The sequence below is a fragment of the Ascidia mentula genome, chromosome 1 (assembly GCF_947561715.1).
Source record: "Ascidia mentula chromosome 1, kaAscMent1.1, whole genome shotgun sequence".
NCBI lineage: Eukaryota > Metazoa > Chordata > Ascidiacea > Phlebobranchia > Ascidiidae > Ascidia > Ascidia mentula.
In genome coordinates, this window is record NC_138566.1 from 19,119,977 (window position 1) to 19,350,070 (window position 230,094).

The 230,094-nt window shown below is 40.9% G+C and overlaps 29 protein-coding genes and 1 long non-coding RNA gene across 47 annotated transcripts in view; 9 read left to right on the top strand and 21 right to left on the bottom strand.

The window, feature by feature from the left end:
* LOC145893499 (F-box/WD repeat-containing protein 4-like) overlaps positions 1 to 3,428 on the bottom strand; it is a 13,100-nt gene extending 9,672 nt beyond the window's left edge. Inside the window, exons 1-5 of the mRNA XM_082982086.1 lie at positions 3,213 to 3,428; positions 3,055 to 3,141; positions 2,361 to 2,564; positions 2,086 to 2,218; positions 1,886 to 1,983 (exon numbers count right to left, since the gene is read on the bottom strand). Coding sequence (XP_082838212.1) covers positions 1,886 to 1,983; positions 2,086 to 2,218; positions 2,361 to 2,564; positions 3,055 to 3,141; positions 3,213 to 3,397 — 707 coding nt within the window. The 5' untranslated portion in view covers positions 3,398 to 3,428. The remainder of the gene's footprint in view (positions 1 to 1,885; positions 1,984 to 2,085; positions 2,219 to 2,360; positions 2,565 to 3,054; positions 3,142 to 3,212) is intronic.
* A 5,385-nt stretch (positions 3,429 to 8,813) lies between these two features.
* Positions 8,814 to 23,108, bottom strand: LOC145902441 (uncharacterized). The gene is made up of 5 exons (XM_082990410.1): positions 22,913 to 23,108; positions 21,739 to 21,805; positions 13,978 to 14,140; positions 12,177 to 12,292; positions 8,814 to 10,287 (listed from the first exon to the last, which is right to left on the bottom strand). The coding sequence occupies exons 1-5, from the start codon at positions 22,960 to 22,962 to the stop codon at positions 9,484 to 9,486; spliced, it is 1,200 nt and encodes a 399-aa protein (XP_082846536.1). The 5' UTR covers positions 22,963 to 23,108; the 3' UTR covers positions 8,814 to 9,483.
* Positions 23,109 to 30,158: 7,050 nt separating this feature from the next.
* LOC145908602 (uncharacterized) lies at positions 30,159 to 35,566 on the bottom strand. The gene is made up of 11 exons (XM_082995914.1): positions 35,422 to 35,566; positions 35,279 to 35,361; positions 34,778 to 34,955; positions 34,555 to 34,596; positions 34,283 to 34,431; positions 34,121 to 34,197; positions 33,910 to 33,988; positions 33,447 to 33,593; positions 30,755 to 30,820; positions 30,576 to 30,653; positions 30,159 to 30,442 (listed from the first exon to the last, which is right to left on the bottom strand). The coding sequence occupies exons 1-11, from the start codon at positions 35,456 to 35,458 to the stop codon at positions 30,395 to 30,397; spliced, it is 984 nt and encodes a 327-aa protein (XP_082852040.1). The 5' UTR covers positions 35,459 to 35,566; the 3' UTR covers positions 30,159 to 30,394.
* Positions 35,567 to 36,189: 623 nt separating this feature from the next.
* LOC145904966 (inositol hexakisphosphate kinase 1-like) lies at positions 36,190 to 40,465 on the bottom strand. Its single transcript, XM_082992410.1, has 6 exons — positions 40,337 to 40,465; positions 40,034 to 40,163; positions 39,360 to 39,504; positions 38,382 to 38,551; positions 37,993 to 38,168; positions 36,190 to 37,640 (listed from the first exon to the last, which is right to left on the bottom strand). The coding sequence occupies exons 1-6, from the start codon at positions 40,373 to 40,375 to the stop codon at positions 37,167 to 37,169; spliced, it is 1,134 nt and encodes a 377-aa protein (XP_082848536.1). The 5' UTR covers positions 40,376 to 40,465; the 3' UTR covers positions 36,190 to 37,166.
* Positions 40,466 to 42,275: 1,810 nt separating this feature from the next.
* On the bottom strand, positions 42,276 to 68,356 carry LOC145901935 (huntingtin-like). The gene is made up of 61 exons (XM_082990131.1): positions 68,184 to 68,356; positions 67,945 to 68,057; positions 67,694 to 67,845; positions 67,438 to 67,608; positions 66,867 to 67,056; positions 66,467 to 66,621; positions 66,051 to 66,252; positions 65,479 to 65,830; positions 65,348 to 65,393; positions 65,080 to 65,187; positions 64,728 to 64,864; positions 64,162 to 64,348; positions 63,554 to 63,724; positions 62,909 to 63,210; positions 62,280 to 62,450; positions 61,969 to 62,156; positions 61,631 to 61,720; positions 61,436 to 61,563; positions 61,019 to 61,186; positions 60,736 to 60,849; positions 60,411 to 60,583; positions 59,917 to 60,070; positions 59,326 to 59,448; positions 59,102 to 59,239; positions 58,650 to 58,772; positions 57,740 to 57,893; positions 57,408 to 57,541; positions 57,153 to 57,167; positions 56,387 to 56,503; positions 55,828 to 55,944; positions 55,605 to 55,718; positions 55,362 to 55,426; positions 55,119 to 55,264; positions 54,640 to 54,819; positions 54,345 to 54,427; positions 54,213 to 54,257; positions 53,296 to 53,472; positions 52,762 to 52,983; positions 52,421 to 52,570; positions 52,116 to 52,232; positions 51,876 to 52,053; positions 51,123 to 51,298; positions 50,563 to 50,734; positions 50,127 to 50,314; positions 49,693 to 49,876; positions 49,371 to 49,468; positions 49,087 to 49,197; positions 48,728 to 48,868; positions 48,453 to 48,542; positions 48,202 to 48,331; positions 48,007 to 48,095; positions 47,415 to 47,653; positions 47,126 to 47,204; positions 46,646 to 46,833; positions 46,060 to 46,174; positions 45,653 to 45,875; positions 45,217 to 45,325; positions 44,469 to 44,631; positions 44,006 to 44,166; positions 43,333 to 43,426; positions 42,276 to 43,136 (listed from the first exon to the last, which is right to left on the bottom strand). Exons 1-61 carry the CDS (start codon positions 68,252 to 68,254, stop codon positions 43,002 to 43,004), a joined length of 8,826 nt encoding a protein of 2,941 aa, XP_082846257.1. The 5' UTR covers positions 68,255 to 68,356; the 3' UTR covers positions 42,276 to 43,001.
* A 765-nt stretch (positions 68,357 to 69,121) lies between these two features.
* On the top strand, positions 69,122 to 70,180 carry LOC145889056 (putative MFS-type transporter C09D4.1). The gene has a single exon (XM_082979938.1). It carries the CDS (start codon positions 69,122 to 69,124, stop codon positions 70,178 to 70,180), a length of 1,059 nt encoding a protein of 352 aa, XP_082836064.1.
* A 9,861-nt stretch (positions 70,181 to 80,041) lies between these two features.
* On the bottom strand, positions 80,042 to 83,052 carry LOC145904866 (cytochrome P450 26A1-like). Of its 2 annotated transcripts, none has more exons than XM_082992403.1 (7): positions 82,791 to 83,052; positions 82,440 to 82,563; positions 82,128 to 82,309; positions 81,666 to 81,767; positions 81,171 to 81,437; positions 80,932 to 81,114; positions 80,042 to 80,641 (listed from the first exon to the last, which is right to left on the bottom strand). In XM_082992403.1, exons 1-7 carry the CDS (start codon positions 83,028 to 83,030, stop codon positions 80,252 to 80,254), a joined length of 1,488 nt encoding a protein of 495 aa, XP_082848529.1. In that variant the 5' UTR covers positions 83,031 to 83,052; the 3' UTR covers positions 80,042 to 80,251. The 2 variants fall into 2 exon arrangements, with proteins under 2 accessions (XP_082848529.1, XP_082848528.1); XM_082992402.1 differs by having other exon boundaries at positions 80,103 to 80,641; positions 81,666 to 81,857.
* A 3,525-nt stretch (positions 83,053 to 86,577) lies between these two features.
* Positions 86,578 to 89,636, bottom strand: LOC145907953 (cytochrome P450 26A1-like). Its single transcript, XM_082995099.1, has 7 exons — positions 89,370 to 89,636; positions 89,010 to 89,133; positions 88,673 to 88,854; positions 88,216 to 88,407; positions 87,715 to 87,981; positions 87,334 to 87,516; positions 86,578 to 87,050 (listed from the first exon to the last, which is right to left on the bottom strand). Exons 1-7 carry the CDS (start codon positions 89,616 to 89,618, stop codon positions 86,661 to 86,663), a joined length of 1,587 nt encoding a protein of 528 aa, XP_082851225.1. The 5' UTR covers positions 89,619 to 89,636; the 3' UTR covers positions 86,578 to 86,660.
* A 2,557-nt stretch (positions 89,637 to 92,193) lies between these two features.
* LOC145899832 (cytochrome P450 26B1-like) lies at positions 92,194 to 112,582 on the bottom strand. Of its 3 annotated transcripts, XM_082988767.1 has the most exons (10): positions 112,476 to 112,582; positions 112,000 to 112,049; positions 99,841 to 100,266; positions 97,700 to 97,807; positions 97,347 to 97,538; positions 95,608 to 95,808; positions 95,238 to 95,401; positions 94,627 to 95,038; positions 93,211 to 93,341; positions 92,194 to 92,894 (listed from the first exon to the last, which is right to left on the bottom strand). In XM_082988767.1, exons 2-10 carry the CDS (start codon positions 112,009 to 112,011, stop codon positions 92,681 to 92,683), a joined length of 1,860 nt encoding a protein of 619 aa, XP_082844893.1. In that variant the 5' UTR covers positions 112,012 to 112,049; positions 112,476 to 112,582; the 3' UTR covers positions 92,194 to 92,680. The 3 variants fall into 3 exon arrangements, with proteins under 3 accessions (XP_082844893.1, XP_082844901.1, XP_082844884.1); XM_082988775.1 differs by lacking the exons at positions 112,000 to 112,049; positions 112,476 to 112,582 and adding an exon at positions 107,400 to 107,448; XM_082988758.1 differs by lacking the exons at positions 112,000 to 112,049; positions 112,476 to 112,582 and adding an exon at positions 100,776 to 101,437.
* A 1,900-nt stretch (positions 112,583 to 114,482) lies between these two features.
* Positions 114,483 to 124,940, bottom strand: LOC145898609 (uncharacterized). Its single transcript, XM_082987134.1, has 23 exons — positions 124,728 to 124,940; positions 124,601 to 124,646; positions 124,003 to 124,178; positions 123,849 to 123,939; positions 123,483 to 123,668; positions 123,258 to 123,389; positions 123,068 to 123,190; positions 122,529 to 122,714; positions 121,857 to 121,931; positions 121,517 to 121,734; positions 121,377 to 121,449; positions 121,072 to 121,102; positions 120,935 to 120,999; positions 120,812 to 120,866; positions 120,541 to 120,633; positions 120,206 to 120,372; positions 119,681 to 119,850; positions 119,300 to 119,409; positions 119,190 to 119,237; positions 118,782 to 119,015; positions 117,552 to 117,729; positions 115,215 to 115,482; positions 114,483 to 114,969 (listed from the first exon to the last, which is right to left on the bottom strand). The coding sequence occupies exons 1-23, from the start codon at positions 124,838 to 124,840 to the stop codon at positions 114,559 to 114,561; spliced, it is 3,249 nt and encodes a 1,082-aa protein (XP_082843260.1). The 5' UTR covers positions 124,841 to 124,940; the 3' UTR covers positions 114,483 to 114,558.
* A 1,120-nt stretch (positions 124,941 to 126,060) lies between these two features.
* Positions 126,061 to 139,374, bottom strand: LOC145887704 (exocyst complex component 6-like). 5 transcript variants are annotated; one of them, XM_082978889.1, is made up of 21 exons: positions 139,098 to 139,373; positions 138,632 to 138,699; positions 138,330 to 138,558; positions 138,011 to 138,182; positions 137,085 to 137,250; positions 136,785 to 136,969; positions 136,071 to 136,275; positions 135,451 to 135,942; positions 133,596 to 133,795; positions 133,419 to 133,539; positions 133,188 to 133,259; positions 132,876 to 133,062; positions 132,600 to 132,726; positions 132,051 to 132,162; positions 131,468 to 131,629; positions 130,812 to 130,964; positions 130,143 to 130,284; positions 129,608 to 129,794; positions 129,049 to 129,161; positions 128,040 to 128,083; positions 126,707 to 127,711 (listed from the first exon to the last, which is right to left on the bottom strand). In XM_082978889.1, exons 1-20 carry the CDS (start codon positions 139,303 to 139,305, stop codon positions 128,079 to 128,081), a joined length of 3,306 nt encoding a protein of 1,101 aa, XP_082835015.1. In that variant the 5' UTR covers positions 139,306 to 139,373; the 3' UTR covers positions 126,707 to 127,711; positions 128,040 to 128,078. The 5 variants fall into 5 exon arrangements, with proteins under 5 accessions (XP_082835011.1, XP_082835016.1, XP_082835015.1 ...); XM_082978887.1 differs by having other exon boundaries at positions 128,040 to 128,086; positions 139,098 to 139,372; XM_082978885.1 differs by lacking the exons at positions 126,707 to 127,711; positions 128,040 to 128,083 and adding an exon at positions 126,061 to 126,556 and having other exon boundaries at positions 139,098 to 139,374.
* A 1,440-nt stretch (positions 139,375 to 140,814) lies between these two features.
* LOC145913651 (protein cereblon-like) lies at positions 140,815 to 147,902 on the top strand. Its single transcript, XM_083001389.1, has 11 exons — positions 140,815 to 140,979; positions 141,038 to 141,212; positions 141,277 to 141,341; positions 141,408 to 141,499; positions 141,728 to 141,930; positions 142,207 to 142,377; positions 142,443 to 142,543; positions 142,617 to 142,729; positions 146,132 to 146,332; positions 146,703 to 146,896; positions 147,340 to 147,902. The coding sequence occupies exons 1-11, from the start codon at positions 140,925 to 140,927 to the stop codon at positions 147,572 to 147,574; spliced, it is 1,605 nt and encodes a 534-aa protein (XP_082857515.1). The 5' UTR covers positions 140,815 to 140,924; the 3' UTR covers positions 147,575 to 147,902.
* On the bottom strand, positions 142,795 to 144,952 carry LOC145913670 (uncharacterized). Its single transcript, XM_083001412.1, has 6 exons — positions 144,691 to 144,952; positions 144,044 to 144,315; positions 143,778 to 143,910; positions 143,557 to 143,646; positions 143,293 to 143,421; positions 142,795 to 143,223 (listed from the first exon to the last, which is right to left on the bottom strand). Exons 1-6 carry the CDS (start codon positions 144,877 to 144,879, stop codon positions 143,155 to 143,157), a joined length of 882 nt encoding a protein of 293 aa, XP_082857538.1. The 5' UTR covers positions 144,880 to 144,952; the 3' UTR covers positions 142,795 to 143,154.
* An 800-nt stretch (positions 147,903 to 148,702) lies between the features above and the next one.
* LOC145913625 (uncharacterized) lies at positions 148,703 to 157,983 on the top strand. 4 transcript variants are annotated; one of them, XM_083001351.1, is made up of 18 exons: positions 148,703 to 148,870; positions 148,954 to 149,116; positions 149,181 to 149,261; positions 149,325 to 149,443; positions 149,511 to 149,648; positions 149,772 to 149,938; positions 150,004 to 150,209; positions 150,283 to 150,364; positions 150,435 to 151,239; positions 151,499 to 151,903; positions 152,099 to 152,163; positions 152,422 to 152,497; positions 152,546 to 152,678; positions 152,852 to 153,275; positions 153,560 to 153,787; positions 154,365 to 154,523; positions 154,868 to 155,021; positions 156,982 to 157,983. In XM_083001351.1, the coding sequence occupies exons 1-18, from the start codon at positions 148,819 to 148,821 to the stop codon at positions 157,140 to 157,142; spliced, it is 3,618 nt and encodes a 1,205-aa protein (XP_082857477.1). In that variant the 5' UTR covers positions 148,703 to 148,818; the 3' UTR covers positions 157,143 to 157,983. The 4 variants fall into 4 exon arrangements, with proteins under 4 accessions (XP_082857477.1, XP_082857494.1, XP_082857485.1 ...); XM_083001368.1 differs by having other exon boundaries at positions 152,558 to 152,678; XM_083001359.1 differs by having other exon boundaries at positions 151,499 to 151,894.
* A 275-nt stretch (positions 157,984 to 158,258) lies between these two features.
* LOC145910930 (uncharacterized) lies at positions 158,259 to 160,987 on the bottom strand. The gene is made up of 10 exons (XM_082998157.1): positions 160,863 to 160,987; positions 160,670 to 160,785; positions 160,521 to 160,606; positions 160,345 to 160,443; positions 160,054 to 160,174; positions 159,794 to 159,976; positions 159,411 to 159,513; positions 159,194 to 159,342; positions 158,744 to 158,919; positions 158,259 to 158,481 (listed from the first exon to the last, which is right to left on the bottom strand). The coding sequence occupies exons 1-10, from the start codon at positions 160,880 to 160,882 to the stop codon at positions 158,320 to 158,322; spliced, it is 1,215 nt and encodes a 404-aa protein (XP_082854283.1). The 5' UTR covers positions 160,883 to 160,987; the 3' UTR covers positions 158,259 to 158,319.
* A 1,316-nt stretch (positions 160,988 to 162,303) lies between these two features.
* LOC145913680 (ribose-5-phosphate isomerase-like) lies at positions 162,304 to 163,539 on the top strand. The gene is made up of 7 exons (XM_083001424.1): positions 162,304 to 162,496; positions 162,559 to 162,619; positions 162,676 to 162,853; positions 162,919 to 162,987; positions 163,044 to 163,185; positions 163,245 to 163,344; positions 163,405 to 163,539. Exons 1-7 carry the CDS (start codon positions 162,383 to 162,385, stop codon positions 163,494 to 163,496), a joined length of 756 nt encoding a protein of 251 aa, XP_082857550.1. The 5' UTR covers positions 162,304 to 162,382; the 3' UTR covers positions 163,497 to 163,539.
* On the bottom strand, positions 163,471 to 165,152 carry LOC145913660 (prostaglandin E synthase 2-like). The gene is made up of 6 exons (XM_083001400.1): positions 164,801 to 165,152; positions 164,533 to 164,733; positions 164,266 to 164,471; positions 163,982 to 164,185; positions 163,806 to 163,923; positions 163,471 to 163,747 (listed from the first exon to the last, which is right to left on the bottom strand). The coding sequence occupies exons 1-6, from the start codon at positions 165,086 to 165,088 to the stop codon at positions 163,607 to 163,609; spliced, it is 1,158 nt and encodes a 385-aa protein (XP_082857526.1). The 5' UTR covers positions 165,089 to 165,152; the 3' UTR covers positions 163,471 to 163,606.
* A 1,110-nt stretch (positions 165,153 to 166,262) lies between these two features.
* LOC145904263 (uncharacterized) lies at positions 166,263 to 166,736 on the top strand. Its single transcript, XR_014402722.1, has 3 exons — positions 166,263 to 166,348; positions 166,413 to 166,476; positions 166,555 to 166,736. It is a non-coding gene; the product is annotated as an uncharacterized LOC145904263 (long non-coding RNA).
* On the bottom strand, positions 166,275 to 168,484 carry LOC145904217 (uncharacterized). 4 transcript variants are annotated; one of them, XM_082992357.1, is made up of 4 exons: positions 167,577 to 167,772; positions 167,358 to 167,417; positions 167,143 to 167,196; positions 166,275 to 167,028 (listed from the first exon to the last, which is right to left on the bottom strand). In XM_082992357.1, the coding sequence occupies exons 1-4, from the start codon at positions 167,617 to 167,619 to the stop codon at positions 166,970 to 166,972; spliced, it is 216 nt and encodes a 71-aa protein (XP_082848483.1). In that variant the 5' UTR covers positions 167,620 to 167,772; the 3' UTR covers positions 166,275 to 166,969. The 4 variants fall into 4 exon arrangements, with proteins under 4 accessions (XP_082848483.1, XP_082848482.1, XP_082848484.1 ...); XM_082992356.1 differs by having other exon boundaries at positions 166,275 to 167,061; XM_082992358.1 differs by having other exon boundaries at positions 166,275 to 167,074.
* An 827-nt stretch (positions 168,485 to 169,311) lies between these two features.
* LOC145900464 (pleckstrin homology domain-containing family G member 7-like) lies at positions 169,312 to 181,363 on the bottom strand. 2 transcript variants are annotated; one of them, XM_082988859.1, is made up of 19 exons: positions 180,579 to 181,363; positions 179,664 to 179,769; positions 179,533 to 179,561; positions 179,026 to 179,105; positions 175,315 to 175,407; positions 174,932 to 175,032; positions 174,590 to 174,661; positions 174,484 to 174,515; positions 173,868 to 173,981; positions 173,406 to 173,570; positions 173,204 to 173,299; positions 172,980 to 173,078; positions 172,815 to 172,925; positions 172,554 to 172,728; positions 171,960 to 172,075; positions 171,429 to 171,522; positions 171,169 to 171,248; positions 170,860 to 171,090; positions 169,312 to 169,855 (listed from the first exon to the last, which is right to left on the bottom strand). In XM_082988859.1, exons 1-19 carry the CDS (start codon positions 181,014 to 181,016, stop codon positions 169,580 to 169,582), a joined length of 2,508 nt encoding a protein of 835 aa, XP_082844985.1. In that variant the 5' UTR covers positions 181,017 to 181,363; the 3' UTR covers positions 169,312 to 169,579. The 2 variants fall into 2 exon arrangements, with proteins under 2 accessions (XP_082844985.1, XP_082844986.1); XM_082988860.1 differs by lacking the exons at positions 179,026 to 179,105; positions 179,533 to 179,561; positions 179,664 to 179,769; positions 180,579 to 181,363 and adding an exon at positions 176,920 to 177,376.
* A 960-nt stretch (positions 181,364 to 182,323) lies between these two features.
* LOC145910258 (uncharacterized) lies at positions 182,324 to 187,490 on the top strand. The gene is made up of 13 exons (XM_082997322.1): positions 182,324 to 182,437; positions 182,680 to 182,872; positions 183,410 to 183,620; positions 183,946 to 184,098; positions 184,676 to 184,840; positions 184,976 to 185,110; positions 185,422 to 185,562; positions 185,625 to 185,768; positions 185,969 to 186,188; positions 186,387 to 186,579; positions 186,772 to 186,996; positions 187,088 to 187,295; positions 187,393 to 187,490. The coding sequence occupies exons 1-13, from the start codon at positions 182,421 to 182,423 to the stop codon at positions 187,488 to 187,490; spliced, it is 2,103 nt and encodes a 700-aa protein (XP_082853448.1). The 5' UTR covers positions 182,324 to 182,420.
* Positions 187,491 to 187,709: 219 nt separating this feature from the next.
* LOC145889064 (uncharacterized) lies at positions 187,710 to 188,950 on the top strand. Its single transcript, XM_082979949.1, has 3 exons — positions 187,710 to 187,800; positions 188,171 to 188,288; positions 188,724 to 188,950. Exons 1-3 carry the CDS (start codon positions 187,710 to 187,712, stop codon positions 188,875 to 188,877), a joined length of 363 nt encoding a protein of 120 aa, XP_082836075.1. The 3' UTR covers positions 188,878 to 188,950.
* A 184-nt stretch (positions 188,951 to 189,134) lies between these two features.
* On the bottom strand, positions 189,135 to 200,878 carry LOC145903562 (6-phosphofructo-2-kinase/fructose-2,6-bisphosphatase 3-like). Of its 4 annotated transcripts, XM_082991680.1 has the most exons (15): positions 196,006 to 196,082; positions 195,736 to 195,861; positions 195,575 to 195,668; positions 195,338 to 195,401; positions 195,196 to 195,270; positions 194,954 to 195,132; positions 194,589 to 194,724; positions 194,456 to 194,527; positions 194,121 to 194,267; positions 193,769 to 193,873; positions 193,665 to 193,706; positions 193,278 to 193,365; positions 192,883 to 193,010; positions 191,541 to 191,600; positions 190,591 to 191,479 (listed from the first exon to the last, which is right to left on the bottom strand). In XM_082991680.1, the coding sequence occupies exons 1-15, from the start codon at positions 196,022 to 196,024 to the stop codon at positions 191,414 to 191,416; spliced, it is 1,401 nt and encodes a 466-aa protein (XP_082847806.1). In that variant the 5' UTR covers positions 196,025 to 196,082; the 3' UTR covers positions 190,591 to 191,413. The 4 variants fall into 4 exon arrangements, with proteins under 4 accessions (XP_082847784.1, XP_082847791.1, XP_082847806.1 ...); XM_082991658.1 differs by lacking the exons at positions 190,591 to 191,479; positions 191,541 to 191,600 and adding an exon at positions 189,135 to 190,325; XM_082991665.1 differs by lacking the exons at positions 190,591 to 191,479; positions 191,541 to 191,600; positions 196,006 to 196,082 and adding exons at positions 189,138 to 190,325; positions 200,743 to 200,878.
* Positions 200,879 to 202,021: 1,143 nt separating this feature from the next.
* Positions 202,022 to 204,503, bottom strand: LOC145907550 (large ribosomal subunit protein uL2m-like). The gene is made up of 6 exons (XM_082994918.1): positions 204,198 to 204,503; positions 203,929 to 204,056; positions 203,637 to 203,778; positions 203,048 to 203,208; positions 202,845 to 202,977; positions 202,022 to 202,259 (listed from the first exon to the last, which is right to left on the bottom strand). The coding sequence occupies exons 1-6, from the start codon at positions 204,463 to 204,465 to the stop codon at positions 202,147 to 202,149; spliced, it is 945 nt and encodes a 314-aa protein (XP_082851044.1). The 5' UTR covers positions 204,466 to 204,503; the 3' UTR covers positions 202,022 to 202,146.
* Positions 204,504 to 204,993: 490 nt separating this feature from the next.
* LOC145889073 (proteasome assembly chaperone 4-like) lies at positions 204,994 to 205,353 on the top strand. The gene has a single exon (XM_082979958.1). The coding sequence runs from the start codon at positions 204,994 to 204,996 to the stop codon at positions 205,351 to 205,353; it is 360 nt and encodes a 119-aa protein (XP_082836084.1).
* Positions 205,354 to 205,364: 11 nt separating this feature from the next.
* Positions 205,365 to 207,476, bottom strand: LOC145897854 (synaptobrevin homolog YKT6-like). Its single transcript, XM_082986310.1, has 6 exons — positions 207,327 to 207,476; positions 206,926 to 207,109; positions 206,544 to 206,602; positions 206,039 to 206,150; positions 205,879 to 205,980; positions 205,365 to 205,812 (listed from the first exon to the last, which is right to left on the bottom strand). The coding sequence occupies exons 1-6, from the start codon at positions 207,431 to 207,433 to the stop codon at positions 205,774 to 205,776; spliced, it is 603 nt and encodes a 200-aa protein (XP_082842436.1). The 5' UTR covers positions 207,434 to 207,476; the 3' UTR covers positions 205,365 to 205,773.
* Positions 207,477 to 210,951: 3,475 nt separating this feature from the next.
* Positions 210,952 to 215,544, bottom strand: LOC145897310 (solute carrier family 49 member A3-like). The gene is made up of 8 exons (XM_082985547.1): positions 214,990 to 215,544; positions 214,721 to 214,925; positions 214,265 to 214,480; positions 213,877 to 214,000; positions 212,870 to 213,134; positions 212,438 to 212,670; positions 211,869 to 212,030; positions 210,952 to 211,422 (listed from the first exon to the last, which is right to left on the bottom strand). Exons 1-8 carry the CDS (start codon positions 215,242 to 215,244, stop codon positions 211,269 to 211,271), a joined length of 1,614 nt encoding a protein of 537 aa, XP_082841673.1. The 5' UTR covers positions 215,245 to 215,544; the 3' UTR covers positions 210,952 to 211,268.
* A 2,248-nt stretch (positions 215,545 to 217,792) lies between these two features.
* On the top strand, positions 217,793 to 219,274 carry LOC145911655 (uncharacterized). Its single transcript, XM_082999066.1, has 4 exons — positions 217,793 to 217,936; positions 218,096 to 218,274; positions 218,348 to 218,617; positions 219,039 to 219,274. The coding sequence occupies exons 1-4, from the start codon at positions 217,882 to 217,884 to the stop codon at positions 219,117 to 219,119; spliced, it is 585 nt and encodes a 194-aa protein (XP_082855192.1). The 5' UTR covers positions 217,793 to 217,881; the 3' UTR covers positions 219,120 to 219,274.
* Positions 219,275 to 221,173: 1,899 nt separating this feature from the next.
* On the bottom strand, positions 221,174 to 224,196 carry LOC145892332 (uncharacterized). The gene is made up of 6 exons (XM_082981998.1): positions 224,046 to 224,196; positions 223,389 to 223,598; positions 222,978 to 223,066; positions 222,579 to 222,707; positions 222,339 to 222,438; positions 221,174 to 222,096 (listed from the first exon to the last, which is right to left on the bottom strand). The coding sequence occupies exons 1-6, from the start codon at positions 224,048 to 224,050 to the stop codon at positions 221,973 to 221,975; spliced, it is 657 nt and encodes a 218-aa protein (XP_082838124.1). The 5' UTR covers positions 224,051 to 224,196; the 3' UTR covers positions 221,174 to 221,972.
* A 40-nt stretch (positions 224,197 to 224,236) lies between these two features.
* On the bottom strand, positions 224,237 to 228,948 carry LOC145892316 (carboxypeptidase N catalytic chain-like). The gene is made up of 15 exons (XM_082981997.1): positions 228,797 to 228,948; positions 228,411 to 228,531; positions 228,060 to 228,156; positions 227,882 to 227,991; positions 227,689 to 227,801; positions 227,505 to 227,623; positions 227,079 to 227,246; positions 226,564 to 226,716; positions 226,344 to 226,508; positions 225,903 to 226,112; positions 225,547 to 225,649; positions 225,347 to 225,486; positions 224,922 to 225,021; positions 224,719 to 224,831; positions 224,237 to 224,658 (listed from the first exon to the last, which is right to left on the bottom strand). Exons 1-15 carry the CDS (start codon positions 228,867 to 228,869, stop codon positions 224,602 to 224,604), a joined length of 1,842 nt encoding a protein of 613 aa, XP_082838123.1. The 5' UTR covers positions 228,870 to 228,948; the 3' UTR covers positions 224,237 to 224,601.
* Positions 228,949 to 230,094: the final 1,146 nt, after the last annotated feature.

The following is a 230,094-nucleotide window of genomic DNA, read 5'->3' on the forward strand; positions in this document are numbered from 1 at the left end:
TATTTTCGGTGAATGGTGAATATAATTTTCGTTGACAATTGCGATTCACCAAAAAAATGTGCTTGTTTTTTTCTGCTGAGACAATTAAGAGTAAGGAGCATCGTGGGGTCGAAGTCCAACACGTCGTCATAGCAACGACCGACGCAGCAATCGCGACGAGTCAACGACAAACGTCAACAACAGAAATCAGTGTTAACACGCAACCTGCGGTCGCAGAAACGTCAGAGCCGTAAAAATGCGAAAATTTGTTTGTGCAATCGATTCGGTTCTATCACCGACCACACACTGAATTTTGCCTTATTTAGGCTGCCACCCGTGCGTCGCGATGGCAACACTTTACCGGCGTTTCGTGTTAACGATAATTTTTTGGTGCGTCACGTCTATTAGGGGTTGCAGCCGATGGTGTTTTTATATTGGGCCGATTAAACGGATTTGAAAATATGCGTCAGCTCTTAAAACCGGAAACATGTTTTTTAGGTTCCTCATTAAATATGCTGACGGATGTGCGCAACCTCAGTCAACGTTTATCTTGACAACAGCTTCAATATAATAAAGATATATGGTTTGCGGATATTGGGAAATTTATTTTTGTGCATATTATAAACGAAAACACGGGTATTCCAAGGTTAAGGTAAGTTCGTCAACGCGGAAGACATACATGAGCAGTTTGTTGAAATCGGTGACACATTAAACCCATTTAGTCTGATAGATTGTATACACAGCCATTGTAACCCGATAAGTTGTGATTTGTGAGTTTCACAAACACGAACATTGGGTGTATTTGTTGCCACAGTTAGTACTATATTGAGTGTTTCGACCACAATGGAATAAGAAAGAGAAGATATCATGCAAAAGAACATCCTTCAGAATTCAAAATTTAAAAATAGGTTTGTGTCTTTACTAAAATTAACATATTTGGTTTTCAATGTCGTTAACAGCAACCAATATAAGTTCAGCATTTCCACATCCATGTGTTTAAGCCCAAAGTCAACTTCTTTAACCAACAATGCCATTCCTTTACACAAAGTCCTGAAACTCGCAACACGCATGTCAAAAAGATATCGGAGGAATGCGATGGCCAAAAATGAACGGATTTCGATCCAAAGGTCCTGTTGTCCTTACGCGGGCCACATGTTTTTACAGCCAGGTCGCGTTGCGTCGACGGCGATGACGTAGTCGCGACAGCAAAACCAAAATATTGCAAACAAGGATAGCAACGTCGTCCTTCTTGCGGACGTTGTAAAACCACCAGAGCACTCGAATCTGCTTCCGGGTGTGAAAGAGGAGCAAAGGGCGTCGGATGTGATACGTGCGGTATGCCCCGGTATGTAATTTTGACGGATAAATGTAGGTCGGGTGTTAATTTTTCGTACCCCAATTTTCCGGTATCGATTTGCCGCGGAAACGGTTTGTTGTGTTACGGTGTCCCCACAAAAATGTCACCGCAATGCAGTGAATATTTTTAGCACCGCGACGCATCGTTTTATATAACGCTTTAACAAGTTGTGATCCCACAAGGTACATGGACAAAATCAACTTCCGGGGTAATGAAATGAATTTAGCACCGCCTAATATACACAGCCTGTAATGTTGGGAGAATCGATAAAGAGATCGAATGAAAAAATGTTTTGTTGTGCCTCTATATCAATCTCCATAACCAACAAACCAGGATCCAAGTACGTTACGAAAACACTGCGGCTCTGGCGTTTCATTTTGTAAGACTTAATTCGTCTTTTATATATTCACATGTGTGTGAACATGGTCAAGAAGTGATGTATCCCCGCGTGTAGAGGATAAGATGCACAGATCAGTACAAATTTGGAAAAAAATCATGCATGAAATCCACCCATAGTTTTACTTGAAATTTAATGACATTTGCACTTACGCTTTCTCGGGGTTTACTTTCAAAGAGCAGACTTTGTCATCTATGAAAAATGATGACACACAAGAGATGGCTTTAAGGTCTTGACTGATGTTCCAAATCTAATCCAAATAATTTGGAATTTTAATCAATAGAATAGTCTACTTTCTGTTACATTACACCATTTTGTATCTTAGCATTAAGAATAACAGAAACTGTTGTACTTTTAGACTTCCTCTTGATCCAGTCAACAAAGTGTTGTCTGCAAAATCCAAGGCATATATGTCGGCGTCATGACAGCAAAGGCGTTCATGAGTTTCTATTTGTGCAGTGTTTTTCCAATATACATTTCCATTCCTTTGAAAAAGTTGTGTCAAAAATTTTCCACATAAAAATATTTAAATTTATAAACTACAGCTTGACATTGTGATATATTAACATCCTACAAATATGTATATGTGCAATGTATGATCCTTGGTGGTGATCAAGTTACTCTTACCAGCCAGCTGCGACCAGCAAACTTCCATGGACACGAAACTTGTTAATTTCACCCCCAGACCTTGGTGTAAACTTTCTATGATGAGTGAAAAATGATTTTCCACAGCGCTTTGTTTGTTGTGTCAATGACCAGCTCTGGATGTGATCACCAGTAGATAGGTAAAATGTTGTCCTGTCATTGTTTAATTGTGTCCAGGGCATAAAACTGAAATTAAATTTCAAAATAAACTACAAAAACACCATTTGAGCCATAACAATAGTTAGTGCATCAATGCCAGTGCTGTGCTCTGGTATTAAGTTATTTGATAGTGATTTAGGACAACATGTGTCTCTTTTCAAGAAATTTACTTATTTTTCTACTGGAGGATTCCAAGGAACCAATATTTTTCCAAGGGAGAAGTAATGCCATGCTTACGCATAGCAAGGCGGGATCGCCCCACTGCGCAGGCCCTTTATATTTGGCGATCACAGCTCTAATATTCTGATCATAAGGTTCATAAGGTTTTTCCATGGGATGTTTACAGTAAACTTATATGTTGAAAAGGACATGTATTTTGTAAATACTTGGTTGACAGAAAGCAAAGATTGGCTTCTGGGAAGTGTCATATATTCTTGTGAAGTTAATGGTTAAAATAAAACTGCACTTACTGAGTGCACTATATAAAAACATAAAAATAAACATAACAAATGGTTACTTTTCTTTAAACTGAAGAAAGCAGTATTGATAACCTTGACCTTTTTTCCATTTTCTGGAAATTCTGCACAAGTCTTTGATGGGAAATCTAACACACAATATTAAACATGCCAGTCAAACTTGGTGTTAGTCTGTGATGCTAAACAGTGATTTCTTTACCCTTCTAGGGCTGTTACATTTAAAAAATCGGATTCCAAGTCGTTCCATACTGAATTGCATGAAGCAAGTCTGTTGAATCTGCAACAGACAGCAGCAACCTTGGCAAGGTCACATATCTCCAGCCATTTAAATATGCAAATCCATAAATCATCAGGAAGATCATTTTCCAATAATGCATTTTCCATTACATTGATACTACTATGGACGGTGCCCTAATTGCAGGGCTAGCCAATGTTTAACAACACAATACGATGAAAGAAAATGCCATAACCTAACTTATTTTGGTGAAACACATAACAATACATTTAGAAAATACAATAAACCACTGACAAAATCAGGTGTTAAGAAAGTTGAATGTGCAAGTATGTTTTTGTCAACAATAATATCCTTGTTTTTTGATGGATAAATTAAAGTAACACGAGTAAAAAAATACCCGCCAGGTAATTTTTTGAGTGCGCATGAGCGGAAATTTATCTGCCATAGATACAAAAAAGGTATTTGTGAATGTACTTCTAAAAATGACAAATAGTTTGGCAAATTATTCAATGATGCTGCTGTTGGTATAAATGCTTCCATATAAACTTATGTTTAAATAAATGTAAACTCGATAATAAGAAATAGCAACATTTTGAAACCTCTTTTCTGCGAAGTAGATTGCAGCGTACAAGTAGGATTCCCTAGTCGCTGCTTTGCTGAATCTAAAGTCTGCTTGCGTGTTCTTGCTGTTAATACTACTGCATTTAAAACTCCGTGGCAGACTTGTTTATTATATTGAAAGGCACGATTGCAATACCAGGTGGCTTAAGTTTAATTTGTTGCATGGTGAAAGGTCAGAAATGGTTTTGACAGAATTGCACCACTGCGACCCAGCATCAATAAAGTCTCAGCCGGACACCAAGCTGGCTGCACTCACCGGTGGTCTGTTCTTGGACCCAGGTCCGATCCGAAACTAAAACTGAGATCTGGACTGTTTTGTGAGACCTCTGAGACCAAGGCATGAGACCATGATCTGTGTGACGAAAAGTTATGATCTGTGAGACGAAATTGCGATCTGTTTATTTGTGGAAAGAGTCGCAAATATATAGGACAGGTAGAAACAAAGAGATAATTGCTGCGATTACGCGACAAAGGAGACTAAGAAGAAGTAGCGCAAGTTAAAAGACGTAACGCAAGCGAGAAAACGAGCAATGGCGTCAAAAAGACGGGTGTAGACTAAATGTAAAAGAGTAGAAAGAGGTTTTGAAATACCAAATATAAACATAATATTAAAAAGTTTGGAATAATGACTAGCCGAATTTCCTACAATGGTATCCTTATTTCAGGCGTAAGTGTTTATTGCGCAATCTGATAAATGTGAAATGGTTTTCTGACGAGTTTTTCTTCGAAATGTACTGCTTATATGCGGTCTTGTGCACGACCCTTTCTCTTATAAGGAGATCAATTTTGCAAACTTTGTCCCACAATATGTGATCTGAGTTCGTTGCACGCTAAAGAGAAAAGATCCACCATCGACGTGTCCTCACAACCAATAGGCGAGCTGTCACCAATACTGACACCAAAGCCTGTCCCTCCAGGTCGTTGGCCTTTGATTTCTGATTCGTAGGAGTGTGACAGTTAATATAGCCCCGTCGGCAAATACCACTACGCAAACTGATTATCATTCTGCTGGGCGTAGCGATGATTTAAACATTGTCCGGTTGTCTCATGGCAATTGATACCTCAGCACAAGATTGACAGAAGGAGAAGTCCTCGGACCCGATTTCGAGTAGCGAACGTAGGAGGCGTGGGCGAAGCAAAGCAAGTCTGCGCGGTCGCCTGTCATTTTGTTTGCGCGCCAAATATTATTTCGGCGACGTTAGACAAAACCTTTCGCCCCTCCCAAATCCAGTTCGTTGATAGAGTCCATCAGTACCAACATGTCAAAGCTTGTAAGATATTTTCAACCAGGGCAACGACGATTTCCAAATTCCAAAACCACAGCTCAGCGCATATATGCAATCGTGGGCAACGCAAATCTATTCTGCGGTCCCAAAGGACAATGGCCCGCAATCCTCCCCCGTCACATGTTATAGGCACGAGCCCGGGAGTCAACAGCCCCAAAAATATCGCGCTGTCATTTCGCCAGAGGATGAGTAAGTGGAAAGCACCTCGCGCCTTAAAATAAAAAGAAAACTTTGCAATTGCGATATTTTTATGGGGTTACAGTTATTGACTCTAAATTTGCACGGTTTGTTTGGAGGACTATTTTCATCTCCCGCACGCGAAAAACAAATGACGCTATACCAATAACCTCAAACACTTGTATGTCATCTGCAGAAGTTGTCACGTGTTTGCCTGTCACATTTCAGTGCATATATGCTTGTATACAAGCTATTATTAGCGTAATATTTCACGCAGTATTTAAATAGAAAATTGTATCTTCTTGTGCAAAAAAAACAAAATAAGTACTTTTTGATATTTTTTAGTTTTTTTTAACCCCGGAGTATAAGAATATAAAAAAAATTACTGGCAAATTTACCTGAAATTGCCACAGAGGCAAACATATTTGTCAAGCACCCTCGTGCTTGCGCTAAGCATCAAAGGCACCAGGATTTAGCTCTAAGTAAAAAATAACGTTGCCGAGACTTGGTCCTACAATCCCGCTTGTATCTTGAAATGGTGATTGACTGTCATGCATTTGTCGGTGTCAACACAAGCAAAATTAAGTTGACTTTTCAACTTGCTCAAAAAAATAAGCGCACCTGTCACTTTGTTTGTAATTTCTTTGAGTGGTTTTGTTTACAAAATAAAATAACCCAATGGAATGTAGTAATTTTAAATGCAATGGCATGATTGGTAGGATCGCCCTACTGCGCTGATCCTTGCTTGGCGATCACAGCTAACGTATCGCGATCATGAGGTTTTCGGGCTTGGCAGGCCAGGCAATGCAGCCTAGCTGGATCAGCCACTTTTCCTGACAAGTCGGAGCGAGATTTGAAAAATCAAGCTCCCGGTGAGGTTTGAACCCACGACCCTGGGCTAACCAGGCCCGAAGATCTACCAACTGAGCTACAGGAGCTCAGTCGCTCAGTCGTTTCACGGGGTATATTGTGGCCAAGGTACACTGGTGCGCAAGCGCACAACTTGCCAGGCAACCTTCACATATACGTAGGGGATCTCTACCACCGTATCAGATCTTGCTTCGACTTGTCAGGAAAAAGTGGCTGATCCAGCTAGGCTGCATTGTCTGGGCTGCCAAGCCCGAAAACCTCATGATCGCGATACGTTAGCTGTGATCGCCAAGCAAGGATCAGCGCAGTAGGGCGATCCTACCAATCATGCCATTGCATTTAAAATTACTACATTCCATTGGGTTATTTTATTTTGTAAACAAAACCACTCAAAGAAATTACAAACAAAGTGACAGGTGCGCTTATTTTTTTTTTACCCAATGGAATGTATTGAGTTTATCGCCTGTATACATTATCGCTTAGTACAACAAGTTGCGTTTAGTTTTAAGTAATAATAAAATTTGAGTTTATATTTGAGACTTTGGACAATTTAGTATTTTTTATCAAAAACCTGTAAGAAAATAGCAATAACGTAATAATATCCGCCTTGGATGTCTTATAGCTGAGAAATATTCAACCTAAACAGAGAGTTTTATAAGAAATTAATTATATATGTCTCCCGTTGCTGCCGCACAAAAACTTGGTTCCCGCTCTCCGTGTGTTCATTCAGTTCGTCTGTAGACTTGTAACAACGTTCGGCCCTTTTGAAACTGCTGCAACTCTCTCGTCGCGGCCTTTAATAAAAACCTTACGACACGTTTTGTGAGAAATCCTCTCCCCTTACTGAACTTCTCCCCATAATATTGTAAAAAATTTACAGAAAGTGGTTCTTTTGAAAAATTTTGACACATTTTGTTGGTGGGGTTTTTGACTCGCGACTCAAACATAGAACCTAAAAATATCTTCGTGATGACACACAATTTTTTTAAACATTTTTAGACTGAATATACGTTATTTCTTCACAAAGAAATGTGTACACGACGAAACACCAATCATACATTATTAGAAAGTTATTTTATCGGTGTAGCATTTTCCGACGCACTGCATACAAATTTACAGGTATGCATGGGAACCTGAACCAACCTGTTTTAAATATATTGCCGCGACTTTAGATGGTGGCAAAACTGTTTGAGTGCTTAAATAGCTTAGTACGGAGTCAGAGATTCACACATATCACGAACTTGCGAAAAATTTAAAACTCAGTCCGAGTGTTTTTTCCCGTTTCGTTCCAACGTGAATCAACGGGACATCCTTTCAATAACGTGCGAAACCGGTTCAAGGGACACCCAGCATGTTGTAACAAACACCCGACGCGACGCGATCGAACAGCAAAACGCAACACGCCACATCAATCGCGGAGGCGACAGATCCCAATTACGTGCAATTCCACCAAACCACTTGACAGAGCTTGTCAACATGTACAGGGGAGGCCCAGGGTGTGATCCAAAGCCGTTTAAATCCGCGTTTTCCGGGCAGTTCCTCCCACCAGAGGTTAAAGACTTGATTTCCTGTCGTGGAAACAGAACCGTCAGTAGTGGCTCACACGTGTTGTAAACAGGTGATGGCCGACCGCACGCGGGCTCCACGACGATTTTGATTAATGGCGCCCTTTCGCGTGCTGCAGGGTCAAGTTTTGACCGGCAGCGACTTGATTAATTGACCGCCCCGTCGGAACTTTTTGCGTCCGCCCAGGCCCATTTTTGCGGCCTTGAGCTGTCTCTGCGTATTTACATTTGTGGGACTGTTTCATTTGTAACAGAATTTATCAGTTTTTATGAACGGTTTATGACCTAAGGTACACGTAACTAAAAGAGAAGCAGAATAAATGTTCACTGAACTCACAACATTTTAAATTTAAACCTCCAGTGAAATGTCTTGACCACAGATTGTCCTCCTTTCATTTCCATCATTACCGGCATCTCACGCCCTTTGCGTACCATTTCTGATAATGTAAATATCGCGTCTCTCTTTGCTTCTAGATCCAATTAGGCCGAGCAACTCACGTATGATCGCGGCCAACCAGGCCAGACGATCGGCCTCGATAGTAATCGGGCTCAAAGCGATAAGTGGCGTAAAAAAAACTTTGACCATCGGGGCGCCGAGCAGGAAAGCCATAAATAACCGGGCGCTATTTATACGGCGGTCGAAGCGACAGCCCGGCCCCAATATTGTTATTGATTCCACGCAAACTTCGAGTGTTCAATCGCAGTCGTGTGTGGAGGGGCGACGGAAGCTGTGTCATGCCAATGGCCGCGGCGTTGTAGTCAGCACGCGCGCACGTGAATGGGTTGTTTATTTGTGCAAGCCCGGAGGGACGCCTTGCTTCCTACGTTGGTTGTCGCGCCGATTATTCTCGACACGTCGGGCGTCCGGTGAGGCACAACCCTGGTATACGATCCTGGCCAACATCGACCGCGCCACTGTAACAGTAACCCTCATTGGGAGCGGGGACTAAATCACGTTCCTGTAATCAATGCCAAGCCCTTGTCATTAACATCGTGGCAGTGGGCAACATGCTTCTGTTTATATGTCCGACAACAAAGACTTTAACAACGAAAATTTATTGAATAGAATAAATAGAAAAGACAACGAATAAAAAGGGAAGAGAAGAGAAAGGTTCGAGTCCGAGTGGTAACGATGGCTTTGCGTGGAAAAGCGATAACACGTTGCAAAAAACACCGTTTCTGTATCTGATTTAATGCAAGCCAACAACTGTATGTTGCGTACGGTTGCCAGTTTCGAAAGTCATTTTTCACCATAAACGTCGCTGACTCGGTGTACAAATCCCAATACACACAAATGCAAAACCAAAAACAGAATGATTCGTCAATATTTCTGAGAGTATTATCGATAGACACCAAGCAATTGTGCGGAATCGCAGTAGCAATTTCTGGTAGAAGTATCGACGTTGCGTGACGTCAATCGCGTTAAGGTTCTGCGTGGCGGACGAGTACATAGGGGGTGCGATGGGCGAAAGCAAGACGACAACACTCGGCGAGGAGACTATATTGCACATGACGGGAAAAACATATTACTCTCGCCCACCACCGAAACCAGGGAACTGGAAAATGGCCGGATGTGGATCCGTAGGAATGTGTGTGGAGCAGCGGTGCGCGCAACATTTTGAAACTTTTTTCCGTACCGGGCTCAACTTCCAATGCACGTTTTCTTATGACGAAGAACAGGGACAAGGCACAACGTGTGATGCAAAGCCCGATTCATCAAGTCCTATTTCTCTTTTTATTGTTGCGCTGTCGACGCGCTTTCGAGCGTTTTTTCGAGGTTTTAGTCCTGTTGCGTCGCGCATGCTCCGAAACTGTCGTCCGCCTATTTTTCAGCAAGGACGGAATAGTCGGTGGATCCGATGGTCGCTCGGGATGGGTGGCAACCTCCCGGGGCTCTAGGGTTCCTTTCCCTTCGAGATTCGTTGATAAGTCTTTGTTTTTGGACATCTTACTGCGCCTCGAGCTTTTCTTCCTGTTCCGCCTTTTTCCTCCTTTCTTCTTGTTCTTGCGTTTATTCTTTTTAGCGCCGCGCGATGAAAACTCGACGGCGGTTGTATAAATTCCAGATGGGGGCAAGGTAATTTCCAACTCCCCTGTTAGAATCCGTGTAATGTTCCGGCGAATTTCAAGCTGGTAGTCTCTCTTTGCTGGCTGGTCTGACATTGGTCTTTGGGCAGACGTGGACACAGCAGCCCCGACATCGTCCCCGGGGAATTGCACGGTATCCTCTTTACCGCTCATGGCACCCCTGTAGGTGCGGTTTATGTAGCCTTCGCGAATTTCCTTCCAGATTTTTATTATCTGGGGGAATTTGAGTCTTGGGCTCACCCCTTTTCGTTGAGCTAGTGGTAACTTCATGAAGAGGATTTCGTCTTCGCCGATGGCAGTCCGATCACCTCGTTTCGGTTTACCGTTTTTTTTAAAGGCGACGTACCAGCTGGGGTGGCGCAAGTTGCTGAATATGTCGTAGTATAGCTCGGTCAAGCGTTCGGTAAAAACGCACAGCTTATTGACGCGCTTCTGCAAAAGCAAAGGAAGTTTTAGTTTGTGAACATACATCGTAACCAACGCTCGGTTGAATAAATTTACACGAAAAGCCTTATTTTGAAGAACTGATTGAAGTCTTGTTAGGTTATTTATGCCCAGTTTGGACGAACCATACAACAGAATGACGAATTTTTTTCAGAAATGAGACAACCCACTCCGAAAATCGCGTCTGAATTTTTCAAACAAACGCGACGGAAGTTCGCCGCGAAATATTACATAAGTAATGACCCACTTTTGACGAGGTCGTGACTAACCACCCACCCACGTCACCGATGACGTAGATGGCTGTTTGAGCATAGGTGCGAGTGTTGATTCCATTGATCGCTATCGGTGCGCGCTTGTCACTGGTTGGTTGTGTTTTGTGCACAAAAGTTGAATCACTCGGGCCGCGGGAGAGCCCGGAACCCGCGCGTGGAAACGGCTGATGTCCCAAAACGCAAAAACTTTCATCGGAACCTCCGCCCTGTTTTCATTGACTCATTGCAGTGTTAGTGTGGCTGGCGCGGGATGTTTTTGGCGGGATGAATTTTCTGCGCCATTTGGATTATGTCATATATTTGTCCAAAGTGATTTGGTCTGATGAATAAATGAGACAAAATGTTCAAGTTTTCCTACACACACTTTTAATTCCATTGTGGACACCAAATGAGAGAGTGCTTCTAACGGCATTTGCCTCACTATGCATACGTAGGTTGCCGAATAAATGTTCTCACTTTGCGATGAGAAAACGTCTAACCCGGGCGGCAAAGTACACTCAGGGCAATCGGCGCTAACTTGGTGCCTGGTATTAAGTGACGCAGTGGCCCGGGCCTGGAATGCTATTAAAAACAACCGTGTCGCGCCTGCAAAAGCTTCACGCGCCCGCGCCATTAAACACTGACACGTTTTGGGGGTTCCGCGAGGACTCCGGAGGGCAAATCAACTGCTGAAGCGGCGACCCTTCTGAATGTTGTTTCAAAGTCGGCCTTGAGGTTTTGTGCATTGTCACGGTTGTTAGACGCCGCTGTCGCCCCTGGGGCATTTGTTTAAAGAAATGTCGTTTCGTCAAACGAGCAATCGTTAGGGCGTGCGACACCGCAAACTCGCATCCAAGCGGCCTCATTCGCAAGCACCTGTCCAGTGGACAAACAAAAGACTTTTCAAACCCCTGTGACTAACCGCCACACTCGAGAGGTTAAAGCAGCGTCTCACTGAGTCTTGGAAGGGTTAAGAGGAAAACTAACTAGCTTATTCCCACATGTATAAACTAGACGGCGACACGCGGAACTCTCCCACGGTTACATCACGCCTCGAGTTTCACGGCTATTAAATCTGGCGCGTCGCGTTTGATAATCACGCATGGCTGACTTTTGTCAGTCAAGCGCGTCGGTTTTCGCACGATTCTTGCGATCATTGATTTATCTGATCGGCCGAATGCGAAATGGCCGGTGTAATTTGGACCGCGTAAATTTTTAATGTGAAAGATCTGAAAATTTTACTTTTCAAAGCAGGTGGTCCAAGGGAGCAGTAGCGTCATATTAAGTTATCCGTTATATAAGGTTATATAATTTAAAACTAATTCAAGTAGTCGGGGTAGACGACCCCTCTCTCTCCCCGTCCCCTGGGTGATGGATGAAGGTAGTTTTGGTTTTGAGGACAATTTGCATTTCGTCGAAGCCCGCCCCCATGGGTGATGTGGTTTTATACGTGACTTTGGTGTTGGTACAAGACCTTAAAATTGGGCTTTGAAAACTCCAGGCCACCCTGATTGGGAGACATACAACCCTTGGTTTTAACGTTCATTTCACTTGTATGTAACCGCGCGGTTACTTCACAGCACAAAATAAAAAGTAAACGCTATATTACGTTTAAATTTTTCTTACCTTGATCTTCCGACCGATCAATCTTCCCCGTTTGTTCATGCACAAGTAACGTTTGCTGTGTACACCCTTGATCACGATGTGTCCCCCGAATGAGTACGACTGGAAGGCGAATTTTGCTGTAGAATAACAAAATACTTGTTTAAGTAAACTCACGGAAAAGATCAACAAATCGGCAGCGAATCGCTTCTGTGAAACAGATAGCGGGCAACAACTTGACAGCTTTAGAGGCCGGTTCGCCGGGCAGTCGACCCCGCTGACAGGTGTATCATTTAACCGACGTTTGACAGGCCGCAACAAATAGTGCAAACGCGACGACAAAATGCCCGTCTCGCGCCGCATCGAACAAATAAACATGCGGGCATCGTATTTTTCCGGTGCCCCATCGCTCACCCCCCAGTGACAGGCGCCCTCTGCATACGACAAATGATCGGAGGGCGTCAAAGTTACACCATCGCCGCCCCAATTCAAGAAAGTGAAAAAGATTGAAATTTGAACAGCGACGGTCGCGTGGGCAAGTTACGCGAATTATGAGGTGTGTTTACTCACATCACTCTCGCCCAACCGTTTGTTTGTTTTGTGACTTGAGCTGAGAATTACAGACAAAACGCATCACTAAATTTGGAAGAATCGCTTAAGTTTGCAACGTAACACGGAACCGCTGGTCTTTCCATATCCTTTTCTGTCAAACCATCCCGTTTTATATTAGACATTTGCTAATTAAATCAAGTTTTAACAAAACAATTTTCTAGGAATTTAGGTCAAATAGGGTAAAATGGTAAATCGGATCACGTTTAGTAATGTTCCACTCCCCTCGCAGTGAAAAGACAGTCAACGGTCCATTAATCTTTCGGGCTCTCTAAAACATGTCCGACTGCTCGTGACTCTAGTTCACGGACAATAGAATTCCCACAACCTAAAACCGGCGGCCCGCGGAGACTCGCAACCCCGGGACAGTTGAAGACGTTTGTTGGTAATCAAATGTTAACAGCTCGGACAATCCATCAATCGCTGGAATCCGAAGTGTCAGAAAGGGCCTTGCGTTAAATTTCGGAACCGCACAAGGGTAGCCAACCGAGGGCCGACGTTCGATCGCCAAGGAAATTTGTTTGTTTGGCGAGATTATTCACATGATGAACATCTGTTTACTACCTTTCGACTGAATACGTTGTATTTGCAACAACTGTCGGTGATAAAGTTGAAAAAAAGACAAATTTTTCAGAAAAACCACGTTTACTGCATTTCGATTTGTTTTGTTACTTAATATAATTGAATCATTTGTATTGATTTGATAACATTCTCACCTAAAGGTTTTTTTTTACTATAAACGAACTTATAACTCCTTGGTTGCGTTTTCAGAAACACCCAACTAGCACAAACGACAAGAAATTGCACGTAGTTAATTTTCTTTGGAGCCGCAAAGGTGCCGCAGGTTCGCTAACGTGATGTTGAGGTTTCCGGCGCCGAGATCAACAAACAGTGATGCGGTAAAACTTAAACCGATGTTTATTTTCAGTATGAAGGCGCGCTGCTTTCCGTCCCATTTGATCGGACCCCAAAAGACGGCTTGAAGCTTATCGGTTTTGGCGATATTGACATGCAAATCTACCAACCCAAATGTTACTAGTCACACCTGTTTTATCTTTGACCTCAAAAAAACGGCTCAAGCACTTGATATTTATTTGCGCACGTAGTGCAGAAACCCGACAGTTGAATATATAAGCTGAACTGATCAGCAACCAACTTGTAAATATATTTTTCTTTTACGTGTCTGATACAATTATTCCTATTCAGATAGTCTCACCGTATTTGCTGCCGACCGTCCCGTTTGCATTCACGCGTTTTCCCTTCATCTGGACTCGCATCCCTGTCGTCCGCGAGTAAATCTCATAGTATCGCGTCGTAGGCACGCTCACGCTATCCATACCGATTTCACTCTGCAAGTGAATGCGTAGATCGTCATCGATCTGAGGAAATAAAAAATGCCTGTTGAGAACTGAGTAAAAACGAACAATAGTGATGTAGGTATAAAGTAAGGACATGAGGAGTAAGTATAACAAGGAAATATATAACAATGAAGCTATTGGCCACTTGCAGCAACCCGCGCAGAGCAATTCCTACCATAAAGTCGTTCGATCGCCACTAACATACCTCTGCCGAGGTGTTTATCTGCATCGGGCAACAAATTGGCAAAGATCTCACGTAATTTCGACAATCGCCGTTTGTCGTTGCAATTAGATTGCCCCAGGAGGGGATTACAACGTGACGCGTCGACAGAACGCGATCTTGCGGCCCGAGCCGAGAAAAGTAAAAGCTATTGAACTCATACGGGTCCTCTCTACAAATAATGCAATCCAGACTGCATGCTTTTACTCGGAACATCAGAGTTGGTCAAACAACCCCAAAGGATGTGTTGGACATTCCGATGTAAACTCAAGAGCCTTCTCGACGGAGTACAATTTCAAGTTTTTAGTTTCTAAACTGGAAGAATCTCTTCCTAAACCGGGACTTCGGTCAAAAAACAGGATGCCGCTCCACATGTAATAAACCCTAAGCCCCCAAACAGGTAGAATTATATTACAGGATGCAAATGGCTCTACGCATAACACGGGTGCACATGATCCGGAGCCCCGCGGACAAAATGGTGTCCCACTGCCCTTGTGCTTAGAACGACACAGAAGGTGATGTTTTGGGGTCGTTGTAAGCCCGACGGCCCCGTTTCGACCCAAGAGAGCTTTTCAAATCCCCGGGTTCGAATGAGGTGACGCCTCGACCAAGCACAATGCAGGCCACATTTGATTTGCAATTTACCCAACACGGGCCCCTATTCAGTGGGCCTGCGTCATCAGGGACCGCCTGACGTACTGATCCCCGTTCTCACGCCGACACCACGTCCCCCAGGATCAATAATCGCACCCCCTTGTCACGGCATTGTCTCGATTCTGACCGTTAGGATTTTGTTAAGAAATCGCAAACATAATAACCGCCGAATATGTGGGTGTTTACGTTTGGCGATGCACGCGCAACAGGCAACGGGCAACTTTTCTAATCGAAAGTTCCATCATCTGTATTGCATACCGTACCTGAAAGAGGTTTCCCGCAAGTAGGAAAAGACGTTCGTCGCCACCATTTAACGAGAAAGAAAAAAACATTTCGTCCCGCGGCTCATTGTGACAACTAATCATCACGGCGGAATGTGAGGGCGCATTTAACCCACAATAGGCGGCACGCGCGGGGGCCGTAACCCCGAGGCGAGAGCCTTCGGACATACTTGCTACAATTATCCGGGCGGTTGGAGTGGTGACTGTTATGTAACTCGGCCGTGAAGGAGGCAATGGGAAATATGACACACCGGGTGTGGGTAGCAGTTGGGAAAGTTAATTGCCTATGCTCTCTCCTATTTCGACCGTCCCCATGCGGGTGTTGCTGGGGTACTGACTAAGGAAAGGGGGCGAGAAGTTTCGCTGCGCTCAAATGCCCCTCTACGGCCTCACGGGTCGGACGCGCGCCAGCACCGGCAGGACAAAGGTTGACGCCGACCAGTAGACGCCTAGTTGTAACTACGCGTGCGTTTTCAATACATAACATAAACTTGACGTTTTTGGTCAGGCAAAGTGTTTTCACCGTGTTGAGTAGTTTCCACGTAATTTTCTTTCATCCAATTGTGGTGCTCGTATTAAACAACAACCGACAAGCGAACGTCATGTTTGTGCACATTTATTCACCCCACAAGATTTGTCAAATGTTAACGTCGCAATCAATATTTATGCTGTGAGGTAGGAGGACACGCCATGATGGCTCGCCGGCTCGTTCATTTGGGTGCGATATTTATGTTTATAGATTGGCGACGTCAAGGCGATGGGGGTGACATTTTCAAATCAAACACCCAGAGCTACTGAGCGCGCCAAAGGTTAAAATTGCCGCGTCCGCCACGCGAACAAACCAAATTTTCGCGCGAGGTAACATCTGCTCGGCGCTGGTGTTTAAATGATGAAATATAAAACCGTTATTGCTTTGATGATCGGACATATAGGAACACGGCCCAGGCCACACGTCGGTTAATTGAAGGTGTGTTGTTATAGTGCCACTGCGACGGAGTTACAACACAACGGGAAAAAAGCGTGACCGTAATGTTCCGTTATGGCGCGGCGTGGTTGTACGTATCACAGAGTAAACCGTTTAACTTTGTGCCGATAAGCTCACAAAGCTTTTTGATAACTCAGTGAATTATTGGCAAGATTTCGGTGCCTCGTATTACGAAACATGTAGAGCAGTTTAAACTTAGATACTAAAATGCTAAACTGAAGTCGCCAAAGAACCGTTGCCAAACCGTATCTTGTCCCGGGCCATTTCGTGAAGGAAGCAAATTACTTGCGCAATAGGACCTAACTGCCGAAGCCCCCGCTTCCGCTGTTCCCTTTGAACTGAAGGCTGTACAGGAAGCTGACCGCGTAGTTTATCTCGAATATTAATCGGCTATTTTGACTGGCACGGGTTTACGCGACGCCTGAGCCCACTGAAGCGGCGTCCGCTTTGGGGTGAACAGCTTTAAACAGTCCCAGCGCTTGAAAGTGCCGCTGGCAAGCAGCACGAGGGTCCACTTCCACGTTAAAAAGGCCCCCCGGTTGGCGTAGTCCCCTGGAGTCCGGATGCGCGTATTTTGGAGCGGGTGGGGCGATGGAACGCAAATAGCTGCCACCTATTACCCCACCGTTGCTTGTTCGGGACCCTCTGGATCGTGGCTTTTACGTTTTGTTCGGCCGTGGTGACCCCAACCCACTTCAAGGCCTGGCGGCACCCCTTCTGTGTATGTGTGATCGTTGTTTGGAGCACAAGATGGGCGGGGTATCGTGATGGGGTGGTGCAACTGCTTGTGTACAAATTTACGCCACAACTCTAGTAAATTTAAATTTACATTGCGGCGTATGCCGCCACTTGACTTTTCGGGTAAACAGCGCTGCGTTTGCCGCAGCCGTGTTTGCGGGAATGCGTGGATGTATTGTGGTTGTTAATGCGCCCGTGATCATCTTGACATGCAAAGTGAGAAATGTAGTCTTTGTATATAAAGTAAAAACCCGGAGCAGTCAAGAAACCGAGATAACAACGACGAAACAATTTACACAAGAGCTCGATATGGGGAGGTTTGATGAAGATGCCTTCGGGAGGAAGCATCGAAATATTAAATCCACACATCTGTTTTTCCCCTCAAATAGGATATAGAAAGTGCTAAGGTATCAGTTAAACGATTGCGCGACGCTCGCTGCTTGGATTTCTCACACGAGGGGAGTTTATACTGTATCAGTGCGGAGGACAGCTGCGTATGTCACAGGGTAAAAATATAACCTTCAAAAAAGGGTACCGGACTTCACTCTGAATGCTACATATAACACGGGATTGAGCTTGACTTTTAGGGAGGGCAAATAACTAACGTGGTGAGCGATTGGCGAACTAACAACACGAACAGAACAAGCAACGATTGTGGAAGCACAAAGCACAATCGCAACTGTGGCACATTGTCGAAACTTTGCCAAATCGCGACTTCGATGTGACGCAACACGAAACGATCCAACACCTGTCATTGGATACTCGCCCGGCACGCCGTGGCATTACTGGGGTTCGTTGTTGGCCCAGTGGGGAGAATATACCCATCGGCGGCTCCGTCTAACTAACAGTTAAAGCGTTTTCACCTGTCCTAGCTGTCAAAGGGCGCGTCAATGCAGCAGTTGTATTGTGCGGCACGTTTGCAGACAAGCCAGGGGGATTAGGGGTCGAACAATGTGTTGCATTTACTGTTGCCGTTACAGTGGCGCGCGAGCAATAGAAGGAAAATGCCACCCCGAGTGTACGGTGTGATCCCGGGTTGCATTAGCGCGTGTTCGTTGCATGCAAGGTAATTCCACTGCCTGCCACAATGCGAACCTAAAAACACGCCTTTTGTTCATTTTTGTCCATCAAGGCTTAATGGTAGTCGCTGGTCAGCGTCCTTAACTTTGCTGCAGGATACAACATTCTTCTTGGACTGGACTGGACTCGATCCCACATTGCGTAACCGTCCGTGAATCACCGCCTTTTCGGGTAGTGACTATCGACTGTGGGAACAGCCAGCTGCATCTATTAACGCTATCGCATTGCGATCGAATCGGTTTTATAGCCCGCATTCCTAAACGCTGCGCAGCACTAGTTGCTCCGAGCCGGTAAGGGGATACCACCCTTATGGCTAGCAACGACTTGCCAAGTGCAAAGCGATACAGCGGCTTGTCCGGCTATCTGCACGTCATCTTCGGACGGACGTGGGGCTCGGCGCGTTGGCATGAGTGAGCTTTGAGGTGAGTAATTAACACTTCGGGCTGGCGGTTTTATTGGTTTTCTTTGCCTTGCTGTGAAACAAATCGCGCTTACGTGAATTGTATTTTCCATAATACTGGGCGATTTAATTTATTCTTGTATTAATTTGAAACTTGCTGAGTCGTGGTGATACAAAATTTTGCACGGATAATCACAACGAGTGAAAACTAATTATGTTTTGTTTCGCGCATTGACAGAAGCAATGCCCATTGAACGCAGTCGAGGCAAATGTGTTTTTATACGCTGAGCGCTACGTCACCGACCCAGGTCCCTTTTATCCACGTGACGCAAGGAGCAAAATGACCTGACCGCAGAAATAACAAATTATTGCGTCAAGCACAAATGAAATGAATTGATTAGTTTGAAGAGAGGGAGCTAGAGGGAAAAAGTTAGATGGGACTGAAGCATCAAGAGAGTTCGTAAACATGTTGACGTGAAGGGAAGGCGCCGATTTTTTGGCAGCATGGGGTTTCCACGCCCCATGGTGACCCCCTGGGTGTAGTTCACCCGCCGATCTCAAACGACTCCCCGCACAATTACATTGTGACGTCATTTAGTGCTTTGTTGGAAAGGTAACTTGTGAACGACTGTTAGGCCATGAACAGGGATATTTGACATTCGCTCATTCTGCGTTAAAATGTTCCGATTATGTCAGCTTGGATTTTGAAACAATAATTTCCAAAATTTGATGCCCTCCGTAATTCTAATGTTAATATTGGCCTCGATGTCCGACCGGGGCGCTCAAAAAACACATCACGTCAGCGCGTGGACATTCGATCCCTTATCACGGAATTGAGAGAACAGCGGCAATTGACTCTGTGTCACCGGCGCAATCAGGCAATCGCTGAGCTGTGATTGCCCCGAATAGCGCGTTCGGACAAAAATGGACGATTACTCTTGGATGGGCCGAGCGAAGGGCGACGAGGAAAGATAGTTGAGCCGGCCACGCGTTTATGAATTTATAAATTATGTTTGAAGACACCGACTCCCCTTAACGCGTCTGCAAGATGGCTTAAGGAAATTACATATGGCACTGGAGAAAGGACATTAAGCGACATCATGTCGCATTCAGGGGGCTGCAAATGTTCAATTTCAGTTCTATAATGACGACCCGGGTTTACACAAGCGATGTGGATTCAAGATCTGGAAAATGTTTTGAAAAACGCGGCGAATTGAAAGAGATCGTTATGTCGAAATACAACATTACACCGCCTTTTCAAAGGGACAAAATACACTAGCTGTTATTTAAGGTCGTTGCATAACCGCCAAGAATTGCGACCATTGTCGGTAATTCATACATGGGGACCGTGAACTCTACAACGGGTGAGTTCAACAAAATAAACGTATTTCCCGAAGTGTTTACTATTGTAAAGCAACCACAGATAAAATAATGAAGAACTATAACAATGGCATTTCTTTCATTAACACTGGGTAAGCAATATTGAGAGTTCGGATTCGAATGTGGCCGCAATTTATCAGTTTCCCGCAGACACTTATCTGTGGCGATGGGAGTCTCTTCCTTCAGGAACGTGTCTACCTGTTATACTCTTATCAATTCGCGAAGACAGGAGCTGACTGGGCAAGATCCAGTGTAACCAACAATGAATTTACTCTTAGTATCAACTCGGGGACTCTTAGTAAGCAAATCAAAACACTATTTCGTGGGTATTACGTCAAAATAGATCGGAATCGGTTTTCATCACGGCATAAATATTCGTATATGAAGGCAAATATCCCCAAATTTACTGTTTTTTACGCTTTTTTATCCTGTAATTGTTATTTTTGTCAGTTACCTCAGATTACGTCAAACTTTTGCTTTGAAAAGGTTTCTACGTGCACCCATGGGTCCTAAACTCTCCCTACGTGCGCGACATAACAAACGAAATGACCGAAATGGAGACAGATCTCACCAAATTGCCGAATTTTACAACTTCCAACTGCGCCTGTTTCGATACCAAAGATCGCCGTCTGGGGGCCCGCAATTGTTCTGGGCCCAGCGCCCGATCGTAAGCGCCCAAATTGCCTTCGCCCTTTGGGGAACTAAAATTAGCGACAGAGAGTACCGGAGTTGCTCATCAAAGGCTTCGACACTGAAAATTGTAGCAGAAACTCATCAAGGTCGTTGGGGCAAGAGCCGACGCCCATTTGAGAGTGAAACGGAATTTCGACAACGGTTGTCGAGGGATTATGATTTAAGTGTTTTTCACTTAAAAATGAAAATCAACGCACTTCATATAACAAGCAAATCTGTACCATTTATTTATCCGTCATTGTCAGTCCTACAGCTAATAAAGATAAATTCAGTATCGCGATTATTCCAGTTTAAAAGGATAAGGGAAGATTTCTATCGTGGATCGATAAGTGTTTTAACTCCCAGTCAACAAAAAGCGCGCATTTCTCCGCGTAAATTAAACGGACAGCAATTGCTTTTACGTGTTTCGGATTTGGTAATGCGCACGTATAAAACCAACCGCGGGCCCAAAAGTGCTCTATTACTGCGTTCCTTCTCATGCCGCGGTTGTCGCAAGCTCCTTTGACTCACTCCCAAAATGCATTTCAGGGCGACAGGCTGATCCGTGCAATTGACATAATACCCACGTCTCCGAAACCACCCGCTCGCCCCAAATCTACGATTCAAGCTGTGTTTATGTATTCAAACGACTGAGGGCATCAATTACAGAGGTAACTTATAGCGCAGTGATAACTTCACGTGTCGGCATTTGTTGTTCAAACGTGCATTTCTGCGAAAGGTGACAGGAAAAAGGCGGGCCGGTGATGCAGCATCTGTCCGGTCTTTGATCCCCGAAACAGGCAAAGGGTTTCTATTGTGCGGGGCCCATATGTGCACAAGGCTGCGTCCGTTCTACAAGCAATTAGCGACCGATTTACCGCCTTTGATTGCACGAGCGTAGTAACGTATGTGGACGCCTGTGCGCGACAAACCGCGCAAAACAAAGCACCTGATACGGATCCTTCTTATCGCGACTATAACATATATTTCGGTAAAACACCGGGCGACCTCTGTTGCTGCCGACAAATGAATGCGGACAATTCTGTTGCGCTGATAACGCACTGTATGTGCTGCATAAGTTTTTCCATGTAAAACAGCAACTCAACATAGCAGTCTTACGGTTCGGTCCGTTTACGGTAACAAATGCTGCAGCAACATGACCAATAATAATTCTATAATGCGTGTATGTATAAAACTTATGTGACTCACGCTTTTCTTCCGTCGCTTCTGAAGACTGGGTTGAAACATCAGGAAGAAGATAAAGACTATCGTGAACCTGCAAACAAGACTGGGTTTACAAACGGTCGGAAAATCTTGAGTCGGATCAGATATTGCACAACGAATCACATATTCTGTATCGAACACGCAGCGCGCGTTTTAATCTTGTCGTTTCGCGGAATTAATGGTATTTCGCATTCGCGCGCCCGGAAAGAGACAAAGCCACTCAAGGCTCGTAGGCAAGCGAGCACCACATTACAGAAAACGCGCACACGACTGCACTCGTAAGCTTGAAATCTCTTCAATGGAAACAGAGGATTAACGAGCAAACTTGTGTCATTTTTTTCCTGCAGTAGGTGTACGCCCCCTTAAAGCACAATGCGTTTTACTGCATCTGGTAAACTTTACTTAAGCGCGGTGTTTTGCGTGATGTTTAGCCATTAAACGCAGGCTTGTGTGCACTCAGTTGGGTGCGCTTGATCGTAGAAAATGCCAGGCCGGTCACCCACAATTTCCTAAACCTTTGCAATAAAACTTAGCATGAAAATCAAAGGCAGGAATTATGGTTTTTACTCGATCATGTGAGAGGCCTCCCTTTTTCATCGCGGGCCGCGCTCCAGGATTTAGAAGTACTTCGATTATTTGACATAGGATCAAAAGCTAAGATAAAACTCCATAATTGACAAAAACTCAAAAGAAAACATGTATCAACATTGGCGATGACGAGAGACCAATGTGTACCGCGGCAAATTTCTGGTAACATCGCCATGAGTTCAACCAGAAGGATCCACTATCGCGAGTATGATGCTATCGCTGCGTATATCGCAAAGTACCGATCTGTTCGTGTATTTTGGTGCCATTCCGAATGAAACAGATATAATTTGAACGAAAGAACAAGCATGTGATTGAAAGCCGCAAATGCTGCCTGCAAAAGCTTTTGCCAACCATTTATTATCCGAATTTGATGTGCATTGAGGCAATGCGCATATAGAAATATAGGTTCGCACATGACCCAATGTTTGCATGCAACATGATGCACATTACTGATATCGGTTCTAAATATCGCCGCAGTCACTTTAAAACAATGATCAACAATATTTTGAAACTACGTTGATAAATAGTTATCGTTGAAACGGAAAAAATAAAAACACCTTAATGTACTTACATGTCACAAATGCTTCTTACAGAAAGCCAATTCCTTTGTTTGAAAGACATTATTTCCTCAGATTTTGTCGAACAAAGTAATTCCCGTTAAAAATCCGTCAAAGTGGAGGCAGTGCTATTTCTTCTAGTTCGATTGGTACGCTATTATATACTTGCAACACAGCTAGCTATATAAAATCTTTTCAGCTGCCAATCGCACATCTGAAAACAAAGCACAAAATTGCTGTAACCTCGCGCAAGTTTGCAACGTGCACAGGAAAATCGCAGTCTAATCACGGCGGAAGCGTGTCCGCCTTCTCGATGTCCAAAAAACGTGCTGTGCGACACCACCGCTTCTGGAGGCGCGGCATCGCGTACTTCACGAATCGACAGGATTGTCCTATTATTATACAATTAGGGACGACGGGGAAAAAGTCATACGCGACGCGCAAGAAAAACGCGCGAAGAAAAAAAGGGCCGCCAAGAAATCTACGAAGACGGACATATGTAGAAATCCAAGGTAACGTAGCCATGAAACGGTTGCTGTAGCGTCGATACGCGAACCCGAATACAAAGAAGAAGAAAATATGTTTTATGCAGTTGGCATCGCTTGGAGTTAGTTGCCAAATTTGCGCACATATCATCTAACTTTATGATGGCGGGTGTTTAAATCTAGATAGTTAAGGTGGTACATTAAAACACATTACTACGTTTGTGCAAACATAAAAAATATCCAATATATTCTCACATAACAATATTCATCCTTTTCAAAAACTATCCCGGTCGTTTAAAATCCATAATACAACGTGACTATTAATTTCTACATAAACCAGTTTTGAAGACGCGATTCTATTTGCAGTTTTCCATTTCGTATTTGCTATTATTTGCCTATCATCTTGTCTATTGCAAACGGTAAGCAGCAGCATAATGTATGTTAAGCAACGTAAATGTCGAAAACTTGCAATTCCAACGTCTGGCAATCTGTCCTTTGCGATCAGGCAATGTTTACTTATGGCAGTGTTTCCCAACCGGTGGTACACGACGGCATTCCAGGTTGTACATGAACACCTTTCCGTGATTTGCGGATACAGTTCGAATTTAAAAAATCGTAAGTGATCTCTAAATGTTCGATAGTTCATCAAAAGGTTACTTTGTAACACTCAGCTAGGTAGTACGCGTCGAAATTGTTCTACCTCCAAGTGGCACGCAACCATAAAAAGGTTGGGAATCACTGACTTATATCGTCACGCCACTGGGTATACATATTGTATTTCCTTCGGAACTGGGCACAACACTATGCCTTTGACAAAAGTAAAAGTATCAGACAAATATCGCAAAATAAACAAAAGCTGAGCATACAGGTCTTCTGCTGGTTGAAAGAAATCTGTCGAAGCGCCTAGCAACACGTGCCAACGGAAAAAGACACTCGACTACCCCAGAGCTGTAATGCAAATGTCAACACTTTCTCTGTTGCATATGCATTGTTGGTCAGGGCGGGTTAATCATTATTAGGAACATAAAATCGAGCGTGACTATGCAGGCTCTACTTCGTGTGGAATTAAACTCCCCATTGGAGATATCAACTGGCATATACCAAGGTTTATATCGCATAGTTGTAAATGCCAGCCGAATGTAAACATTTTCTCGTATGACTAAAAAGAGGGTAGGTTGTCTGCCCCACAAACACTGAAAATTAACCAGACATAAGAAAATAAATCTTACTTATTTTGAACTGTGTATCTAAATCCAAATGAAACCACAAAAAAAACACACAATTACCAATACATATTTTACAATTTGTTTCGAAACTGATCTACCAAACCCTGCATTAAAAATCTGACCTTGGTTTAACGCTGACGATTCTGATAAAATCAAGCAAAATCTTTTTCGCCTTCAATAAGCAAATCCCGAAAACACTAAACCGTTTTCGCCAACAGTAAAAAGCACCGCATTTATCTCTCCAGCTACAGGAAAATACAACAAATTTACTTTTCAAAACCGCTTTGCAAACAAAAAACGTTTGCAGCAATGGCTCGCTCTTTGTTGCCACCACCCGACAAAACCGGCAAAATGCACATCACTTCATGCAGTCCATAAATTAACCCTTTGAAGGGGCCCCCAAGCTTACACAATAACGAAGTGCTGATGTTTGTGATGCGACTAAAATACGAACAATGCCATCCAAATAAAGAAACAACGTCATCCAAATTTTACATTCGAAACTATTTTCAAACAAGCAATTAAACTTTCCGCAAGTTAGCCTTTCTGTTTTATTTGCAAAACACGTACATTACTTGCTGCATTGTATTTTTTATGTCGCAACAATATGCGCACTGTTACGTAATTTGTTTGTGTTAAGCTTAGCCACATGTGCTAGCAGTAGTTCAAGTAGAAGCGGGAAACGCGTGTACTTAGGTCATTAGAAATTAAAATTTGTTTTAAATTTGGGAAAAATTTAAATTCACAATAGCAAAACTATTAAAGGGAAAAACAACGGGATATTGCGATAACCCGAGAAGTTGTATAAACACCTACTGTTGAGTCACAACAACCGTGCGGGAATAGACTGTACCATAACACAATAATAAAATGTTAACAAATAGTACCGTCGGCTATGGATCCCAGGCGTTGTCCAGCAGCGCCGTAGACCAAGGTAAACAATCTAACAAGGTAATGCTTGTATAAACGAAGTGGGTCAATGCTTATGAGGTAGACCACTAGGTATATTTACCAAATTAAAAACAACACTATTGTCCCTTTCCCGTGTTTCATCATTATATGCGCTATATGTATTTTAAGAATTTAAACAAGTTTAGTTTTGTTCCTTTTGAATTCAAGTCTTAGAAAAATTCTGACTTTTAACGAAAATCTTTTTTGAACTAAAATGATCTGGAAATAAGTTGGATTAAAGTATCGTAAATAGACCGGAAAAAGAACTGATTGCCGAATGAAAATCAATTTCCCACTTCAAATAAGTAGACGTTATTAAAAAGATGCGGCAAAATGGCATGAAAAACTTTTAACTCGCGACCGACATGACCTCGAGGCTAATACGAGATTAATTTCGCAGCGAGAAGTTTTGCAAGGAGCGGGAACGAAGGGAAGCACAATAACGGACGCTGACCCGAAACGTCTCGAGCTTGTCGGAATGCCTCCACTATTGTTTCAATACTTTCCCAAGCGCTTTGCTTTCCAGCAGCTGTTTAATCGGTCGCAGCACCAGTCAAGGGCAAGCCCCGCCCTTCTCAACGCCCGGGTCGTTTGTTTCGTCACAATAGCATCTGGCAAGGTTGTTTACTTTCAAACCACTGGATGCAAAGTACACGCACCAACTAGTAGCGATATACGTTTGAAGGTTTACACCAGCTTTAATTAAAATATGGCCAAACCTAAAACATGACCATATTTTCTAAAGAAAGACTCCTCATTTAAAAATAGTTTCCTCCCAAGCAGTAATTCTTTTTGAAAACCTTCATCTCAGAAACACAATCAAAATTGTATTTTTCCAACTGTGACACAAAGCCGACAATTTTCTTTGCGGTTATAGCTGTTGGAAACCGACATAAAATGACCAAATCCATGTCCAGGATATTGGTGATCTTTTATCTGCAAGATTATCTGCATGGCATCTTTATGTCACCGCTCCGTGCGTACAAGACACGCAAACTGAACCAATTAAACAACTCAATGTTTTTCATGGAATATGCGCTGAGTAAAAAGGCACCACATCAAATAAGGTTGTTCAAAATAGAACTATTTACTCATTTTTTTTACAATTATTTTGAATTTCTGCCCCGTATTAACATTTAGGTACTGAAAAACTTTTGCAATTATAACAACATAGCTAAACTGCACCAAAAAATTTCATATCTTGGCAAACCATAAGCTTAATTTCTTTGCAATGTTGCAAGCCAACTGACCATCATCGAACCGCATGCTTGCCAACAAAACAAAAACGGTATTTATTGGCTAAATATCCCGCGAATCGTTGCGACGCCGCGGTTACCCCTTTTCGCCTTTTCGCGACCCCACTGGTTGCCGAGAGCCTGGACCCTTACCTGTATAAACAGCGTCTCCGCGGCACCCCGGTTTCTAACTCTCGGACATTAAAAGTGATTTCAGACGGTTAGGAAAAGAAGGGACGCCCTCTTGAATCGACATCCTCGCCCTGTTTTGTCAAAACAGCTTTCGTGTGAAGTTGTTGGCACTTCAATCAGTGGCCTAATTTCTCAATTTTTGCAGGTTTCTCCCGCGGTCGACAAAACAGGTTTACGCTATTCGCCCTACGACGAATTCATGGCTTTGGAGAGTTTTGGAATGGCAGAAAGTTAAGTGAGCACTTTTAATATCTTTCACTTTAAGTCGGAGAATTGTGCTTGCATGCAATTCGTCAGTTACGATGCGAGTCTGAGAAAGTTTTCTTAAAAATTGCAAAAGCTTTGACGTACTTTTATCAACATAGGCATTGGCGAACGTACGTTACGAAATGATTATATTGTAAAACTTGTAACATTGGGTCATCCAACAGTTTAAAAATTACAGGCAAGTAATTTTTAGCTCACTCAATATTGCTACGAACAATCGGTCCAATTTTGCCCTAAAACCCACCAAACAAATTTGTCACCCGCGCCCTTTCGGAAGACGTACCGAATAGTGGGTGTGTGACGTTACAAACGGCGTGTGACGTTAACCACGCGGTCAGTTTTGAGTGGGGGACGGAAGACAACTTGTGATGAGCCGCGAGCGGTTTGCGAAAGTCTTGTTTGCGCGCGGACGAAAATAGTGGGTCAATTATTAAGAAGCACCTCTTGTCAGTACTCAAAGCGAAAGCTCTAGTGATAAACAGAAGTGGCTTTTGTCCAAATTATGGTAACTAGAGTATCTTTCACAAGCGAGTTGATTACAGGGGAAGGTGGTATTGCGCAATCGACTTTCTTGAAAATCAGCGCCGATTCATTGAAGTCGTTTCACATTCCTGGTGTTAATCATTTCCAGATAAGGGCGCGATGTTTTTTTCTAAAAAATCCGATTAGTTGGCTTCAATATTTCCTGCACTTACAAATGGTCGACAAAAAATTCCGCCATGAGAACATCCGACATAATCGCTAACATACGTACGCATCAGATTGGATTTCAAAGTTTGCTGAATACGTTTAACTAATGGGCGACAAAAAGCAATGCACCTTAAAATAGCAATAAAAACTCACAAAACTGCGAACTAAATTTGGCCCTGCGACCTCACACGATAACATTTGCGAGTTTTTGCAAAACCTCTGACGTCACGTCAGGCGCTTTGTTTACAGAAAACGCAATAAGCAAAACCACCTTAACTGCTACAAGCCACCAACAACCGCAACAAGCTCCCTGCTATTCCAGTCCGCCCTGATATCTATATTTAGGTTCCAAGACGACCTTTGGTTGGGTGCTTGGCGCTGGTTGCGGGCCTCGGCTGTATTGAACATTCACAGACAAACTTGGAATCGTTGGCACGTAGAACTCCGGAAGACAATGCGCGACCATCTTTTGTTATCTTGTGTTGAGCTCGCCGCATCCGGCCGAGAGTTTTGTTTTGTTTTGTTGACGAGGCCGCGATCCTCTTCTGTTGTGCGGCTGCCATTTAAATTCTCCACGAAAATTCCAATTGTTTATTGACCTGGGCTGTTGGCGATCTCACGAAGTTTTGTTACGTTTCGGATGCTAATGTACCAATCTAGTAGATCTTACTTTAACATAAGCGATCTTTCCAATATCTTATGAGGCTTTCGTGTAAAACTATAAGATTTGTTGTAAGTGGGAAATTAATTTAACTCCTTGCGGGAAGAATATTCTCCGAAATCATTTATATCGCTAACAAGAAAGTCATGTCGGGGAATTCAATCATCAAATAAAAATTCCAGCTATTTCTACTTAAGTCATTTGGGTCGCATATCACCCGACCCGGGGGTTGTTCGATCGCTGTTGGACGTTTCAGCACCATGACGACACACACACGAATTGCGCAAGAAAAAAACACTCAGGAGCGACTTGTGGTCTTGTTCACATTAACATCATCTTGGACACACTCAAAACACAGGCCATTAAAATTTCAACACCTTGGGAAATTTGCGCTCATGAATGGGCGGGGTCATGTTAGTCACATATGTTTCTGCGTTAAGGGGTCGTGCACGCACGTTGCGCCACGTTAGGGGTGTGTCAGTCTGTTTGTTAAACTATATAGTGTCAATGACGCCACTTTTCGTCCATAGAATATTAATAATGTTGTGTATTATCTTGAACAGGGTAACACAATGGAACCGGTATGCAAGGGTCGTATGGTTACACGGGAATTGTTTAGGCTACGACACGACATTGTGCTATTGTCCTTGGGCAAGACTTGCGTAAACACCAGTTGAAAATGGTTTATCACGTCATGTAATTTGCGTCACAATTGCGCTGCAACAATTTTTTTCTTTTGTGCTTTTGTTTGTAAACGATTTCGCTTGACAAGGTTGGCTGACTTTGCAGGACGGCGTGTATTCTTTCAGCAAATATTTAATTCCGAGTTCAAAATCGCAAATATATTTGTTGTGGTTTCCTTCTCATTTCTACTACATAGTATAAAAATTTTTACTTCCTTTTTGTACATCTACAAATATCGTAACAGATAGGTTGCCTTTGTTAAGTTGAAGAACAATTGACTGCTCCTGTTAACTTTTCGTCCCATTTAGTAGAGTTTAATTTGTGATTAAATAACGCGCAACCATACCCCAAAAATTCATTGAATTTGTTGTGCTTCAGTCAGTCAGATCTTTGGTTCGTTTCAGAGCAGTGACATTTTACCCTTACGAACCTTAGCCACCCCGAGTACCTCGGAAGCAAAAACATTTGTCACCTTAAGGACAAGCGATTGTTTGTGTACAAATGGCTTGTCTGGGCGTGGAAGGACAAAACGCCCGGCATTTCTCAAATACCTGGGATTGTTGCGTAACAATAACTGTGATTTGTGATGTAAACGATCCCGGTTTCTGGTGAGGAGGGTCGGCGATGCGATCACGAGACACGAAAGGTTTTTTATGTTTACGACTTCGGGCTTGTCAAAAATTTAAAGTGCCCCTCTAAGGTCCGTATTTGCCCTTGTATGAAAATATCACCAACCTGTACCCTGGATCCAGAGTGAGCTTCTGAAAAGGGGAAGAAATAATCCGTTCGAAATACAAGAAAATTTAAACCACGAGGAACTGTTTTTTCTGAAAACTTGCTGAATTCACTTTTTCGTTCGAACTCTCGTGGAAAATGAAACACCGCGTTCGTTTATTCACACACCGACGTCACGACTAGCTCGACCGAAAACGCGCCGTCACGTGACGAGAAAGCAACGAATCGAGAAAGAAATTGAACGGGCGGCGAAGGGAATGCATACCAATGTACATCGTAAAAACGAAATAGAAAAGCGACACGATGTGCTGCAAGAACGGCGCTACCGTTGGAGGCATGCGAAAAACATACGGTGGAGGTGAAAGCGTCTTTAAACACCGAGATCCTTCTTGTGGGCTTTCCAAAGCTCCTTGATCCACTGTTGGTAAAATGGACAAATATTGAAAATCAGTAACAGCGCACAAATGTCAAAATGCAAAAAAATATTCGAAATTTCGAACAGCAGCTTTTCATTTGATACAAACTACAGAACGTAGTGAACACAATCATACCTCGTCGTTCTTGACCTTGAACGCGGATTTTACCCAATTGCAAAACTTATCTTCTTTTCGCGGCTTCCCACCCGGGTACTGCGACGTAACAAACGGTGTCATTATTACGTAATAGTACAATAATGCGTATTCAGACATTGAAGTGCAATATTTAGTTTTTATGACACGAGGTTTCGTACCTTCTTTATCGCCGCCTTCACTTCATCCACAGATTCGTACACTTTGCCCGGAGTTTTTTTGCCACTCTAAATACACAGAACATTTTTTTAATTTCATTTCATAAAAAATAAAACCAAGACTCAAAATAATGACGAAAAAAAATGTCCAACCAAGTCTTCTTAATTTCAATCAATTCAAATTTTGTTAGCACTAAAAAAACAGCAAAAGTAATTTACCAAAAGTTTCAAGAGATTTCGGTACATTTGAAACAATTAGGAAAGGACACTGTTCACAATTCGAATTACAACGAAATACGGGAGACAAAATCGCAATTGTGATTCGACGTCTCGAACGGACGTGACAGAATTCCCGCGCCTCACTAGTTTGCAAAACGACAGCTCGTTCGCGCTCTCTGATCCTAATTAAACGCCCTCGGCGAGTGGCGCGGCGAAGGGCTGGCAATTGTGCCCGTACAATGGCAGCGCGTTAACCGCGGAATGGAGTGTTTGAGCAGGCTTTTGGCGGCACAGAGTAGCGCGGGCCGCCAAAAGACGCACGACCCTACGTTGGGAAAGGCGACCGTCGGTAGGACACTGGGTCCCTCGCCCCCCGCGTCTTCGAGGGCTAAAGCAAACACTAGTAAACTTCCGGGTCGGATGGATCTGTGGCGCGTTGCTTCGTTAGATGGGATTTAGCCAGGGTTTTGAGGGTTAAGCCCGGGGAAGGAAAATGCCCAGTGGTAGTTTATACAGTTTCTTTATATCAAGGATTTCGGGGAAAACGTGTAAAAGAAGGTAAATGCTAAACAACCATATATCACATCTAGGTCGGCAATTGTGATCCTTAATATAAGTTTATGGAACATAAAAGTCTGTGCGAATGTTGACGGTCATGGTTATGCACAATTTAGTGTAGTATTTTAATTTAAATATATGAACCACAATTGTCGACCTAGCTGGGAGGTGGTCCTCCACCATCCACCGTAAAAGCACGGATTAGCACTCCATATCCTCAGAAACGGGGCACTGTTCCGACAACTAGTAGACAGTTTTCTGTTACGTTACAGAAGGGTACCATGAAAGGTCACAAACTGCTTTGTTGCCGTGGAACAACGGTAAAAGTTTTATCCGGCGTTCAATTTTTTTGCTTGTAAGACTGATAGGAAAGATTGTATCCAATCATATGGGCCCCCTTTTCATTCAACGGCATCAATGAAAGGTAGGAGATGCCAAAACTGATGGATGTCGTGGACAGGGGGGGAGGAGGTAACAGCAGCCGTGGGAGAGGGTCGTCCTGTTGCGCGAAGAGCAATCGACGTAACAATGCTGAGGAGATTCGATTTGCGTCAATGCAATCGGGCGGACTAAGCCAAGTGGGCTTAAGATTTGGAAATGAGTGACGAGCTTTGTGCGACAAGCGGTCGCGGTTTGTTCGGGGTCGCACAGCGGCCCCATACGCCTGGCTTGTCGCGGTCAACGGCGGTATGCGAACCAAAGGCGGGACTTTTAATTAACCGCTATAAGGGTAGGTAGCTGGGTGAATTCCTTCTTTGCTTATTTGCCAAAACGCATTTCACCAACGGTTTTTTGGACTGCACTAATGTCCGACTTGGATGCTTTTCCAGGTGTGAAAAGTAGTGGTATGTAGCAACCCGAGTGGGGACCAGCGCGGCGTGCTGTAATTTTTTTTGAAACAGCAAGGCGATTTAAGAGTTTTTCTAGCTAAAGATTTTCCACCAAGGAAGCTATTTGCATCGGTGGGTTTTGGAAAACCCGTAATGCGGATGGAAAGTACGCGTTATTTGATCTTTACACGAATTATTTTTGATAATTTTCTCCGTTTGCTGATTTACACCAAAATATGGACAACCCCGTGGTCATACAACCGGCAAGGTGCATTTTTGTACCAAATCTTCGGTCGTCGAAAACACGCGGTGATTCATCAGCAGTTTCAGCTGGTTTTTATCAAGTCCTACACGCCGTTTTCCCAAGTTTAAATGAAATCGTCTAAAATTAAAAATCTGGAAATATCCGGCACGGGAACAGAGAAGGAAATAAACACAACGATGTTATTTCATTATGCGAGCACCTCGGGTGAAACGAGAGTACTTTTGTCGCAACAACGCATCAACAAAACACAAACGTCGACAACCAAACACGCCAATGGTCCTTAATATCAAGAAAAGTTTCCGTTTCATTGTTAAGAGCGTGCGCAACAATGGGCATTATTACAAACCTCCAAGTGATTTTATAAATAAGTACACTTGCAGACGTTTCCTGGACTACAATCGACTATTTTTTTCCTGAAAACTCGTTGGCTCCACCAGCCGGATGGTTGAAAACAGTGTCTTGCAGTTTGACAAAGCGCTAATGGCCCGATTGGAAATTTAAAGCTAAGCGCTCATGAACGTGTTTTGGCTTTTCGTTCAAGTTTTAAAAAAATCTTTTTATGATTACGTTATCAAACAATCTTGGTGTTGTCTCTTAGGGAGATGAAATAAACTGTGAAATATATATGATTATGTGAATACTATTAAAATTGAATCTTAATAAGTGATTTTTTCAGTTAATAAAGAAAACACCTGCTGTACATGTAAGTGGAGTTATAATAAGGTAAGATAAACACAGTGGAGTTACAATAATGAATCACTGTAAGTTTAATGAAAATACCATTAGTTCTTGGTGTGCATTTAAACACGTCAAAATTCCCTACCTGAGGTGTTTTATTTTCTTTCTGTTGTAGAGGAGTTTTTGGAGTTGCATGTTCATCTTTATCTTTCTTCTTCTTTTGAGCAGGGGTGTTATCTGGTTTTTTGTTCTCATCTCCAGCTTTTGGTTCGCCATTTGCCATTTTTCTTTTCTGCGAGTAACAGACATGTTTGTCATTTGCCTTTAGCAGGTCAACTAAATACTGTTATAACCAGTGTGAAGCTGGATTAACACCAACCAACACCAGGCATTTTGCACAAATCTTTGGGTTAAATGTCTATTCAACTGATTTAAAAAACAAAGTTGCAAAAACAAGTAATGAAATGGGCAAACCAGCAAAAACATTTCACGCAAAATGCCATTCACTAATAACTTGGTCAGTGTGTTATCCATTGCTGCGTATCTACTTCATTATACATGATATCAATTAACACGATGGCATGTTTGCAAAAAAACTGGCAAGGCACCTTAGGATTTTTCTTGACTTCCACTTTAGGCTCTTCGTCCTCTTCATCCTCCTCCATACCTTCATCTTCATCCAACTCTCTAAATGTAATAGTCCTTTGTAGATTAATTAAGTGCTTGGCACAAAGTACCAACATATTGGTGTCTTTTGCCTGCCCATGGTTCTTAATACTACAGACCATTTTAAATTTATTGTTCAAATTTATCACATACTCATCAAAATCCTCATCATCGTCCTCATCGTCCTCTTCTTCCACTTCTTTCTTCACAAGTTTTTTAGGCTTTGCATCCTTTTTAATAACATATACACAGTGATTGCAAAACAGGTCATTTTGGCCTCAAATTAATCTACCAACAGCACAGTTAGGTTTCTACCTTTGCAGCAGTCTTAGCTTTTTGTGGCTCTGCTTTAATTTCCTTCAGTTTTGCAACCATTTCTTCTTCCTTGTCAGAAAGGTCACCTTCTGAAACATCTTCCTCTGAAAAGTCTTCCTGGTCATCATCAGATAGCTCACCGCCATCATCTTGTCAAATGTAACAAAATGTTTTCTCTCAAATTCATCCGAAAGCATGCATGATATGCAAGTACATGTATATGTTTTACTACTGAAAACAAAGGTATTAAGTTATTTCAAAACTCTAAATACCTAGCAGCATGTGGTTTCCGACCAAGTGAACAGGTCCGCTTCCTACAAATTCACAGCAAATTGGTAAAAATAATCAGACAAAAGCAAAACCCTTCTTCAGACATAAAATATATCCAAATATTAGTTTTATAATCAGCACTTGGTAAAGTGGTGTTTCGCCAGCAATAAACAAAAAAACTGATTTCTAACAAGGACAAACAAGCATGATAAGTGAACTCCAAACCTTCTATGAGCTTGAAGATTGCAGGTGGAAATATAGTCAAATCACCAAGGTTCACGTCATCTTGGGAACCACCGCGTAAGCAGCAAATACAAGCCTCAATTTTCTCTTGTGCGTGGTTGAAGGATGTAACTTCCACAAGGTTCCTTTCACCACTCTTTACACCTTTTCCCAAGCACGCCTGCATTTTCCAAAAAGATTAGTAACATTGCAAGTGTGTTATATGAAACAGAATATGATGCAGAACAAGTTTTTGTGGGGAATGGTTAATCTAAGAGATGTTGTATAACTTCCAATTCAATAAGAACCAACAAATTTAAGTTGTGTATTTTCAAACACCATCGACAGTTTATTCAGGGACACAAAAATAAAACCTGGACCTATAATATGTATATGCCTAACCAAACCCAGGCAAAATAAGTTATACTGCAATTGCACAATAACAACATTATAAAATATTAAGTACACACATAACTCACATATATAGTTAGAATATTAACTTACCCTTTTTAACACAAGTTGCTCCAGAACACCATCATCACGACCCTCCCATTGGTAATCTTTTTCCTTCCCTCCTATCTTTGCACCTGGACAAAATTTTATGTCAACTTGACAAGTTGTAAACCATTTTAAAACGGAAAACTTACACCACAAGAACTCCCGACTTTCGGATTCCATGTCCATTTTCTTGTTCGTGTAAGTGCAACGTTTTCGAAAATTTCTTACAACGTCAACAACGACTTTTGCTGGCAGTGAAGACCCACGTGCTTTTCACGAGAACTTTCAACACAATCCGCAACTCCAGAACTAATCCCATGCTTGGTCATAGAAATCTTACATAAGCTTGTTTGGTGGGTTGTGCAATTGTGCTCATGCTGCATTACAAATCAGTTCACTCCAATGAAATACATCATTACTAACTAAAATATAAATTTTATCACCACAGTCACTTTTCTGATTTTTTTTAAACCCGTCAACTTTATATTTCAAGTAATATACCGCGGTTTGAGACCAAATAAGCCAGTTTGGCTTGAATGGGCTAGTAGCATAAGATATTGTTTAATACGATTAACATTAATTTTTTGAAGTGACAAAGAGATAGTGTTAGCCCGTTCTACAAAATAACAGCGTAACGCACAGATTTTTCGTTTACAGTTATTTCAGCGCAAATTATTCTAGCATTAAACATATTAACGCTCGATCAAAAAATGTATTTCCTCCGCGACTTTATTTTAAAGATATTTTTTTAGCAACCCTTTGATTTACCAAGTTAGATTAATTTTTGTATCGCGACTCAAAAATAACATGGGATTGTGAGCCACAGTTTGGGACGACCTGAATTAGCCCATCGTATCATGGCAAACAATCCTGTAGGCTAAAAGTAAAATAAAAACAATACCACAGGGTCATTTAACTGGGTCGAATCTTGGCCTAGCAAAAGATAATATCGCTGCTAACTTGCAGAAAGGGAAAATGTAAACACGCGAAACCACTTTTACACTGCTATGGTGACAATATAACCTTGGAGTTTTCGCAGCAAAAGAAAATACACTTTGACAGACGCAATCGAAGGTGCAGGAAGATACAAAACATAATCATAACACCGATAGGAACCTTTTCCAAACTTTTCACCGTAATTTATTGTCAGAGCCATTCTTCTAAACCATTTTGGTCCATCTTCTCGGCGAACGACCAAGTGCGCGTTGTCTGCAATACGGTCTAAATAGTTGTGGTGTTTTGTGTGGTAGTGATATCGTGGCCTTGATTGTCAGTAGTTTTGAGATCGTTTTGACATCACACCGTGCGACCCCGCTTTTAGTTTGACCCGCATATTCGGTTGAATACATGCGACACATTGCCACAGTTGCCAGCGTGGTCGAATTTATACTATAGTGGTCATTATTGCTTGCAGGGTTTCGGTATGGGGAAAACAAAAGATTGCATGAATTATAATTGCCACAATGGATAAAGCCCCACAACCTTGTTGGGGTTAGATAGTTGTTCATTTTAGGTCAGCAATTGTTTTTAGAAGTTTCACTTGTTTCCATTCTACTTTTACATCAATTTTGCTTTAATAGGGATAATGCCTCATGAGGCGACAAGTTGTGCTCAAAACGTTAAATTACAATTGTTCCTTTAATGCTCAAATTTCTATCGGAACTACACTGAGAGTGTTGCTGATAAAATCTATAAGATGTTTGCTTAGCAAATAATTGCAACAAGCCTAATGAAAATACATAGCCTATACCATAAAACAATGAAGAATTAACTCAAAAGAGTGTAGCAAAAATTAACAGGATCGGCAAAATAGCTGTAATTTTTAATTTTCTAACCATTGCTTTTATATCCTTCGCAGAAACATAATGCACCGACTGCTCGAATTGTTTCGGTTTCATGAATTTTCTTCGACTTCGTCAGGCACTATATTGTGTTTAAGTTGTCGGAGCAGAGTTCTGAGAGTCTTAAGTCCGAACAAGAACCCACTGTCACTTCCCGGGTGCCGTTTCTTTCCATTGAAATCAAATTTAGCACAAGAGCAATGCGCAAAATCCACCAGTTTCACATCGATCCTCGAATCCTCGAAGTCCAAAGAAGAGTCGCAGCTTTGTTGGCAAACCTTCATCTGTCCGTCGGGATCTTTTCCCTCGTACAGCATAACAAGAGAGGCACCAAATAGACGATAGTTGTCCATGCTCTCTACCGCCACAGCTAACTTTTCCAAAAGCCGTAGAAACGGGACGACCAAGTTGTGGCGCACTGTCTGTCCGTCGTGGAAGAACAGGCGCAGGGCTTCAAAGAAACCTTTCTCCGAAAGTCCGCGACCGAAGAATTTGTCTCTGCAGATGTAACGCGAGTTTTGATAAACCTGAAAAATGGCACAGTTGTGAAATTCAGGTTAACATATATGTGCACATATATGAATATGGGTTAACTCGAACTGATAGCACTTTCGACAAGCAGTCGTTTGGCCGTAGTGCGCTCCACGGTGGTTCGTCTCTTTTGTTTGGTACCCAATTGGGTACCCAACGGATCGACATTGACCGAAATGTACAACAACGTGGAAATATATGTGCCTGCTAATGCAAAAGCTAGCGCAGTGCCACAGTCAAACGCTGCACTGATGAGACCCTACAGGTCGATATAGTACACGTGTCTGTAGCTCTCATGTAATCAGATTTCAAAAGAAACACTGAAATTGCAAATTACTAAATTATTACCTGCAATCCCGTCAATCGCACACCCAACGAGGACGTGGTCGAAACTAAATTTTTATCGCGGTGTCGCAACAGCTTGTCTCTGGGACAATCGTCGCCATGGAGACGGGTTCCCATTTTCAAGTCAAGAATACACGGATGCTTGAATTTGCAAGAAATGTTTTCCAGCAAAAGGCAGGCTTGCGATGTGGGAGTCAAAGAAATGTCTTGATTATTGAATACTTGCTGTATTGTATACATACGAAGTTATACACACAGTATACAAATATCACTAAACACCAAACTATATCTAGCAGAAAAACAAGAATTTAAAACTTTTCTAATGGAAACACGAAAAGTGGGTCAATATATGAACCTAATTATGTCAAAACCATGTATTTTAGGAAGGATACATATACTCTGTCTGCCTGTGCAGGCAAGCTTGTTGAGGGCGTGGCTTTGGACTCGCTTGGCCCACGGGTTCTGGCCCACACCGGACGTATCGGCTCTCGGGTCTTTATCCGCAGTCCACTTGTTCACTTGAAAACCGCAGTTTTCGTCAAAACGAGACCTTTCCAAACCTCTGAGAAACAACAGTCGGTTTGACATTTACGTGCGTCGGAAAAGTGTTTCACACACGGGGATTCAAAACTAGGTTAGCCTGGCCACGAATCCCGATCAGGTTTTCTGCGAAGTATACAAGTCGAGCGCCTGTACAGATGCTGCCAATGAAAACATGCACCATAGCGCCTTCTGTAGGTGGTGTTGCAACACGACTTTTGTGCACGCAACAGACTTTTTGAGCCGGCAAACGTAACTTCTTACAAACAATGACAGCACGTTTGAGATTTGCGATCGCAATATCATTCAAAAAAAAATGTAGCCTATTATGACGTTAAAACGTGACAGCAAGACTATAAGCGCAGGATCCACAAATAACAATATGTAAATGAAAATATCGATTGCATCGCTACTTGCAAAGTTGTCTGGCTCGCGTAAAATCTAGGTTGGAATATATGGACCATAACAATAAATGAGTTTGACACCCTTGATGTAAGAAACATTTATTACGGCTATTTAACGCTAGTTTGCAATTTACAATCGCGATAATTACCGCTTAGTTTGTTAAACTTTGTGTCAAAACAAAATTGTTAAAAGTTGCTATTTGGCAATATCACAAATATAATTGTGTAAGGAAACGTTGCCAAAGGCCTGGATTTAAAACTTATTCAAAAAGCAGTCTCTGGTGAATGATGGATGATATGCCAATAGTGTGCGGTCATGAAAAACAGCACGAAAACACAGAACGCGAAAAAGTTTTGGGAGTTTCAAAATATTTTTGGCATGCTTCGCTCGGCAAAAAGCAGTCTTTGACCCAAACACACACTCACTCGTAAGCAATCTTGACTTCATCGTTCTTTTCCATTTTTCGAACCTTTCTTCTTGGTTTGCAACAAGCGTCAAAGTGACGAGTGGGTAATTCAGCCTCGCACTGGAGATCCCCGTTCACCCTTTTGTACGTAATCTCCGCTATGCCTAAACAACTATTTCTTTTAAACTCCATTATGTTTAGTAAGCTAAAGCAAGCCAGGATGCATTGAAATATACGGGGTTGCGAGATTTGCGGACCAAACTTTACTTTCGATTTGTTGCATAGTTTTAAATTGTGCCTTTGTCATTGTAGTTTTTACATATTTTCCATGGAACTATATTGCAGAACACCTGTAGGCGTTTTGCTTTGTGACATGGTATCGGAGCAGATCCCAAATATACTCAACAAACCTGTACGTTAGATTTCACGCGTGTAGCCTACACTGTAGGGTAGTTTAGGTTTTGTGGAGAACGAGCAAAGACTTCCTGGTATACTCGATAGTCAAGCAAACAGTATGTGTCGAAATCAACATCCAGCATGCAACTGATGACTGGCGGAAACGCTATTGTTTTAGGGCCTAAACGACGCTATGGTAACATCGGAGTAATGTGTTTCCTCAAAACATCCACAAACACATCGACAGCAGCAGCCCAACCTTTTGTTGGCAAGTTTTTTGGCTACAAAATAATATACCTTTAAACTCGGGGACAAATAATCGAATTTCTTTCGGCATATTGGCATAGAAATCCAACTCAATCGAACTGAGTGGTTTTAGAATGACGTCACTTTCATCTGTCGTCATCAGGCAGGCATGACCGCTCACCTATATTTAAAATGGGACATCAATTTCATTGTCCACTGCATCTATCACCACAATCACAGTTCTTTGTGTTGCCTCCTAAATGGCTTTGAAAGTGCCGACATGTAAATAATGTCCAAATCGTCTTTTAAGCATGCTTGTTTGCTCAAAGCTTACAAACGAAATGTCAAACTAACCTGATGTTGATACGGCCGTAGGTTGGTAGCAACGGACATGATTTCTTTTCATTTACCAATATTCAGCAGCAGTGCAAGAGCGAGCAGAATACAGCCTATTGTTGTCGTATACCTAAACACGGTTCACCTGTTGTGTACATGCGAAACATTGTCGGCGCCATTTGATTAATTAGACACAGTGAGGCATCAAGACAGTTTATCATCTCAACAGCTTCCGTTGTTTTATTCTGGTTGCGACCACCTTACATGATGCGACCACCTTACATGATGCGACCACCTTACATGAAGCCAACCGAAACAACACTTACAATATAAAACGGCGATTCATCTTTCACTTTAATGCCTTTGTCACTGACAAGAATCAGAAAAAAAACAATTGTTGGGAGAGTATGTAGTTTATGGTGTTTACACTGTGAGTGAGAACAGTATTGAACCAGCTGGCTGGGGTATTTCAGTCTAAATCAATTATACTTGGAAGCTGTTCAAGTGGCAATACAAACTTCAAAACATCGACTTGCTAGAGATGGCTATATCCTTCTTCCGTTAAAGTCAGCTGTGTATTTCAATCTTAGCTGTGCTTGGAGTATAGCTGTAAACTGACGGAGATATAATTGCTACGATTCACAATTATTACAAAACAACAACAGTGAAATACTCGTGACTGATAGCAGATCGCTGAGCAGACGCTGAAGTTGTTGATTTGAAATGCTATTCAGAAAACAACAAACGCTCACCAACATTCCTGAAGTTCTCGTTAAACTAACGACCAATCGGCTCTCTCAATGTATTCTTCCCAGCATAAACAGGAAACGTACGTTACGCAGTTGTTAACATAGCATCTCATTTTGTGGCCTGGGTGTGAATGCAAGTCGTTTTTTCATTAACAAGCACAATGAGAACTGACCAAAATAGTATATGTCCCTTAGGTGTTCAGTGCAATATATAAACTACGCTTTGTGATTAGCTTTCAGCGCAATGGAAGGACTTTCCTGTGTTGTTCGTTGCTATTGCACATACCATGATGTTGAACACGATTCGCGTTTGCTGATGTGTTTTTGTATATCTTACAGTTCAAAACAATAACACAACCAGCAGTATCTACTAAAAATGCACCGATTAACAACTATATACTACTGGATGCATCCAAAGTCACTGCATAACACATAAACAGCTATCGCTTAAAAATCAGGACAGCCATGCCAAAAAAATCTCGAATTTCAGCTAGAACCTTGAATTCCCGCAACTTTGGGGCCTGGGCTTTTTTGCAGTGCTCAAGCTTTTTTGCGACTATCAGAGCGTGACTAAATGAATGAAAAAGGCAGCACTTTTATATTAGGTCATATATGGCCCGGAGATTTCAACAAAGCGAAAATGCTGATACAGTCCAAAATATTGCATTTGTAAAAACTTAGGTTTCCAGTTTACACATAATGTGACTATGACTAATCTATTGTTAAATTAGGCTAATTTCAACTAACCTAGCAGCAACGCGCTGCAAAAGAATGTTTTACATGCAATTTACTATCACCAAAATTAACTAAATCACTCGTAGACTTGTAAAACACCTATTCATTTGAAGGGAAATCATTTAGCATCAATTGCCATGGGAGAAGAAAAAACAGGACTTAGGTAACCTGAGCCTCTAAAACAGTGTGCGGAGATTCCGGGGTTCTTGCTGGTTTGCTGATCCATGTAGACACGAGTACTTTGACAGCACGTTCACCATCTCGAAAACAAGGTTACGACATCCCCTCTCGCCACTTTTTCGTTTACATAGCGCCCTTCCCGCTGAACCTAAATGGCCTTTTATCTGCATTTACAACAAGGTTCATATTTTGTTACACAAACAAACCCTACTTCAATTTCAGAATTTTTTTTGGAAGTTGAATTTGCGCGGTCAGCAAATAACACAAACGACTGTTTGACCAAATGTGTAAGATTTATTGGATATACATTTGGTACACAACTTCAAACAACAATGTGATTGCACTATAAACGTGTTTGGAGTTCATATAATGACACGCATTAGATACTAAAATGTGACGCCAGTCAGTAAGTTTGGCAGACAGCTAGTTCATCACCCACAATAATTATACGCCACGAAAACAGAGTTAAGACAGAAAATTTGTAGCGTCAAATAAAGCAGTACGCCTATATGATTTTGGCTATGTTCTGTGACAAGGAAATCAAACAAAAACCAAGGGAGGATATGATCTGCTTATAATTATGTGCGACATTGAATTGGTAAAACGGGAAATAAAGTTGAAAATGTTTTGCTAAAATTTCTCATAATTATTTTTTCTCGAAGTAGACTTCTGCATAAAGGGATTGGAAATGCAAGAAAACACGAAAAAGGTATAAGTTAATGCCACATCCGAGCACCTTTGCTTGAAATGAACCGCCACATTTCTACTTGGACGCAGAAGCATAAGCTTACAAGGTAACTAAGTAAAGAGGCGTCACCACAAATCTTTAACATCGACCGTGATAAGGAGGGGGATTGCAACCCTAAAACGGGCAAGGTTCCTCATTTAGTCACTGTTAAAAAAATTCACTTGCTGAATTACTGTTGTTATAGGCGGCACACAAGCTTCATTGTGTGCTCACTTTCAGAGAGATAACACCTTTTACGAGCCAGAGAAGCCCAAACATTTTCCCTTTCTTACTAAAGCACCCCGCTTTCGCCACCGAGCGCTCCAATACAGTCCAGGAGTAACCGGTACGGGGATTCACCGGGATGAGATGACGCCGCGGTGCTGAACGTGGCGTGAAAGGAACGGCGGTCGAGTTCCTCGCTCAGCTGTGCAAATCGAGCGAAGAACGTTAAGGTCAAGAGTTTAATTACAACAGGAACACGGAACAAAAAACGCACTTAACGGCTTATAAGTCAAAGAAATACGTACAGTATATTGAGTGAACATATTTCAGAAAGGTACATTTACAACTAACGTTGTGGTGTTGTGTACGCGTTATGGGGGTACAAAGCAACGTGGTACCTGGAATCTGTGGAAATCCAATGCGGTTTTGCAGAAGAAATCCCAATCCCTCTCACGATCGATTTTATTTCTTCGCTCAGATATCACAGGAAGCCTTACAAAAATATTCGACCATTGATTACCGAAACCAAATCACAATCGATTCGTTTATTAGGAACTAAATATTGCAACAAATTCGGTTAAACTTTTAGAGAATGGCCGAAGAAAAGTTTCATGCGATAAAGTTTTAAAACAGAATAAGCAATATGAAAATATTCAACAAACAGCGCAACTGACCACACAAAAACATGACTTAAATATGTCCCCGTAAATCAAGGGGGTCGGCATCTTTGGCACGCGCGGCAAATTTGTCACGCCAAGTGATTTACAAATTGATGGTAGTTTGCCATTCGGTCAGGATTGTGTAGTGCCAAGGAGAAAGGTAAAAGTGCTTAAATATATGGAAATTGTATGAATTTACTGATTTAAAATCCATATAAAGGGGGACGCAGTGTTGACTGCACAAATAATGCCAACATACTTTGGTGTACACATACAGGTTGGTTGGAATGCGAAGTCACCAACGTTTGTAATAATTTGTAAACTGGCGCATGGCTTTCAAAAGTAAGCCAAAACCCGATTTAGATCCACACGCACAAACACAAGTTTTCCAAAAAAATATGCAACAACTTACAAAGAGTTTATCCATGGGTTCGTCGACGCACAGGCGAACAGACATGTCAGACACCATACGGCAGTAGAGAGCGGCGTGCGTTGTATCACGTTGCCTAGAGACAGCATGACCCACTCCTGAACAAGTTGTGATTTGTCGCGGTTGTGTAGAGCCTGGAACACCTGAATTAAAAAAGGGGTCTTGATAGCTCGATTGGACAAGCACACAATAAACGTGCAACTATCGTTTTTCCACATTGCATGCAAAACATAGTAATAAGGGGAATGTGCATAAGTCCCTAAAAAAAACGTTTCGTGCAAGCGCAACCACTTTAAATTATAATACAGGTCAATTAAGTCACGCAATCTTAAAAACTACTTGAATTATAATTGCAACAACAGGGACCTAAACTCATAGTAGTACTATTATAGTTTTAATGCAACTGTATAAGCTATCGGTAACCGACGTTTTTATTCGTCGTTACCTGGTTAACAACATGTGCAATGAGGTCGGGAAAGGGTTGGAAGGTTGAGATGAATTCGGCGATGACCTTGTTCATCACATCTTGCGGAGGAAAGAAGTCATCCAGGAGGAGCGGAAGGATCCGAGTCATCACTCGTGCGTCCCGAGCGAATCCTCTCCTGATTCTAAATTGCCGAATATTGGGAGCGAGTGAGTATTTAAAAATTGTCTTGTAATACACTGATGTGGAAATGATTACAAACTTATCAAAAAATTTAGCCAGCCGAGCTGACATTGCAGTCAAATCTGGATCGAAGTCTTTTCGGGATGTGTGGCTTAGATTAGATCGACGTAAGGTCGCAACGCCATCTTTACTATTACTATGGTTTCAATTCAAGGGTTCATGGACCCCATAGGGCCCCGTGGGATGGTTTCGGGGGTCCGTGAATACAAAAATTATTTTTTCCCAAACTTTACTATTTGTTATGTCACATCCATTTTTTGTTCAAAGAAATACAACTTATTTTTTCACAAGACGACCACGTAAATGTACGCAGGGATTTTGCGAGTAAAAGGGGTCAATGACAACAAAAGGGTTTGGAACCATTTCTATAAACGAAAGACCTGTTTCGCCTTAAAACATATCGAAGTTGTTATGACCAAGCACGTTGAGCTTGTCGAACTACAGTCTGTAAATTTGGTCCTTTTGAGTTTTTTTAACGGGATATAACCCTCAGATTGGTAACCTACTGTCGTTATTCATTGCACACCTTTCGAATAGAAGAGAGACCCTCTCCATAGCAAGCAATCTGGTTTCAACCGCGTCTTCTTGTTCGGAAGTCAGGACTGCTGCGTCCGGTAATGACGTGCGCATTCGTTCTGAATATAAAATTGTGGTAAATTATTACGTCATCAAAAAAACGTTTGTGCAGATCAGCTTACAAACAACACGTTGTCACTCAGTGAACAATGGATATAAGGAAAATGTAAGGTTGCGGCATGTTACTAGACCGTGAAGATTTTGCGCAGAACTAGACCGTGAAGATTTTGCGCAGAACTAGACCGTTGCTAATGTAATTGCATGACGTCGGTTACGAACGATGCTGTAAAAGACCAACTTCCAGCACCTTTGCCATTCACACAGTTTTATCACGCAAGAACCGAAACCTCACATCAAACTGAAACAACAAAAATCCGATTACTTACCGCAGTACATACACGTGAGCATGAGGGCACAGGATGCAGATGAATTGGCAAGGACAGTGTTATTTTGCAGTTGATCGGCGGCCGTTTTCAGAACCGCGTCACATTCAACCGATGACAGTGCGAATGCTAGCACCAAACGTTCCAAGCCATGCGTGACGGCGTGGAAGACACGTGATGGAGTTGATGACGCACCATCGGATGAGGAGAGAAGTAGAGTAGAGGCCTGAATAAAAGATTGTTATATGTATCACACAAGTCATTACTTCAAGCGTTTGAGGTAGTTTGAATGATAAAAAACATTGAGACAGATTTGTGTGGACTGGTGGCGTTTAAACATGTTTAAATTAGGTTGATGTTTGTGTCATTCAACATTTCTTTCCATTCTTATGTCTCGTTTCGACACTCACTTGAACTATGACGGATGTGAACTCGGGGGAAACCATGTCCGCACACTTTTCTATCAAACAATAAGCCACCGACGCGAGTATTATGACGTAGTCCTGGTTGTAGATTGATTTGGACCTGGACGAAAAAAGCGCAAATAGTATGTGGAATATTGAAAATTACTATTCTTGCAAGTATGACTAATTTTCCAAACAAAAAACGCATAAATCTTCGTAAAATTAGATGTTATAAACGTGCAACATTATGTGGACAAAGGAACTATATTGCTTCGGTCTCGTACACTGCTGTGTCGTCGGAGTAGTGCGCCATTATGCGGAGAAGTGGGCGCAGTTGCATCCACCACTGGGTGGTGGGTATACGGTGCTGGAAATCGGTATCTTGCTTAAGATCGTGAACCGGTTGGAAAACCATTTGCCGCCTTTTCATTCCAAGCAAACACACTGTCTCGTGTGTCTTGCACTGTACTTGACCATCAACGTTGGATTTGGCGATATTAACCATAATCCAAAAGGCTGCTTTGTCGATAATTTTAAATCTTCATATTTAGCACCATTGACAAGAGAATAATTGCAACAAATCCCCACTTACGTGGTTGCGTTGACGAGTTTGGATGGAATAAATTCGGCCAACAAGTTAACGATCGGCTTTAAGTTAGGATTTGGCGATCGTTCCAGACAGTAGAGGGCGCCCTGGAGAGCAGCTATGTGCCAGGATACAGAGGAGCAGCTGAAACACGGTTCTAGCGCACGAAGGATCGCATCTGATACGTCGATACTCTGTATGGAGTAAAAGTGTTTCGGAAACAAAATTGAGTGAGGGTGGAGAACTAATTAGGGTACAATAAAAAAATGTTCCATTGGCATTTTAAGACCACCAGAAACACTGACGTTGATTGAACGTATTTTGCTGGAATGAATTTCGGGTCTAATGAATGGTAGGTTTCAAATGTTGGAACACTTCTTTATTAGGCATTGGAAAAATTGTGTAGTGAGCTGCTAACAACTTTCGCAAACTTGGAATATGAAAATGCATAAAGGCAGAAATTTGAAAGAAAAAAATCGATTTTACCAAACCAAGCACAGAACCCGCTTTACAAATTGAAGTCACGGTGTATTGAAGGAGAATTTCATCTTCTGGTGGTTGAACGCTGCATATAAAACATGTTTGGTCATCGGAAGTCACAAACTCGGTCAGCTAATAAAATTTTTTTAATGCAACAGGCAAAGCATTTTTTCTGTGCTCAAATCACCCACTCTGTGGGCTACAGCCAGACAAAGAGCCCCAAAAACATTTTCGCGTAACGTTTTTTCGCCGTTCTTGGCAAGTGACCATAAATAACAAGACATACGGACTATACCTGTGCAACTGCATAACGGCGGAGAACATCCACTCAAACTGCTGTCTCTCAGTGAAAAGATCAGAGATAAGCAGCAGAGCTCTAATGCTCTCGCACAGGATTGGTCGAGCGATGGGAGAGGGTGGGGCCTGAGTACTGCCAGTCGCCGCCTGATTGGCCTGCGCACTGGTGCGGAACCATTCCGTGAAAAGATCGAGCAGGAATTGAACGCATGAGTGCACATCGACACCGTCGCGGACCTGAGTTTGTAAAAAGATACAAATTGTCACGTGTATAATATATGACAAGTGGGATGATGCAAGTAACCCCATTCCCAAGTGTGCAGATGATCGCTTGGGCGACAGGTGATTATCGCAATGTACCTACGGTTCGTGTAATTACGGAAGTGATTATATTGGTGGTTTGTAGAAATGTTGACTGTTTGTACGTTGCTTTGTTAAAAATGAACTTTCATTCCCGTAAGATCGAATTTACTGACCTCAAATTTATGTTATACGTCATTAAAATATAACATACAAATTAAAAGTAGTTTCAACCCCGAAACACTAACACAAATTTACGGCAATTATTTTCAACAAACCTATTCTCTTACCCTTAAAGGTGACAATGTACTGGTGGGGACCGAGGGTGGAGCCTCAGATATTCTCTCTTGTTCAAAAACATCGCTTCCTTCACTGTCTCCTGCAATACATAACATACAGAGTCTTAGGTGCAATAATCACCCATAACAAGCTGCAAGGATATTTTTGTATTTCGACTGTAGCTGCTGACAATTATGTACGTTTACCGTCGAACAACTCTTGGTCAGGTCCTGATGACGTCACAGCAGATGATTCGTCATCGCTGGACTCAATGCTGGTGATGTCATCGATTGCCGGCTGAATCCCGTAGTTATTTTGGAAGGCCCGGACCGAAACCTGCATTAAGTTTTGAGTTTAATACAGGTTAAAGTGGTAGCCTTGGACTCCAGGTAAATCAAAGAGCACATTAATAAAGGCGCCCTAGACTAAATAGGTGTGATAATTCGGTTATATTCACCTGGCCAATACCGTACTCAGTACTTGACGTCATCACACGTTCCATATTAGGAGTCAACCAATCAGCATAAGTCGTGTCCTCTTTCTTCAACTAAACCATACAAGTATCGGCATTTTTACAACGTAAACACTATATTGTTCATAGTTAATGCGCTAACACTAAACTATGAATAATTTATTATTTCAAAATCAAACTTAACAATACCAACACAGCACTATGAGGAACATTATAACTGCACTCATGTAAAATCGGTTTCAAACATTGTTAGTTCGTACGTGGTAATGATGGTGGGTGTGCAAGAGTTGTTTCTCCGCCAGCAGAGCGTTTATTTCCTCATTAAGAATCGACCTCACGCGTAGTAGCTGCCTCCCGGGTCGAGTGTGAGCCAACTTCAGGGGCGCGTGCCTGTGGTGGACCTGTGAAAGTAGGCTTACAGGCTTGAAAGATGTGACCAATTCTAGCCAGCGTGAAACCTGAAATCCTTTTGAATTATGTCTGTAACGGTTTGGGAACACATTTCCTGTACGCATGCACAAACACACTGCAACGCAGGGTCGGAGGTTAGTTAGCCGAAAAGGTACGTACATTCCCCGTTTTGAATGTAGATTTACAATGCACGCTCTTTACAGGTTACCTCAAATATTCCGGTTGCGGGATGTCCACCGTGTGGCAGCAGTGAGCAGTTAATAACAAGTGACGTCAAAGCGCGGATGGCTATGCAAGAAAGCTCGATCGCATCCTCGTTCTGCGAGATGATAAATAACATTTCAAGTACAGCAACCATAACTAAGGCTGAATCATAGAATGCAAGATATTTCCGCAAAAGATCAATATATTAACTTTTTAACATAAAGGCAACCATTAAAACTAACCTGCAATAGGCAAAAGTTGGCGATGGTTGTAAATAATTCAACTAACCTGTGAGTCAGATTCCGGTTCGATTACGACTGGTTGTGAAACGAGAACCCCAAGTAAACTCGCCCAAGTTTCTTCGTACTGAGTGCGGTTCGTCCAACCTGAAATGAATATTCGTGTGAGTTGATAAATGATTGGCCGTTGTCTAATTTTACAACTCCCAAAAAAGTGCTAAGATTGTGGATGCTTCTAATCTGTCAACAGTTTAAAAGAGAAGTAATGATTGTAACAAAGTTGCCACGCAAATAATACAACTCTATGTAAAAAAATTGAATTTCCAATTTGTGTTTATAAGGGCCACAATTTAACTGCAGTCAGCTCCAACCTATGGTGTTAACGATTCCGACAAAGTCGATCAAAACTTCCTTCTCCTGCAGATATTCCGAGGGAACGTCGGGGAAATCTGTTCCGTGTTCTCCCCCAACTTCCGGTTGCCACCCGAATTTCCATAGCAACCGTGGAACGCGTACGTAAGAGTTGGTGAGCGGTGACGTTGCAAGGTGGAGAACCTGAAGTAGGAGCAAAGTGTAACTTAAATCTGAGTGAAAACCTTGAACCAATAATTGTGAGTTTCTGAGTCAGCCTCAACTTGATTTAATGGAACGTTCTTGAAGATAAATAAAAGATAATACCTAATGTATGCTCTAAAGTAAACTACAAAAATATTTTTGTTAAAAATATATGCGTTTTAAAATACACACAGAGCGCTCTCAAAATGTCATCTGTATTCTTACTTGAAGGCAAAAAACGGCAACTTACCACATTCCTGATTGGCCTAGCTAGGTCGCCTGGCAACGAGGCTCCGCAGTCAGTGACGTCCCTGAAAAAATCGACGAGTTGCGAAAGTCGAACACAAGCGGCTAGGGGATTTCCCAGGGCCGAGAGGATGTCGGGTTGTTGGTAGTTGGAGGGAAGATGTGGTTTGTGAAGTGGCAACTCTCCAACGTCTGTAAAATCATGCGAAAAACACACTTTTGTGATATAATATGGAAACATATTTTGCTTCAATAGCAGCCGATCATTATTAGACAATAGTAGCAGTAGCTATGTGTCAAATTATCTTCATACTTTTAGCATCGCAAAAGGTTTTTAATTAAAAACTTCTTTTGGTGTAGTGGAATGACATCACTGCGAACCGCTTTGAGGCAAACACCGTTTTTGAAATTTTAAAATTACGCAAGAAATTTTTGCTCACAGTGTTGAGTGAGACCTAACAAAGCATGAACTGTGCATATCACGGCCTTCGGTTGTTCCAGGATCGAGTTGCGCATTTTTTCAACTTTCATCAAATGCTGAAGAGATTCCACGCACGTTATGACGTCACAAAGCTTCGGGGCTGCCCCGACGTTAAGTTGCCAGTAAAGAATCTAGAAAAGTAACCGTTGCTAACTTGCCGATTCGCATATTTGTGCAAATTGACCAGGGGATTAAATTTCACGCATTTTTATATATTTTGATGTAAAAATACCCTTTAACTTGTGATGGTTCTGCTTTTTTTCCGTGTATTTCAGGTGTGGACTAAAAATATGCACACAAAGCACGAGCTGTTGACAACAGGATCAGCTCTGGCTGTCGTTTGGAATATATATTACGCATCTTCAGTTCGTAAACACATTAGTTACAGTACACACATAAAAAAGTGCTTTGTGTGCATATCGTCATTATGGAGGTATACAGTGATCACTTTACCAGAATCTGTAGTCTATCGTTTAGATATCAATAATTTGACTTAAAAATAGTGTTTTTGAGTTGTACCTGTACTGCGTGGAGAGCGATATGAACACAACTGCTATACAGCGTGGAATCGATCCGACATTCAGGTTTCAAATCATCGTTGTATTTCAGTTGAAGAGTGAAGTTGCTGCACAGAGCGAAGATTTCTTCCGTCCAAGTTGCCACAAGATGTCGTTCATCAAGCGGTTGGGGAAACTCTGCATTAAATGGGTTCATTGGCAGCATTAACCAAGCACCCGACCCGTATACCAAGCATCGGGATTTCCTGATCGGGATTCGTGCCCAGGACATCCCGGGTTCAAATCCCGGTGTGGTAAAAAAAATGCGTTCCGTTATCCGTTGTTCGTATTATGAACTACGAAAGTTCGGTACTCGTCACAATTTTGGTCACAAAAAAGTAAACGCTACAGAGTGGGAATAAAGTGGGAGTTTTGGGCTTAGGAAACACTGCGCTTTTCGTCTAAATTTAAAAAAAAATTTTCACGGAAAAACTGCAAACGCAAATGTATCATGTTGCTAATTACATAATATACGAGTATGTGAAAGCACATTATGTCATACCAATAAGTATCGTTAGTTAGATATATTTATACTTTTTCAAACATATATTTGTTCATAGCTGCAGCCAAATTAAAGTTGACACTGACATGCAGGTTGTTTACAAAAAACATACAAATATTCACGTCGCAGAAAATGACAAATATTAACGTTAAAGCGTAACATTTTAGTAAATCAAAAACCTTTTTACCAAAAAAATTTTGAAATAACTCTTGCCTGGTACAGAGGTCAGCGATTGGGCGACACTCCGCACGTGACTGACCATTACATCTGACGCACACTTCATAATCACGCTGCTTTGGTCCTCGGGATATGGCGCTGCTCCCGAGGATAAATGTAAAGTCTCGCTAATGCCAAACGACAAGCAAACTTCCAAGAACCGGACCTTGAAACTCTGAAAACAGGTTGCAAGTGTTGATTGCACGAAAATTTTGGTTGGTGAGTGTAATCGCCCACCTCGTGACGCATAACTTCCGCTATGTCGTCATAATCACAAGTTGACAGCGCTCTGGCGCACTCCGGTGTCCAAGCATCCCTCTGACAGCATCCGATCAAAAACAATTTGAACCAGCTCTAAACCAAAACAGTTTAAAAACATTTGAAAGCTACTAGAAATATTTTTATAGTGAGCTGCAGACAGAGCCACAGTTTCGACCTAATAGGTTTTATCAGTGCAGCTATATAGTGTGACTTACAACGACATTGGTAGCTAAACATTATTGGCTCTATTGCTTATACGCTGTTAGGAACGGCCTGTTTACCTTATCCGGGTCCGTTAGGAGGGTTGAGATGGTGGGTGACGTTTGGGGTTGAGAGGTGGTTTCTCCCGTCAACTGGTCACGTGCTTTGACAAGGAGATTGTGAAGTCGAGCGTAACGCTTTTGACGGGAATCTTCCTCTGTCAACCTCGCCTGGAACAAAACCAATAACTTCGTACAAAAAAAGGATTTGAAAACAAGCTGCAATTGCTTGGGGATTTCAACCTCGCATATATAGTATTGATATTGCACAGCGTACGAGAAATGTTATTTTTTCTCAGAATCTTTACTTTTTGATGAATTCCAAAACACGCACATATGCAACACAGGCAGTGTTTGCTTACCAAAAATCTATCGACAGATTCCACGCTCAGAACTTTTTCGTCGCCTTTTCCGCGACCCAAAACCTTTTCCACGTACTCGCACGCCAGGCGGTCACATGACTGAGCCAGAGCCAATAGCGGGGAGAAGAGGAACCGGTCGCTTAGCAACATGTCAAGCAGATTCTCGGCGCAAGACAGTTTTGTACCCGATAAGCTGCGCAGAATGTTGCGCAATACGATCGGCTGCAAAAAAGGGAAAATTAATTAGTTTGTTGGTGGACTTTCGCTTTTCAACTCTCTATATTTTCCAACGGAAAGTGATTTTTTATTTTATTTTATTGAGGACAGTTTTTTTGTACAAAACCATCTGATTTTGTTGTAACTATCGTACAATAATCTTCATACACTAATTTTATTGATAAAACAAGCTTAATAAGCAGTAAATCTCTTTGGCACTGACAGTTTGACAAAGGGTATCCTCAAAAACTTTTTCGAACAAAACTACATCATCCACTCACCCAAGCGCTATACTTGGCAATATTTCATGGGATTTACCTTGAGTTTATGTTGCGGGATATTAGCAAGGGAATGGACAAGCTTGGCCGCCTGGTCGCTCTTCTGCACCGACAAAACCAAATCCTGAACAGGAGGCTCGCGATGGAGCTCTATGACGTCATAAACATGGTTGTCGACCAACCAAGCCATAAGCTCGACTTGTTGGATATTCTGACACTGCAAAAACAGGTGGATTGCCCACATATGGAGAAACGAAAATATTCAGTTTTTGATTTTATGATCAACGTTGGTTTACGTAACATTGCATTGTGAAACCTGTTGGTTGAAATTTGTTAGTTCGTAAATTCTCTAATATACTGAATATGAGTACGAGGCGTTTCGACTAAATGAATTAAAATTAGATAAAACAATGAATGGATATCCGCCTCGGTATCACGCCACGATACCAACACTGATGCAGCTATTAATGAAAACAACGGAGACAAACATAACGCTTGCACATATATGACGTACGTATGTAAACAAAATTCATTCTATTTGAAAATCGTATGCCATTGTACATGTATGCATGGAGTAATAACAGGTATTGTTATATTGGAGTTAATTTTGGACAAAGGGGTTTCATGAGATTTACAATGATGGTATTTGCACTGCAGGTTTATGAAATGAGGTATTCTATGAAGCATCTCTTTGTATACAGCCGTTGAAAACAACTACAACACCACACCCACTACCATACACTAATATTTGCCAAAGCTGTTGCTATTTTACCACCGTCCACCACTTTGATTATCAACACAACAACCATAGATAATTTGCATACAACCCGAGAACAAAGCTTGGATTTTTAAAATGCAAATTAGGTTATTCATGGCTCTATTCGAATTGTTTAGTGTTTGTTTGGTGTGAAATAGAACACGCAAAGCAAGAAGCCACCCCCGCTATGGTCGTCATACCGCTTCAAGTTTCTGTTTCTCTCGCCTGATCGGGTCCAAATAAAACTGCAAAGCACTTCGGTCTGATTACGCGGTACGGAGACAACACCGCATGAGTAAAGCATTAAACTGGTTGAAACAAGGTTCGCTTACCACGTAATCGGCGAGAAGAATAAGGGCACCACGTCGCACACTCGCTTTGTTGATCACTTTCCCTTGCGCTGATTCGGAGGAACCTGTCGAGATAACGCATATATGCTGGGAAAAAGCAAAAGGTAAAAATCCAACACTCAGGTATCGTTAAACATGTGCAAAACCCACAGTCTGGATATACGACAAGTAACAAAATAACACCAAAAACTAAATCAATATTACTAATCAATTGTACGGCCTAAGGTATAGTAGAAAAAAGGGATCCAGTTTCGCAATCGCGAAATGCGGGTTTTACCAATATACAGGTTCCACGACCCAAGATCAACGGCATCGAGATGAGTGAGATACTGGCACCACAGAAGTGTGAGCACTGGGAAATCAGTCGACAGATCAGCGAAAATCACGTGCAAGCTCTTCTGTGACGTCACATTGTTCGTTTGTTGACGACAAGCTGCCGTGAATCGTTTGAAAGCGCCTATGTTGGAAGAACGACGAGAAAGGTTAGAATGTGATCTGCTGCGTACAGAACATTCAAATAATAGTACTGATGATGAACGCAGTTAGTGTTCGAAACGTCTACTCCACTTAAGATGATTAATAGCGTATTAGCTTTGGCTTTCCTATTCAATGTAATTTAATATCTTTGTATTGTATAGTGCGTTTTACAATGTATATTTTGTTTTTTATTTGAGGGCATGTTCTCGATTTCGGCTGGAATACCGACGAACCGCAAGACAAATGAAACCGTTTGAACGAAAACATGACGGCATAAACCTGAACGGTGAACGTAGGTGAGATTCAGAAGCAGTTCGGCGATTTCTTGGCAAATCAACTCGTTGGAATCTTGTTCGGAGTAAATGGAAGTTGAGGAACTTCGATGTAAATGCCCTCCTGCTCTTGCGATGAGCTCATGGAAAAACCTAACGCCAAATCACGGTTATGCAAATCCTGGTTGTCGATCGCATGTATTTATGATACTGTGATGTCGTTAAGTACGACTTTAACAGCGCTACTAACTTGGCTACATACGATTCCGCTGGAGAAGTCGATGCGTCTTCGTTTGTTGGGGTAAAACTGGATGGCTGCAATTGAAAACAATATCACGTAATTAGGTGCGGAGTTAAGTACACGAAATAGAACAGCCAGAGCTAATATGCTAATTATCGTAGAGAATCTCACGTAACATTTCCACAATTCGACATAGTGAATATTGTACAAGAAACCGACATCGGATGAAGATTCCAACACAAGTTAACTCACCAGAAATTTAATAATTTCAACTCCGTTGAGTAAATCCTCTTCGTTGATGTGACAGATGAGAAGACGAAGAAGAACCAGAACCTTACCGAGCCATCGTTTCATGTTCGGGGTTTTCTGCTCAGAAAAATGAACTTTCCGAATCTTTATGAATAATTATTTTTATTGTGTGTTTCATGATCATTACACAATCAGGGAATGCAGCAAAAGTATGTGAAGATCTCACCTCAGGAACTGAAAACATATATTCCAATATGGCGTCGAAAGGGCGAAGAGCGGTGGGCGAGATCGATTCAAACAGCGTGTGTAAGCTGGAAACGTCGCTTTGACTGTTTATTTCAATCTGAATAAATAGACAATTTGTAGTAGCAGTTTGTCCACAAGTCAGCTCCAATTGACTTTCAAGTTTTAGTTTTAATAGAAATGCTTTCGAACTAATTTTCTGCCAGAAAAAAGTGACTTTTAGGCATACCTGCGTGTCTGACTCAATGACCCTTATGGTTTTGTCAGTGACCGAAACATTTTATATTCTTATTTTTGTTCGTAGCAGTTTTCAAAAAAAGTGCAAAATAGAAAAAAACACATTCGATAATTCCAAAACCGTTATAGTTACAATATCGTTACACAGCGTTACCGAACGCACTTTGAACAAACCAATAAATCATTTTATGATAGAAAAAAATCACAAAAAAAACTATGTGTTGAGTTGTGATATGTGTTGTTTCTCATGGTAGGCAGGGATTAGTGGCATCAAGGAAATATAAACGAAAACCGAAAACGTTTACCTGCAAGTTGTTGAGGTGTGGCAACAAAACGTTGACAACTTGACGCGATAGATCCTTCCACAACTTGACGTTTTCACGTCTACCGTGCTGTAGAACGGCTGTCAGCATATCGAACACCTTCATTGAGAACACATGGGTTTGTGGGGTAAGAAACCGTACAGGAAGTTAAATGGGAAAATTTCGCAGCAATTATGAAATTTCGCGTTGGTGTATAACAGATGGACGTGATCGTAAGCTATTGGTACGGGTTGCAGAATTGCTGGGATATCGGATACTTTCCAAAAGGAAACACGATTGCACAGAGTAAAGTGGTGATTGATTTACATTTAACATAGAAAAAAAAAATTTCAAAGCATGTTTGTCGATTGGCAAATCCTTAAAATTGTTTTGCAAGATTTAAAAAATCAAGATAAATGCAATCAAGTGTTTCGAATCTAGTGCATCAACAAAACGTCAATCTGATATTTCGATGCAGTACTCTGAAAAGAGCAAATGTTGTGTGGTGCGTATATGTAAAATTTAGTGCCTTTATTCCCAAAAAGCAAATGATGTAACAATTGCTGCACATTAGGTGTCGTTGTTGGGTCATGGCGTGTAGTTTGTGAATGGATAATTTTGATTAATGGGTTTTTGTTTGGTTTATGGCAAAATGACGTAATATCATGCAAAAATGTTCATGTAGAAAAGGAAAATTCATCTAAATGAAAACGGGGTTTGGTAAATCACGAAATGATGGCAAGAAAAATTATGCAACCACTCTAGTTACCTTCTCCTTTAAAATCTGCCAGCATAAGAAAAAACAGAACGGTTAGGTTTTTTATCGATCAAATATATAGTTTTGTGTGCAGCATTAGTGCGTTGAACTTATGTTAAATTTTGAAAAAATGTACATTTTAGCCTTTTTTATGAGTGTTAAATTGTTTTTATAAGCGAATTTTATAAGGAAATTTTACGAATGTCAGGCATTGCGCCCAATGCTCATAGTGCTTTAAAGCCCACTATGCCGCTATTACGAACTTACCTGAGGGTGTTGGATGAGTTTAATCATTGTAAACTGGACAACTTCCCTCTGTGTCGTCATCTCTTTTACATCTTGCCGAGATTGACTTTTAACCACGAACAAATCGTGCACGATCGGCTGCAGGGCCGGGATTACTGCAAAAAAATGAAACCACTTTATTATTAAACTTAACGGAGGTAAAATGTATATTAGCAATAGTGTGCACATATTAGTGGCGAAAATCTCTAGGCTATGGTTACTCATATAAACAACAATGTAACATGTTTTGAGCTGGTGTGCAATCAATTTAAACTACATCCTTGTTTAGTGTTGAACAGCTCAAAGTTTATTACCGTGTGAAATTGCACCAAGACCGCTTGCCATCAGCCCGTCGCACAACTGGATAATTTTTGGCATTGTGATGATATTTTTCGACTGGTAGCATTCATACGAGAGAAGGACGAGAAAAAAGAAAACGTGCGGCACCAAACCCTCAGAGTCACGGATCTAAAAATAATAACATATAGAACGGTTGCCCTGCAGCTCACTATAAAACATTATTTTCTGCTTTGAAAAGAATAGTAGTATGGTAAAGCTGTAAACATACAAAAATACCTTGTAGATTGTGTTATTTGTATTTTTATTTTCATACCAAATCAGTTTAGCTGTTGTTTTTTGCTTATTACTGGTGATGCACCGAAACAGCAATTTTTTTATTCTGCAAAAGTTGCCGAATAAATTCGGCCGAATAAACCGAAACTAATTTTGGTGTCCATCTCTTTAAAATCGCAATAAATTTAAACAAAACATGTGCTGGAATGGATCTGATCCTATCATAGAGCCTTTTATTGGCACTTAAAGAATGCTGTACCAACTTCCTAAAGTTGATTTCGATGACAATTAACAAATAAAACACATTAGTACAGTTTGAACAATGATTCTAAACTTTGCGTACCAGTGTTGCATGCAGTAAAAAAGTTTCGGTTTCCGAATTTTGCAAAAATATTCGGCCGGAACCGAATAATTATAAAAACCTTAGTTTCGGCAGAATAAATTCGGCAAACCGAACTTTCGGTGCATCCCTACTTATTACCAGTTAATAACAAAAACGAACAAATATTTACGTTGATTTTAATACATCCATTTATTCTCGTAAAACTTTAAGTGGATCAAGTTCCCACAAATAAAAATGTGCGACTTTGTTTGGGTTGCATGGCCTTTTAACTGGTTTTCAATATACAGTAGTGTAATGTCCACACCCACCATGGCTGCCTCTATAGATTCAAACTGTTTGATGATGAATGAGATGAACACGAGGTCGGAATCGAGCATGCAGTAGTTGACACGAAGTTGTACAAGTTGCGCCAGGAGACTCAACACTTCTTTCTGCTCAAACAATGTTAGTTGCAGTTGCGTCTACGTCTTAGAATGAAACGAAAAGCAAAACCTGATGGCCTATAATTGAATTTATATTATAAAGACTCGTCACGACAATATGGGATGTTTATTTTGTGATGCTCTAACTTATTACAACCGTGAGTTGTGTTTCCAATCCCATTGATGTTTTGGAAAATTTACTGTCGGCAAAAACATCCAAAATTTAAGTATTTTGGTCAGATGAAATAGAAAAAAGGGGGCAATAATTGACAGCGTCCCTCAGGGTTTACACCCCGGAAAATCTTGAAACGTTCAAACATACATATCTGTCCATTCACCTGAAAGTCTACACTGCTAGTCACTGTGTATTTGGTGAGAGATCGTATCACCAACCCTTCAAACAACCTGATGTAATTCTGTATCGACGACTTGTTGCTCTTGGCCAACTTCGACGCCCTCGAAAGTTTCAATTCCATCTGAAAATATCTTTTATTTTAAACACGAGTTTTGGAAATCGTTTTTTTTTTGTGGTTTCGTTATTATCGCAACGATAAAATCACACCTTTTTTTTGATGGAGCCGAACCAACCATCGCCATCTTTGTTTGCAGTTTCTGAGTTGAGGGAATTGTGAAAGGAGGCGTTGGCGATGGACATGGTGAGATGATTGAGTGGATGATGGAAAACCTGCGTTTAAACATGAAGTTATTATCATAAAACTATAACAGTGTGGGCGTATTTTTTTAACACATGTCGTAAACATATACGTAACATATATGTACATGGCAGCATCAGCATTAGATCGTAAAAACATATATATTTAATTGTGTATAAGCTGCAGGCAGTTGGCCACTGTTTCGACTTAAAAGGTCTCATCAGTGCAGCTGGTGTGACTTTCAGACGACTTTGCTGACCAAACGGCCAAGCAAAGACTTCCACTTTGTGGTGACTATACAATCACCGTCATCTGTTGGGCACCAAACTAGGTGCAACCTTACGGAGAAAACAAAGTGGAAACACTATGGCCAAGCAAAGCTCAACCAATAGTGCCATCAGGCCCCGTGTCACAATAATCATATGATAAGCAATGTGGAGCCAATAATATTATTTATTTAAGTTGTCCTCAATTTGTTATTACTGGGTTGAGAATCGAACCTGATGGTAAAATGAAGTTTTAAATTCGTTCGAGTTGCTGTTGGTTCTCGGTGACACGGGGGAGGATTTGCTTCCCGATAAATTATCCGCGGACGATCCTCTCTGGCTCACAAGGTTGGTTCCAAACAACGCTTTTAGAAGCTGTTGCGTACAACTGGCAATAAAAACATTCACAGAATACAGCAGGATGGGAAAGCGCTTGTTTGCACACAAAATATTGATGCCCTGAGCCAGTGGTGCCCAACCGGGGGTAAATTTGACATAACTTAGGGGTTATTTTGTAAGCAAGAAATTTGCGAAATTTTTACTGTACGTTCGGGTACATATTTCAAAACCTCTCTTTGCTTATAACTATTTTGCGAAATTAGTTTGTCAAAACACGAGGGTTAATTTAATCTTCTAAGATATCCAGGGTGTAAATTGGAGAAAAAAAGGTTGGGAACCTCTATGCCCTTTACAAAAACATATGCATCCAAACCCAAAACACAACTTACAGCACGGAGATATTGGGTTGAAGAGTGAAACTAGTTTTAATGTAGCCCAGAATTTCCTCAGTGTAATTCGCAACGTCGAGAAACGAGGCAAGCTCGAGAATTTGACACGTGACGTCCAACACGGAGTGCACGAACATCGACATGCGATCCCCGTTACCAAACTCCAAACTACTCTGAAAATATAGCACAAGTGACGTCATTACCTGTAGCGCAACATGCACATAGGGATTAGCTAAATTCTAGGCATTTTTGCACATGTTCTTATTCATCATGGTGCAATGCAAAGACGATTTTACCTGTGAATATTAAATTCGATTTTTCTTACTTTGTAGTTTTTGTAAGCGCCGTTTAGTTGATCGTAAAGTTTCATAAAAACTCTGTTTTGGTGAAAACTTCCAAGGGTTTTCCTCGCGGACTTGTCCTTATCTGCGTCGGATGTCTGTATTTTTCGACACAAAACATTGTCAGTCAAGAATGCAATGGATTACATTACAAAAAATGAAAAAGCAATTTTACAGTGACAAGTTTAGACTTCAACAAATACATTTCTGTGTAAAATCAATCAAGCGTGTTGTTTGTATTTAAACTGAGCTATCCATAATACGCACGCTTTTGCTTGACTCGTTGACGAGTGGAGAATTGGGAAGGATTTTCCTGGAAGGTTTCGGCGAGTTCTTGCCCTGACCTCCCGACTGATTCTGCTCTTTCACCGACTTTTCTTTCCGCTTGATGGGGCTGGGGAGCGACGGATTCGATGGCAAGTTCGGCAGCACACTCTAGTGGCGAAAAGCCAACATAACTTCAACATCAGTGATTCTTAAGCTTTTTCGTTGCCCTTTCAATCCATTTCTCTCACCCTTACTGATATAATGTATTTAACAACTCAAGTATTCATATTATCAACCCTGATGATTCAGCACCCACGCAATCCATAGGAGCAACACTAATGACTGACTGTAGCTCCCACCACGGGTGAGAACCACAGCTTTAAAGAAAATGCGTTATTACAGACACGATAATGTCACCTTATTGGACGATGGCGTGGTTTCCGATATCACGTGATGGTTGACCGACATGAGTTTGACCAAATGACCGAAGAGTGTTTGGGCGTAAGACGACATCTTGGTATCCTGAATGCTGCTCCATGCAACGTCTGAAAGTGAAACAACTGCAGTCGTAACAAGGAGGAGATTGTTTGGAATAGGATTTTCGGGACTTACTGAGGGAGGGAGCGGATGAGACGGAAGAAGATCGGCGTCCGTCACTATGTGGCGCACTTTCATTCGTCGATTCACCCAAAACGTAATATTCTGCAATGAAACAAAAATAAAATCTCGAATCTAGCACGAAAGAATGAAAAAGTTTTGTTAGAAAACAAACCAGTTTTAAAATCATGTATTTTATCGTTAATCTTTAAGATTGCCATGAAAAGAAGATACATTTATATTACGTGGCAATTCATTGTTTCAGTCAGAAAATATCATTTCCACAATCGTCTGAATCTTGTTCCCATTTCCTGTCACAAAATTTTTTTGCCACGAGAATAAACATCGCTCACCGTGGCTTGCAGCGCCTGCTAAGAGGTTTCCAGCCAGGACGAGGCAATCACAGTGTGCTGTGATGTCAAGAGGAAGCCAGCTTGACTTAAGTAAGTCCATCACAACGGGCAGTATTCCAAGTTGCTGTAGTTGAACTTCGGCTTCTTGGACAGAGGAGCTGCCGGAAAAGTTGCTCCCGGAGCGAAGTCTGAGGACAACATGATTGAATAATTAGCTTTTTGCATGGTGATTAGAAATGAAAAAAAAATGTTTATTTATGTTATGTTTAGATTAGATTTTTTTACTTTTTGTTTCAGTTCTTCTTGTTTACCTGACATCGTGTTGCAGTGATTTTGTGAAGTGGCATCCCCACGCTTCAGGGTAGAGATATACCGGGTATCTTGAAGACAGAAGCCTCAACGCCGAAATGCAACCGAACGCCGAGTGCTTCGTGGTGGTCGTGCTCAGGATGGAGGTGATGCGTTGGACGATCAGCGCCAAACTACACAAACTCGTGTAAGACAGGCATACACGTAAGGTAGCGTTTCAGCTACAACGCTAACATGAAATCGAGAAACTGCATAGTGAATATCGACGTCAAAACACTGAATAATTCAGTATAATTTAATATTTCTAGGTTAGCAACATATTTTCAACCTGTCAAGGACACAGTTAAAAACTTGGTCTTAGACACTATGTAATGTATTGATGAAAAGCTAATGCAGGGAATACGTTGGGACCAAAGCAAACATGTATTAAACGAAGGGCCTTTTTTCTATTCCTTTGGTAATATGTTTGGATTTTTGTGATTGAGCAAATAATAACCGAACGAACGAATGAATAAATGGATTAAAAAAGCCAAAGTTGATATACGGCTGCTATTTCATCGATGGGATGAAAACAGTGTGTTGTGCATGACTACTGTACCAGCTTTGACATGTTTTGAAAAATTCCGCTTACTTGTTAGTGACATTTTCCACCGGATTTCCTCCTTCGAAACCTTTATAGGTTTTTAAAATGCTTTTCACAGATCCCGCCTCCGTCTCAACTCCTGCTGGCTCGTTATTTTTGCTTCCCAGGTAAAGAAGGCCTAGCTGGTCGCGACACAAACTGAACGCTTCCGCCGAAATATTATCCGTTGCTAAGGCAAGATTTGGAACCATGGCAACCGCTGTTTCCGTGGCAACCTTGCGGATTCTTAGGTCGTCGCTTTGCAGGCAACTGAAGACGATTGCGAGTGCCTCGTTCTGGATGTTGCGTTTCTAGAGGTAGGGACCATAAATGCACCATCGAATAATACGTATGAATAACATTATCTGTATTAAATGTGGGATTAAAGTAAGTCGTAACTGCATTTACGTCTTTGCTGCTTTATCTGTTATTAGGTTAAATATGATAATGCACGCACAAAAATAAAAGCTTGAGCTATATCTCAACAATTCCTAAAATGCAAGAGTTTATCCGCATTTAGATTGCAAATCTTTGCAAAACAAAGTCCTTTTCCTTATAGACATATTATAAGGAAGTGATTGAATTAAACAACTTCAAGTAAGTGTTTGACGCTCAAATACGATGCATTTAGAATGAGTACAAGTGTCACAATACCTTAATTAACATGTTGGTCCTTGAAGTTTCCTGCATGATGTTTTCGATGTGAGTCAGTTGGCGAAAGTTGAGGGAAGCGATGATTTCAAGCATGTCGGTCTGCACCAACCAATACGTGTTGTGCTGGAGCGTCAACAACCCCTTCACCATAACAACGCCAAGCTGGAAGTACTGCGAAATGAGATTTGTAAAAAGTTGACAGTGGGTTTCATCGGAAAAACGGAATTTCTTAAATTAGTTTATTTTTCTGGTCGTTTGATCGATAAACTTATGTGAAGGAAATCACAAACAAGGAAATTAGCGATAAAAATTAAAACTTTTTTTTCTTGACTGAAACTTTAATTTGTGACGTCATCTAGTGGTTTTGTGCCAACAGATCAAATAGAATCCAGCACACTCGCTATGCGGAAACGGAAGTGGATGCATTTAATGTTAACTGAGTTATATGTTTGGCCGCGTGAAGTAAGTCGGCACTTAATGGTCGTAAACAAATCAACACAACGGTCATAAATTTTGACGAACGATCACGACAAAGCGACAAGTAACAAATATGCGAGAATTCACGCGAACGCGTCATACGAATTCGCGCGCAGCGAGTTGTGACGTACCACACTGTTAAGAAGTGCAGGGAGGCATGCGGTGATGGCAGAGCAAGCTTGTCGAGCTGCACCGGATGATTCGTCCCTCAGGGCAGATATCATCATTTCACCGAGTTTTTCAACGTCGGGGGCAGATGCGTTTGTGACAAATTTGTTGTGCGACGATTCCGCGTTTATCCATTCTTGCAATCCAGACCTATACAGTAGCATAATTTAAAGAGAATTGAGATTTAATTACTTTTAATTGAGATTGAAAATATGGATACACTGTATGATGAGCATGACATTATACGTTTAAAAACTAAGAAAAATGTCTAAGTACACAATGGGTATGAACTTTGAAGTAATAATGACCAACGTGTTGATGTCTTATAAAACATTGTCTACAGGCAATAGAGGTTATGATGTTTTGTAGTGAGCTGCAGATTGGGCTACTATTTCGACTGAATAAATCTCATCATTGCGGGTTTGGTGACTTACTGTACGATCTTATCAGCAGTTGTTGTCATTTGAATTTCAGTTAGTGCTACGAATATATATTTGCATATTATTTCAATGGAGCTGAATCTCCCCACCTCTGCTTCAATACAGTGCTGGATATGAACGTGCTTCCCACAGCCAACACAGCGCCCCGTAGTTGCGGATCGTCATGGTTACAGTAGGAAAAAACATCTTTTAGTGTCGTGGGTCTCTCTTCCTTGTCAACTTCGGTCTACAAATTGCGAAACATTTATTACAAGACTTTATTTTTGGTAAAATGGAATTTATAACTTGTTTAGTTTTTCTTGTTGCTCTTAATTTTTTTGCACAAAATATCGTACGACACGCCACGAATTCACGTTCAAAGTTTTGGAAGTGTTTTATTAAGAAGGATCCCTTTGTGATTTTTCTGCACACACAAACACAAAAGATCATTGTATCACTTACGGACACAGGTGCGGCCGAGGAATAAAGCTGAAGACAAATCACACTGGGATCAATGTTGACAATGTGGGAGAAACAATTTAACGCCAGGTTCTTCATGCTTACTCGCACCTGAAAATGTTCGTTAGCAAATCATGAACTACACAATGGTTGGTTCAATCTGGTTCTGTTTCAACACAAGGTAAATACCTCTAAAGGTGAATATTAGACAACAGGTGAAGGGATTATTCAAAAAGTAAGCACCAGAAATTTTCTGTTAAATTCGATTTACCTTTTTATTGTGAAGTAGTTCTCCATTTTTTGCTTCAAGCAAAAATCTGTGAAACAAGTTAATTTTTACACGTCCGAAGCAATTTTTAACGTTAGTTAAAATAGCATAGAATATAAGGTAGACATGCTTACCTTTGGCATAACATTAACCCCAGAAGGTGTAATGGAAGTTGTGAAGTATCACTACCAACGTTTTGAAAAAAGTCTTTAAAATGCAAAACTGACAAATGGTTTTCCACTTGGACATCATTGCTTTGATTTACATTTTGCTTCACATCAATAGTATTATCACTGGAACTATTTTTGGACGCAGTTTCTGTGAGGTCATCGCTGTTAATTAGTTGCACTGGTTCCACACTAATGGTTGGTTCTGTAATTGTGATTGCCTTCACTCCAACCTCAAGACTTTCTTCTTCTGATACTTGGTTACCAAGCAATTTTTCTTCCTCTGTTGCCATGTTTGAAAGGCTTGTGGCAGATGATGCTGCAAGAATGGGCATAATTCTTTTAAAGCAAGCCACCAAAAAAATAGATATTGTGCAGGAATTTTTCTAAATGCTTGGCACAAATCGGTGTTTTGCAAAATGTTTTATCCTTAAACACTGAGGTATTAGCTAAGGGAAGAAAAATACCAAAAATATGAAAAAATTAGAAAACAAAATTTTAAGCGATCATGCAACCAAACTTCTGATATCACAACATACATGTTCCAATAGAAATCACACTTTCATCATCTCCCAGTCCACCATTTTCATCTGGTGAAAAACTTTGTGATGGAAGCAGTGAAGATAATATGTATGTCAGTTGAAAGGGAAAGGTTTTAAGAAGTTGCTCTAACAGCTCCAGAGAAGCTGTGATGATGGTATGATCTTTATGGCACAGGTAGTATATGGAGCTTTCAAAAACCTGCAAAGGACACAAGCAACATTTCATAAACAAAACACTAACCGTAAAAAAAAATTTTGAAAAATTTTGGTTTTAACAGGACAATGGGAAATGCATTCTGCAAATTAACAAAAACATTTTTGGAATTATCTCCAAATAAACAATAAACTGTGGATTAAGCAATAAAATAGTTGTCATTTTGTATGTGAATGTTTATCTTAAGCAACTTTAACACACATAACAGGAGGTATTTACAAACCTTAACAAGCATTTCCTGTTGTTTAGTAGGATTAGGTAGTACTTTAACATGTAAGATAGGAGCGATTAGACGCATGGTTTGCAAGCAGCCCAGTACAGTGCTCCGGTCGCCATGGCGCTGGACAAGAATATCTGCAAATAACAATTTCATGAAAAAAAATAAAGATTTAGAAGTTAAACTCAGATAAAATAATCAAGTATATATCCATAACCTACATTTATGCTCAAGTATATTCAACATATTATAACCAGGTAGAGCCTGCTTTAATGCATAATAAAAAATCATTGGTCATCTTTACCATCCAAAAGGGAATGATATCTTATTTATTAAGAATTCAATACTACTTTTTTCCCAAGCAAGCATTCACACAGGATACCTATAATTGAATGCAGTAGTGGAAGCAAAACTGGTTCTTGCTTTCTGGAGTTGGCAATTATGGCATGTAGGCAAGTTCCTGCTGCTCTACGGACACTCAAAGATTTGGAGGAAAGGTTTTTCAAAAATGAGGCAACCAACCCTTGAACCTCGGCTTCGCTAACAAATGCACCCAACACAGCAAAAATTTTCTAAAATGAAATCAATGGGTAAGATTGCATTATGTCTATACATCCGAAATTTTGTTATCAAACAAACTAGAAAATTTCGGAGCATTATTAACACTTTTTTTCATAAATAATGAAGTCCATACAACCAAGGTTAGATTCAACTGAAATGTTTGGACTGAAAAAAATGAATTCAACCTTAGTTGTACAGTTGTACAAAAATTACTGTTCATGATAGTGCCTGTGTAAGTATGCAACTCTACTGCTTATCACAATAATCACATCAGGGCAGTTGGGTATGCAACTCTACTGCTTATCACAATAATCACATCAACACCGAAATTACTATACATCACAATGTATAAACATTACAATTATTAATACATTCGTTAATGTTGATCTTACACATGTCGATGCAGCCAAACATTCCTGCAGAGAATCTTCTTCACGCTGCGATATTCGACACAAGCATGGAAGAAGATTTAGTATATAAGCTCTGCACTTATTTGGTCGGATGTTGAAGCAAAGAATTGCAAACCGACTCAGTGAGGCCTTTACACTCCTGGCATGACCATTCTATAAAAAAGTTTTTTGGGAAGTGTCATCTAGTTGTGGTGGGATAGTCTTTGATTGGACAAATATAGTTGACACCAATCCACACCTTTTTTATATCTTTGTATAGTTCAACAAGTATTTTGCCAATGGAAGTCTCATACAAACATTTGATAATTTTGTTTAGGGATTCATCTGCATTAATTCTAACATCTGCGCTATCATCTGCACAGCACTGCAGTAAGATTTCTAAAGATATTGCTGCAAAACAAGTAGGTTTAGAGTAGACAAAAATCATAATGAATAACTTCACATACACAGCTGGGTTCATTTTTATGGTAATTACACAAAAGTGCTTACTTAATAACCCAGGAAGATCTGCACTGCCTTTCAAAGATGGTGATGTCAAAGACTCAGCAATTGCATTTAGGTGGAACTGCTTTTCTTTTGGTGTAAAAGCGATATCTTTTTGACTGTAAAGCATTAAAAACAATTTCAACACATGCAATAAAAGATTTGGTTAAAATACAGTTTAGCAACAACACGGCTGGATTATTATACAGCATTTATTCTCAAGACATAAACATTGAACATATTACTTCTTTTCCTCTGCAACTAATCCACCATAATGGAACTTCAGTGCGTTAACGGATCGTATTAGCTTGTCCATTGCTATATATCATGATGCATAGAAACAGTTAACAAACCACAAACATGTTGGCAACGTTGTTAGTTAGGGTTGGGGGATTTATGCAGAATACAGTAGACACACTGTCACACACACACTACCTTGTTGTATTGCCTTGTAAAATAGTTCCAATCATCCGATAATGTTTCATTTTACGTAAACCGAAAAAATGCGTTTTATTTCGAAATAAAAATGACAGCTGGTACCCCAAAACACAAAAAAAAATAATTATTAAAATAAGTAAAGTTGGTAATAGTAGCATTAATAAAACCCAGAACCCCAAAAGATTGAAACGTAATACGTAATTGTTTGTGCAGTCACAAACTTCCTGTCAGGGTCGTACGGAACATTTCATTTTATGCAGCCGTGATTCATAGCCAAACTGTTTGTGATAATTTTTTTTGTATATGGCTAAAGTAAAACTGCGTTTTATCGGAACATTTTTCACATGATACAGCAAAACATCAAAAGATGATGAAAGAAATTACGTTCAAGCTTTATAGTAGGCGTTGGGTGTTTATTGCGGGAATTTTCTTGCTCAACTTTCTTGCAGGAATTTCATTTGCAAGCTTCGGACAGATCAGCATCTTTTTTGTGGACTTCTTTGGCACTTCGCATGTAGCGGTGGACTGGATTACAAACGCTCGTTTCCTCAGTGGAGTATTTTCTACGATTCCGATGGCTTGGTTCGTATTTAAGGGAAAAGTTGGTCTCAGAAGTATGATTTTACTAATAGTGTTTTGTTTAACTCTGGGATTTAGTCTCATTACTGCTTCCTTGGGCCATACCAGTTTAATTGCATTGACAGTATTTGGACAGATTTTAACTGGTGTTGCCGCCACCTTTACTATGATCATCCCTTCCTCCTTTGCAGTGCTTTGGTTTCCAGAGAATCAGGTCGGAACGGCTATTGCACTGAGCTTTTTCGGGAACCAATTCGGCGACGGTGCGGGTTTTCTTCTACCTCCGTTTCTTGTGTTTTCCGAAGACTTTAATGCTAACAGTAGTTTCCATCTTAACCCCACTGAAATAGACAGTGCCCAGAGAAGGTTGCTTGTTCTTTACGGTTCGTTTTCGGTACTTTCTCTGGTCTTGGCAGTCCTGTTCGCAGCGTTCATCACTGACAAGCCACCTATGCCGCCGACAATTGCCCAGGCCTTGCAGGAGCCTAAAGACATATCACTCAACTTCCAGGATTTTTTGCATCAAACCAAGATTCTTTTCAAAAATCCTTCGTACGTTATTATTTGCGTTGTGATCGGAATAACGATACAGTTGCTGGTGCTTGAGAACTTGATGATGCCCGAGGTTATCGGCGCAGCGATTCCGCACATCGACACGGCGCCAGGAGTATTTGTGCTAGATCAGCATCCCAACGTTTTAAGCGGATACATTATGTCCACTTTTAGTCTTGGAGGGGTGCTCGGCCTCGTGGTGGGCGGTAAGGTGGTGGACAGTTGCAAGAAATACAAACTTATTGCAATTATCGGGACTGCGGCCATCTGTTTGTCCACTGTTTCTATTTTGTTTAGCATTAAGTACAAGTACCCTCCCATCATTTACCTGAGCAACGCATTCTTCGGGTTTTGCACTGGTCTAACCGAAGTGGTGTTGTTTGAAATGGCGACGCAGTTGACTTATCCCACGGACGAGACGCTGGTAAACACTTGGATGACCGGAGTTCAAACCTTTTTGGCGTTAATGCTTGGAATTGTAGGGAGGATAGTTTTCGATGCTACAGGAGTCTTAGGCGTGCTGCTGTTTCAGTGTGGATGTGCCTTGCTGAGTGTGATATTGATTTGCTTTGTTTCGTCGACGAACCGCCGGTTGACCATGCAAGAGAAAAATGTAAACAACAACAAGACCAGCGAGGAAGGGGCGAGAAAAAACGACGTTGCAATCACATGACATCATTGAGTTCTTAACTTATTGATGTATCAGTTTTTAACCCTTTTCCATTGCATGCGATGTAATCTTGTTGTTGTGTTGCGAATTTTGTTTACCAGTGAGAATCACGTAAACGCCACAAAAACGATCCCGAGTTCTATTAATCCAAATTGGTTTTGAGTAGCCATCTGTATACGGAGAGGTTAAATTGTCAACACATATCTAAACATTGAAAAGAATCCTGCAGAAAGATTCGTGACGAGAAAGATTTAACATGTAAATTGTTCAAGTGCAATATGTATAAAAAATACATAAAAAATAAAACGGAATAGAAAAGCCAGAGCTAATATGCTAATCATGGTACACTGCTGTGCTCATCATCAGTGCCGTGTTGGGGTAAGGCTTTCCCGCTTCTATGAGTGCCGAGTTGCAACTTAGTTATACCTTACAGCACTGTCGATGCGCAGAGCAATATTCGAAACGATTGCTCCACTATGATTAGCATATTAGCTGTAGGTGTTCTATTCCATGTAACTAACTTCAAGTTTTTCGCAACTAAGGAATAAAATAGATTCAAAAAAAGCACAGCTATAGAGAGCCCTCTCCATATACGAGCATAAAGATATCAATGAAAGATCAGAAAATGATTTATTGCCTTGCAGCCGAAAGTATGTGCTAATGATCGCACATCGACTTTGAAACAACTACAGTCTCATTTCAACATTTTATACCAGTAGGTCATATTCTGTGTTGCGATGTGTCATTTTTTCTTGCATATGATTAAAATTAGTTTTCCCCTCATCTCACTGGGTTTTGCTGTTTTTGTCTCCGTCTGGTTATTGACAACGCTTGGACAACTTTGTATTTGTACCGGCATATTATATTTGTAAAATAACAGAAGCTATTCGAAAAATCACAATAATAATAAAGAAGCTATTCGAAAAATCACATTCACGTCCAATTTCATCCGAATTTGGCTAAAATCCGATTAACCCGAATCCGAAATAACCGGTTTACTTTGTGGTGTATTCTTCAATCACATAGTTTAAACAACATGAATTACGTCAGGGCAAAGTACATAGGATGGTTACATAGTCAAATGACTAAAACATGACGCGGTTACTGCGTCATCGTGCAGTTAAGTGTCTTTTTATTTTCTTCCTTGCCTCTTGATCAACACGATTCCTCCAACAAGCAAGATTAGGAAGAAGAGAACCACGGAAGTGAGAAGAAGAGCGTCATCGTAAATCGGAGGGTGTTTAAGTTCTGCAAGTTTACAATGTGTTTATAGTCGTATACATTGTGTGGTGATAAAAAATTCCAGGTAAGTGGTAATATTGGAGAAAAAGCTACTTACCATAACAAGTCTTCATGTCGTCCAGTAACACGAAACCTCCTGGGCAAGCGCACACGCCTTCACCAACTTCGTTCAGATTGCAATGATGCGAACACCCGAGCATCTCCTAAGTACAATTATTGTGTTATTGGTTTGACGAGAGCAATTAGACTTTGAGACAAAGAACCATATGACAGACCAGTGTCTAATTTTAGGAAAAAAGAAAAAATCGCCTTTCTTTTAATAACGTCGCCTAAAAGCATCGTAATACTCAAGAAAAACAAATACAGAACCACTTGTTTCAAATACTGCAAAGGATAATACAATACCTTGTCACATATCACTTCATTGTTCTTCTTTGATTCCTGGAAATTGAATGGACCGAGGGAGATTACGGCTTCTTTTCCGGTTTTTTTGCGATGCTCCAAAGAGCGTCGACGTTTCATGGGAATCAAACACGGCTGCATTGAATTATAAATCGGGGTGAAAATGTGCTGAATACGGAACTGCACTGGATTACGTTTGGTGTTGGTCGACGTTTATTGCTTAGTTGACGTGCAACGATGGATTTTTCATCAAAGAGACATTTATTTTTGGGAGGAAAACGTAGTTGTAAAAGCTTAGCAACAAACCAGACTGCAGTTTCCCGGGTGCTCGGCACAAACTTTAACTTCGCACGAGAGCCAGAGGTTCTGATTCTCATCTGAGATTCCGTTCCACAGGAATCCCGAGAAGGAAAAGGCAAACACCTGAGCAGAGCGTTGAGGATAAAGCTGTATGTTTACCGATGGCTGGTCGTAAGTAGGGCACCTGTGGAATGAAAACAAACATTTTTGTATCTGTGCCACAATCTTCGTTACGAAATAAATTTTTAAATATTTTACGATTGCGTGGGGAATAATTTGGAAAAGCTTCAGTTATTTTGAAACAAACTTGTGAAAAAGGAAAGCTTACCCATCTTGGAGGACTGGAAAGCTTGAGCCAGACCCATCTTCGTTTGCCGCTAGTGTGCAAGTTTCAGGCTACAAAACATTAAATTTCATTTTGAGGTACCCATGCCTTTTTAACCGTTGCATGTATTGTTCATTATGCTACAGTCTTTCGTTAAATAATTGAAGTAATAAGATAAAACAATCATTACAATACCTGTAACATGTATCCAAAAGCTTGTTCAAGGGTCATAGCAATGAAAACGGTTGAACCTTCGAAGATGTTGCTATCAGTGCTTATGGTTGAGAAGTCGGGCGACTCGTATCGAGCTAGTTTGATTCTGAAGTTCATCTCCAGGCTTCCAACGTCAGTAACGATGTCTCTGCAGGGGAAAAGCACGTGATGCTTTGCGGAGGGCCCGGAAAAGACTTGGAACTGGACGTGTTTAATGTTCAGTATTCGTTTAAAGGATATTTAGCAGAAAACAAATTTATATATTTAGCAGAAAGCAATTTTGTGTGAATAGGACGGTCTGTATAAATGTATGCCATTCCGTAGAGCGATTTGTTCGCGTGAATTTAGATAACCCTGTAGATAAATATGTACGTTATTAGTTTAAAACCTTACGTGAATACAGGCACAAGTGGGCGTCCAAGAGTAACAGTGCTGTCGCCAAGATATTCGCATTCGAAGTTGATTACGGTCCTTTGGAAATCACGGTTGATAAGTTCCATGCTTGGTGGCTGGTCGACACCAATTCGAATTTTGTATCTGTCGACCACGAAACCTAAGTTGTCCTGCGGATATAAAGTTTGTGAAAAAAACTTTTACTCAAAACGTCAAAGTTCTACTGACGCCAGCACTAACCAATCGCTGTGCGATGCAGGATCCAATTTCGCTCGTGACGATATAAAACCCGTCAACAAGATTCCAATAACATGTTCCATTTATTTTCATTAAATCATCATCTACGAATTGAAAATCCACTAGCGCAGGATCAACGTCGCCAATAAAGCTGGCCGGTATTCTGCAGCGGAGATAAAGTACGCATATATTGTAGTAACCAAACGTAAAAACGTGTTTTGGGATATTGACAAGCACGTGTCCCTTATGTAAAGTGTTACGAGTTGCCGGAGTTATAAACTCGGGTTAAACCCGTGCTTTTTTTCACTTCGGACAAACGCTAAAAATATACATTGACAATTGCGTGCAAACATAGAAGTTAAAACAGTCTTTGTTACCTCGCCGAAACGTCAAAAGACGAACAGTTAAAAGTAATTTCCTCCATGGGTACTTCTGAGGGAATTAGTTCGGGGGGAAACCGGCCGCTCCCGACTTTCATAAAGAGGTAACGATTTCATAAAATGTTGGGACGAAACACACCGAAAATATAGATATTTTGTTGAGATGCTTTGTTTGCGTTTGTGGTTAGGAACAGTCAAAAGAATGTGACTTGTTCGTAACCACAAACGCAAACATGTTATTAAACCATTGACCTAATTTGTAGTTGCGCCGCCCTTTTTGGAACATACCAGTTAAACCATAAAACCTTAGATTTTTAGTTTGAAGTCCAAAGATCTATACATATACTATTTTTGGATCGTACCAATACATAGGGCTTTCTTCCACACAAAAAAGATCAATACGCAGATGTTCTAACAAGAAATTTAAAGTTCGCACCATCGCCACAGATTGATAGAAGTAACTGCGGACAGTCAACAATGTTGCTGCAAATCTGGTGTTGGGTTACGCAGCTACCGCTCGAAGGACAGAAGACTTCTCCCGGACAAGCTACAATAAGCGAAACACGTTATAAAAAAGACGTTATAAAAAGCGTCTGAATTTTAATTCAAAAAATGTACAGAGCAAGTGATATTTACGCTGCAAAACTACTTAGTTTATTCAGTGATTTAACTTATTACAATGAGTCTGAAGGTAAATATTTGATATTGACTTTGACAAAAAATTAAATTGAAATATTTTGTCATTGGTGCTGTGTGCGAAAAGTGTTTCGCAACCTTCCAAGATCCTTTTGGGTTCAATTGTGTTAATGCAAAATTTATTATTCATTTTTTTTATTAATTTTTTTGTAATTCACCGAAAAAACTATGATGTTCAAAAGTAGCATTTACTACGCAACTCGCCGGTCCTTGTTGGCACTTACCTGGGTCGCAACTGAACTCATCTTCAAACAATGGGCAGTTACCTACTGTGTTGCAAACTAATGATGCGTTGATGCAGCTGAAATCACTCGAGTGGCACAAGAACAAACCGGGACCGCAACCTTAAAAGAATATCAACTTAAATTGCGAAACCGCGTTTACAATTTATTTCAAGCAAACAATTTGTAAATACGTGCGTAAATTGTATACGGAAAGGGAAAGTTTCATCATGTACAGGTAGCTTAAAAGTTTAATCAAGTTTATTTCTGCGCTGCTTGATACGAACTTTCGACCTTTATTAGTATTTACCTTTTGCACTTCCGATTATGAAAGCGCCCATCAGTATAAGTATAATCTTCTCCATTTTTCTACAGTACTAACTTTGTACTAACTGTTGCAGTTACAGTTCAAGGAAATATGTCTTATTCTGTATCTGATTTATCCTGTTAAAGATTAATTTCCATTAAAAAATTGTGCATTCAAATTTTAAAGTTAGAAATACTACAGGTTTCTTCAATGGGTTTGCTGCAATTCGGCTCGTTTACCAGCTCCAACTATACACCGCGTGTATTCTTCACACAGTTCGTATATTGTACGCGAAGAGGTGCCCACAGGGTGGAAACAACAGGATGTGATTAATAGATATCTAAAGCTATTGTGTTCAATTAACGGGTCTCTTTGATCAGGAAATCGCATACACGGCAGGGTATTATATTGCATTGTAAAAATCCATGTAACTATAACGCATAAGGTCTGTTCACAGAAGGTGCGTATGCGGACGCGTTAGACTCAATTTTTCGGTTGAATACTAGAAGACAAAAATGCGTGCAAATCGGAACAGCACCACCCCAATAGAGAAAAAAACAACTTTTAAAAAAAATCACCACAAAGAATTCACAAGCCACTGTCGAAAGCACAAAATTAAAAATATGAGCCTGCATGTGTAATATGCGCCAATCACACATTCCCATTTTTATAAGTCTGAAAAGCGAGACGGAAACTAATGGTTGATTAAAATAGCATAAACGGACAATATCAGTAGTTATATTTCCAATGAACACTACAAAGCACCGTCTGTGTAGCTGCGCCGCGCTGATGCCTGTTTCCGGTAAACGAACAAACAGAACTCGGGCACAATCGACTTGTCTAAATCTATTAAATCATTTCCTATTGTAATCGTGTTAGGGGTTGCATCTCGGTGTGTAAAGCGGTGTATGGCTTTTTATAACGGCGACAAGAGAAAAGCTTGGTGTGCTTTACGATATTTGATAGTGTAGAGATCTGCACAGTTTTTACAGTGCTAATGCCTTTCTTTCGCTAAGCTTGGTTTCTTTTAAATATCAACACTGTATTTTAGTATTTGTTCAAGGAGAAAGTTTTCGTTTTATTCTGATCGCACGTTCACATTATACCAATTTTCGCGACTTTGTCTTTGTGTTGAGACAATCTGCGTTGAATCTAAAAATGATGAAGAACTTTTTCTGTGTTCTGGTTTGTTGCCTTATTTTCCGATCGACATTAGGTAATTTCATGGTATTCTTATGGTTCTAATTAAGAAATTGTAAAGTTAAGATTGACACAACCCAATGGGTTGCTTTTTGTTAACTTTGCTGTTAATTATTATTGTAAAAATATTAAAGCTTTTTCAATGTTCATTGTGCTGCAGAAACAAGTGCACACTGTTTTGACCTATAAGGTCTCATAAGTGCAGCTAATGACTGTAGCATTGATGAGACCTTATAGGTGGAAATAGTTTGTACCACTGTCCTGTTGCTTCCAAACCCTATAAGATACATATACTGTTTTAGGATCAGGCGGAGTACCTGGAGAAGTCACTTTCAATTGCTCGGCTGCAGCTGTGATGGCAACGTACGGTTATATTTCTTTAAAACTGGGAAAGTTTATTTGTTTGGACATAAAAATACTGAAATAGCTATTAACGTTTGCTACCCAATAAATGACAGCATTTCAAGTTTATTTCTTATGTCTTGCGAAACCAATCCGAAAACATTTTTGCATTTAACCAAAAGTCTTGTCCGAGATTTCCTGTATGGACTCTGTAAGACATGTAATGCTTGCAGGTTAACGGAAAGCTATGTACGAACACTTGTTCCTAACGGAGAGGTCTTGATCCAGTTTGTTGATCAACCACAAAATGACGGATATTGCTTCACCACTGAAGGGAATGGTACCTACACAATTCATAGCTACATGAGCGTGTGCGCTGCAGAACGAAATGTAAGCAACAAGTGTTTACAGGACTATGCCAAATTGGGTTTTCCATTTACCTCACATCGTTCTATTTATCCTATAAGGAAAACGTGGACAATCGTTAGAATTAATTAGCGCGCCTATTTCACTCACAGGTGAGCAATGGCATCATTACTGAGAAATACAAGATCCGCGTTAGTTCTGTTCCTCCCAGCGGAATAGGAGTTGTAAGTCAAGATCTGGAACGGATTATCATTTCCTTCGAATGCCGCTTTCACTCGGACTCTACATTGACCTTGGGGGGTCCTCTTGCTCCTGTGTTGACGTAAGACACCTCTGTTTTTGTTTAACGTTTCATGAGCGTATGGTTGTTTGTTGTTTTTTATTTAATATAGGCTTGCGACCCCAATACTTCATTTATGCCAGCAATTTATCTGTATTGCGTGATTACATAATACCTTGACTCGGACAAAAGTATTTGCGTATATAATTTTTAAATGTATTTATTCATTGATTTCGCTGCTCTAAAATTGATCATGCGCGACGTCCATCAATGGTTTGGCACAAAATTCGATGCCATGAAAACTGCAACAAAATAGAAAAGAAATTGAACGGAATTTTTATAAAAAAATTGAGCCTATTATAAAACTTCCATGCACCACAAATGTTTTACTTACTTGTACAGAGAAGTGCCTGTGTTTGTTGGTTTGCAACAAACGGAATTCACGGTAAAAATGGCCCGCTACGAAACACCCCAATTTTCCACCATCAGCACTGACAGCACTATCCTCGACGGAGAAAATGTGTACATCGGTTTAACACTTGAAAGTGCCCCAGGATTTGTCATGCAGGTAATCAGATCTGTCTTTTCTCAAAATACTTGCAAACTGCAAGAAAAAACCGTTTTTGTTTGTTAGGTGATGGATTGCACTGCAGCGGGTTTTGACGATCAAGTCGATCCCGGTATCTCACTCATTGGATTAGGGTACGATTTATTATGCATTTCTACGCACGTATACAACTTTTTGCGGTTAGATAAATTGCCAATGAGCAACATTTCCTACATTTTTATTTATTTTTTTAATGGAAGTGTTTTCTGCACTTTTCACTGAGACAAATGCGTGAACATAGAAACCACACAGTTGAAAATAAAACACGGTTTCTATTGCAAATAAGACTTACGACGACAACTGTCAGAATCAAACATCAGACTTGTTTTTGTTAAACTATAAATTAAAAATCGTGCAGGTGTCCATCATTTGACCCAAGTGGCGTTACTGCTCAAATTTACCCACCAGACACTCAACAAAAGTTCGGGTTTTCTTTTCCTGGTTTCACGTGGAATTCTCTGCCCGATGGACTGCAAAATATTTGGCTCTCGTGTCGCGTGAGCGTGTGTGCTGAAGACCCAGGATTATGTCTATTGGTTCGTACTTAAAAGTTGCTCTCAATCAAATCGATCACAAATGATATACCGGCATGACATTTTTCTTTTTTAGACTAAATTTAAAAACAAATTATGAAATAAATCTTATTTTGCATAAATTACTGTTGTTTGCTTTAAAGCCTTGCTTTTTGCCTTTTAAACGTCGTCGATCGATAAGCATGGATGAAACATTCGGGAAAACCAGCTCGCTGTCTCTCGGTCCGTTCATGGTAGAAACACCGGAAAAGAACCAGGAGCTGAAATGTGATAAGGTATTTGATGCAATAAATATAAATAGTGGATTCTTGACAGTTTTTATTCAAATACATGTTTTCTTTAATATTGTTATGGTAAAGTGTTTAGATGAGTTTGTTAATCCTAATCTAAACACAAGGTGTGCAACCATGTCCAACAGTTTTAGTGGAGTTTTCCTCACTCTGAAGACTGATCCACACGTCCAGTTCCCGAAACAGAATTTCCGCATTTTTAAAAATTTTTCTTCCACGTTTTCGGCAAATCATCACGCTCTTTTATTGAGATCTAATACTGTTGTAGAATGTCCTGGAGTGTTCGCATCATTGCAGTGTGAACGAGATGGGTGAAGGCGTGTGCGCTTGTCCTGGAGGTTTCATGTTGCTGAACGACATGAAGACTTGCTATGGTAAACACCTTGACCTAGGTTTTTTGTATCTGCACCTTTTAACATTTTGGTGAAAACATATATTTAAATTTGTAAACACTAACAACGGATTTACTTACAGTTCTGAGAACAAAGAGACTGTCCCATATTGCTAAAAGCATTGGCATGTTTTATTTATTTCCAACGTTTCGGCAACATCTCATGCCATCATCAGCTTAATAAATGGCGTTGCTCTCGTCTCGCTTCTCAGTTTTATAGAGCTGACCTGATTGACGTCACACTTCGTAGTTAAGCCCACTTGAGTGGTGACGTCATGTTTTATCGAATTTGGCCACACACCTAGAAAATTGAAGGTGGCGTAAGTTTTTGCCGAAGCGAGAAAATAAACAAAACATGTCAATGTTTTCTTAAATATGGGCCAGTCTCTATGAAAATGTAATGTCATTTTTTCGTTCAAAAAATGTAAGGCAGAAATTGCGATTGGTTTCAGAGCAAAGACAATTGATAAATTTACTGAAATGTTTGGCTACTGGTACAATTTGTGCGAATATAACACCACAATAACACCTGCCAACAATAACCAACGATTTTCTATTTCTGTATATTGTTACTTCACAGGGACTGACGATATCGATGGTGAAACTTATGCTTTACCAGGCTTATCTTGTTCACAGCAAGTCATTCTTGTGTGTGTGATTTATTGAGGTTTTGAACATGTATTTTTGCAGAAAGCCACCCGCCGATGATCAATAACACCCCGTTGCTTGTCGGGTTGATCGTGGTTTTCCTCGTCGTGCTTGTTGCCGGTCTCGTCATGCTGATGAAGTGATCAATGAAGGAAGGAGTTCATGCAACCTATGTAACCGTTTTGTTCTTTATCCCCAATATATTATTTACTCTTGTAATATCATCGCGACCGAAATGTACAGCAAATAAAACAATGGACAAAAAATATTTCTGTTTGGATTGAAAAAAGGATGGTTATTACAGCAACATATAGACCGCACATATGCTGACGTTTATTTGGTGTCAATGCAGGACGTTATTGATGCGGATCACAAAACCAACACAAAATTTATAACAACGTAACATTAGCAATATCCTGAGAGAGGCTAAATATGATAAACGGTTTAAGCAAAACATACAGAAAAATTGGAAATAAACCTTACATTTTAAAGAAGTTGTTTGTGTCGTTAGGAAATATATGTCAATTCCCTTTGAACTCGCGGGGTTGCTTTATTGCAAAAGAAAGTATGCGTTTTTATTCGAAGAAATCGGAAAATGCGATCATGTGTCGATTTCAATGTTACTTAATATGTACAAGAACAAACGTGTTTGTAAACACTTCCTCCAAGCGGTTCCTCGGATGTGCTCAGGGCCGTGTTTACTACTTTGACGCAACAGAGTAAGATTTGACGGCAACTCTGACACTCTTACACGCTCTCATCATGGGTGCGGTTGCAATGACGGGATCGGATACGAGGGAAATATCTACGGACTTCACAAGCTGGAAGAGGAAAATCTTCAGAAACAGAAGACCGTAATTCTTCCCCGCGCACATACGAGCTCCTTTACCGAACGGGATGAAACTGCAGGAGGATTTGGATTTTCCGTTTTGGCGGGGATGGAGTTTTGCGTTTGATGCGGTTGGATCGTGAAGGTCTTTGTCGGGATCGAATTCGGTCTTCTGTCCCGTGTGAAGGATTTTTCCAGCCGCATCTTCGTGTGTGTAGCGGATATTATAGACCACTTGCCATCCTTTAGGTACTTGATAACCCTAAAATGGAATTGTTTCGTTTTAAGGAGTTGCAAAGAATGATTGGTTTAATTTTTAACAACAAATTATTGTTGTTGTGCATCCTTCACAAATTGGTGTTTTGGTTTGTTCAATCTTGAATGAACAAATCAGAATGCAGAATGTTTTTCATAAACAACATGTACATATAGGTGCATATAAATAAAAACGACTAGATTTCTGCCTTTTTGTGGTCACAAATTGCAAGGCAAACCATGCAAAGTCATAGTAAGTAACGCCCACAACATCAATGTTAACAAAATTTAACCCACCCCAATTTCGAACGTTTTCACTGCGACTCGTACAGCTGCAGGAATGGTCGGGGTGACGCGCAATGTTTCGTTGACAACACGACAGAGAAATGTAAGGGAGTTAAGATCGCCGAGCTCCAGGTTTTGAAGTGGAGTTTCCCATAATCCGGCGTCGTTGATCTCAGATCGAAGGCGTTCAACAATCTGCACAATAGATTTAAATATATCTTTGTACAAAATTCACACTTGACGCTTCATACCTCCGGCCTTTGACACAAATGCAGTACAAGGAGGGACGATGAGCATCTGAGGCTTTGTGACCCGGCAAAGATAAACTCGAGGGCGAGGTTTTGCAAGTTCTGCAAGGTTATTTCCGTATTTTCTTCCTCGCGGGCCAATTTTAGTATGTTCACAATCACGCTTTCGAATAGATCTTCGGTGTTGTTTTCAGATTCATCGCTTGGTTGAAATTTAGATCGCAGATCGGTTTCCACTTTCTCGAAAATAAACTTCCGCGCCTTCAAGCCCTTTATATGATAGAAACATTTAAAATCATTTGAAACACCCAAACAGAGGATAACATTAACACTGCAGCGTAAACATTCTGTCGGCTCAAATGTGACTACTAGGCAAAGATTATTGGAGTACAATTAATGCAATGACATACATAAGTTTGTCATCACAATTGATGCAAAAAAATTGGTTTGTAAGAAAAGATATCTGGAATCGTTTTCTCTTTTCGTTAAAACTCGAACCTTATAGAAACTAAAGCCAGGCAAGTTGATCGGCAGAGTAAGAATACTATTCACGATGTCTTCTTCAGCTGAGATGTAACGTTGTATATTTGGATCATCAGGCTGTATTCCGAGCAGGACAGTCAACATTGTTTTAGAAACCATTTGGGTGCAAGCTTCAAAAACTGACACCTCTCCTTCTTCCTGCCATTGCTTGAAACGAAAAATTAGTTTGAACTTGGATATTGATACATAAATAAAAAAGGTTACAAGCGTTTCGCTTATTTTTGTGTGAAAAGTATTTTTAACATGGTTCTGCGTACTTTTACGGCGTTACACAACGTAAATGTTTTTGATTCTCTGAAATTATGCTCACTTGGAAATTTTTGCAAAGCAGTGTAGAACTTATATTTGCAGGTTAATTTAGTGGTTAGATATAATGATACAAACAAGTACTACCTTGAAATGTGTACAGCAACATACCTGAATATGACTCTCAATTCTGTTTGTCATCACGGGTGTGTATTTGCCAATGTATTTCGGCGAAAACGCTTTCAGGGCGAGACGTTTTATCTTGGAGTGAGTTTCCTTGTCTCCATTTACAATGCCATGAGTTCCTAAAACCCGTCGCGTCGTTCCCGGCCACACCGCCTCTACAAGTGTACCTTGGGATGGAGAAAAATAATTAGCGGAAAATTTATGTAAAACTATATAAAACGAGATATTCCAATAAAAAATATCCCGTGCCCTTTCAAAGTACTCGGTATTGTCGTAAATCAGTCGTAATCGCAATACCTTCGCCCAAAAGAATTTTGCGGACGTTTTCCTGTCCGGTTATGTTGACGGTCGGTCTTCCGAAAACGTGAGACTTGTACACGTTCCCGTATTCCTTCCGGCACTTTCTTTGGTACTTTTCGCCCTACGCCAATCAGCAAAGGGAATTTAGTTGCAATAGTTTGCAGGAAATAAAGAAAGGGAAACTTCCACTGTTTTTACCCGAATTAATTTTAACGGAAAATTTGCATACAAAAATGCATTTTAATAACCAGTATATAATAATTTGCAGGACATTTTTTCTTTTGTGTTTTACAACGAAGAAAAACAAAGCCCCACCATAAAAACAGCATGTTATACTTGAAATCTTACAATGAAAAGAAACTGAAGCATTTCGCCGAGTAACGGAATTCCCATCTTTCCTTTGGGTAGTGGTAAAGACGACCCCTGATCTTTGGTTGATTCCCATTTCCTCTCCCACAAATGACATGAGATGTGAAACAAAATCACGGGAAAGACAACGTAGTTTAATCCGAGCATTGCGATTTCGAAAATCATCTGTTGGAGGTACGGAGAGTCATGGGCATTTGACCGGGTAAAGTAACTCAGCATATTGTACGATGTTTGCTAAACACTCCTTCAAATGGAAATCAAGTGATGCAAAATGATTAGAAAATATTTTATATCAAATAGAGTTAAATACAACTATGGATTGTGTCCCTGTTCTGAAACAAATGCTGATAAAACTTTTAGGAGCGCCTGTTTAAACTTTCCTTCTCGACTACTCGAATTTCCTTTGAACTTTATACTTGCCTTACATTCATTCCTAAGATTCTTGTTCATTATTTGTAGCATTAACCTTTATTTGTAGTTCAAACAACACAGCATGTGTCGGATGTTCGCACCCAAAAGGAAATTACAATTAGCACCTAATCTTACTACAACAAATCGAGCCGATAACTTAGGATTTCGGGTGTTAATCAATGGTGCAATCAATTTTGAATTAGTAGCAAACCCATTGTGGCAGCAATTTCAGCGACATACCCGAACGAACAACTACGTCACAGCAGACATGACAGCCTGTCGTGACTTTCAGTTTATTCATTCTTTGTTCACATGTCACGACAAATGTTTTTAATTAATTTTTTTTTCCATCAAGCAGAACTGCGACAATTCTCGGCACACAAGGCACTAATACACAACAGTAGTTTCCAACGGTTTTTAGCCATGTCGTATTATTCAAATGGATTTGCGGTTAGATCTAACTGCTGTCCATTGATTGTGGATAGCAATAAAGCATGCTTACACAATTCAACATTAAATCACCTAATCACCAAAAAAAACGAAGGAAATGTATTAATGCATTGTTACACCATGGCAAAGCAGTAGAATTGTTTCTTTTTTTTCTTTGGATTGTCTGCATCATAAAATAAATTTGTGCAAAACCAAATTTACATCTACTTGTTCATCTTTTGTTTTTTCTACGTATCTATTCCAAAATATGGAGAAGTATATTTCACACACTGGAAATTCAATTGCTGTGCATGTATTTTGTTTAATGCGCATGTGACATTATAATAATGCAATTAAAAAATTAACACAATTATCCTGTCATAGTGCAACGTTTATCTTTCTCAAATCTCGTAGCACCTGCTTAAAACCAGTAGGGTATTTATGCCTTTATTAAAAACCTAGAAAACGGCCATAACAAATAATCTCTTCCCGGAACCGCGTCACAGCCACGCATATGCAACGAATTCATGATTAACAAAACTCAGACTTGGCCCAATGTCAGCAAAGACGATATACCGGAAATTACACACAACACAACACAACGACCAATGACGTGCAGTTGCTTCCAACTTAGCAATACGAATTGCAGTCGCATCAACTTCATGCTTCGTTTAATTCGTTGCGACCTTGTGATTGATCGTAATTACTTGGAATGCAATATACATAGTGTTAGATTGTCTTTGGTATTAATCGTATCGATCCCTTTCGGTAATCCAACATAAGTTACTGTGCGGGCCCTAATTCAAAGGTAGTCGAATGGACACGAAAACAGGGTAGAAGATTGGGTTGATGCCTCGAACGTTATGTGTTTTGTAAAAGTAAGTGTCGTTTTCTGTTTGTCGAATTTATTATAATTAAAAGGCTGCAAAGTTAATTCGGTTTCAAGTTGCTCGGTAGTTTATGGAGTTAGATACACGGAGTGTTGCTCGGTCATTTTCTGGTTACTTTCACTTTCCTCATTGACTAACTTTTATACTATCTTTCTACAAAGCGCGCATATTTCGGCGAAAATATTATTAGTCCTGCTTTATTGGCTGTACACAACACAACAACAAACATTAAGCGAAAAAAAGAAACACGGAACAACGTGATGACGTCACAAGTTTAGAAACAGGGCAAGACAGAAAGGAAAATCAATGGGAATTCCACACGCAATGCATTAAAGTAACATCCGTTATCATCAAAAAACGACCATAAGAATGCATCGATTAGCTTCGTGTTGATTCTCGCAGCAGGTAAGATTATCACACGTTCTATGTTTTCTTTCATATTGTTATACTGAAGCGTTGAACACAAGGTGTGCAACCATATGTATGACAGTTTTGGTGGAATTTTTTCTCACTCTGAAGACTAGTCCACACGCCATGTTCCCGGAACAGAATTTCAGCATTTTTAAAATTTTTTATACAAAGTTGACAAATTTTGCTGCCGCGATTTCGGCAAATCATCACGCTCTTTTATTGAGACCTAATAATGTTGTAGAATGTCCTGGAGTGTTCGCATCATTGCAGTGTGAACGAGATGGGTGAAGGCGTGTGCGCTTGTCCAGGAGGTTTCATGTTGCTGAACGACATGAAGACTTGCTATGGTAAACACCTTGACCTACGTTTTTTGTGTCTGCACCTTTTCACATTTTGGTGCAAATATTTATTTAAATTTGTAAACACTAGCAACGGATTTACTCACAATTTTGAGAACAAACAGACTGACCCATGTTGCTAAAACATTGACATGTTATATTTATACAAACGTTTCGGCAACATCTAATGCCATCATCAGCTTAATAAATGGCTTTGCTCTGGTCTAGCTCCACAGTTATATAGATCTGACCTGATTGACGTCACACTTCGTAGGTACGGCCCACTTGAGTGGTGACGTCATGCTTTATCGATTTTGGCCACACACCCGGCAAACTAAGATGACATAAGTTTTTGCCGAAGCAAGTGAAATAAACAAAAAATGTCAATGTTTTCTGCAATGTAGGCCAGTCTCAATGCAAATGTTATGTCATTTTCTCGTTCAAAAAATGCAAGGCAGAAATTTTAATCATCCCATGTCATTCTGCGGTACAAGATTATCATGTGCCGTTCTTTGCAAATAAGCGGCAAGTGTGTCAAAAACACAGGAAGCGTCCAATGTGTTCCAAAAAGAATTCGAAGTCATTACATTTGACAGCGACGCCATTGGTTCCAAAGCAAAAATATTTGATAAATTTACTGAAATGTTTGGCTTCTGGTACAGTTTGTGCGAATTTCAAAACACTGCCAACAATAACCAACGACTTGCTATTTCTATATATTGTTACTTCACAGGGACTGACGATATCGATGGTGAAACTTATGCTTTATCAGGCTTATCTTGTTTAGAGCAAGTCATTCTTGTGTGTGTGATTTATTGATGTGTCATGTAGAACATGTATTTTTGCAGAAAGCCACCGGCCGATGATTAATAACACCCCGTTGCTTGTCGGGTTGATTGTGGTTTTCCTTGTTGTGCTTGTTGCCGGTCTCGTCATGCCGATGAAGTGATCAATGAAGGGAGAAGCTCAAACTATGTAACCGTTTCGTTCTTTATCCACAATATATTATTTACTCTTGTAATATCATCGCGACCGAAATGTAAAGCAAAATAAAACAATGGACAAAAAATATTTCTGTTTGGATTGAAAAAAGGGTGGTTTTTACAGCAACATATAGACTGCACATATGCTGACGTTTATTTGGTGTCAATGCCGGTCGTCCGGTTGTTATTGATGCAGATTAAAAAGCCAACACAAAATTTATACCAACGTAACATTAGCAATATCCTGAGCACGAAAGTATGCATTTTGATTCGAAGAAATCGGAAAATGCGATGTTGTGTCGAATTTAATGTTACCACTCATGTACAAAGAACAAACGTGTTTGTAAAAACTTCCTCCAAGCGGTTCCTCGGTTGTCCGTGCGTTTACTACTTTGACGCAACAGAGTAAGATTTGACGGCAACTCTGACACTCTTGCACGCCCTCATCATGGGTGCGGTTGCAATGACGGGATCGGAGACGAGGGAAATATCTACGGACTTCACAAGCTGGAAGAGGAAAATCTTCAGAAACAGAAGACCGTAATTCTTCCCCGCGCACATACGAGCTCCTTTACCGAACGGGATGAAACTGCAGGCGGATTTGGATTTTCCGTTTTGGCCGGGATGGAGTTTTGCGTTTGATGCGGTTGGATCGTGAAGGTCTTTGTCGGGATCGAATTCGGTCTTCTGGCCCGTGTGAAGGATTTTTCCAGCCGCATCTTCGTGTGTGTAGCGGATATTATAGACCACTTGCCATCCTTTAGGTACTTGATAACCCTAAAATGGATTTGTTTCGTTTTAGGGAGTTGCAAAGAATGATTGGTTTAATTTTTAATAACAAACTATTGTTGTTGTGCATCCTTTCACAAATTGATGTTTTAGTTTGTTCAATCTTGAATGAACAAATCAGAATGCAGAATGTTTTACATAAACAACATGTACATATAGGTGCATACAATTAAAACCGACTAGATTTCTGCCTTTTTGTGGTCACAAATTACAAGGCAAACCATGCAAAATCATAGTAAGTAACGCCCAATGTTAACAAAAATGAACCCACCCCAATTTCGAACGTTTTTACTGCGACTCGTACAGCTGCAGGAATGGTCGGGGTGACGCGCAATGTTTCGTTGACAACACGACAGAGAAATGTAAGGGAGTTAAGATCTCGGATCTCCAGGTTTTGAAGTGGAGTTTCCCATAATCCGGCGTCGTTGATCTCTGATCGAAGGCGTTCGACAATCTGCACAATAGATTTAAATTTGGGTGCAAAGTATCTGGAGTTAAATAGTCTAAATAAAAAAGCCAAAGCTAAATGCTCTTCATCATAATGCTGGTAGACGTTTACCAGCATTATGATGAAGAGCATTCTAGCTTTGGCTTTTTTATTTAGAAGATTTAAATTTATCTTTGTACAAAATTTACACTTGACGCTTCATACCTCCGGCCTTTGACACAAATGCAATACAAGGAGGGACGATGAGCATCTGAGGCTTTGCGACCCAGCAAAGATAAACTCAAGGGCGAGGTTTTGCAAGTTCTGCAAGGTTATTTCCGTATTTTCTTCCTCGCGGGCCAATTTCAGTATGTTCACAATCACGCTTTCAAACAGATCTTCGGTGTTGTTTTCAGTTTCATCGCTCGGTTGAAATTTAGATCGCAGATCGGTTTCCACTTTGTCGAAAATAAACTTCCGCGCCTTCAAGCCCTTTATATGATAGATACATTTAAAATCATTTGAAACACCCAAACAGAGGGAAACATTAACACTGCAGCGTAAACATTCTGTCGGCTTGAATGTTACTACTGTAGGCAAAAATTACTCGAGTACAATTAATGCAATGACATACAGATAGGTTTTTCATCACAATTGATGCGAAAAAAGTTTGGTTTGCAAAAAAACATGTCTTGAATCATTTTCTCTTTTCGTTAAAACTCGAACCTTATAGAAACTAAAGCCAGGCAAGTTGATCGGCAGAGTGAGAATACTATTCACGATGTCTTCTTCAGCTGAGATGTAACGTTGTATATTTGGATCATCAGGCTGAATTCCGAGCAGGACAGTCAACATTGTTTTAGAAACCATTTGGGTGCAAGCTTCAAAAACTGACACCTCTCCTTCTTCTTGCCATTGCTTGCAACAAAAAGTTAGTGTGGACTTGGGATATTGATACATAAATAGAAAGGGGGACGAGCGTTTCGCTTAATTTGGTGTTAAAACTACTTTCAACATGTGTCTGCGTACTTTTGCGGCGTTACACAACGTAAATGTTTTCAATTATCTGAATTTTATGTTCACTGAGAACCTTTTGCAAGGCAGTGTAGAACTTATATTGCAGGTAGTACTTTGATATAACACTGCAAACAATTACTACGGTGAAATGTATACAGCAACATACCTGAATATGACTCTCAATTCTGCTTTTCATCACGGGTGTGTATTTGCCAATGTATTTCGGCGAGAATGCTTTCAGGGCGAGACGTTTTATCTTTTTGTGAGTTTCCTTGTCTCCATTTACAATGCCATGAGTTCCTAAAACCCGTCGCGTCGTTCCCGGCCACACCGCCTCCACAAGTGTACCTTGAAGTGGAGAAAAATAATTAGCGGTAAAATTTATGCAGAACTATATAAAACGGGATATTCCAGTAAAATATATTCCGTACTCTTTTAAAATATTCGACATTGTTTTGAGGGCGGAAAAAAAACCAGCTTTAATTTAATCGTAATCGCAATACCTTCACCCAAAAGAATTTTGCGGACGTTTTCCTGTCCGGTTATGTTGACGGTCGGTCTTCCGAAAACGTGAGACTTGTACACGTTCCCGTATTCCTTCTGGCACTTTCTTTGGTACTTTTCGCCCGACGCCAATCAGGAAAGAACAATTTAATTGCATTACTTTGCAGGAAATACGTATTTCTCCGAACTAGAAAACTTTCACTGGTTTTTACCCGAATTAATTTTAACGGAAAATTTGCATAGGAAAATGCATTTTAACAACCAGTAAATAATTTGCGGGACATTTCTTCTTTTGCGTTTTACAACAAAGAAAAACAAAGCCCCACCATAAAAACAGCATGTTATACTTGAAATCTTACAATGAAAAGAAACTGAAGCATTTCGCCGAGTAACGGAATTCCCATCTTTCCTTTGGGTAGTGGTAAAGACGACCCCTGATCTTTGGTTAATTCCCATTTTCTCTCCCACAAATGACATGAGATGTGAAACAAAATCACGGGAAAGACAACGTAGTTTACTCCTAACATTGCAAATTCGAAAATCATCCGTTGGAGGTACGGAGAGTCATGGGCATTTGACCGGGTAAAGTTTTCAAAGAAGTAACTCATATTATACAATGTTTGCTAAACACTATCTCAAATGGAAATCAAGTGATGCAAAATGATTGGAAAATATTATATATCAAATAGAGTTAAATACAACTATGGATTGTGTCCCTGTTTTAAAACAAAAGCTGAACAACTTTAGGAGCGCCTAACTAAACTTTCCTGCTCGACTACTCGAATTTCCTCTGAACTTTATACTTGGCTTGCATTTATTTTCTAAGATTCTTGTTCATTATTTATAGCATCAACCTTTTTTCGTAGTTCAAACAACACAGCATGTGTCGGATGTTCGCGCCGATTAGGAAATTGCAATTAGCACTTAATCTTATCAGAACAAATATCCGGATGATCCTTTTCGAGTCGATGACCTGGGCTTTCGGGTGTTAATCCATGGTGCAATCAATTTGGAATTAGTAGCAAACCCATTGTGGCAGCAATTTCAGCTACATACCCGAACGAACAACTACGTCACGACAGACATGACAGCCTGCCGGGGGCTTTTGGTTTTTAATTTGATCTAGTTTATTCATTCTTTAATCACATGTCACGACAAATGTCTATAATTAAAAAAAGCGGAACTGCGACATGGCGAATTCTCGGCACACAAGGCACAAATACAAAACAGTAGTTTCCAACGGTTTTTAGACATGTCTTATTATTCAAATAGAAATTGCGGTTGGATCTAACTCGCTTAAATGTGGATAGCAATAAAGCACGCTTAAACAATTCAACATTAAATCACCTAATCACCAAAAAAACGAAGGAAATGTATTAATGCATTGTTACACCATGACAAAGCAATAGAATTGTTTCTTTTTTTGGGATTGTCTGCAACATAAAATAAATTTGTGCAAAACCAAATTTAAATCTACTTGTTTTTATATTTTTTTCTACGTATCTATTTCTAAACATGGAGAAGTAAATTTCACACACTGGAAATTCAATTGCTGTTCATGTATTTTGTTCAATATACATGTGACATCAGAAAATTAAAATATAAAATAATTTAAGTGAGAAATGATTACAACTATTATGAGGTTTGCAGGCTTGGCAGCCCAGGCATTAAACCAACGCAAGTTAAAGTTGCCTTCAATGTATGTGACATGGTCAGACTTGGGCCAACGCCAGCAAAAACGATATACCGGAAATTACAAACAACACAACGACCAATTTGGCTTTAGTTTATGCAACAATAAGTTTTTTAAATTATAAATTTGATGCACATGCTTAGTCTCTAGTCACCACACCCAGAAACATATTTACGGACGCTACAGGCGGCCAGGAGATCACGATAAAAATAACAATAGCACCACATTGTTTCTGGCAGCGTAACCTACGGGTTTCCGTTACATCACAATGATGCTTGAGAATTGATTCTGGGAATCATTTCCCATTCTGTTGCAATTTGGCCCTGAAGATTTCCACCTTATTATATATATAACAACTGTCTAGGAAACTTTCGTTTCAGGTTAAAATCTTTCAGTCTTCTTTAATTAGACATATATATTTCGCTTCGTTAAAAGCATCATCAGTGTCTATAAAAGCAAATTAATTAAAGAAGACTGAAAGATTTTAACCTGAAACGAAAGTTTGCTAGACAGTTGACATCACAATGATTTTATTAATTCGGCGGCAGCGGAAATACAGATAGTTTGTATCGAACATTTATTGTACAATTTATTACTCCTGAGTTTATTTGTTTGACAAATATCAGGTTTTGTGAATTCTGGGAAACTCCTTATCGACTGTTAATGGAAAAAGTCATCAAACTTTATAGCATATTTAAAGAATATACATCCTAATAACAACATCAGCTTATTACTAAAAACGAAGTTTTATTGGGTTTATCCAGACTAAGCGGTGGTTATTTTGAAGGTTTGTGGGTATTTTCAAAATAATACTACTGTGCTTTTGTTTCTTAGAAACGTGCGTGTGTTTAGTTTTAAATCTAAGACACTGTATAGCGGACGTTAAAGGGCAATTTCTGAGCATTTTAAACATGAGTTCATGTCAGATTTTAGCAATGAATTATTGTGAATTTTAAGAAGTTCCATTCGACAGCAAATCGAAATTAGTTATTTGTCGTGCAGTGGCGTCATATTTATTAATGCGAATTGTAGTTACATCAACTTCATGTTTTGTTTACCGAATAATTCGTTGCGACCTTGTGATTGATCGTAATTACTTGGAATGCAATATACCTAGTGTTAGATTGTCTTTGGTATTAATCGTATCGATCCCTTTCGATAATCCAACATAAGTCACTGTGCAGGCCCTAAGTCAAAGGTAGTCGAATGGACGCGAAAACAGGGTAGAAGATCGGGTCGATGCCTCGAACGTTGTGTGCTTTGTAAAAGTAAGTGTTGTTAGTTTTGTTTGTCGTTTTTATTTCAATTAAAAGGCTGCAAAGTTAATTCGGTTTCAAGTTGCTCGGTAGTTTACGGAGTTAGATACACGGAGTGTTGCTCGGTCATTTTCTGATTACTTTCACTTTCTTCATTGACTAACTTTTATATTATCTTTCTCCAAAGCGAACATATTTCGGCGAAAATATTATTAGTCCTGCTTTATTGGCTGTACACAACACAACAACAAACATTAAGCGAAAAAAAAGAAACACGGAACAACGTGATGACGTCACACCTTTCGAAACAGGGCAAGACAAAAAGGAAAATCAATAGGATTTCCTCGCGCAATGAGTTAAACGATCAAAATTCATCGATTATTAGCTTCGTGTTAATCCTCGCAGCAGGCTAGATTATCACACCTTCCACTGTAGGCGGGCAAGAATGGGCAGGTATGTAATTAAGGTTGAAGCGAAAATGTTATTTCAATGCGGCCAAATAGAAACACACTGTAGTCGCCAAAACAACTACTTTTCTCGTTCATAAACTGCAAAACAAAGCTTTATATAAATTTGATGCGTTTACACTTTAGGTCTTACGCAATCGGCCAAAACCAGACCTGAAATGTGTCAAAAGTTAAAGGCAACAAGGAGCATGGCGCAGTAATAAAATTATCGATAAGTAATAAGGCCTTGCGCTTGGTTGTATGGAACATGGCGTTCAAGCGTAGCCTGGATTTTTTCTTCGGTGCATCTTGACGGGCATTCCACCAACAGGACGGAGGTTGGGAATAGTTCGCATGGTCGGTGGATTTTTGTCGGTCAATTCCCAGCCTTCGAAGTGACGAATCAACTCAACCATGGTGACTTTGCCCAACATGCGAGCGTACTCTTGGCCGACGCAGACTCGCGGCCCTCCACCGAAAGGAAGGTATCTGCGGAGTGATAAATAATGTAAGTATTCTAAAGTTATCCCCAAAATAGCTCTAAAATGTGTGTGAAGTGTGTGTGTGTTTTGGGTGTTCAGAACACATATGCTGAAATGCTCCATCGGCCGAAACAGCACGAACAACAACAGACATGTATTGAACCAAACACGAAACTTTAAATAAACAAAGATAGCATGTTTGGTCGGAATTATTTGCGTTAAATACGTCAGTTGTGACTTGGGGTCAGTGCGGGGCGCATGACTCACAATATGTTTTCAGTCCACTTCAACACCACCGGTAGCAATAAGCCCTTCGTACTCACTTGAACTTATTTTCCCTGTCCATCTTCTGTGAAAACCGGTCGGGGTCGAAATCGCTCAAGCCACCGCTTTCGAAGTGGTGTGTGTCTCGGATGCTGTACACCAAAGTCATGCCCTTTGGAATTCGGTAACCCTATGAACAAGCAACGGGGTGGTTATAGGTAGGTTGACTTTCCAGGAAACGTCGAAGTGCAATTAAGCTACTCCGGTGCGCAGGTTCTCATTAACTTCAAAGCTATGAAAAATATTTCATAAACCCGCGCTTGGTTGCGCCGACGCGTGACGCAAATTGAAATTCAATAGCTCGTTGGCGCGCGCACGTGGCGGTAAACCACAAAGCCGTATTCAATCGCGTTACATGTGGCCAAATCCATGCCAATAAAGTACAGTGATTTAATTTAAAATAGCGAGAAAACCAACGGTTTTAACACAACCTATTCGTGTAAAGGAGCTGTCGCTTGGCTACATCCCTTGCACGTTGCATATGCGAAGCTATGTTGTGCAAACGTATAGTGTATGTCGACCGAAGCACGGACAAGCGCTTCCGACATGCTCTCAGCTTGAGGTGAAAAGGTGACCCTTGTTTCCCGCTTTCCTAAACCGGGCGGCGTTTCCGTTCTTATGTATGAGATCAGTGTCAACAGGCATGTTCGGCAGTCGCTGAGAGCGCCTTGACGCCATCATACAAATGTCAAGTCGCGATCGGCTTTGTTTTACAAGCGTCACTTGGCCGAGTTTACCGGATAGTGGGCCGAGTGTGAACTCTTCATCAAATCGTCAGTGCTCTCAGTAACATAATTACGATCGAGGAACCGCAAGTGGGCCCGATTACTGCGGGCGGTAACGCTTCTACCTGGCGCCGAAAGGGATTCGCGAGCCAACATTGTTGCACGCGCGCTTCGCAGAAACGTCGCTCGCTTCCGCACGAGTTCAAAGTTATCAAGAGGCTCAAGCCGGTGAAGGTATTCCGCCACCGCGTTCGCTGACATGTATGGAGAAGTTTCTTGTCTTGTTAATAACGAGGCACGCTGCTGGGTACTTGAAATGCAAATTTTTGGGTTCGTATTCCTGCTCCTATTTCATTAACACGAGATTACTTTGCGTTCTATGAAGGCAAGCAAACACAGGCTGCGAAAAGCAAACATTACACGACCAACAAGCATTCAAAACGTGGTTGAAAATTACAATTGCGTATGAAAAAATACGTGGATTAATTTTAATCTACCTGCGCTCTGTTATAACTGCAAGCAAACACTGCTTCGCACCATTACGAACAACGGGCTTTTGAAAAATAAATAAACTTGTTCGTCCTCACAATAACAAACAGAACATCAGTATTACAAACAAAATAGGACGATAGTATACTTAGGCCGAACGCTGCTGTAAAACCTTAAAATTAAATAAAACAAATTGCTTACCCCAAGTTCGAACGTTTTTTTCGCTTTTCTGTAACCTCCCAAGATCGGTGGATGAACCCGTAGAATTTCCCGGACGACTTGATCAAGATACTGGAGTCGGTGGATCTCGGAAAGATCGAGTTCCTGGAACGGTTCCTCCTCCTCCACGTCGCTAGGGGCGCCCTCGCGCATGTGTCCGTGCCTGAGAAGCTCTTCCTCGATGTTCCGGAAGACTTCCGGATGCCGAGAGACTTCCAGCATCACGGAAGTGAGCATGCTAGCCGTGGTGGCGAATCCACCGAACAAGATTTCGATGATCATTTCTTTGACGGCGAAATCGCTCAAAGTGTAATCCGGTTCGCTGTTGGGGACGTTTTGCTGGAATTCTTCTTTGGCTCCAACGTGATTGTTGTTGTTGGCGTTGCGCCTGCGCCTGAAAGAAACGTGGGTTTCGAAAGTGTTTTTGCAAGTTGGACTGATGAGGTGTTTAAAAAAGTTTATATTTGCATGAAACTGAATATAAAATGAATATTTGTGACTATAAAATAAAATTATTCGTGGCTAATGATCTAAATCATTGAAATTCCAACTACGTTGCTAAATTCTTTTGCTTCCAGCCAGCTATCTTGTACCTTTCTTGGTATTTAAGGTCCTCCAGTTGCATGATGCTTAAAGCGTCGCAAAACTCATTCGAATCTTCGTCTCCGCCAGACTGAACGAACTTTTCCAACTTTTGTCTTCTTTCCACAATATGAGGGTGGAGAAGATTCAACATGCGTTTCCTCGCTTTCAAACCCTGCGTAAATGGCGATGAACATATTTTTAGTTTTTCCACGTATCGGTGCAGACACATTGCAACTAACCGGCCGTTTTTTATTACATTTTAGCTCCAATTCATTTAAGTAGGTTGACTTGATGTAAAAAGATATACTTTTAATCAATTAATCAACCATAGCACCGGATTGTATCGTCTTTTATGCACTTTATTTGAAGGCAAAATACCTTGTTAAAGCCAGAAAACGGGAGGTCGATCGGCATGCTCAAAATATTTTCCACCAGGTTAACGAACGTGGTGTAGATATCCTCAAACTCCTCGTCTGATTTTACGTGAATTCCCGCCAGGGCGGAAAGAGCAGTTTTGAACGTGAGTCGTTTCATTTGGGAATAAACCTTTAGTTCCTCGAGGTTTTTCATCTCTTGGAGCTGCGAGATAAAATATATTGTTGTTATTTCGCATGTGACGTAATTGGGTTTTAATTTAAAAAGGTTCGTCTGAAATAGATTCAGCTCTAATATAAATAATGTAGAATCAAAATCTTTTGTATAAACCAGTAAAATAACCTAAACTATTTATACACATGTGTAAGCTGCAGACAGATGGTCACTGTTTCGATCTAAAAGGTCTCACCCTATTTATACAACGTTCGCTCAAAATACTGCTTCAAACAGTGTACAAACGAAAAAAACAAAACCATGGTCAAAAAACGATAGAGCAGGAGTTTAATTTAGCTTCATTAAGTGTCCAAAGCACGCAAATACAGATGTCGTTTCGGATTGTTACGACTCTTCAAAAGAATTTCTTACATGCGATGTTTGTGCGCAAGTATGGTGCAACATGGAGGCGTGTGTATTACGCTGATAACCACGTGAGCTTGGCGGCAGTAAGGTGTGCGTGATAATTACCCAAACACTTAAATTAGACATGACGAAGCCTAAAGAAGAACAAACGCGACTGAACTCCTTTGAGTTTCTGGTTTCAAATTAGAACTTGTAGTCGGAACTGAAGTGTCAGAGGTCGGGCGCTGGTCGAAGTTTCGCACAGACGGTGCTTTGTTGCGACGCTTTTTGGATTAGGCGTGATCGTGAACTTACATAAGGAAAGGTCGCAAATGGTCCCGCACTATCCGGTGGGTAAGCAGGTGTTAGCATCGCTGTTTGGCTTTGCAACAAACATCTACCTCCCAATCACCTGTACCAGCCCAAGGATTTCATACGTTTCTCTCGCGAGGGCATTTGGGAGAAAGTTTCGCGAAAGAACTGAAATGCACTGGCAAAAGTAATACAAAAACACTTCAGTTGGGCGCTGCACGCGGTTGTCTCAACACCAAAGGCGTCGTTTAGATCTGATCGACACTTACAACGGTTGCCATGCCCGAGATTATCCGCGATTTCGGTTCAAATCCTTCATTCCTCTACACCTCTGTACGCGTCGCGCTGCTTGCCTTGTCACCTAGTTACAGGCTGTGGTGGGGCTTTTCAGAAAACAAGACAACGCGCGAACTTGATGGCGACAGGCACTTAAACGCGCTTTTCAAGAAACACGAGCGCCTATTATCAATGAAGGATTGTCGACGAGTGCGGCGGTGCCGGGAGTTTCCTCCTCAAATCATTGCTTAACTTCCGCGCTCTTCTGATTATTTCATTCTTTTCGTTTTTAACCGGCAAACAATGGTTCCAGTTTGTTCAAAAAAGTTTTTAGTTCGAATAAAAATTTCCTGCAAAATTTATTCCCGTTTCAGAACGTTTTATTTTTGAGTCCAATTTATTTTTTACACCTCGTTCTCTTACGCAAACTAAAATAAACTACACATTGTTGCACCCCTGCAATTTGACCTAGCGATCGGGAATATATAAGCTATCCCATACATTGCACAACGCAATGGAAATAAACTGGAATACCCCACTAGAAAGAACCCCAAACCCAGAAGATTGAATACAAGGAATAAAAACAATGAACTCACCGATTTTACAACACTTTCTCGCACACCAGGGATGTAACCGTTGAGGGCCGATCGAGTAAAAGCCTTCACTGCGATTTTGCGTTTGTGGCAGTGCTCGGCTCCTGTGGTGTTCGCAAGGGTGTGTGTCCCGATCAAACGACGAATTGTGACCGGCCATATGGTTGTCACCTTGTCGTGTTCTCCGCCCAACACCTGAAGAGGAAAATATGTCAGAGAAACGCTATGGTTAAAACCAGATGGGAAAGCTTTGACAGACAACATAATAAATAAGCGATTTAACTTGTTTTTAATTTTACTTAAAAGAAATGACCCGATAAGCTGGGTAACAACATGCGATCATTGGAAACACCTGCCTGCTTAACAAGATCGTGGCCAGTGACTCGTATCATTGGAATTCCAATCACGTTCGTCTTGAATACATTCCCGTGTTTCTGGCGTCGCGACGCGTTGAAGTTTCCTCCCTGTATAACAAAAACACGTGATAACATGATGTACCCTGTGGGGTAGGTGAAATTGTGCGCAGGAAATTGCCGCCCGCCATTTTCCATCTTCAGTATCGCAACAACAAAATGACGGCCTAGCGATACCCGACCCATGCCCTTCTGCGTTGAACTCGACCGGCGTCGGGCGTACAAAGGAGCCGCCAAGTTTAACGAGGGTCACCACAAGGGACACGTCGGTGCTACATCAAGGGGGGGCAAGCGCTACTGCCTGCATTGGACACCAATGGCGCGCAGTTAAATAGCTCGTTAAGTGCAGCCGCCGCGACGCATTGTTGAAGCTCCAAGCTCCATTGTGACCGATGGAGTTCGAACTTACAGAGCAGCGGTGAGACAAAAGACGGGCTCTAATCCAATCAGCGATCGTAATGCTGCTGAATGGGATCGTAAAGGCTCGCCAAATGACCGCGCGCCGCCGGAGAAGGGTCGCGCAAAGTTGACACGAGCTCGTGAGGTCATGCAGGTATACGCGCGACGCATCAACACCCCCCAGAAAACCGTAAACAAAAACAATCTCTTCGGCAACGTTTGACGCCTTGAAAAGCTATGTGAGCTTTTTTTGCGCTTGCTTGAATTGTGTTTTAAATTGTTGCAGATTAATGTGAATTTTAGTCAAAGGTTCAACTGTGGTCAAAGCAATTTGCCCGAGCATTGTGGGAATTAACACTGTTCACCGTTTTCAACACTCCCGATTTTTTGTTTGCCATTCCCACGCGGTCTTCAACAGTCAAGCTGTTTTTCACATGTATAGCAATAATCACGGAACCTAGCTAGTCCGGATTTTCTGCGGGAAATTCAAGGACGCCACAGATTTCTCGAGTGAAAAAGGTGCGAAATCGGGTATAACAACAAGCAATCGGATAGACGCAAAACCCGCGTGCTATGGAGACACAAAAAGCCACGTTACGCTAACATTAAAACATTAACGAGAGTCCATATCCCCAATTGTATTACAGATGAACTAAGGTAACCCCGCATTTAAACCTGCCGGCGCGAAGGAGATAGAAGCTGCCACCGAGGAAGACAGAACAAAGCGGAAACGCACAATAATCCCATTCCATTTCCGTGCAGTGTCAATAAGCGCGCCCGCAAGGTCGGCGAAAGGTCGCGAGACAGGTGCCCGGCCAAAAGTAACCGTTAGATAACTGTTATCAGTTAAATACCGCCCCTTTTTCTCTTAACAACGCGTTACGAACCGCGAAAACAACTCATGTGCGAGGAGCTTGGACATTAACGTTTCGAAGTGCGGGTTTTATTAACGGTCACCGTCGATTGAATTGAAACCTAGATGCTTAATTTTGCGGATTCGCGAGTAACGACTCAAGAATGTTGGCATTTATAACTTTATCATCTTACAACATTACCAACCCATCTTTCACGTATTTTGGCTGTTTGAAGTTGCGGTTATTTAATTGGCGAAAACACACTTCATCTTATAGTGGCGAGGAAAACGACGAGCCGCTCACGAGCGAAAATGAACGCCAAGAACATTTTCGCGCAAACAAGACCGACGGCCTTGTGTTTGCGTTTCCGCTGTACTGCATCCGGTGGCGATGTTTCGATAGGAATTTGCGGCCGGAGAGATTATTGATGTTTTAAAGCGCCGTCGCACATTGTAACAATGCCCTGTCAATCGCCGCACTGCCAATTAGCAGGTAGCGCCGTCACGATGAAAAATTTGGAGCCTCGAGTGCAAATGATGACCTCTGACCGAATGTTCCAAAGAGTTTGAGAGTAAAACATGAATGACAGCTCTCACAGAGCGGTATCTACGTCACTACGCAGTGGCAACGTGCACTTGGGCACTCCTTACGGGCCCTTATCCGGTGGCCACCCACTTTCTGCACAAAGCGGATCGGCAGTTTCGCAACTACAAGTGACGGACTAACGGTTGTTGAGATTCCAGCCGTGTACGTCACAGCGATCTTTGATTATTCGACTTCAACACGCCCGGAGCAACTGTTTAAAGGCATCTTAAAACTTAAGTAACTCACCTGCGTCAACCAGGCGAGAGTTTCTCCTAAAAGTGGAAGTCCAAAGTCTCCAGGTGGCAGCGGAAGGTGAGACAAACCAGAAGCTGGATCGTGGGTCGCACGAAGGTTCCACTGGCGCCAAATCTCGCACAGCAACATCCAGAGGATCACCAGCGAGGTACAGTATACGGCCGTCCACCATGTGGCCGAGAGGAGCATGTCCTGGATGCTGGACTCCGGTGTAGAGATTACTTCCTCAAGGAGCATTCCTTTATCATCACCAGCTGCGTCCAGTGGCGTAGAGTTGTGTGGTGGCACAATGCCGTGAAGATAGCTTGTCTTGGGTACGACGTCGCCTCCTGCATCGGCGGGAATTATCACAGAACTGTCACCGGCAGCGTTTAATGTAACCATGGCCCTCTTCCACTCCTCCGTCACATTCCGTACCTGCGCGTAATATGAGATAATTAATTTGTGTTGGAAAATTTCGGCGGTCGGGCATTCTGGTAAGCCTCGATCGTCAATGCAAATGTACAGTGCCGGCCCTCACATAACGTGTAATTGCCCGGGCCACATTCCATTGCCGCTCGGTTTCCGCGACAAAATTATTAAAATCGAGCACGTTGGTTATCGCCTGCGTCAATACCTGTTGTGTCTGCTCGTCGAGCGAAAATATGCGAAGCTATCCGCTTACAGAAACAAACACAATCCGCTGAGTATCAGTAAACCTAGAATCCGCGGCTGTAATACCGAGTTTGCAAACAAAACTCGAAGCAACACCCGGCTCATCTCGCGGTGGGAGCTTCGCGCGTTCATATTACACCGACTTTAACCGCTAGCACACACATTCCTCAACGCCCGTACAAGCCGCGATTAAATATGAGAACAACTACGAAGAACATGGAACGTCATTGACACAGAAGCAGCATTGACAAACTCGCGGAGATTTTTCCTACCCCGACAGTTTGTGATAGATCGGGCCACACAGCATTCGCTTCGTCGTCTTTCATTGCGCGGAATGTTCCGAAGTATGTATTTCCTTGCTGTTGAGTGGCAACAGAAGCAGGATAGATGTCCAGATGAATCGGCAGCGACATCGGTGCGGTCAGACTGACAGCAGTAATATGTCAGATGCGTTCCGCGGTTCGGCTTTATAACTGGCGGGTTTACCGCACAACGCTTTCTTCGTTCGGCGGAGCGGACGCTGGGCTGCCGCAATGTCGGTTTTAACCAAACTTCTTCGGTTTGGTGTGTTCGACACCTCGTCTTTGCGCACGCTTGTAACTCCCAAAACTGTGAACGTGAGAACGCAGATAAATTTCCTTGGATTAAGACTTTGCACGTCGTTGCTGTTATGTGTTCTCTCACGACTTCTCTTTATGCGTCTGTCGAGCGCGCGAATGACTGAGTAAGATTGCCAGCCTTTTTTTAAAAGACGCTCGACAAAACGAAGCGATGATGTAAAGCTCGAGGGCGCACGTGTCTGCGGCCTTTTTCGAACAAATCCGCTTTTTAGCGGCCTTTTGTTTTGAGCAAGTTGCCCCGACGCTTTCTCTACGACCTCTCATCGAACCCTGGGTTCAAATCGCAGAGAGGTGGGCCCGCACCAAAGAAATCGACCATCCAACAACCACAGGGGCCTATTTAAGTTCGCGACCGCAATCGCGACGAACGCAGGACAGACCACCAAAAGGGCATTGGCATCACAGAGGTTGTGAAGCAATTCAAAGCATTTTAATGTGACGTGCCAGTAATCACATCATAAATATCCATCGCCCATTTTGCAACAGGCGGCGCCGTCATCACACCGCGAAGTTTGCACACCATAAATTTTAGTCCAGAACGAGCAGATGTCTGTGCATGCCCTCGTTCCTCACAGAAGTAACACACAGGGAAAGAAGATTTACTCAAGTTTCAGAACACTTGAACGGAAAAACATGGGTGGTTGGACTAATTGGCAGCAATCAACGAACAGGAAAATTAAGTGGTTAAATTTGAAAAGCGATCCAGTATTCCGGCCCAAATATGGCTGCCATAAATACCGTTTCATTTCAACCACAGGTCAATTTCTGAAACGGTAAAACATGCCAATTTAAACGAGGCCATCTCATTGACAATCGTGTAATCAAATTCCGGTCATTGAAAATAGCAATAACAAGCAAATGTTTTGATTTCTACAAAGGGAAGAACAAGGATAATGATCAACAGCGCCATTGTTTAAAATTTGACCCCATCATGGCGAAATAGGAAAACGAAACCTTCCATTAAAAATGGGGAACAAATATCCCCCCAAAATGACCCAAAATCATCTTCATTTGTAAACTTTTGTTAGAGCTTGTGCTTTGGCCTCGCGCACAGAAACCGTATACATTGAATGCCGGACAATGCCAGGTTCTAATCTGGATCGATCGTCGTGAGAAGCAGATGAGGGAGGGATCCATCATCGATGCAGCTTACCAATCGGCGCCGGACGCCCTGGCGCTGACCTCCGGGCGGTCACTGTTCCTTGTTCCGCAGTGCTGCATTCCGGTCACTTGCGGGAAAAGAGCGGGCACGCGACGGGGACGTGGTTGACTTAAGGTCGGCCGAAGCAAACGCGACCCCCGTGCCCCGAATCAATCGTCATCGAGGCGGAATGTTCGTCACTATTAAGAGTGTCCGTGCCGTCCTCCCCTGTTCCTTTACCTGCGTAGCGCGTAACCAAGAGAGAAACAGCGAGCAAATTACGCGGAGTACTTGATAGTGGGCTACGAGCTAACGCAATGTTTAAGGCAAAGAACCGCCGGGGTGAACGGGCGGTCACCTGCGACTGATCGCAGCTCGAGTCGGACAAAGTACCTACATAGGCCCGGGATGGCTACACTTTGAAAAGCTGATGACGTTACTGGGGAGAGTTTGGGAGTTCACTCTTCAGAGCCGCAATCTAAGGTTCAAATCTCGTGCGGGTGTTCGTTCGTGTGGAATGTTCGCTGAAAAACGCCGCGTTTTGTTTTTCGGCCTTTAGAATTTAGGGGATCAGGAGTCGAAAGTTCGACCGTGAACTTGAACTTGATTTCCCGGGCGTTTTCCTCCCCGCAAAAGCTGTGGATGCAACAAACATCCAAGCGAGACCCGACTTTGCATGGTCACGTTTAGGTGCAGATTCCGAGATAAAACAGAAGAAACTCCGCTTTTCTTTTATCTCACAGGTCACAAGGGCAAAGATGCTTTCAGACCCAACGCATGTAATGGGGAGATAAACATAATAGCCGCACAATTAAATCAAATATGTGCACTATTCTGAAGCGGACGAATTAGAGTGAAAACAAAAACAAGCACCGCAGAGGCTGGAATAAACCCGCTTGTTCAGGTTTGTTTTTCTTGACGTAACCAAACACCTGCAGCACGGATTTGGCCTCAAACTCTCGCGCGGCCTTTGTGTGCTTGTTTGCCGTTCGTAGCTGCTTTTGCGAACCTGTTGCAGCGAAAATAAGCAGCGGGTCCTGCGCAGAAGAAAACTCGCGCCACCGACCGAGGAAAACACAAATAGAGCATCAAAACCCATTGACAGAGACCAGGCGAAAGACGTCATCAGGTGAGCGGTAATTCGTTGCGCAAGGGCACAACAAACTTGAGTAAGGCGTACGAAGTTCACGAGGCGATCGCTTCAAAGTTCACTCGAAGGACATGGGTATGAGCACGCGCCAAGAAGTGCGGGCGCTTCAGTGAACGACATGCAGAAGACATGTCAATAGAACGCTGGGTGACCCGGAGAATCACAGCGGCAAACATGGGTTACTGAGGGGCAAAGAGCGCTGAAGCGTGTTTGCAAGGAAAACTATAATCCTAATCCGACGAAGGTATGCGCTAGTCAAACAAAGCTGCGGACGCCGCGCGCTCTTTTATAACGAGGGTAATATTGTTTAATACTCCTTACCTACCGCTGACCCCGCTGTGCCTTATCTTTGCAGTTTTTCGACCAGGAGATCGTCGGGTTCAACGGCGTGCACTCTACCTGAACCCGCTCCCAGCATCGGGTTGCCGGGTGTAATCCCCGCATAAAGCCGCACGGCGATTTCGCGGAATTGTAGAACCGCCTTTTCGCGGAAAGGCAGCGGGAAGTGATCGAGCTGGTGGAACAGCCGCAAGCGGGAGACCGCGAGCACACGGCAGTTCGTCGATTTACGTAGGGCTGTCAGCGCTGCAAATTAACCCACAGGAAATATTGTTTGCCTGGCTTCTATTATTTCAAAGAGCGCAAATGTTTAACCACAAAATCAAATTAACCCGAGCGAACTTCGGGTCAACTGTGAGTTGGGCTTTCTGTTGAAAGTCGATCGTTTTCCAAGCTCCGCGCCTCATCTACCCAAAACTTTTAATTGCCAAATTGTTTGACCTTCAAAAAAATTGCCTTTTAGTGTGTTCCAGAAGCGAATTTCAATGTCGCGATACGTCGCAGAAATAAATAATCGTGTCTTTTGAAGTGCGGAAGATGACGTCAATCGTTGCACACAATGATAATAGCAAAAATTTTGTGCCAACGATTCTGACGTTGGGTAATAAGCAATCAGTATTTTTGTTGTAAATTTGTCTGAGATTTGCATGCAGTAGACATGACGCACGAAGCGTTCGAGACAGCCGATGTGATGAGCAGCAAATGCTGTTGCGATGACGACTACAATGTCGTCGCTTCTAAATCAAAACGATTACTATCGCTATTATCACATGCCCGGAAAATTCCCAAACTAAATTAGGAGTGACCTCGCACGCGGTCAACGGGTTAAATTCCCTGGTAAAAGCAAAGCAGCGAGGTTGCTATATTTATATGTTGTATTTATGGTTGGCTATTTAAGAAAATTTCATCGCTTTAACTCATGAACGCATTTCAAGTTTCGTTCTCGATAAAACGCGCTTGCGGCCGAAGAATATGAGCTTGTCAACTTCCCGGTAATGGACAAATATCCGAAATAAGGGAGAAAACAGCTCCTTTTGTACTTTTATATGATTTTTGCGCCATTTAGGCCCCTTCAATCTCAACTGTTAATGCTATTACGTGTTATATGTGGTTCATACAAGGCATGGACAATGCGATTCCATCATACATTTTGATAAGTCACACAAGAGGAATGTCACACCACACAACAAAAATTCATGAAACGCAAAATAACAGTTACCTCCGTCACGTGATTGTCTATTTTTAATCCCCAATGCTGTGGGTGGTGCGAAAAAGTACACGCGCGGCTGCTGCGACATTGCGATGCCAATATAGATACTGCGAGGGCCTGAATAAACAGGGCGGCCCCTTCCAAGACGTATTTCAATACCTATGCGCGTCACACGACAAACACTGGAGGGCAATGAGCTACAATGCCCTTTTCCACTCAGGGCCTTTCCCTTTGGGGTGAAACGTCACGCCTTGCCAAAAACGTGATCATGTGGCTCAATATGAGGCAGCGGCGCGCCAAATATGCCGGAAGCAATATTTGACGATAAAAACTGCCAGGGAAGTCTTACATAACAGTTTTTGTGTCTTCAGCGTTTGGCGTTTTTGTGTACTAATGAATATACACCGTAAAAATCCCACCGTTCATCAAGATTGCCGACTCAGAGTAGTAAATAGTGCCTTTGTGCAGAAAACCCATTACTCCACAAAGCATTGCTGCAAATGTTCAAGATAAATACTAAGTAAATTGAATGCCCTCCAGCTGGCCTATGTCAGTGGTCGAACAAAGTCAACATGCTAATTATAAGCAATGTTTGTCCGCAGAAGCTCGTCACGTACACATTGATCCGCAATTCTATATGCGCCTCAACCGAATTATATAGCATGGAAAAATTTCCAAGAAATCGCACGGCCGTGTACAGAAAGATTTGGTCGTGTAAGTAGAATGACCCCGCGGTGGCCCGCGTCAGGACGGCTGGGCGCACTTGGCTTCAAATTACGCGGCCCCGCCTTCGGGGAAAGGTTTATATTCCAATTGCGCCGATTTCGTCCGCTACCGGTAATCGATATTCGTGGCCCGGTCACGGGGCGCTAATGACATCGCATAAGCGGCGAATGCGAGTGCTTAAAACACTACGAAATTACGGCCTGACCGATTCCTGACCCTACATGCGCACGGTACCTTTACAGCTCATTTCGCACACGAGCTGTGACGGGAAAGTTACGACAGCACCGCGATCAAGAGGCATGCTAAAAATCGATGGAGGGGTAATTACGACGCACGGAAGGGGCGGATCAGGCTTTCTGCCAAGCACGACATGCGCAAGGTGGCGTGGCAGCGCAGACCCGCACTAGCGCAAAATAGTTGAAACTTCAGCTGACCCTGTGGCAACGTTTCGATAGCCAGGGTCATCAAAAGAATAAGATGACTTTACGCGATCTGGCTTAAAGGGTCACAGATATAATTAGACAAGCATCGCGTGTATCGTGCGGGGCTAATAACGTTTAGCCACCCTCAGACTGTAATACCGTCTTAACAGACCTGGCTGGATTGACGTTAATCGTTATTTCGAGGTGGCATGATCGCTTTGTCGGGAATAACCGGATTGCAACATAGCTGCAGTGTCTCGCGACTTTCTGGTCGCGCCCGAGCAAAGTCGCGATTAGCTTTTGGCTTCTATTGATGCCTTATTCAGTTCGATCTGATGCCGGGAGTTTCCACGAAATCACATAAGCTGCTTTTGTTACCTTTGCTGCTGCCTATGCTGTCCAACTTTAGCCGCGAGAACGCCACCGCGCCTTCTAAACATACCAGTTGCGAGCCGACGATTTTCCGCGAACCTCTACACAAGCCTGAGCATTTTCAATGGCGGAGGTGGACGTTGATGAAAGGTTTGTATGTTTTCGTTGCGCGCCGTAATCCCGCCAAGCTACAGCAGATTAAGCAGACTAGTAGCGCCTTTTCGCTTATCAACATCCCACAACCTCCGGCTAATGTCCACTCGTATTTTCCTCACTGACCCAACAAACGAAAGCGTGCTATCGTTCTTTCCAGACCTGGGACTAACACTGTGGTAGTGCTTGTGCGTTAACAACGAGTTTTGCCAACCGTAAACATGGCAGAGGGAAGAGATTTAGGGTGGATCGGGTTGATATCGGAAGGAATTACGTGACGGCGTGCGATGCCTTATGGAGGGATACGCGTGTAGGCACTACTGCATGCGATGAAGCCTACGTTCATAACCAATAACGTGAATAAAACGCCGGGTATTAAACGACAATAGACTTTCCTGTCATACATCACGTCTTGTTGCAGCCAAAAGTTGTTGGCGCGCGCCCTGACCGCGGGCACAATCGAGCCAACCACGCACAAAATGGCGCGTATTATTTTGTCTGGAACTCGCGAAGATTTGTAAAGGGGGCGGCACAGATTGTAAGGTTCGTACATCGAGAGGAATTGAGGCTAAACGTGCCAAGAACGATGCATATTAAAGTCCAGCGTGACTTCCCTTTCCAATCTGCTTACAAACAATGCGGAAAAGCTGCTAATTGACTGGCGTCTGATTGCTTAGGTCACGTTAAACTTCTTTTAAAAAAATACTGCACAAAACGATATTGTGGGACATGTCATGGATATACGACTTGGGCAAGCACTTACTGTTAAATGCGGTCACCGCTGACAAAACAAGACCGACGGCGGCTTTTTCATTTCGAACCTGTTGATTCGAAGCAGGCGCGAAAAGGATCCTGCTTGTATTACAGTGACATGAGACGGGGATTGATTAGACAGCGGGCACGAGCGCGACGAACAAAGCCAGGGCGTCCGCAAAGGGGCGGGAAGAAAGATTGGCCGCACAGGCCCCGGATGACGCCCCGTAGAACCCACATTGTGTCGCGTGTGTCCGGCGGCATGATTTTCTTTAATCGGATGCAAATTGACCCGCTGCCTGAAACTTGATATTTTTTCGCGTCGCAAATTTTTTTGCTACAAAAGTTGCCCAACACAGTGCGATGACGTCAATCGGCACATTTGAACAATGCCGACGCTCGCGAAAACCATTATTTACTGGAATGGCAGCCTGGGACCGCGCACTACGGGTAAAACAGATGGGAAAGGACGCATACATGTGAACGATGACGATGGCGCTGGCAATTTCACGGCCGGTTCTGCACGAATGGCCATTCGAAAGGTCTGTCGCAGTTAAAAAGGCAAGGTTCGGTCACGGAAGAGTCGCAGATAAAAACATGGTATTTTCCTGACCCCGTGCGCCGCCGACCTCTCCACACGAAACGACATTCTTCGGGGTCATAGACGTGTTTTGATGAGTCTCGATTTCGTCCGCTGTTGGCTGAACTGCATGTTTTTTTTGCATTTGCCGGATGACGCTGTATTTGTATTTTAAAAACTAAAGCGAAGGTCACTGCTGATCTTGTACAGTGTTCTGTACTGCGATCAATATTTGTCTAAATCTGTTTGCTCATCGTAGAGACACACGCAACAAGTCTGATTTAGTGTAATATTATTATTTGCGTAAATTATTGGCATTTAATATAAGGTCCCCCACAAAGCAATTACGTAACTCGAAAGTACTTAACAATAAAAAGTTAAACTCTCTTGTACGTAGAACAACATAGGAAACGAAAAATACCGTCGCTTTTCAGTACGGGATTTTGAGAAACAGGAGATAATGCCAAGTATTTACATTCTTTTAAAGTCGCAACAATGTGTAACTCATAAGCGCGCGGCACGAAAAAATAGCCAATGTTACGGGAAGTTCACCTGGAGGACAAGGGGCGAGGGGGATACGCTTGTGCATAGCTTGAAAGGAGGCTTAGACGCGCGCGCCACTTAGCCTGAAAAAAAGGTCCCGGATCGTCGGCAGGTTAAACTGTACGGTATATCGGCAAACTGTTGCGTGCAAGGTTTTAACAGCGGTTGTTTTCAGTTGGCGAGAGCACCCCATTCACCGGGATTCTCCAGGTCGCATTCAAGCGACTAGAATAGCCTCGCGACCTTCCACTTCGTTTCGCAAGGGTTCCCAACACGGGAAGTCGCAACCTTGCCTCTTCCCAGCTAAATGCGCATCGCTAAAACAACAATGCCACGCACCGCGTGCCTTCAGCGCAACATAATAAGCTCCACAAATGCATCGCCGTGGCAACACTATACAGGGCGGGCGTGCCGCACTTCACTAAAATGCACGTACAAGTAAAACTCAATCTTTTTGTTCTGAAACGCAGGGTGTACTATTTTTTTCACAATCAAAACATACCTCCAGACAAAGCGGACACTCACAAACCGACGCTGTTTTGTACAACGCGCTAATTGCGACCACACTTTGGCCTGCAGACAAAAGCCACGGCGCGCGCAGCCTATTAAAACGGCGAACGGCACCGACAAGGTACCCAATCAAAGCACAGATTACGGATGGGATTGTTTCCTGCGGCGGCAATTTTTAGCTTGCTACTCGATGCACCGACAACCGAAAACAGAATACTGCAAATCATGCTGAAGCATTACAAAAACATTTTTTGTTTAAACAACTGAGCTTCAGAACACGAGGTTCGTGTTGACAAAAATCTGTTGGTTTAAAAAAAAAATTTTTTTTTTAAGCGTTATATAAATTCTGCCAAAAAGGGCGAAAAGCGACGGTATATGTATTTTATGCTTTACTTGCTCGTCTTTTACAAGGGAAGTGAAAATTTGCCTGTTAGCACATTTAATTAACATGTAGCTGTTGGTGTTATTATGCAAAGTAGTGTCCGCTAGTAGTACAAAATATCCGGTTTAATTATCCTGAAGTTTTTGTTCGAATTTCCTGGTCGCCGTTTTCTCCCCCTACCAAAAAAGTGGTTTTTATCACAATTTAAAGAGAAAAAAATAATTTTAACCAAAGCCGAGGTAAACTTAAGTATACCCTGCTGCTGATTTTTAATGAAAAAAATTGCCGAGAGGCTGAAATGATTTAATAATATCCTGGTTCCGAGATTGACAAAATTGCATCTAATTTTTTCCAAAAATTTAGCAATTAAATCACATTGCTATCGACCGTCAAACCTTTTCTGAATAATTCTCAATATCTGCAAGGTACGGGGTAAATTAATTGAAACTTACACCAACAGAACCAATTCTAGCGCTCTGGAGGTCATGGCCTTTTTAACGGTCGGCTATGGCTTCCGCAAAAAGACGAACAGCGGTAATTAGCTTCAGGTACTCGCTTCGAACTGCCTGATTCGGTCAAGATGAAAGCGGAAGGGCGCGATTCAGTCCGAATGCATTCAAACGCAAAGAAAGGGGTTGAGCAGAGTGATAAGGATCGGCATGTCCGCAAAACAACAAAGGATCGTTTGGCATCAGGGAATCTCGTCAATCACTATCACTCGAAGTTCAGAACCCAGGTTAAAGCCAGACTTGACGATCACTTTTCGATGGAGATGCAGTAAAACGCATTAAGTCAAAGATTGACATGACAAGATGTGCTTGTATAATAATTCGTGACCGGTCACGCCAACAATAGCATATGGTAATTATTTCAGTTTCTGGCGCGGAGTCGAGGATAAGGGGACGTACCATGCTACTTAACGACATTTTTTCACCACATCAAAAGTGCCTCGGAATAAGTTACAAATCTTTCTAAAATCATTGCACCGGTTTGCACATGAAATCATTGCGCAGATATGTGTTGAAACACAATCACATTCTTATTTTAAGGCAATTGAAGTCGCGTGCAATTAACAAATCAATCGCTGCGCCACCAAGCAACCATTACATCTTATAATTACTCTCGAACCGGCATGCCCTACAGTTACCCACAACGTGATTTTTGCAGCGAGCCGAGTCGCCCCTTAAACAGACTGGCAATGGCTTCTCGCGCTCGTTGGCAAGTCAAAACCGACGGCAACAAAGGGTGCGGTTTTGACTGGCACCTTACGAGTGTCATTGAGCAAATCGAAAGGGCGCGACGCGGCGTGGCAAGTGTCAGCTCAGGCGAACAGTTGATAAAGCGTGCCGTCGGCCAAGTACGATTTACAACTCGGGAGGATTTACGACGCTCGCCAACGGAAGACGAGGCACTCGTCGCTCAAGGGATCAGGATCAGCGAAGGGTCCTCACCTTCAGGCCGCTGGGGTCAGTTATTGCCGTATGACGTGGGTACTTGAATAGGGTCAGCGCTGTCACGGTGGAGTGTCACGAAATGGACACTTATTACCCGCAACTCGGCGCGCTGCTCTGTAAATTAGTCGGGTTTTATTGCGTTTTTTGGGGTGCCAACTTTGCGCGATTTCACCGGTTCTCAGGCGCTCTTCAGTAACCCAGCCACCATAGCACTCAGTTCAAGGCATTCGAGAAGCTGTTCAACTGTCAGAGCGCACGGGTGGCCCGGCGGCGGCGCTGACAACTGCACTTTGCTTGTCTTTCTCGCGCAAGACGGAAGGCATTCAAGTGACTAATCGCCGCTGCCAGTAGCGTGGAAGTTACTGTCTCCGCGGTGGGCGAATTCGCGCTTCGGGTCGCAACGACCGTTGCCCCGTGTGTTTACCCAATGTCCACGCTTGACAGTGCTCCTTGTCCGCGACTTCAACTTTTGTCAGACAGAATGCCCCAATAATAGATAGTATTGCAGTTCCGCGAATGGCCGCAATTTGAAACTTCGTGAAAAATCTTATACCCGGCAAAATGTACAGGTATTTGTTCGACGATCAAGCAAGTTGTGAAAACCTGTTTTCGAAATGCCCAGCGAAGGACTTATTTGACAGATAATACAAAAACCAACAACAACAATCCTAGACAAAATTGAAAAACAAACATTTTCCCGCAAGCCATATCTCAACTTATTCATAGGTATAGGAATGATAATCTTCTGTTTGCGAAAGAATCAACTTGTCATTGCAAGGAGGGAGAAAAAGTGGATTCGTGCCGATGAATTTTGCAATTACGTGGGCAATGTTTGCGGACCACGATTCCCACAAAAACTTTACAGCTCAGCTCTTTCTACAGCTGCACTTGTTAAATGCTCTCTTGTGCAGCATTTTAGGTAAATTCGCCGCGCAGCACATTCCACAAATAGTGCAAAAAAAACAATACCGACATAAAGATTCATATAAATCAAGGTAAAATTAAGGCAAACTTTTGAAAAATATTAACATATTGTTGATGCTGCTAATTAATTGAAAACAGATGCTTCTCAAAACGTATTAACATATTTCTTGAAATTTTGCAAATGCAATGCGTAATAGTTACAGTAATGATTACTCACAAGACACATCATGATGATGAGTAGGCAAGTTACCGCCGACAATGAAGATTCTGAAAATACAAAACGGCATTATTACGTCAATGTTTATTGTTCAAATGCTGTTGCGCAAAAATAGTCAAATTTAGGCCAACAACAATTGCATTGTGTCGCTTTACAAAATAGTGGTAAATTTTGCAAAAACCCTGACGAGGTTTCAAGAAGATGTTTGTTGAAACTATTGTTTCAGGTATTTACAATTTTTTTAAAACGATAATAACATCCAGAATTTGATGTTTTATCATTTTCTAAAAATTACACATGAATTTCTGGAATATAGTTTTATTGTCACAAAGATATCAGTAATATCATTTTGAGTTTGTATATTGTACATAAAGTTTGTTTATCTCAATTCGATTTTCTTTGGACACATATTTTTGCACAATAGGCGTAAATTTATTACAGCAAGAAAACTAAAGGAACAAGTATGGATCCATTACCTTGCAAGATGATTTGAACTATATACTTGATATGGATAAAGCAACTTCTTTCTTCTGCCCTCTTGAACTGGATTCGTTGAGCGCAAGATCTCAAATGAGCCTGCAAACGTCTATGCTCGTCGTTTTATACTGCGAACGAAAATGCTTGCCTCCATTTTTTCAGCCTGACCTCCTGCTGAACTGGTGCTGCGTCATCGCTCCACAATACAGAGTTATTTTTTAGCCCCGCTGGGGCTGAACTCTACGGGCTGCGATCATTAAAAAGGCAGTTAGCGGAAAACGCTCCTGAAAGAGTCCGCCGTTTCCGTATTACGGCCGCTCGGCCTTTTTCCTATAACACAAAGCGTGTTTTCGTATTAGGAGGAACCGCCGCGTGTGCTGTTAGTGCGGGAGCCGAGTGCACAGAGTTTGTTGATGCACAGGCACAAACAAGGGCGGGAGATTATGTTGCGCAATCCGATTACTGCGTGGAGCTCCACCGAACGACCGTCCGACCGCCCGTATAATCGGCAATTTTGCGGCCGACGCGACAAATGCCGGCTTAGCACAAATGCGTCAGGTTTGCCGTTTCTGAAGTGAGTCAGTTTTAACAACACAAAGCGCGTTTTGAAACTGCGATGACCTAGTGTGGATACAGCTAAATAGTTGCAAAAGCGGGCCTTTGTCCAACTTCAAGACGACGTGGTTTTATTCATTCTGGCTCCTGCAGAGTCATTTTGCCCCGAAACGTGTATAATGCGAGCCTTTTAATCGACAGCAAACCGAATAGCGGCGAGTAGATCAAACAGTCAAATTGGTACAATTTGTATTCAAATTTGGCTTGTTTTGATCGGGATGACAGCGCGGTCGAACGTGACACTGGGAGGTAATTAGAGTTCGGCCTTAAGGCGAACTCCGACACTACTTCGGATCACGTGGCGCTACAGCCAAGCTGGGACGCACAGTGCTGCCTACTGCGGCTTCGTAGCAATTGTGTGGACGTTTTTGAGTTGGTGAGCGGACAACGTCCATCCTTTCACAAACAACATAGGGGTAAGCGGTGAATGTTGAAACAAGGAAAAGGATTCGGCGTGGGAAACTGGAGATAATCCCGCTCGAGTGGACCACGTGGGACGCGCTGCTTTACGTGCGTTTACAAGTTTTACGGAGGAAAAGTGTTTTGTCCGACGCCGGTAGCTTCCCTTCAATTGATGATCCGGGCCCGCGGCGGGTGGTCCGTCCCGTCTGTCCGACAGTCCTAATAGGTCTGACAAAGGCGTAATTGAGTTTAATATCGTGAAGGCATCAGGAGCACGAAATTGGCCGGACAGCGGGGTGAATCAAACGGGGGGAAACGCCAATATCAAGCGTGGTCGCTATAAGAGCATTAGGCACGCTTGGATGCTCAAATTGTATGCGCACTGCCTTAATCCGGTAATAGAGTTACCGAACTGACTGCACCGTATAATGTGGCGTCTCCTTAAGCAACGCAGCTTGTGTGGTGGCGGGTTCCACTTTTATGTTGTAAGTTTAAATCCCTTAGATATTCTATACCTCGTGTAGCGCATGCAGATTGAAGATCAAGACTTTAACCCACAACGGATTGGCCGATTCCTTCTCAGCTGCTGAACTGTATGCAGTGCATTACCAGTGAAACTAAAACAACAGCGCCACGCTTTGTTGCTCAACTGTTGTAGGACACAGTACACCACCTGCACGTCGTCCCGAACACCTTGAAATCCGCTCTGTAGCAGCTACACTAAAACTAGTGTCATTTTGGCCCTTCCGACTTTCAGTTCGTCGAACTGCTCGATGATGCGAACTTTTGCGCTCGTTAAATGACACGACAGGACAAAGAAGTAGTCAAGGCCCCGTAGAACGAGCCCCTGATTGACACGTGCACCGACAAGGGGCGACAGGCGATGGGAGAGATTTGCACTCAAAGGCGTCCGGCCGTAAACCGTCATAAAATGTCGTGACCTCGCCCTGGGTATAGAACTCAACAACGGAGTCGACATACGCACAAAGAACGACAACACAAACAAAAAGATGTATTCAGTATTTCTGGCAGTCAGAAATGAACAGAGCCGAAGTTACTTTACTATCAATTAGCGGCCTTGTCTTTGGTTGAGCCCAACAGCGTGTCGACCGGAAGCTTCGTAAGCACCAATGCGGGCAGTCTGACCCCGCCGCTGGAACCCTGTTCCTCCTTGGTGTCGTCGGATTTTGTGCGGGCCACCGACGCCGCGCTTTTGGCCTCTTGGGTGCCAGTGGAAACAGCACGGGGTCGGGTGATACTCAGTAATTTGGTGCCGGGTGCAATCTGAGAAGCGTTGGATGCTTTTACGTGGTCGCTGTTTGGAACCAACACAACAGGCCCAGGGGACCCGCCTTCGCCGGCCTGGGACTTGGTTACAGGACGCGAAATAGTCACAGTTTGCATTTCCTTTCGATTTGAAACCCCGTCCAGCTTGATCACCGCCGACCTTCCGCGCACCGAGTTGCCGAAGTTTGTCTGTGGAAAATATATTTGTTGGGTTGAATGTTTGGGCTCTCTTCACAACCTGCAAAGATTTCGCGCATATGCGAGTCGCGATCAAACAAAAACCACTTCCTAGTTTATTTATTCACGCTACACAGTTATCCTACATTTGTGGATCGCCAACAATTTACAATACAACCAACGATGAACTGAGGTTAAGGACTCGAGTAAAATGGGGCTTGAACGAAACTATTCACATGACACGAATCGTTTCTGACCTTATTGCCACGCTGTTTAGGGGCTTTGAGGGTGCCAGCCACTGTACCGAGCATCATATCCACGAGCGGAGTCGACGATTGGGAATGCTTGCGAGCGCCCGGCGAGAAGACCAGAGGAATGGTGCGTGGTTTGGTGATGGAAGAAAACTGAGAAGTAACGATGGGTCGAGTCATAGTTGTTCCCTCCTGAACCAATGTAACCATCTTCGCTGGTCCTCCGCCGCTCGGGGACAAGACTCCTGATATTCCGGATGAGGTGAGGACGTACCTGAACGAGAAAGAAAAGTAGGAGTTTTTCTTGTAGTTTTTCGGAGGTGAGGCGGAAGAGATCTGTTTTCTATTGAAGTAAGATTTCGACTGTTTTTTTAACAGTTTTGTTGTCGATTAAGGAGAAAGCTTCTTTTCAGAAAGAATACCATTGAATTTGAGAATTTTGTTTATGTTTTTTTTGGCACGGTCCAGTCCTTTGTACATTTCGCAGATCTGTTATTTTTGTTATTCTATAAAGCAACGGTGTTTATTTTATATTCACGTAGATACATAAAGCAATTTTGCGCGTAATAAAGTTATTCAAACAGGAGAAATATTCACGGCTTCTTCGAAAATAATGATAATGGGATTAAACCCGAATCCTGCCTACGTCACATGCACATTTCGACACAAAGTCAAGTCCGCGCACGTTCACAACAACACGACCGTGGTAGCTGTTAAACACACAACAGGTGAGATGGGCGAAGATGGGAAGAGTTACGTAACCGCGAAGCAACAGCTAGCACGCGAAAACCGAGACGAAAACACGCTGAAATTCCTTCGGCGGTTTTGAGGGCTCGACCTAGGACAAGGTCACGAAGACCGAGAAGCAGCGGCGTGGAAATACGCGATTAGGCTTTCTAGCGTGCTGACTGAGAGTTGGAAAGCAAATTGCTGTTGGGGTCACGACCGAACGAGGAATCCACCGCAACGAAAACGGCTGACCTTCGGCGATTTCGACGCCTCGGCAGCAGAGCGTAATTACGCGCTTGGCGCGAGAGCTCGTGGTTCTCAAGCTGGGCAGCGAGATGAAAACACAATATCTAATAATAATAAAAAGTCACTTTAACTCGATATTAGTTAAAGGCAAATTACCAGTCGATGACATCAACGTTAGTAAAGGGCGTTCTTCAGACATGGTCACGAAGCACAACGAAAACAACACGGGTATTAGGTTGAGTATACGCATAAATCTCGGTGGCTTGCGTAGTTTGAGTAACGGGGAATATTAATCAAAATATTTTTATGAGTGGAAGACGAAAAATGTATTAAATGGTCGCGCTAGGCTTGTAGGGGAAGAAAAGCGTAAAACTGACATTCGAAACGTTATGTCTCGAGCTTAAACTATCATAAGGTCACGGAAATTAAGTTAAACCAATTGTTGAAAAACATTTCGTTGTCATCAGTATTAAAGACCCATATTAGGTCAGGGAGCGACGTGACATTACTTATATAGAGGGACAGAACTGTAACCAAAGAGTACAACTTAGTTATGCAATTGAGTGTACAACAACAGGCATGCATGCCAAGGACTTCGACGGAATAAGGCACCTCTTATCAGATTTTCCCTTATCTGTGACCACGCCGTGAACTTGGTCGCGCTATATCAGGAGATGATGTTACTACTCCAGTATGTTGCCTCTTACAGAGCATGACTGGGCACTTGCTACAGTGATATGGTTGCTGATTACCGTTGCTGGGTTGGGCAAAGATTTGCTGTTTTGTCATCGTAGATGGGTGTGTCAAAGGTTAATGGGTACAGGCCTAGAAATACCGGGCCTGCGACACGAGTGCGTATATTTGAGCATGCAGTGTTGGATTTAAAACTAATTTCTATAAAAACACAAAGTTACGTTTGGTAAGTGCGCTTTTACAATGCAGTGATGGAGATGTGATAGTACATAATTACACGTATTTTTAAATTTTGCTTTTTTATCAAGCGCCGCCTAATCAACCGTTCTTTGCACGTCGAACACCCGCAGAAAAACGAGTGAAGTTATTTACACAACGCATTCCCACAAGTTGATGGAAATACGCTTACATAGAGCACCCTGTTGTGTTTGGGAGCACACACCGGATTGCTCCGCACTTTCTTCGGCCTCGCTAATCTTGATAAACAAGCGCGTGCATATACGCCTAAACTCAAAGGCCCCGTTAGAAAGCGCAAACGGAGAGCAAAATGAAATGCAGCGTTCATTAGGAAAGAGTTCAACCGGCGGCTGAGCTGTGTTGAAGAGATCCATCATAATTCCGCACCGGGCGCGTTTACCCAAGACAAATACCACGGAAACTTGAAGTGCGTTATACCTTACGACTGACGGCTTGGACTTGGCAACAGTGGCGCCAGCGCCAGACGGGGCAACGATCCGTGGTTTTTGCTTGTACGACCTCGGGCGCCCTCTTGTGGAAGCGGAATGGGACTTGGATGGAAAACGCGAACCAAACTCATCGAAGCTGCTGTGCCGGCGATTACTCGACGAAATTCCTGCAAGCAAAAAAGTTGTTACACGGTTTTGGGATTGTTGAGCTGGATAGCTTGACACAAACTATATTGGTAACGAAATATACGACAAATATAAAGAACAATTTTGTGGCCATTTATAGTTAAACAAACTCTTCTGTAAAATACTGGGAAAAAAGGTACCGAGTTCTGAGCTTTTTTTTGCGTCGATTGAAGCCAAACGCCAATGCATATGTGAGTGTGTTTTCTACTATAAAGCGACGCTGATAAATAACGCAAAATAGGAGCGTTTTTTTTCGTTTACAAAAAGTTCCGTCCAGAGAAAGCCCAAAAAACGACTGCATTCGCGCCAAAGTCATACTATTGGCACGAGTTTCGTGCAAGCAGCTCGACATTCATTAACGTAGTAATTGCTTGTGTATCGACAAGGTGCAGAAGTTTACACAACAATGAGAGTATTACATTACGGAGCGCAGTCGCGAACGCAAGTGCGAAAAGACAGGCGGCAACGTCAGATCACGCGAAACCCGACTCTCCCACCAATCCGCAGGGTTCAGTTGAGCATCATCCAGTGCAACACAAACCGCTGTCTGGTAATATGGTATATAGAGCGCAAATTGAAAAAGAGCCTCTTCTAGGCAACGCGGGTATAGATCAATGGATTTGTATTGATGACTTCCGAGGGCAAATAAGACTTGCAAGTGGTTGTGTTTACTCACAGTTTTAATCAAAGGTTAAGTTAATCTGATACGTTTAAAGTTTTACAAAATAAAAGTTATTTAATTCTACGTTTTTAGGTAATGATATGGTGTTCGACAATTTATCATTACTTGCTTCTGACCGAAGATCAACAATTATAAATGTATAAATACCGCTAGTGCAGAAGTCTGTAGATTTGTAACCGTCGTTTAACAACAAAATTCAATACTTTTGCAGGTGAACTTGAATACCTGATCACAACTAAAAGCCTATAGCTAACAAGTTCATAATTGTATTGTAATACAAATATGTAGTTGTTGGCGCTCGGTATAGAGAATCCTAAATCTTAGTAAGTAAATTCATTGTATCTCGAATACCTTGCAACTTCTTTCCATGAGTCGAAAGAAACTGGTCGGGAGAGGGCGATCGGGAGCCGGTCCCGGTCTCCAAGTTGCTCGTTAGTTGTTCCAAGATGGCGGTTGCTTGTTGAGTTTCCCGGTCGTCTTTGCGACTTCTCGATGCCAGGATGGAACGTGATTGGTCGACGCTGAAGGACTGCGATCGGGCGAAACCGGTTGGAGCCGGATGTCCGCTCTTTTGAACTGGCAGCGCTTTATAAATTAAAAGGTAATTTATTAAATAAATATATAATGAACTACTGTAAGATGTCCATTTGTATTAGGCAAATATACAAACACGGTAATTTTAAATTTTAGGTAAAAAATGCAAGTCTGTTTTATGAAATAGGCAAAACCATGCAAAAAACAATATTTATAAAGGTATACCTGTTTTTAGACCAAGGTTACTAAGAGAGGCCAATGGATTTGAAGCCCCTGAAACAAATAAATAACAACAAAATTGAACAGAAATGAAAAACAACATAACACTAACTTACCCAGGTTGAGCGTTAGTCCGCCGGAATGAAAGCTGCTTTTCGGGAGTGCTGGTTCTGACTGTGACGACACAGAAGGCCCTGGTTCGGGGCCAGCACTGGGCTTTGCGAATCTAAACAAAACACAGTATTAACAAACTAAGGGCGATACAGTCATATATACACATGTCGAATAAACCTCGTGTACATCTTTAGTAAAATGACTGGTTGGGGTGCGACGGCAGCCATTCTACTAAGGATGAACGCGAGGGTGATAAAAACGCAAATATATTATTTTTAATGTCTCTTGTTGCCATTTGTTTTAACTTCTCGTAAAAAAATATCAAAGTTTACGTAAAACAAAACGGCTTGAAATGAAATAAATCTCTTTTGATTTGGAAGTACCTTCTTAGGTCGGCTGACGGCGACATGACGGCCGTATGTGATGACGTGGCATCTTCCGATTTGTCGCCGCCCAATATGGCAGCGATCGCGTCTTCAGTTTGTTTCTCTGTGGGCTGAAGCAGCTGCGACTTCCGCCTCGACAAAGCAGAGGAGAGTTGGGCGTTCGGGTCCTGCAATTAGTTCCCAGGTTTACCAAAATACTCACTTGCATAATGACTGGGTATAATGACCACTTTCATAGGAAAAAAAAAGGTTTACAGGCTTCGCAACCCAGGCGTTGGGCCTAGTTAGCCCAGGGTCGTGAGTTTAAACCTCACCGGGAGCTTGATTTTTGAGATCTCGCTCCGATTTGTCAGGAAAAAGTGGCTGATCCAGCTAGGCTGCGAAGCCTGTAAACCTAATGATCTTGTACGATAGCTGTGATCGTCATGCAAGGATTTGCGCATTGCATGAAACATTACTGCTTAAACCAAGTTTACGAAAAATGTTAATAAACACCACAAGAAGTTACACAATGAGACGTACTTTCGTTAGGTCGATTGTGATGCTACGCGACGATCCGTTCCTGCCGTCGTCCACGTCCTGTCCCTTGTTCAACAACTTTTGACCTTCTTCATCCGGAAAAGCGGTCAGGCCACTTATGGATCCGGTTTGTAGGTTGAAGGACAGGCCGTGCAGTTGACCTCCCGCGCCTGAAGATATCAAAAATTCCCCATACGTGAATTCCAATATCGGGAAAAAACAAACTGAGGTAACAAGTTTTTTCAGTTTGAAAAGCGGAACTTAAATTCTTGTCCTGATACATTGTGTCACAAAACTACCCCTTTTTCGTAGATTAAAAGTAAACAAGCTCCTAGCACCTTCATCAGTTTGGTGTATGAGAAAATCATCTAATTGCGAAGCGGAAGACGGATAACGGCGTGGCATGGGAGACGAGGATCTGTGTCGCTTTGCTGCAAGGCAAAATAAAACACCATTTTCCTCAATTAAGATTACAAAAATCAAACTTATTTGTACATAAGTAAATACACAAAACAACAACTCTTGGGTCTGAGGGGATTGCATTAAAATTATCACATTTTTTCAGGACGGTGGCTACGAAGATTAAACACATACAAATAGGTGTCATACCTTGGAAGTCTGCGAATTCAGCGTAACTGTGGTGTCGCTTTCCAAGCAGTGATCGCTGAAATACAGAAACACATAATTTGAGGCGTTTAGTCAAAACGTAAAACAACTACGTGTATCTCCTACCTCGGGTGTGTTGCCACGCTCGTGTCCGAACTTGTGTTTCCTGAACGTTCCTTCATCTTCGTGTTCTGATTTACAAACACGCGGGTTTTACAATTTACAAAGTTTCGTGGTTGCACTGAAAGTCAAATTGAACTTACCTGCAAAACTTGAGACTCGCTTACGTCCAACCTATAAATACATGAACGATTAGTCAATCCTAATATCTCAACATAGGTGAATTCGTATGGTAACTAAATCATGTTATCACAGGAGGATTAATGGAACATGGGTGTAACAAACTAATAGTAAAGATTCCGTTCAAGGAATCGGAGATGATATAAATTTGTATAAATGCGCAACACCAGTTATAAGACGACGTCAAGATTAATAGAGGTATTTGCGATAATCGAAATTTCCCAATTTCAGCATGATCGCACCGTCCTTTCAACTCGGGAAAGCTTACCTCCGCCGAAGATGGATTGCGATCCGCAGCAAAGACACTATGAAGGAACTCGCAAATGCATTCCAGTATTTTTCTGTTGAGAAAAAGGCAGATTAAAATCCACCCGTCGCGCGGTTTTTACTCGAACCATCAGCACCCACCTGTCCACCATCGACTGCGTGACAGCAAATTTCCGCTTCACGTGATCAGAAACTCGCAGCCAATCATCTGCGCCGTTTAACACGGCTAGTGACGTCAAAGCTTCGGTTAAGTAGTTTTCTCTGGCGTTCTCGAGGTCACCTACCCTGCAGGACATAGCCCGGTCGCCAATGACCAACAGCATGGGGGTCGTGATGTCACAGAATACGTCATCCACCGTCTGGATAACAAAAACGGCAAATTTAAACCACAGAATTGAGGATAGTTTAAGAAGCACTCTTTCCAGACTATACGCCATATTTACTGTATTATTGCATCATAAACAATAACACAGACACTTACCCCTCGTTGTCCGAACATACTGTACATTGGAAACCCAAGACATACAACAGCAGAAACTTTTTCTTTTAAGCATGCCTGAAAATGTAAAAATGTATATCAATCATTTTATGCGTTTCTTTGTGAAACCTGTCACACGTCAGGGTTCGAATTAGCAATTCACAAATTGCGAACCGTTTTTGGAGTTGTTGCGACCCGTTTTTGAGATTATTGCGATGCAACACCCAACAGATTATAAGGCGCCGCATCCTTCTTTATCTGTTCATTCGTACACGCAACAAGCGCTGATGCAAACAACGTTGTTAACGTTTCTTGGCAATGTCAACGACTATTTTCTTTCAATCCTCGTATTTTGTCAAGCCTCTATTGCGCAAGTCAATGAAACGATGACGATATACGACGAAACAAATATTGGGTGAACGAGTTTAAAACAGCAGGTTTTGAGCGTAATGCACAATCGCGTACGAAGCAAAATATAAGTATTGGAATATAGGTTGTAACGTTTTTGCGATACGTTTTTTTACCGCTAATTCGAACCCTGCATGTTAAACTTTAACTTAAAATCATGGAAAGTTCAAAAACTTTCAAGCCTGTCACTTTACATCATTATACTTTCAACCCAAAAATTACATTCACTGCCCACTAGGTCCAGATAATATACAAGCCTGTAGTTACATGGCAGTTGAGCAAACTGGCCGTGTGCCAACCCAACAACACTATCTTCCTGTTGGGGTGCTTGGTGGATAGCTCCTGAATTCTTTTACGAATGTTCTGAAGAGTTTGTCCTGCTAGATCTTGTACAGTCCACATGTGTCTACCAGCCACATTTTCACTCTCCTCACTGGAGCCGACCTGAATCACCTAAAATTTACAAATGCAATTAATGGATACTGAAGTAGTAAATAAACAGTCACTCAACCTGAATGAGTGATATATATTATACCTTGCTTCATCATGGGCATCTGAGTAATGAGTAGTGGAATAAAATAATACCTTTACTTTTGGCAAAATCCACAAAAAATAACATATATATATATGTATATATATATAAACAGTAAGTGTGCAATAAAACTCATTTGTTTCCACTAACATTTGTTTCAAAAACAAATATCCAAACCACTGTACTTCCATGACAACTTAAAGAAACTACTACAAACTTTTTGAACACTAGCAATTTTTCATGTATGGAAAACATGATCCCTATCTTACCCTACCTTGCCAATTTGACTCAACAGGGAGTTCCAGAACCTAAGACGTCGGGATGTTACCGGCATTGAAGATTGCATTACTGAGCATTGCACCACAATAAACAGTATAGAATGACTAAGATTCATTTGCTGTGAACAACAAGTATACCGGGTTAAGAATATTAACTATGTGTCAATGTGAAGTTAAGGATAAAACCTGTTTCATGTTGGAGACAACAGCAGTGACTGCAGGATCCCACGGTCTTTTTAATAGTATACCAAGTCTCTCACTAGCACCATTTCCAGTGTCTCGAGATGGCATTATCATTCGCTCAACTAAAGCTGGCACCTGGCAAGCAATCAACATCAAAAAATTAATGAAAAAATGCCAACAAAGAATATTAAATAGAATCAAAGAAACTTGCTTGAAGAAAGTTATTACCATAGAACGAAGAGTTTGCATTATATCCAAGTAGTAGGATAGCAAAGTTGTTGGTAGTTTTTCAATCAACAGGAGGTGAAGCCATTGTGACAATTTTAATTCCCATCCAACACTTGCCAATGCACTGCGTAACAATGATGCCGAGCGATCGACAGAAAGACGACGCAAAACGATTTCATCCTGATTCTGTAGAAAGGAGATATTCATGTTTTGCTGGAGGTTTGATACTTTACAATGTTAATTATTTTTGAAAAAAAACACATATTTGTACAAAACACATCGTAGAAAGCAGTTTTGCAAAAAAAAATTATTAAAGATTTTATAAGGGTATAGGTAACCAAAGTATTGTTATTTTGCAAAACCTACTCCTTTGTAGGCAAGTCTTGCTAGTTTCTCTCCTTGTAAAATTTTAACAACCCGACTAAATATCTTCAGTCTTGAAACACTCCAGCCAGTTCTGCAACACAAATGACAAGTCAACAAAAAAAATCATTGTATGGTGCATGATGCAGGTATTTACTTATTTATTGCATCTTCCCATACAAGTTCATGGTCAAGAAAAGCAAAGTTTTTGTTTGTTGTCCCTACAGCATGTCTTTCACATTCATTCATCTGCATACGTGCTTTCTGATCCGCACAATACCATGAAGTTGAACCAATTGTTTTTGATGCAACATCACATGTTTCAACATCAATCTAAAAAAAATTTAAGTAGGCAAAATTTTCACCAATTCTACCAAGAAGATGACTGTTTTTTATCAAATGAACTTCTAATGACACAAATAAAAGTGTTCCCAGATTTTTAAACTAAAACTACCGTAATTACTCCTGTAAGGTCTCATCAGCTGTTGACTTTGGCATTGGGCTCTAGCTTTTACACTAGCAGGTACACAGATTTTCACTTTGTGTTACCTTTTGGTTACCGTCAATCTGTTGGGCACCCAACAGGACAGGGGAACTGGGTACCAATCATCCGATACGAACAACTGCTACACTGATGAGACCTTACAGGTTGAAACAGTGAATACACATTTGCAGCTCTCAATGACCATAATGGCTTTTTTGCACATATGCTCTAGCCTGGATTTTTTTTTTCATATTTATTACAAACAACAAACCTCTACATCAGAGTCTGAATCTTGATTATTCGAATGAACAATCCCCCTAAATACAGATGCAAATGTCCTTTAGTTTCAAATATTCACTTTCGAAGTTACAATAACTTGTGTGCAAATTATCTCTTACCGTTTTGGGTCTTGTTTCAGAATAGTATTTGCTGGAAGAACTCGACTTTGGTCCTTGACATGACGTTCAGACCAATGTTTTGTGTAACAGTGGTCTCTTTCAAACCAAGACATAGCCACTTTTGATTTGCACAATACACGCCTACACCCGAATACAATTTTTCAAACACAACACAAGAGCAAGTACGGTAAGCACGTTCATATGCTCAACCACATTTACCAGTTTAGCACACTTACGTAGACAAGTCGGGTCACGAGAGACTTGATGTTTTGAAAAGGAAGAAAGCAAACCCCTTCTACTTCTTCTCTCTCTCTCTCACACACACGGCCGATCTTTCTTGGCGGTAACTTAACGAATCAACAGTTCGTCTGCCCTACACTCGGGGATTCCATCCAGGATGTGAGGCATCAAGCAGAAGTAAGAGTTTTTCATAATTATTTTCTTGTAGAATTAATATGGTGCGGCGTATGTACACTAACCGTAAATCCATCTTACTCATCTCATCCTAACAAAAATTAACCAAATACCCAAACTAATGTAATAACCTAAATCAATTATCTAAACGCCTATATTTATACAAAACTTTAAAAAAGTACAACGGTAACGATACCAGGCCAGACAACGCGCCAAGAAAGAAAGCTCAACAGCATCAAAGTGTGAGAGAGACAGAAGATTTGCCTTCTTCCATTTCAAAACATCAATTCTCTCGTGAACCGACTTGTCTACGTAAGTGTGCTAAACCATTTTACCAACCTTGCAGCTATTTATTTTTTTCGTGACAGTAATCAATATCGGATGACAGGAACGTGTTCCACCGAAACGTGAACGATTAGTAGGTTTTCTGTTCTCCAAGCATGGGGTATTTGCTTTGCGGTGGTCTTTTCACATATATTTCATTTACTTGCAAGAAGTTTTACTTTGTAACGTTATGCTTCCTACAGCTTCTTGAACCGAAAGTTCGGTTTGCCGAATTTATTCGGCCGAAACTAAAGTTTTTATAATTATTCGGTTTCGGCCGAATATTTTGCAAAATTCGGCCGAAACCGAAACTTTTTAATGCATCCAACTCTAATACGCAAAGTTTAGAATCATTATTCAAACTGCACGAATGTGTTCGTTTTATTTGTTTATTGTCTCCGAAATGATTAAAATCAACTTTAAGCATTTGGTACAGCAGTCGAGGTTATTCTTTCAGTGCCAATAAAAGGCTGTATGATAGGATTAGATCCAATCCAGCACATGATTTGTTTAAATTTATTTCATGTAAAGAGATTGATACCAAAATTAGTTTCGGTTTATTCGGCCGAATAAAAAAAATGCTGTTTCGGTGCATCACTGTTAAAAACATATTTTGTGGCAATGAAAGAAAGTGTGTCTTTTTCCTGAACCTCGGAATAATCCAAACCAGACCAGAAATAACAGCGTTGTGTGTAATAATATTTTGACAAGGCAAAAACGTGGACGGATACTCTACCGCACATTGGCGTTAAAAAAATGCACGTGAAGGCAACCTTCGTATGCTATGCAGCTTCGTGGTAGCTAAACAGTGACATGCGTATCATGGTAACTCTATTAAAAGTCAAAGCAAATAAAATAAAGTACTTAGTTTTCCACTGTTGGCAAATCGGCCGACTTTACAAACAGACGGGATCTATATTACAAAAGCTATTTGGATGGAATCTTTACAAAACTGATTATATGATTTTGTACATAATCTTGTAAAGTGCAGCAGCGGTGGTTTGAAGCAAAGTTGGTCGTCTACATTCTCTTCAATCGATTCTTTGTGCTTTGGCTGAGCTTGCAACGCGGGACACATAGAAGACTCCAGTCTGTGGCAAACCAAAGCTCAGTTTAAGGTAATATGTTTTAATACATGTGTTCGGGCGTTGATGTTGCCTGGTTTGTGCCCCAAGTAGTATTTGCCGCGCCGCAAGTCCGCCCTGCATGAGAACACCACATACTAAAAATGTATGGTTACACAGGCGTTTATTAGAACGAAATCATCAGTAACGCAAGCCAGATAGACGTACACGGAGCGACAATGGCGTTTGGTCAGATTAGGAAGTATAGAATCAGAAATGGGCAACAGTAGAGCCAATAATTTCGAAAGGTTTGACAGACTTACGGTGTTTGTTGCAAGGGAATAAATGCGCTTTCAAATAGTAGGCATTTTGCCGAAAATAAATCCTGCTGTTTTCTTCACAATTCTTACAAATGGTTTTGGATCAGGTTTGCCCATTTCTAGACAGAATCAATGAAAGGAGTAAAGGTTGGGAGTGCGAACAGGAGAAGGAACCAGCTGCAACTTCAGAAGTTCGCCAGAAGAGAATGGTGCGGATAAAATTAACGCCCAAGCACCCAAGTTGGCGATACATTGGGATTCGGTTCATTTGCGAAGAAGCGATGCCAACAAATCAACAAGCAAACGGTTGCATTCCAATCAAGTGCTGCTTACATGAGAAACGAGACATATACGGGAGTTACATACTGTTTCGTGCGAAACGACGAACAAGCTGGTTTAATAAATATGGCGGCAACAAGCAGAATACATCCCCTTTTTTGTAAAACATTGATGATACGTCACGATATACTTCTCGTGCATTCCAATTTGATTTTGCTTTCAATTACGTAGGACTGGTCGACGATGTTATTTATTCAAACAAATGAAATAGTTTCAAACTGTTATGATTTGCAGACATTATTTGCTATTATTCGATATACATAGCAGGCGGAAATCGGCACAGTTCACACAATTGAGGTGAATTCCTAACTTTGATTACTTGTAAAACTTGTAAAATGGTTACAGTTAAGACAACAAGGGATGTTTTTGGTCCTGCAACACCAATAAAAAGATTTCATTCGCAGCTGTTATTGCTTTACACAATCACGTTGTAACGGGTGTGTATGCGACGTACTATAACGGAGTCACTTGCGGCTCGAGCTGAAGAATCGTTTCCGTTTTCGCGGGCTTGTCACTTCCGTGCCTGCTTTGAGTAAAACTGTTTTTAAATCCATTAATAAGTGTCCGCGACTGTTAAAATGGTCGTTTAGTTTTGTCTGTTGTAGTTGTAAGTTGGTGTTATGCATAATATATAAATACGTGGTTAGTGCCATAAAACAGTTTAAATTTGATACGAAAAACAGTTAATACTTGTAGTACCATTGGACTGCTAATACTTGCACCGAATTTAACAGTTACGTGAGTTACGTGATCATGTTAGCCGAAACAAGGAGCACCAATTTAACGAAAACAAGCGGCATACATTTTACGATGGAATGAAAAATAGGATGAAAATAATGTAAGATTCGCACCGTCCTTTGCTTTTCCAGTGATTCCAGCTCGCGGGAGTTTCAGGCTGCTGAACATTCGGTCAGGAAGCGGCGAAAAAGAAAAAATGCAAAATGTCAAACAAGGTAACGAACAAGCGCGTTGCGTTGTTTTGAATTGATAAATCGCTGAAAGATTGCGTGACAACTACGATTGCAGTTCAATTTTCTTCTAAAACGGTATAACGGATCCGTAAAAGTTTGTACGGACCTTCCACAGCCATTTACAAATTAAGTTACATGAAAAATTGATGCGACTTGATTCATTTTGAAAAGATTTCCTGTGATGCATCATCACCACAACAAACTTATTCCCAAATTAAAATAATCAGAAAAGGTCGTGATATCATCTGATCATAATACAGACCGCAAGGCAGGCAACATCAACGACCCGCTTTCTGATTTTCATGATAACCAAAAACAAAATATATGAACAATTGCAACACCCAAAACATGAATAAAAACTGCAACACAAAGAGTAAAATAAACGGGCTTTTGAGACTCGTCCTCCAGTGGTTGGGAGCTCGCCATATGGTTTCATTTATAGTCGATGCTTCGGCGACGAAACGTAACTTAACTGTTGTTAGGACTTGAGTCTACATAGTGGATTAATAACATGGCCTGGTCATTACGTCGACGTTGATGCCACGCTTATGGGGGGTACATTTCGAAAGCTAGTTTAATCGTTATTTTATTTGACTGTGCGATTTTATATCGTGAACTGAAGAAACATTTGCCTGAACATAGTTGACGCTAATTAAGTCGAAAACAAGTAAAAAAAACTTTATTTTACGAAGGGAGATTCTGACACAACTATGGACAACTTGCCATGGCAATTTATTCCACGCTATGTTTTACGTTATTCGGTTAAACGATCCACGGGCGCATAACATTTCGATCCGTCAAATTAGGCAACACTCAAGCACGTGCAGTCATCACACTTCGACAAACCGGCCACACGTGACAACGAGTGGTTTCCAACAAGCTCTCTTACCGTTCACTATCCCGCGAAGCTGCCTCACAACCGTTTCCAAGAGCTTTTTCTTTTCCCGTTCCTGTTTGCTTAGCGAGGTGAATATGTTGCGGTGTCCGCGTTCCTCCTTGATTCTACAAACACGTATTCTCGGGTTGCTTACGTAATGGTTTGGCACAAGTGGAGTTGTACGATTAAAGGGTCGTTCGTATCCGCCTCTTGTCAATCTTTGACACGTGTTGTAATAATTACGGCGGAATGCGAGCGACCCTTTACTTGGTTACTGCGGCATGAGAGACATTGGTGAAATCGTTGAGGTTTTTTTGTAAATTGACTTCCTTGACCAAAACGAGTGTAACATCATTAAAAACATTACTATCTTATAACAAATGAAATTTATTGGATGGAAATGCTTCGCAGCATAAAATAGCATAATTATGGACATTTGAATTATTACACAGGTTCGCAAATTCCAGCATCTGTTTCAGACTAAAAGTTGCATTCTGCAGATTCGGGAAATTATCTCATAACCCGAACATGATCCAATCCTATCCCCTAAATAACTCATTTTCCTACTTACTTTTCGAGCAAGTTAAGTGCGGTCCCCGGATTAACGCGGAGATATTTGCTCGATCCACTACCGTAGTCGGCGAGATAAGACGACCAATCCCATGCGAGGAAGAGATCGAGAAGTTGACGAAGTTCGACGAAGCTCATCTGCAGCGCGCCGTCCTGGAACCCAGGGACGGGTTCGGAATTGGAGAAAACTGGAAAAAGTTTTAAAAACAGCGATGTTGGCATGAACTTTTTAAAAAGAAAATGGTTGGATGTCGTTGTATCGTTGATTAATTTGGGAAATACTTGGAAGTGGAAGAAGCAAACAACACAACGCACGGAATTTCTAAATTTATATTGCAATTTTGCAGAAAAGACTGCATGGTCTCTTTAAGAAGTAGAATTTCGATTCCGCACTACCATTCTATTCGCCCCAAAATAAAATTTAAAGCTACAAAGCAAAACATGTTTTTAGCTACATGTTCGGCGTGTTTTTGAAAACAATGCAGCCCAAAAAAATCACTTGATTTACGCAGAGGCACAACTTTTATTCGACTTACGTTCGCATTGCATCACGTCGAGGTTGAACTGCTGCAAGGCGGCCATTGTTATGAGCTTGATGTCGCGATCCATTATAAGTTCCATTAAACTCGTGCTGATATGACGACACGCCGACATACAAGCTGTTTGTGCCACGTTTGACTGCAAAGTAATAATGACTTTGTAAACAGAGCAAGCGGATTGCAAGCTATTATATTCAAAGTGCAATATTGTAGAAGAAAGAGCATTTTTATATCGGGAAACATTTGAAGGATTTCATTGTCATCCGACGCTCTCAAAGAATAAGATTTGAACATTCAAGGAGGTTGAAGGTAACTTGTGAAATATACCAATGTCTGAATGCTCACGCTATGTGATTGATAAATGGCTATTTTCGAATTTTTTTAGCACTTTATAATATAAGTTTGTAAACCGAACACTAAAGGAACTAAAACACAACGTGCATTCAGGATTTAAATCACGGCAAGTGCATATTTTTTTTGAAAAAACACATCAGAAGGATCCGTTGCAAGAAAAAAAAGGTTAAAGGCCACTGGTTTAATGCCATGGGTTTACCTCAAACCACAATCTATATCAATCATATTGGAATAGCAAAATATCAACACACCAACAGATCGTCACAACACACAATCGGAAACGGAACCGTTAAACAAACATTGTGGGGTTACCGGAAGGTTGGTGAAAACTTCAAAGTTGTGTTGCAGGAACGCTATGAGGTCGAGAAGATATCTGCTCGCTCTTCCACTTGGTTCGCGCATGCTCCAGTCATACTCCGCCAACTCGAAAAACTCGTCGATTTTGCTGTTCAGCTTGTTGTATATCTGCAGTGAAATGCTAGATTAGTATTTTCATTGTTAATTCTTGACGAGAGAGAACGATCAAATGTGGAACTACCCGCTTTTTGTGCACTCGAAAGCAAGAATATTTGGCATTACTGTCTGACGTTTAATGGCCTTAGGCATTCTCTGTTCCACATTAAGGTGACAAGTTGTTGCGTTTGGCAATGACGTTTCTGTACATAAGCAACATAACAGACTCGCATTGGTAAAGCTTTTCGTTTAAATTTTACACTGCATTTCCAAAAACACAGAATTGTGATCACAACCGAGTACAGGAAGGGAAACTGATTATGGGGTAAAACTAAAAGGCCAGATAGCTTTGCCAAACCATTTTATCACAATAAAACCGCAACCTTGAGACATGATAACACGTTATGACGCCATAGTAAGGACAGTTTGTTGATCGGGTCACAAAATAGGGCAAAGGGGGCCGAATTTGGCCAGCGGACCGCCAGTGTTACTTCGACACTGCGCCATCAAATCACCTGCGATTCGGTTTCATTCCTGGCGTCCTTGAACGTTGAAACCCCGACAAGTTTCGCGGAGTGGGCGCTTCCTACACGCACACCAGTGATGGAATGAACAAAATCTTCAACGTGACGACACGAATTCTCCAGGTGGGTCGTGTTGACGATGATCTGCACCAACTGCACAAATAACGTTCCACATCATTAACGTTCAACCAATGCATGTCGGTAAACATCAAGATTTCTCGAAACGCAAGTTTTCCGTTATAGCATACAAACGAACGCGTGTTTCCATTCAAACCGCGTGCAGTACAGCACCTATAGTCGAGTACTTGATGTACATGCATCAAGTTTTGGATTTCGAAATTAGAAGAAGTAATAATTATGTACCACAATGCTTTCACCTCCTGTGGAGCACCCAAATATATTGCACAAAGAGACACAACAAAGTTAGCCCTTAGGGAAATAAGTTGCACTTGGCCAAGAAACAACGAATCCGTGCGGTTCATTATAAACGTGAGAAGATATTGCCACACGTCAGTAATACATCCCGCGGATATTAAGCGTAAGTGAGTCGTGGGTGTCGTTGTTGTCTGTTTACCTCGGTCAAACCAAGCGAAGGTTTCTGCACCAACGTCTGCAGACCGGATGCCAGCGTTCGCGTCAACAACAGGTTGGTCGATTTTCTGATCATGTCGTCGACTTCCGTGGAGCTGCAACGGTAAACCAGGTTGGATATTAAAAAATACACATCTGCAAAAATGGCAAATGACACAAAAACGGCTTTAATGTAATTTTTAAGCATGTGGTTTTCCTGCAAAAAGTCAACGCAGATTTCATTGAGGTAAAGTTACATCTACGGTACAGAAAGGCTTCTTCAGGGTTGTGCCACATAATTGAAGAACGCTTGATAATTATTGTTTTAAATTGGGGATAATTGTTTCATTTTATTGCTCACAACAAACTTGTAATGTATAATGATGTTTACAAATTGTCGACCCGATTCAATACAACTCGCAGGAAAATGTCGTTAACTTGGATTTCCTTTGTCGCTGCAGTTTGCCTGGCACTAGTTGGTGAAGCCACGAATAGGAGGAAGTGTTTGGTGGGAAACGGGCAACAGTAAAAGGGGTGGACTTGGTTTGCGTACCTCAAATGCAAGTCTTCGCAATACTTGAGACAAGCCAAGATAAACTGCTTGATTTCGTTGTATATTCGGGGCACAAAATTGGAAAAGGGAAACTTTTTCGGGTAGACCGCGTTTTCAAAGTTGGGATCTGTTAAAAACGTATTCAGTGAACAGTCGACACGGGACTGGGTAAACACAAGCACACACAATATATCACCACTCATTGCGAAACCAATGTAAACACAGTCAACCAACTGAACGCGTACATTCGCAACTTGTGTCAATGATGATACCTACCTTCATACGGAAATGAACTTAAAACCATTTGCTCCTGGCTTTCGCTTTCAACCAGCATTGGTGTGTAATTGTCTTCGTCAAAGACATCCCTAAACTTTTGAGACCATTTTTTCAACAAAATTTCACCATACTGGTCGCGTAGTTCCATCAGCAACGTGAATAGCCTCGTTACCGAAAAACCGTATGCCTGAACACAACAAACAACAGTGATTGTGTTTGTTCAAATCGGCATCATGATATTTGTATGAGACAACTTATCCACAGTGGGTGTATTAAGGTTAGGAAAATAATGGATTGTTTCTTTTTTCATACCTTTAGGGTGTCTGCGAAAATCACTATCAGGTTTTTGACGTTCATCATCACAGCGGAATCGCTTCTGTAACCCTACAAAATGTAAACGTGAAAGATGGTCTTGAATATGCAGTTGTGTTAACGGAAATTAAAATACCTTTAAAATGCTTGTTTAAATATTTGGATACAAAATTACATTTGGATACAATCAAGTTTACATTGTGTACACCAATGCTGATCTTCAACACTTACAGAATCAGCCTGGAGAACAGCAACCAGCTTCGAAACAGCCAGGTCCCACAAATCATCAATAAATTGCCTAGTAATAAGATTTGGGGCAGTGTGCAATACATGGTCCTCAACAACAAAAAACCTACACAGAAATCAGTAAGTCCAATTGGCGAACACAAACACACCAATTGTTCATACCCAACTATTTGGTAAAAATATTGTGCGTAAGTTTCTGTGTTGTCAGCCATCACCGCAGGCGGCTGCAATACAAGTCTAGCCTGGTTTTTCCTTTGTGTACGGTAGTAGGTCTCAAACTGAGCCCTCGATCCCACAAGACTGAAGATGTGTAGGCACTTGTACACGGGAGAAAAATCAACAAGATCAGAGGTGGAAAGATCCTGGCAAAAGAATTGAGAATATGAATGTCAGGCCTTGTACTATTTGCTAAAAAAAAATCACTTGTAGAATTAGATAAACAACTTGATATACACCACCACAACCACATGTGGAAAATCACAAAATCTGTTTTTTATTGTTCAGAATTACAATCATGTGGTTGATTGCTATGGATCTAAAAAATTATTGTACACAAAGTTATATTGATGTAGTTCCATTCATAGTATATATAATTTAGAGCACACGAATTAGGAATATCAAAATTTTCAAACATTAAATTCAGGCAAATTATAGTGTTAAACCTCACAATGCACATCAAATTTCAATGAAATTGAATTGAAAATGTGAACAATAGTTATTGCGGATAATAAAGAGTTATGAAGAGGTATATATGTAATTTTTTGGTATCCAAAATAACTCACAAAGAGTGATTGACGATTGTGTCATTGCGACGTTTTAATTTAAAATTTTACAGAAATAATAATTTCATCAGTTTCTGCGCTAGGTGGATTCCCCCTGTCTGAGTGTCATTTTTCTCTATTATTTTTTGTTATGCTAATTACATACAATTTGAACAGTAACACTTTTGGCGACATGATATTGCTGTTTTTTGAAATGGCACTGCACAACATCAAATCAATGCTGTGCTTTCACAAGATTTCAGATCAGCTGAATCAATAACTGCGATTTGATTAAATATGATTTTTTTCTTTCGAAAGGAACATACATAATATATTCGAGGCATCTGCCAATCCCTGGTCTTTTGCCATTTGGGCAAAATCATTTCTTTGACTAATGACGCACGATGCCTGACATTTTCCTCAGTTTTCGGAAGCAGTTCCGACTTGGAATGAACCTGATCAGTTCCTGTTGTTGTAACTTTGGCAGTTGGCTGTTGATTGGCCCCAGAAGCAGTGGGGTTTCTGGATTCTGTAGGTTTTGCCGAATGTGAATCAGTATTAATGTGTGGTTTAGTGTTACTAGTTTCATTATTGAGATTATCAGCTGGGTTTTTAACTGGAGCTTTTTTCTTCTTTCTTCTAGGGGGTGCTTTTACAGGGGGAAGCTCACTTGTGGTGGCAGCAACACAACTTTCACCTGATTTTGGAGCATCATTTGGTACGGCATTTATCTTTTCAGGCAGTTTATCAGGATTTGGCTCTCGTTCACCCAAAACTGAGCTTTTTTGAGCAACTAACCTTGCAGTTTCAGCAGGTAATGTTAATTTTTGTACAACAGTTTTTGCTTCCTTAGCCACTGACACAGATTGTGATGGTTGGTGGTCATCATGAAATGGATTTTTCTCCACCTGCACCTCTAAACTACCAATACTGTCATGATCAGGGTTTGGCAACTTTGTGTTGTCACCAATTGTGACACTTTCAGGGGAAGGGTTGGCTTCATCAACAGGTCGCTTCAAAATAAAACTTTTTTTTCTCGCATTGGGCCTGATAGTTTTACAGGCCAGAATAATAAATTTGTAAGTTCGATACAACCTTTATACATACATGCCAATAATGGTACAGACCGCAGACAAACTATAAAGCTTACACTGTAACAATACCAATAAAACAATCAACACATATAACAAGCACCTTAATATGTACTTTTATATGTATTTTTATTTATAGTTTTTATATCAAACTCACGTTCTTACCTCATAGTTGACATCCTTAAGTAGGTCATGTGTGTCAGCAAGAAGACTCTTTGGCTCTTCATGTAAATCCTCAGTGCCAAATTGATTTAAACCATTTACCGGATTTGGCTCCAATGAGTCTTTGCATTCTTCCTCAAGGAATGGGTTCTGCTCAGTTTCACTTCCGAAGGGATTTGTGTCTTCATCGAATGGATTTCGATTGTCCATCACAGCAGGTGGCTCCTCATCAGAGAGGTCATCGAAAGGATTAATCCGGGGTCTGTGTTTGGGTGAAGATGATTGGTTTGTGTTTTTGGTCTCTTTCTTCAGCTTCTGAGGTTGTGATTTCTTCTCGTTGATATGATTTCGTGTGGTTTTAGTTGGTATGGGTTTTGGTTTGGAACTGGATCTCTCTATTCCAGGGTTAGTTCCATCCACATTGTTCTGTATATCACTTGATTTGGATTTCTCAGACGCATTGCCTGGACTTTCCAAATTGTGTTCCTTTTCTACCTAAATCACAACAATACTAAAGTTTGAAAAAAAAATCTTGTTGAACTTGTGATGTATATAAAATATTATACATATACAATTTGAATGCAACAAAACAAACTGTCCATACAATACTTTTTGACACCAACCTGTTTCATTGCAACCATTCCAATTAATTGTGAATTTTGTCTGACATTTTCTAAAAAGTCCTTTAGTTCAGACATGGAAACTTCTTTGATCTCTCCACGAATCTTTGGAATGTTGGTTAGCATAATGTCGCAAAACCTGTAGGAGTGGACTCGGGGAAGATATGTATGCTCCAATTGCTCAAGAGTTTTCAAAGCAGAGTAATACCTAAAAATTACAGCGCAGATTTTACATTTTCAGGCTTTATACTTTCTCCAGTTTTGTGTCGAAGACACTGATTACTAGTGATGCACCGAAACAGCAATTTTTTTATTCAGCCGAAACCGAATATTCGGCAAAAGTTGCCGAACAAATTCGGCCGAATAAACCAAAACTAATAAAGAAATAAATTTAAACAAAACATGTGCTGAAATGGATCCTATCATACATCCTTTTATTGGCACTTAAAGAATGCTGTACCAACTTCTTAAAGTTGATTTCGATGACAATTAACAACTAAAACACACTAGTACAGTTTGAACAATGATTCTAAACTTTGCTTATCAGTGTTGCATGCAGTAAAAAAGTTTTGGTTTCGGCCGAATTTTGCGAAAATATTGGGCCGAAACTGAATAATTATGAAAAACTTGGTTTCGGCCGAATAAATTCGTCAAACTGAACTTTCAGTGCATCCCTACTGATTACTTTTCTTTACTCTTTCAATTCAACAATCTCACCGTTTTGCTTTCATCTGCTCACACATTTTTGCATACATTTGCAACACAGGAAGGCAGACTGTAAGTTTCTCAATTGCTGAAGCAATATTGCGCTGCTGTAGACGAGATTGAATTAAATCTTCACTTTTGCGAGCCACCTCTTTGCCAGACTCCTGCAGCTCTTTATTGATAACAAGTGTTTGGCTCTGTTTCAAAAACAAAACTAAATATATATACTGTGTCACTTGATGCTTGCTATCAAGAATTAACTTAGTGTCTGGTTTTATTGGCCTAACCCCTATGGAATTGATCAGCTCTCACCTTAAGTTTGTCAGCATCACCTCGAACCTTAATAAGCTCTGTTATAGATTCAATAAATCCTTGATAATGGAAGTTACACATTCGTTCAATGTCTCGGTCATGCTGTTTGATGCGATTTTCCAGACGTTCAAGAAACTTTCGATGGTCATTTCCCTCATAAACAGCTCTGCAAATACACAGAGGAACTAGTAAAATACTTCAAAGTTAGTTACTTTTTAAACACTAGCAATAACCATGTATTACAAAGTGATCCTGTAGTCAGATAACATTTTCACCAAATTATCATACCTTAAAGATGCCCCTACAAATGCTGTATCAGTAGTTTCAATTTCATTTAGTATACGATCATGTTCACGGTCAGTTTTTGTTTCCTGTTCCTGAACAGGTTCTGGAGCTTTTTCTTGTTCAAAGGAGTCCATAGTTATATACAACAGACACCCATTTACCAGTTTTTGTTATAGTAAGTTGATGCATCTAACGCTCATGATGGTTTAACTATTTTTGTTTTTTTATCTTTTTCGTTCAACCGGCCATTTTGGGAAACATTACGTTGAAAGCTAACAACAAAATAGGTTTAAATTATGTTGCAAAGTGTTTGTACATTCAAAGTTTATGTGAAGATACTTTATTTCTGTATGATTAACTCTGCGAGCCTACATATTCTTCATAAAATCTGTTATTAACATTTGTTAAAAGGTAAGCTCTTCTATCCTTCATGCCTGTCTGTCATGTAGTGGTAACTCCCAAAAACGAAAAACAATGTAGAGATGCGTGTTATGTCGACCATGACGAATAGATAGAAACAGTATGTTAAGTGACGCACAAATTTGTTTGCCTTGAGGCATTTACGAACACAAATTTTATAGTTTACCCACGCTGCAAGAATAAACCTCACTGACTATATAAAAAAAATACATATAACTTACCTTAAAACAGGACCAAGAAAAAAACCGCTCTCTATTTCCTGAATGATCATATCATGTCCATATTCAACTGAATCGATATCAGCTTTTCCGTATTCAGACGTGTAAGTTGGGGCTTTTTCTGACACTGAATATTCTTTTTCCGCTTCGACTTTTTGAGTTTCCGCAACGACCTCTTTAATTTAATTGTTTTATGAGACACAACATAAACTGTTGTTTTCGCCACGAGTTGAAACGGGATTTTATCATGTTTACTTTGATTAAGCGACTTATGGGTCTGGGATAAAATTAAAAACAAATTTTAAAACTCCACACCACAAACCAGCATAATCGAACTCCTGAGGTTCTGGTGTTGATTCCTGCTGATCGAACGGATTTCCATCTACAACATCTTCTTCCTCTACAATCTTCATCGGAGACGGCGTTGATTCCGATCCCCTTCGAGCAGCTGTTTTTATTATGTTGGGTGTACTTAAACTGCGCAGGAATTTTCTCGGTCGTTTCGGTGGCGAGTTAACAGTAGGAAGTTCGCCTCCATGCACAGGTGAATTCTGACGAACACATAGAGAGTTTATCGATGGGTTGAACGCTTACAAATCACATATATTTTAAAATTTTCAATACCTTGCTCTTTTTAGATTTGTCCTGTTTGTTTTTCTTTGAAGGACTTTCCACAACCCCATCGCCTTCTTCTAATAAGAAAATTTGCTGTACTCATAACAATCAGTATATAGGTCTAAGATTATATGAAAATATTTCATCACTCACATAACTAACTAAATATTTCACTAAAAACATTGTTGACTCTTTTGATTATAAACTAACTGCATAATTTACAAAAACGTAACAGTTGCAGCTTCGCATATACGTTTAGTATGCTGCCGTTCCATGACTCAGGCTATATAAACCAATGACCCAGATTGGAGTCATATATTATCTAGGTATACTATAAGAGGAAATATGCTCAATAACACTTCATATCTATATATGGTGCTCGAAAAAATACGCCAATTTCGATGAAGAGTTTCCATGTTTTCCATTTGAGCATTAAGGTCACATACATATCACCGAGAGAATAATTTTTGGGTACCTTTCAGGGTTTGTTGTTCGTGGGTCGGAGATCGCAATTTGAGCAAACCCATGCTACTACCACGCCTTGCAATATTCCGTAAAGTTTTGCTCCCCCTTCGTTTTGGAGTTTTGGGCGGTGAGGATGTCTCCGCTTGTCCAGTATTGTTTGTTCCACTTTCTTTCTGATGTTGTTTTGGAGATTTTGTGCTTTCTCCGGTACCTTCCATAACGTGAGTCACTGTGGGGTTAGCTGTGATTCATGACGCCAAAATAAATTGCAGATTCAGTCGCTTGTGATGACAATTCTGTCAGCTTGCTGACATATCCAAGTATATCACAGCACAGCAATCCAGATCAAATAATTGAACCTACGTCAAATTACCTAACTGGTTACATCTTCGTTCCAACGTAAACCACGCGTGTTATCGCAACGCAAATAACATTACGCATGTTCCATACATTGGAAAGCATTTTTACTCACTATGATAAACATCACTGCGGATCGCCCACACCGATTCAAATCATCAACTGGCCTGTTTTCTGCCACTCAGTCAGGAAGTAATGCTTATGTCTGCTGTCCAAATTGCAATCACGACGTTGCTAAATACAGTTTCGCGGTGGCATCTGAAACCAGCGCATGTTCTACCCTTACGTCATGCTCATGCAACGGGCTGCGAGTTGTTGTTTATTGAAAGGCGGTCAACCCTCGCTGTTGTGGGGTGAATGGTACTGGCGGGATCAATTCGCGATCGTTACTTATTAAACGTTCGCCGCTAAGCGAGTGACAATCGAGCCAGGGTAAGCTCAAATAAATTTAATTTCATGACGACGGTGCTGGAGATATGTGTACCAGTGGTAACCATTTTTTGCGCGAAAAGAGTTTTTGTTCGTTTCAGCTAAGAAATGATTATTGCACATCCAATACACTTTCTTATTTTGCTATAGTTTCTTCAAAAGTGGATAAACATGTATTCATGATTTAAAATATGTTTAGTAAATACAAATCGTGTATATGCTTTTGTAAACTTAATTTTTTGCCCTAGCCCCACTCTACGCTAAGTTTTGGCGTGTTTTTGTGTTGTACCCAGAAGCTATATTCTTTGTTTATTGAAAATATTGCTAATGACACTTTGGACCATCGGTGTTGGCCATTCACAAGAACAAAACTCAAAAACATATACGGTAATCACTTATTTGAAGTGAAAATTGTGCTCTAATAATGTTGGAAGCTAGTTTCGCAATGGCAAGTTATTATGATTTGGTTAATGTTTAACATACTTGATCTACTATATTAACCTGGTACAGAAATTTGCAAAAAATCATAAAAACTTTATTCTGTTGGGGTTATTAATATAAAGGGAGTTAAAACAGATTTTTTAATATTTCTATAAATCCTAAAAAATCTTAAAAAAGGTAACTACTCAGGGAAACAACCAAAAGGTGATATATGTTTTTTAATTAGGATGAACGGAGCAGCGTAAGGTTTTTGTGCAAAATAACTAAAATTCCTGAGGGTCTGGAAGACAGACATTTCTGTGAAAAATATTTTTTTTTCAGGAGTTGCAGGGAACGGTATAAAACCTTGGCGCACATAAAAATAAGTGTATTGTTACTTTGGTTGCATATGGTAGGGCATTTGTGTTTGTGTTTGAATTGGTACTTTTGTTGTTTATAAACAATTTGGGTTGTAGCAGAGTGTAGACACACATTGAATCCTAAAAAAATTTCACAGAGCATTTATAGATTGAATATAGTCAGTTAAATTTTCAATGGAATGAGAAACAATACGTAAGTTTTGGACAATTTTTTTCCAACTTCGACCTTTTTTATTGTGCCAAGCAATACCATGGAAGATGATGATGGCGGTGACAATGAAAGATATGAGATGCCTCTTGGAAATGGTAAAACGATTTAACTGTTTAGTTTTTTATTATTTTGTACCTGTTTATTGCTTTGTAGATGATGAAGATGCATCAAGTGATAATGAGGATAATGATGACATAAATGCAAATGAGTCTGATGAAGAGGAGGAAAATAATGCAGAAGCTGAAGAAATAGAAGAAAACAGGATTGTTGAACAACATGGAAATGAAATACAAGCTAATATTGGTGGCAGAGGATTTCAAAATTACCTGTATGTTTGCGCTGTGCATATACCCCACTTCACTTGCATCTAACACGGCTTTTATGCCTTGCAGAAATTGGTATCCTGCATTCTTGAGAAGAATGGTAAGAAGAGTACGGAGACACAGGGATTATAGAGGTAATTAATAACAAATCTTTTTTTATTGAGTTTATATTGGATGTTTGATAAGCAAAACTTTTTCAGATGATGATTCGGAAAATGATGAAGAAATTGTCAAGAATCTGGAGAAACCAGAGTCGATCACATTTGACAAGAACCTGCCAACATGCCACACAGTAAACCACAAAGTTTACATGACTTTCTGAAAAAATCGAGCACAGAATTTCCACTAAATTATTCATTGACTTCTTAGTGCAATCTAAATAAATAGTTTGCGTTGTTGATGATCACAGCTTACCAACAGGCTCATACCTTTGACTTTCCGCTTTAGAATTTGCATGTTACATGTATTTTGCAGTAATTCTTAAACCTTTCTTCTGATCTAAACAGTCAACTTTTTACAGTACTTAGGTGATATGGAGGAATGCAGTGGGGTTGCATATCAAGATCAGGATTCCTACATCACGCTTTCCATTCTTCACATCCCAGACTTTGTCCTCATTCCAGGACAAACGTTGCCATTGCAGATTACTCGTTTGGGAGATGTGGCAATGATTCGAGAAGTCATGCAGCAAAATGACAAAACCTTTGGGGTCCTCACAACCAAGTACGATAAAAATTATTCTTTTGTTTTGTACTTGGGCTATTAGAACAGTCGGGAAAAAAAATTCGAAGTTTATGTGTGGGAACTCAGAAACCAATACTGTTTGGAAAAAGTAAAAGAAGAAATGTAACTGAAAGCATCAACTTAAAAGCAGAATTGTATATTTAGCATTCTTGGACAAACTCACTCGTAAATAAGAAGCATTAAACTTAAAACACAAAGTAAATGAAATTGCACTGAAGAGCAAATGTGTTTTCATTTCCAAATTTAAAATGTGAGGTACGTCGTGGATGACAACATGACACACAGAAAGAAGAGTTACAACGCGGGCTGCACGGCCGAGATTCGTTCCTTTCGTGACGAGGAGGAGTTTCAAGTAGTCACGTTGCGCTTTGTTGCCATGGGACGCCAACGCTTCAAAGTCATGGAAAAGAGGACACAATTAAACGGGTTTGTTTGGCCTTTTCCAAGTTTCCAATACGCACTGTTACCAGCGAAACACGATTTTATTGCAGAAATACAATTGCCAAGGTCAAGATCATATCCGATGTCGATCTCCCAAATGTTAGCAAAAAAGTTGTGACGTGTCATCACTGCAGAGCTCAGCTTATCGGAGGTGGTTGCTTTCCGTTCAGCAACAAGTGGTTATTGCTCTAACCCCAGTTAAAAAAATGTTTTTATTCCATTAGGTGTGCCGAAAACTTCGATTCTTCACGACAAATACCAGCGTAACATGAATGTTCTGCGCAGAGCCGCCATGTCCACGGCATGGCCGGGATGGGTTCACAGAATGTATGATGTGGTAAGGCTCTGCTTGTTTGCGTTGACGTTTTTTGTGCTCCCGTATTTTTTTTAATGTTAGGCGTATTTTCGGACACCAGCAGTTATACAAAATTGTATAAATTTCAAATATTTTCAAACAATTCTAATTTTTGTAATTTCTTCGGGCGACACAAAGTAAGGTTAAAGCTTTGTTAAAGACGTAACTAGCGATAAACAGCTAGTTAATATAGTTAAATGTATAGGATATTGTTTGTCGAAAATATAGGAAGTTTACATACACACTCTGTCATCTCGAACCACACATTTTTAAACAATACATTCCGGTTAGTATGGACAGCATTGCGGAAAAAAAATAAGATCTACTCCGGTTTAATCAACATTGTACATGTTTCGGACAACGCATGTTTACGCCACACGTTGGACTCGTTTGTAGGCGAATGCTCGTCATGTCAGTATGAAGTTCCACAGAATACTCAACCACGACGTTTGTGCCGACACCACTAAATGTGTTATCTGTAATCGACAAAAACGCTGATGGTCATCAGGCTGCTGATGCACACCCATAAAATGACTGAATAGAACCTGAATAGAATTGTAGGGGGGGACGCAGGACGTGGTCGCTGTACAAAACTTCACCGCTTGAAAGATGGTCGTTATTTTCAATATGACCAGATAGTAAGCGATCAAATCGGCAGCGAATTGAAATCCGCTCTGTCAAGATAAACCAACATTGACGCTAAAGTATATTTGGCACCAATTTTAACAATTCTCTTTTTAAGCGCATATTATTTGGTGAAATAGTCACAAGTCACGTTGGTCTTCATGTCAACTAATAAGTCACATGACCTGTGTTTGTTGCATCATCTCTTCGGCGGTCAGTTGGACGCTAGGACGATTTCCTTGCACCAGCAGTCGGCTTTGAATGCAGCGACTCGACTGAGGAAAAGTACAGCCTTGATTAGTTGAATACAGACACACGGGATGTCGCTTTTTGACAATGCTGGTGTTTTAAACTGATAGTTTCCCATTTTGGTAATTTCTTTATACACAAGAGACTGCAAACCTACCTTTATCGGTATCATGATGATGGCCACAAGCACGTTTGCCACGAATGGGTAGAACATCGCGCAGGTGAAGGAAAGTGCAGAGGTTGCGTGTCCTTGTTGTCTCAAACACTTCGTTTTTTCCGAGGCCATTTTTCTGCAGACAATTTGACTTTTTTGAACAGTTACCGGAATCGACGTTATTCACAGCTTAAATTTTTAATTTTTTGAACGTCACTTTCTCCTGCACACCCATCCCTACAAGGAGTATACTCAGTTGATGTAATCACCTGTATAAATTGCAGCAAACTTCGGTGATCTCTTTGTCGCTTAAACTAGTTTTTCGTCGCGAGAAAATCTTTTGGTGGGCTTCAATTTTTTTAGCCAGGCTTAATACATTTTCTACCAGACTGTTGTTGTACTGGTCATCTTCGTTTAAAGCAAGGGTTGTTGTGTTGCTTAGAAACTGGGAAATCCAATCGTCCAATTTGGACAACTTTTCTTGGGGCTCATTCGGGCCAGTTCCGTATTTGTACATGAGACAAGTAGATCGCATGTGATCCTATTGAAAAGAGGAAAATAAATCGATGAGTGGGACGTGTTGTTACCAAGTGCATTGCCACAAGTGACGTCTTAAATTGAGCAAATTTATGTTGCCGTGTGACGTCAGAATGAAAATATGCTTGTGAATGAGTTTTATAGCTTTCAATTGTCGAAAGCTTGTTGTACAATGTTTACAATTTGCAATATAGGACAAATGTTACCTACAGTGCATGTTATGACATCCCATTATACTCCAAGGCAGGAATCTCATTCCCACAGAGGCTGAATTGTCAACGAAAAAACTTTGTGCCATTTTTACGCGAAAGAAAGCTCTTCGTGGAGCGTGAAAGTATCATTTACAAAAAAACACATCACCAATCACAAATTGACTCACCCTGTAGTAGTTCTTGGTGAAGTGTCTGTAAGATTCCGCCTCATTCCGTTCGGACACCAGCACCATGTAGAAGGGCAGCAGCAACTTGAAAGCGATTAAAATAAGCCAGTGGACCTTGCCCTTAAAGTTATCCGCTCGGTACAACGGCCCAAGTGTAATTATCATGCCGATGTACTTGCAAACTCCCATTGTACTTTTATTATGCTCAGTCTAACTACAATCTGACCTTGTGAATTTTCTTGTGCTAATGCTATACTGTACACGACGTACAAGCAAAGGACGCCTGCCACTTTCCGTGGCTATTTGTGTTCATTCCTCTTTGTATTGGCGGAAGTAATCAAAAGAAAACGCTGCTGACGATCATGACGTTTTGTTGTCATGGCGACGTTGTGAAGGCGCCTTCCAATTGCTTTTTCACAAACATTGGGAGCGAAATCGTCAAAAATATCTTCGGTAAAAATGGAAAATGTTCAGAAAATACTGTAAGGGTCAATCCATACACGTTTGAAAAAGTTTGAGAAAATCTCTTTGCAAGCAATAAATCTTGTACGATTGCTTATTAGATATCAAATTTTTGGACGTGCCGTGTCAGTCTTTACATGTATACGTGCTAAATTCTCTTTGTTAGGCACTCTTTTGTGAAAGACTGACTTTTGTATTACAAAAAGTACACTTGCTTTCGCGAGTTCCCCTCGCTTCCTCAGGTGTAAATAAACACAATGCAATACAAGAAAACAACAAGCACAAGGCAGTCGAAGAAAAAGGAACTGTAAACGATAAATGCTGTCGTTAGTTGGCGACGTCGTGTTGCGGTACTGTTCCTGCGGCATCGGCGTGTTGATAATGGCTCATGAACCCCCAATCTATGTTGAGCCCATCGTTGATGGCGTTGAAGCGGTTAATGAGGTGTTGCTCGACCGTCTCCCTTGCTAGTCTTGGTTTCTCTTTGACTTTTTACCATCACCCGTTTGTCGTCCACGCTATGTTTGGGCTCGCGTTGAAGTGTGCCCCCACTGGCTTTTCAGTGTTATTGTATCGGACATCGTTCTTGGGGCCATTCATCCGCTTTCACAGAGTTTGTCCTGTCTGTCCAATGTACAGAGCGTGTGGGCAGCGTGCACATGTTATTGCGTACACCACGTTCGTTGATTTGCAACTGAATGATCCCTTTGGTGCAAATTTGTTGTTATTAGATATCGTAATTTGTTGCATGGCTTTTCAAATTAACAAAAAAACAATTGTAGATATTTTACCTCACTAAACAGGTTGTATGTGACCTATAGGAAATATAAAAAGTACTTCTCGCGTTCGGATATAAACAGCGTGTTACCTCGCATACAACCTTCAAATACATCCTCGTTGCATCAGCTTTGTTCGCATTCTTTTGTCAAACCCGTTATTCCATATTTGTCAATAAAATTTCTTTTTCTGTCGCTTGTAGAACTTTCTGAAGATGGCAATTTTTGCCGAACTGCGCGAATGGAACCAAAAACTGCAGGAAAAACAGTGTCCTGATGGCGCAAGCGATTTTTCCTTTTGGGTCATTGCTATGCTGCCGATCCGAGACGAGACTCGCCTGAACATGCTCCAACTCGAGAGCGCCGAACAGCGGTTGAGGATGATTCTGAACATGCTCCGCAAGGTGGGTGTTTGTCTATAAATAATGCAGCTAAAAAATTACGAGTTTCTTTGTACTGTTCTTATGCGATATACTGAAAGATAAAGATAGTCATTTCGTAGAACGCGGTTTTTAGTTTACAAACTGGGATGAATTGCAGACATTTTTTCATTATAATAACTTTTTATCAATGAAGTGTTGCTCTGTGACGTCACAGAAACGATAACAACGGCGTGAGAACGAGTTTACTTTTGTAAATGCTTTTGTCACAGCACGTTATGTAAAACAAACCTGTTCGGTGATGTAAACTGATATAGGTGTCGGCGTCCATGCCGCCCATAAACAATAGCCTTTCAAAACTCGTGACTTCAAATTTAACTGATGTCATGCGCAGCGGACGGCGATCACGTGTTCCTGTTGCTCGGCCCTCGTGGCCAATCGTCGGGACGTATTCAGTATGTCGTCATTCGGACCAATGGCGGCCTATGTCAACCCGGGCGGGGTCGTACACGAAACCCTGACCGTCTACAAAGCCAAGGGCCTCAGCTACGTCGGCAGAAAATCAACAGAACAGAGCTGGTTTCCCGGGTAAGCGATCCATTGTTTGTCGCCATCAATACGCCGCATTGAAATGCCGTCCGGAAAAGGCCGCGGTCCCGATTTACGGGTTACTGTGCGATGCTGAATCGGCAGAGTAAACAACATTGGACGAAAAGAAAATATTTTTCTTGGGTTAACGCTGTATTTGCTTCTGCTGGTGACGGACGCAATTGTTCGAATGCTTTCCTGAACAAATGCTATTTCATCATAGTGAGTGGGACAACCGTGGGCGTATCAAATCGCTTCCGTTTTTCAAAAAGCACAAAAGTCTTTTGGGACAAAACCTTTACCCTACTGTAGGTACAATCCCTTTCGAAATACTGTTTGGGAGAATTATATGTTCTACCAAAGTTGGACACTGTCTTAGCATTCACAAACTTTGTGAAATCATTTTTTAGCTAACAATTGAAGACCCCGGAAATGTTTTTCAGTTACGCTTGGACAATAAGCGAATGTGCTCGTTGCCATCAGCACCTGGGCTGGAAGTTCACGGCGACGAAAGGCAATCTGACGCCGAAATTTTTCTGGGGCCTGACGCGTTCTTCGCTGGCCCCGGCGGAACCTGAAAGTTTGGAGGAGGCCGGGGACCGCACTGGCGAATCCGACGACAACCAAACCTTTCCAGGACGACGGCAACACTTTTTAACTGATCAAGTCGTTCTGTGATATAGTTTGGGACACAAAGACATGGCACTGTGAACTGTTGCTTTCCGTTGTTTCACGCAAAAATCAATTTTTCTGGCAAATGCCACACTTATTTGTTAGATGAAAATGCTGTGTGTGGGCTATGTGAGATAGTGAGTATTTTGCTTATAATACAAAATTGTAAATTCGTAATTGCAATGTAATTAACGCCCATTCTATATGGCATTTGACAACAAATCAAATTTTTGTTTTACTTGGAAATTATAAATGTCACTAATACAGTTGCACATGCAAGATTATTGTGTTGTTTAACAATATCCTCGCAATTGGAACGCATCGATAGTCAATATATCCGATTAAATGACGGTTTGTGCATCAATACGCCTGGTCTCATTTAATTACGTCTCCGCGGCCCCGGCGAAGTTTAATGCTCTTAAGGGACGCTGTTTGGAGATAAGAAAAAGAACTATTGAATCGTTAGGGGCTGCGGCGGGTGCAAGCGTATTTCACAGCATGGTGGTATAAAGATGTGGCATGTGTTCATCACTATAAGAAGCTGTAAAAAGGTGTGAATTCTAGTGCTGCACACTGATTAAACTGAGAACAGTTCGTTTGAAAAGGAACAGCGAGTCAATCGAAATGTCACACCTGTCTGTACACCCAGGAAAGTCGTCAGGCTGTATAATGCTGATAATGAGCTGCAAAAAGAGTGTGGCAGGATAGGCGCGTGACAACCCTGTGATCAATTTGTCTTTGTTGCTCGTTTATTTCCATAGGAACGCCAGTGCCGCTGTTCTCACGGGGCACCCACAAAGGACTTACCGCCGTAGTCTGTTTTATGTGAATCGATATCTTGTTGTTGGAGTCTCTTGTTAGTAACAGCGCTGGTTACGCAATGCTAAATTGCCTGATGAATGGGAGAGGGTAGTTTCGTGCCTTTTCATTACCTGGCACCATTAACTTTCTTTGATTCGGGTAGGTTGAAGTCGCGCGAAGTGTGTTGACTCGGTAAAAGCAGGTGTTTACTCTGGGTCCACATTGCGCAGTTAAACGCAGTTTGAGAACATCGCTTAGTAGCTCTATAACGCAAAACAAACTAACTTTGCCTTCGTTTTAATGTAGTTTGTTTTGTGGGTTTATCACAGAAACTAGAATGGACTGCTAGGTGATCCGAACACAATCCTGTCCAAGGCGGCCAGTGTATGCAATATGGACAATTTGTAAATATTTTACTTCAAGAAATCTCTGCAAACTAGGCCACTAAAATGGATAAAAAGAAGTCACAAGTATCAAGAGATGATTCAAGTTTTGATGATGGTACATTTTGTCTTAGGCTGACCTTTTCTGAGAACCATCACATTTAGATCAAGTTTGAATTGTTACTTATGTTCTGTTTGTAGGCATTCCAGAGGCCAAATACACACGTATTGGTGAAAAGATTCGCCAAGCAATCCCAGGACCTATGCAATGTTCTATGGCATGTGGAGGCAGAAATTGCAAATGGGAGAACCCAGCTAAATGGAGTGATGCAGATCAGGCTATAAAGGGGGTGTTTTCCTCATGGTATTTACAATATGTGCACATTTTCATGAAGAAAAACGTCGCTAAAATTTTGTGTTATAATCAGGGTTTTGGATGATATTGTTGCAATGGCAAGGCCATCAACTGAAACAATAGAAAAATATGATTTTATCAAGCAATTCAAAGAGTAAGTTGCAGTGTTTTTGATTTCTTTTGGACAAAATCATTTATACCAAACTGTAAATTATAGGCACAACATATGTTCGATAATAAATCTTCAACGCCCTGGTGAACATGCAAGTTGTGGGCCACCTCTTGACAAGGAAAGTTTGTTTACCTATCGCCCACAAGATTTTATGGACAATGACAGTACGAACCATCTAATATGTCGCTAAAGCGTAAACATGTTTCCATTTTATACATATGTGTTTTGTAGTTTTCTTTTATAACTTTGGTTGGAAAGATTTTGGTGTGACATCATTGAATACTATCCTGGACATGGTAAAAGTCATGTCATTTGCCTTGGATCAGGGCAAAGTAGCTGTTCATTGTCACGCAGGATTAGGAAGAACAGGTACTGTGGTCTTTTCATGCATTACCAAAAATCAATCATCCAGAAATTTCAGACTTATCGTGCAAAACTTGACATAAAAAAGCAAGTATGGGCCTTATTATTGGAAAATGTTTGGTTTTCCAGGTGTGCTGATTGCATGCTACTTGGTGTATGCCCATCGTTTGGAACCTGGAACTGCAATACTATGTGTGAGAAAAAATCGCAGCAACTCCATTCAGACGAGAGGACAAATAGCTTGTGTTCATGAGTTCGCACAGTTTCTTAGGCCTTTAAGAATTGTTTTTCCACAGGTAAAAAAGCACCCAATTCGTTGTCAACCCCAGTGTTCACTGTAACATGCCACTGTTTGTTTTAGGTTGTTCCCCATTCTAAACGAGTGTCGCTCAAGCAGTTTTTAATCCGTCAAAACCATCTTTTACATGGCTACGAATCACGCGAGTTGCGCCACACTCCAAAACTAGTGCATGTAGTATGCAATAAACTATCCACTATGGTAAAAAGCAGTAGCAGCAGCGCATTCAGCCAGTTGGAAATTGATAGTGTTGATATGCCTGTACGAAGGTAAAATCTGCTTTTCTGGCAACTTATGTGACTTGTGCTTGTTCTAACTTCTTTCTATTTATTTTAAAACCAGGTGTAATACTGTGGCAGAAATAAGAGAAACTATTCCTGGTGCTTTTGTCAATGAAACAGAAACTGGTGGTGAAAATCTGGAGGTAAAGTTAACTGAAATGTTTTGTATGTGTGTGAGATCTGTAAAACCAAACATTTGTGTTTCGGTTGTAGGAACTCCTTACATCATCCCCAACAGATGTAGAAGCAGTTTTGTCTCCCAGAGTTTCTAGACGTGGCAGTGGAAGATCACGCAACGCTTCTGAAAGTTCCAATCGCCCTTTATCTGCGGACCAACGTCATCAGCATGTAGACGCGAACTCTAATGAAGATGCACAGAAAGCTGTGACTTCTGAAAATGCAGTACCCAATGAAGCTAAAACACACTCTATTTTGGTCAAAAGTCGCTCAGGCTCAGCAAGAAGTGCCATGGAACCAGTTGATATTGAAACAAACAAAGATTCTCAAATTACTTTTGTTAAACCACAGTCCAGACAAGGTTATTGCCTGGCTTCAGACAGTACCAATGAGGTAGTGGAAACATTCTCATCATCGAGTGATGAAGAAGACTCTCCGCAGACTGTTGAAAATGTCAGCTCAGCGATGAACAGCAACACTAACAGCAATCATTTACTTGAAGATATGCAATCTGAGGGAGCACATTCAATCCTTGAAAAAGAAAACAATGACAACAATGAAACTGCCATGTTTAATACAAATGAATCACCCCTTCCTTCTCCTAAAATGTCGCCGAGAGAACCAGTGTATGGTGTCAAGTCCTTGGTTGCCAGCCATGCAGCCAACATACAGTCAGCCATATTGGCTGAGGTGCCGAGCACCAAACCAAGAAAAATGCGAATATCTGGTGGTATGTCAGAAACTGTGTTGCCCACTGGATCAAGGGAAAAACGTTCAAAAAGTGCAAAAAGTCAGACCACCGTACCCGCCATGAGCAAGGATGACTTGGAATTGTCTGAAGGTAAGTGAACCAAATTTGCTAGTGTAGTTTCCTGTAGAGACAGTAGTGGCTTGGCACACTTAAGCATACAGTACTCTGTTTTCTGCCTGGTTATGCACTCTGTTAGAAATTGTGTTTTGTTGTGCTTTAAGTCCTGTTTTCTGTCTACATGCCTTGTCCAACAAATTATAGTTTTTTCCAAATCTTAGTAGTCATGTGATTATGTCTAATTGTAAGCAAGGCATGCAATTCACTCTGTGCAATGGTTGAAATGTGGCAGAAACCAGCGACACTGACTCGAAGGATGTGGCCCTAGACAGGCTTTCTGGTGATGAGCTATCCATCAGAAATGAGGAAGGTCCCGACCACAAATCTCCAGTTGAAGTTCCTAGCGGAACAACAGAAGTGGCAGTAAAAACTGATACATCAAATATTTCACCAAAAAAGCAGATGCTTGATTATACGAAGTTAACAGCCAGTGAGGGTGTTTTGCTATCTTCACCTCTATCCAAGAATGCTGATAAATCTGATGATGATGATGATGACTGTAGCTCTGAAGTCCTCAATGAGCCTAACAAATTGAATCTGCATGGTAGTTCAAATGATCTTTGTGCTGATTTGCCACAAGAAACCTCTAAAACTGTACCTGACCAACACTCTGCACTTTTCCAGATAGGTGAGCAAGGTAATTCAATACCAATATTCCTATTGCATGGGAGTAATTTTTTTATTTCTTCCATAACTTCTGGCAATGTAAAGGTGTGTCTGTTTTCTGTATGTTGTTGCATGTTAATGGTTTTTCTGCATGATGCCCTTGGTGCATGTTGGTTTATTTGCTAAGCTTCCTTTTTGTACGTATAAAAACAAGCATGGTAAACAGGTGATGAAGATCTTGAGGTGATTGACATAGATGAGAATGCTGGTCCTTCATTTTCAGACGACGAGGTACTACTACTATTGGCAAACTCTTTTGGATGTAAATTTTAATTGGTGCCTTTGCTTGGGTGTAAACTTAGATTCCTAATAAAAAGAAGTGACATTTTGTGTTGTGTTTTCATAACAAGTGTATTTTGCCTTTCACAATGTCCATTCTTGTTGCTAAAAGTGTTTAGTTGGAACACAGCCATTAAAGTTTATCATTTTTTATGATTGGTCAAAAAGTTCATTTTAGTGTTTTGCAAACAATCCATCTTTGAATTTCAGGATGCAGACAAGGAGAATAGACAGCTGAATAGCTCAATCGCATCAAAACTCAGTTGGACGAAGCAAATGGATAGCGGTAAAATTAACTTAGAACCAAAGTCTTTGCAACCACCAAACAATCCAGGTCTTTGCGCAGATGGGTCTCCAGTTAAACAAGTGCCAGAGGAAAAAGCTATGGATAGTAAAGCTGATGACAGACAAACCTCAGCCACATCGAAGGCATCGCAGGGTGGAAGAAGTACACCATTGATGTACAGGTATAAGATCGAAATGAAAAACACTGCCATTTTTGTTGGATAAAAGTTAGGTTGTACATGTTCTCAGTATTATGCAAACAGATTGCACTGTGAGGGGGGATAATGGTGTACGTAATTATAACTAAATCATAGCTATTGATATGTGGTTAACATGATTTGTGTGGTTGCATCAGGGGCGAGCGAAACATGGAAATGATGGAGGAACGTGGAAAAAGACTTTCGGATGCAAGCGACCAACCCAGCCCTGTAGTAAAGTCTGACAGCAGCTCCGAATCGGGTGAGACGTCTCCGAGTTCGGGCCAATCTGTCGGGGAACCTGACGAACCCCCTGAGAACCCAGAAGGTCAAGAAGTCGGCGCCAAGCCTTCACCCAACCTGCTGTCTGTAACCAACACCCACATACCCTCGCCGCGTACATCCAAAAGCATGAACGACCTCGCCTCCGCTGCCGAAGACGTTTCAAGCGTGAGCAGGCGGAGTAGTTACGGCGACATTCCCAGGGTCGCGTCCGCGGAGCCCAAGCGGTCGCACGACCGGGAAAGCATCGCGGCGGGATTTTCGTACAAACTCACCGATGACGAGTACATGTGGGAAAAGGTGAGGCTGATTAATATTTTTGTAAACGCTTGGTCAAGTAATGGCGCCAATGAGCTTGTTCGCAGTTAGCAATGGCGTTCTGGTTGAAATCTAACAAATCAGTAAATTATCGTTTAAGTGCAATAATTTTCTGAGCTGGGAAATTTCCCGTTTGTTCTAAACCTTTAAAGTCGTCACCATCGACCTCAACGCACACGGAACCATTTACCCACCTCTTTAAAACCCACCTCATGCTGTGTCCGGTTTAAATCAGTGTAATATTGAAATCATCCGTTACCACGCAGATATACACACAGCAAGTAGCGATTAACAACCACAGCAACGCATGGCGGGAGTTGGAAGACCTCGACGACCCCACGGTGTTGTCCTCACTCATGTGGTCTTGGCTTGAACACCTCGAGATGCCGATTTTGGCACGCGCCGATCTGGAGCAGATGCTCGATATTGTGAACCGCCAAGACGGCGCGTCTACCACTGAGCGATTCGACAAAGCCCTGGAAAGCATCGAACGGGTAAATGATTAGAAGCCGTGTTAATTTTAGCGATCGATAAATCGCGGTGGAATTTAAGGAGCGTGCCGCTTTGTTTGTTCGATCGGCAAATACTCGAATTCTGTGTTCTTGAGACAAGCGATTGAGGTAACTCGCTCAGCAAATCGCATTAACAACTGTTTGTCCAATCTCGCTTGGCAAACCCGCCTGCCCTATCAGGAATCTTAAGGTTTGTTCAGTGAAAAATTCTTTTGAAGCCGTGGCCCTTTATACGTGCCAATATGTTGGTTGTAAAACTGTCCATCCACCAATCGTTGACCATCGTTGGTCAAATAACAAGATTTGTGTTTGTGTGTTACATATGACTGTCAAAAACTGTGTTAAATAGATTTAGCGCCTTCGCTTTGTAATGCTTCAACCACAGCACGGAATAGATGAAGGTGCATGCAAAAAATATCTTCACTGAGTTTAAATTCTACCCAGTTCCGAATTGTATTGGGATAACCACATGTAGTGGTTTGATTTATGGAGATAAAAGAATCCAATGAAAAGTGGCTGCAAAACTTTTAGGATTATTAAACACCTTTCATTCTTGCAGGGGCCATGCTGTACATTCCGCTGCATTCTGGAGTGCGTTTGTTCTTTCCCACCATTAAGTGAAGACCGTCTGTCGTCGGCAGTTCGTCGCACGGTATCCGCACTGACACATACGCCCTCGACCAAACGAGAACAGCAGGACGACCTCACCCTAAAACTGGTAATTCCAAGTTTTAAGCGTTGCGCTCCGCTCCATTAAGCCTCTAATGCGGCGACCGTTCCTTGTAGTGGTGCTCACATGACCAAGGTTGTAAACCAACAAGAGCAACGTGGCATACCTGCGGCTTCCCATGGGTGTGCGTGTGTGCGCGACCGTACATAGCACCGCAGACCGTACGGTCGGTACGAATGTAATATTAATGAGGCCCCGATATAAAATTACTTATCAACGTGATTTTTATGTGTGCCCAAGGAGGTTGCGAACACCATATGTTGTTACGTATCTAACCCTCGTGTCTTCAATCCGAAAATCTCCTATAATTCGGTACATTTGAAACGTTACAGGAAAGGGCGATGGCGACTTACGTGCGGGCAAAGTGCGGGTCGGGAATCAAGGAATCGCCAACTTCGGGAATCGAAATCAATATAATGTCAAATGAGACATCAGACAACGTAAAAGTGGTAAAAACCAACGAAAAGCCGGAGAGCAAAGCAAGCGGTCAGTCAAACATCCTATTTGTTCCTTCCAATTGGTTCTATATTTATTGTAATCAAAATATTCCAAAATATCAGATCAAGCACCTGTGCCAGCTGGTACAAAGGCACAGAACGCGCCCAAACTTCCTTTCTCACAAAGCTGAAAAATTGACTAAAATTGGTTTATGGTACAACAAAGGGAACAATGTATACAACAGGACGTGTGGGTGCTCGCACACAATGAACCTATAAAGCCGGTCTAACAAAACGGGTGACGCGTTGCTTCGTGAAGTCACGTGACTTCTGGTTCGTGTTCTACCGACACATGGGGGTTTTCAAATAGTTTCGGGACTTCGGTAATCACCTGCGTAATCAAATGTTTGTACTTTCACTTTTGGTCGCTTTCGCAAACCAAAGTGGCATTCGAATTGGCCTGGCCAGGTGAGACGGCAAGTGTAAAATCGACCACCCGAACAGAAATATATATTTTAAGCATAATACAACGCGAAACACCTAAAGAGTATACTCTATATAGTCTTGAGTTCCTGCAAAGTTGGCCTTTGTCCAGGATTTTCCCAGACCGGAAAAAGTAAATCTAACAAAAATCAACCCCAAATTTGAAGGTTACTTACGATCCTGTTCTGAATCTAATTTACGTTTCCCTTCGTTGGTTTGCAAGCGACAGACACTAAGTATTGACAATATAGTTGCAAGTGTTTCAATTAAAATTAAGAAGAGTGAAAAACTGTTAGCCGTCTTCATATTTCGCTTAAATTACCAACCAGTTGATTCACCTCGGCCACTTGAGTAGGGTAGATACTGTTGCCCTTGACTCCGACAACGGATATTGTTGTTGTTGAGTTTCGTTTGTCAATTTTGCGCCCTAGTAATGAAAACACGGCCGGTCGTGCGGTTTCCACTTGGCACAGCACTCGAAGTTTTATTGGATCTGCTTTAGTCCGACTTGATCCAAATCAATACAAGTTAGATCTGAGAGCTTTCTGGGACCTGAGTTTTGAGGCAAAAGAAATTCTCCCTTGTTGGTCGAAACCCGTTATTGTGTAGCCGCGAAAAAGCCGCTAATCTTTGTCGATTTAAGGTTTCGCAACGTTGAACACGTAAAAATCCACCAGCACAGTAAAATGTGATAAGTGGTTCGTAAATGGTTCAAGCCTTCCTGTTTATACTCTTTTAGAGCACCGGGTGCGTTAAAACCTGGCAAGGCTGGTATATAACGTTAAAAATTAGATGAACAAATGTCGCCTTTTTTCTGTAATCCAGTTTGTATTCCATGAACTTAACATAAACCTACAAATGATTTTGCTCAACACGATTAAAAAGTTGCCAGGATGTGCGTTTGCTTGCATAATAATGTAAAACATGGTATGGGGTAACCAACAGAAACTTCGGGGTCATGACGTATCAGGGTGGGTTTTTCCAAATGGTATTTCCCACCGCTTGCGCACAAACACCAGTCTTATGAGCGTCTGGCTTGCTTTCACGTAAATTCAGTCTGCCCAGCGTGAAAAATCCCCTTTTGACCTTTGGTTGTCGTATTTTAAGAAGTTTCAGTTTGTTGCATTGGATTTTTGCAGTACGGACCGATTTAACACACGCAAAAATTATACGGACGGGGTGTGGCAGATATACAGCATAATTAAGCATTAAATCTAAGGATCACAACCTTGTTCAATTGTTGTGGACTTCATTCGTGTAGCATCTACAAATTATAACCAGTAATTTTTTCAAACTGTGCAGAATGCCCCAAAGATCGGTACTGGTTCGCTGTCAGATGGTTGGAAATCACAAGGGATAACCTGTCCAAAAGTTGTGACAAAATTTCCCTGCCTGCTTGATAAATCTCTCGCGAAGGCGCTAAATACAATCGAGATTTTTGCCATTTACTTGCACAAATGTTTCAACACCTAGGATTACATTTTAAACAAATTTTCCCTAGTTAAATTCGCGTTTTCTTTATGCAGGTGACGACGAGAATAATGGATCGGCGAAGCAACAGCGCTCCGAGAGATCCAACGATCGACGTAAGGACACATCGGCGGGCAGTATCCGTTCCACCTCTTCCTCCGGCAGCAGCAACGCGGGAAACGTCACTCTGATCGCACCCAGCATCGTTGTCTCCTGAACGCCGAATATTTGAATCAGTTCCATTGGTACGGCTTCTTGCTGGAACCAAATTTCGCGGCATTGACATTAGAACCTCATTTTTTACGCTTAGGAAAAGGTACGAAGCGTCGCTTTTTCGATAAAAAAAAATGCGTTCGTTCCGTTTGTTCGCTTTTTGTAACAACCTTTTAATCTTCCATGGACACTGTTCTCAACTCCGTGCACTTATATTCCAACAAAACGAATGAATGTAGCGGATTGATTATTTTAATGGCTAGCTTGGTGCTCTTTTAAACCCGGAACGCATTCTTCCCTTATCTTCCCTGTTTTCAACATGTTTTGTACTCATTTTTGTAATTTTTATACGTTCGAAAGCACCCGTTTCTTCAATCTGCAGCCCTTGCATACGTTACTGGAACAATTTTAAAATCACACATTGTGGCGTTTCGCTTCAAGCGCACGAAATTTATTTCCCGCAGGCGACCCCGGATCGACAACCGACTCCTTCCTCCAATTTTTTTATTCGCGCAGTCTTCCAACATGTGTTCGATTTTTCAAACGCTCTTTGCCTATATAACTTCGAACGCCACAGGCGTATGCAAAAGGCGGCACCGCACGCCGCGATAACAACAAAACCCTCTCGTTTTGCCGCTGTTCGGTCGCACGAGCCTTATATGCAAGCGACAACGTTGGTTCCAGTTATTTGATGTAACATCTGCCACCTGTCCTTTCAATTTGCACGATTTCCTATAAACTCTCCCAACGTTCTTCACATATAGATTTGTTTTAGACAATACTCTCTCTTCTCATTGATTTTGCAGCAAGCACAGCCTTCGTGTCAGACTTGTCAAATGTATCGAACCCACAAAGTATGAATTGGTTCCAGGCGTCAGAAAGTGGAAGCGACAGTTGGAAAACCAGTTTTTTTTTCTTTTAGCGTGCTAGGTCATTACTGCCATTCTGCTATATGACAGCTCTGCAGTCAGTAGGCGCTGGTATATGACATCGGCCCAAACTCATCCTTGAAACAATCCAAAACTGACATTAAGTATGTTTAATTGAAACGCTTCTGCGGATGTCCGACTGCTTTCTTATACCTGTCTAAGCATGCTGGGACCGTGTATTCATGTTATACGCCCAAGTTTCTGCGCAACCGTATGACGAAAATTTTAGCGTTGACGCAGTTTATGAAACTTTTAATTTGCACATGGGTCGTCACAGAAGGTGCGCAGCAAATCCTGAATGTAACCGGTGTCTCTTGGGGTCTCTTCAGTGAAAATGTTTTCCCGATCACCAACGATGCTGTGTGCTTGTCCCATGAGCTCTGGACTCGCCAACACGGACGTGACTACAAAGATCTGCAATCATACGATTAACAATATATAATCCATTTTTATTTGAATAATTGCCAATCACTTCATGCAAGGCTGAGACCAATCAGCTATATTGATTCGTCGTGGTTGCTAAATCAGATATATTGACGAGTGTCACTGCACTTTAATAAATTGGCTTAAAAAAAAGTTCCAATAACGATGAATATCACACATTCGCCACCAGGTTATTATCCCCCCTACAAATCTATGATTTTCGATTTCAGCTAGAAATAATTATTTCACGAACCTTGTGACCAGCCTTCCTCAGCTGATCCGCAGGTCCACTGACGTCATCTGTGGACAAGTTGTCTGCCTGAAGCACGATCACGTTTTTCACACTTTGTCTGTCTCCTCTCGCCGGGGTGAAGAAATCTTCGAGAAGGTACTTCAACGCGTTTCCAGTCCTCACACGAGAAGAGTTGTCTGAAGCGCAACGCTTGTTAAAACTTCCGTCGTGGAATTAAACGCACGTGGTCTTCTGTGCGAACTAAAAATATCCCTGGCCTTCTTCTCGAGACACTTGGTTTAGGTTAAGGTTTGCAACAAAGCCAAGGATAATAAAATATGAGTCAAAAATTTATCCTATACCAACGATGTTTGAATTTGAAGTTATAAGCTCAAGATACGATATTCTGGCAATATAGTATACTTCCACACATGTAGTTGATTGCACTTCATATAAAAGACGTTTGCAAACCTTTTGTATAGGACAGACTGTTTACTTTTTGCAAGAAACCAGATTTGTTGTTAGAGAAGTCGAGTAGGTTTATGACTGTGTCCGAATGAACATTTTCACCATACGATATCACAGCTGCTCGGGCGCTTTCGTTTCTCATGTGAAATCGCCTAAAGTGCAATAGTGTTTTGCTCGGCAACTTAATTCAGGGCATGCGGTTGCGGGATCGAGTTCATACCCCATAATCGTTACCACTCTGTTTTTGAACTCTTCCCAACCTTCGGCTGTGCTCGCCTGGCGCACAAAAACGATGTCGTTTGGAAAATAAGGTGGACACGCTCCTAAATTGGAAAACAGGAAAGAATTGTTTAACCTAGGAATACAATGCATGTATAGACTATGGTTATACACGCAAACTGTTGCTACTTTAAGGCCAACTTCAGATACCTTATAACCGTACATACAAAACAAATGTCAATGAAAGTATGTTTTTTTTCTTTTTCAATGTGTATTTTTTTTTCAGGTATAACACCATTCTCCGTAAATAGTAGTTTCAAAGCTTCCAAAAGGGGCAACACGGATACCTACACTGCCAACCATATATATTTGTATTTTTCATACTTGCACAGCAAGGTTTCGACCGGTCCCATTCTCCCGTTCGTCTGCAGGAGACTTCAAAGTGCTGCGACGGTCTAAGAAACAAGCCCTGGCCTGGGCACGAATACTTGCACACGGATCCAGGCTGATTGCCGTCCGTACAACTCACTTCACCGTTCTCGATCAAGCCCCGGGCCTTACACGGAACTAAATATGAATGAACTGATGAAGTATGTCGTGCGGGATTATAAAGGTGCCGCTCACAAATTACATTTTAGCCTTACATATCATTCCTTTGCATTCGTGAGGCTGCAAATTACAACGGTCGGTGTCGCAGCAGCATGAACAATACGAGTTGAGTCGGTCGGTGTTGCATTCCGCATATCCTATCTCTGATAATGCGACCTGCGTATATGTTGTAAGAGCAGCCATTACATATCATTAACTGGTAAAGCCTCATTCAAATTTAAGCCTACATAAAAGGTGATAAATGACTAGAACACTCAGCGTTTTAAAAATTACCACATAGTTCAATATTAACGTACATTGTGTTTGCCCCCTTAATTCCTGCTTACCTGTCTTTTGGCATTTTCTAAGCAAGCTTGCGTTTGCTTACAGCGCTTTATAATCCTTATATATGGGCCACTGCGTCGAACGACAGTTTCACAAGATGCCTAAAAAGTATAAATTGGCCTATTTATACTCCACTCGTAAATGAATCCGTTCTTTACTTTCTCATGTTTCTTTTTACCTGGTTTTCTCGGCACGTCCTAAGTCTTCCCCTAAATGTGCACATAAACATGGTCCTTGCATTGTCGCACGTGAAACACTGCAAACCTATCAGAAATATGTTTGCATCGGATATAGTAACTATATTCTCCAAAATATCTACGTACAAACCTGTAGCTATTTCCACCAGCAAAGCACAAAACAAAAGTTGCCGAAGCATGTTGATTCGCAGCCGGGCGCGAAATGCTGTCAAACCAGTACAACCTCTGAGAGCGCTGCGCTTTATGCTAAGGTGGTAAAAATAACTTAAAACTATGTAGCCTGTAATTATCGGCTTGTGGAGAAAATGATAAAAACGACCTACCCAGAGGCTAGTTTTGCCATTGCCTCTTCTGTGTGGTATAAACTCGAGGCCTATTTGATGGTAACATATTATACTAAGTTTTTTGTGTATAAGCCTACATAAAAAATGGATGATCCAAATAAAAACAATAGCGTGTTGTACTGCATGGCTGCTTTGCAGTCACTCGAAAAATCAGATTAACATAGCCGCTAGCAAAATGTCACTGTTATTTGTCTGGTCCTTTGTTTATTACGTTAGTTTATAATAACTTTCAAAGATTTATGATTTTTGGTATTTTGCTCTGCATTAATTGTATCTTGCACTTTTTTTATTTGTCAAACTCTCTGAATAAAACAGAAATGCCTTTTTTACATAACTAAAAAAAAGTCGAAACCAATTCAAAAGACATCCATTTTAAAGAGCTTTGCTCGCAAATATGCTTTCTTGGCCGTCTTTATAGCTGGAAGGCAATATCTTTTAGTTAGGTAATCCGCGCTCACATTTTTGTATGATAGGCTATGTTTGAAATATGTTTGAAAGTTCAAAGTGGGCTATGGTGGTTCGCGAAGTAAAAAACCTTAAAATCATATTGTTTGGGTGGAAAATAATTATGTTGTAGTCCCTCATCCTTGTCGCCACAATTTTAACCTATGGAAGTAGCCTACTTTACACAATAATATTTGTCATGTATTTTATCGATTAACGAAAATAAAGTTTAAACTTGAATAACGAAACACATAGGCTAATACTGAACTAAATTAATTCTTAGCAAACGTTTCGGTCAACCATCCTCAATTCATTAGCAGCACCGACATACGCAGACAAAATGGTACGCTAAAGTGAAAAAGGAGACTGATTGCAAGAAAAGGTATCTGAGGATGTGCAGTAAAACTAGTTGCGGTTGGCTATGCCGATAGTTCTTCGACATCGCTATGACGTTTTAATGTAGAATAATATAGGCATCCTATATGCCTGAATACGACCCCTTCTTATTTAAATTTTTTTTATTGTTTTTTTTGTTCTTATTTGCGCCTGCTTATATTATGTCTTTGCTGTGTTGTTAAAGTTAATGTTATTTTTTACTGAACAGTCGTCTACTTTTTTTTACGGGCGTTATAAAAACCTAAGTTGTATTCCGACGAAAATAAACTTTGTTGCAAATGTATTAAAACTTGTACTTATTTCCATTTTAAAAAGTTGTAAAAACTGACGTTTATTTGTAAATAAAAAAGTTGCCAAACTCTGCATTTGTGGAAAGATATATGTTTTCGACTTGAAACGAATTTCCCGCCCTTTGCTGCCACCTTCAAACTCGGATTTCCCCTGTTTTCCTTGGAAAGCGTGCATGCACTGCACTGCAAGGTTTATTGTAAATTCCTGTGGCATATTATTGCTCGTTTTGTTTTGGCCGAGGATACTGTTTTGCGTAACTCGGGAAGTGATCTTGCTTATTAATCGTTTTGTTTTATCCATTGTACAGTCGAACACCGGAACATCTGTGCGCGCACTTTTTTTACGCGAATTCTATACACAAGTACTGTATGGTATTAAGGCCAAGTTTGAAAACGGCCTTTACCTCTTCGCGTAAATTGCACACTATGGTTGATGCTGCAAAGAGACTTGCCGCAAGAGCGGCTGTAGATGAATATGTTAAGGTAAGTAGTCTGTACCAGTCACCTGGCTTTTAATTTTAAATACATTTTTGCTGTGTTATTAGAACGGTCAAAATGTTGGTATTGGAAGTGGTTCAACTATTGCATATGCGGTAGAGCGGCTAGGTACTTCACTTTCAACTCAACTTTGTTGTTTCTCAAATAATTTTTTGTCTCTTTAGCTGAAAAGGCAAAGGAAGGCTTAAAAGTAGTTTGTGTTCCTACTTCATTTCAAGCCAATGAGCTGATAGTAAACAATGGGTTGGAATTAAGCAGTCTTGACAGAACACCTGTTCTAGATGTTGCAATTGATGGTGCAGATGAAGTGGACAAGAATTTTGTTTTAATCAAGGGTGGTGGGTAAGATTTTGTGCACTATATTTTATCAATCAGATGTGATATATGTAATGTTTCACTATGTACAGGGGATGCCTTACCCAAGAAAAGATAGTGGCTGCAGCTGCAAAGATTTTTGTTGTTATTGCCGACTACAGGTAACATTCAAAGCTGTTGAGTGCGATGTGTTTCTAATTTAATGTTAATATTTTAGAAAAGACTCGACACAACTTGGTGAACAATGGAAGAAGGGGGTTCCTATTGAGATCTTGCCAATGGCTAGGGTTCCACTGACCAAAACCATAGAATCGACTTTTGGTGGCCAAGCTGAACTAAGAATGGCAAAAAGCAAAGCTGTAATATATTTTTATTTGCTCATGAATGAAACAGCGCAAGATATTATGCTTGTTTTTAGGGTCCTGTTGTCACGGATAATGGTAACTTTATCTTGGATTGGAAGTTCGATCGAGTACATGATTGGAGTGACATTCATGAGCAAATAAAGCTTCTTCCTGGTAATATTACTAAAGTGCTGCTATGTAATTTGTTCAACTTCTGGGGTTTGCTTTTAACAGGTGTGCTAGAGACGGGACTTTTTGTGAAAATGGCAAGTGCTGTGTTTTTCGGCATGGAGGATGGATCAATCAAAACCAAACATGCAAAATAGTGTTGAACTGTACCTATGAGCCTTGCAGACTTCTATGCATACTTGTGTAAATCTTTCCATAGGTACTGCTAATATACACATATTTTAGTCCAATTACAATGTATTTTATCCTATGTTGCATGTAAGCTTTGTCCATTATGTTCTTCAATTGCTTTTTTTGTTGCGAAGTACCATTTCTTTATTTTTGAATGTGTTAAAACATCTTCGAACGAGTCCAGGTTTTCCATCACAGACAAAACACCAAACACTGACTAAACAAAAAAATACATGTTAGCTAACCTACGAGTACATTTAAAGTGTTATACTTACTATGTCAGCTAAGTTTGGCTTGTCACCTCCCATGAAATTTCTCTTGCTTCCTATTGCAGCAACCCACTTGTTGCATGCGTTGTATAAGTCGATTCGCACATTTTCACTTACATTATACCTGCAATAAAAATGGGTGGAAGTAATTGCAAAATGTCTTTCCAACAAAAAATGGCTACTTTTTCTTTAGCCTTTTTCCAATAGCCCACATGGCAAGTGCACCACCATATTTAGCGACCACACCCTCCCAGGTTCCATTGAAGCGGCCCTGCTTTACATGATAATCAAAAGCCTGCAAAGCTTCACCCAGTGTTCTGTACACATTGGGTGATATAAGGTGCACAAGATAGTCATCAGCCCATGCCCTCCACTGTGCTTCCTCACTGTTAAAATAATATTTAGAAGCGATAAGTTTTTTTTTCAACAATTTGCCTAAAACTGTTATAAAGTGAGAAGTCCTTGCCTTCTTGCATCCACTGCATTAGGAAGACCTATCTCTGTTTCCTCCATAATTAGCCAATGTTTGTTGAAAATTTTGGATTTAGTTTTGCCATCATCGTCGACGAATTCAGTTTGTGGGTACTGCTCCAACAGTTGGGTAACTGATATGTCATCATTTACTAGGTAACTTGCAAGCACACTGATAATGAGTGATGAATCATTTAGTTGCTGCATCAACACAAAATTAAAAAAAGAGATTATGTGTAGTGTAAAAAAATTTTTATAATACCTCTATTTTTCCATCGTTTTCTACAGTGACAATTGGAACTTTTTTGTATTGTGAGAATTTGATTTCCTTCTTAAAAATCGGATGAACTTCTACACTTTCAAATGGTATGTCATATGCATTGAGAAATGACCTTGTCTTGCTGCAGAATGGACAGGTTTGGTACTGGTACAAAGTAATGGAAACGTCTTTCCATTTTTTTGCCTAAAATGCAGTGCCTTACAAAAGTGTTTAAAGGTGCTTTATATACTCGAAAAGAACATTAAAAAACCTTGGAGATTTCTTGTCTGCAATGGACTTTCAGTTTGTGTTTCGCAAAATAAAATGTTATTCCACACCCAAACAAAGCTGGAAGAATGAACTGTCGCCACGAATAGTACGACTTTTGTCCATTTCCGTTGTTGTAATTCGACGTTGGAATAAACACTGAAGAAAGTTGCCTGGTACGGGGGTTGGCGGCGATCGATGCTTGTGAGAATTCAACCCTCGATGTTGCACTGTGCTGGATTTTTTCAACAAAAAAAGTTCTTCCTCCAGCCCAACGGGCAAGTTTTTGCATTTTTTGAGTTAATGAGTGTAGCACATAGACCCCTTTGAATGACTTAAGTAACAAAATTCGAATCGCAATTTGCAAAAGTGAACTTTATGTGTGAAAGTAGTGTTTACTCATCCATTAAAAACGTGTTGTACGATTTCTGTTGTATTACGGCTCTAATGGCTCTATTTTTTGTTGACTGCAGTGCGCCAAAGATTGCATTTTTTGCCACCCATTTTCACACGAAAACAAGAGATAATTTAAGGATTCTTGTGAGCGACGATTGGGTAAATTAACAAACGTAGGTATTTTTATATCAGTCTATTGTTTCTTTTTCGCGAACAAAAACTTTGTCTGACGTTGCTTGTAACTACAGTTCTCTCCTCCCCACCAGTGTCCGCTAAACTACGTTTTTAGTGCATTAAAAATTATGTGTAACATTGTGTTTATCATGAATCAAATTGTTGAAGCGTCATCCTGTACTACATTGTTTCTGCCAGCCCTATCGTGCGATATCAGCAAAACCTTCCAATTTAAATCCACTATGCAATACTTGCACTTCTGTGCACATTGCCTATTTATTGCAGGTGGTTTTGTCACATCGCTATGGACGCACACAAGTTGCAACTTGATCAAATGCGACATTCACTTAGAGATACACAACAAACTGCAGATGAACTAACTTCAGAGATTAGCGATTTACGGAAAATAAAAGCAGGTTTGGAAATACAAGCTAATAAAGGTAGATGTCAGGTTGGTGAAATAAAATCTGCCAGAATCAATCCTGTGCTGCTTCTATTATAGCGAACGAAGAGTATTGCCAAAAATGCGATGCCGCGGCAAAACTTTGTGGTAGGCTAATTACTGCGTTATAATCATTTGTACGCAAACGTCTGTAAACGTGTTTTTGGCAGAAACTTCTAACGTTACAAAATATAAAGTGGATTGCTGTATCAATAAACTAAAGGAAGAGCAACAACGCAATTCGTGGTTGAGCAACAAACTTCAAGAATATAATGAACGGAGTGATGAGGTACTTTGCAGATTCGCCACTGCGCCTACCTATCACCATTAAATATATATTCTGCCACTGCACCTACCTATCACCACTAAATATATATGCATTTTTGTATAGTATTACTGAGCTGGTGGTTCACTGTAAGTACTTCAGTGGGCGTTTTGTAATTATTGCAGAAAAGGATACAGCTAATTGACTCGGTGTCAGAGTGGGGTAAAAAAATGACTGCATTGTCAATACAGTTGAGAAATGCAGCACAGTTATATGTAAGTAAACATGTGTGAAACCACTTCCCACCAAAAAAATTACACCATCTTAATGTTTGCACAGAATGGCAATCTTGAAAACAAGATACAGGGGACTTTAAAAGAAAAGAATTTACTACAGCAGGAATGTAAGATTGGTTTTGCACATCTTTACATGGGTATGCATGTTAGGTCCATCAACATAAACCACATTTTACATTATTTAGTGATAGAATTACAACAACAAAAATGCTGCCTTGAAACCCAAGCCAATGATCTATGCACAATGGAAAACGGTAAGCCATTTATTTCCCCCAAAATAGCATTGTGTTTAAATTACCATATTTTGCCAGATGAAAGTAACTGTTTCAATATTCTCAAAAACGCAAGTCTTGAAAAAGTTTTGTGAGTAGCTATAATGTATTTGCATAGTATGCACTTTTTAGTTATTAAATCATACTCTTTAGCGAAATCATTGACCAATCTCTACAGATGAAAACAATTATATGCAAAGAGGAGGAATTAAAAACCAAAAAACGAGAGTATGTTTTTATCACACAAAAATAATACCATTGTTATATTAACATGGGTCTTTTTAGACTGCAAAACATGATTGGACTAACAGTTGACTAATACAGATTTTCACGTCCATAGAGATGAATTGCTGCAGAATACAAATCCCTTTTTCCATACTGTGATGTCTGTGAGAGTATATTTTCTGTTGTTTGGTTTATCTGTATTTCACACCTATTATCAATTTTAATTTTGACACAACATTGGTATATTTTTTTTCTCTGTACTGTTATAGTGCTTACCAGCAGCAGGTTCCAGTAGGTGAGTAAAAGGATACTGGTTGAAGAACCAATACCCTGCAAAAAATCGAGTTGATCAGAAAATGAACAATATAAATATCTCCACACAAGCTGTTTTATAATATCATTTAATTGCAAAGAACCAAACATCACAAAAACTACATCATACTAAAGGTTGTATAATGTTACATGAGTTATAGCATAGCAAGCTGAGAGACCTGTTATCGATAGGGATCCATCCTGGGTCAAGGTGTCCACACCACTGGCTGCAGTGTGACCTGTTGATCAAATACACTCAGAAATATCAACATTGCAAAAAATAGTCATAATCAAAACTATTGTTAAGCACAATGACATACTGTACGTAGAGTTAGTTTTTTTGTGTGGACCTCCTAGTGCAAAGCTCAATGAAATGGCATATTTTCACAGAAACCAACCATTTTTCATCATGCCACAACCTTGGCATGCCATGAGCTTCATCGTTTTGCATTAGAGCTGTTGAAGTTTACATTCCTCCATTGGGTGGAGATCAGCAGGTTGACGAAACCTCCTGTTGTTGCACACAGCTGGAGTCTGGGGAGGTTTCTTGGGTTGCTTGACAGAGCCTAGAGTTTTCCAATTCCAGTTCACCATTTTGCTGCGTCAGGAAAACAATTTCTTCAAGTTGTCGTCTTCTTTCTGTCTCTTTATGTAAAAGAAACTCCATATTATGAATGGCAGTTTCAAGTTCCATACATCTAGAGGTAAGCGTTTCAGCAGATTCTTGCCGGAGCATTTCTGCTCTAATGTCTTCATACATTCGGTCGAATTGCTCTTCATGGAACTTGTCCATGTCCTCATTAAGAGCAAGGCCTTCATAGTTAGGTGTGCCGGTACCTCCTGATATAGTTTCTTCGTTTTGGTAACCTGATGCCTCAGAGCTTGTGTTTATTGAATTCTCCTGTTCACTGCTTTCGTTGTCAGAACAGAACAAGGTGTTCAAACCCAGTTCTTTGTCTTCAAAAAGGAATTGAGTGGTATTCGCCGGTGCGTTGATTTTTGGACGACCGAGAGAGTTTTTGGCCCAGTATGGAGTAGATCGGTTTCGTCTACATCGTCTGTTTTTTCTCCTTTTCTTTCCTAGGCGGTTTCCATCATCCTGGGAGTTATTGCTTTCAAAACTTAAATTCGCGTTCTCCACCTCAATTGAAACAATGTCTGAATCAGGCCCAGCCTGCATTGGCAAAGCGACACTCACCATGTTACTCGAATTTGTTTATAACTTTTAATTAGACCAGTATAGCGAAACACAACTACCACGCCAAAAGTCAAGACTTTCTGATGGAGCTTCTCGAAACGTATCCACAACGACTTGTAACTTTGATGACGTTTGCCTTTTTTCTTTCCTAAAATAGGGCACATCAGTTGGCAGTTGCGCAATCGAGTTACGGTTCGCTGCGCACAGCTTGGCGTTTACTTTTACGTGGCGAATCACGTGATTTAACAAATTATTTAAAAAAATATATTTTAGACATAAAACGACATTTCTATTAATCTAGGTTGCCCCTTAACATTTAACACTTTACTATGCAACAGGAACTCAAGCGTCACGCGAATGTTTGGAAACGTTTTATTTGAATTTTTCTAAATTTTATTGTTTTGTGAAAAGTGATTTGTATGGCGTACAGCACTTGGGTAAATTTAGTTGATATGTTCCCACAGTAACAACATGAGTAAACTGACTTTATGTCAACGTTGCGGAAATTAGTCAGCGACACAGGCTATAGGTACTGCTGAGTAAGCAGCGCCATAGGCATAACAAAATGCTTGCTCAAGTTGTATTACAACGCAAAATTGGATAAATAACACTTTTAAATTGAAGGCGTATCTGTAGTTTGTCGGCAATAGAAAAATGTCGACAAGAATCTGCATACGCACACACAATGCTCTCAGCAGGGCGCTACTAACCTGATAGTTACTATTTCCTGCAATGTATTATCCCCGACAGCTACAATTGACCTAGATTGGTAGATTGGCGCCTGTGCCGTACCAATATAATTAAAGTGCCCCCTGACGTTGACATCACGCTTTCTTAGGGCGATTTACGCTGTCTGAAACACTCCAATTTACACGAATGGGATTTGCTGTTGTATCAAATATTGCTGCGTATATACCTTTTGTTGAATTTTGTATTTTGATGCTGGAATGTAGATCTCACGGATTTAATCTTGTTTTACTTAGTAACTTTTAAAAGTTTCGATACAACACATTCAATAAGCTCATTTGACCAGCATGACAATAAGTTAAACCTGGACAAGAAAATCGCTACGTAAGTCGTGAAAAAAAGTTATATGACGTCAAAATAGTCTTTCCAAAACTTACTAATGTTGAAGTAAACAGAGAAAAATTAAAAATAATACAGCTGTTCAATTTTCCATTGCCTCCTATAAGAGCTTCGTTGTTAAGCATCCACAAGAGATCCATTTAATTGAAGTGCGGGGCTCTTGCTCTCCCTGACTGAGGAATAAGTTTCACTCAACGTGTAGATGTCGCTACTTTCCACAGATTTTTGTCGGGACAACTGAGAGTGCCTTCCCACATTGGTAAGTTCATGGCTACTTAGTCCGTTTTCCTCCGTTTTCCTGTTAATGGAGGGTGATATGATGTTTACTGGGGCGTACACGTGCTTCTCCATCCATTGGGCGGCAGTTGAAGCTAACTGGGTGAGCCATTTTCGCTGTAAAAAATTTTGTGAAAAAAAAACGATTATTTTGTTTAAAAGTATATTTCACAAAGAAGTTAAATAAAACGGCATGAAGTCTGGGCAGCTTGGTTATTAGTTTTCGTTTATTGCGCCCCGCCGATTGTATAATGGAAAAATATAATCTTCGTCACGGAAAATGCTTTTGGGCTTTTAAAGTGAGAGGTAATATATTGCTTAGGTATAGGCTCCAAATAGCGACTTATTTGGTTGGTATGTGCAATTTTACTCATCTTCTTTTTTTTTTATGCGGCGTTTATTACATCACTGCATGTAAATACCGTATTTTACGGACCATAAGGCGCAACTTAAATCCTTTTTTTTCCTCATAAATTGAGCCGGTGCGCCTAATGTATGGATCAAGTAGTGCTTTATTGCCTACACTCAAAACCAGTACCGATACTATCATAAATAAACCACCGTCTTACACAATAAAAGCAACTAGCAACTGTGATATTCATACTATTGTGACTTGCTTACATTTCTTACGTAACAAGTTTTTGTTTAATGAGCTTTATACGGTAACCCATACTCCTTAAAATACGTTGCGTTCTATAGCCCGGTGCGCCTTATGTATGAACAAAAATCTTATCAAAGCAATTTATTGACAGTGCGCCTTATAATCGGGTGCGCTTTATGGTCCGTAAAATACGGTAACCATGGTTCTATGACCAACTTTCCAACGACTAATAACATTACTAAACATTATACCGCTAGATAGCGCTATTGAGTAAAAACAAAGCATTGCACTACGTCTTCTGATTCGAAGTGAAAAAAAAAATTCTGATTCGAAGTGATTGGCACCGCGACGGCACTTTACCTAAATGCAAAGTAGAAAGCAATTCTTGCCTAGGACAACCTGCGCTCGATATCCCGCAGTAAAAAAATATGTCTTGGCACGAACGTCCCAACGAAAAATCAAACAAAAGTGACAAAATTGGCAAGGAGAAAACCGCTTACTCAGAGCTTGAAACACAAACCTTTAATTCCTCTGTAGGGGCCTGCAACATTGTCACTGACGTCATCTGTTGGAAGCGATTCTCCTGGACAACGAGGAAAGCGTTTTTCACTCCGAGCGCTGACGCATGCTCCGTCTCCACATCATAAACCATAAACCTGTCCAAGGCCACCGGCTGTCTGTGCACCGTTAGAAGCGTGCCGTCCTTCAACACTGGGTGGCGCTTCAGGCTTGAAGGGATCTCGGAGGATTTCTATGGTTCACAGAGACTCGATCAGTGAGGCGTTGGTATATTTATTGCTGGGCAAAGACATTGAGAATTTTCCATTACCCTTTTGCCTTTTCTGGATCTGGTGAATATCATCATGTCGTCAAATAGTAAGGTGTATGCGTCCAGGGACCTGCCGTTTTCTACAACAGAGACAAGTGAATTGATAAGAAACAATATACAACAAAATGTCCTTGTGCCTATCCTAGTTTTGAAACCAAAACGTGTGAGTTTCTTTACACGTTCCTTTAAAGTAGTTGCAGTTGATAACAATATCCAAAAATAGAGGATTTTTCTTAAGCCCGACAAAAAATAAATGTTACCGATAATACACAGTGTTCCGTCAAATATCAAGTTTCTTTTCGGGTTTGCGATCAAGTTCCGGCAAGGTTGAATTGATAATGCCTGCCTCAAAGGCTGAAAAGGTAAATATAATTAAGTGTGCTTGGCGAACGTCAACGCAGCATCGAATGACAATCGTCCTTGGGGCTTATGTAAATCGAAGAAAACCTTTCCTTACACATGGATTAATTGACACCCATTTCTCCTCTTTTAACAAAAATGTACTGAGAATTCGTGGGTTTTCGTGCTGAGAAATGTACAAGACGTAATTTGTCCAGGCGCGAGGTTGACCAAAATCTATGCAAACCCATCGCTTTTTTTTATTACGCATCGCCATCTTTTACTACGCTGTTGTTGTTGCCAGGCATAATGCAAATTACAATACCCTTTTTTACATTCACTTTTGGTGAAACCACTTTGTATATAACCAACATTAACTACAGGAGGACTCCTGGTGCAGTAATTTCACATGATGACACCCATTGGCATATCATCATGTAATTTGTGCTCACCTCCGGTAAAGTTGTTTTTGTGTCCAGGTCGTAAACAGGTGGCCAGGAAATTGAACCCTGCAAGTCCTGGAGGAACTGAAACTGCGTGAGCCATGACACCTTTCCCTCTAAAGCTTCTGAAAAGGCGACAATTAAAAGTGTTTACCGACTGCGCTTTGCTGGTGGCGTTTCTCGTTAGTAAACAACGAAACGTTATTTTTAAATCCCGCCTTGAGGTGCGAGGTCTTATCAAAAGATTTCACGGTGCAGACACAGCGGGCAAAAAGTCTGAGTAAAATCACAAAATGGGGAGACTTGGAATCGGGCGTGAAAGAACATTATAAACACGGTTACGATGTGCGAAAAAGGGAATGTCTATGCCAGGCATGTAAAAGTGATGAGTTTGAACAATACCTTATAACAAGCATGTAGATTTTAAAGAATAAGACGGGATAACGTTGCCTGCAATAAACTAATTTGTAAAATACAAAAGATTGGTGAATTTGTTCTGAAAAACACATTGTTGACATTATAAGCATAAGCTAACGGCAAAAAAGTTGATCATAGCATATTCCAATACCAACTGTCGTGTAGAAGCCAATGCTTATTTCTTACTTAGCGACTCTTGAACGGCGAGTAGTGTGGTCTCAATCAACGCGTTTTGCGACTTGTCACTTGTGTATTCGGCAATGTGTCGCAGCAACAACGGGTACTTGGTGAGGTGTTGCATGGGCGACACCAAAAAGTCGTTGAGCTTTAATCGCTGGCACCGCGGGTTGCGTTCACACCACTGCGCGCAAATGCACACATTTTTGGAAATTATGGGCGCGACCCGATAATTGGTGGTTATCGCAATATGTCGATTCGGCGCCATACCTTCAGAAAGAGCGCGAAGTCTTCGTTGGACTTAAGCTCTTCCCTGTATGTTATTGAGTTGGTGTAACTGGTGCAGTAGCGTTGGTAGGGTGGACACAGAACGCTGCCAAACTGTCAACAAAAGCTCTTACTTTGTATCGGATACATACTTTTTTGACAACTTACCGATTCGAATGCCGCTTCGATGGAGTTTGCACAGCCAAAATTGTTGTAAGTTTTGTCACCCACGACGTTCAGTAGCGCTCGACAAAAGTCCAAACTCACCTAAGTTCAATCAAAGGGTTGACGTTGTGACGAACGAGTGCAGCAATGTATACATCGAAATCAACCACGCATATTTCAAGTATTTGTGTAGATTTCGTTTAAATAGGGAAAAGGTGAAAGTATACCTTGCAAACTTCTTCCAAGTTGCCAAAAACGGATCTTACATCGACAGCAAGCAAGTAACCGTCACATTGTAAGTCTTGAAGAGGTTCCATAAACACCTTCAAATATGGTTTCACTATATTAATATGGGTTCACTATATTACTTTAAAACTATAGTTGCCATGAAAATATACACCCACCACTTTGTTGAAATAATGCTTTTACCTGCTGGAGGACAAGAAGGTGGTCCATAAGATAAGTCCGTTCTGACGTAAAGAGTTCCCAAACCGCATCATGTCGCTTTCTTTCGCGGGTGCTGGTGGATGAGTGGAACGGAGCGCCGATGGATGAGTACTTTGTCCCATGCGGGCGACGAAAACGACTTTCGCCCTTTAAACAATCAGCTCAAAAATTCAAGCTTTGAGGATAAAACGTTTCTTCAAACCACGTTAATTTTTTTATATTAGATTAGTGTCTTGTTGTCATTTGTAGCAGAAATTTAATTGTGAGAACTGGCGAAGTTTTAGAAAAAAATCAAATGAAACTCTTTAGTTTTGTTTAGCTTCCGTTGTCAAACCGTTCGTAGGTGAACCCATTAAGTATCAAATGAGCAGTTTTTCACAACAATGAAAGCATTTTTATGGGAATAATTTTTCCAAGCACAGATTAGATTTAGGATTGGCGTACCTTGCAGGAAGTCAGTTCTCGCAGAGTGGCTTTTAACGTTAAATCTTCATCTTTGGCCTTCAAACTATGTAAGACCTCCTCGAGTTTCATATTAGATCGGTCCTTGTCTTTGGACTAAAACCAGACAGGGATTAATAAAGTTTGATCAGATAAGGGGATTACTTTGACACGAGCGTTGCAATTTTAAACGATTCAGAGCTGCTCAATTGAGTTCATCCCAATGCCGATCAAGATGCAGGGGCATGAGGCCAACTGACACTGTCACAGCAGTTTTATCTTATTTAAGATACAAGCGTTGCTTTCATCTCGATAAGGCGTGATGACAGCGGAGTCAGCCTTCAGCGGTGGTTGGGCCCAGCCTAAAATGGTGGTGGTTTCCAGGCAAGTAATGTTAACTCAAGCGCGTCGAGACGAGTGCAAACAATTTGACAGAATAACAAAAAGGTCAACCAAACAAATCCCCCACTTTATTCAACCGAAATTTAGAAGGGAGACATTGGGCGTCATAAACAGGAACCTGTGATTGTTAGGACGGGCCATATATATATATATATATATATATGTCACGTAATTTCGTTGCCGCACAAATGCACAGTTTACATTAAATGGAACCTACCTTGAAGAAATTCCACCGCGACCTCTTCAAATCTGGCAATGCAAAAGAACAAGTTGTTAAAGAAGAAAAACAAGCAATACAACTTTATAGTTCACACGCAATTCACCGGCTGTAAGACCCACAGGCTGGTTTCTCTGCATGCTGGCGATGGTATCGGACAGACATGTTAGATCGGAGTCTGTAATGAATAAATAATTTGGTTGTATATATATGCCCTGTTTTGATCATTCCAACTCAGCAGCCAAGGCCGTCGATAATGGTCCAAGAAAAAAATAATTATCTTCAAGCATTTCAGCTTGTGCTTGCAACCGACATGGTGTCGGAGGTTGGGGTCATTGGCTATATTAAGCGTGTATAGTTGTGTGGTGTGTTTGTGCTTGGGCGTAGAAATGGCCGTAAAAAAAGGCCGTAACAAGGCCGTAAAAATGCGCATTCTGTCAAAACCTACTTGGCAAAGAGGACACAACAGCTGCCCTTCTTGCTGTTGGTCGAATTGGTTCTGCATCGAACGTTTCTGATCGATGAGTCTTGCGCGGTTTTGCACTTGCACTAAAAATAATTGGAAATACAAATTAGAACAGCAAGATTGATAGAAAAATCATTGTTGTGCTTATGACAGTAGGTCGAAAACCTATCCCATTTTTAAATGTTTGTTTAAAGCTTTTCACTTGCAGCATTTCGAAAATGAAGTTTTAAATAAAAAGTATGGTGTAAGTTTTAAACGATGTTTTTCTCCAGAGTACATAAACTTATATACGCCAAGACTACCAGTTATCAAGCGACATGATATGCGCTAAGCTAGGTGATCTTAATTGAAAAAACACCACGAACCTCGAGATATCGTCAGAGAAGTCACTGAAGACAGTTTCAGATCTCCTTCGGTGGCTTGAACGATCTTCCAACGTGTACGCGTTCTTCTCATCTCTGCGAAACACAGCAAAGTGATAAACTCTCAATATATACAAAGGACTTCTTTCAAAAGCGCACAAGATCCCGGACCTGGTGTCGGGATTGGACCGCCACAGTAGATGTGCGCGTTGCAAAACCGACAAATTCATCGGCGATAGCATCCTATCAAGGACATCGGTGAAGAACAGCAGACTTGTGACAAAACTAACGCGGTCTAGCAGCTCTTTACACGACTGCCCACGGATCGCCACATCGAAAGTGACTGTGTCCCTAATTTCGCTAATATTCTATTGCACTGGCCAGTGTTCTTTTCCCGAGAACCGCCTGTGAAACGGATACCCTCCATTTTCAAACCTTGTTAACGAGGTGGCATTGGGACCAGTTTTCCACTAAATCAATACAACACATGCGTAGATAGGGGATTTTGTTTCGGTACGGCTTCCCCAAGGAAAATCAAAGCCCTTAAACACGATAGGAGAAAGAATGTCGCGATTATAATAAACAAGTGTTGAAATAAGCGTGTTAACCAGTTTTCAACCCTTCACTGCCTTCATTAGGCGCACAGCAGTTGTCAAAGAACTGACTGGCCACTTGTTGATGACAAGCAGTGCAATAAACGGCGATGCATTGAACAAAGAATAGTTACGATGACGAGCCATTGACGGCGAAAGTGCAGACAACGCGTAAAGTGCCCGCTTCCACGTGAGTCACGTGTGACGTGAGCCAGGTATGAAATAATAACACGACCTGCTGTTATCACTGCCGTTTCATTCAAACAAAAATGACGAACCTGCAGTCCAACAGTTGTCAATGTTCACATACACGCAGTCCGTTAATTTTGTTGGTTGATGGTAAAATCCCCAAAAGACAACGGTACAAATATTTTGTTTTCTTTTTTTTGTAAAACACACGGCGGATTTGTCTTTTGAAGGGACTGTATTGTATTTTTGTTGAAATGCGATTCCTACTTGCAATGAACGAAATAACTAACGAATATAGGAGCCCAGAAGCGGGATGTGACTAATTAACTATAACTTTTATTCGATAATTGCAGTCTAGCATTTTTTAGTTACATCGATCGAGTCAAAAGTTGAAATAAAAAACTTTGTAGGTGAATCAGGTGATGAACACCAAATCCTGCACTTCGTGTCATTTAAGATATATCTAGGACTGCGCTGAAAATTGGTGTCGAAGATTGTTTTCTGGCCTGGAAGGTCGATCAAGTCGTTGTGTTAAGGTTGAACGATCTACAACACTGCCAGAGGCGTAATTTTGCATAGCGTACGCAAAGGTGTGGCGTTGTGCGATTTGTAACTTTGTGCTTCGCTTGCGCTTCTCAAAACTCTGGTATATTTGAGTGCCTAGATGCGTCTTACAAAGTCATAAGGAAATTTCGTTTCAAAGCGTAATTGAACGAATGATGAAAACGCCCATCGTCGCCCGTATTTTCACAACCGGAACCACGGTTCGGCCAGCGCCATTTCGGTATTTCACAACACGATCCAACGACAACACACTGTCACCAACCGTGTCGCGTCTCGACAGGCAATCTTGTGGACGCACGAATCGCTGTACTCCTTAAGCACATGCATCTTGGACGAGCGACGGCGTCCTTCAAACGGGGCGGATGCGTTTGCGACCGAATCCTCCCTCGAGAAATTGTAGCTGCTTGTTGAAAAGCGGTGGCTGTACGACCTTAACCTGTTCAAAAAAGTCCGGGAATGCCACAGTGGTTCCACATCCTGTTTATCGTCATTGTCGCTCGAGTCGCTGGACTCGTTAGGCGACGGTAAACCAACAAGATCATCACTTGAAAATGAAGCGATGCTACCACTTCTTGAATGCAGGGTATTACTTTCTGGCGGAAGCGAAACTGACAGCTTTAAACCTTGCTTTTGCTTCGGGCGGTTTCTGGTCGATCTCATCATGGCACAGAACAACAATCGAATACAATACCAGAACAACAACACAAGATCTATCGGTGTACTTAAATAAACATGAAAACACCATAAATGAGACACTGAGACAATCAGTATAGAAAATTTACCCCAAATTTTCTCAAACTTCAAACATATTGGTTAAACGTCCTTCCACCTGGTCGCTTACAAGTTCTTGCGACCCGTGTTAAGTGTTTTTCCTGACGCTCAATTCTCAAGAGCCCAAAACACCTCCCGCCCCACCTGCTATTCCACTCAGTAAACTTTCTTTGCTGTCGCGCTGTCAACTTGACTCTACATGTCAGAGGCACCCGCGCGAGGCGACACGGCCTCTTGTTGTGGTCGAACTGCCTGCTTGTCTGATTTTGCACAAGATAAATCAAAAACACATGCCTTGGCTAGGCGCATTCATTTTACAGACAGGCGGCCACATATAAATGGTGGCTGTGCTTTAAATTAGTATGTCAACCTTTCAACAACTCCACATTGCTCCTACAAACGCGCCCAGGACATTTTCTGGAGTGAGTAATGGTGCTTTGTTGTGGTTAGCTGGTTGACGATACGCTTGGCGCCTCGGCAAGGATTTTTTCGTAAACCTCTAAAAAGCTATTTTCTTTCTTTGGTTTCGTAACATGCTCACGGCGTGACATCACCTGCACCAAATTATGATCCTTGTTTGTAAGCATAGGCTTGGCAGCGTTGACAGGTAGCTACTACCTCGTATCGCACCGTTACTATACTCTGAATGGATGTGGGTGTGTTTGTCGGATGCACACCACCGCCTCGCTGTAGATCTGCTGCTCTGAGGTTATCTACAACCATGTTTCGATAATGAAGTAAATAAAGCCATAATCGTGTAATTTAATCGAAGTCGTATTTTCATCCGCAATTATGTCGTACACTGTTGAGAAACATATGCAACACCTGACTTTACAATAGAGAGCACAAATGGTTGCTTTGTCATCGGAATTTTTTTTTAAATTTATAGATATAGCCGAAGATGACAATGACAATTACCAACTACCTAATTGTATTTCATTCTTCTATTAAAGTTACTACAGCAGTCTAAACAGGTGCTATTGCTCAAAACGTTACAAAACACCACTTCGATGAATTCAAAGCCTTGTCTTGCGGATCTGTTGCTGTTATCGACGCTACTCGATATAATTATTCTTCATCCCCACGCGCTCACGGTGTTATAAATTCAAGCTGCACGATCTGTCCTTAATATCGAACAAGCTGCCGCGACCACAAAACATCCATACGCCTTTTCGTCTGTGAACTTTCCTGACACCGCTATGTCTGTCACACTATAGGAACCCATGAGATATATCCACTTTAATTGCATTCGGTATTGGTTCGATCGTGCACGAATCCCGACCACATCTCCAAAACTTTGGGATCCAACCGTAAGTCCCTCACTCACGTCTGTGTAAGCCAGCTCAAAGGCTTTTCTCTATGTAAGCCTGCTATTGCAAACCACGCGCCTATCTCTGAACCCTCGTAGCTCCACAATTTTAAGGCCCTGCGATGCGATACACGGGTGGTCGGCGTCGGCTACAATGCCCTCATATATATTTATGAGCCGCAACCGATGTTCGGCATTAACCATGAGCTTCAAAGTCGGGCTACTACCAGCAAATGAGTTTATCAACGCGGACTTTAAAAAAATCTTGTTTCAGTGTAGGTCACCCACCTCATACTGGATCGGCAGTGGTACTTGGGGTCAAAATTCTTGCCCAGTGTCGCCTCTCTCCGTTCTTCCTGTGCGGCTGGCTGCAGTAAAACGAAAATTGCAATTACTACCCGAGTGCGTCACGATAGGAGTATACGACAGGAGGCGCAGGTGCTTTCGGGAGAGCGATGACTAAATTGATGAAATGTCAATTAGTAAGCTACCGATCAACACGGTTGTTGCGTAGCTATGTATAAGTGCACTCGTAATGAAACTAATGCGTTGTATGGTTCGTAAAGTTTTTTGTTTCCGTGGCTGGCCAATGGGGGCATATACGCAGGGGCACTGTCAGTTCTCATCAAAAACCCTCGAGATTTTACGCAAACTTTCTGACAAATACAAGTAAAACCTTTTATAAAGACCTTATGTTGCCTACTGCGTTAAAACGGCAATCTATTACGTCGAGTGAATAAGTGACAGTAAGCGAGTGATTGGTTTGTGCAAAGAAGGAAATAAACTATAGCTTACCTCAGCACTGCTAGCCCATTCGTCATCAACTAAACATAAACATAACGCCCATTAGTCCCTATATAGGCTATCTCAATAGTCATGAGTGCACATACATGTGTAATAATGTGAACCAATTTGGTCAGTCCTACCATTGTCGTATGTTTCATGTTCGGGTCCTGTCGATTGACTTATTGAAGCTCTTGTGAAATTGATAACAGGTATCGTTTGGTGCCACGAGGTTTCCGTGCTTGACGACTGAATGTAAATTGCGGACAGGTCGTGTTATTTTGGTATACGTTGCTTATATTTTAGATCATCTAACAACTAAATAAACTCCCATCATAAATCTGAGTGTCATATGTACGTAATTTGGTTCTACATCAGAAAAACGAGTATTTTTCATTACTCTCCACATTAAATTTACTCTATGTTGGGACACCTAAAAAAAACTTATATTAACGTCCAAAAAACAACTGCTGTTGCACACAATATACATTTTATTCATTTTTCCCCACAAAAGTTAGCTGGGCTACTTCATCGCCTAAATATATCAAGCACAGAGAAAAGACGCTGATTTCTTTGATAACGGACATTATTTAGAAAGGCGCAAATTTACCGTCTTGTGTGCTTTGTTAAATGAATTAAAAAAATATACAGTCAAATTGCATTTAGAAAAATACTACAAATTTAGCGTATCTAAAAAATACTATTTAGAAAAATACTACAGTTAAATTGTAATTTGATTTTGAAGATCTAGCCGGATGGGCGATATTCATCTGGTACAGCAAGCACGCAGTTTTATAAGAGGTTAATTACAATGTTCAAATATACCCGGTTTGCATCGGCGGCAAAAACACGTTTAGGTCATCGCCAAAGGCTTTAAGCCCATCCATAATAATATGTTGGACACTGTATAATTCTAACGGAGGTCGGTGCTTGGCTGCAGGCCCAATTAAAACAACTCATTTTTTGTACCACGTCTGATAAATCAGAAATATGTGATGCAAAGACTTACTTTCCAAAGTCAAATTTTATGTCAATATCTGCCACAAGGGAAAACTCACGTTGTAGCCGCACGTGGATGGTAGAGAATGGGCGCTGTCGGGTGATTCGTTTCTGCTGCTGGCAGGGCTGCTTTCCAAACTTCCGAAAGTGTGCGACCAAAGTTTGGCGAACGTGTGCTCGCCCCACAGGGATTTTCTGAAAGTTGGTGACGTTGGGGCCGAAACTGAAGTTCGTTCGGTAGTGAGATACATCAAACTTTTTGTTTCTCTCAGCTTAAGTTTGTTGTTGTTTTTCAAGCGATTCTCTGCCTTCGGAAAGGCATCTGAGTCTGACGAGCGTTTCGAGATGTGTTTTCTATCCTCAAAGTTATGAACATTGCCTCTGCCATGTACCCTAGTCGGCAATTCCGGCGTCGGTATGAAGGAGGAATTGACGTTTTCGCACGGGAACACATACTCCTGCGTAACTCCATCGCTTTCTGACGTAAACGTGGTCATCTTGAGGGGAAAAGTTGTGGGTCGAGCAGAGTTGTAACTAACCACGGTGCTCGACTGTCTCCTGCGCTCCCTGCTTCTCCCTCTATGTTCGCTGTTTCCGAATGATACCTCCGATGCAGATTTTAATCCACCATTCGACCACTTGACACTTGCTTCTGGCGCAGAATTTGGTTGCCTCAATTTTGGCGACTCGCTTCTCGATCGCTTGTAGTCGCACTTCTGGTTATTTTTCGTTGTTGTTTCTTCCGCCGCCACGTGGTTTGTGTCAGCAAAACGAACATCGCGCCGCCGCGGGCCATTGTGATGATGCGGATTGCTTTCTATAGGCAATTCTGGGTCCTCTATTCGGACGTATGTCGCTTTGTCGCTAAATCTTGGATGAACTAATCCCGTGTCTGAATGCCCGGATTCGCTTGTCTCACCTGACAAACTTGATGCTGACGGTCGTACATTTTCGTCAGAGGAAGTTAAGCTGCGAATACCCGAAGACGTTGATCCACTAATGTTGTTTATGCCTGACTTTGGTTTGGTCTGACACCCGGCTCCAATATTAGAGAGATCGCCTATTTTGACCTTGGCGCGTTGTGTACGGTCACTGCCACCTTTCAAGTCGATGGAACGTAAAGTTTCTTTTGCGTTTTGAATCGGAACGAAGTGACACTGCAATTCGCTTTCATAATTCTTGTTCCTTTTAACAGGTCCTGGGCGCTGCCTGGCCATGCTGTTTCATGGATACCTGCAAGACTCGTTTGTCGGTAAAATGAGATTTCCTACTATTCAATATAGTCATCGCTTACGCTACAAATGCGATCCACAAGTCTTCGAGTAAATATTTATCCTATGGCGGCTTATCACGATGACAATGGGCGCAAAGTTGTACAAACAGAGTTATGAATGGAGTTGAGATCTAGAAACGAACCGACAGGCTATGAGTTATTGACGTCTATGGAAGTTTCGATGACAAGAACGTGGATGATGGCACGGTCGCAGCCTAACGATTACAAGAAGTTCTTTGTAACATATCACCATGTGATGACGTAGTGCAATCAATGTGGTGATATGTGTCCAACCACCTTGTGAGGTAGGGAAGGAAATTCCACGAAACAATGTTTTTCACTTGGGCTTTCTCATAATTGTTTTGAGTGAGTTACGTACATGTTCCTTTGCTCATAATGGATATGACAGAGTGACGACAGGCGACGCATTTTTCACTTGGAGAAAATACAGGTTTGGAGAAAGAAGGTGTTTTGTTGATTTCGTTAATTTTCGTGATCAGCGTGCAAGCCCTTGCAGAGATGTGGGCGACTTGTCACAACGTGCTAGCCTTGGGCATCAATCAAGTTTCAAAGCACGCGCCTTGTGAAGTCCCGGCGTTTATTCACATTTTCCTCTTCTAGCGTTTGGATGGATTCTTTCTTTTAGTAAGTGCAGTTTTTAAGAAATGCTGAAGATGAGTCATTTTGCCGGTAGTTTGGCCAGTTTTAACACATGAAACAGTGACGTCAAAATTATATTTGTCTGAGACCGGTTTGTCACGTCTTTAAACGTTTAAATTTGTGAAAATTATTGTGACAATGAAAAAAAATGTTAAAAATCTTAGCATCGTTTAACATGAAATTTTATGACATACGAGAAGTTGAACAATTTGTTTTTGTTGTTCTAGTTTTCTTCTTTCCCTTTTCTTTTGCGTTATTAACCGCACGGATACAACATCATCATGCACGGTGAAGGATAAGATCGACGTCGTCATTCTCATCCAACTCAATCCCCCCTTTAACGACAGCTCGCCAGATGACGTGAAACGTTTCATTCGTTTGAACTTGAAGGATTTCCTCATCGGCAGGGATCACATTCGGGTGAATGCGAATTGCAGATTGATTATCAGTGTAGTTGTAAATAACTAGCCTTGACAAAAACATATGAATGTACGGTTTGTTAAAAATAATACAAAATAGACAAAATATCTAGTAATCATACAAAAACCGTAGACATCTATTTTTTTTACAAATCTTTATTGTTATGAATGATTTCAGCATTTTTCAAAAATATACAAAATTATCAGAATGAACCATTGTTGTACGACGGCGCCACCTAAACATGATTTAGAAAAAATAAAATAATATTTGTATTGTAAGTAAACGACAACTAAAAAATGAGTAAACGACAATTTATTGTTGATACGTGCGCTAATGTTTTTTTTTTTTAAAAAGTGTTTCTAAAATAATTGCCACTCAAATATCTCAGACCCATTAGTATCAAATGCATTTTTAACATGTGATCTAGTGAAACTTAACGTTTCCATGCTTTCGCTTTGTTTGAAAATGAGCTGAAATTTTATATTGTAAACTACATTCCGAACTAAATTAAAATAACTCTTTGACATGCTTTTCCAGGTAGCAATGTTGCAATTCGCTCCATCATTTACTGTTGAATGGACGTTTACTGAGCACTTGAATAGAGCCGACTTCGAGGATTCTTTGGCCGAAATGCCAATCCAAGTAGGTGGGGTTGGAACTGTGATGGGATCTCTCATTTTCACTGTGATGAACATGTATAAGGCGGAATTCGGCGCAAGAGTTAACGATCCATCTGTAAAGAGGGTGAGTGTTTTGAAGAGAAATCTGAGAGTTTCCAAATTAAACAAATGTCTCTTCCCAGATGACTGTTTAAGTATGATTGTTATACACTGTCAAAATTTAACCTTAACTTTAGTGATTTAACTTTGTGCCTATAGTTCAACAATGGTCCCCGCGAGGGTCTGTTGTTATTTCATATATGTTATGCCATAGCCTATATCCATTATGTTCTGCGATGTTTATATACTTAACTATATAGGGTCATTTGCAAATCATAACGCGAAGAAAATTTTATTGCCGAATATGTATTGAAGTTTATATTTAAAACGCGCCACGTATTGATTTACAGTTAGTTATAGCGATCACCAACTCACCGAGCATGACGGAAGACCAGTTGGCCGCCATTGTTTCTGACTTTGCTCCAAAGGGAATTGAAATCAACATAATTTGCGCCAACGTTTGCTGGGAGACGGTGGTTCCCCCGATCAACGTGCGCCGCGGTATCGGTTAGTTTGTATTTAGAAAAGTTTGTATCACATTTGTAGTGAAATGCAGACAGGGCACACGGTTTCGACTAGACAGACAAACACTTTTCTTCGCGGTAAACGTCGATACGTTAGTCACAAAACCAGGTACAGGAATGAAACACTGTGAAGCACACACACAAGAACTGCTTTGAAACAAATAGTGCTGTGACCTGCGTCAAGTAAATCATGTGCAAGCAAATAATTAATGTGACACTGAGCTGATAGCACTATTGGTTTCCATATTCTTCCACTTGTCCAAATCCTAATGTGATAGAAGTCGAAAGCAGTGTGCTGTCTGCAGCTCACTTATATCATGTCTTGTTTGCTTCTATAGATACATTGTTTCACCATGCGAATATCAATACAAAAGATATATCTTGTCTTTTTTGAACGAGGCGTTTAAACTTAGTGATACACACACATGTCGAAATAATTGGTTTGCGTGATCATATTTATTAACATTCATAGAGAAATGATGCGCGATCATTGCCCTACCAGCATTTCCTGCTTTACGTCGATCCAGTTCCATACGATACTACTGCTTATTTGTTTGTAGATGGCACCAGAATTGATACATCACTAGCTGCCGACTTAAAGAAGACATATCACTGCGACCCGTGTTATCCTGACCCGTGCAATGGACAAGGCGACTGCGTGCTCCAGCCGGACGGTTCACATGCGTGCCAGTGCAGAAGTCCCTTCTCCGGAGACGCGTGTCAGGGTGAAGTATTTGGTTTTCCGATTGCTTTCTCACAGTAATTGTACGACTTTTTGAAGGCGCTGACGATGTGTCAAAATGACATTTAAATTTCAAAAGATATATAAAGTTTTTTATACCTGTCTTCCAATGTTTCAGAACGTTTGTTTGATTCATTTTGCGAGGCCAACTTGAATAAGTGTAAAAACGGAGGGTCTTGTATGGACGGCCCGCAGGGTTCATACAGATGTCATTGTCCTGCTCGTTGCAGCGGTTTCCACTGCGAAAAGTGCGGTAGGTACCTATTAGTCGTTTTTAGGTAGAGGTTTATGTAAGTAAAATATATAGTTTTAACTATTTAGAAAGTTTATGTGAAAGTCCACATTTTAGGGTAACATATTTTGCATTTTTTTCTTGAAACTGAAATCTCTTAATGCACAGAGAGACTGATAATAACAAGCTTTATCATTCAAATTTTGTGAAACAATGGGATAGAATTAGTAGTGCGACACAACTGGATAAGTAGATAGAGACGCTGGTGACAACTCTTTTTGTGCGGTAGTAACGTTGCACGCACGAGTTATAGTTTTCATACACTTAACCAGATGACCCTGTCGACGACGGCCAGCTGGCCTGCATCCCAAACCCCTGCAAACACGACTGTTTTTGCGTACCTTCGTGCCAGCACGCGGACGGTTACTTTTGCCAGAGTGCGAACGGCTTCTTTGGAAGAAACTGCAGTATACGTACGTTTGTATTATAGTGGATTGTTAATTGATGTAGAGATTAAGATGATGTTTGTCTTCAGCTGTCCCAAACATTGAGTGTGGAAATCAGGAAATCGTGGTTACAGTTTCGGAAGCGTTTGTAAGCGAACTTGAAAAGGGCCTGAGTAACACGTACGTATATGTGTCTCCGCGTCCCAAAGGAGATGGGATTGAGTTCTGCAAAGGTAATTACACCCGTTTTGTGCTTACAAACAAGGTATACATCTTTTTTAAAGTACTAGGGAGCGTGTTCCCTCATGATAAATTTGTGTATACTTTTTTGTGTAATAAGACTGCAAAACATAACAGTGCATATGTTGGCCCTGGCGCATGGAAAACGATTCATAGCGATAGTACATATACACCTACAAAATACACAACGCAGCAAACCTAGTCGGTGACGAATACGTGACAAGGATAGCTCTCCCTTTTGATGACTGCTCCATGGAAGAGTGGGTGGATGAGAAGGACGGAAAGATCGTTGTTTCAAACCGTGTGTGGCTGGAACGATACTCGAATGAATCGTGGAGCATGCCGATCCCAGCTGTCAGCTTTGAATGCAAATACGAGCGAAGTTACGCCGTCGTGTCTTCGCTAAACCCTGAGTAAGAAACAGCTTTCTTCGGCAACAGCAACCGTATATCAAAATTAATTTCTTGTTGAGATATAGAATATTTGTTGGCCACAGTTCATTTAATATTAGTTACTTTAAATGTAATTCAATTTTCACAAAAAAAACTTTTCACCAAGCATGAAAGTGAACGTTGCGAAAGATCTGTCCCCAACTGAACCTTACATTACAGGATGAATGCCATGAGACTTCAAATCCGAAGTTCGGGTCGATTTAACGCCACTGCGCAAATGTGCAAAGTCAACCGACAGTGTTCAATGACATGCCCTGAAAATCTGGTGGTGCGCAATGAAGCAGTTTATACAATAGGACAGTTTATCCACGTCAGAATGAACGTGTACGCAGGAAAGACTCGGGAGTTTCAGGTACGTCAAACGCCAATGGGCAGCACAAAAGTGTTTAATATAGGTTATTGCGAATACCTGTAAATTGTTTCATATCTATTTATTTGTACACCTTGCGCAAGGCGGTTTTTAGGTAGAATGTCACCAGTCTTACTCGATAATAATGCATGTTGCGTAAAGTAACCCATGTACCCAAACGCATTTGTTTCCAAGCTCCGGAAGTCGACCGTCATCTTGACGGAGGCGAAACTGACTTGCAACGAACACTCGGTGTCGCTAGTGACGCACGGCTGCCGCACTGCGGTACTTCCGACGACAATCAGTATCGACAAACCCTCCGACTCGGTGTGCCTGTCGTTTCAAACGCCTCGCTTTAACAGCTGCAGCGTGTTTTTCGTAAAAGCAACCCTTCGGATCACAGACAATCGTGATATCCAGGTAAAGCACATACACATATTCATAACATACAAATACAAACTGCACCAAGTGAGGAATAGAACCATGTAAAAATTTCACTTTTCCTTTGCAGGAGTGCGAGGACGGTCACGGGTTGAAACATGTCACAAGGACGAAAAGAACAATCGACCAAATGCCACCGGGCGAAGTTTTGGAAAGCATAGAAGTTGGTCCGATCTTTCTTCGTGACAGCAGATTATCCACATCACAGTCGGTGCACGTTTTGCCTGGTATCCCCAAAACAGGCAAGCATTACGGTTATGAAATCAACACCGATTTTAGTCTTTCCAACGTGTTTTGACTTCTTAGGCTCGATTTGATCAACTATGATTGTTCTGACAATTGCTTGTCCGAAAGTGTTGACTTTTTACTTCACAGGTTGGACGCCCTTCGCAATTACAGCATTGTCCTTCCTTATTTCGTCTCTAGTGATGTTGGCTTGCCTTGTTGCCTACTGCATTTCCAGACGAAAATAACCTTTTTTTTCAACTTCGTGCAACTTGAGCGCATTTTGTTTACCTTTCCCTTCCTGGCACATTAAACACATTTATTATCGTACGGAGTGGTTTTGTCAGCAACAGCTGTCGGCACAGAGGTGCAAATGGATTTGAAATGCACGGGTGCATACGGGAGGAGTGCGGCTCGGCACTGGTTCGCACTTGCAGCACAGAGCACTTGCAAAGTGGAGGATAAATATGTACAAGTACTTTCTAGTTGCTGTTATGTTGATTTCGACGCTTTGGGTGTCCAGTGAAAGCAAAGACCTTTACCGACGGCTTGTACAAGGTGGGAGTGGCTGCCGTTTAGTATTTTTTACAGGCCAGTTTTTTTAAATAAATAGACTGATCTTGTGGCGTGAAATTAACGTACTCTATTTTCCTCGAAAGAATTCAGTACGTTAAATTATCCCAGAAGTTCAGTCTATTTTAAATTGTAATATGCCTGGCAACAATAGTAGTACAACAGTTTTTTGAAATTGTATACACGTGATACAAGAAATTAAAATATCGTTCTTTACTGAATACGTCACCCTAACATATGGCTACACTAAACAACAAATCTATCGTCGAAAACTTGCTACGCAAAACGTCGAAGATTGCCGTAAAGTTTATTCTATATAAATCTGGGGGCGGTGACGATATTTGACAAATAACAGGTAAATGTACGTGGTCGCGAGCCAGATCCGGTTTCACTTGGAAAGAAGCGAAGGAGGAGGGATGCAAACTGTGCAGCTGCGTGGAGAGGAAGGGATCGTTGTGGCAAATATGCAAAACGTAAGTAGACGTATTTCATGCGGACAAAAATATGAAACTTGTCATCACGAGAAACAAAATTTTACGACAGTTTCGCAATATGAAAAAATACACAACTGAAGAGTAAAATCCAGCATAAATAACATATTCTTGGATTTTTCGTTACTACGATCGATTTGCAACGAGCTGCTGGCTTCTATTCTGTCAAACAACACCTTATACCGAGGGCACACGAGAAGTTAAAATGTTTTGAGTGGTAAACAGTATTTTCGGGCTCTAGCAAAAAAAAGTTTTAAAACATGCAGTTTACCAACGAACGTGGGTGTTGCCAATAAGGTGGAACAACACCACCCCGTTTCAAAAATTCACACACGTGGCGATTGTGATCGCGTGTTACCAACGCATAAAGCGCCGAAAGTAGAAAACAGTTATTTAACAAACTTCCCAACTCTGCAGAGAACCAAGACCGACCGGCTGGACAGCGAGCTGTAAGGTGGTAAGGAGGGGATGCAAGTATTTAGTTGTTCGACATGATAATCCACGACGAAAGTGCAAGGTGCTCGCTTACACCACCTACCGGTACACGATGTGGGTCGACGATTTGTTTTAGATTGCATCAATACAAAGTTTTTTGACTTGCGCGTTATCATCTGTTAAAGTTTATCGGACTGCAGTAGGGACCCAGAGGCAATGATTTTCAGTGTCCGATCCTCCATTATATTACAAATTACTGCCCATGTTTTTAAGAAAAAGGAAACCATCTTGTAATACAAGTAATATCCCTTTACCAGAGTACGTTTGACGCGACCAAATCACTTTGACGGTCATGTTAGCAGCTCAGTGTCACGACTGAGGTCCTGAAGTACACAATTAGTTTGGCGAACAATGACAAAGGACAAAACGTGTTCCAGCAGCGCATCAATTATTTTTATAGTGCAGGTAGATTGAGAGCAGAGGCAAAGCAACAGTCGAAAGTGCACTTTTAATCGAGTCAAGCCATACACGAACGAGCGGCGTACAGGCACTAGACGTGGCCACAATTTCTTTGTACCAGCAAACGAGGCGAGCTGCAATCAGACAAGGTGGACGGCGGAGTGATTTGCTAGCCTCTTGCGTTGACCGTGGATGGAGCTAACTACGAGCAAAATATAAGCGGTTTGGCTACAACGCATCATGGGTGGTGTTTGCGGCGCGGCGAATGGACAAAAAAACGAGGCAAATAGACAGTGCGGTAAATGTGGTTTCATACAACCTGACACAAAACAGCAGTGGCTACATGCGGAATCGTATAAAAGCATGTAGTGGCTACACGTATATAATATAATATAGCATGCACTGTTTTAAGGGCTCTGTTACATTCTTATGAATATTGTGGCAGTCGTGAAAGTATAGGTTTAGCGGGGTATACTCATATATGGGTGTATTGGTCGCATAACGAATAAGTATGTCCTGTGTGGTTTCGTGACCTTGGGAGTATGGCCACTAAGGAGGGCTCTGAAGTTGCGTTGAATTGGAGAACGCAAGTACAGCGATTATCAAAGTCAAATGACGTTAGGCTGTTTTAAGCTGCGTCGGATCCTGCAACGGCGGTGGTTCATCTTCCAATCCCGTATAATCATCTCCCTCGATTCCGCATCCAAAACTCGGCTTTGCGTTCTCCTTTGCCGCGCTATTGTTGTCGTAGTCGGCACGGTCGCCGCTATACTCTTCCACAATGCATTGGGACAACAGCGGCATGCTCACCCCGCGTCGTATGTCACCCGTCAACCCCAGGGTGTTCTTATCCGCCATCTCGCTCATCGAGTCCGAACGGTGACGACTACGCGCTAACCGCGGTTTCTTGCATTTGTGATGGTAGACGAGGTGTTTCGAGATCTTCAGTTTCACGCTCGATCCCGGGAAACTAAATGTCCGTTCCCTCTCACGCGGTGCGACTCCACCTTCCATGTCGGGAACCAAATCTCCTTCCTCGCTGCTGCTCGTTTCGCTGGCGGAACCGGACGGATAATCGGGGGCGGTCCCAAGTGCAAGATGCGAGTCACGGTCGGGTGTAACCTCCTGTTGTTGATAATATGGTGAATTTAAACAGGGACACAGTTATAGGGTGGGTTGGTGGTAACAAAACGCTTATATTTCTATGTGTTAACACAAGTTAGCATTATATTATCAAAATCAAATCTACGAAAATAAGCGCCATTGCCAGTAGTCCTTTCAGTTTGTTAAATTAGTTTTACAGTCAATCGCCAGCAGAATGACTGAACTTGAAAAGGATCTCCAGCAATTTTTTTTGTCAACAAACGTTTATTTTCAATCCAAACGGCAAAAAACAACTCGTATACATCTTTACAACAAGAAAGAAAAGTTGGAAACCTGCGTCCTTCCTTCGAAAGAGCAAATCTACTGGAAGCTTTTTTAATAAAAAACGGCAAAGTTGACGGGAGGAAAGTTCAGAACGCGCAGTAAAAGGAACCCAACAACATTGAAACACATAGAACAAAGCACTTGACATCACAGCGACCTCGCGGGAATACAACAAATGAACTGACTATTACACTCGTACTGTGCACACTTGCATGGGAAAATATGCAGGAAGTTGGCGGCGAATGCGGAAAGTGTAATGGATAATACAAAAAGCATAGTGCGCTCAGTAAAAAATTTTTGTTTGAGAATTGACCAAAAATATCCAGTTTAAAACAAAAATACAAAGTGCTATTTTTTCTTTTATTAAACGCGGCCAAAGATTGCGTAGTAAAACATGTTGGGTCTGATGAAGACTTGACAGAAAGAATCAAACGTTATTATAACATCACGGAAATAGCTGGACTTCGCTAAAGTCAAGTATTTTGCTGTACACGAAATATACACAACGTTACGTATGATAAAAGAACAAACATAAAACGTAGGAGAGAGAAGGATATTGCAAGGGACAGGCGCGTTCAATAAATTAGGAAAAATAAATATGGTAATATTCTCTATTTTCTTGAAAGCGAAATGAACTTTAACTAGATGCAGAAGAGCAAAAATAATGGGAAAAATTCACTGAGTCGTGAGAGGCATTCGACCAACAGAGGCGGCTTATGCAATATATGGCAGGATTGACCACAAGGACATTGTGCATGCGGGTCTGGAATGTTGGAACAAAAGCTTTAGTGTAATGTCTGAACGATGTACTTGCGTCCGAAGGTTTCTTTCAGCGCCAACCATTCGCACACCTGCGCGACAGAGCATCGTAACACAATGCGTATGTTGACAGCAGACACTCACAACACTCACCTCGCCGTTACAGGAGAGACGCCCAGCAAGGTCACGTGACGGCACGACGACGCTGGTTGGCTGCGAAAACAAAACACACAGGCGGGAGTTAGACCGGGGCGAACGAAATGGAACGCGGGCACCCGGGCTTAGGTGAACTTGAATAGAGGTTTGTGGTAGGAATGGGCTTAGGGTGGGGTGTCCACAGTTCCATTCCGGCCGCCCGACCTGTTTAACTACCTCGCTGCGGCGTGTTTTGCGTGTGTGCCGTAACATGTTTCAAGTTCACCTACAGTCCCGGACCGACTATTTCCAGAAAGTATTCGTACTACTACAAGTATGACTTGATTGGTGTTTGATCAAAAACAGGATGAAGGCAGAAGTGCAAAGGTTATTATCCAACAAAAATTAGCAGTTTTTATCGATTCCTATCTTTCAGGAGGTAATTTTTATTCATAGTTTGATTTGTGTCGACCTCGTGACGTCTATTCGGTAAAAAATCACGTTACATCGCAAATCTTCACCACAACAACTTGACCACTACATCTCATCACCATACCCGTCGCGCTAATCTGTACTTGGTCTGACTGGTTCGCTGTCTGATCTCTCATTGCTAGGCGACCTGGATGCCATGAATATGGACGACAGCGACAGCAAGGACTCCACGTCTCCAGGCAACGGTGACGTTTTGCCGTCGTTAAGCATCGCACGCACCACGCTCGACCGCTTGCGCATGAGGTGAACCATATGCGACGAGGCGGTCTCGTGGGAAACCCACGCTCTGTGATCTGTGTCGCATATGCGGCAACGTGGGTTGGCATCTACGTTGCTGTCGCTCGCTTCTGCCTGTTGCTGCGCCCAAGCCTTTAAACGGGAAGAAATTAGGGATGCCTATAGCACACATGCGCGAACAAGGTGCGTGTTGACGGCAGCAGAAACTGTTGCTTTATAGACAAGCTAACGATACTTCATCTGTAAATACATCACCTGTTGATAGAACGAAGGCACTTCGCCCACGGGGCAAGTTGTTGGGCAAGGCAAGCCGTGAGCAATGTTTAACACAGCATATGTTCGATAATTAAGTTTAAGTCTGCAACCTGTCCGCGCCAGTAAATCAATTCCTGACCCGCTAGCTGAGGTGAGGCCCCGAGCTCGATAAATCGATCATTCTTTATACGCACAATGCCTTTGAAAGTGGACAAAAGCATAATGGGACGCACGCTTATATGATACAGAACACACGCCGGCGTCTTGTGTTACCACTATAGGCCGTGCGAATGCTGCAAACATGCCAAACAATAGGAACACGACCCGTTACACACGGCTCGCTAAAATTAGAAATATGTGTAGGTATGTCCCCTACCTCTGGTTTGGGACGATGGGTGTCGACAGCCTGCGGACCGATTGGGAATCGTTCTACCTTGCAGCCGTATGCCACAGGCGTAAGCTTGATGACCGTATGCAGCGGGCATTCTACGTACGGCAGGCATTCTGGCAAAAAAACAACACCTGATCGTATACTGTAAGGCCTATATGGATAGTTTCCGTGTCACCATAGCAGTGTATGTAGCAAAAACAATAGGTCAATAAGCGCGAGTGTGCAATCCGCACGTGAAGTTATTAATAGTCAACTCGCCACGTTAGTCCTTCAGGCGTCCTTCATGTGTCAGCAGCTCTTATATCACGTATTGCAACGACACGAACATCCTGTTTATTCGGGCGTAATACTTGGCGGTAGTCCCCTTAAATTAAACCTACCCGCGGACTCGTCAAGGTAGTAGGCAAGAACACAACGCATCACGGCCTGGTGGCAGATAACAAGGACGTTTTCAGAGCGCTCCATTTCCTTTGAAATAAACGCAAGGGTTAAACCAAATGTAGTTTCGTTTGTTGGAGCTATCCAACTATTTTTCCATCAAAAAGACAAAATTAAACAATGCAAACCTCCAATTAAACGCCGTTCTGCTATTATTACCGTTTCACAATGTTCGGTAAATTTCGCTTTGGGCGTTTTCGGTTTCGTTCACAGAAATGTGCTTGCAATTTTAGGCGCTGAATTATCACGAGTTTAAATCAAACGAAGAATAAATGCAAACATGTTATCGCACAGTCCTAACAAGAAATCAGCTTATATTAGAAACATACCATCATGACCGGCTCCAATCGCGTCACAAGATCGGAGTAGGACTGCAAGACAAACGTAAATTTAATTGAAACTTCCGTGCAACACGGTATACATTGATCGCTACCTCGCCCATAGGGTATCGGTAGAAGAATTTGTCCTGGTCGCGCAGGGCAAACTCTTCAGGGAAGTTCTCCTGGATTTCGGCGTAGGTCATACCCTCGCACACACCCTGTGTTACAAACATGCGTTTATCGACTGTTCCAACGTGTTTACAACGTTTTAATGTAGTCGTGTATTATTAGTTTTTTTCGATCAAAAATTTCGGTGGGAATATATTTGGTGGTGAGAGGGTTTTAGCAACAAAAATTCCGTGTTTTGGACTGCCACAAACGTATCTGTCCACAGTAAAGCGTAAAAAACACAAACATAGCAACGTTTACAGACAAAAATTGACAAGCATAAATGGGTCAACTCACAGCACTTATTTCGTTCAACGCCTTCCACTTTTCGCAGGGAGCCGATATATGTGCGGCTGTTTGGCCTGTTCGTTTCAACTCACTCGTCCACACTTTCAAGTCGCTGATGTTTTGTTCTTCAATAAACTTGCCCAGGCGTAGAGCGAACTATGTATCAAGATAATGTACGTGTGTTTTTGTGTTGTAAAAAACTTGAAATTTGCAATAAACCCAAGCAATTTATGAGAAATCAGTTCATTACAAAAAAAGACATCATTCGTCAGGTAACATATAGTGTAAACTTCTTTTCTATATTCTTATGTATTCTGGTGATTTTTTACAAACCAATTACCAACCTCTCTTCCACTGCTTGACAGGGATGCGTCTCCTCCAATTCTTCCTTTCAAATTCATCTCACTCTCACCGTGCTAAAACACACATTGTTCATTGTAACCCATTCAAAACTATAAAACTGCTCTATGAACATACTCGACAAAGGTATATTGATCTTGGTGCAACGTGGATGTTCATGAGGTAATATACGATGCGACTCTGGATATGGTCGGCCACTCTGTTAACCATAAACCTTCTCCCAACATCAATGATTTTGATGTAAGACAGCCCCCTGTGTCACAAGTTACAGTAATGTCATCAAAAAATACAACACATATCATGTAAACAAGTCTGAAACTATTAACACTTGCTACAACGAAGCAAGATATCTGGGCAAATATGTATAGTATTTGTTTTTATCAGGTATATATCTATAATAAATAATTGTGTGTCAAAATTGCATCCTACAAAATATTAAAAATTACTTTATTTATGCTGTGTAGCTTAGGAAGCACACTTACTCATCACCAGTTGGGTCTATGGTTTCATAGCAATCTTTATAATGTGAGATTCTCTGCTTAAAGTCTGTCATGGCAGCATCTGGATCGACATCTTTGTAATCTGGACCATTTACCTTAACTTCAGTCACATTCTGTTCCACAACTGTTGGATCATCACAGATCGATTCCACAAAGAAAACCTAAACATCCTTAATTATTCACTGGCATTACTTGTCAAACATATGGACAGATGGGCAACTTACACGGAAGCAGTGGATTTCAGCGAAGTCCAAAATGCAGTTACGTCTGGTGTTAGTTGTGTTTGTTGCGTCGTATACCTACAGTTACATCACATTTTGTGTCATTTTATACTTCATTTGCTACGTGTATAATAAACAAGCTTACTGCAACCATCCCTCCTCCCTTTAGGTATTGGCACACATCATTCAATGCTTCCATGGCACATTGCCTGTAAGACAAAACAAATATTATGAATAGCTTTTCAGGTACACTCCAATACACTTGAAAACGACATGGGCAGTAACTGTTGAAATATTAATGACTGTGTAGACTGTATGATACATGCTTATTGCTAATACATGAATAATGCAAGAGTAATTAACAGTAAATGCTGGTCCTTACTTTCTAATCTTCATAGCTTCCTCATTGTCCGGTCTAAAAAAGTCATGTGACTTGAACTTAACAGTATCTCTGCGATACTGGCCAACATTGAATACTGCATGAAATAGTCCAGGTTAATATTTTAAAGTCAACAAGAGTGATAGCTGTTACAACAGTCACACCTTTTGTGTTAATTCCAACCCAGTTTAGGTATCTTGCAAGTTTCTTTGCAATGTATGTTTTTCCCCTGGCAGGCAAGCCCACCATAACAATTATGGTTGGACTGGTGCTGAGCTTTGGTCCACATCCTACAAAACAATGTAAAACATAACAAAATCCGCAGCACAATATCCAATACCAGGGGCAAAAAAACACCTTGAAGTTAAAAAAGAAGTTAAAGCACCAACAGTTTTTTTTAAACAAACAGACAACTTTATTTACAAACAACTTACCATCAACAATTATAGGCATAATAGCTTAAGAAACAAGAAAACAAAATAAAGTATTTAAATATATAAAGTCTGGAACTAAACACAAAATTGACAGTTATTCCTGAATTAAAACAAGCTACAACAAAATTTCAAAACTGCTGTCTAATATATTTTTAACATTGGACAAGCAGTCACACGTGACCTACTACAATCACTCTTTGTTTAATTTTTAGGCAAAGCTAACAGCCTGGTTCAAAATAACTAGCAACTCACTCTTGGACACTTTTCTGTCTGAAACTAAGAACTTACGCAACTACAGGAAACGAAACGGCACACGAGGCCGACGTTCCCATGCCCCTCCAGTCATCACTATCTGATTGGAAAAATTTCCACCGCTGCGATATTTTCCACACGCAAAATCGATCGTATGACTCACAACCACATGCGCCTACGGTTGGTACCTCCCGATCATGCGAAACAACCTATGTGACTGGTTGATAAGGTAGCCTGCCCTTGCCCTGGTGGTATTACATCCCATATTATCAAGAAACTTTAAAATGCTTGCGGCAGTTCACCAATAGACTTTGAACCAAAAATGCGTGTTGGGGGTATCTTTTGTTGTGCCCAACTTCAGAAAATTAGATCCTCGTGAAGCTATATTTGTTTTTTCGAGCCCCAGGCAGCGCGTTGGCGCACATTCCAAACGGTTGTTGAGGATCCCATTAAAAAAGCACGCACTACACACACAGCAAGCAACGGTTAATCACAATGGCATTCGCTACTACGAAGTGCTGATTTCCCTGACTCAAGCACCAGGCAAGCCACGCGCATATGCCTTGCACGCGGTGATCACGCGCTCAAGTCCTGACCGAGTAAAAAAAACACAAGACCACGTTGTGGCTGTAACTTGAGCACAAAAGCGTTGGTGGAAATGTGAAGTCAGCAAAACCGAGTGTCCAGGTATGTATGGCATGGACCATGTTTTTAAACACGACACGTTGGTAAATATTAACAAACGCCGGTGCGGTTGAAAGGACAGAGTATGTTGGTGCCGTGTGGAGTTTGAACTTCGGCCAGAAAAACAAGTCTGTCGGTGGGTACTGATAAGATATATGGCGTAGAACGTATATCTCATGTAACTTGTAATAGGCAAGGCCAATGACAGATTAAAATATATGATATTGACATGCGGGTAGGCACAAAAGCGCATGGCACGGCTGGAGACAAAATCGCATGGATCCAATCTGATTTTTAAAAACGAGAAAAATTATACGATCACATTCAACATAGCAAGTGTAACGGGCGAAAAATTAAAATTTTCAGTCACGAATGTCGTATTCAATATTTTTGACTAGTCGCCCCACCATTATTCAAAAACGTGTGATATTGTTCGGTGATAGACAGTTTTAGACGGACTATAGTCACGAAAGTGCGGCTCAAAAACAGTATGTAAATAGCTCGTCACAGGTCAACAGCCGTTAGCATACAAAGACCCTTTCTGCACTAAATTATTCACACTGAGAGACATAACATGTTAACAGTTATTTTACCACTATGCATCCGAATAACAAAACCAGACCCCCTGTACGTTTTTATCACCGCAATAAAACAGATGCGTAGAAGCAGACCGAAATTGGTAAGTTATTAATTAACGTTGATGTTTTTTCGTGAATGACCTTGCCTTCTCTCAGAGCCAAAACAGAGAGGAAAAGGGCCACACGCGGCTCCGGGGCCATATATTGCCGACCTATGCTTACAAGGCTATTTGGAAGTTGTTTGTTCTGGGCTGGTAAATAAAAAATAGAATGCTATATCTTCAATCAAGTTGTTATTTTGTGTTTTTCGGAAAAAATATATATACAATAAATCTCAACCCACTTTCATTTTAATTCAGATAAGTTCCCTTGTATCAACATTAAAATAAACTTGTGTCGCCAGCCATGATGTGTAAAAAAGCCTCCAGAAACGGCAAGGTCACCAGCAGGGATACGCCAAAACAGAAAAGATTTGGATTAGGCCCTGCAGCCAACATGCGGTCGAATCTGGTCCGAATCCGAATATGTCATGACGTCATAAATTTACATGTTGGTCATAAAACATAACAGCACCATTTATATTTTCGCCAAAGCGACATAATTTTATTCTGATGTCATTATTTGTGCGTTAAACTTGCCAATGCTTAACTTCGCACTATACCATTTTCGTGTAGAAATCCTGGCGACAATGCGAGATTTTAGGCATCGTTGTTTGAATTTTATTCAAAAACAAAATTTAGGATTCGAAGTCAATAATCCGATTCGGTGACAATATTTGTAACCGGACGAATATTAAAAAGTACCGATTATTCCACATTTGGATTCGGTCCGTCACATCCATAGTTACTAATAGCTTCCTATTCAGATAAAGTCATGAAAAACTATGCTAATGGTTGTGGGATGAAAAACTTTGTCTTTTTATTGCAAGAAACAAAAATATGGCTTAAATCCATTGGTGTTAAATTTAAACGCGAGCATCTACCGTCACGTCACGACTAATCGCAGCCATGCGGCCGCGCCGCTAGAGGACACTAGAGCAGTACTTTGCAACCTTTTCCGATTGTGCTCGCATAAGCTTTTGTGCTTGCGTAAGCTTTTGAGTTTGCGTCTTTTGCCCAATTGTTGTACACTGAATTAAATTTTGTACAATAAAGGCCCAATAATGTGGAATTTTTTTACTGGCAATGTTAAAAGCCAGTTCGACGACATTTAAATAATAGTTTTTATTAGTGATACACCGAAACAGCAATTTTTTTATTCGGCCGAAACCGAATATTCGGCCGAATAAACCGAAACTAATTTTGGTATCCATCTCCTCAAACGCAATAAATTTAAACAAAACAAGTGCTGGATTTGATCTGATCATATCATACAGCTTTTTATTGGCTCTTGAAGAATGCTCTACCAACTGCTTAAAGTTGATTTTTATCATTTCGATGACAATGAATAAATAAAACGAACACATTCGTACAGTTTAAACAATGATTCTAAATTATACTAAACTTTGCATACCAGTATTGCATGCAATAAAAAAGTTTCGGTTTCAGCTGAATTTTGCAAAAATATCCGGCCGAAACCGAATAATTATAAAAACCTTTAGTTTCGGCCGAATAAATTCGGCAAACCGAACTTTCGGTGCATCCCTAGTTTTTATTGAACCCCAGTAACCCTGCGTGTTTCATTCAACCTTTCATTCTCACCGAGGCTCGACGTGAGGAAACACTGCGCCAGAGTTTGCATAAATATCAACGTATGTTTGTGCAAATCACACCATCGTATGGTTTGAATAACTTTATCACACGGGTTGCTTGATCAAATGTCCTGTTGTTTCAATGCAATGTCTGGGCTGATTCTTTACACAAAAAGTCAACAATCAGTCATTTGTACATTGGTTCCTTTAGATTAGAATCAAAAAATATTTTTGTCCAGGAGCGGTTCAGCAACATACCGAAAGGTAGAAGAAAAAGCATGTAATGCTGTAACAGATGTCATTTATACATAGGTGCAAGTTAAACGTTTGCTGACGTCAACCAAACAAAATGTCGTATCCAAAAATATGTCTCAGCTTTGCCAAAAAATGGTCGTTTTTAGGATTACTAGCCCGAAGGCAAACATGCTTCAAGCAACGCAGCTTCTCGCACAATTGGTTTAAGGCTTACGTCGTATAGAAGGTAATCGTCATGTAATCGTCGCCCAGTAGCTATTGCCACCGAAATGTTCCCTATAGACAGTACAAAATTATCAGTCACGCGCACTTACGCAAGACCGCATATTTGGAACAATCGTGATAGCACACAAGTGGGACGCATATCGTGTTTATCTGTAACATAAACAAATCGACGCCGGACATGATCCAATTTAAGCAAACTGACCATCTTTGCCAAATCGCTCAGTGAAACGATGCCTGTCAGGAAGTTCCTATTATACAGCATACATAAACAATCTTTGACCATAAATTGACGGCTTTAACACAAGTTGAAACCTCTAAAAGGTTTCTTTCCACTCACACTAATTTACCATGTGTCATAAAACCTAATATTGGGAGAGTGTCAGTAGCATGAAGAAAACCTTAGAAGCATAAAAGTTTATGCAAAGAGCAAATTTCAAAGTGAGGTAAATCGGCCAATCAATGCATGTAAATTTGATTGCAAACTTTGTGAAGAAATTGTTTGTAATTGAAAAGTGGAGCCTACACAAAACTTATTTCGAACTACGCAAAGTATCTGCTACTGAATAAAATAACTGTTTTAACTTGTGAATAATTTTTTTTTGAAGAAGTTGTTTGTAACTTAAACATTATTGCTTAAAATTTTTCTTTCTTTGCCCACTGCAATAGATAGAAAACCAAAATAAAAAGGGAAAAATATTTTAAACCTATTGAAGTAACTATTTAATGTTGTTATCAGGCTAACATATTCCATACAAATTTTAAATTTAATGAACAAAATATGTGATCATTGCATTTTACAATAATGTATCAGAGATAATTCCTTTTAGAACTGATGTGAACAAAATACCCAAAGGGTAAACTTAAACAAACTATAACATGAAAGTTCTGTGCCGGTAGTAATTATTCAAAGAGTGTTTCACTGTCATTGCGTGTTGGCTAGCTTCCTGTGCTGATTACCACAAAAAATGCTCTCATGAAATCACTGGTTATTTTAAACACAGCATACAATGGTGTCACTTATGCATTTACAGCTAAATAAAAAAATCAGCTTACCTTTCATATTGCACAATATGTGGAAAGTGTCTTGTCAAAAATGATGTTGGGCATTGGATAAAAAACACTCTTTGTCTTGGTTTTACTTGAAAACTGATATATACAATATAAACAATACAAAAATGTACCTATGCCTGCTTCTGTAAAATGTATTGAAGTTTTAGAATTATAGTTAAGAGTCATCATTTTTTAATATAATAGTATCAAAAACTTTATACTGTGGCATAAATAAAACACATCAATTACTATACATACCAACATACTGTGTTAGGGCACAAAGCCGTACCCATAAGTGCTCAGGAAAAAAACTCTCTCAGTGAAGCAGAAAATTACAGATTGCTTTCTATTTTTTACAACGTTTTTTGGGTCTTTTCTTGCCAACAGCGTAAGAAGCAATCAGTGTAATGAAATCCAATCCAATCCAATAACAATAAACAACCAAAAACAATCAGCTAATTTACGAAATGTAAAAATTAACAACTGAAGGCAGCCTTCGCCTTCGCCACATTCAATCACACCAAGCTGCGAAACGCAATAGCAGCAGTTTTTCAAAAAAGATTGCAACTACTCTGTACTGTAGCTGGCATTAGCAATATGCTCCCGGGCCCCACGTAGCGGGCTGATTTTATTAGCATTGTTCGTGTCACCAAAATTTATTTCATTTTGTAACTTTCCTCGAGATGTGCAGTGGCTCCTCTTTCTTACAAACAACTTTCAAAAACAATAATGTTTTTGATACTGTTTTGCACAAGACAAGTTTCTTAACAGCAGCCGCACATACATTCTGACTTAAATGGCTCTTTAGATTTCGATCTCATGAATGAAGCTGTAAAACTTTGATTTAATGGGCCCTGTTTGGTAGATTGTAACGTCCAGTCCTTGACTACTGGGTTTAGCCAAAATACGGCACAAGACTTCAAACGTTTTTTTTTTGTATAAAAGGCTCTGTCACCTAGCAATTTTGGTTGTATGAATATTGGGTTTCTTATAAAGTACGCGTTAATTGCTTGTGAAATAAAATACGGCTTCCAGCAGACATGAACATGACATCGAAATGTTTTTGCTTTGTGAGTACAAGGCCACGTGTAGGCAAGGGTCACACTTTTCAGTGACAATATGAGCCGTGATTTAGGCTTTATGCTTTTTGCTTGTTTTTATAACGGGAAATAGTATTGGCTAAAAAGACGTCCCACGTCAACTCAACTGGAAATTCTAACAACTCTGGTATGTAATTGGCTTCCTCAAACTTAACATTATGACAAAAATTTCCAAATTTCACACTGTGTAAGATAAAAGTATATTTGTGTGGTGCGCCACCACGACATATCTCTGACGCTCAAAATTTTGGATGAATAACGGTTTTTACACCGGTTGAAAAGTCAAAAACTTTTTTCAAACGTTCTTTTAATCTTCAAAAGCATCAGACCTTTGAAGTACACGCTTGTCACCAATGACAACCATGGGTGAGATGGGTGTATTCTTCTTGCTTACTCTAGGGTCAAACCTGCATTCGCGCCCTGTGCACATAAAGATCATAAATAATGTTTTTTTTAGACAAAATGGATCAAATGTAACGTTTAATTTGTGGTTTATCATGCTGTAAAATATACTGTATGTCCTGCATAATATTAATGAGCTTTATCTAACAACTTCTTTATAATGTTCACAACAACAAACTGTTGTCAAAGACAAAATAAAAAGTTAAACCTCTTGTTTCCTTGAGAAAGTTCATTGGTGAATATTTATTGGTCAACAGTTTCGACCAGGGATAAATTTGACTTATCTTGGGGGTATATTTTGTAACCAAGAAATTTCAGTGTAGGTTTTAACCGGTTATCTTTTGGCAAAACTATCAGGTACTTTTTCATTATTTCTTTGCTTCCCTGCAGTGTTTTGAGTTCAGGTATGTATTTCAAAACCTCACTTTACTTTTGCAACCATTTTGCAAAATTAGTATGTTGAAGCATTGGGGCATATTGGTAAAAAAAAGGTTAGGAACCTAGTTTATATATTTCAGTAAAATCCCAATGCTAGGGTTGTTTAACTGCAGATTGAACAGATCCAAAATTGCACTGTCTGTATCATCAGCAAAGATATCTCACCGCTTTTTGGTCTAATTCCTTGATCTCTCATCACACCAACGCGCCATCGTTGCAGTTTGTGGCTTCCAACTGAGATCTTTCCAACAACAGCAACACACCTCTCATCCACATTTATTTCCCTCCCAGAGGGCATCTGCAAAAATAGCAGACTTGCATTGACAATCCTGTCTGTTTTCTTACTGCTGAATCAGTCGCATGTATACTTTCACTATAGTTCGAATGCCTTCCTTGCGAACAATGGTACAGAAGTTGCCCGCAGATCGCGCAATTTGGGATCCTTTTCCTGGTACAAATTCCAAGTCACAGATTTTTGTGCCAGTCGGAATTATTCCAACTGGGTAAGCATCCCCATCTTTGAACTCAACTGCAATGAACAATAATAAAGGGAATGAGGCACTCTTCAAAGTTGCCTAAAGCATCTAAATATGAACTAGTGACTCACAACTGGGACCCACTTGGCTCACTAAGAGAATAAGTTAAAAACTTTAAATACCAGTGGGAAATAGGGATTGAGTTTTAACTGAAAGTTAGAAATGTGATAAAAACCTAGAGAGATTAACAGGTAAATATAATATGAAAAATTGCTTTATTGTAATGGTTTACATGAATGCACACACATTCCATTGTCACAACAATAAAAGATTTAGTTAATGGTCAGAGGGAAATGAGTGTTGATAGAATAGGCATTAAAGACCAACAATTTAAATAAATTTTGCAAAAAAATTCAACCTTTTAATCTCAATAATGTTTCAGAACAGAGTTGCGCAAGGACTTTTAATTATGAGAGAATACCATTAGGATGCATTTTTGCTGAATTTGTGATAAGATTTCCTGGTTTCATGCTTTCTGTAGCCATTATCCACCGTTCCTTTAATGGACCAACTACCAATGCAATTTGTCCAGCCCTGTTGTCATCATGGCGCACTTGAAGTACCTGTTGTTCACAGTACAAATGTGTTGTTACAGCATAGATGTGCCTAACCGGTAAACTTAAAATAGTATGATCTAACTCTTCACTGAGGGGATGCTGATTTATAGCAATTCCAGGTAATGGTATTCCAATAAAAATTTTAGTGAAAGTTACCCTTTCTTGATAATGGCATTTGGCTGACACTTCTTCAGCAGACATTCGTGAACGATCAACCCAGTGCCACACACGACGTAAACCCCCTCCTATTCGTTTCGACCACACTCTTCCTGGAACCATTGTGGCTGAAAAATAGTACATTTTGGGTAATTTCATATGCATATTACCAAAATAGTAACAGAGAACAACAAGAGTATGCTACTGATTTTTTTCTTGTAGTAAATTGATATTTTTACACAATCAATTATCAACAAAAGCATGGTTACTTGATCTTTCCATTTGTGCTGCCAAACGTCCTCCTGTTCTGTAAACTTTTAGCGGTTTTGTTGTGTATTCCTCCTGTTCCCACAGTTTAACAAGACGATGACCGAACCTTCCATGCTTATTGCACGACGTACTTAACGTTCGGTTTACGTCTACATTGTTCTCGGCATTTTGTAAAGTTAAGAGAAACGATGAAGTGTACACGTTCAAGTTCTTTGGTTTGAGTTGCGCGACCCGTGTGATTATAGAACGAGAAATGCCGCCAATCATCTTCCACAAAGCGAACTACCACATTGTTTCATGAAAACTTCTTGATTCTTTGTCGAGTAAGGGACTTTCCCCGTTCACAAATGAATAAAATTACGGAACACACAAAAAAAAATTTTCACGAACAAATGTAAGTTATTGCAGTTTGGCCATTACATTTATCACCACGTTAAGCCCCTTTAATTTTTTTTTGCGAAAATTGTTTAGTTGTAATGCCCTTGTTTGTTTGACATGAAGTAAGATAAAAAAAAAACTATTTTCGTTGCACGCATGGTGGAAGGTGGAATGATAGCGCACTCACGCACGAGTACGAGTCTACTCGACTGTGGTAAAAGGTTTCGCGGGTCTGCCACAAAATCGGCGACACAACCAATGTTTAGTGCTGCAATACCGCACTTCAGCAATTTAGATTATTTTATATCACAGAGATAGTTTATGTAAATATTTATTTCAAAAACTAATTTTGCATTTAAACAATATTAATTTATTTTCTATTCCGTATTCAACAATTCAAGGTTGCCAAGAAGCAACATGGATGGTGAATTGAAAATTAAGCACTTTCCATGTAATATAAACGACTCAATAGTTCACATACACTTGCTTCAACTGAGCCAAAGTATGGTATTGTGGATCAATCAAGATGGACACATTAAAATGGAAAACCTTGCTATGGCACTGAAGACTAACTTTGACAAATCTGTTACTTCACAGACAGTTATGGGTCCTCACTCCAGCAGTGCGTCCAACAGCTTGGCACAAAAACTTTGCAAACGGACTGGTAGACAAGTGCTAGTAAGTTGCAATCTTCCAGAAGAAGATGTTGAACTTCTTGCCCAGATTGAAAACAAACTGGTGACTGACCCTATACTTTTAAAGCTATTTAACACATAATGCAAAAAATCTGAAATGCAGGTTCAATATTGTGAGCCACATGAAAAATTTGCGAAGACAACAGGACATACACACTACTTAAATTGCTATGCTAGCAACAAAGGTCACAATAAAATGTTATTTAATAAAAAAAAGTTTAAACATAAAAACAGTCATTGACAATCAATATTGTCTCATCCGAAATCATGACAATGTTACCATTCGTGTTAAACGTTAGACACTAAGTTCTCACAAATGGCACGTTGCACAACACTTCCAAGTGTCTGTGGGCATAAATATATAAACAATAAATCATGATGAAGGCGAAACCGAACAAGAAAATAACTGTTGTTGTTGTTTCGTCACTTATTTAAGTAACTCTTCACTGTTTATGGGATACCCTCAAAATAGAATGAATGGCTGTGCTGTGAGCATATCGACTCATTGTATCGAACAACACCATGAATTTGCTTTCTTTGCCTGAAATATATAATAACAATTAAAAAAAATATGTTGCTTATAGCATAATATTTGTGTAGGACTAACTTGTTTGTAGAACATTTTTGATTGCACGCTTAAGTTGTTTGACTTTTCGACTAAATCATCCAGTTTTTCCCCTCTTTGCATCAGAGATTCCATTGTGCCATGCTGTAAATACAAGTTCAACACTTTGGAAACAGTTTTGTAGATTTTAAACATTTTATACCAGGATAATTTTTGTTTCATCCAAATCAGCCTGAACTCTTGTCATGGCATCAGCTTCTTTGGGGTTTTGATACTTCTGTATCATTGCAGGCAAACCATCATATTGAATGTGACTGGAAAAATACCAATAAAACACATATATCATAACTGCTTGAACAACAAAAAATATTATGCCTTTTCGTGGAAGTTATGTCATTCATAATGGTGTTTTTATTTGCTCTAGGATAGAGAAGACCTTTGTAGGAAGTAAAAAACATGCATAAAATTTTAGGCTGTAACTTCATAAAATGTCTTTCCAACTGCAGTTCAAAAATGTACTATTGAAACAACCAGGTTAATAATGTCTGATGTATCGGCATAAATTCTTTACATGTCAAGATGTTTTTTGGTGACCTACATTAACACTGAATCACCAAATTAAGTACAGATGCAAACAAACCATTTGGTACGATTATGCATCATAAGTTTTATAATTCTGTTGACTCGATATCCTGTTCAAAACTTACGCCTGTGCTCCATATGGCCAGTCTTTCGATGGAACTTTAGATTCAAAGTCATCACAAACCTACACACAATGTAATAGAATTGGATTTTTTGTGTTACCCTTTTTTGCCAATATTTTTCATCTTGTGAATCAACGATATCAGGTGATTTTTGTACCCAACTGGGTATCTTTGCACATCTAACAAATCAATAAATTACCTAAACCACTTCATCTGTAAAACTAAGCTTTACACACAAGGTTTTTACTCCAACATGTATTTGGCATGACAAGCGATTTGGCCAGTGCTGTTAATTGTTTAAAGTGTTTGTGTAAACTGCTAGCTGAGCAGATAATAAGCATGCACCTGGTCGGTGTAAATCATAACAGTAATAATTAATGCTTACTTTGCTGAGAAGTGTGAAGGCAACCCTTCTTGGGTAATCCTGGTCAGAAATAAGTACTGATGCAAGTCTGTCGTCTCGGACATATACATGACACATGTATTCTTGTTCCTTGACTGATTGTCTCTGGCCAGGTTGTGTTCTCTCAGTGATAAGTTGTGTTGTGAACACCATAAACTCTTCAATACTGCAATTAATTAAGGTAATTTTATCCAACTTGTTGCATGCATTTTTCGTTTATTTTCATGTATCACTATAAACGAAGTAGGCTACACTATAAAAAAATCATGTTGGTAACTTGTTTTGTCACAAAAATATTTGTGCTGTAACAACTTGTGCCCCAAAAAAAATATGTGCTGAAACAAGTTGTGCCAAGTTCATTGCTTTGTTCAATAATAACTTACCTTTTCCTCTGAAAGTAGTTGAAACTTTGTAAGTCATGTGACGCTGCAAGAGGAACAACCGTGGAAGGACATTTATAGAGAACACTCATAGAAAATATCTTCACCATTTTGGTAGTTATAAACTAAACCCTACACAAGCCACAGAAGTATGTTTATTGCAGTATTAGTTCAGGTTAAAATCGTTGTAACTTCTATAATCACCCAAACCTCACACAGCAAGTGGTGTCTGGTGTTGTGGTTTCAGGCATTTTACACATAGTTAACTATGATCTTGAGAAAACCGACTTTTATTCTCCTAGAAATCATCAAAATTAAATTCACACAAACATGGTCATTCTTCCAACACAACGCAACTGACGACAGTTTCCATCCCTATGATCACCCTGTCTGTATGTTGTCACTGTAACAACACAACACTAATTTAACAATGACGTCATGTTTGAGGTCGCATGATTTAACGGCAGATGCACGTAATAGTCAAATTATTAATTTTTGTTGTTAAATTAAAATTTATTTGTAGGGATCTTTATTTATCTGTAGTTTTCTTTACAGTTTTTGACTTCAATCGCCCTATTTTTTAATGCTGATTTATCCTTAAAATAAAGTACGTGTGCCTTGTAATAAAGTAAGGTTACCGCAGAGCTTTTAACCGGGTAGAAATGAATTTCATTTCTTAACATCAATTTTGTAGAATTCGGTTTGTCATAGTTTTTTAATATTTAATATAAAACGAAATTTTAATATTCAGTTGTTTCGCTTGCTTTAAGTCTTTCAACTTGCGCTTTCTTGACAGGTTTGATGTTGGGTTCGCGGTGATACAATTCCTTCATGTGCTTTCAACAAACCAACAGAGACCCTTCATTTCTGGTGCTGTCCTCTGTGTTCTCGAACACAATGCCTTCTGATGCTGAAGTCAATGAAATTTAAATTGCACGTCACACCGCTGCAAAGTTTGTTTTGTATATATATTAAATGCGCTGCGTACATACCAATATCCTGCCTGGATGTTAAGCGCGAGAACGGCATTAACCCAGAAGCATGAAACGCCCACTAGCGGAACAGTTGTAATTCCCTACGTACCAGGCCTTACCGAAACATTGCGAAGATTGATGTCGGATTACGGCATAAAAGTTTACACGAAGCCTCAAACAACGCTTGGCAATCTAATTTCACGACCCATTGCTACGGAGGCTTCCGAACCAAAGGGGGTGGTCTATTCGATACCATGCAAGGATTGCAGTGGCGTATACATCGGCGAAACCGGGAGGGCCTTTAAGACGCGACCGAAAGAGCATCGCCGTGATGTCGCATCGAAAGATGCCAGCAAGACTGCGTTGGCCAAACATGCGTTGACATTGCGACATGAAGTTAACTTCGATAGAGTCCAAGCCCTGGAAATGGAGCTGGACCACGCCAAGCGGCTATTTCTTGAGTCGTTGCACATCCACAAAAATAGTGGTTGCGTCAATGACAAAGAACAATGTGTTTTCTTTCCGTAATTGTTTTGTCTTCTGCAATGTTTGGTGCGTCTGCCTCTAGCACGTGATCTGACAAGCGGTGTCAACGTTCCCCCTTTTTTATTTTTATTTTGTGCGTGTTTCAGGGTGTTTCACTTGTTGCGTCATACCTGATGAAGTCTCGCGCCATGGCAGACGAAACATCGTAAAAATACAGTACGTTTATGCCAAAAGATCAGTACATTTTTGATTGCAATATGCCTGGCAGCAACAGGAATTTCGTATATATATTAGTCTAGTATTTTTTCCCTTCTTTTAACTGCAAAATGTGTTTCTTAACTTTGCTACTTTTCCCTTTGAGGTAATTTTACGATATAGGTTTATTAACGCATGTCGCCGAAACAGTAGTTTTAGATTGTGTTTTTTACTGCGTGTTATGTGTTATCACATAATTTTATGCCAGATAAGCTACATGCCTTAATGAAGCGAATCAAAGTGCCGCGATGGGTTAGTTTTAGAAAACCTTCCGTATGCAAGAAGCACGCACCAGAGGCCTGTCGTGACACGGTGATTGCGGCAAGGCCACCTCTTCACTGTCTGCTTTTTTATTTTTTTGCTTCTTAGGGATCAAAGTCCTTGCTCCATTTGTAGTTAGGGATTGACCAGTTGGCACAACTCAGCTCAACAGGCTGAACACGGAAAAAGTTATTCTGTTGCATGTAGCCTATGGTTTTTAATGATTTGGCAAGTTACCGACTTGCGTATAGCTATAACCTAGCCTAGAATTACCACCTTCTATTTTTGTATATATACAATACCCTAAACGGACAGTTTACTCTTTCGTGCCATTATGCCTTCTCCAGTTATACTTTACCCGTTTTAAAGCAGTTTTACCATAACTGACTATACGCCTTCGTGAAGAAAGGCGCCATTACAATGAAGCTATCTATACCTACGACGCACGTCAAGAGATACAGAAAGCATGCCAAGATGGACGACTTTCTATTTGGAGGACTTGGACAACTACGCGCGCATGAATTAGTTTTCGGAAAATACTCGGTGGGGAAGCTATGTAAGGAATTCGGTTGTTATACTTCGAAGCATTTATATATTTTGTTTGAATGTATTTTTTTAAACTGCATTTCTACACTCATGCGTTTTTCTGACCCGTTTCCTAGTTAGCTAGCGTTGCGTCTTTTAACTTCCGCTACTTCTTCTAATTCTCCTTTGTTAATCGCAGCAATAATCCCTTTGTTTCTGTCTTGACTTTGACATCTTCCTATATATTTGCAACTCTTTCTACAAATGAACAGATCCTGGTTTTCGGTCTCAAACCGAACTTAGGTCCAAGAACAGACCATCGGTGACGGGTCCTGCAGCCATCGTGGTGTACAGACCGAGACTTTCTTGACAGTGTTGATGTCGGGTGTTCGGCAATAAAGTCTCTCCAAAACATACATTTTTTATTGGTTAACCCAATTAATAATATACAAAAATTGAGTGGGTTGAATAAAATGTCGCATACTTCAGTAGGGGTGAAGAAAAGGCCAAGAAGTGCTGGGTTACCATTTCTAATAAGGTGCAATCCCTGACCGATGTATGTCAGTCACGTTGACCAACTTATGAAACCAAGTACATTTTTCGTATGGTATAAATTTCAAACAAATGCTGGCAAAAATGTGTCGCAAGGACTTACTTGGGGATATCAGCATTACGTAAAATACGAAGTCATTTTCAATTGTTTATATGTCCAGGATGTAACATACTTTTAAAAGCATTTTCTCCCTAATGCAATTTTGAAGACTACAAAATCCGAAGATGTCAGGGGAAATTCTTATATAACAACCCTATTACATAAAGTTTCTAAGAAACCACGATTGCGATACATTTGTTTGACAGCATCCCACATTATTTGCGATAAAGATGGATGAACACTATTCCTAAAATCTCGTCATTGCCGAATTTTCGCTTAGCCGGCAAATTGCCCACAGTGACCTTTAATATTGTTTTAGGTCTCGGTTTACGTTAGTTATTGATATGCGGTTGCGAGAAACCTGATATCCTGAAAGCCCGCATGGGACTCCGCCAAATACTTCGCCTCTAGCCCCTGACACTATACCTTTTAAGCATGTTCAAACAGTAGTTTGATGGAGACAGGCCGCAATCCGCAGAGTGCATAACAATTTTATTTGTCACAAGCTTGCTTTTTGTACTTTCGCACAACGAAACAATATGCCGTGGGACAAAACCCAAGTTTCCGTTTCAGTAATCACAATTATGTTGAAGTTCCTTGCGAGACAGACGGGGGGACGGGAGTTCCGTCATTTTTAAGTTGTCACCACAAACACTCGCCCATGAAGAGAAACTCGTCTTTCGGCAACCTTCGCCCGGGCACGCAACACTCCAAGACCTTGCTTGTTGTGATGCGCGAGTGCCTCATTACTTAATACATTGCTGCTGTTGCGCTTTGGTTAAAACAGATGTGCTATGTTGTCCGTTCTAGATTTACAGGCGGGATTTCCCGCAAACCCGCATTTTGAGGGACGATGTGTTGACAGGAGTTGGTGCTCGACGACTCGCTGTCTGAACTTGTCCGCGTTCCGACTTTGTTTTCGGCATCGTCCGCGGGAAGACCGACCCTAGAATGCAGGTGGAAGTGAAAACATGCCTCGGCGTGCGAAATTTCCCTGGTCAAGGAGCTCGCGAGTAATTTACGTTGTCTCGAAGCGGCGATGCGTGTTTAATGCGGATATCGTTTGACGGCTTGCCTCGCAGGTGATTTTTCCCTGAAGAGTTTGGCACGCGATGACCACTTTAGTTAAACCACGGAATAAATTCTCCTCCAGCGTTTGAGTTGCGCCAGAGTTAACACAGCAATAATCCTATATATTTCTATAAGTCGATCGACATAGGAAGTTGCTTAAGCAAGTACGCTTGTAATACCACAAATATCTTTTATTATTAACCATGACTAATATTCAGTTGCTACATTCAGACACATTGACCCGCCTTATGACACAAGGGAAGTAATACTGTTGGCAACACGAAGTTGATTTGTTTAATAAACAGTTGTTTGATCCCTCACCTGGTGCGCTGACTGTTACGCTCCAAGTTCAAGCGCCTGTTCGTGTTTTTGAAAAACACCACAAAACAGAAGGAGATGAAGCATGTGTAAGCCAGTAGAACATAACAGGACGTTGTCATGTTGCGTATCGGCGCGTTCTGATGTTCAGGATTAACCAAACACCTGTCCAAAACATGAAATTTTTTATGCACGATCAAAAAGCATCCACCGATACAATAAGGGGTGATCTGTTTTGAAGCTTGAATTGACTTTTTGTTGGTTTAAAATGTAAAATTCGTGACTTGCTTGTTTTACAGAACAATTACCAAGTTGACGGGTTGGCGTAACTTTTACAATCACGCTTTTTCTCCATTTCCGATTTGACTTGTTACGTAATATTAGAAGCACCTTGTATGGCGCGTAACAGAAAACTTATTTCAAACCAATTCGACCACAAAAAGTTTCAATCCCAGAATCAATTTAGAATCGAAAATCCGTATACCGGTACCAAAAAGGGTTACAAAAGACATAACAAAGGTTACGAACGTTTAAAACTTGGCATCGCCACACAAAAAGCTTGCACAACATACTTGGAATATTTTATTTGATCGCTTGAAAGCGGAGATGCAATTTCCTGCAGAACCAATATCAGAATCATGCCTTGTAGTTGACCTGCCAGGAACACGATTCCAGTGCTTGTCGCTGGTTCCACGGGATAGGTGCTTTCCACAATCAGCTCGTTACCAAGAGGCAACAGAGGCAATCCGAAAAATCCGATTAAACCGCACGACAGTGCGATGAGTGCGTGATGGCCACTGCGGTTCTGCAAAGTGTGTGAACGTTTTGCCACTTGACGTGTCAAGATTGTTTTTGTCTTTCTGTTTGGCAATTATTTCTTAGGCGCCAGCGGCGGCCTGGAAAGCTCGCTAGACCACATACATAAGTATGCTATATACGCGAAGTTCCCCGTTATTATTATCACATTAAATTTGAGCAACGTTATTCGCGAAAACCAATCCTACCTGCATTAAAGAAAACAGCACGATCGATCCGGAGCAGAAGGTGAAGGAAACCTTAGCAATGGATGCGAAGTGTTTGGTTTTATCGGCAATGATCCCCGCTATGACGGCCCCGAACACCCCTCCCAGTACGAGGCATGTGCCGCACACCAGGCCCGAAAAGGAGTCCGGGTAGCCCCAGGGGCAGAGGATTTGCTCGAGAAAGACGGTTATCGCGGTGTAGATTCCAACTCCGCCGCCGATACTTAAGAGGAGTATCCAGTAATACCTGTAATTCCGCAAAGGTTTTTATGCTTTTCGTTGTACCGCATTCGACTTTTTGTATACTTTAGTATCAGCAGTTAAAATGTAAACTTACCTGTTAAGTACGGGGTTATTATGCAACATCGATACCTTAAAATGATTCTTTTCTCATAAAAAACTATCATGGGAATTTCGACAACCCTATATGCGCAATAGCCGGTTTACTGCGATTTGAAATAACAATTCACACATACTCAAGAAAAGCTCGTGTTTTAACACCTAACTGCGACACGCAAACAAAGCACACGTATCTTTGTTACCTATAACGAAAAGCTTGCAACGCAGAGAGTGGTGAGGTGGAAAGAATGTGTATGAATCCGGGGCTTAACGGGTCGCCAAGCACCACCTACGTTATATGGTGCACTGACAAGCAGCTGCACCACTGCACGCTACACTTTCGCATGAAAATAGACATAATACAGTTAAATTTGGCCCCGGTCAAATCCCTCGATTTCCGTAAACGCCACCAAACTATTTACCGCGTTTGAAATTGGACATGCATCAGACCGTTTTGTAAAAAAATCGCCACTTTCAATTTAGGGCTCAGCACATAACTGCGTCACAGAATAAACCACAAAATTGATAACGTCTAAATCGCAACCGCGGTATCATATCCGCGGATAATCCCCAGAGCTTGGGAACTCTCACGCAAGGAACGGCTGTGCGAGAGTCACAATTGAGCGTATGCACACTTATTGGAGTATTACCCATTGCGGACGAGCTTTTTTATGCCGATCCAAAATGGCTCCGAATTTGCGCTAGCACTAGCGGATGGGGGGTGCGGCGGGGCATCTGTCCTCACGAAAAATGACGTAAGGATTGCTCCGATGCCTGTAAGTAATTAATGCAGTTGATGTTCTTAATAATAATAGATGCTTTTGAACCTTCGTACATTGTACCTAAAATTTAGGCTGTTACCCAACAACATAACCATGCTATCAGAACAGCAACAAGCTCGACAGAGCAGTTTGACCTACTTGACATATAATTTATCCTTTAACGAAAATTTAAGGACCCAATTATTAATCCATTTGTTCTATATTATTAAAGACTTGACCTTTCGCATGTGAGCTTTGACACATACCATCTACGTACCGGCAGGGCAGACATACACTGCCACCATAGTAAGTATGTCACTCGGGCTTTTCACAAGCAACGGAGAAAATACGTTGGCAGCAAGAATGCCAAGAGGATTACTGGAGGTGGCCAGTGTGTTGGCGAGAGCTCGCTGGTCCTCGGGGAACCAAAGCGCGGCCACCTTCGTTGGGGTAAACATAAAAACGGGCTGAGCGACGGCCGACATCGCATGACCTGCGTTACACGATACATCGGGAGTTAACAGGAATTGAAAGATAGCGACTGGCACGGGTTGCAAAAGTAGGTCGCTTGCGTCAGAATTCGAGAGCAAACAAAAGTTTGTTAAATAACAACGGGCGCTTTGCCCTGTGATGAACCGCAGATGTTCGCTCAAGTAGAAAATCTTTTGCTATGTTTACAGCAATTATCTGAGCACAATACACTTTAACAAGAGAACCCCGCTAGCAATTTTACCTGTAAATACAAGAACCAGTTTCCACGTGGAGTCGAGTCCGTCGATGGCGCTGCAAGCTCGTAAGGCTGCCCCGCCGAAATTAAGCCATGCAGCAATCAATAGGGACATACGCAAGCCAATCCTATTAATTACCCAAGTAACTACCAGGCCCACTGGTATACCGACCACCATGTACACGATAGCGAACCAATTAATTGTGTTGACCTAGAAGCACACGAAGCACACGTATAACAAATTGGACGTAGTTTAAACAAAATATTCAACGTACCGTGGTTTCATAAAACGTAGCACTTGTGTAAGCAACCGGCCCAAATCCTAACCTGGCCATAGAATTGGAAAATATCAGAATAGCGAGACTGCCAAGCACAGCCCAGCGTCGGGAGTATGTCCGGTAATGCAAGGTAGGACATCCTGAATCTTGATCACAAGCTTCCTCATTTGACCCTATATGTGCAACGCTACAGCACGCTTTTTTGGAACCTGGAAAGGCGAGGTCCTTACTCTTGTCTTTCATACACTTCATAGGTGCGAACTTAATTGTGGTGATCCTAAAACAAAAGCATCTGTACAAATGATACTATAGAAACCCATTCCATTACAACAAAAGGTCATATTTGCAAGAGATTCGCAAAACGTGCGCAGTTGTTGACAAATCTTCGATGGCCACAAATTAATCAGTGACAAAAACACTGCGGTAACCTCGCCAACGAACAGTTGTCTGAGTGCAAACTCCACTGATCTCTCCATCGTTACATGTTTACTTGCATTACCTCGGTCTTATCGTGATGTTTTTGACTGTTCGAAATTAACAGTCGCGGTGTTCCGTGAGGTACCGTATAAGTGGTTTAAGCAGCGACCAAAGCCTTTTCTCGCATTTCTTATTTTCTCTCGAGAAAAACGCTCATGTGCGTAAGTGGCCAACGACAGATGCTTCTTCGATTAAAACCAACAACAACCACGCGTTGACTTCTTCATTCAACCTCGAAAAAAAACAAAACGAAATTGGCGACGCCCGTGCCACTACTTCGAAATTCTTACCATGCGTTACCGTTCCTGTCTGCACTGACGCATTCGCATTCGAAACTTTTCTCCATTCGGACATTCACCCCCGGTCGCTTCATTACTATTTTTCTGTGCTGCCTCATCGTTCATACCCCACTGACAGTTCCAACGATTTTGTCGTTATTTCCAGTCTGAGTCTGCGGCACGTTTACCGATGCATGATAATGACTTTTGGATCAATGCCGCCATCGCTGAATCACTCCAGTCAAGACCTTTTGTTTCGGTCCACTAAAAACCGCCAAAGTCCTCCCGCAAACCGCCAACGGCTATTATATGTAGGAGCTTATATGCCGTATCTCGATCGCCGAATAGATAAAAAGAATGCAACGAACGGCTGCCACTCACAAACATCATAGGTATTTACCACCAGGGAGCAAAACACGTCCTTCCTTGCTGCAATAGACTTTCGAATGCAACTTTTGTTGTTTGCTGTTCGTGCACTGACGCGTTCTCATAAATTTGCAACTCCGTCAAAGGTCTCTACGACCATGCCTTGCATAACTTCCGAACAACAGCAATAAGCAAAAGGCCGACAGTTGTAGTCTATTTTTCTATACGACGTAATAAACAAAACGAATTGTTGTCGCTATACCGTACACAAGCGTTACATATTACGAAAGCAAACGTCCTTGAATATTTTACACGAGTGTCACGCTGCTAAATATGGCTTTTGGTGGAAGGTACCGAACGAGACATTTCGAATACGTCAGTAAAGGCAAAGATATCCGACACCTCTTCACAAAACAGCGGTTATCTAATTTTCATCTCGTTGACCGGAACTAAACGAGCTTGACGTCACAGCCTGGTGACTCATACCACGTGCAAGCAACGTTTCTCCCCTATTTTACAAACCTTTAAAAAATATAAACGATCAAGCATGGACCTTATAACGCAGTGTGTACAAATACGGGTGTGCGATACTATTTCAAGTATAGTTTATTTTGCCTAAGGTGCGGGTATATTTTATATGTTATCAAACAGTCAATGCATTACAGACAACATGTTACGCACAGTTGAAAACAATTAGTGCAGTTCGAGCAAACACGACCCGACGTGAACTCCTTACGTAAACAATCGCGACTGTCATAAAGTAAATCGCACTACATGCAATTAAGAGGATTTACTGTTATGAAGGCAGTCAAAAAATTCGCCACCTTATCGACATTCGCATTAACCCATAACTGCGAAGAATTACGACCAGACGAAATAGAAATTAATATTGTTTGATTTTGGTTGCAGATTTATACTGGTCGCAACGAAGAAATCATTAACCGCAGTCATAAAAGGAAACTTTCATCATTTAATTGTTGTAGAGGAGACAAATATAAGATATTTCCTTTTGAAACTCGCTTGCGGCTTTCGACCAGGCATCCACGGTATACGTTGGTGTCGTTTAAGAACATTGTCAATATGCAGTTTATAATTCATTGCACAAGGTTTTCCTTTTTAGTTTCAACTTTTAAGCGTTATTTTTTATAAATAGGTAAATTATAGGACTTTTCCACTTACAACTCGTACGGCCTTTTGGCCCGCCGGTCAATTTTGTGATTATTTTTGGCCCGGTGGGTTGAAAAGTTTGTGCACCACTGCTTCAGACATTAGTCACAATTAAGCAAAGACAATCCCGAAAACAATGCCTAGCTTAAGGCGGCGTGAATCACAACGTTTTCTACTAGAGAAAAATGTGTGATCCCATACTCACATGATATGGATTTTTACAGTTTCCGCGACACAACAAACTGACATAACACGAAAATATTTTAACGCCAAATTCCACCAGGATTTTGAAACGACTTTCGAAAATGTTTTTAAGTGCAGGTACGAATTTGTCAACTCAATCCTGGCATTTATCCAGTCAACATCCGAAAGGTTGCGTGTTTGTGACGCAGATGGAACTTTGAAAAGGTTTTCTCCATCTATCTTGTATGAATCAATATTGCTCCAGGCAATTCTTAGCCTTGACATATGATTTCAGACCGTAATTGCCCGCTCAATGTTATAAAATAGGACAAGAGTGGTGACATAAAGACGTCGTCGGCAAAGCACTTTAGTCGTTAATGTTAGCGCCAGGTTTACATGCATCATTACTGAATGAAAAATGAAGCTATTAACAAGTTTTCTGATTTTGACTGTTGCTTCGTCCTTTATTAATGGTAAGAGCAAATTATGGAATAACAGAATAATTTTTGCGATGCGCTTGGAGTAAATGTGAATTTAAAAATTTTTTATTCGCTGGTAGTATTTCCTATAATTTGAATTTTTCACAAACTGTTGTGCGGTTCTCAATACTAACCACTGTATGAACCATGCAGGTTGCCATGTTTGTCGGTACAAACGGTCCTCGGCGCTTGTCAGAAAGGCTTGCAAGGCGACATCTGCACGCCCTCAGTCGAACGCTGAAGGCGAGACAGTATGGTCTCAAACCGCTGTTTCGAATGAACTGGACGATTACCTGATTCCTGATAAGTTAAAAAAATGTGCAGTGACCCGAGTACGTGGAACTCTTTATTGAAGCGTATTTAATCTTTGTATTTTTTCTTGATATGATTTTTGTATTTTTACAGCTGGAAAAGCCAACAAATTTTATGAAAAAACGTTCGCTTGCACAAGCCGTCCGTGGGCCCTTTGCGACAATCAGACCTATTGGTCCTCAGGTGCCCATTGAGCCTATTGGGCCCATTGAGCCTATCGAGCCTATCGAGCCTATCGGGCCTGTCAGGCCTATAGAGCCAATTGATCGAATTCTTCCGGAAGAAATCCTTCCTTTATCAGTTGTTCTGGAGCAGATCAACGTACAATGCGTTGGAATGTCAGTTCTATGCGGCATACTGAGGGTGAGTGTTCTTTGTAGAAAATCTACTTTAGTTTAATCCATACAGGGGGAGCTATAGCATAAACATAATAAATTAAACTCGGGCGAACTTCAAAACAAACCTCTGAGTATATACTTAATGTGTTTCGAGACAGCATACAAAGCCTATGGTATCCTCGCTCAGAGAGGGTTTCCTCACGTTAGAGGTTTTTGCATTCACTGTAGGTTAGCAGGGCAACCACTAACTAATGTTAAACATGACTTGTCAAGATTAGGAAAAAGAACCGTGTTTAAACATGTTTTCTCTTCACGTCTTGTATGAATCAATATCGCTACAGGCATTTCTTAAATTATCTGAACTACGATCGTGACGTAATTAGTCGCTTATAATTATGTTTATATGACACAATGTAACACGTTTAACATTTAAGTATTTTGTGCAGGATTGTGCTCTGGATTTATATAAAGATAACTCCCTCATCAGTCTGACAGAGCTGCAGCTGGCGCCACCAGGCCAACAGTAAGCGGTGACATGAGCGCTTCTCATTTTTCCGCTTATTTTGTTGATATTTAGCTTTTGCGTTTAAATCCATTCTTTTGTGCTTTGCCATACTTTTAAAGTAAAAAATAAATAATATCGCTGTGAGTGCAGAAGCGTGCAAGTTCTATAATAAACAAACATAATACATCACCAAAGAGTCCATGTATGCTGTTTTTCTTACTTCCGTTCAAAACTGATAGGTATTTCTTCGACCAAAATGGGGTGGTGATTACCGGACGCATTATTTTACGAAAAACTAGAAAATCTAAAAAAGATCATAATTTTATACGCTGCCATTCGAAGCCAACTTTTCAAAAAAATTACATCGGGGCGATTAATTTCCTACATCGATCAAGACGCCCGATCCAATACCAAGAAGCGAGGGCGTCCGCAGAATAAAAATAAAAAAATACTTGGGGCGGGTTTTGTTTTCTATGTGATTTTTTTCCGATTCTCCTCCCTGATGAGCGTTAGCCCCTCCCCCCAACCCCCCCGAACGCCAATGCCAAGAGGAACATTTAAGATTCGTGGCCCGGTGTGGTAAAAAAAGGAACCGTAATAAATATAGCAAATGGCGGCCGCACACAGTTGAAAGTAAGTCAGTATTCGTTCAATTTTTAGATAGACTGACACAAACCAAAAACAACACAAACATTTCGTGACTGCGTGATCAACAACTTTGTTGGTATAACGTCACCATTAACATACAAACGGGTGACTTACAGTTCCAAGATTTTTTTTACTCTTTCTACGGATCCATCAACATGAAAGTTGTCAAAACATAAAATATAAAAAAATAACTATACAAACATTATTTTCTGATTTGAAGACGGTAGAAGGCCGGAGTCAGTTGAAAAGAACGTTAATGTTGTTGTTGTGCAAGACGATGGTCTTCCACTTGACACCATTGACTTTTTTCGAATTTCGTCATTACAGAAACAGGAATATTTCAAATTCCACATCTTTACTAAAGCAAATTTGGCATTTCTACATAAGTTCAAAAAATCGACCTCCAAAGCGAAATTACATTAAATCCATCAACAACACAAAATAAAGCACTGAACGATCTGTGTTATATCTTGAAGGGTAAGGACATTCCTAAAAAGTTGTTTTTATCTATTTCGTGTTACTCGTTTCAACCTGATTCCAGATATACTTATAGATGAACTGTCGGGTGAGAGTGTTTGCCTAATGCACACTGATCTTCTTCTTTAACTGTAGGATTGGAAAATGTCAAACATGTTGTTGAAGTTTTGGTGACATTTTCAATTCCCAATTTTACTTAAAATAAATCACACCGAATACATAAAGTGTCCTAAGGCTCTCTTATAGTGCTTTACGCTCATACTACTACCCACATTTGACAACACAACCCTGCAATTTATCCATTAGATAACTGAAAAGCTACTTTGTGGCTAATATTTTGAAAATATTGAAGATGTGTTCTTATCTCCACCTGCATTTACATTATGTTGCTGCAGGCTAACGACCAGCTGGTGTCGGCTTTCCTTAGTGTTCAAAAGAAACTACATAGCCTGGCTGTTATATAAACGCGACGTTTGCAAAGCTCACTTCAATCGTTTATTTTAGCGTAAAAAACATAACTAAAATTACTGTGTAAAAATAATACCCTTACAAGTCTTCTGTTTTTAATAGTTGTTTAAACTACAAACGGTAAAAGCATTGTAATTCGGATGGTGTTGGGGATCTTATTGCTAATTACTTTTAAATCCTTGTAAGTTATCGTGTCTGCCGGACCGAGAAATTATCCGCTATTATACGAAAAGCTTGCTCGGAGTTAAATGCAAGTCAGGCAGCTTGATTTGAAAGCGAAATTTCGGCTAAATTCGACGACTACAAGATTCCTGGTGACTTAGAAAAAAATTATTTGGGTATTCGCGAAAACGTTTCTTTTTCGTGCTCTAATTTTTGGCCCTTTTTGTTTGTTTGTATTTTCAAAAACAAAATTGAAAAATTGACACAGCGGTGATTTTGTCACATGTAGTCGACCAAAATTAAAATTCGTTTATTGTTTAAACGCAGAACTACAAATCCACTTCCAAAAACAATACAGTTCGCTTAACGCAGTACTTCCCAACCAGTGGGTCGCGAAGCATTTCTAAATGTTACAGTTTTATATTAGATCACGAAATTATTGCATTATCATCACGTAACATTTATACAACTATGTACCAAATATTCAAGCTCAAGTTTCGCATTAATAGTAAATTGCATGTGTATACATTGTTTCTTTTCTCATTAAATTGTTTTTCTATCGTTTGGTCATATCTCATTGTGGGTCGCACAATAAAACTTGCATTAAAAGTGGGTCGTCGCGAACTGAAAAAGGTTGGGAAGCACTGGCTTAACGCAAGATCTATAGTTGAAGGTTTCTACTGAAGAACTCGGCGTTGCAACATCGCAATGAGCTAACAAACACTTGACGCACAGCGCAAAGATTGTCTCTTCTTTTTTTGGACGAAACTTAAAACAACGTAAAACGTATCGCGATACAGAAAGTTATTGAAGAGTTACACGGACACAATGTGGAACGTTTCTTCGCTAACTTGTACACGTTATAGCACAGATCCTTTTCCCGATCATAATCACGTATGTACTACAACAGTACAAGGACAAACACATTCTTGTAGGACCGGAGATTGCATAGATCGCAACAGTATCATAAAACAGGGATACGTGATAAGGGGTTAGTAACCGAGGTTTGAGTGCAAGAAAAGATTCCGCAGAAATAGGATTTTACAACACCGCATTCACAGTACGTTGGGCCTGTGCTGAGAAAAAAAATTAATTGCATATTAGAAGATAGAAGTAGGCTTTATTTTGAAGCCGATGAGTGTAACTGTTTTGCCAGGCGAAGGTGCTGGAGGTGGGACTCCATCAACTTATTCAGACACTTCGTCATGGCAGAAACAAGCCTGTCCTCCAGTCCTGCATCTTCACTAAAACGAAAACAAATTGTTTGGTCCAAATCGTTCACACTAATTAAATCCATATCATACGAACGTAAGGCAAAAAATAAAACCCATCGGATTAAAGTTAAATTAATTTTTTGCGAACGTTTCAGGTGTTCTATCAAATCAATCAGCTGCTGTTATACAAGCTTTGTTGCTCATGTTGAAACCAAAGATCTGTTTTACTCTTGTTCACTTAGGGCTTTCAATGTTTAGCTTTATTTTATTACTTGATCAGTAACTGGACAACTTCAGAAATTGTCAGACAGTCAGAGTGGAAAAGTGCTTTGGCTTCTTGTACGCAGAGCTTGACATGGTTTCCACCCTCAACTGTGGAAATAAAAAACACGTTGTTTCATATTTTTAGCAAAATTAATCTTCAGTATTACTCAAAAAACAGTTTACAAAGTGGTTGCATTGCTGGTTTGTGTGAGTTTGGAGCAACATATACTTTTAAATACAAGCAACACCTGTAAGAGGAGGTACTATGGTTGGTGATGGTTCAGATCTGTGAGTTTCTACAGACCTCACATCACTGTTTTCACGAGAAAGTCTTTGTGTCTTTGTTGGTGAAGAACTGGTTTTGGCAAATGTGTAGTCTGAACACAAGCATTGTCGATGATTAAGATTTTTGTACATTTATACACTGTCACTATATTACCATTTATTGTCAAAGCCAACTGCTCAATCAAAAAGGATTAGTTTGCTCTGTAATTAAGTTAGTGGGTTCTGTGCTATTATGTGGAAGGTATATACGGTCACTGCTGATCCAGATTATTGAGCAGTTATGGTTTAAATCCAAATACAAAGAATAAAATTACTTTACAAGAAATAAAATTACTTTATTTTTACTTGTCGCTTGGTGTTACCTTTATCGAAAGTTGTTTGTTTCACTCCATTGCTTGACTCCTTTTTGTCTCCGAAATGAAACTGCCCGGAATTTCCATACCTTTGTTTCCTGTAAATTTATTCACACATATATACCAGTACTTTAAAGATTCCAACAATTCCCTACAAAAGTCATTTCTCTTTTGTGGATGACAAATATAAGCAAAGTAATTACAAAATAATGTATAATCGTTTTGTTATAAGCTCTATTCTCATAAGAGTTATACAGGATAATACACTTTTTAACCTCAAGGAAGTTACTTTAAATCAAATGTAAGAACACAACTGATGAAACTAACTCATAATGGCCATATGTTCACCACAAAACACATCATGGTCAACAGGAAGTAACTGTGTATATACCAAGTAAAATGCAAAACACAGTGTCAAACCGAAATTGATCAGAAGACATGCGTTGTTCATTCCATCGCTGGTATGTCGGCGACTTTGATCGATTAAACCTGTGGTTGTAGGTGGGTGAGAATTGCTTGCAAAAGTTTCTTGGGGTTGGGGAGTGGGATCTTGGCCTTCTTATTCTGTGTTGTTGGTGGTTTTGTTGAAAGTACCGATATGGGTGGTGGTGAGGGTGCTGATATCTGTAACTGAAGAAATTTATTGTTTATGTTACTAGAAGTGAAAACACAGAACAATCGTTATTTTGTAGATTTTATGCTGTGTATTAAATGCTCTAACAAGGGAACTGCTGATAGGACAGGATAGGTGTTTGTCTTCAATAGTTCCTATCTTCGCTAAAGAACATCACATTGACATAGTTATTGGTTTGATGTTTTAACTTGTAAAAACACCAGAGGGATGTTAGTTGACAAAAAAAAACGTGGTGACATAATTTGGGCTGTACTATACCCTGCAAACCTAATTTTGTATAGATCCATATTTGAGAAATGCCGACCAAAAAAAGCTGTTTGATGTAATCTAAACGTAAGAAGTGATCAGTTTATAAATCTAACAAATTAATTAACTGTTCACTTCTTAGGTCATAATTGATGGGCCATATACAACTCAGTCTTCTTACAAAAGTATAAACATACCTCATGACCAAAGGTGGCTTTCCTTTTAAGCGATTTGGCCCATAAAACAACACAAAAATTGCTCAAAAAGCACAAACGGAACTATTTTACACGGACTGACTCTTTTGCACGGATACGGCGTCCAGCCGTCCAACAACAATGCAGCATAGAAAACGTATATTTTTATTTTTTCATACCAGCACAACTATCAGTGAAACATGGGCACAATGTAATGGTGCTTTTTAAACCTTAAACAAATTCTTTACGTAGCAAAGTTTTACAAATACTGTGCAGAAAATTGAAGAACTGGTTTTCTTGATTTCGTAATGTTCCTCTAGATGTAGTGGTTAAAGTGTCGAAATCTCTTATTGTACAATAACGTAATGTTTTTCAGGGCACCAAGTTTACTAACAATAAACAACTTTTATTTGGTGCTTGCAATATGCAAAAATTAGTATAACCAAATTCAAAAATAAAAATTACAGACAAAAAATATTCACATGAAAATCTGTACAATTTTAGCCGGTGTTTCTGGATGTTTTCTTGCATCGCTTTTTCCTTCATGTCAGTTGCTTTTCTACAACGGTCTGTTTTCCTGTTCATTCTTCAACAGGACAAAGTTTTCAACTGTTGTCTAGAAAACGCAAAAAAAACTAAAGCAAGTCATTCAGGTAACACACATGTCAAAACCGACCGAGTTTTGGAATGACACTTCCACTTGCCGTGTTACAGACATAAAGCTCCTTCGGGAAACAGTTAAATGATAAATTCCAGGCATCAGCAAACGCCAGTAATCTCCACGTATGTCTCAAAAAAAAGAACAAGTAACGTTTGAATAGATTCGTGTAATCTAATTCATTTCATCCAGGCCCAATATGTATATAAACTGTTACTCACTTGTGGTTATGTCGTGTTCTATGCCTGATACATGTATGACAGCATTGTGAATAGCTGTCCCGTTGCCGCTTACAACAATTCCTTTTATTCCCCAATGAACCTACAACCATAAATCAATCAGACCTAACATGAGGCAGGGTGCATCCAGTGCAGCACACTCAGGGCCCGTACAAGTCTTATGGTGCCCGGAAACACCAAACATTGCTTGCTTTAAAACGCAGACAATTCTTTCGCCAATGCCTCAATAGACCCCCACCCCCCACAATCGTTTCCAAAACGTTTTTTCGCATGCATTTCCCCCCTTAATTTCCTTGACATTGATCTGTTTTCAAACATGTGTATTTCCTTAACAATGCACAGTTTTGTTCAGAAATTAACACACAATTTTTTTAAATTAAAGTGAGAAGTATGTAACGGAAACAAACCGCTTCAGTGTAGGCTAATATAGCTTCCTTATTGTTGTCCCACTCCGTTGACAAGACTGAGGAAGGCGGAAACTTAACGCAACTCAATTCAAGGAGGATCTCGAAGCAGTTGGTTCGCAAGTAGTTAAAATCTTGCATGCCTGCCAGTATAAGGAAATGTAATCTCTTAAAACCATTACGAAATGCAAAACAAGATAAACCTCCGTGTACTGTATACCAATCTGCGCCGTTCGTAATTCCACCTTGTCGGCCAAATTTTGAATCACATGTGTTCAAGTCGGGGTCAGACATAGTTAAGTGTCTCTGAACATACAGAGTTAAACTTAGCAACTGGTAACATTTTCTATTTCTACGTTCAAATGATTCTCACAATTAACACAATAATCTGAAGACTAAACATTAAGTTCAATTTTGCAAGGGATAGTATAACCGATCACCAACCAAGCAACATCTTTTCGTCTTTGCCCTTTAGGTTATAATGAAGGAAAGTGCTTGGCTAGAGACACAGACCTATATGGGGCTTTTACATTCTCTCTGGATTAGAGTTAGATGTCACCTGAGCATACAAAGATGCCAAGCCCCTAAAGACCTCGTCATCAGGACATCTCGCGTAATCCCGTGCTGGTGGAATTCCTCTGCCTCTGTGAGGCCTTTTAATGTCATATGGATAATTGGCCACCAATTCACCACCGTGAAGTTGGGCTGACAGAACAAAGGGGTATCGTTCAATCCATTTTATTATCGCGTGGATTTCGGAAAACCTTGCCTGTATGAAAAAATTGTGTTTACATATAAACACAAGCTGGTTTATTACTGTCCGTTTTAATGCTTACCAACAAGCATTTTATTTGATGTGCCACTAAATATCGACATACGTGTGGAAGGAAGTTACACGTTCTAATAATTCGTTTGAATAACATATATCAATTCAACTATGTCTATTCTGTTCAAAACCTTTGTGAACTTAGGCAAGTGCGTGTTTATTTTTAAATCTTGCCTCTGGTTTTCGTATCCAATATGAAGGCGGGACTTGAAGGTGGTGGTTTGGACCATTGTGACGCTCGTGTTCGTACATTATAGATGTCAAATCTGGAAAATTCCTGTTTAGATCATAACCCTTTGCCGAGAAGCGACCGGTTATCCAATTGCGCCGATTTGGAGCCTACGTTAAAACATACATGCATCAACATCAGCAAAACCTCACATAGTTTACCCACCTGTCTGGCGGCTCTGACGTAACCGTCAGGATTCATACTGGGCATGATGTGCAGGCGTGTGGTCGTCAACATTCTTCGAATGCGTTTGTTGTTGTTCCTCCACTCGCGGCAGATGTATTGTGCGAAAATTATCATCATTTCCCTTCCCAAAACCTTTGGTTATATACACAGTGACCAACTGCTTTAATGAAGAAATCACGTGATATCACAACACATTTTAGCTGTTTACTTTAAAACTATATCAACATTATAGTTTGGGTGTAATATGTATTGTCAGAAAATTAGCAACAAACTGATTTTGAGCGTTGTGCGGCAAAAGTAATTATCTGGGTCATTGCATGCTCAAGCGAATTGATAACAAACGCCACGTTTCACACAATGGACTTCCGTGATCACTGCATCTTATGCCTACAGTTATAATTTTATGTAATTTCCCCCAAAAATCACGTATCGAAAACCCAAGCTCCACGCATTACCAAGGTAACTGTAGCGAAAACTTAACGTTGATGCCCAACCTCGTTTCCGTGAATTCCTCCTACCCACTTCATCTCAGGTTCTGAGCGCTCGTGTTTTCCTGGATTATCGGAAAACTCCATAACCAACAGCGCACGTTTTTGAAACGATTTTCCCACTGTGTAAAGGCGGGTAATGTCGGGGCAGGAAAGGACAACTCTCTTCATTATCTGTAATGTTTTCATCAATTTGATCGTTTGGAAACCCCAAAATCGTTTTCCAGGGACTTGTGCTATATGTAACGGATTTGTTTTTTAATTGCATGAGGCTTTTAGTTCAATCTTTTTCTTTAGAATGCCTAAAGGTTTTAAACTGTTGAATATTTACAATGCAAAGCCGGTAACGTATACGGTTCGTTTTTCAACCTCGTGGAATCAACGCGTTTTTGCATTAATCCCATTTTCATACATCGCACATGAAAAACAAACCCTTATCATCCCCTCTCGGCTGTTGTGGCGAAATACAATTGGCGGGAGAGTTCGGTGCGTTCCTTTTCTTCTTCTATTAACAGAGAGCGTCCGCCAGTTGCTGGATCGGGATATCGGAGCTTAAACAACGTATTATAGACAGTTGAGTTGTGCGTACGATCTTGATGATAAAACCACTGCATACCGAGCACATCGTTGTTACGACGACAAAGCTTGGCGGGAAGATTACGTTGAAAATGAGAGCACTGTAGATAGTCTGGCCAGCGTAAGCCTTGTTCAACGAGTAACTCCTCACATCTGCAGCAACACATAAAGCATTATGCAAACTTTTATTAAAACCACAATTGTCCGAATCCTTTTTTTTGTTTGTGTCATACCTTCTTTTTACTTCTGTACAAACATCTTGACAGGGAAGCTTCGATTTCACTTGGATTCTACCCACGTAATAACATTTGGGGGCAATTACGGAGCAAGCTAGTTGATAAATCTACGTTAATAAAATTAACAGGTGTAAATATTTCCTGGGCGAAATCCAGTAAAGTTGTTACTATATACCTGGATTTCACATCTTTGACGTTTTTCGGGTTGGGCACTGGTTGAATAACCTTGTTCAAAATCTCCATTCAGTGCCAAAGAAACGTTTTCCAAAAACCTAGGTTCACAGTTTATAAGTTCTGTAAACCGTCCGTATGCCAAGCTTTTTTATTCAAGTATTATACAATGTTAAATTATCAAATAGTGTGAAACATGTTTGACAAAATGATTTATATACTTATTGGTTTGCGCACTGTTGTAAACATCTGTAACACATTCACTGCCATCGTGCAAAATGACCTATATTATTTGCCCCCAATTGCAACAAGCGCAGTTAATCCCTGTTTAAAACAATAGCGTGGTAAAAAAAACCTGTAAGCAGCACTGTTTGCGATTTCATTCTGTGTCGTGTGTCCCAAAGAATTCGGTAAACCGATCCACCCTTTGGCAACTGGCCTGCACGCTCGTAAGTTGCCGAGGAATTCACATTCGTCTGCAAGCAATTAATAAGTTGCACTAAAATGTTTTCAAACCGAGATATCAGGTTAATGATTTAATTATGCTGAATATTCATATTGGACATTACCTGAAAAAAAAATACAAGAAAGTTTTTGCAATTTTTGGACTTCTTACAATTACAACATTTTAAATGATGCCAGGTACGGAAACTTCGATAAACTATGATCAGAAAAAGTATTTACATTTTTTAATATATATTATTTTGCTCATTGGGTTGTTACAGTATGGTTTTTATTCACCTGCTCCACACCTTGACAGACCTACAATCAGAGAAACGATCAAGAACTGCGCGAAGTTTAAAGTCAAGTTCATTACACCCGACTGCTGTTGTCTTTCATCACAGCTTTTCAACTATAACTATCTGCATTTGTCTTGTCAAGGCGGTCTTGGAAACACCTGACGCAGTTTGGAATACGAGGCTTGAGCGATCAAGCAACGCGTGTGACATGGGTCGTTTAAGGTTGTCCTGTCTCACGATACGCTTCGCTGGCGAACGGCTTTGCCAGCGTCTACCGAAGTGGGTCAACTTGTGGCCAAGGGTTCCAGCGACAACTTCGTCTTCATTGCACAAGCAAAGCTTTGTGTACTCGTGATTGCATCAAGAGACAATGTCTAGTGGCAACTCTGACTTTCACCAAAGTGCAAAGAAAGCAGTCGACTGTCGCAACGACAGGAAAAAAAGAGCTATTTTGTCCAGTATCAAGCACAGCAAACTCATTAACCCCACCCTTTGGTTTCCTACTTCTGGTAACGAAGCACCGACTGGTACTTAGTGGTAACCACAACTTGCAAAATAAGTGTCACACTTAAACGAAAAGAGTTTTAATCCATCAAACGCCTATTGCAATAAACCATGTACACTTTGAAGCAAAACACAATCAAAGGAGCAAAATAACATCATTTTTGACTTTGCCAAACTCTCGCGTCAACTTATTCTGTGACGTCACAAAGAAAAGATACGGTTGGAAGCGGCATAAATGAATTGCATGCTGTATTATGAAGTGAATCGGTGCCGTGTGCAAACTGACACGTGCAAAGCATGCATTTCGGCCGTATCCGAGGTGGAGAACATTACACTGATATCACGAAATATGAACCGACGGCACGGAGTTGTGGCGCGGCCAACAGCAGTATTTCTTCTGGTATTTCATATTGGGCGTTGCTCAGAATACTGTTGTGTGTGGCTACATAGACGCGAGGATATCGTGCAGAATGACGAACTTGTGTGCGGCGTGATGCTGTGAAAAGGAAGTTTTCATTGCGACTGACAGTCCTTCCTCGAGCTACCAACCCTCGGAGGGATATTTCGTTTCTTTGTTGTTGGGAGATGCGATGTGTCCTGCCACCTAAGAGGCACAAATGTGTTTACACAACAAACATGCTGGTTCTAACAAAAATTTGAAGAGCTACACAGTAGACAATAGGTTTTTATGTTAGGAGCTTGACACACAGCATCAAATGCCTTATATCCTTTTTTTAATTTGCCAAACAACTTGATTTTAATGTCGGCAAATAATTTTAAGGCTATATTTAATGT

What these genes read in the sequence shown, in the direction of transcription:
- LOC145902441 (XM_082990410.1), bottom strand. Translation starts at nt 22,962, where the DNA reads ATGTCTTTCAAACAAAGGAATTGGCTTTCTGTAAGAAGCATTTGTGAC. An exon ending in AGAAGCGACGGAAGAAAAGC is followed by an intron (nt 14,141 to 21,738) that starts GTGAGTCACATA and finishes TTATTTCCTCAG; the next exon opens with ATCGATGACGATCTACGCAT. An exon ending in TGATCGGTCGGAAGATCAAG is followed by an intron (nt 10,288 to 12,176) that starts GTAAGAAAAATT and finishes TTGCTTTTGCAG; the next exon opens with AAGCGCGTCAATAAGCTGTG.
- LOC145908602 (XM_082995914.1), bottom strand. Translation starts at nt 35,458, where the DNA reads ATGGACATGGAATCCGAAAGTCGGGAGTTCTTGTGGT. An exon ending in CGGAAACCACATGCTGCTAG is followed by an intron (nt 34,432 to 34,554) that starts GTATTTAGAGTT and finishes ACATTTGACAAG; the next exon opens with ATGATGGCGGTGAGCTATCT. An exon ending in AAGAAAATAAAACACCTCAG is followed by an intron (nt 30,821 to 33,446) that starts GTAGGGAATTTT and finishes CTGTGTATTTAG; the next exon opens with AGTGGCAAAAAAACTCCGGG.
- LOC145904966 (XM_082992410.1), bottom strand. Translation starts at nt 40,375, where the DNA reads ATGTCCGTTGCTACCAACCTACGGCCGTATCAACATCAG. An exon ending in GAAGTCAAGATTGCTTACGA is followed by an intron (nt 38,552 to 39,359) that starts GTGAGTGTGTGT and finishes GTTGTTTCTCAG; the next exon opens with AGGTTTGGAAAGGTCTCGTT. An exon ending in CACAGGCAGACAGAGTATAT is followed by an intron (nt 38,169 to 38,381) that starts GTATCCTTCCTA and finishes CCACATCGCAAG; the next exon opens with CCTGCCTTTTGCTGGAAAAC.
- LOC145901935 (XM_082990131.1), bottom strand. Translation starts at nt 68,254, where the DNA reads ATGGACAAGCTAATACGATCCGTTAACGCACTGAAGTTCCATTATGGT. An exon ending in TCTTGGTGCAATTTCACACG is followed by an intron (nt 57,542 to 57,739) that starts GTAATAAACTTT and finishes ATTTTTTTGCAG; the next exon opens with TAATCCCGGCCCTGCAGCCG. An exon ending in CACCTACGTTCACCGTTCAG is followed by an intron (nt 54,820 to 55,118) that starts GTTTATGCCGTC and finishes CTTCCAACATAG; the next exon opens with GCGCTTTCAAACGATTCACG.
- LOC145889056 (XM_082979938.1), top strand. Translation starts at nt 69,122, where the DNA reads ATGATCATCCCTTCCTCCTTTGCAGTGCTTTGGTTTCCAGAGAATCAG.
- LOC145904866 (XM_082992402.1), bottom strand. Translation starts at nt 83,030, where the DNA reads ATGCTGAGTTACTTTACCCGGTCAAATGCCCATGACTCTCCGTACCTC. An exon ending in TGCTTCAGTTTCTTTTCATT is followed by an intron (nt 82,564 to 82,790) that starts GTAAGATTTCAA and finishes TGATTGGCGTAG; the next exon opens with GGCGAAAAGTACCAAAGAAA. An exon ending in CTGGCTTTAGTTTCTATAAG is followed by an intron (nt 81,438 to 81,665) that starts GTTCGAGTTTTA and finishes TATCATATAAAG; the next exon opens with GGCTTGAAGGCGCGGAAGTT.
- LOC145907953 (XM_082995099.1), bottom strand. Translation starts at nt 89,618, where the DNA reads ATGAGTTACTTCTTTGAAAACTTTACCCGGTCAAATGCCCATGACTCT. An exon ending in TGCTTCAGTTTCTTTTCATT is followed by an intron (nt 89,134 to 89,369) that starts GTAAGATTTCAA and finishes TGATTGGCGTCG; the next exon opens with GGCGAAAAGTACCAAAGAAA. An exon ending in CTGGCTTTAGTTTCTATAAG is followed by an intron (nt 87,982 to 88,215) that starts GTTCGAGTTTTA and finishes TATCATATAAAG; the next exon opens with GGCTTGAAGGCGCGGAAGTT.
- LOC145899832 (XM_082988758.1), bottom strand. Translation starts at nt 100,916, where the DNA reads ATGTCGCTGCCGATTCATCTGGACATCTATCCTGCTTCTGTTGCCACT. An exon ending in GAGAAAGTGTTGTAAAATCG is followed by an intron (nt 95,809 to 97,346) that starts GTGAGTTCATTG and finishes TTTATCTCGCAG; the next exon opens with CTCCAAGAGATGAAAAACCT. An exon ending in AAAAAACGTTCGAACTTGGG is followed by an intron (nt 93,342 to 94,626) that starts GTAAGCAATTTG and finishes GCTTGTTCATAG; the next exon opens with GGTTACCGAATTCCAAAGGG.
- LOC145898609 (XM_082987134.1), bottom strand. Translation starts at nt 124,840, where the DNA reads ATGTCTTGGTTTGAAAGAGACCACTGTTACACAAAACATTGGTCTGAA. An exon ending in CCAGTTTGCTCAACTGCCAT is followed by an intron (nt 121,932 to 122,528) that starts GTAACTACAGGC and finishes TTACATTTTCAG; the next exon opens with GCATGCTTAAAAGAAAAAGT. An exon ending in TAACCTTGGTCTAAAAACAG is followed by an intron (nt 119,016 to 119,189) that starts GTATACCTTTAT and finishes TAATTTATAAAG; the next exon opens with CGCTGCCAGTTCAAAAGAGC.
- LOC145887704 (XM_082978885.1), bottom strand. Translation starts at nt 139,305, where the DNA reads ATGGAAGGTACCGGAGAAAGCACAAAATCTCCAAAACAACATCAGAAA. An exon ending in GAGCAGATGAAAGCAAAACG is followed by an intron (nt 136,276 to 136,784) that starts GTGAGATTGTTG and finishes TGTAATTTTTAG; the next exon opens with GTATTACTCTGCTTTGAAAA. An exon ending in TTAAGGATGTCAACTATGAG is followed by an intron (nt 133,796 to 135,450) that starts GTAAGAACGTGA and finishes TTCTTTTGCCAG; the next exon opens with GATCTTTCCACCTCTGATCT.
- LOC145913651 (XM_083001389.1), top strand. Translation starts at nt 140,925, where the DNA reads ATGGAAGATGATGATGGCGGTGACAATGAAAGATATGAGATGCCTCTT. An exon ending in GAGACACAGGGATTATAGAG is followed by an intron (nt 141,342 to 141,407) that starts GTAATTAATAAC and finishes AAACTTTTTCAG; the next exon opens with ATGATGATTCGGAAAATGAT. An exon ending in ACCTGCCAACATGCCACACA is followed by an intron (nt 141,500 to 141,727) that starts GTAAACCACAAA and finishes AACTTTTTACAG; the next exon opens with TACTTAGGTGATATGGAGGA.
- LOC145913670 (XM_083001412.1), bottom strand. Translation starts at nt 144,879, where the DNA reads ATGGGAGTTTGCAAGTACATCGGCATGATAATTACACTTGGGCCGTTG. An exon ending in TCACCAAGAACTACTACAGG is followed by an intron (nt 144,316 to 144,690) that starts GTGAGTCAATTT and finishes TCTTTTCAATAG; the next exon opens with GATCACATGCGATCTACTTG. An exon ending in TCATCATGATACCGATAAAG is followed by an intron (nt 143,647 to 143,777) that starts GTAGGTTTGCAG and finishes ACTTTTCCTCAG; the next exon opens with TCGAGTCGCTGCATTCAAAG.
- LOC145913625 (XM_083001351.1), top strand. Translation starts at nt 148,819, where the DNA reads ATGGATAAAAAGAAGTCACAAGTATCAAGAGATGATTCAAGTTTTGAT. An exon ending in CTTCATTTTCAGACGACGAG is followed by an intron (nt 152,164 to 152,421) that starts GTACTACTACTA and finishes TTTGAATTTCAG; the next exon opens with GATGCAGACAAGGAGAATAG. An exon ending in ACGACCTCACCCTAAAACTG is followed by an intron (nt 154,524 to 154,867) that starts GTAATTCCAAGT and finishes GAAACGTTACAG; the next exon opens with GAAAGGGCGATGGCGACTTA.
- LOC145910930 (XM_082998157.1), bottom strand. Translation starts at nt 160,882, where the DNA reads ATGGCAAAACTAGCCTCTGG. An exon ending in GTCGAAACCTTGCTGTGCAA is followed by an intron (nt 159,514 to 159,793) that starts GTATGAAAAATA and finishes TTTCCAATTTAG; the next exon opens with GAGCGTGTCCACCTTATTTT. An exon ending in AGAGTGGTAACGATTATGGG is followed by an intron (nt 159,343 to 159,410) that starts GTATGAACTCGA and finishes ATTGCACTTTAG; the next exon opens with GCGATTTCACATGAGAAACG.
- LOC145913680 (XM_083001424.1), top strand. Translation starts at nt 162,383, where the DNA reads ATGGTATTAAGGCCAAGTTTGAAAACGGCCTTTACCTCTTCGCGTAAA. An exon ending in CTGTAGATGAATATGTTAAG is followed by an intron (nt 162,497 to 162,558) that starts GTAAGTAGTCTG and finishes CTGTGTTATTAG; the next exon opens with AACGGTCAAAATGTTGGTAT. An exon ending in GTTTTAATCAAGGGTGGTGG is followed by an intron (nt 162,854 to 162,918) that starts GTAAGATTTTGT and finishes CACTATGTACAG; the next exon opens with GGGATGCCTTACCCAAGAAA.
- LOC145913660 (XM_083001400.1), bottom strand. Translation starts at nt 165,088, where the DNA reads ATGCAAAAACTTGCCCGTTGGGCTGGAGGAAGAACTTTTTTTGTTGAA. An exon ending in AAAACGATGGAAAAATAGAG is followed by an intron (nt 164,472 to 164,532) that starts GTATTATAAAAA and finishes GTGTTGATGCAG; the next exon opens with CAACTAAATGATTCATCACT. An exon ending in AATGCAGTGGATGCAAGAAG is followed by an intron (nt 164,186 to 164,265) that starts GCAAGGACTTCT and finishes TTATTTTAACAG; the next exon opens with TGAGGAAGCACAGTGGAGGG.
- LOC145904217 (XM_082992355.1), bottom strand. Translation starts at nt 168,379, where the DNA reads ATGGTGAGTGTCGCTTTGCCAATGCAGGCTGGGCCTGATTCAGACATT.
- LOC145900464 (XM_082988859.1), bottom strand. Translation starts at nt 181,016, where the DNA reads ATGACCACGTTTACGTCAGAAAGCGATGGAGTTACGCAGGAGTATGTG. An exon ending in GATCCAGAAAAGGCAAAAGG is followed by an intron (nt 171,091 to 171,168) that starts GTAATGGAAAAT and finishes TGTGAACCATAG; the next exon opens with AAATCCTCCGAGATCCCTTC. An exon ending in CCCCTACAGAGGAATTAAAG is followed by an intron (nt 169,856 to 170,859) that starts GTTTGTGTTTCA and finishes AATTTTTTACAG; the next exon opens with CGAAAATGGCTCACCCAGTT.
- LOC145910258 (XM_082997322.1), top strand. An exon ending in TTTCCACTGCGAAAAGTGCG is followed by an intron (nt 185,111 to 185,421) that starts GTAGGTACCTAT and finishes ACACTTAACCAG; the next exon opens with ATGACCCTGTCGACGACGGC. An exon ending in TGGAAGAAACTGCAGTATAC is followed by an intron (nt 185,563 to 185,624) that starts GTACGTTTGTAT and finishes GTTTGTCTTCAG; the next exon opens with CTGTCCCAAACATTGAGTGT.
- LOC145889064 (XM_082979949.1), top strand. Translation starts at nt 187,710, where the DNA reads ATGTACAAGTACTTTCTAGTTGCTGTTATGTTGATTTCGACGCTTTGG. An exon ending in TTACCGACGGCTTGTACAAG is followed by an intron (nt 187,801 to 188,170) that starts GTGGGAGTGGCT and finishes GACAAATAACAG; the next exon opens with GTAAATGTACGTGGTCGCGA. An exon ending in TTGTGGCAAATATGCAAAAC is followed by an intron (nt 188,289 to 188,723) that starts GTAAGTAGACGT and finishes CCAACTCTGCAG; the next exon opens with AGAACCAAGACCGACCGGCT.
- LOC145903562 (XM_082991658.1), bottom strand. An exon ending in ACCGATACCCTATGGGCGAG is followed by an intron (nt 193,707 to 193,768) that starts GTAGCGATCAAT and finishes TTTGTCTTGCAG; the next exon opens with TCCTACTCCGATCTTGTGAC. An exon ending in GATTGGAGCCGGTCATGATG is followed by an intron (nt 193,366 to 193,664) that starts GTATGTTTCTAA and finishes TTTATTTCAAAG; the next exon opens with GAAATGGAGCGCTCTGAAAA.
- LOC145907550 (XM_082994918.1), bottom strand. Translation starts at nt 204,465, where the DNA reads ATGATTGGCGGCATTTCTCGTTCTATAATCACACGGGTCGCGCAACTC. An exon ending in AGCAAAAATGCATCCTAATG is followed by an intron (nt 203,209 to 203,636) that starts GTATTCTCTCAT and finishes TGTTCATTGCAG; the next exon opens with TTGAGTTCAAAGATGGGGAT. An exon ending in GCATTCGAACTATAGTGAAA is followed by an intron (nt 202,978 to 203,047) that starts GTATACATGCGA and finishes CTATTTTTGCAG; the next exon opens with ATGCCCTCTGGGAGGGAAAT.
- LOC145889073 (XM_082979958.1), top strand. Translation starts at nt 204,994, where the DNA reads ATGGATGGTGAATTGAAAATTAAGCACTTTCCATGTAATATAAACGAC.
- LOC145897854 (XM_082986310.1), bottom strand. Translation starts at nt 207,433, where the DNA reads ATGGTGAAGATATTTTCTATGAGTGTTCTCTATAAATGTCCTTCCACG. An exon ending in AACTACTTTCAGAGGAAAAG is followed by an intron (nt 207,110 to 207,326) that starts GTAAGTTATTAT and finishes AATTAATTGCAG; the next exon opens with TATTGAAGAGTTTATGGTGT. An exon ending in CAAAAATGTTCTACAAACAA is followed by an intron (nt 205,813 to 205,878) that starts GTTAGTCCTACA and finishes TATATATTTCAG; the next exon opens with GCAAAGAAAGCAAATTCATG.
- LOC145897310 (XM_082985547.1), bottom strand. Translation starts at nt 215,244, where the DNA reads ATGAAGTGTATGAAAGACAAGAGTAAGGACCTCGCCTTTCCAGGTTCC. An exon ending in AAAAAGCTCGTCCGCAATGG is followed by an intron (nt 213,135 to 213,876) that starts GTAATACTCCAA and finishes GCGGAATTACAG; the next exon opens with GTATTACTGGATACTCCTCT. An exon ending in TGCTGTTTTCTTTAATGCAG is followed by an intron (nt 212,671 to 212,869) that starts GTAGGATTGGTT and finishes CACACTTTGCAG; the next exon opens with AACCGCAGTGGCCATCACGC.
- LOC145911655 (XM_082999066.1), top strand. Translation starts at nt 217,882, where the DNA reads ATGAAGCTATTAACAAGTTTTCTGATTTTGACTGTTGCTTCGTCCTTT. An exon ending in AAAAATGTGCAGTGACCCGA is followed by an intron (nt 218,275 to 218,347) that starts GTACGTGGAACT and finishes GTATTTTTACAG; the next exon opens with CTGGAAAAGCCAACAAATTT. An exon ending in TTCTATGCGGCATACTGAGG is followed by an intron (nt 218,618 to 219,038) that starts GTGAGTGTTCTT and finishes TATTTTGTGCAG; the next exon opens with GATTGTGCTCTGGATTTATA.
- LOC145892332 (XM_082981998.1), bottom strand. An exon ending in ATGTCTTCTGATCAATTTCG is followed by an intron (nt 223,067 to 223,388) that starts GTTTGACACTGT and finishes ATAAATTTACAG; the next exon opens with GAAACAAAGGTATGGAAATT. An exon ending in CATAGTACCTCCTCTTACAG is followed by an intron (nt 222,439 to 222,578) that starts GTGTTGCTTGTA and finishes TTATTTCCACAG; the next exon opens with TTGAGGGTGGAAACCATGTC.
- LOC145892316 (XM_082981997.1), bottom strand. Translation starts at nt 228,869, where the DNA reads ATGAACTTGACTTTAAACTTCGCGCAGTTCTTGATCGTTTCTCTGATT. An exon ending in TCTGTCAAGGTGTGGAGCAG is followed by an intron (nt 228,532 to 228,796) that starts GTGAATAAAAAC and finishes AATTGCTTGCAG; the next exon opens with ACGAATGTGAATTCCTCGGC. An exon ending in ACGTCAGAGCCGCCAGACAG is followed by an intron (nt 226,509 to 226,563) that starts GTGGGTAAACTA and finishes GTTTTAACGTAG; the next exon opens with GCTCCAAATCGGCGCAATTG.